At 31.8% G+C, this 224,097-nt stretch overlaps 7 protein-coding genes and 1 pseudogene across 12 annotated transcripts; 4 read left to right on the top strand and 4 right to left on the bottom strand.

Moving 5' to 3' along the window:
• Positions 1 to 1,232: 1,232 nt before the first annotated feature.
• Positions 1,233 to 14,827, top strand: LOC113520555 (cytochrome P450 9e2-like). The gene is made up of 10 exons (XM_026905920.3): positions 1,233 to 1,394; positions 1,508 to 1,777; positions 3,189 to 3,340; positions 7,264 to 7,387; positions 7,762 to 7,880; positions 7,966 to 8,144; positions 11,220 to 11,296; positions 12,291 to 12,506; positions 13,371 to 13,622; positions 14,194 to 14,827. Exons 2-10 carry the CDS (start codon positions 1,522 to 1,524, stop codon positions 14,355 to 14,357), a joined length of 1,539 nt encoding a protein of 512 aa, XP_026761721.2. The 5' UTR covers positions 1,233 to 1,394; positions 1,508 to 1,521; the 3' UTR covers positions 14,358 to 14,827.
• Positions 14,828 to 16,232: 1,405 nt separating this feature from the next.
• LOC113520532 (putative tRNA (cytidine(32)/guanosine(34)-2'-O)-methyltransferase) lies at positions 16,233 to 22,897 on the bottom strand. Of its 2 annotated transcripts, none has more exons than XM_052897310.1 (3): positions 22,761 to 22,897; positions 17,227 to 17,449; positions 16,233 to 17,134 (listed from the first exon to the last, which is right to left on the bottom strand). In XM_052897310.1, the coding sequence occupies exon 3, from the start codon at positions 17,124 to 17,126 to the stop codon at positions 16,248 to 16,250; it is 879 nt and encodes a 292-aa protein (XP_052753270.1). In that variant the 5' UTR covers positions 17,127 to 17,134; positions 17,227 to 17,449; positions 22,761 to 22,897; the 3' UTR covers positions 16,233 to 16,247. The 2 variants fall into 2 exon arrangements, with proteins under 2 accessions (XP_052753270.1, XP_052753268.1); XM_052897308.1 differs by having other exon boundaries at positions 17,238 to 17,449.
• Positions 22,898 to 23,558: 661 nt separating this feature from the next.
• On the bottom strand, positions 23,559 to 30,376 carry LOC113520772 (tRNA (cytosine(72)-C(5))-methyltransferase NSUN6). Of its 5 annotated transcripts, none has more exons than XR_008253100.1 (7): positions 30,090 to 30,374; positions 28,561 to 28,756; positions 27,752 to 27,908; positions 26,156 to 26,363; positions 25,422 to 25,712; positions 24,647 to 24,770; positions 23,559 to 23,711 (listed from the first exon to the last, which is right to left on the bottom strand). XR_008253100.1 is itself a non-coding variant. In XM_052897307.1 (7 exons), the coding sequence occupies exons 1-7, from the start codon at positions 30,195 to 30,197 to the stop codon at positions 23,603 to 23,605; spliced, it is 1,197 nt and encodes a 398-aa protein (XP_052753267.1). In that variant the 5' UTR covers positions 30,198 to 30,376; the 3' UTR covers positions 23,559 to 23,602. The 5 variants fall into 5 exon arrangements, 3 of the variants coding, with proteins under 3 accessions (XP_052753267.1, XP_052753265.1, XP_052753266.1); XM_052897307.1 differs by having other exon boundaries at positions 24,647 to 24,828; positions 30,144 to 30,376; XM_052897305.1 differs by having other exon boundaries at positions 24,647 to 24,828.
• A 3,738-nt stretch (positions 30,377 to 34,114) lies between these two features.
• LOC113520838 (ADP-ribosylation factor 1) lies at positions 34,115 to 42,205 on the top strand. The gene is made up of 5 exons (XM_026906255.3): positions 34,115 to 34,267; positions 34,641 to 34,809; positions 36,796 to 36,905; positions 40,536 to 40,661; positions 41,475 to 42,205. The coding sequence occupies exons 2-5, from the start codon at positions 34,662 to 34,664 to the stop codon at positions 41,637 to 41,639; spliced, it is 549 nt and encodes a 182-aa protein (XP_026762056.1). The 5' UTR covers positions 34,115 to 34,267; positions 34,641 to 34,661; the 3' UTR covers positions 41,640 to 42,205.
• An 8,301-nt stretch (positions 42,206 to 50,506) lies between these two features.
• LOC113520503 (dorsal-ventral patterning protein Sog) lies at positions 50,507 to 155,104 on the top strand. Its single transcript, XM_052897304.1, has 16 exons — positions 50,507 to 50,776; positions 103,227 to 103,330; positions 104,414 to 104,546; positions 142,506 to 142,571; positions 142,814 to 143,076; positions 144,944 to 145,077; positions 146,171 to 146,471; positions 146,954 to 147,235; positions 148,034 to 148,208; positions 148,484 to 148,650; positions 148,929 to 149,138; positions 149,753 to 149,944; positions 150,284 to 150,404; positions 150,930 to 151,171; positions 151,560 to 151,739; positions 152,678 to 155,104. The coding sequence occupies exons 1-16, from the start codon at positions 50,659 to 50,661 to the stop codon at positions 152,807 to 152,809; spliced, it is 2,820 nt and encodes a 939-aa protein (XP_052753264.1). The 5' UTR covers positions 50,507 to 50,658; the 3' UTR covers positions 152,810 to 155,104.
• Positions 155,096 to 163,531, bottom strand: LOC113520771 (alanine--glyoxylate aminotransferase-like; annotated as a pseudogene).
• Positions 163,532 to 165,653: 2,122 nt separating this feature from the next.
• LOC113520522 (alanine--glyoxylate aminotransferase) lies at positions 165,654 to 176,295 on the bottom strand. Its single transcript, XM_026905875.3, has 8 exons — positions 176,119 to 176,295; positions 172,989 to 173,158; positions 172,073 to 172,265; positions 170,973 to 171,138; positions 169,032 to 169,187; positions 168,241 to 168,333; positions 167,262 to 167,510; positions 165,654 to 166,413 (listed from the first exon to the last, which is right to left on the bottom strand). Exons 2-8 carry the CDS (start codon positions 173,145 to 173,147, stop codon positions 166,260 to 166,262), a joined length of 1,170 nt encoding a protein of 389 aa, XP_026761676.2. The 5' UTR covers positions 173,148 to 173,158; positions 176,119 to 176,295; the 3' UTR covers positions 165,654 to 166,259.
• A 3,741-nt stretch (positions 176,296 to 180,036) lies between these two features.
• LOC128201205 (uncharacterized) lies at positions 180,037 to 183,717 on the top strand. Its single transcript, XM_052897453.1, has one exon. It carries the CDS (start codon positions 180,774 to 180,776, stop codon positions 183,567 to 183,569), a length of 2,796 nt encoding a protein of 931 aa, XP_052753413.1. The 5' UTR covers positions 180,037 to 180,773; the 3' UTR covers positions 183,570 to 183,717.
• Positions 183,718 to 224,097: the final 40,380 nt, after the last annotated feature.

Below are 224,097 nucleotides of genomic sequence, written 5' to 3'. Positions count from 1 at the left end.
CTCCCTGGAAACTATCATGGTTAATTCCTGATAAATTCATCATGATGGGCTAACTGGCCTGTTTTCGTTCTCATCTATCACCCTTCACTGGTGCTCCACCAGCGTATCCAGTTAGCGCAGGCGGGGTTATCATACCATTTTCACCCATAAAAAAAACTGTGGTTATTAATTTATTTTTCTATTTTTATTATAATTTTCATTGTGTTATTACTTCTAAAAAATAATATGCGTTTAAATTTATTTTCTTCGAGTTTCATGGATATAAGGCCAGTGTCAACTCTTATGACGTAATGATTATTTGCCCTAAGACAGTCTCTGTAATCTATGGTGATGATTTACCTACTTTGTCTGTACTGTGAACGTCTTTATATATAGAATAGTTAAGTTTACGTAACTTCCATACTAGTTTTAAATGTATGAATTTGGTCAGAAAATATCATGCTTAGCATCATGTTTAGTTACATGATGAAATTACAATAGTGCCAACTTAACTAACAACAACACTGTCAAATGCGATGCAAATGGCTGCCATCTAAACTATTCGTGGAAAAGTTTTAGCTTTATATTGTATATTTCTTTTTATTTTGACGTGGAAATTACAATTACGTAATTTCATTATTATTAACTCTGCTAAAACATCGAGAAGAGCACGCGCTTTTTAAGGTTCTATTTTATTTTTATATTTTAACAGTTGTCGTTGTTTAGTGTTTAATTCGTAAAATTCATAACATTTATTCATTTATAATATAATTAATATTGACTCTATTACGAAGTAATGACTCTAGAAACTGACCAAATATTAAATGTTGTTGAAAACTTGTGTTCACTGTCAATAATATTATGAAATTGAGACCTCAAGATAATATTGTATAAAATAATAAATAGATTTGACAATATTATCTTTTGTTTTACTTTTGCTAAAAAAAAATCCATCGAAATATGCAATTTGACATATAATTTATATATTTCTTTTATTACATGATTCATGTTTCAGTGAGAAATTACATTATTACTATTTACATTTTATTAATATCAAAAAATTACCTAAGTATAGTATCATATATATATATAGACATATTCGTGTCCATTTTGAACATCAGGTTGACCAATATAGTGAAAAAGGAGGATTTTGTGTAGATTGGTAAGATATTCCTGATCAAGTCGCTTTACGTGCCTTATATGAAGTGCCGTCTCTTTTCTCTTGGTTATATACCCTTTGGACATAGTCTCTTTAATCTGTTTGTGAACATACGTAAACAAATTAGACTCCGTCATATTTAATTGCTAATTTTAAATTTTATACGTATTTCATTCATTTCTATTTCTGTAGCAAAGTTATTTACTACAACGCTTATTTTTGATAGTTAAGAAAGATTTAAAATATTAGTGTACAGGTATAAATAGAAAATACTTTCATTAAAAGTTTCAAACTTAATTGTACTATCAACAAATTCGCACATACGAGTAGCTACGTGTTTGTGTTTTACAATTTTAATATTTATTACAGATATATTTTTTAATATGGAGTATTTTGAGGAAATAAAAAATATACTGCATTTTATAACGAAAGATTGTTCAGTAGTATTGTTTGTTACGATAATATTTGCTATTTATTTTTATTATACTAGCACTTTTGATTATTTTGAAAAGCGGGGCATTAAATATATGAAACCCACAATATTTGTTGGAAACATGGGAAAAAGGATAAGAAGTAAAGAATCATTTCATGCTTTTCAATTAGAAATATACAATTATTTTAAAGGAAATCCTTTTGGAGGTAAGTGCTAAGTAATAAGTATTTTAAGGCCATGTAATATATGTTAAAAAATTACCAATGATTTCCTTCGTTTATTTGTTATATCTAAATATATATGAAAATTTTTGAATATCTTTAAATTTGTGAATTTTAACTTTTTTTTCAGTCAACATTATTACTTCGAAATTTTTTTTATCAGTAGCTACTAATTGCATATCATAGAGAATGTTTCACAGTTTCCAAAACTCTACATTAATTTTCTGTATGATCATTTGTTTCTGAGAAATTGATTATTTAACTTAAAATGAACTTTTGCTTTGATCTACAATAACTCTGCACCAAATAATCATACAGATGTCAACCAAAGTTCAAATAAAAGATTATTAAATTTTATAAAAAAAATTGAAGTCCACAGATCATTTTAAAAATGAGAAATCTGGAAATCAGCAGAAAAAATATATCTTTTTTCATTGATTTCCAGATGATTACTTAAGAACTGCCCATGCTACAAAAATTTACTGTCTAGATATGAAAACTGGACACTCAGAGCTACAATTTCCTTTTTTAGTTTTAGTTTTTCTGTATAGCCTATATAGTATTTCTCTCCAAATTATCTCTTGTTGAAAATCACCCAAAAATTTGGAATTTATTAAATGTCTCTTATATTTTGCTAGTAGTGTATTTGGTATATGGGTAATAATAGTATAATCATTAATTCAATTAATAATTTTAAATAATTAACATTTCTTTGTGAGAGTTACATTTTACATCTGTCCAGTATTATTCTATATTTATATACTTTAAAGAAATAGTAGATTTCCAGTTTTCATAGGTTTTCAAATTGTATTTCTTCCACCTTTCTTTCCTATCTTTGAGTTCTCTAAAACAAACAATCATATTAGTAAAATGTATTATGTTTGTAAAATATTTATGAGTTCAATATTTATTACTTATAGAGATGTGAAGGCTTCATTGTATCTACCTCCAATGCTATTATTAAACTATGGGATTTACAATAATATTGTAAACATGTGGAAAGGAGCAATATTGTTGTACTTTTACCTTTATTTTGCTCCTAAGATTATAGTGAACTGTAATATTTTATATACAGTGGTACCTCAACATATGAGTTTAATTTGTTCTGTAACCTTGCTTATACATCAAATTGCTCATATCTCTAAGCAATTTTCCCCATTGAAATTAATTGAAATACCATTAATCCATACTCCCAAAAAACCACCTCAGTTGTTTTTGTTAAGTGTTAGTCAGAGGTGGGAGAAACTGTTTAATGTGTGATTCCTTGTATCTCAAATCTTGCTTTAATCTCACAAGCAAAATATTGGTTGCTCGGTGGCTCGTATTTCAAAACACTTGTATATTTGGGCACACATATATCGGGGTACCATTGTATTTGAGTTAATGTTTGTTATAGGATTTTTTGAAGGAAGAAAACCAATTCTATACATTTTGGATGCAGAGTTAATCAAAGCTATCACTATACGTGATTTTGATTGTTTTGTGGATAGAAACACAATTAATAGCAGAATACCAAATTATTTGAAACGTTCTTTGCTTATTTTGAAGGTAAGATATTCTATGTTATTATAAATAGCTTTTCAATTGTAACTTTCTGTCTACAGCTCCATGATCTGTTATTTATAAAAAAATCTTCTTTTCTTGAAATCTTAATTATCATAAGTGCCTTTTAAAATTAGATAAAAGCAACTTTTTTGTCAAAATAAATAGTAATTAATAGTCTAAATTTAAGTTTCATGGACATGTCAGTAACAGATGTTTTCAGTCATCTAAAACTTTTCTGCTCCATGTTCCTGCTCATTACACTGGCTTGATCTCTAAGTTCTTTGCTCTGGATCAAATACTGGAATGTTGAATAACTTTTGATGTTAAATCTGCTCCAAACAAATTAGCACAAAAACATAAATTATGTCCCTTTTATTTAATATCTTTAAAAATATAATACATTTTTGATATTTTGTTATATCTGATGCTGGTATTTCTTGCTTGGTATTCTATGTATCTAAAAGCTTTTTCATTTGACATTATTTATTATTATATAATATATATTATGTATAACGTACATAGTAATAGTATTATATAAGCTCTTTTTTTTCACACTAAACCTTTTATTTAGTCCATTGTATGTATGAGTCGTAGCTAATATAGCCAGCCAAGCTTCGTTCAGAAGCACAGAAGCTTCCTGGAATCTTTATACAAGCTCACTGTTCTGAGGATTTTTTGAGGAGCCACAATTATTTTATATAAGTATATATATATGTATATTTACATGATATGTAAATACCCTATATTGTTTTTTACTCTATTTATTTGTTTGTTATGTTTCATCAATAGATAATGTTGACTGGTAGATAATTTTTTACACTGTGTGTATTTTTAAAATAAATGTTATTATTAACAAAATATCCTTTTTATAATATGTGACTGTATCAATTCATTATAATTTCTCACTTTTGTTGCACTCTTGTTTAATAGTGATTTAATTATTTATATATTCTGCAGTTTACCCAGTTACTCAATTCAATTTAAACATAAAATTTGCATATTATAAATATACGTATATACAAGTTATTGTCTATACTCTATACCAATTCCAAAGGGTAACAAACTTATACCGTTTTACACTTTACCTGTGGTGATTCTGATTTTTTAGTTATAATTCTAAATGTAATTATCGATAATAAAGAATTTTGTAAAATTAATTTTACTTACAATTTCAATTTCGACAAAATTAGTATCTTAATTAATTAGCCCCACCTTGAAAAGTAATTCGAAAGGAATTCGGTTTACATTTTGAAATTATTATCTGATATTCGCTACTCTATTTTGAAAGTTTAAAAAAGAATTCAAAGGAACTAAAACTTCATCTAATCAATCATATTGAGTCTTAAAAGATAAGTAGACTCAAGTTAATTATAATTGTTTTTATACATGTTTGTGTAAAGTTCTCTCATAATGGGGTCTCGGAAGCGAGATTGGATAGACATACAGACAAACATAAAGTAATAAAATTATTATGAAATATTTCGCTGAACCTAGGTGTTATCTTGTAGAAGTTCATATCGATACAAAAGACATACCTAATGTGCTTTGTATGGGCCGACGCCCGCGTACATGAAATAGAAAGAAACAGCAATGTCAAACATTTTTTTTTCTTTTTTGTGCAAACTTGAACGAAAATGTATATTATCAATAGATATTTTTGTCTTTTATCTAGAAGGGGAAGGTTCCGTGTTAATTTTTTGGTTACACTAATTAGGAATACGAATTTCTAATTTTTTTACTCCTTTGGTCATACTAGCTGTTAACTGTCCACTGCTGGACATAGGTCTCCCTATGGGGGGTTCTGCCAAAAATTGCCACGCTTGGCTGACAGATTGTAACCGTAGTTAGGCTTTGGTGATATTTAAAGAAGGCCACTGCTAACCATCTTTCGACCATTAGATTCCCTTAGTCGACTGTTACGACACCCACAACAATGAAGGGGGCAAATAATGGGTTATCTATGATTTGTTTTTGGCGTTAAATTTTATAGTCTTATTCATAAAAATGTTATTATAAATTTAAGAACTCTTTAGTTAAAATTTCAAATAACATTTATAATAAAACGTTATATATTGTACTATAAATAGCTTTATTTGAGGATTTACGTTTGTGTTTGCATACTTGTGGAATCCCACAGATCATTGACATTCAGCTATAGTCATTTGTTAAAAAATATGCGATTTTAATAAAAATCTTGATAAATATACCACTTCTACTATTATATTTTTGTAATAATAATTAAAAAAATATAATAATTGCTATATATTTATTTTAAAAATGAATATACATATAAACCACGATAATATTAATGGATATGGATCAGGTTAAGCAAACACAATGTTGATTGAAATCGTTTTTAGGATGGGTGTGCATATCATAAGTTTTTCTTCATAATTAACAGCAGATTTGCAACTGATTCATATTTCAGATCATAAAAAATAAAGATTTGCATTTATATCTGTAAAATAATATATTGTTTTAATTTAATACTATTCATTTTAAGATTAAAATGGCAGTAGTCTACTATAATTTTATAGGACCTCTATTTTACCTTTTTCACCTTATTGACTTGCTATAGTGCGATTATGAATAACACTTCTATTACAGTCTATATGAGTATGGGACGTCGCTATTGAACTGTTATTACAGACATAGTGTATTTTAGATTTTTTTAATCAAGTAATTTTCTTGTTTTAGAAGGCTTATAAAAGATCTATAAATTTTATGAATAAGACTATATATATATATATATATATATATATATATATATATATATATATATATATATATATATATACACATACTATATTCGTTTATCTATCTAATACGTTGCAAACTGACTAAATGCTAATACTATACATTTTTTATTCTCATTTTAAGCCCCGTACGAATTATAATATATTAATAAAAGGAGTAACTGATTTTGAGACGCCATTTTCCTAATCCGATTGCTTAATCTAATATTTCAATAATTTCACGAAATTACTGTTTCATGGACCATCAACTAAATTTCTTTGATTTAAATTAGGTATACTTTATTTCACATTTGTCCTTAGAATAAAGATTTAGAATTTTAATTTTAGAGCTAGATTTAAAGAAATGGCACCTCAGAATTGAACTCTATGGCACTCGGTTTACATCAACCAATCAATTAGATACTATGGAGTGACGTCGCCGCGGGAGTGATAGAGCTACTTGGGTACTATCCACTACTCATATTGAGTAACAACAACCCACAAGCATCCTGTGTACGAAATGCCATTAAAATAGTTTTTGCATGAGGAATTAACAAACATTTATTAGTAGATTTCTAAACTGGCTCGAGTAGGTATCTTTGCGTTTTCCAAAGGTTATCTAGTAGAGATTCCGTTAGCATAAAGTCCATCTATTTATACCGTTTCTTTTTTATTATTATACAACGTAAAATATTGTATATACCTAGATATTATCTAGTCTTGTTTTACATTCAATAAACGTAATCTAAAGTACAATATCAGTGTTTTGCCAAAATAAGAATACACTTGATACGTAGTACATGCATTGACATACATTGTTAATTAAAGACTTAATTTAGGGAGGTTAGTACAAGACGTAAGGTTTGATGATATTTTTTAATGGATGAAAATGGAATAGTAACTGTCTGCGCTATCGGTATATGCTGGCGGGCACCAGTGATGATGATAGGAGGTAAGAATGATAAGCAGGTCATTTGCCTATCATGACGAATTTAACAATTAACCACGATGGGTTTCAGGAGAACACGTGTGGGGGTCGACAGATTAGGGTATATTGTTAGTATTATTAAAACTTATTAATAATAATTACTTTCCTCCCGTAATGTAATAATTTCCATCAAACAGACGTGTGCAATATTACCACTTTTGTAGTATTTAAATAAACATTTAAAGGCAAATTCATTACTTTAGGGATCAGAATGGAAAGGTGTACGCAGCATAATTACTCCTGCGTTTAGTTCAGCTCGACTGAAGAATATGCTGCCTCTCCTACAATTGTGCTGCAAGCAATTGGTAGAATATTTAAAACAGTATGGTAAGTTGGTGAATGGTATTGTTGCTGCACTGTTCTTTTATTGCAGATAAATAGTAAAACCACTACAATGTACGAATATTTTATGTACAGCGGATTATTTTTGCCTATCTTTAATACTTACATGCCCATTGCTATTTTATTGACACAGATAGGTTGGCATAGAACTTTTAAATTATTTCATTAAAATGTTAATTTCTGTTTAGTTAAAGATTTCAAAAAGAAGCAGGTTCTCAAATATCATCATTTGTGGGATGTAAATTATGCGATATCTGTTTATTTTGAATTAGTTTTAATAACTTATTTTCTTTATTAAAGTCTTCCGAAATCTCAAGTTATGTTACGTCTTAAAGTTTTATTTATTTTATTTTTTACAGATGGGAAAGATTTAGATATGAAAGATACTTTGGGGCACTACACTTTAGAAACAATAGGAGCATGTGCGTTTGGCATCAAAGGCGATGCTCTTACTGACGAAAATGCATATTTTATTAAGGTTCAGTACATTAGTATTACGTATGGGCAACATCAAGATTTGTTACATGTGTATGTTTCTCTAAAAATTTACATATTTTGTTCAGGTCGCTGAAAAATTTAACGAGATGCCCAAAATGAAAAGGATTTTCCTACTCTTTTTAATGGTTTTAGCACCTCAATTATTAAAATATTTGAACATCTCTTTTTTGAATCAAGAAAGTATAAAAGAATTGGTCAAGACACTGAAAATGGTCAAAGCAGAAAGAAGATTGACGGGAGACAAGTAAGTATTTTCAACTCCATATAGAACTGTCTCAAACAGATAAAATATAAGCTGTGTTCGCCAAGCAGTATGTGTAGGTTTATATTAAGGTCCAGTGAAAAGATCCGGCTCCTGAACCGTTCTCAGTTTTAAAGCCATCCGTGTATATGCGTAATTCATGTACTCCAGATTGATGCCTTTCGTCTTCTTTTATTTGTATACCTTGACCGCCAGACCAGCGTACCATAGACAAACATTGGTCTTATCACAGCTCTGTACAATCATACAGTTATTTTTGGTGAAAGACCCCATTCATTTCATATGTCTATAGGCGACGGTTATCATTTTCCATCAGGTGGGCCATCAGCTTGTTTGCCATTCTAAGTTGTATAAAAAAAGCATCTTTTTACACTGGTATGGTAGTGTTTATAGTGAATTATAAAGCTATTTGTTTAAGCATGTTATGTGTGTTGTCTACTCCATGTGTAGTTAGTACTTACACTGGCAAAGTTTATTTTATTGAATGCTCCTTCGGTTGACTGCTTTGATTGCAATACATTGCTTGTTTGTTTTGTTTACTTGCCTTCACTGTTTCAACATACTTATTTTGGTTTGGATGTAAAGGATTGCGTAAGGAGATTTAACCTCTAATCTCTTTGTCACATCGTCTTTCCAAAATTTTTAAAAGGAACGAAGTGAGACTGATGAATCGAAATGATCTGGCCTCAGTGATCTCTTCTACCTGGGGGGCAAGGGATTGTTAGTAATGGGGTCTAATAGCCCCATTACTAGCGATATACCCTCTCAGGTTGACCTCCATGCGGTTCCCCCTGGAAACCATCATGTTTAATTCTTGTCGAATTCATCATAGTGGGCCAACTTACCTGCTTTCATTCTCACCTATCATCTTCCACTGGTGCCTCGTCGGTGTATACCGATAGCGCGGGCGATATTACCAATCCATTTTCACCCATTAAAAAAAATCTCTTCTATCTGGTTTTCTCTAAAGATATGGGGTTTTTCAAAAAGGGTGTATTAAAGTTTCTTTTGGGTCGATAACACGCACGTGATAGTGTTGTAGCCGTCCATAGACTGCAGTAACTGTTTACCATCAGTCAGGCTCTTGCTTGCTTGGTTACCTTGTATAGAAAAATGTCTACCAATTCTAAGCATTTCTTTTCAATCTCAGAATATCATAAGAGGCGACTAAGGGAATAAACGCACAATGCATCACTGAAAGATTTAAAATTCTGTTCCAAGTCGTCTGACTAACTTATATAGTAATAAAAAATATATTAATATCATTCTCATACGAAGAGATACGTTAATTGTTTGTTATATTTATGATGATGACAAGAAATTGCGAAAAAAACACTGCACTCGTTATCATCAAACATACTACCTATCCAAATACAGGTGTAGGGAAGAGTAGGGAATGGGAGCCTACTAAAGAAAATTGTTAATAAAAGTCACATTTCTTGCAATTAATATAACTAATAATTAGGAACATAAACTTTTTTTTTATGTGATTATAAGATAATCAAAGTTTAAATCAAGTACATTCGCTCCCATGATCCTAATATTAAATATATTAAATAGGATCTCATTATACTTCGGATAATGAGATCCTATTTAATATTTATATTTTAATTGAGAGCGATATTTTTTTAATCAGTCTCAAATGGTTTATCTTGGTTTTGTATTTAAAAAATAAATTGTTAAACGTCACAAGAAAATAGATATTTTAAGGAGACTTTGTATAAAAGTCGTTTGCTTGAGTGCTTCTGTCCCATTCGTGTTTTAACTGTAAAACAGTTGTATGGCTTTGTTTCGGTTTGAAGAGTGGGATATGGCGTGAACTTACAGGGTACAGAGGAATAACACTTAGTTCTCAGAAATGGTAACGCATGGCCAGTATCATGGGCGAAACAGTATACTCTGTTATGTCCATGGTACTGCTCATGTCTATAGGCGACGATTACCACTTTCCATCAAGTGGGCCGTCAGATTGTTTGCCATTCTAAGTTGTTTTAAAAAAAAATACTAAAAGCATTAATATAAAAAGCTGGATCAAGTTCAATAATTTAAATGTCGAAATTGTTTTAGCAATGAGCTTAGTGATTGACATAATAGCGTTCGATATATTTACCGATTTGTAAGTTTGAGCCAAATTGTTTTGATATTAAAATCTATCTAAACTTAAACAAAGAGCCTACATAAACTTTATAATATTAACAAAGAAATATATTTTTAAAATATAATGAAGAATCCTATTAATAAGCATTTTGTAGTTATTATAATTGCACGGACGGTGGTACGCAATGAGTATGAATATCGAATTGTAAATTATTGTCATTGCTATCTAATCCCTAGATTGAAGGATTGTGTCGAGTTGACATTTGTCATACGACATTATCCATCTCTATTTAGATATTAGATACCTAGGTACCTATGATTATATATAAGTTTTATGATAAAATACCAATCTACTGATTTAGTTTTTCATAAACAACTGTCATAATAAAATACCATTCTAGTGATTTTTATCTAGATACTTTAAATCGTACATTTGTTTTTAAACATTACGTCACCATCGAAGAGTGCAATCTCTGCTCCATCGTTTCCAGTTATTACCAGTTACTCTATCTATTTCGGCGTGGTATGTTTATTTTAGCTTGTAATTTTTTTGATAATGTTCGCAGTTTTGATCTGCTAGCAATTTACTTTGTTTTGGCTTCGATCTTTCGGAGAAACCTCAAGTATATCTTATTCAGTTAGGGTCTTATCTTTATATTATTTAAATTATCGTCGTCGTATCAAAGATCACAGTAGTAAAATATTATAGATATAAGCAATTACAAGAAATTATTACACTGAGAAAACAATTAGAGGCCTTATCGCTAGAAGTGATTTCTTCCAGAGTATCGAGAAGAAGACATAGTATAGAGAAGAGCACATAGTAGTCTATTTGATAAAAACTAATTAGAATTTAAACAACAAGTAATTCATTCGACTATAACACAATATTCTAATGTCCAACATTAGTACGAATAAAAAATAGATGAATTGATTGAATGTTTCGATTTGTTGATGCAGGAAAAACGATTTTCTACAATTGCTCATTGATGCTGCAGAAACAGAAAGAAAGGACTCTGGAACTAAAGCTAAATTATGTAAGTATGTACAAAAATAAATTTGCAAAAAAAAAAAAATAAAAATGTAGTAACTATATTTACGCTACGTTACTACGCTGTCTTCAGATTTTTTAAAGGTTACTGATGAATTATTACAACGTTAATGTACTAACTACATAGGTTAATGTACGTTTTAGGAGAGTTAGTTACATTATAAATGCATAGATATGTTCCCAGTGTAATAGTAGTATAATGATTATGTTATTATAAAAAATAAATTTGTTCAATTACAAAAATACAGTAAACAGATTTACTACTACAATTCTGATTATTTTACCTCCCTCTAATTAATTTTAGAGTAAGTATTGTATAATATCAGAAGAAAAGTTTATGTTATAACAAATATATGAATACTTGGAACTGTTAAGTATTCTTTGATTAGGTAACTCAGTTTACTTTACAATACAAATATCAATCTTAAATACGTAATTGTAGAATACCTAATGTATGTGTATATTTAATTATTATGTAAATACTCATATTTATATGTTAGTTTATATAAGAACATTAAAGTGTATCTAGCGCCAATTTTAAATGATAAACGACCTCTTAGGTAGGTAGATTGCCTTTACATCTAAATAGATCACTTTACTTTTAGACCATCGTCTTGTTTTACATTTTGTTTTCCTTTGAAGTTTTCCATTAACACCGTGGATCAAGTGCTAAACTTAAGCAATTGTTATTAGTATTGTGTTGGATTACTATTGTATTACCTATATCGTTTATGATGTAGCTATAACAGTATCTTTATTATGTAAATGGATACTTTTAAGCTAAATATTTAAGTATGTTTGTTAGTTACCTCATAGCGCCTCAACGAGTTCACAAATCATTTTGAAATTTGATACACTTTATGAGGGACGGACGAAATGAGCTACTTTTTATTAAAAGCTAGTATTATATAAACTGGTAATTGTGTGTTTATATTTAAAACACATGTTTGCTTGTACACTCCTATGGTATTGAATTTCAGATTTAGATGATGACACCATAGATGCGCAATCGTTACTTTTCCTGTTGGCTGGCTATGAGACGTCCAGCACATTGTTGTCTTTCGCGATACACGTCTTGGCTACCAAACCGGAACTACAAGAAAAACTCCGCGACCATGTCGTTAAAATGACTGATGGACAAGACATAACTTACGATCTTTTATCACAACTCACATACCTGGAAGGATTTTTATTAGGTAAATAGGTAGTATCTAGTTATATGAATGCTTGTACATAAGTGTTTTGAAATTACTGGACAAGGAAAAAAAAACCCCTAGGTCATTTTATTTATTGGGTGAAAATGGGAATAGTAACTCTGTATTCGTTATCTGGCGGGCTAGAGGGCGGCTGGCGGGGCACCAGTGAGAAATGATAAGAGAAAATGAAAGCAAGGCAGCTCATCGTGAGGAATTGTACACGAATTAACCGCGATGTTTTCTAGGAGGAACTGCGTGGAGGTAAATCTGATAGGATATATTGCTTGCAATAGGGCTGTTAAATCCTATTACTAATAATAATTCTTTTCCACTACACCTTACTTCCTATTAAGTGTATACACTGGCGGACTATCAGTCAGGTATGATAGGTGAGGATGAAAGTAAGAGAGGAAAGAATAGACAATGACGGTTTCCAGGGGGAACCGCATGGAGGTCGACTTCATAGGGTAGCAATAGGCCTGCTTGTCTCCATTATTAACAATCTCTTCTCTCGTCTATCCTAGTTTTTAACCAACCATGAGCGCAACAGTGTATAACTATTTTGGGACTTACATTTCCATAGATGACAGTTACTACTTTCCATCAGAGTAGATAAAATAAAAACTATGGCACAATGTGTTCTAATATCATTGATATGCTCGGCGAAATGGGGGCATGTATGTTATGTTACCCAATTAGGGATTATAATAGTGAGAATATTTATTATATTATATATTAGTATTAATTATAATCTACAATGTTAACAATTTAGCTCGAAAAAAAAATGTTCATTATGTACCTACTGCAGGTTCTTTAGTAATTTTATTAAAGAGTTATATTTATACGGGAAACATTTCATTCCAGAGACATTACGCATGTACCCACCAGTGTCACGAGTGGACAGAACTTGTGTAAAGAAATACATTCTCCCAGGAACATCAGTACAAGTTAATGTGAACGACGTCGTTGCGATACCGATTTATGGTATACATATGGACCCTGAGCACTATCCAGAACCACACGAATTCCGTCCAGAAAGGTTTATGGGTGATGAAAAGAACACGAGACCATCACATTTGTTTTTAGCTTTTGGGGTTGGACCAAGAAATTGTATAGGTAATTTTTTACTTTATTTTATCCAAATTATAAGAATAACGCCTGATAAAAAAAATGTTCATTCAAAATTGAGAAAAATATTAAAGGCGGATCATTTAAAATTTTAAATACACTATCAGGACTTAACGCGATGAAAACATTGGTAGATAAATAGTACCTACATATGTGCTTTTTTATTGCCGACGTTTTGATGTAGATTGCACCACGCCGTGTCTCTGAGTCCCAATAGTGTATTTAAAATATGTATCAACAACGCGAAAGTTTAAAATTAACTTAGGCATCTATAATCGCGATAAAATTAATATAGTAATATAATAATGATAATAGAAAAAGTATTAAAATCGGTTTAGAAGTACCGAAAATATTGTTTAAAATTAAAAATACAAAGAAATTGAGAATTACTTCTTTTTTTTTCAAAAAATAAGGTTGTTTATCCACATTGAATTGATTGCTACTACTGCTATTTGAATAAAGGTAACGCTCTCTATGCTTTTATGCCGTCGCTATACGAAGACTTGTTACGTAAAATAATTATGGACAGCCTTATAATACAAAATTCACTTGTTTGCAGGTTTGCGTTTTGCCATGTTTTCTGCTAAATTAGCCATGGTTACACTTTTGAAGAATTTCAAGTTTACAACATGCCCTAAAACAAGAGATCCCATCAACTTCAGCAAGCGTGCAGTTTTGCTGAAAGCCGAAGATGGGCTATGGGTTCAGCTTGATAGTTTGTAAAATGTATTTTTTGCCATAAAGTTTCCGTAAAAATCATATTATCAAAATACACCACTTTTATTAGTTTAATAATAGCATTGAACAAGTATACAACTTTATTAGTATTAAAATTTTTTTAGCATTTTATTGCAATTACTTTTAAATAATAAAAATATAGACAGTCACAATATTTATTCTAAAAAAATAGAAGTACAAATTAATGTATTTTGTGATATTCAAGTATTATAAAAATGATTTTATCAAACTGGTACATCACTTTGCTAAGTTTATTATCTTAGCAAAACTAGGTCTTAAAGCTTAAATAAGAATTCGAAATATGAATAATGATGGTGGCGGTGTAAAAATAATAAAGTTATGATGTTAAGCAATGAATATAGCATTTGTAGTTTTTCTTGTTGGAACAAATTGTGATTATTTTAAAAATGTGATAAGTTATACTATACAAAAAATATTATATACCTTACTTATTACTAGTTGTTTTTTTTTTTTTCTATACCTATACTTATAATAAATCTGTAGAGAGGTCAATTCTGTACATGAAATATATTTCCAAAATAACTATATGCAATCAGTAAAATTTTTGTCTGTCTGTCTGTATGTTCGTTATAGAAACAAAAACTATTCGACGGATTTTATCGAAACTTGGTCCAATTATTCTTCATACTCCTGGGTAGGTTATAGTATACTTTCATCACGCTACGATCAATAGGAGCAGAGCAGTGAAGGGGAATGTTTGGAAAACAGGAGAAGCTACTCCATTTTTAAGCTTCCGTTGTGTGTGAAGCCTTATTTGCCACTTTTTAAAATGTAAAAATGTCCACCCGTGCGAAGCCGGGACGGGCTGCTAGTACTTAATAAATTATATTTAATTTCTCCAAAATATGCGAACCCGCTTGGAGATCTTTCAATCACTTAACAATTATTTATTGAAATATTATTTCCATATTTTTATTCTTATTATATCATTACTATAATTGTTCAGACTAGATCAATTTAGCGAAATCCTTGATCTTAAACATACTAATATAATGGACTACATTATTAAATACAGATAAATTATTGATATTTAATAATATAATACAAAGATAAAGGCCTTTTATCTGTCTTCACTACATAAACAAAGAAAATGTGGAGTTTTCGAGCTCTGGTTCTAAACTATTAAGGACTTAATATACATTTTGATCCAAATTATATAAATAGATTTCCTACATTAAAAAGAGTGTTTTTAAATGTTTACTTTGTTCATTATTATGTACTAATTTCTCTAACCTAAGTAAATTGATCTTAATTGAAGCCAAATTTTTACCAAATCTTACTGAAATAATTTCAAATTTTCTCTTAAATGCAACAAAATTTTTTGCTATAAAATACATAATAATAAATAAATTTATTCATAAATTAGTGGAATAAAAATAATCACAATTTTCTAGAATAAAAATATAAACAGTATGTAAAGTTGCAGAAATTTTGTTGTGCAACTCATGTGTATAATCTAAACTTATTGTCGTTATTTTGTAATAGCCCTTTTAAGAACAACTGATTTTGCAAAAAAAGTAGTGTATGTAAATGTAGAGTATGTCTAAATTCATTGTGCTATTATGCATCTACTACTTGCATACTATTCATAATAATACAGTATTCATATTAAAGTAAAATATGCATTATCTGTAAATTTTCAATATTTCTAAACAGGTATTTAGTGGAAAACGAAATAGATTTAGCTATTTAATATTTCGTTTTTGAAGATGATTAAACATCAAACAATGTTATATGTCTAGTATCAATCCTAGTTTATAATACAAAAATTAGAAAAACAAGAAAAAAATAAAATTAATAATGGATAGTAAAATACATATAAATTATAGACAAACAAACTAAAAGTATTTGATATTATTTATTGTTGATTTTCATATTTTTAGTTTTATCTAAAATTTCTTTATATGGTGGATTGATAGGGCCTTGTACTGGTTCCTTATACTCATAGCTTGTTTGGCCTTCTAATATCAATGGGTATGATGTATCAGAGTCATATGCACTTAAATCGCCACAAGCATTGAATGGCACAATAAACCTGTTTGGCCCGGTAAACTGATTGAAATCACAATATTTATGATCTAACAATGGATTAGACATAGTAGGTACATAATCTGCAGGGGGACTGTAGTTCTGACATATAACAAAAGCTTCTATACTGGAGTTCCTTGAGCTTCTTGGTTTTGAAATTGTTACATATTTAAAGAATTGTTTCAATTGAGAGTATAAAAGAGTGACATCTTTACCTCTAAATATTTTGGCAACAAATACACCCCCAACTTTCAAAACATGTGTAGTTATATTTAATGCTGCAAGAAGAAGTTGGGATTGAATATATTCATCAATATCATGTAATCCAGTTACATCTGGAGCACCATCACAAACTACTAAATCTGCCTTCATGCCTTCAAATTCTTTTATTATCTCATTAGCTGTAGACAACTTTGTTATATCACCTTGTATTTGTTTAACACCCGGTAGAGCTGCCATTGCCTGCAAGTCTACGGCTACAATTTTAACTTCATCCGCATTTGCAGTATTACATCGCAATTTTTTTGTTAATACTTGACTCCAACTACCAGGAGCTGCGCAAAGATCTACTGCTCGCAACACACCTTCAAATATATTGTATTCTTCGTTTATTTGTAATAGTTTAAATGCACTTCGTGCACGCCAGCCTTCTTCTTTGGCTAATCTATAGTATATATCTCGTTTATCCTTAGAAGTTTTACCCATGATTGGTACTAAAATTTAAAAAAAAACTAGTAAATAAAATGCATTTTTTTTTTGTTACCAATAAGGTAATTAGTGTTAAGAGTAACTTGTAAAGATGTACTTCTAAATTACTTTTAAAAACATAAATTTACTAAACAGATGGAAGTTTGTATTTTGTATTATAATTTGAAAAAAATTATAGGTTATTCTTCTTCTTCTTCTTTTTTAAAATATGGCTTCCACCGTAGAAGCAACGGTGATTTTCTGCCAATGTCAGGGTTAGAGAAGACTCCGTGAATTTTATATTATGACATTTTTCAGTAATGATCGTTCAGTTGAGTTCTCTGGAAAGGAGGACAACACAAAATATGTTATATACATGCAAAGGAAAAATAAATTTAATATGATATGTGTGTATGAGTGTATTATAGCAAAGACAATACGCGGAAGGAATGAAAAGACGAGAAGTGTAAAGAGTGACATATACTTATATTTTAAATTTTTATATTATTAGTACATATAAATTTGGCCAGTACCTTAACCAAAGGAGAGTGGACTAAGGTAAGAAGGAATGGAATATTTACAGGACGTGGAAAGGTACGAGGCAACAGGTCATAGAGGGGAAGGGTCAATTTGGGGCATTCAAAAAATAGGTGCTCTAACGTTCCTTCCGCTAAGCCACATTCGCACAGAGAGTGATCTTGGATTCGGATTTTGTATAAAAATACGGGTGTGCAGACATGTCCCAAACGTAGGCGGCATATAACTGATGTAACCCACTTACCTAAGTTTCGTTGAGTAGCAAACCATGGTTTTATAGGGATGAAGGGCTGGATATTACCATAATACTTGCCTTTAGATTGTCTAGTTTTTTGCCACAAGTTATCCCAAGCCTCTAACATGTGTGGTTTAGCCTGACAACGTAGATCTCGAGTGAAATAAAAATTGTAATTATTACCATGTTGGATAGCATTTTTGGCCCAAGAGTCTACTGTTTCATTCCCAATAATTCCTGAATGACTAGGAATCCACGCAATGGTAACATTAATACCGGACTTATAGCACCTATGTAAAATTTGTTTAGTTTGCAAAGTTATGTAAAAGTTTTCTTTGGATTTAAAAGGTAGTTTTAAAATATCTTGTAAACAGCTTAGGGAGTCCGAAAGAATGAGGGTTTTGTTTAATTTATGTGTTTCTACATAGGACACTGCTTCCATAATAGCTATGGATTCACCAGTAAATGTTGAGGATGAAGGAGAACATTTGAAGTTGAGGACAACGTTATATTTTGGGATCCATACAGCGGCTCCAACATGATCTGATTTGTCAGTTTTAGAAGCATCTGTAAACATCAGAAGCCAGTCGTGCCATGTTTCCGCGACAATAGCGTTAAACTTTTGATTAGCAAAAGGTGAATGTTTTACTAATCCAAAATCTAGAATTACATTAGGACGATAAATTAGAGAATCATAATCAAATTCGAAAAGAGGGTTACGGTCTATTTTTTTAATAAGTGAGATCGGGTTTTTGTACTTGGTAAAGCTCTTAAGGATGGGAGGGGGTTCTTTATGGGTCCAGTAACTTGATAGGTTTATTTGTTCTGAGAGAGACTCTAAGATAGGAAGGAGAGGATGGGAGTTATATTGGGCAATATTGAGGTAAAAGCGGTCTGAGAGATATTGTCTACGTAGATGGAGAGGGGGATCTAGACATTCGACTTGCAGAGCGTTTGCTGGAGATGACTTCATTGCACCAATAATTATACGTAAGCACCTAGTTTGAACTCTGTCAAATTTAGCTAGAGCAATTTTGTTGCAAGGTTCTAACAGAAATGAGCCATAGTCTAAGTGACTTCGGATAATAGCATTATATAAGAGTTTTTGGCTATATGGATGAGAACCCCAACGTACACCAGAAAGGGCTTTTAAGATATTAATACTACTTTCGCATTTATTTACTACGTAGCTTAAATGATGCAGGCCTGTTAATTTTGAGTCCAGGATAACACCCAAAAATTTTACTTTATCTTGTACTAAGATAGGTTCATTATTTAGAGAGAGTTCAATAACGGGGATTTGTCTCTTGCGGCTAAAAACGACCGCTGAGCACTTTGGTATAGAAAGTGTTAGCCCATGATCATCTAGCCACTGATTGAGGTAATACAACGCGGAATTTAGGCGGGAAGAGGAGTCAGAAAAGGAATCTGAGGCGATATACATAGCAATGTCATCCGCATATTGTAGGATTTTGCAGAAACAAGTAACAGAGGATTCAAGGTCAGATGTATAGATATTATATAAAAGGGGACTAAGGACAGAGCCCTGTGGGAGACCTTTCCAGACCAGTCTTGAAGGAAAAAGAGAGCCATTAACACGCAAGGAAATCGATCTAGCCATTAAGAGATTACATATGATAGTAGTCAGTCTCACAGGAATACTCAGATTTTGCAGCTTTTGCCTGAGTATTGGAAGCTGGACATTGTCATACGCAGACGAGATATCAAGGAAAATTCCTATGAGGTGTTCATTGCAGGAGAAAGCAAGGCGTATTTCCGAAATAAGGACACTAAGGCTATCTGTAGTACCCATGCCACGTCTAAATCCAAATTGTAATTTGGATAATAAACCTTTACTTTCTAAAATCCATTCAAGTCTATGTTTAATGAGAATTTCTAGAATTTTTGCCAAGGCCGAAGATAGGGCAATCGGTCTGTAAGAATTTGGATCGTTAGGATCTTTTTGGGGTTTTAAGATGGGAACTATAATTTGGGATTTCCAAGATTCAGGTACTATTCCAGATAAGAAGACACAATTAATAATATCCAGAAAGTATTTTTTACCTGACATGGGTAGATTACATATAAAAGAATATGGGATGCCGTCAATTCCTGGAGAGGAGTCATGGAGATGATCAAGGGCACAAATCAATTCTGGTAACGAGAATGGTTCATCCATTCTGTCACCACTAGAAGTTGGAGGAGTTGCATAAGGAAGGGAATCTTCTGAGGGGACAAAAGGTGGAGCAAGCCTATCAAAAAAAGCATCTACCCATAACGAGGGATCATTCGATGTTAAATTATGATTAATAGTTCCATTGCGAAATGAATTGATTTTATTCCATACAAGAGAGGGGGAGGCTCTTGGAGATAAGGATTCACAAAACCTATGCCATCCTGAAGATTTTTTCTTGGAGAGTAGTCTCTTTGTGCGAGCAGCTATCTTACGATAGGAGAGGTAATTATCCATCGTCAAGTTTGATAAATAAGTTCTTTCAGCCTCTTTTCGCAGCTTGACACTATTTGTACACTCAGAGTCCCACCAAGGGGGGAAGGGATTTTGTTAAGAGTAGAATTTTTAAGGGGGATCGAATCATTAGCTGCTGATGTTAAAAAAGTAACAAAATTATTGTAGGTTTCATGAAAATTATTTATACTTATGGCAGGGAGGGAACAAAATTTATTTTCTAAAAGACTGGAGAATTTATGCCAATCAGCTTTATCTGTTTTATATTTTAGAAGTGGACTGGGGACAGACGTAGGTTTGGAATAAGTATTATAGAATGTAATTAAGATAGGAATATGGTCACTACCATATGAATTAGGTAGGACTTGCCATGTAAGTTTAGTGACTAGGGTAGGGGATGCAAGTGTTAAATCAGGACAGCTGGGGTTTTGAAGAGGGGATACTCTACGGGTACTAGATCCATCATTCAGCACGCAGAGGTCAATGTCGTCGAGTAGATCTAACAAGTATGTAGAAACTGTGTCAGTGGATTGTGAGCCCCATAATGTGTGATGGCAGTTAAAATCTCCCATGATAATAAAAGGAGGACAGAGAGTCGATAGGAGTGACTGAAGTTCAGAGAGTATGGATTGATTTGGATGAGGGATATAAATAGAGACTAAGGTAATACCAAAGGTTTTGACTGCTACTATTTGAAATTCTGGACTGTGTGAGGGGATGGGGATTTGGGAGAATGTAGTAGATTTTGTAACCAGAAGAGCGGAACCCGCCCATCCGTCGGCTCTGTCATCCCGGAGGCATGAGTAGCCAGGCACTCTGAATGTAGTGCCAGGTCTTAACCATGTCTCCGAGATGGCAAATGCCACTGGTTTAAATTTATTGAGTAAATATATAAGATCATGTTTTTTATTTAAGATACTCCTAGTATTCCATTGTAGGAGGTTTAGGGTCATTTTTTAAGAAGGAGGAGAGGAGGAGCTGCAGTAATTGTTGGACATTGTTCGGTAATGCATCTGAAAATTTTGATATAATGTTAATGAGGGTACAAACAAGAAGTTCCACAAGATTGTCATTTGGGGTAGGGAGAGGAGTTGTTTCCTCATATTTTTGTTGGCCTATAGCAGCACAACCATTAGGTTGAGAGGATTTGGGTGTCTGAGTAATATTATTATGTGCAGATATGTCATACGATTTACCCATGGGGGGACGAGGTCGGGGAGTTAAAAGGACTGTTTCACGATATGATTTTCTGGGTGATGAGGATGGAGATGATGTAACTGAGAATTGATAGTTTAGAGGATGAGAGGTTTGAGGTTGGTGTAAATTTTGTTGAGTCGATGTTACATCAGCATATGACCGCTTTACAGAAGGAAATCGGACAGATGCCTCCATGTGGCTTATATTTTCTTCAGCCATTACAATTTTTATACTTTTTTGTCTTGCATGTTCGGGACACACCGACTCTGTAGCTGCATGATTATCACTGTCACAGAGTATGCAATGTGGTTGTTCCTTACTTTTATCGCATGCATCACCTGCATGTTGAGCACCACAATAATAACATCTAGGTTTAGATCGACACTGAGTGCGAATATGGCCAAACCTACAGCAATTTCTGCATTGAATAAGAGGTAACCTATATAGCAGAACCGGGAGAGAGGTATCAAAACAATAAACTTTTTCTGGAAGAACCTGCCCTTCAAAAGTCAATACAACTGAAGATGAGGGTATCCAAGTGACTGAGTTGTCCGGTTTATGAGATTTGACATTTAATCGTCTAGCTCTTATCACTTGTCCACAATTAGGAGGAGTATCGATATTTTGGACCAGTTCCTCAAGGGACCAGTCATTAGGTATATTACGAACAACCCCCATTCGGGAGATTTGGAATCTTGGGATGCTAGCAGAGTATTTATTATCTGTAAGGAGTGGATTTTCAACAAAATTGTTGGCTTCTAAATGATTTTTAAATTCAACAGATATCCTATTACGACCTAATGCTTTGATACCCCCCTTCTTGATTCCTGTGATTTTATTTTTGTGTAAGAACTGCGCAAATCTTAATAGTTTTATTGATAATCCAGTTGAAACATCGGGTTCTATTCTTGTTATATGTACGGAATAAGGAGCCGCATCCTGGGGATTATACTTTGCTTTTGAGTCACTCTCAAAACCTGGTCTGGTGTAAACAAATTGTATTGATTCTGAGGGTGGATTAGTTTTTTTCCCATCCCTATTGTCAAGATCCAAAGACGCTCGTCTTTTCCTTGTATTACCTACCAGGGATTGAGAGGGCTCCAAGCCATCATCGATAGGTTCTATAGGTATACCTCCTATATCGGGAGGATCCTCATCACCGCTCACCTCCATAATTACGGAGGTGGAGCGAATATACACATAAGAAACTACTTACCACACACCACTAAGAAAATAGGACAAACACAGGACAAAATGAAATAAATATAAGGATTCTCAACACAATATAACACTAAATAATAAAGATTCCAACAAAAAACGTGTATTCACTAACACCTTCAAGTGACAGATCCCTTTGTGTAATTCATAGGTTATTTTTGTAGACAAACTTCTAACAGCTACATGTCATGTTCTATCAAAACAAAATGTCAATGTCAATTTATCAGTTCAACATCACTATCTCTGATTCGACACCTACCTGTATGTTTTAAATCTTAAATGCAAAAATAAATTTTAGTTTACTTTACATATATTTAAACACTAGATATTTCCTGCGGCTTTACCCTTGTGAGCCATAAAATATCTTAAGTTACGATATAAGCAGTGGCCCAGATCACATATAATTTTAATTGTATTTTTTTTTAATGGATGATAATGGATGGTAATCCTGTCTACGCTAACGGTACACGCTGGTGGGTCACCAGAGAAGGATGATAGCTGAGAATGAAAAGGCAATTCAGTTAGCCCATCGTGATAAATACGCCTGGGATTCAGTACGATGGTTTCCAGGAGGATCATGGAAGTCCTCTGATAGGGTATATTGTTAGTAATGGGCAGCGGAGGCAGTAGGTTTTTGCGAGGCTACGAATGTGGAGATCAATCAATTATCAATTTATAGGTTAGATGTGCTTTCTCATGCCATTTATCATTAGGACAGTAACGGGCCGTCGTCAGAACTAAATCGGATGTGGGAAGATAAAATTTGCGCGAGGCTTTTGGTGTAGTAAAAAGACAATTATAAAATATATTATACTTATTTATTTATTTATATACATATTACTATTTAACTTTTATAAATTTTGCTATAAAAAAGCCAATAGTATCTTTGTAAATATGTTTAACAGGTCTTAGTGGGTCGTCTATTGGGCTAAATCGTTGTACCATCAATCTGAAACAAAACATTATAGGTAATAGATTTATAACACAGCATAGTTTATATTACACATTACATATAGCACTGGCTACACTTCTATCTATAAATTGTTACACTGTAAATGGGTGTAACGATTACAAATATAATATAGGTGAAAAATAATATAATAAAAAAAATTAATAATAATTATATTAGTTATGAGATGTAATGTCCCCTTTGATAGCAAAATACTCGTAACCTGTCAGGTTGATCTCCACTCGGTGTCTTCTGGAAACTATCGTTGTTAAAATGTAGAGACTTCATCACAATGAGCATAATGAGAAGGAATTTTTAGCAAAGGGGACTATCATTGTTAAAAATACACCCTCCTACTATTGAAGTCCATTGCTAACAATACATCCTCTCCGATCGACCTCCACGCGGTTTCCTCTGGAAAGAATTGACATTTATACCCGATTTATTAGTCACGATGAACTAACTTCATCCTTATCTATTAATCCTCATTGGTGCCCAAAAGAACAGACAGGGTTACTATTCTATTTTTACCCACTGAAAGATCTAATTCTACCTTTGCCTATTTTGGGTTTAACTAACATATAGTATCACATTCGACACCCACACTCATACCATTAGTTTATCCCCCTTCCATTCCTCTCATCCCCAACCATAGCCCATTTTGATACGATCCACCCATTGATCCCCTACTGCAACTTCCTTAAATCCTACCTTTAAATATTCCACAACCATTATTGCCTAAAGTTGAAATATAACCTAACCAAAAAAAGTAAGCCTCTAGCTGTTTATACAATTAAGTTTCGCAATTTGCTATCAACAAGTCTTGGTATGCAACTAGTTGTCTAAGAAGACGTTTGATATTTGTTATGTTAGACACATAATTTGATGTATTTAAATATAGAATAATTGATTTTATACATAGTTCATTACTTTACCTTTGGCTGTCGTCCAGTCCACAATTCGGTAAACCAGGTCCGCCAAGAAGCGGTTCCGCAGGGATCAGATTTAAGCATGGGATCTTATCAAGAGTCCACGCAACCATACCTTCGTTTTCATCTTCTGTTACAGTACAAGTACTATATATTAACACTCCACCTACTTTTAATAATTCTGCAGCCTGCAAATATTTTATAATACACAAATGTTCGAATTGTTTTAAATATATCATTACAAACTAACACGTTAACTGCCATGGCAATTTTCAGAAATCTAACTTAAATGATAATCATATTTAATATTATATTATTAAAAACTACAATTTTAGTGAATAATTTCCTTAAAAAAGCATAAAAAAAAATATTAAAATATTATTTTATTTCTTGAATTTAAGTAATTATTGTAATTACATTTTTGTTCGTTTTTTTTTAATAAATTGTCTGTTGATGCAAGCCAGCATTGATTTTTTTGTTCTTTTCCCAGAAACCATCTATTAATATTAGCTCTGATATATTCCGAGTTTAATAGTAGTTGCACAAAAATGTCAAGTAAACACAGGACGAGATAACTCGTAGTTGGCGTCCTATAAAGGAACGCAATTTACGAGTTATCTCATAGTTGGCAATCAACTCATTAACACTGCAAGAGAATGCTTTAAACCCGCCTTTTGTACCGAGCATTTTTTTACAATGTGGTCAATAAAAAATAAATAAATTATTGAAATCTTCTGAAATGATACTTCATTGAAATGGAAAGGTATAAATGTTAACTTACAGTGATTATCAATTTCCTTTGAACAAATTTGTATGATTGCAGCATTTTGGGAGTCATTTTGTTAACTAACTGAGGTCTTTGTCCCAACCCACTGCAAGGTGCATCTAAAAGTATTTTATCGAAGCAATTAGATGGATATGGTGGTCCGTTTTGTATTCCTTCGCTATTTTCGTAATAACATTTCGTTGAGTCAAAGGCGTAAACATGTACACATGTTACATCATGTTTTTCACAGTTTTCTCTAATCCTGTCAACTTTTTGTGCAGTCTTATCTATAGCTATAATAATTGCCTGTAAATTGACCAGAATAAATTTGATTATCTTTAAATACTAATGTATTTAAATAAAACAAAAGCAATAATAATATTAAATTAAGCAGATATACGAGTATTATATTAAAAAAACAAGTTTATCATAAATCATTTTCGGCACAGGCACAATTACAAAGATGGAAACTGCAAATACACGCAATAACGTATACATGCTATGACTGACAGTTGTGCTTGCACTGTGTCCATTTTAATCGCAACGAGCAGTCAATGGTGGCCCAATCTTTATATCGGGTCTTATAGAATTAAGCGCTCAATCTGTAAATTTAGATTTACAAGTTGAACAAAAAATTGTTTAACTAGTTGAAATTAAACGCTATATTTTGTTGACTATTAGCTATACAGTTACAGAAGGTGTATTTTTTCATGTCAACACATACAGGTTTGTGACTATTATGAACTTACTTGATTATCAGACATTTCTGCTAGATGTGTGGTTTTGTTTCCAGGGGCTGCACACATATCAAGGATATATTCTTTAGGCTGTGCGTTGACAACCCACCCACATACTATTGATGGTAAATTTTGTAGCAAAACCTCGCCTTTATTAAAGAAAGTTTCATTTATAACAGGAAGTCTTGATCCTGGAAGCAAGGTCTCGACAGCTATGCCACTGCAGAACACAAATACTCATGTTCGGAAATACTTTACTGAACTAAGTAATATTTTGAAATTCATATCACTGGTTATTTGATTACACTATTTTAATTCCGCTACCATTTAGTATGTGTCCGACTACCAATCTGAACTGTGAATAATTAATTTACCAGAAGATACTTAGTTTAGAAGTAAAACACTTGTCCTAAAACGTGCGTGGATAAAATGGTATTCGGAGATTGATGGCTAATATGGAGTGTTGGCAGTCGCACAAATACTAATGGTAGCTAAATTAAACAAAACAATATTTGAAATAACTCATGTTTGGAACACAAAACTCAAATATTTTACAAAATAATATAATTTATTTTAAATTATCCGTTTCCCGTGGCGTTGTCTACTTCTAACTATGTAGTATTCCCGTATACCATTATCATTTGTAATTCGCGCGCACAGCAAAAGATAAGTTTTTATGTAAAAAACCTAATATTATCTTTTTTTTGTATGGATTTGTTATGGTACTAAAGAAAAAAGAAAAGAATTTGGCCTCGATATTAATTAAAATATCGAAAGTGTTCTAATAAAAGCCGGTTGTCCTTATAAGGTCAATCAAAAATTTGACTATTGGCCTTGCTAGGATACATGGTGGGTAGGTGTAAGATCTACATTTACAATTTATAAAAATATGAAGACATAGTTTTTATTTATAAATATGCACCGGGAAAGTTAAATAATGTGTCTACTATTACATTTAATATAAGAAAAAGTTATCATAGATGAGAATTGTTAGTTTGACCATTTCAGCCTTACAAAGAACGGACTCATAAGGCCATTATTTTTTTTATGATATCATTTTAAAACGCATTGGCTATTTATTTGTTATCAATATAATACTTATTACTACAATTTTTAAATAATTTCCATTTATATATTCTTAGTTATACGATGGTGTCCAAGGAATGTTTGTTGAGTTATTAAAAAAAATTATAATATGTAAAACATTTAATTTTTCGGTTTAATGATGAGCTTTTTATCTAGTTTCAGAAAAAAACTGCTATTTTTATTATTACAACACAAGCTTTAAGTTGAATGAGTGATTTACAATATTGGCCTTGTATCTGTTCCTTGTAAGGCTGTTTGGAAGAGTTTAATAAAAGTTAAGTTTAATAAATAGTGATTAAATATAGAATTAAAAAAAGTAATTTATCTGATACACAATAAAACGAAGTATTAATTAATAATTTGTTTCTTTCAGTTATACAGTAAATGAACTAATAAAAACTGATTATTTATCACGGTAGCCTTCCATGGTCCACCCACCTTATATAAAGAAAAGCAAATTACCGATGAAAAATCCCCTTTTTAAGATACCTAAAAAATAAATACATATATTGAAGTAGATACCTTGGCTGGACACCCTTGTCGAATAAATCACATCGTAACATTTTCAGATATCCTGTTCCTACATACATCTTCTTACCATTGTATTTAACTTTTAAACCTCTTTTACACTGGCCATCCATGTCTGCATAAATATCTACTCTTTCACCCAACTGGAGATCTGCATAAAAATTTCAAATACTTTTATTTGAACTTTTTTAGATCTCAACAAGCACATAAAAAGTTCGTATCGACTTTCGTGAGATAGATCTTCTGGATGTTGAATTTTTCATTAATCAATCTGAGATCTGACCAATTCAAAGGATCAATATTTTTGTTTAAGATAGAAAATCCTAGGCGTGGCGTGATATTCACCCCTTGACGCCGTCGTCATGCGTTAGTAGCATCGTTATGTAAAGTACAGGCGATAAGCTTAGTAAAAAAATTTATATTGCATCAATTGTTAGAACTTTGTGTCCATGTCCGTGCATGTAGTCTATGGTCTACTGATATATCATATAGACCTCAAAGATCATGAGTTCGAATTTGGCTGACGCTAAATACATTGGGGTTGATTCTATGGAGCTATTAATTAATTAATTTCCTTAAGGAAAATAAAAGAGTACATTGAGAGTGCATAAAGGAAGGTAGTAAAAAAGGATTGAAGGATATATTATAAAGACTGCAGTTGTGGAGGAGATACTAGTAAGAAATGGCAGTGGCTCAGGTTGTTCGAGTCATACACCCTTTACTATAGAACCAGACTGATTACTAGAGAATAGCCCTGATATAAAATAAATTATAATCTTTAAAGAAAATCAAATAATACATACTTGCAGGAAGACCCATAACACCAGGTGCAAAAACATGTGCACCTCTCAAAACTGCAGCTGCACATGAGACATCTACAATAATTTCTTTCTCTGCATTCTCAAATTGTATATCACTAGACCACTGCTCAATTATCAGACAGTCAGGTTTTAGGAAATAGATATTAGGGATTTCATTGATGTTTAATTTTTTACTTTGCTGTAAAATACAAATTTAGTAATAAATATTTAAACAGAATTAACTGCTTTTAATATAAAGTAAATAAAGAATATTCTATAATTTTTAAATATTATCACTAGTATTTATTGAGGATTAGCAAGCCATCTTAGTTTCACATAGGTATCTACCTATGTGAAATTGAGATGGGTCACATGGGTAGATAAGTAGATCTCTAAATAAAAAAAAAAATACAGCCTATGTCACTCATTGTAATGTAACTTTATGAATACAAATGTCTTTATTGTGGATATTTATAGTAACTTTCAATAGTAAAAAGAATTTGTAAAATCCAGTATAATTTAGTTCATCCATTACTAACAAAAAATGAAATCTTTTTTCTTTACAATATTAAATTTAGACATATTTAAAATATTTGACTCAGGTGTGGATAATCTCTTGATCCTAATGTTTGTTAGCAAACTCCTCAGAAACGGCTTTACAGATTTTTATGAAATTGTATGTGCATATCGAGTAGGTCTGGGAATCGGCCATCATCTATTTTCTATACCCTTCAATGATAAGGGTCACCCAATCCTATATATTTGTTTTTAATTTTTTGGACTAATATTTTAATTTTTATTATGATTGAAAATTTTTTTTTATACATCTTAAAATGGGAAACTAGCTAAGGGCCCACCTGATGGAAAGTGGTAACCGTCGCCTATAGATATGAGCAATACCATGGACATAACAGAGTATACTGTTTACATACATACATACATACATACAACTTCAAATTTTCACCCTTTTACGATCCACCCCTGTTTTTTAATCGCGATTTTTATATGCCGCAAAAGGGTTGCAAGATGGCAATTGAATATAATAATTATAGTATGATAAATTTTTATGATGTTCTAGAAATAATGTTGATGGTAAAACAATGTTTGCTGATTCAGCTGGTATATATATATATATATATATATATATATATATATACATATATATATATATATATATATATATATATATATATATATATATATATATATATATATATATATATATATATATATATATATATATATATATATACTCTGCTACTAACTATATAGCTACTAATAATATAATTTATTATTTATAGTATACAATACTTTAAATACAAATATTATAAGTACTTTCTTCTTATTCGCGTTCTCAAGGTTGACTAGAAGAAATCCCTTTTAGGGATATTATAAGTGATTGTACAATAACATAATTAAATAAAAAATTTTAAAAATTAGTCAACGTAAAAAAGAGACTAGATTTTTTTTTAATCTCAAGAAAGTTTAAAATTTACAAATAAAAAAACTTTGTTAGTCAAAAACTTTCTTACAGTTATAAAAATCTTTTTCAGTTCTTCACAGTTGAATTGTTTTAATTTATTTACCCTGAAAATTGTATATTTTGGTGGTTTTGTTAACCACTCATAAACCTCTTTCATCGTTAAGTAAATAATATTTTACTTCTCTACTATAACTTCAACAGTTTTTATTAATAATGTTTAGGAACATTAACCAGGTGTGATTAATTATTTAAAAAAGCAAAAATAATATTCATAATTGGCATTCAATCTAAAGTAAAAGAAAATAAAATTTAGTCTGGTATAGTCAGTCGTACAACAGATTAGATAGGCAATAAAAAAAAAATATAACCAGAGGATAAGAGAATGCACTTCATATAAGCCACGTAAAATTTGGTCAGGAATATCTCACCAATCTACACAAAAAATTCCTACTTTTCTCGTTATGTTGGCCATTTGATGTACAAAATGGAAACGAATAGGGTTATAATTATAGATACTTTCTCATTAAAGAAGTCCCGCGGTGATTTTTGGAACTAAATTTGTCAAATTTAGTTCTAAAATCGGCCATGTTGTTTTTCGTCGATATTATCAAGTTCGTTTGTTTTGGTAGATTTTTGTGAGTTTTTAACTAGCTTAGTTCATTTTAAAGATTGTTTAATGTCAAAAGTTGTAAAAAGTTCGGTTCGAGAAATGATATTGAAGGTGAAAGAGTTCTGTGAAGTAGAACAAAAGAATCAAGGTGTTTGAATACCACTAAACAATCTTTGAAAGAGAGTCGCCGCCATAACAGGTACTTTTTAGAGTTGTCATATAATAATTTTTACTATAGTTTGAAAGTAGAAACGCGAATCATGTGATAAAAGAAATATATAAATTTTAAAAATCATAAAAGTCAATATGCATGTTCCAATGAACATGTTTTTTTAGCAAATATAAAACAATAGATAACAGTCCTAAAATATTATTTTATACAATATCACCTTGAGATCTCAATTTTGTAATATTATTGATAGTAAACAACTTTTAAACACTTCTCGTAATATCTGGTCAATTTGTAGCGAAGACTCGTAATATAGTCCATATTAATTACATATAGTCGTAATTTCCAAATTAAAATAAAAAGAAATATGAAATATAAAGCTAAAACTATTCCACAAATAGTTTAGGTGGCAGTCAGCAGCTATTTGCATGACATTTGACAGTACTTTTGTTAGTTAAGTTGGCACTATTGTCATTTCATCATTTAATTAAATGTTGGCATTATATTTCCTGACCAAATTATATTAAAATCTAGTATGAAAGTTACGCAAGACTGGTGACTATGATTATAACGAGTACAACCCTTATGCTGTTAAAATGTCAAAGGGTTAAGTTCCTATCATAGATTAAAGATAACAATTGAGCATTCTCTTTCTACTGCACCAATTCAACCTATTAGCTAAACGTAGTTTTTCTATGACCATTCTGTTTTTCAATTCCCACTTATCCCTCCAACTTTCCAGTTCTACTACATCAGTTCCAGAATTATAGTTTCTTTATAATTTAGAAGTATATAATTTGATTTTCTCTTTTATTCTTATCAATAATATTAAGTTGTAAATTCTCTTAGTTTATTTACTTTATATATATGTATTATATTTCTAAGGTTAAATATATTGTAAATTATATTTAGCTATCTGTCTTTTTGTTTGAACAGTTTTTCAAACTGGAGAGGCAACAATGTTCACAATTGGAAGAGGTCGTAAACAGGTCCACTTTCTCCAAAACTTTTCATAGCAGTACTTAACAACATCTTTAAAAGTATCGATTGGAGCCATGAGGGTATATGGATATATAAACAAAAGACTAACACACTTATGTTTCGCAGATGATATAGTACTTTTTAGCGAATCGGTAAAACAATAGAAAAAATGCTACAAGAACTAGATTTGGAAAGTAAGAAAATTGGGCTAAATATGAATGCAACCAAAACAAAGATCATGACAAACCACAGCAAAAAAATTATCACAATAGAAGAGAACCCTATAGATTATGTGGATAGTTAATGTACCTAGGTAAAATGGTCTCTTTCCAAACGAACAGTGGAAAAATGAAGTTGATAGAAGAATAAACATAACATGGAAGAAATATTGGGCTCAAAAAGAAATCCTTAAATGGAACTACAGTCTCAACTTAAAAAAGATAATTATGGATTCCTGCATTTAATTCCAATGTTGGCATTATACATATGCATGCCAAACATGGACCTATACAGAAAAAATAAAGAACAAAATCCTATCATGTCAGCATGATGGAAAGAAGTATCTTAAAGTTAAGAAAAATACAGAAAATAAGAAACACTGATATTAGGAAGAAAACCAAAATAAAAGATTCTCTTCAGCATAGTATTAAACAGAAGTGTAGATGGGCAGGTCATATAGTGATGTACAAAGATAAAAGGTGGACTCTCCAAACAACAAAATGGCGAGTTCCAGAAAAAAGAAATGTTTAAGACAAAGAAATAGATGGGAAGATGACATAATAAAGATAGCAGGAAAGAACTGGACGGGTATTGCTATAGATATATATGATGGATATTTTACCCTTGGGGACCACGGAAGTTAAAAATATTGCTATAATAATAATAATCTGTCTTTTTGCTTATATTATCTATTTTTCAACTTTTCTGATCATTATCCTAAATTCCCTTTACTAAAATGCATTTTCCAAAACTTTGTTTTTTGCAGATGCACTCCCACTGATTGAAAAGAAAAATATCAAGCATTTTTATTATTTACCCGTTTCTCTTAAGTAGGTATACCAAAGTGTATATAACGGCATCACATAATAACATCATAATGTAACAACTTAGTTATAGCAGGGTGTGGTTAATACTCATTCTTATGGTGCAGCTACCACTAAACTCACATCAGATATTTGACAAAATAAAGTAATTGCAATTAATATTATTAGAAAGAATTAATATAGGAAATTGGTAGTAGAACTCACCAGTATTAAACAAGACCAATATCAGGACCATTAGCAAGTTCAGTCAATATTCATAGTATCTAAAACAAAAAAGTAATCAGTCGTTTTTTTTATACTTTATATTTTATTACTAGCGGCCTGTACCGGCATCGCACGGGTGGACATTTTTATATTTAAAAAAGTGACCATTAAGGCTGCATACGCGACAGAATCTTAAAAATGGAGTAACTTCTCCTGTTTTCCCAACATTTCCCTTTACTGCTCTGCTCCTATTGATCGTAGCATGATGAAAATTATACTATAACCTGCTAAGGAGTATAAAGAATAATTGTACCAAGTTTCGTTAAAATCCGTCGAGTAGTTTTTGTTTCTATAACGAACATACAGGCAGGCAGGCAGCAGGAGACAAAAATTTTACTGATTGCATTTTTGGCATCAGTATCGATCACTAATCACCCCCTGATAGTTATTTTGGAAATTTATTTCATGTACAGAATTGACCTCTCTACAGATTTATTATAAGTATATAGATACATTGATAGGCGCTGCTAGGATGTATATCACCTGCCATTGAACCAAAGACGTTCTTTACAAAAACATTCAAAATTTTAAATTTATTGCTAATGACTGCTATTATGAATAATATTTTATCATAAAGCGAATTTATTCAATTATTTTTAATTTATCATGTTTAATAATTACTATGTAACTAATATTAAACGAATGTAACTTTAATATTATTTTGAAAGAGTATAGACCGGCTGTAGTGTACATTATTAATTTTTAACATTAGCTTAAATACAACATTATAGTTATCTATTTCAATACAATATTATTGCGAAGTATAAAATATAAATAGTTTAAAAAATATTTTAAAAACTATTTTTTTATTGTGTCTTTGTCTCGCGCGTAGTATTTTCGTAAAAATTTATTTTGAAGTTCTTATTCGCTCAATTAGGCTACGTATTTGCATACTGTTGCCATCTACTACACTTAGCAATATCAAGATTTATCAAAATTTTGGTATGATTTCATTTCTTCGATGATAGTAAAAAAATATTAGATTTGAAAAATTATATTTAATATTTATTTTTATTTTATACTGGCCACTTTTACCAATACGTGGCATTACCACGAACAACTTCCACGTTCGCCGCCATTTTGACATCCAAGCGAATTGTAAAGAATTCAGTGAAGTGAAGCGTTTTTACTTGATATTTTAGTTATTTGCTCCTGAAAGTGTAAGTATAATGTCAGTTAATTTATTGTTGGAATTGGGATTAAAATGAAGTTGATATTGTGTTGTTTTTTTGCTTTATAATTGAGATATAACAGAGGGTGGTGACCATAGCAAGAGACCAACAGCGGTGTCGGTTGTTCTTGTAATAGAATTCTACGATCACAATAAGATTCATTACAATGTTGTAAAGTGAATGCAGCTTTTTATTATTTATAGTTTCTTTTACGGTTTTGTGACTTACAAATCAGATTTTTCAACTTCGTCACAGCTTTAATGCCAGCGACTACTTGCCATGTCATTATCATTGATTGAAGTAACGTGCAAACCGAGGTATGACTCAGACTGGATGTTCTAATAATTATTTATTGTTTCAGACTATATATATAAGCACCAAAATGGGGAATATGTTTGCAAATTTATTTAAAGGCCTATTTGGCAAAAAGGAGATGAGAATATTGATGGTCGGCTTGGATGCTGCTGGTAAAACCACAATTCTATACAAACTTAAATTAGGTGAAATTGTTACAACAATACCTACTATTGGTGAGTAATTTAATACTTTTTTGTAAGTGAATCAATTCCTAATAAGCATTTATTATTTTTATAATATTATTTTAATAATATAAATTATACTTTATTATATTTATAATATTGTTAAAGTTTAGTGGAAACAGATGTTACAGTTCATGTCATACTGTAGTATTTAAAATTGATGTCATTATTTAGTAATTAATTCTTTAGAAAATTATATGTCCAACTTTTTGAGGTGCTGTATTAACAGCGATTACTTTGAAAAAGTTATGTTAAAATAACCTAGTTAATATTTATAAATACAAAAGTAAATTATTTTAATAGTTAAGTACAAATATAGATTTGTGGTGGGGATTCCAATTTATCTCTTTTGGACTTATATGAACAGCAACTTGATGACATAATTTTTTTTTGTGTTATCTGTTTTTAACTGTTATTTTTTATAAATACCTCTGTTTTTTCTTATATAGATTTTGAAAATGTTTATTAAATGCTCATGTAATAAATAAATTTTTATCTGGTCATACTTTTATATGATGATACGATCTGTTCCTGCAGCTTTGCCTGTAAAAATCAGTATATAAAGTATTAAGTTAGGTTGTAATGTAACCATGCACTAAATTACATTCAAATTCACCAAGTCATTAAAGCATAATTGAGTAGCAAACATACAATCATCTTCACAAACAAGATTTATAATATTATTAAGATAAATGAAAAAATCTTTTTTTGTGCATTGGTAGAGTAGTCGCTCAACTGGGACAAGGTTTATTTATAAAGTAAATAGAAACATGTTCCGATTAACTGACTGGTCAACCAATATACAGAAGGGGGAAGGGATTGTTAGTAATGGGGTCTAACAACCCTATTGTTAACAATATATCCTATCAGATGGATATTATGGATTCATCATGACGGGCTAACTGACCTGCTTTCATCGTCATTTATCATCTTCCACTGGTGCCTCCTCGGTGTATACAGATAGTGCTTGCAGGGTAACCATTCCATTTTCATTTGTTAAAGAACCAATATATAGAAAAACTTTTCATTATAACAAGACTAAGTATGAGGAGAACTATCACAGGATACTATGAATCAGGAATAGTGGGTCTATAAATGCTTAATGAGCATAATATGCAATGATTTTTTTCTTGGCTCTCACTATTTAGTACCATTAGAATATGGGAACCTACAGGGAATGCCCAAGATAGCTGAAAAATTAATTTTCATATTTCCCCTATTACTACACAGGGTATTATAATAATACATGTTTAAATAAAGAAATAATATTAATGAATTTAATTAGAACAAAATGGCATATTTGTAAATTGTATAAAATGCTGGATGTACTAGAGGAAGACTTTATATAAGTAGTTTGCTTGGGCAACTCTGTCCCATTCATATTCCTGCCATGAAGCAATTTTGTTTGTATGGCTGTGGTTTTTTTTTAATGGATGATAATGGAATGGTAGCCCCACCTGTGCTATCGGTATACACCAGCAGAGCACCAGTGACAGATGATAGGTGAGGATGAAGTAGGTCAGTTAGCCTATCGTGATGAATTCAACAAGAATTGTTCATGATGGTTTCCAGTGGGAACCACTTGGAGGTCGACCTAATAGGGCATATCACTAAAGCTTATAAATAAATTATAAATTATATAGCTTGCAAATATTTTTATCTAGATCACTTTAATTTTTATGTTGATATTCACAGTGAATTTATAAGGTACAAAGGCATAACACCTTAGTTCTCAGGAATGGCAATGCATGGGAGGTATCATGGGCGAAACACTATACTCTGTCATATCCATGGTACTGTTCATGTCTATAGGCAACGATTAGTGATTCTAAGTTGCAAAAAAAAGTCTAATTTGATAAATAACAGGTACACTGACTATAACCATTTTAATAGCTTAGTGTTATAGTACAGTGTTCTTTGTTATTAAAGCACATATGTATTATAAGACATGCTTAGTATTTTAAAATATTTTTTCAGGATTCAATGTGGAAACTGTAGAATACAAAAACATCAGTTTCACTGTGTGGGATGTCGGTGGTCAAGACAAAATTAGGCCATTGTGGAGGCATTATTTCCAGAATACACAGGTTGGTTATTGTTATAGTCATAGTCACTGTTTACACTACTACATTTTTTTTTTCTGTAAATACACCTTCTAAAATATATTAAATATTAATTGAAAATAATTCATTCTTGATAAGCAACAATGTTCTAGCTGACATAAATTATGAATTCATTAATGAATTAATGAATTCTAGTCTCAACACCACATACTATAAATTACTAATATCATCTATTGTACAGTTTTAATTGCAAACTGTAAATCAACAGATTTATATTCATGGCCTTGGTGTTGTAGTCGTTTAACTTACTGCCTCACATTATGATGGTTGTGCCTTTAGTTTCTACATAATACAAATAAGGCTGAGTGGTTCCTACTTAGAAAGGACCATCCTTTACTTTTACATAGGCATCGTAAGGGATTTAATGATCAGAATGGGCAGCATTCCTCTTAAAATATCACAAAAGCCTAATTGTGGTTGCCAACCTGCTTGCCAAGCATGGCAAATACTTGCGACCTCCTTCCCCCTATAGGGGCATAGGGGAGCCTTATTTTCAGCAGTAGACTGTTAATGGCTGAAGTGATGATAATACAAAGGTTTCTATTCATGGGTACATCTTGTATGTACTTGTTGTTCGTATTTGGTTGGATGTTTTATAAGCATAATTTATATGTATTTAAAAATAAATTACACAATTTTAGAACAATCTCTGCTTGGGGCTAGATGGTGTTGTGTAGTATCTTCAATGTTATTTATTTATATGGAAAATTATAGTTTTCTGGCATATACACATGCATACTGTATATTGTCGCAGGTGCGTACATAGCTGGCATAACAGACTTATGTAAATTGTATTACATTTGCTTTAATTGAAATTAAAGATGGTCATTAAAATGAAATATTATTATAATATTAACATTGAAAATGTCAATAATATACTTTTGTTAACTAAAAATAGATAATTTTTTATCAGTTGGGTGACAGTTTTATATGATCCATATAAAGAAAGATTAATAGTAACATAATCAGCACTTTTGTTGTATAACTAACACTCATAATTCTTTTTGTAGTATACACATGTGCAATACTAAAGTTTGATATGCAGAATTTCTAGGTATACTATAATTCAGATAATCTTTAATCTAATTCTTTTATAAAGCATACACCAATTTGCTAACAAATCTTACTTTCATGAATATGTGCTCCGATTTAAAAAACATTTCAATGGTTTTAATGGAGTATTTGGTTTTTTTTTTTTTTATAAAATGTCTTTGTCATGTTATATTGGCATGACCTTTTTATCAGCACTACTTGTGTAGGTATTTTTTATCATAACATGTTGATGTACAAATTTGTATAATAGTTTGTTAAACTAAATACTGAGTTATTACTTGTTCAATATTACAGAAAATTATTATAAAAAATACATAACTTACTTGTACTATGTATTGTATCTTTTAATAATCCAAACATCCTGGTATTTGATTTAACAGGAGTGTTGTATACTGTATGGAACCTGAAAGTATACGTTTTTTAACTTTCTTCATGCAAATACTTAATGATGTAGGCAGAGAATATGAAATCTAAAGATCTATTAAATATATCTCTTACTTCAAACGTTAATATTCAAATATTAATATTATTAAAATATTATTTATAAATGTTACATCCTCTGAACTTTTGGATTTAATTAAAACATTTGTCAGAAATGACAAACATAGTAAGTTTATAAAACTACTGTTATACACACACATGACGATAAGACCAAATATAAGGACAGGAAAAAAATCCTGTAGTCTTAGTTTAATTGTTTCTACATTATATCACTTGCTACAAGTATACTATATCTTTCTATGAGTGAGCTTTGAACTAATGTGAAAGTAGGTCAATATCTAGTTACATACTCGTACTTTATAGAAACGGTATACGAGTAATTAAACACATTCATTTATAATTACAAAATAAACTTATATCAGGAAAGTGAGTAATTTAATAAATAATAATAATAAATAAAAATTAGTTTATTCATCTCCACAAATTACAATGTATAATAATATTACATTTTACTTTATACAAAATAAAAGTATCATAATTTGTGGGAGATCTGGAGCCTAAACTAAGTCGTAACTTGTATCTTAGACACCAGGTCCCCCCCCATAATAAAGTATTGACAATTCAAAGTAAAAGGTAGTTGCGTGGAGTAAAAATAAATATAATTTAATATTAGAACAAAGAGGTGCGAGCGCGCGCGCGCGCGCCATGTGTGTGTGTGTGTGTGTGTGTGTGTGTGTGTGTGTGTGTGTGTGTGTGTGTGTGTGTGTGTGTGTGTGTGTGCGTGCTTGTGTGTGTGTGTGTGTGTGTGTGTGTGCTTGAGTGTGTGTGCGCGCGCGCGTGTGCGTGTGCGTGTGCGTGTGCGTGTGCGTGTGCGTGTGCGTGTGCGTGTGCGTGTGCGTGTGCGTGTGCGTGTGCGTGTGCGTGTGCGTGTGCGTGTGCGTGTGCGTGTGCGTGTGCGTGTGCGTGTGCGTGTGTGTGTGTGTGTGTGTGCGTGTGCGTGTGCGTGTGCGTGTGCGTGTGCGTGTGCGTGTGCGTGTGCGTGTGCGTGTGCGTGTGCGTGTGCGTGTGCGTGTGCGTGTGCGTGTGCGTGTGCGTGTGCGTGTGCGTGTGCGTGTGCGTGTGCGTGTGCGTGTGCGTGTGCGTGTGCGTGTGCGTGTGCGTGTGCGTGTGCGTGTGCGTGTGCGTGTGCGTGTGCGTGTGGTGTGCGTGTGCGTGTGCGTGTGCGTGTGCGTGTGCGTGTGCGTGTGCGTGTGCGTGTGCGTGTGCGTGTGCGTGTGCGTGTGCGTGTGCGTGTGCGTGTGCGTGTGCGTGTGCGTGTGCGTGTGCGTGTGCGTGTGCGTGTGCGTGTGCGTGTGCGTGTGTGTGTGTGTGTGTGTATGTGTGCAAGCGCGCGTGAATAAAGAACGTGATAACATTTAAATTAATATTGTTGAATCCTAGCAGGATCTTCTGGGGGAATGTAATATTTTAAAAGAAGACTCTTAGTCTAGCGTTATGTTTAAGGGAATATATGACTGGTAACTGGTACCAGTTCTCAAGAGGTCGGCTGTGAAGTCACTGATTACTAATGGAATGAAATTATTTTCATTGTTTATATAATATACCTACTATTACTTGATTATTTTTATGCACATGTTAAATATTGGTATGGTAATTTTTAAATATGTTAATTATAATTTCAATTTTATTATGTATCTTTTTCAATGATTTAGTACCATTAGACTTTTCATTCAAATTTTTCATGTATCATATTGTGTGTGACTTACTATTCTATACTTCCTTAAAAGTTTTATAATTTATTTAAATTTATTTTGAAAATTTAAACAGATTTTTTGTTTTCATAACAATCAAACTTTTTTTTTATACAACTTAGAATAGCAAACAAGCTGACGGTCGACTTGATGGAAAGTGGTAACCGTCGCCTATAGACATGAGCAGTACCATGGACATAACAGAGTACACTGTTTCGCCCATGATTATTGATATTATGTTATCGATCCTTTAAAAAGATAGGTTTGGGTAGTTTTCACAAGTATATTTAAACAGTGGTATTATTATTATGTATAATTTTGAAATATATTTTGTGTCTTAAATTTTCAGGGTCTCATTTTTGTAGTAGACAGTAATGACCGAGAGCGTATCGGCGAGGCACGCGAAGAACTTATGCGAATGTTAAGTGAAGATGAACTACGAGATGCCGTACTTTTGATTTTTGCAAACAAACAGGTAACTGATTTTATATTTCTTTCTCAAATCTTGTAATTGTTTCGCTTGAATATTTTTGACAATTGTAATTTTTATTTGATGTAATTGTTACCTTATCTATTTAAGTAGCTTGGTTTTAATTTATATTCTTTGTAGTCGTATCTCCTTGTTTTGCCAGCGTAAAACATTGTATAAAATATCAGAAAATATCCTATGAGTTACTTATTTTTATGGTCTTTTTACTAAAGGTTATCAAGTACCACACGGAGACTGTATCAAAAGTCATAATTGTTATTATTTAACAATACACAAAAGTTTTAAATTACATCGTAATGATATCTCTCTTTCACTTGTGGTTCTGTTGCCAGTTTCACTTGTGTTTTAGTTTGAATGGTGAGATATGATAGTAACATTACAGGGATGAGTCAGAAGTCTTTAATACTTAAGGATAATAACGTATGACGTCTACCATGGGTGTTGCAAGTTGTATGTAAAAAGTTTCGTATTATTGATGTATGCCCTATTATTACATTGATATTCTATTGAAATATTCACAATTTTTAACTACGCATTCTGAATATGGTAAAATTAGATCGTTGTATCTGTTATCCTAGTAATGAAAACGTATGTTCTGAATATAATAGTCATTAAATTAAAAATAAATAACTAAGAATAAATTTATTTTATATATTTTGTGACTCCATATTAATTTTGATCAGAGGTCGATTTGTTTTATAGAAAGAATCTTGAATTATTAAATCAACTAGAATTATGAAACAAATTTAAATTTCTACAACAACTACTAGATATGTTAAATATTTAATCTGTTACCAGGATCTGCCAAACGCAATGAACGCAGCTGAGATAACGGATAAGCTGGGGTTGCACTCGTTGCGTAACCGCAACTGGTACATCCAGGCGACATGCGCTACCTCTGGTGACGGCCTCTACGAGGGGCTCGACTGGCTCTCCAACCAACTTAAGAACGCAAACCGCTAACCGCCTGTGCGATACCGACACGCAGCAAATATGGTTACTGAAAGAGACTATGGTTTAAGATAATATGTTAACTTTATTTGCTATTAAATACAATGTATTATGTGCGGAATCATAAATGTATTACCGATGCGTCACCCGGCGACCGAGCTCGCATCGCATTCTCTCCGAACCACTCGCAAAAGAAGTCGAACACTGCACACCCGCTGTTCCACTCGGATTTGCGACCGTCAATATAGTTTATATTGTAAGTGTTCGGGCGTTATGCTGTACTTAGTGAAGTGGTGTTAGGGTCCACATACGAGGTGCGTTGTTTGTTCGATCCCCGATGACGTTGAACAAAACAAACATAGTGTGTAAATTTAACGCAAAATTACAATTTTGTTTATAATTATACTACAATAAACGGACGGAAGAAATGGTGTACACTTATTGTGTGATCGCGCATTGTGATGTGGATAGGTATGTAGCTGACACGTGATAAAGTGGATCACAGCATAACATGTTTTATATGTATACTATAATGTGGAATAAGTTGTCGTAATAAAGTATTTAAAGTTAATTCACTCTCTATGACTTTAATTTGTTTAAAAATACGCCTGTGACCTAAGCATTGCATAAGCATTTTGCAGTTAGGGTGGCTGCGAGTGGTGGTTTATTTCCAGGCGGTAGAAGGAAGTTAGTAGAGGGCGCGAGGACAGCCGCCGGCGTTCCGTCGCCCGCAGCCTATTCACATCGCTTTGTGGTTTTGGACTAATTTATTTTAAGTTATACAGTTCGACCAACATTTGATATGTCCGTATTCCACTCAGAACTAGAATGACTTATATGTATGATGATAATTGATGAAGTTTATTTTTATGGAAGTTAACTAGGTAGAGTAAGCTGTTATGTGTTTTGCATTCGACACCATTCATTTAGATGGTTCCCGTACATTGAAACGGTTCGTTGTAGCCGACTTGCATTTACAGTCAACTTCTCATGGTGAACCGAGATTAACTTGTAATTTAGGAATATAATAATATTTACTAGATAAACACAGTGTCATTTTGAGAAGTGTTTCTACTTACAGGGAAACAATGCTCAGAATTCTCAGTGGTACTTGCTCTTACACAATTAATTGTAACTTAGCATTTTTATAATAATTTAGAAGAAATTGTTAAAATACATTTCAAAAATACGATTATGTGGCAAAATATGGTGGATAGAGGTTTTTTTTTTTTATTTTCAAGACTAATAATGGAAATGCGATATGTGACATTCCGGTTGTCTTAATGCTGTATTATGGAATAAAATATCCTCACCAATATTTGATTTTTGTTTTAAAACAATTCCTATTTAAAAGTTTTTTATCAAGCTGCTGGTATCATTTTATAAACTTCTATTAGAAACAATATTTGTAATCACGTGAATATTATAATGATATTGTTGACAATTACTAGTAATTCGATGAAATTGCATAGTATCTATTTTTTGGATTAATAAATAATTTTCTTTCCTCTACGAGAATTTGTTTCTCTGCAATTTTGGTATATGTTATTATCCTTAGTCAAAGAGGAATAACAATTTATACTTAATAATTATTTAAGGGGCCTATAATTGAGATTGTTCATGAATAGGGACTCTTATCTGTACTGCAGATTTTAAAAATGAGTAATTTGAGAAAAAAGGTTAAGGCCCATGGTCTCGTTTGTTACCATCGTTTAGCAAGATCATTAGTTTACTCTAGTTGCCACTTGGTCTTCATAACTCGCAGAAATTCTTAATCCATGACAGAAAATGTAACTGTTGATGTATATTTAGTTAAAAAATTATGGCCATTTGCATAATCAATTCCTTGGACCCTTTTAGATAAGTGGCAAACAAATCTGTTGCATATATGTTTTTGCAGTTGTATGAATGAGATAGAACGATACTACATCGATCAGCGACTTTCTTATGTGTTTGGTAGTGAAATCGTATCTATCGATAATTTGTTTAGGGGTACTGTGCATAAAGTGATGAAGAACAGATTCCTAATTCAACCCATGATATCATGGGGTAACTTACAGATAGAAAAATAAAACTTGATACCTATTAGAATAATTTAGGTACCCAATCTAATGTATTTTTTTTTCTTCTTCACAATTACAATCTTATGTATTACATAAGATTGTAATTTTTGGTTTTAGGTGAATATCAACAGACTTAGTATGTAAGTACGATATACTATGTGGTATGTGGTAAGTACTATAACTTCAACAAAATTTGATATTAAGTAGATAAATAAGATAATCGAGAAAGTGGTGGATCTAACGAGCAACTGAGTAGTAATTTTCTAATAATAATGGATCTGCTAGACTGCATCTTGAACAATCCAAAAGGATATTTATGTAAGATGAAATGAGCCAACGATTACACTATCCATTCATGTCATACCTCTGCTTTCCTATTTTTCTTGGGAAAGCGGTTTAACTTCATGAATATGTCTTGAAACTTTAGCTATTCCTTCCGATTGACTGTCACTCTGTATCTACCATCTGACCAATTTCAGAAAAGGACGAGGGTGTCTAAACTTTTTTGTATATACTGATACTTTTTCTATAATATGAACAGATTTTAGTGACTATTTGAAAGGTATTTTCTAAAGCATAGATAATATCTTACAAACGGATGAGGCAGTTTCGAAAACCCCTCTATTGATATGGATATAGAAACAATTTGTGTTAAAAAAAGCCGGTTAACTTCAACTGAGTTGAATTCGCTCGCCGAGGCTTTCGTATATAAAATGTCTCCAAACGTTTGCTTTTATCATATAAAAATTTTTTGAATCGTGTTGTAGTCGTCATTGCTTAAAAAAATATACCGAAACACCAAGAGAAATTACTACAAGGTGAACGTGAAAGAACGTAAAAAGTGGCAATTACCATAACATGCACAATTAAAATCAATCGGTACGGTCTATAAGATTTTTTTTATAATATACAATAATACTATAATACTTTTCTGCAATTTGTTTTTGAAGTACTTTTGATAATTTCTCGAAAACGATGCTAGTTAGAAACATCGTTGTATTTTTTCTCTAATATTCATATGTAATTTACATTGGACACATGAAAATGATTTGGCATACAATGGCGGACTTACTCAATCTCTTATTTTTCTTATACAAATATAAAAACATCGCGGTAAAATTTAATAGAGTGGGGTCAATTCTGAAGTGCCATTTCTTTAAATCTATTTTTGAAATTAAAATTTCAATTTAATTTTGCAGAGAAATTTTTATACTAAGGATTATTATGAACTAATTTGATGATAGATTTAGGTAATTCGAATTTATTATAATTTAGTTTACGCTGGTCCATAAAACAGTCATTTCGCAAAACTCAAAATATTTATTTAAAACATTAATATAGAGAAATGTCGCATCAAAATTGAGTTCATTGGGTTTTTAGATTTTTGGGAAACTAATTTTCCTAGCTGTGTATCAAGTTTTTTTTTTTTTTTTACAACACAGGGGGTAACGAGCATGCGGCTCACCTGATGGTAAGTGACTACCGCCGCCCATGATCACCCACAACACCAGCGGCATTGCAGGTGTGCTGCCGGCCTTTTAAAAAGGAATATACTCTTTTCTTGAAGGTTATGTTGTCGTATCGGTTCGGAAATACTGCTGCTGGAAGTTGATTCCAAAGAATGGTTGTGCGTGGAAGAAAGTGCCTTGAAAAACGCACGGTGGAAGACCGCCACTCGTCCAGATGATTGGGATGAAATTTTAGTTTGTGGCGGGTTGTACGGTGGTGAAAATCAGCAGCAGGTATCAATCCGAACAATTCCTCAGAACACTCCCCATGATAAATTCGGTAGAAGATGCATAGAGATGCAACATCTCTGCGCAGTTTCAGTGGATCAAGTCGGACAGTAAGGCGTTGACTATCGATAATTCGAGCCGCCCGACTTTGAATGCGGTCTAACGGAAGGAGTTGGTACTGTGGCGCTCCTGCCCACAGGTGAGAACAGTATTCCATATGCGGCCTGACTTGGGCTTTATATAATTTCAGGCGGTGTTCTGGCATGAAATATCGTCTCACCCTATTGAGCACTCCTAACTTTTTGGAAGCTATCTTAGCCTTCTCCTCCAGATGACCGCAAAACTGGACGTCGCAAGATATATCAACGCCCAGAATTCCTAGACTAGACTTTTTATCAAGGGAAGTGCCCTGAAAGTGAGGAGATACGACAAACGGCGTCTTTTTTGCGGTATGTTGTTTACGAGTTCGAGTTCTGCCCATCATTAGTTTAAAATGACATTTAAAAATTATTACAATAACAGTGGAATCTTTAGACCTAGTATATAGTTGAACTAACTCATAACCAATAAGTACTGACGGCGTGTGTCTCCGGTTGCGTGGTAGTTTGCACCGGACGTGTAAAGCTGTCGTGGATGTAATACACTTCGCCGCTGGGTACCCGGCTCTAGACTAGGTTATGGACTTACAATGTAAGAAAAATAAAATAGTATTCAAGTGAATTCTACTGATATTCAAACGTGAATTTTTTTATGCAACTTATTTTTTAATGACATTTGGTACACGGGTATGTTAGGATTTAACACAGAGGATACTTTGTATACTGATATACACAGGTAAAGCTGTGGGAAATAGCTAGTAATATTACAAATGTGAAAATTTATAAAGATGTTTGTTATTCAATCAACCCTTAACAGTTGAACGGATTTGGATGAAATTTGGTACATGGGTAGATACCAAACAATATAGGATGCTTTATATACTGATACACGCAAGAAAACCCGCAGGAAAGTGTTAGTAATACAATTTGTATTATTTAGTTTATAATATATATTTAGCTAATTTCATAACTCACATTAATTTCATGACTATTCAAACGTCAAAACAGTTTCTTTAGAGGATCAGTAATTTTTCCATTAAATAATATTTTCGTTAATGAACCATTTTAACACTTAATAATGATTATTTCTCTAAGTTTTGGCTCTTTACAAAGGATCTAGTCATCCATTTTGTAGGAAATTGATCGCAAATATTTTCATATAGGGAATTTGTAGAGAATTCCATAATTAACTCCGCCTTATATGTTTACAAATTTTTAATATATGTGCAAAAGAATAAAATAAGAAATGTTATAACAATTATATTAAAAATTAAGACCGTCTATTGCTGCCTCTTTATGCGTTTACGTAATTACAATAACTTTATGTAATACAACAATAAAACGAGCTTTCATCTTTCTGTTTGACATTATTTATCAAAATTTTATTTTCGTTCTTAAGGGTCTGTCAGTTGTGTCCGCAAAAGATACAGTGTGTTCTTTTATCAAAATAAGAGTTCGTTTTCTTAAATTGCTAGTATTAATACCTGACAGGTCGTTCTCTACACGGTGTCCCCGGAAATTATCGTGGTTAATTCTATGTCAATTGGTCACAAAAGCCTAATGAACTTGATTTCTTCGTCATTACTCATCACTGGTGTCTTGCCAGCATTTATTGGTGCACTATCAGTAGTATCCATTTTCATTTATTAAAAAACTTAAGTTCGCCGCGTGGTTCCGACATAGAATAGGCCACTCCTACCTTTCCCGAGGGTGTCGTAAGAGTCCACTTAAAACATATCTAAAAGCCTAACTGCGGTTTCTAATCGGCCTATCAAGCGTGGCAACTACTGGAAAAACTCCCCTTATGGGGAAGGCTTATCTTATATATATATATACAGCAGTGGGCAGTTAATGGCTGAAATAAAAATAAAAAACGTCAAGAGATATCTTAAGAATTCTGCTTATTAAATATAGGTATGGTGTAGTATTGATATTTCTATTTATTAGGCTGCTTACATTTATTTATATGAAATATATTATTTGGGCTGTTTGCCAAATTGAGTTTTGCACCAGATATAATTCAATAAATTATTAGGTATTAATTTCTTCAACGAGTCTGTTCATCGCACATTCTCGAATGAATAATAAAGTTATTTCGATTAATCAGTTCACTCTGGCTTCATTTTCAAATAGAGTTTTAAAATGAAGCTTTAACTGTACCTATTTTCTATTTTTAGGATTTGTAAAAAAATGTCAAAAGAATCCTTGTAATAGTTCTGTTGTCGGTTTATTTGTCTGCTACAACGCAGCGCTATATATTTCTACATTTTTTTTAATGGATGATAATGGAATGGTAACCCTGCCTGCGCTATCGGTATACACCGGCGGGGCATCAGTAAGGGATGATAAGTGAAAATGAAAGAGCAGATCAGTTAGCCCATCGTAATAAATACACCTGGAATTCAGCACGACGGTTTCCAGGGGTGGTCCGCATTAATAACGATTTCCCCCCCTCATATTCCTACACTACCTAATGCTTGTGGAATGGGGGAAAGGGATTGTTAGTAATGAGGCCTAATAGCCTCATTGGTAGCAATATACCCTCTCAGGTCAATCTCCACGCGGTTCCCTCTGGAAACCATCATGTCCAATTCATCATGGTGAAAAAAAGAAACTTTTTACAGTATTTTTTATCGTATCTTTTACATATTCAATTTGCTCATTTCAAAACAGGTTTATATTTTTTTATGTCTCTTAGTTTACGATTTCGATGGAGAAAGTAGAAAATACTCGTACCATTCTATGTATCTTCAATATTTTTTAAGCGATGAATGTGGAATAATTTCAATTCGAAAACTATGCATAAATGTCAATTAGGCAGATACAGGAAAATAGAACGAACTTTTTGGTAAGTTTTTACTTAATTCACTTTTCGAGAAATTATTAGAAAACACGGCAACTTCGTATTTTGAAATACGTTATTACCTAAGCAAGGTAATATCTAAGTAATATAAATAATATTAAAAAAAAAATCAAATTTTAATTTAAAAAAATAAATAAGACACATTTTATAAATAGTAATTATATTTATTTAATTATTTTTAGAGCTGTCGGAAAGCCTTTATTTAATAAAATGGTTCTCAAACGCAGAGTTATGGATTTTAAAATATTTATCAACAGGGGAATTTTTATCGCAGTATTAATATTAGGTGTTATTTCGTTACAGAAAAAAAACATGTTGTAATTTCAAATGACAAACAAGCTAATGTTGGTGGAGACTATCAATTGTTGCTTATAAATTGGTATCTGTATCCTGTAATTTTTTAACGTATACCTAAGCGTATACTACAAATAAGTACTTTGATTTTTTCCATTCCTTCTTCCGTAAATGAAATAATTATCAAAAGAAAACAGTTTTTTTTATTGTTTATCTAGTAGGTGTACCTACTCGTCGGATTTACATACACAAGATATTATAATCTTGTGTATGTAAATCCCACTAGCAAAAACCAATGTTTTGTCGGAACTGGTTTTGTTGATTATTTTTTTAATCGAATTGTCGGTTGTTTTATAGCGGATAATTTTGTTAAGATACTGGATATAGAGATTTTAATAAACTTAGTGTTTGTCATTTCCGATAGTTAATTCGACTTTATCCAGAAATCTTCCTTAGAGTGATTACGGTGCTATGACTTATTTATTAAGATTTAGTTTGTCAAGATTGATTGAGCACCGGCCTGACTGAAACTAGTCGAGCTTATTCGATCTAATTACACGTAAGTCAAACCAGTGGTTTAACTTACGTGTAATCAAACACGTAAGTTAAACATTAAAATATAATACGTGTTTGCGAAACTTTTTTAACATTAGTTTAAAAACGATTTTTTTAAATAGAATTGTGTCATAACTGTTTTGTTAAACTATTAAATTGAAATTTTAATTTTAGAGATAGTTCTAAAAAATTGTAGTAGTATAGTTATTCTGTAGTTAGATTACACGGATTTAATAAACTTAAAATTTATTTGTCAAGCATATTAGAATCTAAAATTAGGCATATACCTATATATAGGTAAAAATAGAATCATATGATAGTGTAAATGTAATATCCAGTAATGTTATAATACGTATAACTTAATATGGATGTCACTTTTTAAACATCCTTGTCGGTAGGAGTTGAAGATGAAAGCTTTGAAATACCTACTATTTAGTTCATACAGTATATTTTTAATTACGGAATTTCAATAGTAAATATCGTTTATGTTTTCCTCATTTTAGACTTGGCACAAATTCTTTGTAGAGTTTACTGGAATTTTGCTTTTTTCATTACATATAATATAATGTTAAAAGGAACATATTCAGAGTTATTGACTCATTAACCGCTTTGCAGCGGTACAATAGAGTTCAACGATTCATGAAATATAATAAGTATATACAGTGAAATCGAATTGATTACCACCTTTTAAGCACTGGTTTCTCCAGTGAAATAGAATATTTTTCCCAATAAAATATTTATTGAAAAAAGAAATTGAGCTTTCTATTTATTTTATAATACGTAAAATTTACAAATTAATTCGAGTGCTGAATGAGATGTTCATAATTTTTTGACTTTTTTTGGATGTAATGATTTTGATTTTACCTATATACATTAGTTTAAATGTACCTATAAGTGAAATGGTCTGCCTATCGACAACTACTTAATTAAAGGATATAACACTTTTTTATTGTTTTTATTACTTAAAATTATACAATCAACTATATTAATAATAGGTAAGAGGTGAATAAAAATCAAACTCTTAATATCTATAGAAAATAATCATTAGTAAACTGCGTGTATGTAGCGTGTTTGTCTTGCCGTAGTGAGTGACGTTCACGGGCGTTACGGCGGGCGCGGCGCGGCGGGCGGTTTCTGGTGGCGGCACTGCAATTTTCTCCGCCCGCGCCGCTCGTGGGCCGCGCGAGTGCGCTTTTCCGCGAGGGGCACGCCGGCTCCCTCGCCGCCAATGCCGGGAAATCGTGCGGCGCTCGCCTCAGTTCGGCTCAGCCGTCGCGGCACGACGACGTTTACGCGCACCTCGCGAACACGCTCTCTTCGAACTGCACTCGTGCGGTCATAGCGCGCGCGGCCAAAATAAGTGAGCTCGTGGCCGGGAGCGAAAACCCGTTGCGATTACTAGTGGTGTCTTCGGGCGGCGCGATGCTGCCCGCGCTGGTGCTTCTGGCGCTGGCAGCCCCGCTGGGTCTGGCCGAGGCGCGCCGACATGCACCCAATTTGCATGAGGAGAACCCCGCAAGACGGACTACACGTCCCGCCGGTGAGTGGTCGTTGCCAACGATATTATCTGACACTCCTACTGCAATTAAACGCACATCAATCTGCAGCATCTGACTGTAGATGCGTTGCATCCGCATCTATATATTATCTGATGCGGCTGCGATTTGGAACGCGCGCATAAACGGTGAACCGGTACGACACGTGTGTTTATGTAAATAATTGCATTCCTACGTTATATGCGTTGTTCGAGTGACTAGATCAATCAATATAGTCATGTAGTTAGGGCTTGTACGCGAACTATAAAGTAAAGCGGTCTTGGTTGAGTTAAAGTAAATATGTTTATCAATAGGCGTATCGTTATCAGCGGGTGATACGGTCGTCACTTGGGTGCCATAATAAAAACAATGCCACGTGAAAGTGGCAATACGTCGCCATCATATCAACATCAGCGGCAACGAAGAGGCATGTCAAAGATCTATTTTCGCAGGATGATACAATCTGCGTTATCGGGCAAAGACTCGAGTTGAGTTATGTAAACACGCATGTGACTTGCGTTTTGTTAAAATTATGATCAGGTAGAAAATATATGCACCACATATATATTTAGAGATTAAATATTCACGTATATTTAATTCTCTAAAATATTTTATTCTATATATATATATATATATATATATATATATATAATTTATATATATTATTAATTTTTTTAATAAATTTTATATGTAAGTATAATATTATTAATCAGAAGTTTTTCAAAGCTGATCCATTGCACCGGATGAATAAATTTTATGTATATTCATGTCATTTTACATATTTTATAGCATAATTGTAAAAATATATGTGGTGTACGTTTTGGGTGTAAAAATATATATTGTAAATGTCGTCTGGAAGGATTGAAAATGAAACGATGAGTAATATGACAACAGATGAAAGATTTTTATATCATAAATTTAATTAAGCAACAAACTCTCTGATGGTAAATGGTAACTATAGTAATTGGCCATGATGTTATCAACCTGACGAAATCGTAATACTTCCTTTTTAAACAATCCCAGTGAAAATCACGGAAAGGAGTTAAATTTATATCTTATCGCTAATTTCAAACTGTGTTTCTACCAATTTCTTACCGAATCTAATTTTTATCAGATTTGTTAAGTAATTAATTCGAAAATATAACAAACAGACAGAGTTGACTTTCATTCATGTGGCTGATATTGGTGGGTATGTATAAAATGATAAACCAAGGGACGAAAGAATAATCCTGAAATTTGAAATTTTATGTAACTTGCTATCTAAATTGCTATCTCGTTTCAGTATGACATTTACCTTTGATGGGTGGGTATTCACTCAGGTACTTTATATTATGACACTTATGAATATCAATATCGTACGATTTGCTTATCTTATCTTAAACTCCATATGATTGCTTTTTTTTGAAAGTTTTTAGACGTTTATTTTTATTACTATCACTACGTAGCATATAAATTTATATTACTAGAACACTCTTAGAAATTGTATATTAACCAATTAAGCCTATAAGTTACTAATTAGTTTGTGAATACTTTAATCCATAAATGTGGTATCTGGTAGGATTTCCCCTATGATTCCACATGCTTTTGAATGCAGAAACATAATAATATTATATGATATAATAAGGAGATTGTAATTTTCGACGTTTTTTTGATTACGACAATAAATCACCTTACAATTTTAAAATTTTGATATAATTCTTCAATGACTTTATTGTCGTCATTTATATACTCCAATATTATTTTAATAAAAATTCTTAGAAAAACTAGTAAAAAAGTGAGAATACTATTCTGAAGATTAAAAATCATATTGACTTTTTCGAATCTATACGTCTACATTAAGAGTATGTCAGCATAAGGGATGATTATTAAAAGAAGATTCTGTATTCAGTACCATCCATCCATAACAATAGTATCTAGTTGTAAGTTAACAGAAATTATTCGTATACTAAGAACAAGTTGTTCATTGTGATAATGTGCCTTTATTCTATATATTAGCGCACCGTATTTCGTCTTATATTTACATATATAGCTATATGCTGGTTTAAAAAAAACTGAAGTTGATTGAATTAAAATAATAAATTATTAATTAGATTTAATTGATATAACTATAGATATAGATACAGAACTTTATATATTATATTTATTATTTTGATTGTAATTTCTAAAGAAAAAAACTATTCCTATTAAATGTATAGAACATATTTGTAATCTATTTAGAAATTTAAATTATCGAATAGTTTTAAGTTTTAAGAGCTGGCTTTATTCTGAATTGAAAATAACTTTATATTATAGAAAGGAAAACTGAATATTTATTTATTGAACTTTAATATACCTAGATAGTGTAAAAGGCGGACTTTACACCATATAGATATTGTCTATGATTAACTGTATATTACATTTGAATAAAAACAACAACAATAATAATAATTCAATTAGAAACAACAGGCAATCTAAGTACAACATGACAATGCACAATGACGGCATTGTATTTAATATATATTTTTTTCTTTTTTTCTATTTGATAATTGTATGTTATAAATTTTTGCAGGTTGTAATTAGAAAACTCAAACATTAATCATTTATATAATTAAGTATGAATCGATAAATGTGTTATTATTCGAATAACTCGAAAATAACTGGATTAATTCAGATTTTTATAATATTCATTGAAATCCGAAGACGTTCTCAGAAAGAAAAAAATAAAAAAAAAACTGCTAAGAAAAATGTAAAAATACCATTTTTATTTTCTAATACAAACTATTCCTAGCAGAACGGCATATATTGGATTACCTAATCTATATTAATATCATTAGATTTGATCATTTGTTTTGGGTTCTGTTGCGTTCCAAAATGCCCCCCAAAATAATTTTTCTTAAATATCTTCCATGTACAGACAGCGACCAGTTACGATTTTATTATATACATTGATTGATTATAAAATTGTCTACTCATATACTACTAAAATACTATGTCTAGAATGTTCGAACACATATTTATTGTATAATGTAAGCATTCGACAAGAAAGAATTTTTGAAATTTTCAACTTAAAGGAGAAACACGACACCACGCGTACAAAACTATGGTCGATAGTTAGTAATTGATATAATGTTTAGAGAAATAAGATAAATTGATAGATAGTATCACGGACATCATAAATTGTACTGTGATGTATACGGGACCCTACATGCTCTGCCATCCCTAAGGACTAAATTATCAAGCTTCCTTATTCTGTATTTCAATATGTCGTGTTGTATTGTGATGTTTACCAGCAGAAACATTAAAAGGACTACAATTGTCTCTGGTAATATATGCAAATATTCATCAACAACATGTATAAAACTTTGTATAAGTACTCTATATGTAATTATATTGTTAAAAGATTTGTAAGTACATATTAATTGTATGTATCTATATATACATATATTTTTTTATACATGTAATATGTAATTTTACATTTTGGATATGTTAACAATAAAATACAACTTGAATTTTTTTTTAAAGCAGATAATGAGATAGAATTAAAGTTTATGAATAGAAAAGGAACCAGTCTAAAGTCTGTAGTTGTTAACAAATTTATATGATTTTTATAAATAGTTACAAGGCTTTAAAACCGTAATGGTTTATTATTGAATGCTGAAATTTTTTATGTTGATGGACTTTAAAAAATGCGATGTTATAATTACGAATCGGCTTCATAAAACATGGATGATGTCATAATTTTAATTTTCGAGTGGTTATCAAGGACTTGCCGTCCAGATAGGCAACATGACTCATTTTCTCGTCTGCTTTCATTCATTTACCGCCACGAATGAAAGTTACAAATGTTTGCCAAGATTATCTTAACTAGTCTGCCAAAAGTCGTATTACCGAGAAGAGAAAAAAAAAATTGTAGTCGTGTGTGATGTCTAGACAGTGGACCGAGACAAGACGTGACATGGAATACTTAAAATTGTAAAAAGACAATTGTCAATTTTATAAATTGACTTTGTGTGCGATTTTTTTTATTGTAGTATTTGTATACATATATATTTTTCTGTATATTACATTTCATATCACTACGAGTGCAGGTTTTCGATGTGCTAGAAAGATTAATAAATCTTAAAATAAAGATAAATTGGAGTTTAGAATAGTTTAGTATAGTAGATTAGATGGATATTGTATCATCTATTCAAATCATAATATTTTAGAAATCACATGTACTCGTATAATGGAACAATACATAGGTATTCGTACAATATTATCTACGATAAATTCATATGTCATGACGTACAATAAAGGTGGGTGGCAGTAGTCAGAAAGGGCACGCTAATTTCAGAGCGGACTTGCGTAAGTGTAGTACACACGAAAACAACGCGGAACGACTGGTGAGTGTGGTCTACACTCACCGTCCGTCACTTGACTTACTTCACTGTCAACCGACTGTTCTGTCAGGTTTGCCCTTGAAAATAAAAAATATTATAAAAGTTTTAAATACACATGTACATAAAAAGAATTATGTACAGATAATTTTATATGGTCCACTCTGGCTCACTGTGTGGAGGTAGAGGTAGAGTATATATAGTATAATTCTTGGCACTTATGGTCTTTATAACAGACGACGACCATTTAATATACTCATACTATCAGCAATGGTCATTAAAGTGTAGGACATGGAGTGTAGGAAATACTTTTAGACGAAGCTTTTAAAAATTGGTAGCTCTATTTTAGATTAAACTGACTATACTCTCAAATTTGTCGTATAGTAATTGCGAGCACTGAATTAGTAAAACTAATTTATTTAATTGCATCTACTAACTTGACTTTATACCAAAAAGACATGCAGTTTTATTTCAAGCTTTTGCTCGATCGAGCTATAAAAATTTAGAGCTAAATTAGACTTGATTGCTGGACAAACTGTGTTGCTATGGGAGACAATAATTCTGCATTTATTACTACAGTTGCTAGAAAAAATTTCAACCTATTACAATTGCCAAGGTATTTAAACTTCAGATTATCAATTCGATAAAAAAATGTAAACAGTAAAATCTCTTATACAAAATAATCTTTCCCAGAATGTTTTTAAGAAACGACACCTGTCAAATTCGTATCAATGATTCCTTATCAGTGGTAGTTTACACCAGTGAATACTACTATGATACTGTATAATCAGGAAACCGTCAATGTTATCAAATGTGCAATTTCCAAGTAAACTTACACGGCCTTAGCCAGAATCTCAATGATAATTGTAATAAAATTCGTTAGTGGTCAATTGATATAATAATAAGCTACCGCGTAAATTGTAAACTAAATAATTACTTTATGTTGACATTGACATATGTATTATGAGAGTAATTTGTAAAATAATGATATAAGCTAATGACATATTAAAAAAAAAAAGTTGTTGTCACGCGGAGTCGTATGGTTACAGACATGTAGATTTTACTGCGCAATAAGCGGTTTTAGAAAAATGGAAACTTCAGTCATCTTAAAATTCATAACAGATCAACATGGGAATAAATATTATAGGATCTTACAAAAACAAATAACAAAATACTTTCATTAAAAGAATTGGCGACGTAACCGTTTAACATACGCACAAAAGTACTTATACATGACAATTTGAGAATCTTCAACTTTTGGAAGATACTATATATACGATAAGATACTAACATTGGTTAGTACCTAAAAATTAAATATTGAATCTACTTACTTATCTACATGATACATGAGACCTATCATTCACTAAAGGAGTTTAGTTTGTAATACCTTAGTTGAGTTTGGAATACCTTGGATTATTAAAAGTACGTTTGGTATTAAAGCAGTTTATTCGCATGCAAGAGCAAGCTTTAACGTAAGCTTACTGTTTAATTTTCTAAAGTATAATAGCTTGAGATTTACTAAAAAGGATTTTAAATGCTGATCCTGAAGGATTATTTACATCTATCTTATACCACTTGCTATAATGCTTACTTAGGATAAATTACGCTTGTTTACTACAGCGGGACCTGTCATCTATAGATATGAATATAAAAATTCACTATTAAAGATTACTTCAAATATAAGTATATAAAGTATTTAACCTAAATTTGTATTTCTTTTTTCGTGTAGTCCCGACATATAATTCCTTACTTTCCCGTGAGTGTCATAGGAGGCAGCTAAGGGAGGACGAGAGATGGGCAGGAGCGTCCCTTTTAAAACATCTCCAAACCCTAACTGCGGATGCCAATCCATCTGCCATACGTGGTAACTACTGGCAAAACCTTCCAAGCGTGAGGCTTATGCTCAGCAGTGCACAGTTAAAAGCTAATATGATGATGATGAGTAAACTTTTGTCCGTGACTTCGTCCGCGTGGTCGGGGTATGGTTACTAACCGGGATAAAAAGTAGTCTATATCATTCTTCATCCATATAGTATGTGCATATCAAATTTCATAGGAATTGGTTAATGCGTTAGGGCGTTATAAAGCAACAAACAAACTCACTACAATTAGGAAAGATTACATATAAATTATTCACCAGAGGGAGGCTTTGTACAAAAGTCGATTGCTTGGGTACCTCTGTCCCATTCATGTTTCAACTGCGAAGCAGTTGTGTTTGCAGGACTGTGTTTCGGTTTGAAGGGTGGGATATGGCGTGAATTTACTGGGTACAAAGGAAATGTCCATGGTACTGCTCATATCTATAGCTATAGCGACGGTTACCACTTTCGATGGAAAGTGGTAACGGCGTGGTGGACGGCCCACCTGATGAGGTGGGCCGTCAGCTTGTTTGCCATTCTAAGTTATATAAAAAAAATACTGTTTGCCCTCACGAAAATATTTTTCAGTCGTTTCAGAAAATTTTAGAAAACTTTTATTATATGACATGGGTGCATCACATTGGTAAACTGTGTATAGTATTACAATAAGTTAACTTGTGGGGTTTATGGTTATATTTTGATTTTATTTAATATACTAATATGATGGTGCTCATATAAAGAGATTCGTCCTGTATGATTACTTACCTACTGCAGTGATGTTTGGACTAAAAAACAGTAGATTCGTAAACTGTTAATGAGTGGCAAGAAAGATCCAAGAATCAAAATTAACCACCTAATTGGTGAAAAGAAAATTCAAAATATATGTTTATAAAGTCTGTGTATAAAAATAACGAATCAATTTTAAGACATAGATTGTTTATTAAATACTAAAACTCCAATTCACCGAAACGGGGGGCAAATCGTTATTATTGTATCTTATCAAATGATAGCCAATTTGTCACCCAAAACGGCAGGGTATCAAATATTGTGATTATAGATAGGATATGAGGTTTACTCATTGTATAAAATAATTATCACAATAAATACATCTACAAATTATTCTCTAACCGGGGTAAAAATTTTTTTTAGCATAAAAATGTTTATAGTATTTGGAATCATCATATTAGCTGTTAATTATCTACTGTTGAATATGGGTCCCTCCTTTAAAGGACGTTTTACCAGTAAATGCCACATTTGGTAGGCGGGTTAACAACCGCTGTTAGTTTTTGGTGATGTTTCAAGAGGGACGCTGCTATTTATCCCTCGACCATTAAGTTCAGACGCCTCTTATGACACCCACGGAAAAGGAAGGGGTGGCTTATTCTATGCCGGGACCACACGGCATTAAATTTGTGTAATATAGCTATTGATTTGTTTTTATTTAGAAATAATGCTACTAAATTAGTGTCACACAATCACACAAATCGTGTGAAAATATCTTTGTTATTAGAAATCAGACAACAAATGTCTAAGGAGCAACTAAAAATACTGAGACTCGAGCCAATTTTTACCGGGATCACATTTAGGCATTGCAACGGGCCTTCCATAATGCCACTAAGGGCGTCAATTTATGTATGATATTTTAGCGGTCATTTTGGTTATTATAATCATTAAGATTATAATTACATTCTATTGAGGTTGGCAGAAACAATACTACACCAAATGCTGCGATTCAAAAGGCATCCTTAGTTTCTTTAATGATCTACTTGTATTCATGTAGGTCTTCCGGTTACTAGGCATTTGTCATTTGGCTCTTTTTCAGCATGCCATTTATTTGGTTGGCGTACGTCTGTATATAACGGCTTGTAACAAGATTTCCACTCATTATAGGTTGATATATTCATAATTAACTCATGTCGATTATGTTTTATTATGTCATTGTAAAATTAAAAGAAAAGTAGGCGTCATGTTGTTTTAATTGTGGTCGACATTTTGTATTATTTAATTAAGAATTTCTGACACTGTGTCATTGCTTTAAGTATATAAAAAAATCCACATTGTCCACTGTATCCAATGTGAAATAACCTTTACGTCAAATTTTCAATAACAGGTAAAAATACATACGAGTATTATCAAGTTCGGTTAGTTGATGTTAACTACTTTTATCAAATTTTAATATCAATAATAATAATTGATACAAATGTCGCACGATGAATTATATTTGTTGATTTATATCATATGGGTAATCAGATTAATTATTACAAATTGTAATGTAGTTTATTACATAAGAATACTTATGTTGAGTATCGTAGAGCGCCAAATTTGGTAGATATATTTGAACGGCTTTGGATACTTGCCATACGAGTATATTATGAATTAAATTCGATTAATATAATAAATTCAAAATTAGTTATTTACACTTCATGATGTTGTATGTAATATTAATAAAATATTACTTAAATGGAAAGTAAGTGGATGTAATTTTTTTTGGCATTTGGATAATTTGTTTAAGGTTGACATCAAGTTGTCATCACACCACCAAGATGCATATCTCTATGTAGTTGTTCAGTAATATACGTAGTTTTATTCTTCTGGAATGTTTGATTGAATAAATATGATTATATTAAGATTACGCATCGTGCCGCCAATGCATTCAGAATGAAAATGTACTCAACGATACTACGCGGTACACTAATGAATGATAAACATTATATAGGTGTGATTGTTTTATATTTGTCTTACAAATATTTTCACACTCATATTGATGCGTATGTTTTTATATGTTCACGTTTATTAAAAGACAATCCCTATTAATAATACAAATATGAATGTGAGAATTAGTGTGAATTATGAAATGTAGTATACATTACATCTAGTATTTTAGATGACGGAGGATGTAGTTAGTAGTAGACATTTTATCCTGGATAATTAACGAATCCGTGTTACAGATGTCTATGTAACGCGGACGAAGACTCTGGTAAAAACTAGTATTATATTATTAATAGTAAATATATAGTATTTCCATGAGTAATAAGTAGATAGATTTAAAAAATTCTTGATATGAGTAGTTATAAATTTAATTTAAATTGCTTTCGAAATTTTGTAAAAAATAAAACCTAGGTGTCTTACGATTTTTTCGAATAATTGTAGTGATATAAAATAAATATGCAATAAAATGGATGAAAAATAATTTCAACGAAAATTACAGGTACGTTCTTCAATGTTGACTAAATTTCAATTACCAACATCAATAATTTAAATTGTATAAACAGTTATTTTAAAATAAAAATGACAACGAATTATTTAATTTTGTAGAATATTTTTAAAATAAATGAATAATTAAAATTAATATTTCTAAGTTTTCATAAATAAATCATTATATTGAACCTATATATTACGTGACTGTAAACATGTATGCATCAGGTAGTTAGTATGAGTATAAACATTTAAAGATACCGCTATGATTGTTGCGACTCATAAAATAATGAAAATGTGCAGCTTTTAAAAATTGGCAACATTTTATTCTGGCAACATTGTTAGTTTTAGATATTTGGAAATGGAGACGACATTATGGACGTCGTATTAAATGATTTATTTAGTTTTAAAACAACTATTAATAATGTTTCTAGTTCGTTACATCTTTATTTTGTTGAGTCTTTAGTTGTTTCTTAAAATATTTACAGAGAGGAAACTAAAACATTGAAGTATTGTATGTATTCAAATTCTGCTCTAGTCTAGACGATACATGTTTATAATAATGTCTACGTAAACTTTTTTCATTTTTAATTTACAACTTAAACCATGTACTAAACATAAACATTAGGCGATCTCAATTATGTTATTAAGCTAATGTGGGCTGGGCTAAGCATTTTTATGAGGACTTATTAGCATTGGTTAAATTAGATATAGTACTTAAATAAAGAAATAATAAGATAGTTTAAGTTACTACTTAAGTAGTTACTAGGTAGGTAGGATTAGAATAGGTAGTGTTCAAGTTTTAGATGAAACAGAGAGGGGCAAGAAATAGAATAGAGAGTAATTAAGAAGTGATTTTCTATGTACTTATATATTGTTGGTTTATTAGTCACCAACGCCATAAATCGTTGTTGCGTATATCTGTAGCGCAAAACGTCGCGGGACATTTATGTCCAATTCAGTGCTGGTTCATTGCCCCGGAGCCTGTGCAACAAACGATCCGCCGAATGACGTCACGTCATGTGCACTGCACTCAAATTGCATTACGAACTACGCTGTCACTGAATTAGGTAACGTTGAATTGCAAGCTTTTGACAGTGTAGAGTTATTATTGAACAAGAAAGAATTAATGGATTTGAATCGCACTTTTAATATTGGACATATTTATTATTATTGTCTACTCATTATTTGTAGACATACCTTTTATTTTTTGGAATAAAAAATAAATATTAAGTTCAATTTATTACAAAAGTATGATATGACCAGGTTTAGTTTGCTCAAATAAACTAGGTATAGCGATTATAACGACCACCGTGTGCCTGGTCACTTGCGTGCTCTTAGTAAATATTAGCTCACTTAATTAATTCCCAACGAACTCACTTCCACGAAATTAATTGAGGTCAAAGAATTTGAGTGCATACATCTCAATTAAACATCAAGAGTCATCGCCACATATGGTCTGTAAAGTATTCGAATATATCAAATAGGTGGCACGTTTTTATATCACGCAGAATATGGGTCTAATCATAATTCCGAGGAACGATTTTGTCATTCGTAATCCGTGACGCCTCCCGCCGCGGTATAAGCAGACAATAGGCATTAATTTTCAAAGGCGAGATAGGAATGTCGTCGGCGCAACTTCGGGCAGGTAGGATTTTTTGGCACCTTTATGATCAGATCCTGACGTGTCATAAGCCACCCACGGTTACTCATTAAGCCGGTAGCCAACAAAGGCGCCGGGCCGACCATAACGCTGTCGGATTATACGAGGCGAAAGACGAGCGGGTCGTCGGCCCGAGGTGCCCTCGCGTGCTACAATTGCACACAATACGCCCCCACGCGACCTGCCAAACCAAAAAGTTAGAAAAAGTATGACACGGTGGGTTGGTGTGGCTGTGATACCATCTCGGCGCCACGCGGACATCGTGCCGCCGCGCCGCCCTGCCGCGGCGCATCCTAAATCGCTCGTTACCAACACAGTGTTTCGATTAAATTCGACCATATTGTAACTGTCCCCGCCATCGAAAACCATCGTCAGTGTCGAGGAAGGGTTTCACCCGCATTTAATTAGAACTCCGAAGGTCCAGTAAAATATTGCGCACCTTAGAGAATTTAAAGCGTCCGCATGAATACCGAGAAGCTGTTTGCGATTTCGAAATTTTAACATTCCGATTTATTTTATTGAATTCGACGCGAACAACTCGGTTGTGGCGTTGTTTATCTTTATTGACATTAAAAATTTGGATAATACGCGGCTTCGTTGAGTGCGGGTGCGCCTGTGTCCGGAGAGTTACGGAGCTCCTCCCTCCCACGTACGGGTGCTCTTGTTATGAACTTGAATTAAATGAATGACGTAATTGTATGAATGGCGCGGGAATGAATGTGAGTCGGAAGTGCAAGACGCGCTTCAGCCAGCACGCTAGCCCATTGCGCCGGCGCACGTGCATCCGCCGCCCGCGCTGCATTGCCCGCGCTGCTTCGCTATGGCTCTACCACCTGAACGATCCATTAATTCATTATTTGATGTCTATTTTATCCAGGACTTTAAATATAGATATCAAAATTTGCGGCATAAATATAGAAATGAAAACATTTATAGTTATTATATATATTTTTTAAATGAATAGGTTATCTCCTTAATTTTAATTGTTTTTTTTTTCGATAACAGTTGTCTTAATAGGGGTATATTATATTTCAAAATTCATATGAAATATATTAACAATAATCGTCATCATTCCTCCATATCTAAAAGAATATTATTAACTCATTCTTTGATATAAATGGATAAAAAATATTTCGAAGTAATTTTTCGATGCAATTACCGAAATAGTTCGTTACTTTTGGTAGTTACGTACCGATTAAATGGTATTGATTTGTATTATTTGACCAGCTGTTATGTACTTATTGGTCACGTCAGGTTTACGTTAATTACACATTAAATTTTGTATTCACACGCATAAATGGAGAACCTTGTGTCTTCAGATTCTACGTGTCTGACAGAAATGTGAAAGTGCATCGACATAAATTGAGAAATTCCTTTTTTTAAAGTTGGTTGAACATACTTCCAACTAAACTTAGAAATAAGTATGATCGTCATCATGACCGTTCACCATTATAACTGAAATGTTTTTGGTGTAATTTGATACAGGCGCCACTTAGGTATGCGTGTAGTAATTTGCGTTGTCTGGTAAACATTCTAGAGTCGAGTGCGCAATACATTTATTGCGTATCGATAAAATAAGGGAAACAGGATTTTTACAAGGTTCCGCGTCAGTTAATATTCTGGTTGTAGATTAGGTATTAAATGTTCACTATTAACATGAATAACAGTTACGGTGTCAGAAGAGTATTTGACTGCAGAATTTTGCAAATTTATTTTTAGATCATCGCTTAGATCACGTAAAAATGGTATATATGTCATTGCTTCGTGCTTAGGAAGACAAGAAATGTTTTAGGTATTGTCGTGCATCATCCTTCAGTAAGCCATGCCAAAGATTTTTTAATACAAGGAAGGTGACTTTATACTAGATGCCAGATGGTGTAACCGTCACACGATTGGGAGTAGTGAATGTCGTGTAAAAAGTAAAAAAAAAAGTCTGCCTCTCAATTTATTTATTTTATTTATTTATTTATTTACACTTTATTGCACCAAGTAAAAATTTAGTATATGTACATTGATTGCATGTTTTTTAAGGTAAAATGTATTTAATGTTTTCGTCATAGGTATGTATATTAGTTGAATATATAATAAATTCTTCTTTATAACTTCCATAATAATTCTTATCAGTGTTATTAAACGTAAACTCGTGTATCGTTGCAGCAACTAGCTACAGTAGCTCCATTATTGTTTTTATTTTAAATACTTTTCTTTCTTTTAATTAGTTGTTTTTGTTGCGCAATTAAGAGTGAATTAAATATAATCATCTATATCTACTTATACAAACAATAATATTCCAGAGAATTTTAATCTGTTAGTGGATGTATTTGCACGTCTTTAAAAGAGTCTTTTTCTTTCTTTTGATGTCTTGATGGTTATAATTTTCGTTGATCGTATTCCGTTCTTGCAGTCGCGGTTCCATTCCTGCACAATTACTAAAAATTTGTGCTGATATTGATTGTTAGATTTGCTATCAGTTCTTGTTTAAGGTATTCTAAGTCTAGAATTAGCTGGCGTTATGCAGTATGTCAAAAAAATACGATGAAGTCGCAAAAAGTATCCCAGCTTGGGTTTAGCAGTGTTATAAACTTATCAGAGTTATTCAGGCTACAAAAGGGATTATTGGATATTAGTAATGGAAGTCTAATTGCCAATGCTAGCAATATATCCTATTAGCCCGATCTCCATGTGGAAATCATCATGGTTAATTATTGTCGAATTCTTTACGATGGGCTAACTAATTTGCTTCATCCTCACCTATTGTCTCACACTGGTTGCCAGCGTATAGCACTCCGATAGCGCGGGTGAGGTCACTATTTAATTTTCACTCATTAAAAAAAGCCTCATGCAGTTCTACTAGATGAAGACTTTGTACAACTCTCCTTATGGGCTATTGATCACTAGCCTTGACTTCTGCGAGATACAAGCTTCAAAATTTAAAAAAATATGTAATAACAATAGTTTATTAATAAAAATTGAGCACCCATCATACCAGTTCCATGGCTGGTATTGAGTTGTTACTGAGAACGTAATAATGAATGAATGATAAATTCCAGTTCTCGCGATGATATCGATTAACATTGAATTCGGCGGGCCATTATGTGCTTGACGACCGGTTGCATATCAGTGGATTATGTGATCTAGATGTTGGTGCCAACCAGTGCGAAATTTATACGAAAATGTTCTATATTCTTATTTTACAGTGTTTACCTATCTAGGATATATCTACATAATGTATATACTATATATAATGGTAGTAATTAATCGATTTTACTATTCCACTATTTTGACTTTCGAACCATTGATCTACCATTAATTTTTTAAACTGTGGCAGTAGGTATACTTGATTATATCAAGAAATTGGCGTTGGTAGGTCAGTCAGTCAAGGATTATGTTTACTCTTATAATAATTACTCTTTAGACTGAAATAATAAGTATAAATTATTATCGTAGGTAGCGTATGTGTCGTTAAAGTGTAGATTGTTTATTAATTTATGATACAAATGAAGTTGTGGAACTTAGTTATATTATGATAGCATTGCTAAAATAATAATATTTATATTATGCTGTAGGTGTAATTGATGTTCCTCCACTGAGAATACTTCTTTAGTTTCGTAAAGTATGATGTCACATTTAGTAATTTTAATGATACACCTTGAAGCTTAGTTGCTGTATTAATATAGATAATTTTAAAGATTACTTTTTCCACTAAAAAGAGCCAATATGCTCTTTGATTGTTTGCATTATTCTTTCATATACCTTTTCTTCATTGAATTGCGATGTATAATGAAGTATTTATGTAGATATATGCTTTGGGTCACAAATGTCACACAATACACGAGAAAAACTGTTCCTTATGCCTTGTAATCATTTGTTTACTCGCTAAAAGCATAAATTAGCAATTAATTATTATAATTAAAAAGTCTAATATCATCGCGGTTGTAACAAGTTTTTCTAGTTAATAAATATTATTAGAAATAGGTATATAACGTGGTTAATTCATAAATTGTATTTGATCTTAAATATATATATATATATATATATATATAGATATATATATGTATATATATATATATATATATATATATATATATATATATATATATATATATATATATATATATATATATATATATATATATATATATATATATATATATATATATATATATATATATATATATATGTAGGTACATTTTCTAAACGAAGTAAGTAAAATTGTAGTTTATTTTAAAGACTTTTGTTTATTGCGTTAAGTGTTTATTCCTGTCATATTCTTTTTTATGAATTTGTATTCTAAAAGAATCTTTTTTTTTAATTAAGAAATTGCACAAAAACTGAAATATCTGAGATATTTAAGAAATAATAATATGACTAATAATTTATTTTGACATAACGCAACAACTACTGCACCAAATTGAATGCAGTTTTCATAGTTGTATTCCTGAAGGTGTAACTTAATTGGTGTATTTTGTCTTGATTTGGAAGTGATTTATTATATTAATTGCTTTTCTTATTTCTGAAATGCACGCATAAGAAGTAGCAGGCAAAAAGCTAGTGTATAATTAAAAATTTATTTACAATTAATTGTAATTGTATAATGTAGGGGGCTAACTTATGCATTGCATAAGTTGTGCAATACAAGTAGGTACGAATAGGTTGATATGCTGTGATGGCTGTACATATGCGATACATGCCTATATGCGACAAAAAATAACTGATGAATTTTAATGAATTTTATATATAAGTATTTTATGCACTAGTATTGTATAGTTTCTTTCTAGAAATTTATATATCCTATTTAATTCCACACTTCTCTCTCCTCTTCTTTGACGAGATATTTGCTAATTGCATATGTTTATTTATGCAAATGTTAATTGATTTTGAACCAGTACAACAATGTCAAATATACACCAATATTATTTTTTTCTATAAATTTTTTAGGCGGTCCGTTGAATCTATGTAAACAGTGTCAGTTTTCGTCACTGAATTTGACATCTGTAACTGACCTAGTGTAAATTTACCTTGGTAGACATTTTAGGATCACAAATGATTCATAGACAAATATAAGTCTTGCATCTGCAAAGAATGTATTGTGGTATAAAAAATGTGTTTAGATTGTTTTCATCTTTTTCTCTGCCATTGAAGCATTACATTATTTTTGTTAAATGATCAATAAAATATTTAAGTAAATTATATCATTATTATCATATCAGCGTGTAACTGTCTACTGCTGAACATAAGCCTTCCCCTTAGGGGATTATGCCAGTAATTGCCGCATTTAGCAGGCGGATTGGCAACCGTGGTTAGTCTTTGAAAATGTTTTAAGAGAGACGCTGCTGTCCATCGCTCGTCCTCCCTTAATCGCCTCTTACGACACCCACGGAAAAGAACGGCTAGACTATTCTATACCGAGACCACACGGCGATTTCAGTAAATATATTTAAAGTAAAATATTTGTCTGTATAAATTCGTGAGTGACAGAGTAAGAGTACAAAGTGTCATCACTTCTTTTGATTCCCAGAATATCGTTAGAGGTGACTAAGGAAATAAAGCATCACATACCAGCGCAATAGAAGGAAAATTTGAAATTAAATCGTATATAAAACCGCCTGGTTAAAACGATAACAGTAAAGTATATTTTTCTCCTAATGACAGTGGGATTCTAATGGGTTGCTAAGGTACAGTCATTAAAAATCTTACGGATACATAATACGATGCAGTTAAAGTCCATACACAGCAATCCACTTAAAATCCAAGCTTAATAAATATTTACACGCTTACAATTCACGCCAAGTGTTTCACTCACTATCAATCACTAAGATCCCTTGGCGCCAAATGTCAATTTTCCAGCGATTATTTACTGCTTATAATTTAGAGAACTTAAACAAATATCGATACAACATTACTTATAAATATAATAAATATCGATCAAAAATTTCTTATATTTTAGAATTGCTACGATTTACATATATTACTTATACATATATTTTTATTAGAATTATTAAATTAAAATTCATATAATTTTTAGTATTTGTTTGAATTTTGAGTAGGTTTCTGTTTCAGCTTAGGATGTATGTTGGTTTTAGATTTATAATGAATTTTGCAGATCAATGTTCAGTAATAAAAAACTCTAAGTTTTTTATTACTGAATTTTACATATAACAAGATAATCGAATTTAGACATATTTTTACCCTTTTAAACATAATAGGTTAGTGGTGTCCGGATTACGGAATTTATGGGCACATTAAATACAGAACTCGTGTCTGATGTATGTTTTCCTGCAACAAACCATTGTTTCAGTGCTCAGTGTTCTAGAAAGAACACAATGTGCACGGCTTGATAATGGAGAAAGTCGAACGATATTATGTGTTTTTGCAACAAAATTGTCTTTTACAAGACAAAGGTTATAAATATATTATAATTGTTGAACATATTTTATATTCGTTGATAAATAATTTAGATAAGTAATAAATGTTTTAAAAATTTTTATATATCTTATATTTGTCATAAGATGTTTGCCTATCTTTCACGTGGGTGTTGTTAAGGCGACTAAGGGAACTTAATGGTCGTTGGACTGCCTGACAGGACTGAAGCCTGCCAACTACTAGTAAGGCCTATGTTCAGCAGTTGACAGTTAACGGCTGATGTGTGTTATTTCTCATAATAATTTTATTCTTCTATTCTGTATTACAACTGGAATGGTTATTACACTTAGGAGAACAACGAGTAATATAGTATAACAGAAAAGAATACCAGAGAATTAAAATTCGAAATAAAACCATATACCAAATCAACTAGCTAGCTTGATAGGCTAATATTTTCCTCTTAATATAAATATATTTCTACCATCGTACGACTCGCCATCGACAGGGAGTTCATCCTCATGTCCTCAATGGTCGCGTACTGCGCCGTTTCAGAGATGTTTTCTCCCACGAACACTCAGGTTGTGGAATGAGCTCCCTGCCGAGATTTTCCCAAGAGACTACAGCATGGGGACATACCTCTTTTGAAGAATCAAAAGAGGGGTAAAGAGGTTTCTTCAGGATCGGCAACGCACGCGTAATACCTCTGGTATTGCAGGTGTTCATAGGCTACGGTAACCACTTACCATCAGGTGGGCTTGTTTGCCACCTCAGTGGTATAAAAAAAACCTATAACTAGCACTGAGGTGTTCATTACTTATTATCGTGGTGGAAATTAGTGATAAAAATAGTTTTTATTTCGTATTACATTTTGCCTGTGAATTCGTTTGCTTGGAATTCCGTAGCTAATCGATATCTACTTGATATAGTTAGTATACCTATATATTGGTTAAAGATTCATGGTGTTAACCGGTATAGTGACTACAATACCATTATGAGTTAAACCCGGTTTTACAGGCGTAACTTTGCGTAGGAGACCTTATCTTAGAACTCAGGTTCTAGAATGTAGATGAACCTATAACAATAAATCATCATAGACGAAAGTTAAAAAAAACAATTGATTTTGTTTTTATTGTTGTTATCCAATTTATTTAAGTTTCTAAATATTTTCTAAGTATGTTGGATTTAGTTTCATTATATGTATAAATAGTAGATTAGACAGGCATTATTTCAAAACGTAAAACATGAAATAGCTATAAATGCAGCGTTGCCTGCAGCGACGATGCAATTTAAATTGATTGGTACGATCAACAGAACAGTTTGCTATCTGACTCACTTGCGGTATGAGGGCGGGGAGATAAAACTAAATTGTCGAATTGAAAATACGAGTTATCCATATCTAAATAGGGGGCTGCTGGTCCGGTTGTACAGTTGCACTCCTTAAATGGTCCGCGAACTCCGGAGGCGCCGTTTCTCTCTTCGGCTGGCTCGGCAGGGAGCCATCGTCGCTCACCGATTGCGTATTGTAACTGGAAGCATGCAACGATAGAGAAGAGGACTACGGGGTGACCTTTGATAAAATTGGATTGGGATCAAATTGAAATCACATTGAATCAAATAGACGTCAAATTGATGTGATTTTGCTTAAATCTTAATTCAATTGCTTCAAAATTAGTTTGTTTTCTAAAATCATTAAATCTATGACAAATGATAAAAATAGATTACAAAAATATTTTAAAATTCAGTTATCAAAATAGACCCTTAAGTAGTAAATGATAAATATAGAGATTTTTTTACAAGCGTGGAGCAAATAAAAATGATATTAAAAATCTCGTAAGTGCTCCGCCGTCGACGGCTCTAAATCCCCAAGACCGCGCACTGTCAAAATATTGTCAAAGTGAATTCCGCGCGTCCAATATATTATAATGATTTTCCACTTGGCAATAATCCTAGCGATTTATTTCGATCGTTGTAGATATTAAACCGCATACCGCATATATCTAGACGAAGCGTCGTTCTGATTCGGATTCGGTTGTTGAACCTCTTAAGGCTGACAAAGGCGGTGGAATCGAATGGTTGTCGGTCGGCGGCGCAGTGTCTCACATGGGTGTCAGCCGAGGCGCGGCTGTGGTATATTTAGTGGTGATGGTGTGTCACGCGACGGGTGCGGAAGCGTCTGTCGCCAGTGTCTGCGGCCGCCCGCCTTGCGGCCACGTCTGTTCTTTGCTGCACTCTAACGTCTGCAGCACTAATTGGCAAGGTTTCAGCATTTAGCAATACGTGTTTCAAGGTCAACGTATAAAAATAACAAATTTTTACATTCCCTAATAATATTCCAGATACATCAGGGTTACTGTACTATTTAAAGGCTATCTATAATGATATAGCTGGGATTCATCTAAAATTTTTTTTCATTTCATCTTTTTAAAAACGAATGCCACGTGATTTTAGAGGCTTTTCAAAACGCGGGCTGGAATATTATTATCATATTCGTTCAAACTTATTTTTGTTTTACAAACAGGTGACGCGAATTTGTCGAAAAGTCGGATTGTCCCATTAATAGTAACGAAGATTATAGAACTCATAAACTAATGGAAAATATCCTCAAATTCCATGTCTCAATTTCATAAATATTTCAACAAGTTTTACGACTAAACTATAAAATACATACTTGTGAAATAAGTACCTAATCATGAGTCATAAATCAGTTTTTTAATTTAATAGAAGACAATTTATTGTTTTATTTGTTCGTAAAAAAGTTTAAAACGCAACTTAGGTATTATAGAATCGAAGATTCGACGACTCAAAGCCTGTGTAATGTAAGGCAATATCCTTGACATACAAATTGTCTGTGCCCGCGACTTCGTTCACGTAACCGCCATATTGTATCGACTGAGAGGGGTAAAAAGGGCATTCTTGCCAAATATTACTACGCGTATCTAATTTTTATAATAATTGAGCGCCAAGAGGTAATAAACAAAAAACTTACTTTTTATTTATAATATGTAGGTACTTTTATGCAGTAATTTGATCTTAGACTGTAAAGAGACATTTTCATAGTGTTGCCGTAAATAGCAGACAGTACACTTTTCAAGTGTTTATTACATTTTAAATCTACGTTGCATAATATCCAACAATATTTATTTGAGTAGCAGCAACACCAATATTTATATTGTATTTTCATAGACGTGATATAATACACAAACAAAATTTATAGGTATTTGAAAATTTTGCATAGTCCGATCTAGTGTGTTTATTACTCATCATAATAATGTTAATGACCTCATGAAATTCAGATTTCAGACGATAGTGGAAGGGTTCCGCCCACGGATAACGCCCGACGCCCGCCGCCCAAATAACGATAAACATTATCTTGTTCACACTTTGGTTTTATTATATGTAACAGTATGTGACGTGAAGCAGGAAATTTCACATACTTAAATAACTGCGGAAATAAACGTATATTGTTTTGAGACTAATAGCATTTATAGGAAGTTTTCCATCGCAAATATCAGGCACAAATTATTTTGAAGTAAAACTTATTATTTAAATATGAATGTATTGAATCTTCAGTTTTTTTTTTTGTATTGTTGTTAATGATTTTTTTTAAATACTCATGTTGTTTTCATGTTTTTGGCAAGACACGATTATATAATTTTTTTAAAGTACAAGGACTAAAACAGGTGTGCTTCCATTTTAATATAATAATTGTTTACTTTCTAAAGATTTTAGTTTCTATATATTTTATATTATGTCTATATGTTGATTTATGTATACGATTATAAATAATTAAAGGATAGATTAATTAGATGTAATTGTTCGTAGAAAAATTATAAACGTGAATCTATTGGCATTATTTATAGGATAAGGTGATATTATGATGAATAGACAATAGAGATACAGAAACATTTGTATTCAGTGAGGTTTTTGGATTTTTTTAAAGTAATGTTAGTAGGTATGATTAGTTTTATCCTGTTACACTATTTGGTAGTCGGTTGTTTCCCACAATCTGGGTTAAACCAGCTATAAACCGTTATCTGAACAAAGTTGTCGACTGCGTACTCGTAGATACTATTAAATTACAACGCCTCTAGCCGAGTTGGTAATATTTTGTTAACGTACATTGTTGACACGACCCTATTTCAGATGGTACCATCGATTTTGTATTCTGTTCAGGTAAAAAGAAATCGAGGTGATGTACGAAGCATCAAAGAGTTGGTACACTATAATTTCTTTTAAATTGTGAAACTGTAAACTATTTTGTAGAGCATACCATTCCCATATCCCATACAGAACGCATCACTCCATGAGAACTTTTTCGTATGGAATCCAGTAAACTCTATCAAATGAGCGTAACACATGTTATTAATTATCTCTACACATTTATTGATTAAGTGCTGTAATTTTTTTTCTAATTTTTTTTTTAATTTTGGAGATTCATAACACTTGAAAAAAACACCCTATTATATTTAAAAGAACTCTTCAGCCAAACGTTTGAAGCCAGCAAAAAATAAATTGATGATACTTTATATCACTTTGAGAAGTCACTCTGGATCTTTCGTAAAGAATTATTAAGCTGTTATGTATAAGTATATGGGCAGATGGCCAGACAAACACATAAATAATCATAACGAAACAATAGGGCTCCGTTCACATTTTTTACTATGGAATCCTAAAAATATGCTTTTATCGAAGATGCTAGTAATAATACGCAGTAATCTCGCTACCTAATATAGGATAGCGTGTACTTAATATGAATAAATTATCATATGTGCGTGTTGAACTTTTTGTAAAGCGCTGACTCGTTTTACAATTGACAACATTGTAGTGTCAGCACAGAAGAAGTGTTGTACTTTAATAAGTCTGGACGGGGTTTTGTATATTTCGCTGTTCATTGGATAGATATGCTATTACTATGAGAATGTTTGTGCTTCAAATATTCAGACGATGAAATGGCAAGGCGGACAGCATCGCGGCGAGGCTCACGCACAGCTATTGCCAGCGGCGGCGGTGGCCCGGCATATTTTTATTTGCCGATATCTGTGATCGGCGCCTGCTCCATTAGTCATGTGACAGTATCGACGTCAGATCGGCCCTCTCTTTAATTCCAGTCGACGCCCGCGAGACTGGACTCTAGTCGTATGCAAATCTGCCCGCCTGCACACCACCCGATGAATGATGCACTGATGCGTTTAATTCCGAGTTGGAAATGAAATGCTCTAGGTAATTTCTTTAATAATTTATTATTTCACTATGATAATTTTTTGCAGTGACAGATATATTATTGTATTTTCATGATTAATGAGTATTTCGATGGAAGTACAAACATTTAAGCTCTGTAATATTTAATAACATATTTTTTACAGTTCGCTTTTAAACGGCTAGTTGATTTTTTTTTTTTAGAAAGATATACCCAGAATCCTAATTCTTTGTTAAAAAACTAAAATGAGCAAAGCATAAGTATTAATGCTATCATAACAATAAAAATAAATTATGATTGTTACGGGTAGACTTACATTTTTCCGTTAATGTCTTGATTTGACCGGCTCTCTTAAGTTGTTCGGATTTTTACTAAAAATAAAAATCTAATAAAAACGCTGCGCAGTGGATATATTTTATCATTTTGCAACTAAAATAATTAGAATTTTTAAAATAATTTGTAATTTTTAAATTTCGTAATGGTAGGTGACCCTAATCGCGGGTGACATTAGTGTGTTTTTACTCACTTACTTAGTGAACAAAACAAACATCATGCATTAGTTCAAGTTCTAATCGCATTCGATTATTACGTGTATTATGTACATGCGGTAAGTAAATAATGGATTGTTTGATTTAACAACAGCCCAAGGTGTATTGAAAATGGAGCACACGAGTGAACATCGATTAAGAACAATGCCGCTTATCGATCGTTACGCAATTTGATCTGAGTTTAGTATTAGTTGCATACTCCGCAGTCCGCACCGCACGAATAGTGCGTCGCTCGACGGTGTCTGTGCGCGGGTCAATGCGCCCACTGACTCACCACATGCGACATACGTAGTCTCTATCACATTATTACTTTCTTATAAGGTTGTCGTGCTTAAATAATGCATGTTATGCAACTGGTCGTAATTTGTGTGCTGTTGTTGCTGCGATTAATCCTCTCCTTACGAGATCTCCGCCGCTTTTGTGTTGTTACCGACGCTCTATTTAACTCTTTTATATTTTTTGTTCCGTTCAGTTCTTACTAATAATACCTACACTGTTTATAAAATGTCCAAGACTATAAGTGAAGACGTAAATTATAGAGTTTTTTAATTATATCTGTATACATAAAATATTCGTTCTAATTGACTGATGTGACATTTTTATAAGAGGAAAAGGGAGTATTGTATTTTAGTTCAGAAGATGGGATAAAACAGGGAATGGACTGAAAATTTGGTAGGCTATTAACTAGAGGCCCCATTCATAGACTGGTGTAAACAAATGTGAATACAAATTTCATTCAAATTAGGTAGTCATATTCTTTATCCACTACAACGTAATAAAGATTAATATATATCATAATTACCCTAATTTATTAATGTGTTATTGATAGATATATTTTTATTTTATTTTCTATTAAAGAAAACTAACAGCTGTAAAATTTCACTATAAAAAGCATCAATAAAGACAAAAAGTCAATCACAGGTTTTTAAAAACGATAATACGTACAATCAATTAAATTAAATTTCAAGTAATAAGTACATACATTGTAGGTAGGCATTTATGTTAAAATTAAACTCACACGTTCAAAGATAAATTACCAACGAATTACTGACTCAGCATATGTGTTGCGGATTCTATCTTAGAATTAGATAAATCTAAATCGAGAGCTCTAGATATTTTGTTAAAGTTATCGCTTGCACGCAAGAGACATAATTTTTTTCTATAGTTAATAAAAAGAAATGGAAGAAATCTTAATGGTTTGATTGGGACATATAGAGAGAGTTGATACACAAGATCGGGACCATCAATTGAACCGTTGCCAATCTTTAACAAGTATAACAAATCTTCAAATTCACGTCGGTATTTAAGACGAAGTACATAGGTGATGCTTCTTACTTAGCTCAAGGTATTTAGAGGAGTTGAAGTGTTTCTTTGTTTTGTAATATAAATACATAATAAACTTTTATTAAATAGCTACTATTTGAGAAATATAAACATTATAAAGTGCGTTCCAGATCTGGCTTGCATATTCCAAACTTATAATGTTGTAAGGGTAGTTTAAAAATGTACCTTGTGGGGTACAGTAACAAGAGGAAACTTCAAACCTGGCAGAGAATTTTAATGATATTTGTTAATTCGAAAATTAGAGAATCTAATAGTTAGGATGGTTATCACTTGTCTGCCGTTTATCATCTTCAAAAATTTAAAAAAATGTATAAACTTTTAATGTAGTACCTACTATTTTTAATACATGTATATTAAGAGTTTCTATATTTAATAAGTATGTATTTTCTACACAATGTTACCAGAAATATCGGCATTTCATATATGCAGTAGACAAGTTAACCACAGTTATTGTTTATGGGGGGTTACCGATATATAAAAGGGCGTGAAGGCACGCATCGCCTCGCGCCTCCTATCTGACCGATCTTAAACGGACGCCTCTGCTGCATACCAAATTAGCTTGCCCAGTCGCGATTATGAGCGAACGTATAAAAGAAACTAATGCGAACGTGTAAGCATGCACCCTTTTTATTTGTATGATCAGGACATTCATCAGGAAAGGTATTGGATCATTACGTGCTGAGTAAATCACATTTGTTTGTCACGTACTATATCGGTCTAAAATTTGCATATTCTCTTTCGTAAAAACACAAAATACAGCATAAAATATTTGTAGTTATCATTTTTATATACAGCAGCATTGGATGCTATTACTGTATCTAAAAGGCTTTAGTATTTTTCCTGTAATTGGGTATACATAAATACAGATGAAAATCTGTCATTCAGTAGCATATTTTCGAATATAGATAATTATTTTCCACATGTTTCCAAAACAAAATGAAACGTTTCAAGCCGTTGTAAGACCGGTATTAAATACATTATCGTGTTATCGATCACCGTTCTTAAAGCTTGCAATTAGTGGTACCTGAAGCGACGCGAGTGCAGACCTCCCGTGCGAGTCCACGTCCACAGCGCCGCCTCCTCGTCTTTATGAAATTATCACTAAATTGAGAGATAAAGCCTGTTGCTTCTGACATGATAATAGTGGCTCCCGGCCATGCTTGCCTATTTATGTCCGCAGCCACTCGGAGGAGGCTGATTGTTGGTGAATAATGTTATGATTCAACTGCTGATTCCGATCTACCATTCATTCTTGTTTTATACGCTAACTGAACGCCGATGAGTCGGTGTTACAATACTGTACTTACAAGAGATAGATACTCATTTCTCGTTTACGCGACACTATATTTAAATAAATGCTCATCAGTATTCATTGTGTTAACCTACCTGTTATATTGTCGAGCCAGTTATGGTAATATTTAATTGTTCACAGATTAAAGTTATGAATTGTATCTACGGTAAATTATATAATCAACTCTTTTTTAAACCACATTTTTTTAATCACAAGTAATTTCATACCAGTTACATACCTACTCTTTTTGTTGTCACAAGCTAATGCATATGAATTGAGCGGCACTTTGGGGGGCTTCGTTTCAGCTTAAAAAGGGCGCCCGACTCTCCTTAAAAGGCGCTGTCACTTCGAGGCCTTTCATAACACTTAATAAGATACAGTATGTACGAGTGTAAAATTTCGTGTTGAACCCGTGAGAGCAGTCACGAGGCGCCAGGGGCCGTGGGACACGGCGGGTTTGTTTTATTTGCATTGCCTTATGTTGTCTTGCTAATTACACGGCGGGATGCTTTTTAACGAGCAATTCAACGGCACGCGCTCGTCGTTCGCACGCATAGCAATCGTCGCGTCCCGCCTACACTGAGTCAAGCGATCGGGTTGCACATCATAAAAATGCAGACATCTGCAGTTTATGTAGCAGGCTTTCATCCTTAATTTGTCGAGTTTTTGGTAGCGATCACTTCAAATGTACCAAATTGATGGTATCTTTATCTTAGCTAAAACAAATATGTGATATGATCATTGACTTCAGATTAGTCTATTATAATATGTTAAATATGATATGATACGAGGGTCACAAAGGCTAAAGGTTACTGTAAATTAAACTGCGTGTATAAACCAAATGATATGAACCAGTTTGTTCTGACGGATTCAAATGCGATATTTAGATTAATTCACAGTATTTTTGCATTATTTGTTACAGTGTTATATAGATTATTATCATTTTTGAGTTTCGTACAGTAAAAGGCTAAAACGTAAATGTAAATTGTTGGCATTTCCGTATTTAAGGCGATTTTTTCGGGTTTTAAGGCATGTGGGATAAAGCGTTATTATCTAGAGTTTATTGAGTATAGTACAAATAAAAATTTTGTCAGTATTTTATCATAATTTTTTTTTTACGATTGAAAACTAAACTAGTTACAGAAATAATGATAATATGAGTGAATATTAGGACTTTATATTTAAATAACAGATAATTACGGGCAAATTCAGTGTAGGACAATCCCCCATTAAATGGAGCGATGACCTCAAATACATTACAGGGAGTCTTTGGATGCACGTGGCTTAGGACTGTTCCTTATGGCAGTCTATGGGGAAGGTTTATGTTCAGCAGTGGACAAATAATGATAATAATGAGCAGATAACTAGTAAAAATTTTATATAACAATGTATTTTATATGCCGTAAGCCATGAGGCAAACGTCTTTTTTACAGATTTTCTGTTATGATGTTGTTTAAGTTTTAATTAACACAGAAGTCCTACTACGCGAATTCTATTCGCATTTGACTATTTTGTTTTTATATGTTACCATTACTATTTACATAGATAAAGGAATCACTTGTTGATGATTATTATATTTATCGGTAATTAAATGGAAATTAACTGTGAAGTACCTACGCACAAAAACACGAGTAGATAATTAACGCACAAAAAACGTTACCTAAATATAAAAAGTAGACGATGAGATAAAATATAAGATGGAAAAACCAATACAATCATTTTTCTTGAACTTTATAATAAATGGCTTAACAATTAGCGGCTTGTAATTTAAATGATACGTCGTTCTGTACATTTTATTAGCATATTTTACAATATTGAGCAGAATTTTTAAGAAGTTTTGGTATTATAGTATGGAATACGTTAAAAATAGTAGAGAGAGACTATGGTTAACCAAATTATGGTTACAATAAAATAATACTGCAACGAGGTTAAGAGCTAAAGAGTGTCACAATTAATGTCTTTACAAATACTTCAAAACATTTTCGTTGTTTTATCTAAACGAATTTAAAGTATTATAAAGAAGAAATATTAGATTTTTTGTACATTGGTTTGTAATAGACTAATGTATGAATAGAAAACTATTATTTTATTAAAAAAAGGCGCGCAGCTGTGACTGGCCTCTAGTAACATATAAAGACGTATACCTAATTTCACTTACGGTCTAAGATTAATAAAAAAGGAAAACAACTTTTTCGTAGAAAAATCTATATACTTTGATAATGTATCTATGATAGTTTAAATTACGATAATTTAGGTATACTAGATAATTTTTACACTAGTGTATATGGTTTTATATGATAAATATCAATAATAACACAGAAATACACACATACACACACTCCCACACACAACATACACACACACACACACATACACACATACACACACACACACACACACACACACACACACAATACAATACAACATCTTTTGGATATTCACAAGTTTGCGGTCCATTTACTACCTACCCAAGAGAAGTCGACTGATATCCATGGCATCTATTATTTGGGTGATTAACTATATTTTGTAATAACTGAATTTGTAGGTATTTTTTTTTATTTCTAATAAATAAAATTACATTGCTATATTAATTGTTAAATAAAAAATATTTTTATAGGGATTAATAAAACATATTTCAGTATATGTAGTATTGAATGAACAAAAATATACTTTTTATTAAGTCATAGTATATTTTTGTTCATTGATAGTAGTTACAAGAATAGGTAGAGTCTGTAAGAGTTGTTTGAGTAGCTAATAAGTAATCGTTGTTAATACAGTAGAATCACGATTATTCGAATCAAAATAAATCAGGGGTATTCCGTGTAATAAAAAATCTGGTTAATCGATTTCAAAGACAAATTAAACAATAATTAAATTTTAATAATTTTTATTATGTAAAGGGGTTTACATACGTCATTTAGACAATAGGATATAAAAAAATTACGAGGTATAAAGATAATGGATAATATAATAACTATTTATCCAATTAATGCATAATACCATTTCTATAATTACCCGGTAATTAGGGCCGTAAAGAATAAGTCCGTAGAATCGTTGATGCTCAGATAAAGAATAAGTTATCTGTCAGATTATAAAATATTTTTAGAATTAATAATTTTAGATTAATTGAAATAATTTATTCAATCGAATAATCGAAGTTCTAATAGTATATATACTCATGTTGACATAACATTTTATTAGATTTTTTATTTAAATAATCAAAACTACAGTCGATTTCTTTTTCTTTTTTATACCACTGAGGTGGCAAATAAGCATACGGCCCACCTGATGGTAAGCGGTTACAAATACCAGAGGTAATAATAGCTGAGCTGTATATATATATATATATATATATATATATATATATATATATATAAATCATATGATATATATATATATATATATATATATATATATATATATGTGAGTGTTCCAGTGCAATGTGTATAGCTTAACAAAATACAACAAAAATTCAATAAGTAGTATCAACTATAGACAATATATTAATAGGATAGGATTGAAGGAGGTGTTTTTTTTTTTGGAGAGCATAATATTAAATTCCTTATTACGATTTTATATTGTAATTACATTTTAGATGCCTATTTACGCATGACACTAAAGTGCTAAGCCGTGCTGCATAGCGGCAACAATAATTTAATATTCGTGATTGTACATTTATAGCCTCTTGAGATCATCACGGGTTAACATTTATTGCACTGACGCAAATATTAAATATAGTGACATAAAGTACATACTTAAAGTATCAATTTTAAAATATTTCTGTGGTATAGTTGTAATTTACGATTTAAAGGATATGTGTCTATGTTGCAAAATATTTTTTTTTTAATCAAATTTGCCGGTTTTTGTTATTATAATTCATTTATTTAAAATTTGTTGACTAATAAAATGTGGTGGTGGAAAGAAGATTTAATTACATAGATAACGTCTACCAAATAAACAAAATTAATAATTAAATTAATAATAATAAAAAAAATATTAATAAAAAAAAAATTAGGATGTAGAGAGATATTGAATGGTGGTTTGGGTTTAATTCAGTGTATTGTATTAACAACACCAAATGACTTAAGATTTGTTCTACGAATAATTTAAGTTTCTTTCGAGAAACTTCAATCTTGTCAAAATTTGTATAAGACAACTAATCCCTTAATTTTTATTTAAAATTTGAATTATAAAAATTAGTATATAATTTGTAAAAATGTTGTGCACCACAAAACAAGTCATATCTACAATCGAATTGAAAACGTCCTTTATTTTGAAGTTGGATGACAATAACATACAATGTAAATCCATTAAAATACTATTGTGATATTTATTACGTCAAACCATGTACTCAATTTATAATTGAGTTTTAATTATTTAATGTTGCATGTATAATTTAGTTTGTCTTTTTTTATTTGGGTCACGGAAATATACGTAAATGTTATTGATGTGATATATCTACCCCTTTTAAGAGCTGCGCTCTTGTCGGTGGAGCTCTTGCCACTCACTACGAGTTTCAGCGAGCCTCTTCACTTCTTGATACGACAAAATACCAACTTTTTCCTTGATTTGCCTGATGTAACTATATCTTGGCCTCACCCTTGACTTCCTTCTATAAGTAAGAATCTTCTTCTATTATAATGCTCAGAAGTTCGTCGTGTCGTATTAAGTGTCCTAACATTTCTTCTCGTCTGACCTCGTTATAGTTCTTATAATATATATTGATACGATATGCAGAAATATAGTGAAAATATTTTTTTTTTAAATCTACTTAAATCTTATTTGAAATACACTTGGGAAAACATATCGATAAGGTTAGATTATACAAAATAATATAAAAATAATTGGTATTTAAAGGCAAAGCTTTTATATTTATATTTATTTATTTATTTTATTGATCTCCAAGAAAAGACACAGTACCTAGTAATCACGCATATCTAATACTTTGTTCAAGATCCACAAATACTATTCTGGAACATAGTAACACAGCGTACAATCCAAATACGTAGTCTAAGAAATAGATGAGGCAGAGGTACTACTGGCATCTGCATATGTATATAGCTATACTATTTATATAGAAAATGTAATCCTAGTCTAATAGAAACTACATTAAAGTTATAGTAATAATTATTGGTTTCTTTACAGTAATTTCATACATGGTTATGTAGATATATGCTTATAATAGCGAGTCAAGGTATTTTAAAATTATCCATTTATGTGTTTGCATTAACAGTAATAAACAAAGGTCATAAATACTTTTATTAGAATCTTCAAGTATCTGCGACTTCATTTGCATGTAATTTTGATGACGTCACTACCATAACCTCTGTCCTATGAGTGAAATAAGGTGGAGTTATCTTCATCGTATTTCATTTCAAACAAGTGTAATAGTTTAGCTATTAAAATATTGTATACATATCGAAAAGTTGTTATTGTATTTTATAACAATAAGTGAATTATTTTATTAATACTATTATAAAATTCTTGTGGATTCGCCCGCATTGGTTTTGTTTCTATTTAAAAAAAAAGATACTTATATTTCATGAGAAAGCTATTTTATGTATGAAATATATCATTTATCGATAGTTGGCGTTGTTTGCTTAATTTCTTTTTTTGTAGTTCGTAGATGAATGCTAAGAAAATTTGTGGGGAATTTACATTAGGTACATTACTAGTAGCTATTAGTAGTATTTCCAGTACTTGTTTTTAATATAATAGGTCGATAATCTTTTTGTAATGTTGAACTATAAAACACTTATAAATAAGGTCGGGGAGTGACGGCCGTCGATGGCGGCGTCTCATCGTAGTCGATACATATCATGACTCGAAATGCAGCCTTCCAAATAGGGCCTTTCTTATCCCCAAATAGGCATCGGACCAGCTGCCAGTTGTTATCGAGGACGCAATGGCTTGCTCGCCTCCTTCCATTGTCTACGAGTTTTTTAATACTACCTTTTGGTTCTATAACCGTATGGGAATCTAGGATGTTACCGATTACACGACATATTCCAAGGTTTAATTAAAAAAAATGTAGTTTTTTTATGCAACTTGGAATGGAAAATAAGTCGGTAGCCTAGCTGATGGGAAATGGGTACCATACCTTATAAACAAGAACAGGATTACGGATTATATAGAATAAATACGGGTTTGCTTGCCAATGTATCTACTCTATATGTTAAATTTTATCCTTTAAACTAAAACACAATATTTGTATGAAAATTACAAACATCTCAATAAATTATTAAATATTAAGTTTTATTGGCATTTTATTGTTTTATTAGATTTATTATATATTATATTTTATTAGAGTTTTATTGTTATTATTAGATTTTTGTATATACATATGTTGTTTATTCTTAGCTATACTAAACAGGCTAATGACAATTAAAATTGGTTCGAAGCCGTTTTGCAATTATTTTTTTTATATTTTTTTTATTGGCTAATAGTTGCCAATTACTGCAGCAAAAAAGTATATTTATAACGTCTAAACAACTCGTGTAAACTAATCTTTTAATTCACTTTCATGAATTTCACCCGTATTGTAGTGTAAAATATATTTTCATTATACTCGTACCAATGTGTTGTAACATAAATTATATTGATTAAACTAAACGTTTCCACGTGTAATTTATGACACACGTCAAGACCGGGCTAAGATGACATTATGTTTGAATGCAGCGACTTGATGGATCTGCTTCCTTAAATATTTACATTCGTGAACCGTCAAATACGTAAGGCGACAACTAAAAGCTAAGTGTAAACTTATCGCTAATGCCTAAGCCAGTTCTACAAACAAACTTACACATTGGACAGAAAGGAGACACGTTTGCGCTCGTCTAAACGGAGAGATGGTAAATAGTACGCGTGACTGGGAGTGGGCGCAGTCTGGACGGTGACACCCACCGTCACCACTCCAGGCGTGATAATATTTCAAACTATTCAACAACGAGTTTATCTTCATTCCGGACATGTTTATGCTGACGTTTCTGTTAAGCAGTCACTACAGTTACACTTTATTGTGATATGCGGCCTGCCGCAACTAGCAGCCGACGTGCCAGGTCGCGGCGGGAATGTAGCCTTGAAGATTGATCGTTGAGCCTTAATGAAAGGAATACGCACGAGCACAGTAACTCCCGGCTCGACAGCCGACAGATTATTAATTGCAATTGAAGGCCAATTGGTATGAAAAGAGCTCGTTTAATATGTCGGCGCGTCGTTAACAGAATCGAAGAGATGCCCATCAGTCATACGGGAGAATGTGGCAGATTTTAAATAAACGACAGGGAATTATGCATGCATGCACGCGGGCGGCCCTGAGCTATCGGGGCATTGTATTCAAATCCCAGAGCGTCAGCACGGGGCGAGGACGGTGCGCGCCTGCCTTGCGCCGACGCACGACGTCGCGCGCCCTGCGTCTGCGCATGCGCCAGGAACCATTACTCAAACTTGTAAGGCACGCCCGTTAGCCTTCATTTGAAGAATAAATTAGTACTACAATAGTACTAATTTATTCCATTTATATTAAAATGATGAATCACCAATGTTGAGTGATTTTATTAGGTTAATAACAGTTATATTTAAACATATATCAATATAATGTACTTAATAAAAGAATAAAAACTCTAAGTCATAGATTTAGTGTCATATTTACTATTATTATACTTTCAGGCTATGGCTAAAGGTTATTTGTCATTTTCACAAATATTTCCAAATAAATTGAGTGACATTTTATTAGTTCTTAAAACAAAATATTAGGTTAACAGAAATAATTAGAAACGTAATTATAAAAATGAGAAGTAACTATGAATTACTTATTAATTGAATTATTTGGAATAATTTATTTATTTCAAATTTATAATTATGAGTATACTAACAAAAAAAGAACTTCCTCTTTAGAAATTCTGTTCTGTCTTTGCTTTGCGCAAAGGAAAGTGCACACTATTATTTGAGATAGAGTGGACACGAGGGAAGTATATCTCGTCAAATTATTACTATATATTGTACTAATAAGTATAATATTAAAATTACGACACTTTTACAGTAAATGCATTAATTTGTTCCGAATCACGTTACCTTATACTCGTAGAACCATATATCAATATCCATTATTTTAGTTTACTTTAGGCAGTAATAAATATTTTAGTTTGGTGATCTGTCAATCGTCTATTTAGGTACTGATTATTTTATTTGTTTGTAATTTGCTTGGTCATTGGAATATACTATGTTAAAACAATAAATAACGCTATACTAAGATGCATATGCGATATTTTTGTATTATTATGTTAATACAGATATTCCTCGCCAGCTGTGTCCGAAAAGTAGGATTTTAAATTAATAATAAAGTCGGGTTCCAAATTTAAATTTTAATTAGGACGTTCTGAGGCGAAGGGAGGCGGTCTGTCACCAAACACGTATAAATAACGCTTTTAGTCGAGCGTCACATGGGCTCTTTCGCCACATCTCTAAAGTAATATTATTTCCATCCATATTGTTATGCAAAATAATAATTTAAGATTTTCGTACACACAAAACGAGGAAGTGGACAAATTAGTATGGACCAACACGAGAGTAATTAGTATTTATTGCAATGAATCGTCAAAATCAGTATAGAATTGGTGAAGATATGGCGTAACGTACATTATTTATGACATAGCTGAATTAAATATATATACTTTTTTCAAATTCTTACCTATAGATACTTGTAGTATGTAACTCATGTATGTGCGTACCTAACTATGGTTATTTTATTTTTTAAGAAATGCTTTATTTTATACACGTGGTTCTTAAGCTAGGACATCCTGTGTTATATTTATCTCTTGAAAAACGCCGGGACAGTCGAACACCGTAGATTGATTGCCCATATAGTACCTACTAATGATCCCATACACGTTCTGATAATTCGCTTCAATTGAACTGTACAATAATATTGAAGAGTATATAACTTGTATGCAGACTTTCGTTTTCGTAATTAGAATGCCTACAGATAATAAAAAAGTCGAAAAGAGCAAATAATCATAATTCTTTATTTAATTAAAATAGTATTAGAAATTAAAAAAAAAGAAATACGACTTGATTGTTAAGTCTATCGGTCGACTTTTTTAATGAATCGATGAACCTGAAAAGATTTATGTCTAAGGAAAAATTGTAGCGTCATTAATTTCTATTCCATATTATTTTACTTATTATGTATTATGTAATGTATCTATTTAACATATAATTATGTAGGAAGGAGTAGAGTTAAGTTTTCACAAAGATTATTATTTTCTAGGTATTATACAACACTATTGATATTAGTAGATTATGTCGTAGTAAGTCGCAGTACGTTCATTGATAAAAATATATCTAATATAATAAGATATTGTTTCGTTAATATAATTTCCAGTACTCATGCCCTTTACAATAGCACTGAAAAAATCCTATTGCGATTATCTCTAGTTATATAGTATAATTATAAGAATAAATATTCTTTAAGGCTTGCGTAGCCAACTAACTTTTGGCTACGGAGTAGCAGATTCCCCATTACATCATTTAGGAAATTGTCAAGAAGTCAATTTCCTGTGCGTAAGGCAATGTAATTTTGAAAGATATAGATTTATTTACAAACTTTTAATGCAATTTGTTAGTACGATCACCGTTACCAATCTGTGCATTTTTGGTCATCATTTTACGAGTGTGTATTCTATTTTGTGGTCAAATTAACATGTCGAGGAATATACTTTGTCTGTAGTAGTCTTGTTTAAAGACAAGAATAGAGGACAACATTATTTATTTTCAAATGTTACTACTACATTCCTATTAAGTAAATAAAGTGTATTTAAAACAAGTGACTTTGAAGTGTAGTAAAATAAATTACTTTTTTTTTACATAATTTGAAATGGCAAACGAGCTGATGGCTCACCTCAAGGAAACTGATAACTATCGCTAATTGATATCAATAGCTTAATGTATACAAAAATAAATTATCTTGTTTGTACTTACATGTGTTAATTCACTGTATTGAATTTATTAGATGGTGTATCTTTGACATTTAAAATATGAATTAATGTTCACCCTATTTATGAAAATAAAAAAACTTTCTACTAATATTAATTAATATTATTAAATATCAACGACATTACACGTGTATTCTATGTATTTATATAGGTAGAATATTAAATATAGTAGAATACGTATAAATATTTATTTAAATTTAAATTAGTGTAAACTTTGTATAAATATGGCTTGACGTTTGACATGACGTATATACTTAACGTCACTGTTAAATAAAGGTGATTTGTACTGGGTTTGTGGCTGCGGGTAATATTCGCACAAAAGTCACTAATGACTGTCATTTATGATGATAAGATTTTGTTTCACAAAAAATGGACTTAAAAAGTAACAACATTATATGAAACACAGACCAAACACAGTTTAAAACTCAAAGGAATTTAGGAAAGAAGTCCTTAGGAACTGCTTAGATTTTTAGGACATTACAAAAAAGTCGTACCCAAAAACATTATATCCTTTTTGGTAATTGCGTAAAGTAATCTCTGCTGTAGATAATATATACAATAGATGTATGAATATTGTTCCTGAACTACATACTCGTGATAATTTTGTATTCGTAAGGATTCACATGATTATGCAATACGTTTACAAAGTTGGTTATTGCTTCGACCGATGTGTTTGCTGTTATTTAGCACAAATGTACTAATGAGGTAAGCTACAGATAAGCAACAATTGGAAAATTTGTAATAAGATAATATCTATTTATATGTAATTTAGTAGATATATTTGAAAGATATGTCGTTGAGGTATCTATTATATCATACGATATTTTAAATATGACAACATTATAAATACTGTTGTAATTATGAAAGTAACTCTAATTAGTTTTTTACAATTAATTAAATATTCAATTTTGATGATATTAAGTATAGTAGTCTTGTTTACGCAATATAATATGCTTCAACATGTTTAAATCTTATTTTTATATTCAGTTTAGTAACTAACATAACTTATTCCTGATGGGCAGGGTCTCAGTTTCTTATAGTCTATGATGTAGTAAAATATAGCTGGGATTGTTTGATTGATAGGTTTTTTTTGATGGGTGAAAATGGTATGGTAACTGCGCTAACGGGATACGCTGGCGGAGCACCAGTGAAGGGTGATAGATAAGAATGAAAACAGGGCAGTTAGCCCATCATGATGAATTCATCAGGAATTAACCATGATAGTTTCCAGGGAGAACCGCGAGGAGGTCGACCTGGTTGGGCATATTGTTAGCAATGGGATTCTCAGTCTCCATTACTAACAATCCCTTTCCTCCCGATTGATAGGTTAAATAGTAAGTACTAGTACTACACGAGGTTTACTGGAAAAGAACTTGTACAGAGTTAAGCTTGCCTGTTAGTAGATAGCTTTATTTTATATAAATTATAACAATGTAATTTTTGTGTACAATAAAGTATAAATTGTCATTGATTCTCGCTCTCTTTCGATCGTCGCTTGGACAAGCAAGAGTGTCTCTGCAATTTTATTTCAGTTATTTAATAAATTATAAAAATATATTCATTTCATATTGTTTATTTAGAATACTTGTCAGTGTGTTTACAAGAAATAAATTAGAAGGTGAATTCAGTAATTTTCAGTTTCATTTACCAAGCCATTAAGCCACGAATGCCCATAATCAAACATTAATTAAGTGGACAAGTTTATATCAGCTATAAACTATACGATATCAAATAATTACTATGTACAAATTTGTTGCGAACTCGCCGGTGAAAGATAATGTGTATATAAATAAATAAAGTTGCTTCGTATGTATGTAATTGTATTTCATATTAATAATAATTCCACAAGTTTTATTTTGCGTTTAATCAGTTATTATCAGCAGTATATTATTAAAACATAATTATTATTGGACTAGGATTTATTATATTACATAATAATGTTTATCTTGCTATTTAATAAGAACAAACAGATAAAAGTTAATCGTACTTAGACATTTTGCGAAAATTCTGTAGTAATAGATATACTATCTAATCTGATTGATTACATTAATTGGTAATCGCCAATTTTAAAGGCTGTTTTAGGTATTGTGCAATATATTTAGCGGTGATAAAGTGTACTTATAGAAGACGTAACGTTAACCTCAGAGAAAGTGTGGTCATCTTATTATCGAGTTTTAATATAATTTCTATTCCTATCCTATATGCGTCGCCTACGGCTCGTTTGACTGGTCTTTACTAAATGTGCTTTATATATGTATATTATTATAGTTAGTACTTATATTTTATAGTGTTTACTTATGCAGACGAGATTCACTACTTTGTACACTACCAACGGTTATTTCGATAATGCTAATATCTACGTTAGGGCTGGCCAAATTTGACAATTTCATGCGATTCACTGCGTCGTAGGGGTTTTAAAAGAGGGGAATGATAGTAAAATATAGCAGTTTTATTATAATAATCATCATTTAATTGTTAATAATTTATTATTAAACCTGAGCTCCTCTGTCATAAGGAATGGCTCTGATATATCTACATTTACTAATTCTCTGCAACACATTTAGGATCCTTTCTCCCAGTTTATACTATATTAATATTTAATTTATAAATATAACTTAATATGCATAGATCAGTTTAATATGTTACAAAAGCATGAAAAATGGTTATTTATTATGTACACGACAATTTAAATATTTGTTTATTTTTCGCTTTTCTTTAATTATCTACTCTGGATTACCTATGTTTACTTTGTGGTCAATCAGTAGTTCGTAATGACCATCCCTGATCCACGCTTTAAGTTTAACATTAAATGAAAACAAGTTTTCTAGAAAATAGCAACAGAACATTTGTTCGTCCATTCCGATAATAACTGATACGAAGATATGCCCATTGAACGAAGATGTCATATATTAATTAATCCATGACGTGGTTCAGTGGATAGTATCTCATTTAATTAATATTAATTTATAGTGTTTTGATTCTGCTCAATTGATGAAGGATAAAAAATGCCCATAAGAACAAATAAGAGCAAAGTTAATTCTAAATGTCAATGTAATTGCCATCCATTGTTTCAGAATTTAAAACAATAAATATAAAAAATTATGTACATATTTTGTACATTGTAGCATGGTGTATGTAATAGTTGACATTTTGGCATTTGGCAAAGAACTAATGAATGAGATATAAGGCGTCGTAGTCAATTGATACTTTCTTGTGATCAAATATTTTGTTAAATTCGTAAGTTATGATATAATGTTTTTTTCTGTTGGTAGTCTTATGAATTTTGCTAAATAGTTGCCTTTTATAAGAATAATAATTTGTTTACCAGAAACATAGTAACATAATATGTTACAATTTACTATTTTACATTCACTATTTATTGAAAAAAAAAGTGGAGGTTTTTAATTCGCTTTATTATTCTAGACATATCCTATACGATGTCTTTTTCAATTCTAAATCAATTATAATGATTATTATTAATTAATTATGAGGTTTCTCTCTTTCTCTTTCTACAAATTGCTAATTGATAGGTTTATTTATCTATAGCAAATTAAAAATATGGATATTTATGTATCCATGTATTTTTATCAATGGTACAATGTTTTATGACTAGCCTCAGAAGGAAGCATGAGTTTCAGATTACTTTTATGTTATTTTTATAGAAAAATAAATAAATTGATGACTTATTTGATGGTAATCCTCGCCATAAGCTTCATAAATAGTTTTAGATATTGTACTGATGATTTTTATCTTCAAATCAAAACAATAAAAATCACAATGCTAAAGTAACGTAAATTTTTTAAGTTTCAACGTTTTAGGTACTTTTGAATTTTATTTAAATGAAGAGAAACTTGTTGTTAAGTATACTACCAGAAAAAGTTAGTAAAGCTATAGAGCTCGTCAACAGAGCTGCTCGTAGATACAGACAAGAACTGTCAACATAAACAATAGCGGTTGCCGATAGTCGCGCGGCGTGGTCGCGCCGTTACGACTCACCGCCGCAGCCGCGCCTCTCGCTCCATAGTAAACGATTCATGCTATATTGTACAGTTTATTAACGTAAATGTTGGCATCTCCGCCTGCCCATTAATCTCCATATAATTAAATGATCAAGTGAAATTATATTTAGCCCAGGAAATGGGGCCGTGCTCGGACACGCTCCGCGCGGTGCCACCGTCTCGCCCCCGGACCACATTGATGCCCCACAGACTACCGTCAACAGTTCGAGCTCTAAACGTTTCCTCGAGACGGCGTTGATGTAGTGTTTATGTCTGAAATTGTTCAATATACCTACCACATTATTTTAACTACTATAAAATGTGCAACGAATCTGTCTGGGAATTTCTTTAGTGTTTCTGTTTTTCGTCGGTTCACTATTTTTATCGTTTTCATAATCAATTCGGCATCTACTTCTGTCGGCACCGTACACGAATAATAGTTATCTTTAGTAATAATTAGCGCCTGATTTGTATTCTATTTTAATCGTGTTAGTTTTATAATTATGTTATTTAGTGATGTGTTTATATTGGAACGATGAGTTACATTTGCGTAGTTTGTTACGAAATAAAATAATAAATACAATGTTACGTCAAAATTAAAATGGTCAAACAAGTTTTGTTTTCGTCGGAATTACCTCATTATACGTCAACAAAACGTTTACAGATTAACAGTTTCTGTGTGAGCGTATATAAATTCGAGGCGTCTCGTCTGTCCGTCGGTGTGTTTATCATTGTGCCGTCACATTGCCATTACAATGTCACAACTACTGACACTTGCGTAAACTCGGACTGATTTAAGTGAACCTGTTGATAGGCTTTCTACAACAACTGATAACTGAGCCACAAAACCATTAATGAGCGTGTACTCGCTCGGTGAAATCGCTGAGGAAAAATCTCATTTCTTATTAACATAGTAGTTGAGCTAGTTTATTCATAATTGGCGGTCTCCCACCCTAGGACAGTGCGTGCGAGTCGTGCTCCGCCCCCCACCCTCCTTGCTCGCTTGGCGCAGTCCTGCAAATAAATTGCGATCATAATATCGTGCGACAGTGCTCCGGCTCGGCTACAATTAAAATTTGCATTCTGGTCGTCTGATTGATAACTCTGTTGGGTAGGTGAGCCGGCATTTGATTCGTGTAGGCGTATTCATACAAGCCGCGAAGCCGACCGCCAGTGTGGGCGTCAGATTTTACTGTTTATGAAAATGTAACTCAGTTTCAGGAGTAGTAAATTTACTAGGCATAATTCATGACTCCTATAAGTAAATTTGTAAATAAATAGATCTTTTTTATATTTTTATTATGAGCTTCTATTTACTTCTAGTTTTTTTTGTCCTTAAATTATTTACTATTACTAGTAGCAGGACGAAAAAAATAGCATTTGTGAAATGATTTGTTCGAAAAGTTAATCCATGTCCGTCGAACTTTGAGCAATTTATGAGTATATTGAAATCAAACTTATTGATATCCATTTAACAAAATACTTTCCTACTGAAAAAATAATAAAAAAGAGCTACGCATATTAATTTGATAGTCAAAGATTAGTGCTAATAATGGCAATGTTTTCGATTTTACTCCATAGTAGAAAGATCGTTTGATTAGTTAATTAATTTTTAATTACTATGGTTATATAAAATGTTTGGGATCCAATTATTTATCATCATATCAGTTTTTAACTGTCTATTGCTGAACATTTACCACGCTTGGCAGGCGGATTGGCAACCGCAGTTAGTCTTTGGCGATGTTTTAAGAGGGACACTGCTGCCCACCCCTTGCCCTCCCTTAGTTGCCTCTTACGACATCCACGGAAAAATGGATCCAATTATTGGGAATAGAATAATTTATGATTACAACTGGTAAGAAATTACACAGATAAACAGCAAAAATCTACTCATATTATAAATTTCAAAGAAAAGACCAAAGTTGAGAACTTTGAGAAAATGTTTATATTTTTTATCATAAAAGTAAATGAACAAGCTTCTTGAAGAAGAAGAAGCGGTAGAGTCAACACATTTATCAGTTATTATAATTTACACATTATAATTTTGCTCATAATTCATCACGCACAGCGTGGTGATTTATAAGTAAAAACTCATCAATGAAAAGGACCAATAATATGTGGCACTCAGTGCGTAAAGCGGTGGATTACACATGTTGGAAGGCACTGGGGAAGGCCTATATTTAGCAGTGGATTAATACAACTTGAAACAATGATGATGATGATGACACGAATATTGTATAGATAAGACTTACATTTTTATTACTACTATTATTACTCGTGTAAGGGTGACCTTATTAGCGTTAGACTATTAACGTGGCTCCCAATTATTAAGAGACAATATTTTTTTTTAAGACACAAACATTGATTTAAATACTGCACAGCTTTGGGCTAGGCTTGCATTGGATCTTGGGACACTTGAAAGATAATCAAACGATACCAGACTGAGCCGTTATCGAAACTTATGGTAATCAGAGAAATCAGATCTGACTTTATCATACTTACTTTTCTTAATATTTTGCACTATGTTGTTTGTCTTTTTATTTGGGTATCACTAGTTTATAGAAGTCACAGATTGTACTCAATTCCAATATAACTTCAGAAGTTTACTATATAATATTCATACTTTGTAATTATTTATTTTCCTTAATTCTTTCAGAATTGTATATAGAAATATGCCAGTTTATAATATTAATATAAAACATAAAATATTTTTTTGAAGTTGCTATCAACTATTAATAAATATTCCACAGAGAATTTCTTTAACCATCAGAATAAAAAAATGTGAGAAGAAATTCTTTTGGCTGCCCTTTAGAACGATAAAAAGTATTAATTCAATTTTTTGTTGCCATATGGCGCCTTTATAGGTTGACCAGTTGACATTTGATAACGTCATCCACTCTCAGATTCTAGTTCTTTAGTTAAACAAATAATATAAAAGTGTATTTAATATGTCATATTTAATATTACATGGAAGTTATTGGATTTGTACTAACTTTAATTATAAACCAGAAAATATGACGATCTAGGACTAATATCATCATTTTTCCATTCGACACCGGTTTTGTATTTATAGATTTGCAACTTTGACATTTTAAATGATATAAAAATTGTTTTTATCTGACTTATAATATGCTATAAATTCGTTTAATGAAATGAGTTAAAAGAAAGTTAAGAATATTATTTATTGGTAATTAATTATAGATTGTGCCAGGGGTGTTTTGCTCTAGGGATATGACCGGTTCTGAAATAAAGGCATAAGGATATGCGACCCCGGTCTTCCGAGCTCTTGCAGTATCCTTTCCGCATTTGTAGTGTCCCTCTTTCTTATAAATTTTTCATTTTATCAATTTTCTTTACTCACTTCCAACGTCCCTCTCAATCTTTTTTCTCAATCCTTTCCTCTATACCGCAAATAGCGAATATATCAATAAATGCATTTTTAAGGAGGGTTCACGTTAGGCAGGCGGCCGGTTGTAAGCCAAAACCTTGTGTAATATGGATAAAATCATATTATGCCGACCCCAAATAATTAAGGGGGGGAAGATGATGATGGTAATTAATTACAGGTAGGTACGTATTAAAGTTATATGATGTAGGTTAGAGAGAGTGGTTTGAATTTTTAATTTTAAATAATTATACCTCTTATTATATATATAATGTAGGGTTTCCTTGAAATTATTATAACAGTAATGATATCTGTCTGTGTATAAACGTTTTGAGAATGAAACTTATAAAATTCATATAATGAAGGATTATGTAATAAAAGCTCATAAAAGTTTTATTGCTATGTGAATTAAAAACAAAGTATTTACCTATACAATATTTTTAATGATTTTGATCTATAAGATGAAATTATTAGATAAGTAATAAGTAATAATCGACAGTAATATGCCATTAAAATGATTTTTATTCTGTAGTCTTCTAAACACATTAAGTGAATTGCTACTTAATGTAATTTACCGGATATTTTAAATATATCACTTTAAAGCCTCGACTGCCGGCGTCACATGTTTAAGAAATATTTTTTGAATTTGTTTTTATGAGGTGCAACTGTACGACACTCTCATTCCCCAAGCATTCGTAGAATTATATCCAATAAATTATATGCGATATTTTTGTTGAGTAAGTTGGCTCCCGTCCACTATGTGCTTCTGGTCACCATTATCTCACGCAATAATAAGTCGTTAAGCATCAAAATCATTTCATTCGCAATATAGCACGTTAACGAAATTTATAGAAATAATGCACAGAATACATGCCTACGCGTGCTCCCCAATATGGATTGCAATATAATTTAACGGATGTCTTGCACCACTTAAACTGTCTACAGCTCGTAAAACTGTCTCAATATAAGTCATCCGAAAGTTATAATAAGTGAATAAAGTTCACGCCGCTTGCCGATAAAACGATCAATAAGGAAACCGAGTGATTTGTATGATTTTTATGGTTTCTACTAATTGGTTTGACAACGTGAACGGCCTTTACATTACCTTCTTGCATTTTAATCAGTGTACATTGGAAATAATCATATATAAGTTGAATTATGGACATATAGAACGAGAAGAACCAGTCACAATTGCGACAAGCTGGCGCCGGCCGGCCCAGTCAATGAAGTCTACAATAATATATAAAAGTTGAGGGAAACGAGCCTCTATTAATACACAAACACTGCCTCGTCGTATCCACAGTCCACACGGCCCATTGGATTATTTATGACCTCTTGATATTTTGTTTTTAAATCACACACTGTGTTATTTAAATGTGTTTGATTATGATTAATTCTCATTACTCACATATTTATTTACTAAGTGTTGGCTGCGATGTCGTTCGCGTATTTGCATTATTATTGAAACATTGATAGACTTAATAAAAAGTAGCCTCCATACTTGTCCATGTTTAATAATACGTATAATTAATTTCATGACGATTATTTAAAAGACATTATTTAAATTTTCAAGCATATATTTTCTTAGTAGGGGAAAGAATATTAAATATATAGATAATTTAAAATTATGCTACACAAAAAAAAAAACAATGAATTGATCGATTGCAAAAATAAAATCGAAATCGACTTAGAATTGGTAAAGATATCGCGTAATTTACTCATCTGAACAGATAAATTGAGATTTTTTTACTATTAACGGCAAGAACTATTTAAAAAGAAATTTAAAAAATGGAATGAGTTTTATGGATTGAACAGGAAGGCGCCCTGGCATATGGCGCCAACTTCAATGCCGCCAACCTTGCTTATAATATTCCGTGTACCTGTACATATTACCGGCAAAGTTCGCAGTGTTAAAACCGCCGTATCGAATTACCTTGGTCACTTGTGTAGTTTTTATATTTTACATTGCCCCTAGTTAATTTTGTTATTTGATATTTTGCTTAAATTAATATAGTTATATAATAATATATTAGTTATTTTACGTGGTTGTAACCGCGGAAAAGTAATCTTTGCTGATTGTGATGATTGTTATGGATGGATTTTCTACCTGTTTTCAAATTTTTAATAATTCAATAATTAGTACTGGGATATTATTACTATATTTAATAATATTTCATTTTAACATATTACCAAATGAATTGTATTTTCATGATTAGTTTTAATTCTAATACCTTTAATAGCTCTAATTTCTAGTAGTAAATTGTAGCTCAACCAGTAACTTACTGAGTGAGTCACTGTAGATCAATCTGTTAGATCAGTTTCTTTTATCTGTAGATAATATATATAAGTAGAGATTATAATTGTGAGGACAAAGTACATTTGTAATTAAAAATTGTAAATAAAATAAATACATTTTTCCTTATTTTTTTTTCTCATATTAGTGCAATAAAAAGGTTTTCCATGACATGAAGGAACTCATGCTTATGTTATAGATGCTTGTATTATGCAACTATAAAACCATCTATGTGATAAAATCTCGGTGAATTTAAGCGAGTCTGGCGCGACGCCTCGATGTCGCGACGCCCCAATATTATGTATTTATTTCGTCTCCATCAAGTGTTTTGATATGAATACATAATTATAATGAAGATAAAGAACACTATAAATATATTACATACGTAGGATAAATTTGTAAATAAATAACTAGGTAATCACTCATCGGGTGTGTCAGGGCCATTCTTTACGGGGGAGATCTATATTCAGTAGTGGATGGATAATGGCTGAGATCATAATGATGAGTTATTCATCAGGTAGTCGCATAAGTATCCCAATAATTTTATTGATAAAACTATAGATTTAAAAAAATAATTTGTTCAGGTGAGTCGACTGTTCTAATTTCAAATATTTTACTAAACTAGTTATTATCTTGCAGCAGTCAGATATTGATGGTTAATATGGAAGGTTGCGGAACTTCTGGTAGTAATAGTGGTGGCCAATTTTCGAAAGTTGGCAGTCACACACATACTAATTGCAGTGGAATTAAACAAAATAATTCTAATCAAATAACCAGTGATCTAATTTCATTCTCATCTATGAACGTAACTATGTATTTTTACTCTGGTTTATCATTATATTTATATGAAAATAGTCATCACATATTACACTGATATAAGTTAACTTAATTTTTCAATTAGCCTGTATTTTTTGGGTGTTTTTTCGTCAATTTTAAATATATTTTTTATAAGTTATTTTTGAAGACCATATGGGTTTTTTTTGTACCATGAAGTCGCAAATGAGCATATAACTCATCTGATGGTAATCCACCACCATTTACCGTAATCTATAAAAGCTTGTAATTCCAGGCGCATTGCCGACCCAGAAGAAACTCCTTTACCCCTATTTTGATGAACTCTATGTTATAGTCTCCTGTTAAAGTCTCGACAGGAGCTCATTCTATAATCTAAATATTCGTGGGAGGAAAAATCTCTGAAACCGCGTAGCATGTGACTGTACAGGGTCTAAGGTATGGGAATGAATGTTCTGTCGGTGGCGAGCAGTACGATATTAGAAAATAGCCATGGGTATCATGTGAAACAATTCCTCTGAGCACAATACATTGTACAATCGGTAGAATGCGCATAGTGAGAGGATTTGCTCGCGTGTTGGTCTCATATTTAATTATAAATAATTATGGTACGAAAAGCAAAATATTAAATTATTTTAATATAGAATTTTTTTATTTAAATTAAATTGGGTTAGAGCGGAGCTAGATTAAATCTGATTGAACAATGTATGGAATTGTGTCCAGATGGATTATAGATTGACAACGGTATCTTGTGATTTTATATATACAAATGAACAGCCACATTCGATTCATTCAAGTGAATAATTAAATATTATGTGCGGTAATAATTCTTATTATTAACATTGATAGACACCTGTTGGTGACATTCGATATGCCCGCACTTTACATAATACGCGCTACCTCGCCACAGCGACACCACACCTGGCTTAAGAACCGTTTACACTAACGCCGGCGTTTTTTTTATGGGTCATAATGCATTGGTGATTCTGCCTGCGCTAACGGTATACGCTGGCGGGGCACCAGTGGGGGATGATAGGTGAGAATTAATAGGCAGGTCAGTTAGCTCATCGTGATAAATACACTTGAAATTCAGCATGATAATTTCTAGGGGGGATCGCGTGGAGGTCGACTTGACAGGGTATATTGATAACGATAGGATTGGCCTGCATTACTAACAAACCCTTCCTCCCTTAACGCTGGCGTTATCAGATTTTATTTTTTCCCAAATTGGAATACTTCTGTATAACTGAATTTATTTAAATACACTATCAGGAATTAGCGCGATGAAAAAATTTTTAAATATGTATAAACAACACGAAAATTTAATATGAACTACTGAACGTAGGTTTTAGCAGGGAGCCATTAGTACTTACGATGCGTAAAAAATTCCTCATTGCTCAGACTTTCAGGTCATTTTACTGTGTAGGATTATATATATATATATATATATATATATATATATATATATATATATATATATATATATATACGGTTTACAAATATCAAAACTCTGAAATAAATTCTTTACAGCAATTTTATATTTCTCCTATTATTCTATTTTTCCAAGAACATTTTATGCAAAATTGTAAAAACAGTACCAACCCGGTAACGCTAACTAATGTCAAAATCTCACGAGCAGTGTTTTTGACACGTCGAGATTAAGGTTTTTATCTCAAAATACGCACCATGATAATTAGCAGTAATGATCAGATAGAGTTATTACTAAAGAATTGTTAGCAATTGAGTTACGTAATTAACTGTACTGGCAAACAAGCTGGCGGTAATGGTAAGTGGTAATAGACATGTGCATTACTGTGGAGATAAAGATTACACGGTGACGCCCATGGTATCCATAATGTTTTTCCACAGTAGCGGAAATGCTTTGTGTCTTTTGTGTTGTAATAAAATGGACTATCACTCGATCTGAATGAATATATTGGTCGCATAAATTTAATAACAAAATGTTTTATAGGTATTCGAATTATTAATATCCTACTAGGCTTGCTTTGGATTATATTGTACTGTATTTTCCATGTCATTATGTTTTTTTGAAGTGAAATCGTTTTAATGCCCAACGCGCCTACATTGGGCATTATTTGAGATGGGAAAAAACTATTAAACTCGTTACTATTACCGATACTTCTATATATAAGTATATATGTTGTGTATATACGTACATAGATACATATGCATTTTGGCATTTTTTGAGATGGAAAAAAACCATTGAACTCGTGACACTGTTACTGTAACAACGATATCTCTGACGATTAAAAAAATATACACGTTCAAGATTTCACTTCTGTTGGCACTCCCAGAGTGCTACTACCATTTTTTTAATGGATAATAATGGAACGGTAGCCCTGACTACGCTTTCGGTATACGCTGGCAGGGTATTAGTGATGGATGATAGATAAGCCCGTCGTGATGAATACACCTGGAATTCAGCACGATGGTTTCCAGGGGGAACCGCGAAGAGGCCGACTTGACAGGATGTATTTGCTAGCAATAGGTTCGCTATTCTACTTTACAAATGTTTCCCCAACTGGTCATATATTAGGTAAATAGCGTGTATAAAACAAGTAGACCAAAACAAGCAGATGTAGTCATGAAAACAAAATGTTTATATTGAGCGGGGATCAAGTTTGTATAATTTATAAATTATGACTATTAAGGTCATCAAAAACATAAAAAAAATTGTGTATAATTTAGTTATATTTTATGCACCTGCGATTTAAATCAATGAATCATTCGAAAATATTTCTTTTAATTATAATCTTCATTGATGTCGTGCAATACCTAAACTAATATTAGCTTAGGTTTACTAAAAATAGACTTATAGATTCATCATCATCATATCAGCCTTTAACTGTCCACTGCTGAATATAAGCCTCCCCCATAAGGGGGATTCTACCAGTAGTTGCTATATTTGGCAGGAAGGTAGGCAACCGCAGCCAGGTTGGCAACCGCAACCAGGTTTTGGTGATATTCTAAGACGGACACTGATGCCCTTTACTGTTAAGTTTTCTTAGTCGTTTCTTACGATACCCACGGAAAAGGAAGGAGTGGTCCATTCTATGTCGGGACCACACGGCAAAGTGGGGGGGGGGGGGGGGAGTTGTTAGTAATACGGATTACCAGTCCCATTGTTAGTCATATGCCCAACCAGGTCGAGTTTCACGTGGTCCCCCCTGAAAACTATCGTGCTGCATTCCAGGTGAATTCATCACGATGGGCTAACTGACCTGCTTTTTCATTTGCACCTATCATCTCTCAATGGTGCCCCATCAGTGTATACCGTTAGCGCAGGCAGGGCCTTTCCATTATCTTCTATAAAAAAAGACCACATGGCAACGACACGACTTATAGATTAATATGAATTAATTAATTTTACGAAATAAGAAAAATATGATCGCCCTAACTAGCGACCGTACTTTGTTATTTATTTTGTCGATTATTAACCGACTTCAAAAAGAAGGAGGTTCTCAATTCGGTTGATTTTGGATTTATGTTTGTTACCTCATAACTCCGTCAGTTGTACATTTCGATTTTCGATTTGGAAAATTCTTTTTTTTAGAATGAATATACTTTTACATATTGGTTTCATAGAAATCTTATCAAAATTGATTCAATAGTTTAGTTTTTAAAACAAAATAACTGTATTTGTCACAACTGAAGTCAGTTTCTTTTGTGGAACACAATCTTAATTAATTCGAAAAGTTTTCGATGCATTTTATTTCAAAGTTAACATAATTATAATAATATATTTACTTTCTGGCTAAATTAAAGTCACTAAACATTAATATTAGTAATACAGCACACCGATTAGGTAAAACGGCTTGACTATATACTCTTTGCCATTATAGACGTAATACGTATGTGTACATACAAAAAAAAAAATTATGGAGTAGATATCCTTCTGATGACACCGATCACGTAGTGCTCATATAGACGTGTAGAATTAGAAGTTGTTGTAATTGAAAAAATAGAATGATCTAAATCGTTTAATCCATGTCAAACGGAAGATTGCGGCAAATATATCAGTTGTACAGTCATGTCGCTACCGAACCACCCGCTATGTTTACGCTATGACTCGCAAATAGTGTTGGGTAAAAATCGGATATCAATTAATCTATACTATTAATCTACAACCCAGTATAACGATTATTACTTTCTTAGATGCAATCAATAAGCAAATCGATTTGGTATCGAATAAATCGATATCTAGTTTAACGTAATTTAACCGATTATAACCTAATTATTTTAATTTTAATCGAATAATTGTTTATATAACACAAGGTTCTTTATATATAAATTCTTTATATTATCGATAATTATATTATTTCTGGCTTCCATCGAAAAATCGATTAATAGTCGATATTTAACGACGATCAGACGACACTATTTGCAAGCTTCGAGGACACTCAGACGACGGATCGTGTGTCAACTTTTTGTGCTCGCTGAGTAGATCAAAAGAGATGTCACGTGTGATTACTACATCATACATATAATCTCTTTGGCTCCCACTCATGATGTTCCTGACATGAACCTCGTTTCAAACGATATAAGCTAGCCAATATTGTTGCACACGTCAAAATATCCTGCTTAAGGCTAATTCGGAGCGAACAATTTATATGTGCGGCCCACGCTTGCTGAAATATGGTGCACAACCCTTTTATGCAAAGGATTTATTGACACGACTTACGCTTCAATGAGCAGACACTACACTTGTGGCCGGTTGACATGTAACTCATACTTATCGTGATCTATGACACAACGTAACCTCGAGGCCTTCTGCACCACGCCACGCTTCAGAGATTACAAATTAAAATATAATAAAATATGACGCTGTAGGCGAAAAACGTTGTAAATCAATGTATGGTTTGCGGTTCTCTTTTTCTTTTTAAATTTTAATACATTGCATTAAAAATATACAGTAAACAAATATTCCATAAACAGATCGTGAAAAAAGCATAAGACTCGCGTCACCAATTTTCATTTCCCTAGTGAAGCGTTTCTGGCTTTCTGCCAAAGTTTCCGAGAAAACTGGAGAAGGTTACACGATGTCCCGCGTTGCTTTATATGCCTAAATCGTGTCAAAGATTATATTTTCATAAATTTTTCGGATCTAAATAAATGCGTGTAGAGTCGACCAAAGTAGGTGTTGAGAATAAGTCTGGCAATATATATATACAAGATCGAGCGGGAGTGGCAATCATGACGTTTTCTTGGCACTTGTTGTGAGGAAAAAAATATATAGTAGGTATGCCATGGTTGTCTGGAAATTTGTCGTATATTAGTGATAGGACCGATATATGGTGAGTGTTGTTAAGTAGGACACATATAATAAAGTTGTAGCCGGGTGTAAAATGCGTCGTGATTGCTGCATCCTAATCTGAACGCTGGCGCCCGTCACCCTTCTTCCTTATTATAGGTGATATGTGCATAGATTGAGGCGCGCTGTAATATACGGTATATAAATTTAATGTACGTACAGTAAGCAACGACCAACATAAAGATCAATATGTTCTCACGCAACATGTCTCAATCGTTATCAGTGCACTCGTGGAGTGAGGTTAATTAAATAGTTACGAGAGGCAGATAACAGTGACGCCTATTTATAGAGGCCAGGCCACGTTATCGACCTGAAGCATCTGATAGCCAACCTATCTACAACACCTAATCATTTGTTTTCTTTTTAATGTTTGTAGTTCCGATAATTTATAGATACTTAAACTAAATATATTTCTTATTAAATTGCGACGGCGAGAAGAGTAAAATTAATATTGTTCATGAATTTTCTGTAATGAAGTAGGTATTAATTTATAAATTGCATTGCAATAGATTGTATGTAGATAAGTACTTATTTTATTCAGAAAATAAAAAAAAAAAACTAATATTAAAATTTTTGAAAACTACAATCTACTTAATTATCTTTGTTAATGAATTTTGTAATGGTTTGATTATCGTATCACCGAGTTGCTCGTTGCGTAATCCATAGGTTTGACTGAGTCTGATTGCAAATGGTTATAGTTTTTATTCATTGATTTTTATACATAAAAGTGGATTAATGTTCTTCTTTTATAGGAAAAGATCCGATGAAGGATATTTTTCTATTTATGTTTATTAATCTCGAACATATTTAAAATCGTATATGTAAATTTGTAATATTTGTTGCAGAATGTCAGTTTGGCAAGCAACCGAAGGAGTTAGGCTCTTCGTGGTATGCGGACCTGGGGCCTCCCTTCGGTGTCATGTACTGCATCATATGTGAGTGTTTACCGGTACGTATTCTCCACATTCTAGTGCTTATGAACTGATCTGACATTGAAATATGTACCAGATACTTTTTATATAACTTGAAAAGGCAAACAAAGTGATGAATCATCTAATGGAAAGTGGTAACCGTCGTTAATAATCGCCAACAACACCATGGTACACTCCATGTGTTGTTACTTTGTAATTTCATGATATATCTCATCGTTCAAGTTAAAACACAACCATGTAAACGCATAACTGCTTAGCGACAAAAACACAAGTAGGACAAAAGTTAAATACTTTTGTCCTACTTACAGACGAACTCTGTACAAAGTTTCTCTCTGGTAAACATTATCTCATCATGATGATGAAAGAGTACAATATATCACAATTCTTTTCTATCGGAATACAGTACAAAACACTAGCGTTAAAAAAAAACTCGATGTAGAATCCTATACCAAGTCTCGTGACCACCTTTGTCACAGTAGGATAATATTCTTCTTCGTGGTGACCTTGTGTATCGTTTCTAGTTACTTATCAGACAAGTTCCAAATACAAGTATGTATTTATTTTGTGCCACTATACTTTATGAAGGTTACGAGTATTAACAACTTTAGATCAAAATATTTAAAATATGCATGTCTTGAATATTCTGGATAATCGCATAAAATTAATGTCAATATGAAACGTACGTATGTATATGTAAGTCTATTATAATGAATTTTATTTGTTTACACACGATTGCAACTGGACCAATGTACGTAGGATGGGACTTAATGAGGGTAGTGGTATAATGTGAGTACGTTGTACTATGTCTGTCGTCGTATACATTTAAAATTATTATACTTAGTTGCAAAACAAGTTTGAAGAAATGACAATAACAGTATTGTAGAAATTTAAAATAATTCCAAATTTGGTATAATTACGGAGCAAATATGAAAAGAAATTTGATTTATGATTCAAAATGTAACCATCGAAATCGGTTCACAATAGGCGAAGATATCACAAAACCTAAATAGGAAAACCTCCTGTTTTTGGTTTACATTTTTATCGCCATATATTCTGTTTAAAATAAGCATTTTAATAATATATACTTTGTTATGTTGTAGGTGCAAAAAAAACGTAGGATGGTGGCGAAAGTGCACTGCCGCAATATAAAGAACGACTGTCCTGTACCATCATGTGACACCCCCGTGCTACTTCCTGGCAGGTGTTGCAAGACTTGCCCAGGAGATGCCAACAGTAAGTAACTATCAATTATATTGAAAGTAAACATTAATACTCGATTTACATGAATTAAACACTCGTATATCGTATGATTTAGTAGGAGCATGTAAATAGTAACTTTCAAGTGATTAACAAGTACTTTGCACTTTATAGTACCATTTTATATGTAAAGGATTCACAATTAGGTGATAGTAAAAACATTGAAGCATGTATTTTTAGTTTATATTAAACTATTAATCACTAGTTGAACCTTAAAGGTACAGAATATTTAAAAAAAAATACTAAAATTGAAAATACGAGTAGGTAGTTACATGTTGTCCAAAAAACATGATTTGACAAACAAAAATTAACACAGTGCTTCCAACTGTTAATTTTGTATGGAATTTTATTTTTTTTAAGTTTTGTAATTACACATTATATTGTAATAACTACCAATTTAATTTACGTGTAATTAGACCGAGAAAGCTCGACTAGTTCCGTTACTATTTGGGATCCTTAATCATGAGTGGCAGTACGAGTCTGATTTTGTATGGAATGCTAAAAATGTGCTCTCAGGCCCAGGTATCTTTGGAAAAATGGGCAAATTTACAAATAAAATACACAAATGCGAAGGAGGCTAACAATTTCAATTTCACTCTATATGTTTGATAGTATAATATATCGTTTAGTAATATACACCAGCCTTTGATATCTATGTACATTGTACGTACATTTAATTGTATAAGTATTACAATATAATAATTATGGAACACTTGTACCTACTTTTCCATAATTTTACTTTTATATCATATTTCACTTCGCTAAGTGGCAACAACCAATCATCAATATAATATTGACCTTGGTGGTGTAGTGGTCTCACCTTTCTGTTGCGGGTTCGATTCTCGCGTAAATATTGCAAACATTTGTATTTATCAATATGTTTGTGTTCTGTGTAAAATATATGCATTAAAAACAGAATGTTCATCAGTTATCTATTGTAAATTCAACATGTACTTAGTTTAAAACAGGACGGCGTTGTATCAAATAGTATATTTTTACTATATGTGTTGACTACAACACATTTTCATTTCTTATTTTTTATATTTTCTTTTGTAATTTCTGTGGCGGTTTCATAATTATTCTAGAAATATAAATTCGAAAACATTAATGAGACAGACAGTTCATGTAAATACGTCTATGAGGCAGATAGAGCACTTAATTAAGAAAACACGAAGCTACTCTTCACATGTTGTTCTCTAGAATCTTTCGACGTTATTATCACAAACTTCATGATAAAATAGAAAATATGTAGAACAATTACCGCTATCAATTGATTTCCGCAGAACAGCGATATCTGTTGCTTTATATCACTTTTATATACTCCATGTCGGTTTTTAAGTAGGTATACAGGTTCAATATGATAATTATCTCATTGATGAAAATACCATAAATAATAAAAATATAAATGGCGAATTCGAAGTAATTAGCTTTTTATGAAAGTATTTCACCAGCAAAACCATCTACTACTTTTTCGCAATAAAAAATAGGTCGACAAAATATTTCGAACCTTCCGTACTAACAGCGCATTCAGCGGGTCAGTTAGTATGGGAGGCTTTTCTTTCACTGATGGTGTTGAATAGTAAAGATATAAAATATTTCTGAAATCTAGCAGGGGAGGTACAAATAAGTGATGAATCCAAATTGGTAAATTTTAGAATAGTTGCTTAGGCAACTTTCTGTTTACTATGTCGTTATGAAAGAGTTGACTTTTTACGTTTAAAAAATGCATTTTTATTGAGTCAGTTTGAGTTTATTATAATTTAGATTTTATCTGAATATTTTCTACATTCTTTTAGTAGCAATGTTTACGTGAGGTTAATAAGGATAAATTTTAAATAATAAACACAATCAAACTCGCGAGCACAGTTAGTCCCAAATATTGTCACTTGATCAAAGCAGTAGACCATGTCTGAACTGGATGATGTCACGTCTTTTTTGGTTGTTACATGATACACAAGTAATAAAGGGGAACGGTTTATTAGGAGCTAATAAACACATCCATTAAACATTGTATCCACATTTTGGTGTCTCGGCAGTATTAGCGAGTCGATGCCGTCTCGATGATATTGGAAACATATAGTGAACCAACAGGTTAGTGACTCACGGGCCATCTGTCGCGAAAACTATCCACACATGTGGAAATCGAACGAACGATATACAGCTTTATGAAGTTTTGTATGTATGCTCCTTGAATGACTGGCATTAATATGCCATTTTCGGGTGACCCGTTCCGCTTCGTGAAACATGACACTTTGTCGATTAAGACTATAGATGCAAATAACAGAATTATTAATAATATAATATATGACAACGGATTCGGTAGTAAATATTCTTAAACCTAATAAAAAAACACTAGGTATCTGAATGTTGATTGGGTAGCTACTAAATGTTTATCATAAACACATCACATTTTGTAATACCTATCTGCTATAACGTATCGTATAGGCGTCATCCATCATTCCCTTAAGTAGGCGCATATTTTTTGCGGTATCGGCAAACTTGCAGTCTTTAAAAGGTAATTGCGGAATGTAAGAAAGTATGCGTATGCGATGTGACAGGAACTGGCGATGACAAATGACAGTTGACTGGCGAGCGGTGGCTCCCACGGCTCTCATCAATATACATTAAGTGTAAGATTTACACTACAGTAGGACGTTTGCTTATGGATTCACATTACACTATTAAGTTAACATTATGAGAAATTCTCTATGACGAATACGCATTGTCAGCGAAATATCGTATCTTAAGTAGTTAAAATTACCCGTATCAACAGCTCATTAAGGTACTATTCCTTGGCAAATAGACGAGAGAGAGTCAAATAGGAGGAAGATTAACCTATTATGATCACGCTGATCAACCCGCTGATTTTAACGATTACAACCAGAACTGATCTGAAAGTGGAATGCACTAGGGTTGCTTCTATTTAATTTCATTCGCATAGCTTTGAATTGATATTGAGCTGTGTATTATTGAGGTTTATATAGGATACAATTTTACATAGTTCGGAACAGGAGAAAGCAGAAACTGCAAATGTTACGCGAATGTCTTAAGGCCGTAGCCGAAACGTCGACGTCGCCGACGCCGCGTCTGCCTGCCGCGTTCAGTCATTAGGACTATATCGAGAGCATTACAATGACATTACTCAGATGCACCGGGCGATGGTGCAGAAATGGCACGCGCTGGTGCGCCCCCCTGCGCCCGCACCGGCCGCTGCTGCAAATAGCTGCTGGTGTTAGTTATTCCGGGCGCGGCCGTCGACCCGCCGCCGCGACGCCGTCTGCGCGCCTTTTTAGCGAACACAACTTACAACACAGAATTTTTTGCGAACGAATATCGACGATGTCAACGTACGCACTTTTTACATTTCTTAACTCATTTTTGGAGACTGCGGGAAAGCTCGCAAGGATTAACGACTCATAGCGTGCACTGTATCATACTGTATAAAAGGGTATGGCTAAAGTTGGCGTCGTTTTCGACCAATGACTTTTGAGTAGCTACTGGAACATATTAGCGATAGCCATTAAAAGAAAACTTTAAAGAAACACAAGTTTTATTATGGAAACTATGTAGCTAAATAATATCAGACCTAAGAAATAATGTGTATGTATAGATTTGCAGAATTTCAAATTCGATTACGGCAAAAGTGATTCATAAATATTTTATTTGTAATAAATCGTAAATTTTTAAATATAAAATTAACACAATATAATATAATAAATAAAATAACTACTAAAAATTAACTACGTCACAATGTAAGCCATACCCTTATGATAGATACTCGTATGTAAAATTATACTCACAGAGCGATGTTAATAGTTATTGTATAATTAACTGTATTTCTTACTTAGTTTAAGTGGATAAGTATCCTACTTAAAAAAGTAGCTAACATTCTTCTATCTTAAATATTGTATAACAGATTTTATGACGATTGGTACAGCCGTTAAAGCGCCAGGAATTAAGAATACACATAAGCATTTATAAGGTCAATAATATTAATAAGAAAATCAAACTTGTCTTTATATTTATGCACATTTTATAATAAAATATGAAATATGTATGAATATAAGGACAAATTATAATAGCTTGAATGAGTTAAATACTTGATAAAGAGTATAAACATTACGTTTGGATACGGCGGAACTGAAAGGCGACCATAAAGTCTATCTGAGGCTCATAACTATAAAACGCATCAAATCTGATTCACTGTTTTGCCTTTGTGAGAACTCTAGTTGGCCGTCTGCCGGTCGCTCGCTGTAATAATATAGTTTATCGTGCTTTTAATAAATCGCCAGTGCCATATGAAGACTGTAAAATGTATGATTTTTAATTGAAACCCCGCCAGGTGTTGCGGTAATAAAACTTAAATGAATTTTACGCTTGTAAAAGGGAGATGGTTAGTGATATCGGAGATATGATTTGGTATTTATAAAGGAGTGATTTAACAGAATTTACATAAATAAAATTATTTAATAATCGAATATTATGAAATAATAATATATTACTTAATTGGTGTCAGTTAAGGATATAATAAAATAACAACCTTATCAGAAATGATGACATACTTGGTATCTCACGGAACTTATATTCCTAGTTTGAGTATTAGGAAATAGTGTATTTAAATACATATATACAATGTAAAAAATATTTCCTAATGTTATCGTTTGTAGAATAAAAATCTATCTAAAGTAATACTTAGGCTGTCTGCAGAAAGTTAAAAGTAGATATTATCAATCTTCTGGTCAATATTTATATGACGAATTTAGTTTTGCATTTTTAGCTTATACCGGCCATCGTCTTAATAAGTTTCTAAGGAGTGTGATAAATACGACTTGTGGACAGGTTTGATTTTGGATTGGAAGTTTACAATGTGTCTAAGCACAATCAGGACCAAGTAGAAGTTGTAATTGCGATTGTTTAGGAAGCGAAAGGATTTTCTACAATTTAAGATTTTTTCCAACACATCGGCTTCAGTCCTGACAAAATTAGTTGCGATCTATACCTACGAGTGTGCACTTAACCTTCTCTATTAAAGATAAGCAATAATAAATAAATATGTTATTAATACCTGGGCATGATCGGAGGTATTTTTCCATTATTGCAGTTGTGGTGAAGTAATAATAAGCCCAGATTTTACCGAATACATTATAATTATAAATGAAGTTTTAAAATTAAAGAGACATGCCTAAATATATAAAATATAAAATCGAATTGCGAACTTCCTTTTTTATAGAGATTAAAAAGGTATTGTGTTTTTAACGATGCCATAGACTATGTGAAGGTTCGCTGCGTGCGTTCACGGTCTATCGAATGGCGTGGCTGTGGGTTCATTCTGCCGACCAGTCGATCACGAGTGTATCTAATTTGGTGTACTGTATGTGCCTCCAAGGAATTTGTTTTGAGCACGCCGATGCTGGCGTTTTATTTTTCTCAGTTCGGTGTCTCTGCTTTCACAACTGCATAATTCCGTTTGCGCTTTTTTTTATGAGAAAAATAAATCGCTTTGATGTCGTATATGAATACTATCAGCTTCAACTTATTTTTCCATCTAATGTGAATGTTTTTGTTTTTGTTAATATGGATAAACTAAAAAATACGTAACGATTTTAACAATTCTTTTACCTATCGAAAGCTTGAGTTATCACTCAGTAACATAAGCTTTATTTTATTAAAAAAAACATGCATAACCGAAACAAACGTATCTAGTTTTAAAACTTTTGCAATCTAACTTGCTCTTTAAAAACATAAGCGCTGGTCTGTCAATTTTGACGTTTTGTTCCTTGTATGTTCCATAATCATTTTGTCTTTATTAAAGTTGTTTTTGTTTAAGAAAATAATTAATTCACAATATTTGATTATTAAGATTTACCGTACCCTTTTTGATTACCCTTTTTTATACCACAAAGACAAATAAGCATACAATCCGTCTGATGGTAACGTAATTTGGGGTTTTATCGATGAATTCGATTTGGAGTATACTGACATAATGTATAAGCTTTATGACTATTAAACCGAACACGATCAGACGTGAGGCTAAATGGAGCATTCTAGACAGGTGTCAGCCACAAGTGTGTGTTCATACAATTTTAATGTTGATGAGGAAACACCAGGCGATTGCGGTCAGTATAGAAGCATATTGTGGATGCCATAGAGAAAATAAAAAAAAAAACTTAATCTGTGGTAACTGAATAGTAGTTTGTGGTGTAAACGGTGCGTGACCGGCTATAGCGGACCGCAGAATGGACCTTGTGGTGCACTTAAATATATAGATTATTGAAGATCACTGTTTTGACATATCTTAACTTGTATAATATATGAAACTATTTGAATTGTACCTATATTGTAAAGAAGAATATAGTAATGCCATGTTTTCATTTCAATCATTTAAACTAAATTAATTTTATAAGTAGGAAATATTTTTTGTTTATAATACTTAAATTCAATCAAATAATACAAAACTGATTTAGAAATTCTTTCACTTACAGAAAGCTGTACTAACAGCGAGTAACATAGCATTTTATTAGAAAAAAACAAACAAAGTTTTGGTAGCTTTAGTATAATAATTACGTATTCAATCCTCGCATAGAAGAAAGTTTATGTTCCTTTTTATGCTTTATCCAAGCATGATGTATTATTTATTATTCGCATCCTCGTGTATAATATAGTATATCTTATATATGTGTAAGTATATTTTATATTTATATATATTTATTTGTTTATCTATGCAAATTTTAATATGTATGTATATCAGTTACTTATAAGAAGAATTAAGAATAAACACGAACTAACACTTCCCTACGGTGGACTGGGATGAAATGCTTTTGGCATCAAGTCCGTTTTGTACACGTACATATACTACTGAATAAATAAATAAGAAACATTAAAAAAAAACAAATAATTAAGTGACTTCCAAATCTCCTTATTTTAAGTAGATTAAAATTTATTACTCGTATTATTTGATGCGTGTTGGAGGGCGTGTGCTCGTATACGTTGTCCGGTATGCTACGTCTGAATTCTTTTTCTGCAAAGCGACGGGGCCTAGAAATATATGGCACTAGATAGAGTCATTGTTTTGCAAAGAATAATAGTAGTATTAATATTATTTATCTGATTCAGTGATCCATGTAATTATCCATCTATTTGTTGATGTTTCATTAAAAATGATGAGATCGTTGCGGACTGGTAACTATGATAACATGCATACGAATTAGCAATCTGTATTACAAGAGCTATTCAATCTATCTGTATGAAATATACCTGGTAAAGTTATATACGTATAGTATTAGTCAGGAAAAAACTTTGAGCAATAATTTTCAAATAATAAAATAACAATTAGACATATAAATAGATATATTAACTATATATCAAAAAGCATTTTTGCTTGGCAGGCGGGTTGGCAACAGCAGTTACGTCTTGGTGACGTCTTAAGAGTGACGCTGCTCGACCATTACATTTCTTTATTCGTCTCTTATGACACCCACGGGAAAGGAAAGTCTAGTCCGTTCTATGCCAGGACCACACGGCTATATTTCATCATAATTAGGGTTTTGTATCAGCCGTTAACTGTCCTCTGTTAAACGTAGCCTCCGCCATAAGGGAGGGGTTTGCCATTAATTGCCACGCTTGGCAAGCAAGTTGACAACCGCAGCTTGGCTTTTGGTGATTTTTTTTAAGAGGAACGCTTTTGCCCATCTCTCCACCATAAGCTCCCTTATTTGCCTCTTACAACACCCACGGGAAAAGAAAGGGTGACCTATTCTATACCGGGACCTACACGTCTTATTATGACTGCTAAACAAACGTTTGCTTGCTTTGTTTTGGTTCAAGGAGTTTATTAATTCAGTAAAAATATAAGGTAGTGAGTCACTATACTTAAGTCCTCTGTATAAGGTGATATTTGTAGTACTGTTAATATTTAAATTGTTATGTTGCCATTTTCCATAGGTGGACTATCAGCTTGATTGTTATTCTAAGTTGCATAAAAAAGTCAGATAAATACTTAAAGAATGCAAAGTGTTTTATTAAAAATCGCATATCTAGTCACGTTTTAGCGTTAACGTGTTAAGAATCCTATTCTTGTTTTTTATACATACACAAGTCGAACAATTCTCATGCGGTATGTGGAAGGTCATACCATAGTCCAAATATAGGAACCAATCAGGTTCATTAATGAATATATTAGAATTATTTAATGATACTCTGCGGAAGGAAGTTGTGGGTGAAAACAGTAATAAGTGTCTGCCAAACTGAGTTGTTTTATTTAATTTTTTGTTGCTCTACTTTTGAGTTCTGAAGTATTTTGCATCAATTGGTTGATTAAGTTTAGTATATTTAATTTAATATGTAAATTATAAGTAGCTATATACCGCAGTTAATCCTGTGTAAATTAGAATTAAACTTGTTGTTACGTTAAATAATGTGATTTATACGTATTTAGTTACTAATTAAAATGTATTTAGAAGTAAATATAAGTATTTTTTGGATTTAATATTTATTTAGCATAGATTCTTTTAACGCTAGGAAGGATTTAATGGTAAAGTAAATAATATAGTATTGTATGAATAGTTTTAGAAACAAACTTATGTCTTCCTATTTGCACTATAAACTAAAGATCGTCATTTTGTTCTTATCTGGTTATACTAATTTCTTCAAGAATAATTTGGTAATGATGAAAAACCATAATCATTTCATGTCATGTGGGTTTATTGATATCAGTGGGCACCATGATTGTTGTGTGTTGTATAAAGTTAATTGACTATTCTATTTATCTTATATTCTTATCATGATATCAATTCTAAACTTCTAGCCTAATAATGTTTAGATATAATGAATAGCCAATTTTTTATCACAGTACAGTAAATATCTATACGTTGATTGCTTACGAAAGATTAAAATTATACCTATAATATAATGGAAGCGCTGCCATATTCGGTAAACAAAAACGTTATTTGTTTAATGTTTGTGATATTTTTTTAGATTTAAATAAATATAGTCCATGACTATATTTATTTAAATCTAAATATAAATATATATAAATATATTATGTTATATTATTAATTATTATTATTACTTTTATCCCTGATGCGCTAGAGATATGCTCCTTGATGAAGATAAAATGCAGATTTTGCCCTTCTTGATCTCAAATACTATACGTATACCGTATTTTATGATGATTGGTTACATCGACAACGTGCTAAGAGGTGACAAAGTATGAAATAAAAACACAATAAGAATGATATTGTGTGAATGATAGCGTTTAATGCTTAGGATATCGAATCTCGTAAAATAGATAAAATTTTAATTCTGCTAGATTTCAGTATTTGCGAGAACTGGGTATTAATAAACGTGCAAATATTATTATAGCTATATATGGTTAATTGTAAAGTATCTCCTGATTTATATAAAGGATTTTTAATTACAGATTTGTAATTATAATGAATTTTACTCAATTCAAATATCTAATATCGCTCTATGCAAGATTAGTAAACGTTGCAAAATATATATAAAAAAAATTTAGACACGTGTACCTGTTATCGACACGAAAATTTTTCCTAATTGTTGTGTATCGAATCAATTCGTGTAAAGACCGCACTGATATTGATATTAAATAAGAAAGTTTTCATATCATTAAAAATGCAATAAACAAAAAATTATACAGTACAGTTATTTGGTTAAAATAGTGAGAAAAATTTAGAAACAGTGACCTAAAACGTAGCATTGTTATTATTCACGAAAAGTATTATAATTTTAAATTTATCGATGTGGGCAATTCTGATGTCACGATTTTCATAGTTTAACGATGTTTGTTGAAACAATGCGATACGTACTTGCGTAAATAGTGAACATACGTGGAGCGCAAACAGCGGCGTCGCGGCGCCCGCCGGCGCCGGCGCCACCGAGGACACGGCTATCTATACACGCTAATGTGAGATGTTAAGTTTGTTTGTTTATGCATTTTTGAGTATGCCAGTGACAATAAGAGCGGGTAGTAAGACAGGTCTGTAAATTTGAAAAGTTTTTTTTTTTCTATATTTTTCACCATATAAATATAAGTATATAGGTCCGTAACGAGAATTTTATAAACTTATTATATTTATTGTTTCCGAAAATTGTTTCCACTTCAATCAGAAGTCTTCATCAGGGTGAGTATAATGATTTCGTGGCAACGTCGTAGAAGCTCGTAGAGTCCATGATGAAGTCGATACAATTATCGAATATAACAAATATAATAAGCTGTCATTAAAAAATAAACATAGTTACCATATAAATAAACAAAAATTAATAAATTGGAGGGTAAGAATTATTAAGGATTAGTATTTTCTTATGGCTCCTCCATATATGGCATATTCAAATGATAAAAAAAGAATTGTAATTAGATCTCATTAAAGGAGGTATATATATTTGTTATAGATAGTTGATTGTAAACGCCAAAAAATGATTTTCTATAATAATTTTGATCTTTGTAAGAGATAAGGTTCTGCGTGTTAAAATAATCCTGTTCCCTCTTTCTGTGTTATATTTTTAATAGGTTTATATGTAAAAATCTTAATAAATATCAAAATAGTAACATCCATTAAGTATTTTTGTATGTAGAAACATCGGAAGTCACTCAATATTATTAAATGGTTGAATGGATTTGAATAAAAATTTTCACATAGTTGGACTATATTCTCATACTTTTAACCCAGTCACGCGGACAAAGTCACAGACACAATTAGTATTATAAATGTAAAGTACTATAAAGATGTTGTATGTTTATTATTCAATCATGCTGATAAACCACCATAAACACATGACTACACGTGATAAGTTTACAAAAAAAAATTAATGCTTAAAGTTAAATATCCATAACTGTTAGCTATGGGTAATAAAATGAATCCCATATTATGAGGATATGAGCCATACTGACTAAGATGCAAAAAGTTCCAACGTTTTCTTAGAGAGAGTAAACTTTTTAAATTTGTATTTTGTCGTATTCCTTGGTGAGATAAGGTGAAACATAATAATTATATACATTGACGAAGATTTCTCCTTGCTCTTACATTTGATAAAATTATTCTCGTTTATTACGAAAACACAGCTCGACTTAAATTTGTTTCATTGTATGTGCGCAATATTTCACTCGACAGCCGCAGTTTTGACGATGTACAAAAGTGTAGCGGCTACTAATCATACAAATATGTTATGGCAAAGTGCAGTGGAAATGTAAATGATACTGGCGCCACTTATATATAGACTGAAGAAATTCTAAACTTGTATTGGCTAGGTCCGTATAAAATTAAAGTAACTCTTATACTTTCAGAATATTATTCGCGGTATATTTCAGATCTGCTTTATGTAATTAATTTAATTCTAGATTGGGTCTAAGTAGTAAGTTAATAGTAAGTTTGCTTATAAAATTAATAAAAAAAGTCAGAATAATTATTATGATTTTTTTTTAATGGATGACAATGGAATGGTAACCCCACTATCGGTATACTTAGGTGAGGATGAAGTAGGTCAGAATATTCATTCAACAAGAATATATTGTTCACGATGGTTTCTAGGGGGATCCAACTGCTTTATATTGTAATTATACTTATTGCTAACGATCCCTTTCCTCCCAGTTACGATTATTAGGTCCTATAGGTGTATAGCTTTCCAAATAAAGTTGGATTCAGTGTAAATTAGTAATGTATTTATAGTACTTATAAAAATTAATATTTTTTATTCATAACATATGATTTTACCAGAATAATTGTTTCCTTGGGCATTATATATATATATATATATATATATATATATATATATATATATATATATATATATATATATATATATATATATATATATATATATATATATATATATATATATATATATATATATATATATATATATATATATAGTGGCCCATACAATGGAAACATGTCATAGGAATAATATGTTAATTTGAGACATGATCAATCAGTATGTTTAATACGAATTTTCATTTAGTCTCTAATGACTGTACAAGTCTCAATAACACATGAGGTGTAAAACGTCCATGACATAGAATATCAAAATTAAAGTTTTAAAAAATCACAGAAACTGAATGTTGGAAATTCAGTCTCAGAATATTAAAGTCAAAAATAGGTTTAGGTTATCAAATCGCAGTGTTAACATAATTTTATTCCGCGGTAAACTAATAGTATAATTGCCAAGTGAAGATGATGACGACGTTGCGGGCGCAGCTAGTAGGTAATAAATATTTTACCGTGACACGATATTTCTACTAGACCGTTATCTGAAGGCAAGTAGTTGAAATTACGCGTACGTTTGCTTTTTCTTGCTATCATGTTACGTAACTTTTTGATCAGCATTGCTAGACAAAATCAGAACTAGGGTTAAATACGATATGATAATATGACCAGAGTATGAAAGTGTTGTAAAACATAGGTAAAGTATATTAATAACACTAAGTACATATATTTGGTAATCAAGTTGTCGTTATATAGGTCAAGGTCATATGTCAATTATTAGGCATGTCGTAATAAGTAAATATATCTATCTATACACACATTATTTTTAGAAATGATATCACAATAGCCTTATCACCTAATGGATTAAAAATAGCTCAACAATTGTTGTGTTTGTAATTAATTTGTAGAAACTACAGTAAAAATATCTTGTACAACAAGATAATTGAAACATCTACAAAAATAGACTGAAACAAAATATATGTATATATAGGTACAAATACTGTTGTAAACCGAGAAACAATTTTATTTTGGAATTAATTTTCGTGGTTTTTTATTTTACTTTATTATAAACCTTTACAGAGCAGTAAAAGATTGAAAACTGTCAATGCAATATAAATTGCCACTAAAACAGTGGGTACCACATTTACTTATTAACTGCAGTAATTTCCTAATTGGTTAATGGCTTCTCAAAGTTACTATAATAATAAACTATAGCACAAACCGTTCGTTCATTAGGTAGGTATGGTTGGAAGTTAAATTTAATTAGCGGTAGGATTTGGGCCAGAGCAATTCACTGGCATTATATTTATTTATTTATTTTATTTTATGTACTAAAGGTGTTCTTAAATTAGCAGTAACATATTAAGGTATTGCAAAGAAATTGTTATTTTATTATATTTTTATAATGATTAAATTCAGTAAAAATGATTATTATAAAATCAATATGCATCTTGTTCTATGTACAAGCTAAAAAATATCAGTGAAGTCTAGTTATTGGTTGCAAAAGAAGTAAATACACCAAACACCTAGTAGCTACATGATGGGAATACAGAGGAGGGAAAAGATTGTTAGAATCGCAGTTTCCAGTCGCATTATTAGCAGTATATCCTGTCAGATCGACCTCCCCGTGGTCCCCCCCTGGAAATATTCCTGCTGAATTCCACGTGTATTCATCATGATTAACTGATTTTTCATTCTCACCTATCACACTTCATTGGTGCCCTGCTAGCGCATAGCGCACCCAATAGCACAGGCGGAGTTACCATTTCATTCTCATTCATTAAGAACCTAAGAAATACCTATATATTGCAAGACAATATTCTGCGTCTGCGGCTAAGAGTGTTTAAGTAATGAGAAAAAAGTATTAACTGCATATAAAAGTTGGACGATATTTCAAAAATATAAGTAGATTATATTAAAAAATTATGAAAGATATACGAGTGATCTATTTAACAGTGCCAGCGTTATATTAATAGTTCATCGCATGAAAGACCTTCAATATTTATGAATATTTTACCAAATTATGTTATTCTTAATCTTTAAGTCAAAGGAATAGGTCTGGCTTTAAGAATGCGTAAAAGGAAGTTTCAACATAAAGGTGTTATTTAAAAATATTATATTATATCGAAAAGTGATTTCATAACATAAATACTAAATGTTTACAAGCGAATTTAAATGTATTAACAAGTGAATATATTACTGATGTGAATTGATGAATACTGAATATTAATCGAGTATCTACAAATACTAATAATGTTGATTAAAAGTAATTAACATGTCCACTCGTAGTTTGACCCATTGGCCACTTGTTCATTAATTGTAATAGAATCTGAATTTTGTTTTTGATATTGCTAAGCACTGAGATACTACCTATAAATTAATTAGTTCATCACAGCAGTACTTTTTTTATGCAATTTAGAATGGCAAACAAGCTGACGGCCCACCTAATTGGAAAGTGGTAACCGTCGCCTATAGACATGAACAATACCATAGACATTGTTATGTCCATGGTACTGTTTTACATGGTACAGTATACTGTTTCGCCCTTGATATTCCCTATGCGTTGCCATTCCTGAGGACTCGGGTGTTATTCCTCTGTATTCTGTTAATTCACTACCATATCCCACCTTTCAAACCGAAACACAGCCATGCAAACACAACTGCTTCACGGTAGAAACACGAATGGGACAGAGGTGCCCAAGCAAACGACGAACTTACATTTTTGTTTATAAAAAACAAAGCCTTCCATCTTGACAAAACACATGGATAGTAATGAATGAGAAAACATTTTATGGGCATGTTAGACAGGAAATATTTGAATTTAGTCCCTAGAATCGTATGTATAGATTAATTTACAAAATTTTTAATGGTATGATGAGACCTATATATGGTTTGAAACGAGGGAAAGGAATAAAGAAAATAAAAAAGAAGTCGAGGAAACGACAGTGTGAAGATTTAAACAGGACTATTATTAAAATAAATTCGATCAAAATTTAACTTGGGATTTACCCATAGCTATGAGAAGAAATATACTAAGTCATAGTTCGACAGAGATATTGAGATAAATCTATTTTGGTAGCATTGATAAAATTACACATATTTTTCTGTCAGATTACACGTGATGTGTGAAATGTAAGTAGTTACGTACTTTTAGTGAAATATGTCATTGCCACTATCATGTTTAGATAGTCTTCGAATCTACAGTGACAGTTCAAAGAAATTGAAGGCGATGAACCCTTATCGTTATCTACACGAGTACCTATTACTATACTCGTGCTACACTTAATATTTTGACGACCATTGTAGCATAGTTAGAACCGTAATGGTACAGTCAGTACCAAAAATCGATGAACACATTATCTGTTTTATGAGGTTCACTTTCATGTTTTTTGGCGTATCACAGTAAATATTATCAAGATAATATAGATAAAGTAAATAAGATTTTGAAGACTTTTATATACTGTATAAATATAGATTCTTAATTCTAAAATACACATTTGTTATTGCGTTTATTCAATTAATTTTAACCTATTACGTTGTTCATCTAATTGTAATGTTAAATGTGAAACATGTGTACGTAACGTTGGTGTTAGGTTTGGAAAATCTGTAGATCTTTATCGAGTTTTGATGCTGACTATACTTGATATGTTTACTTGGTTGTTTAGAACATGAAGTTTCAATTTTCGTTCAGACCAATTTCGCTTAGTTTTCATAAAAGTTGACATACTTACACCATCTATTTCTACGTTTGTGTTATCAATTGATTTCGGCGGAGGAGGTTTTAACTTCTACTATATTTTTTTGCGTGTATGTTACTAATTTCACTAATTTGGCATGTATTGTTATAAGTAATGATAGAGTACTGTTACATAGGTTATTTGGTGTAAGACATATTGCCACAAAAGTGCTGACTTATACGTGAATTCACCAAAATTTTTATTTTTAATAATTTACTTTCCCGTGGGTGTCGTGAGAGGCGACTAAGGGAATTTAACGGTCGAGGGATAGGCAGCAGCATCTTTCTTATAATATTACCAAAGTGGTTGCCAACCCGCCTGCCAAGCATGGTAATTACTGGCAAAACACTCCCATAGCGGGAGACCTATGATCAACAGTGGACAGTTAACGCCTAGTATAGTGATGTTCAGTTTAGGTAATAAAATAATAATAAAATGAGACACACATGTCTCACTTTATTTGAATATAATTATTATATCTTCTAAATTGTTTTTTAAAAATTCCTATTGACCCACCCCACAATAGTACCATTAAACAAAATATGGTTCTGTATAAATGACGTATTCGCATTATCAGATTAATCGGTTAGTGTTTTAGTGTGAAACTAGGAGTGGAACTGCGGCCTATAAGGCGAGTTACGTACCTAAAAGGTCAGAGGCGAGACTAGAAGGCTATTTGGAAAGTAGACTGGCGCCACTGTCGGCCGCTCTAAGCAAATTTGGTGGGGTGGCTCGTATCTCATGCGTCGCCGCCGTTTCAGTTAATTTGTTAAATTATATTTCACATCATATTACTCACAGACTCATGACATGTTGGATAAATTAATTGGTTCCGTGTAATAAAATTATCTCACTAATTCAATTGGACGTCGTCGTGAAATTTATCTGTTGAAAATAATAAATTGAAATTTTATGTTAAATGCGTTAATCTCTGGAACTATCAGAGGTATATGAATTTTTTGCTATTTAGAAGGTAGGTTAATTCTTGAGGAAGACTATTCAATATCACAATATGATCACGACTGATATCGCGGGATACAGCTAGTAATTAAATTAAATTGATAGTAACGATAACTTAATGTTTGTTATTAAATTCTATCGTCAAAGGTACTTTTCTAATTCTGTAAGCATTTTCGAAACGCCTTTCTAAGAGATGCGCTCTAAGTTATATTTTTCCTAATATTATAAATGTGAAAGTTTATGAAAGATATTTGGATTGTTTTAGGAACCTTTTAGAATTAGAACCTTCTAGATTTATACGAGAATATTATTATTTATTAATTTGATTTCTGTTACAATGTAAAATAATATTTACTTTGTCTGATTCAACTCTTGAAAGTGATGGTGAACGTAAACTTTCCACAAGTGAATTACAATTAAATGTGTATTCATTTTATTTCAGTAGTTTACAACTGTAGCGCACTCATATAAACAAACAAGATGAGGATCTTATTTATTTTATAGATCTAAACGAATCTATATTTACGCAAATACACAACAATAAGATTTCCAGTTCGCTATTTTATTGTAAATATTGTTGCATTCATGTCTACTTACTTGTTTTACATTAATAGTATCGAGAGAGCTTGAATTTTATAGTATTATCGAAGATTATCATTGACTCAAGGTTTTTACTCTTATGTATTTAAATTCTGAAAGCAAATAGCCCGAGCTTTATTTTTATTGCTTCGGTGATCATTTAACATCGGCTTGCTTGGTCATAGAGTAAGGATTATAATTATATTTTTAATAAAATACGCAAAAAATAAGAACGAATGTTCATTATCGAAGGACGTGATACAATCGGACGATGTCGTAAACGGCGAGGCTATACGTTAATACGTGCAATTTTATGGTTTGCGCGTGCGCAGGTTATGACGGAGTGTTAGGCGCCATTTCCATACAGATTCATTGTTCATAGAAATGTGGCGCCGGTCGGTCAATCGTTCATATAATATTGTAATTTTACGATCAAATGCAAGAGACGTTTTCTTACTACTTCTAGTGCGTATGCGAATTACAGACGCCCTATTCAAACTTTACAACTCTGATGAGAATTTAAAACGTGTTCCTTTAAGTTACGAGTAAGCGCATTTCACACAGTTCCTGTCATATCCCACTGGGCTCGTCAAGGGAGAGAATGAAATAGTTTGCGTACATTTTACATAAAGGTGTTCATACAGGTACATTCAGTGTTCCAGAGCAATTTATGACTAATCTACGTATATGTTGTCAGTGTAATATGAATTTTGTACCACTAAAATGTCATTTTACTGTAACTATGTAGTCTATTTTTTTTTATTGCTTGTAATTGCAACAATTATCAATCCCCTTAAATAAGAACATCGCAATATGCACTATCAAATGCCAGAGGACAGGTAGTGACTTCACTGATAGGCAGTTATGTCACGATAAACGCAGGTAGTAGATGACACTACCTGGTAGGTTACTTTTTTTAAATGGATGACAATGAATGGTAACCTCGCCTGCGCTAATGGTATACGCTGGTGAGGCACCAGTGATGGATGATATGTGAAAAGAGTAAGGCAGGTCAGTTAGGCCATCGTGATAATACATCAGGAATTCAGCACGATGGTTTCCAGAGGTGACCACGTGGAGGTCGACCTGACAGGGTATATTGCTAGCAATAGGATTAGTAGTCCACATTACTAACAACCCCCTCCCCCTGACAGGTTACTGACCCGGGATAGTGTGAATAGCGTTTACGAGTAAAGCTTGTAATTTGTAAATTACCTACATAGATATCTGTGAGTGTGTTCAATAACAGGCATGTATTGGCAAAATCAATAAACAGTTACTCAATCAAACGCCAGTAAGTGCACCCATTCGATCAGGAAATTCGATGATTCATGAGCCATTTTTGTATAAGAATTAGGGCGCATCAAAATTTTTGTATGTCATAAATACTGCTTTCGGTTCGGATTAAGAAATGAAAATATCATTTACCTACTTACTTAAAGAAGTTTAAGAAAGCACGTACTTATGCATTTTAAATTAATTATAATGATTGAAGTATATATTCTTAAAAAATATAAAATCCCAATATATTTATAGATCAGTCAGATCTATGCACTTTGTAATCTATTTATTGATTTATTTATTAAACCTAATAAACAACTTTCTCCAAGGAGTACTAAGTCCAAACATGAAAACAATTATTGAACTTTTCATATTAGATTGATCACTTGACCACGAGGATTGTATTTGTGAGTAGTTTCTTCCTTAGAGAAAGTTTTAGGTTTCATTGATTCCATAAATAATAGATACTTTATTTCAATCTTTTTAAACGCGACTCGCAGCCTGAATTAAATCTTAACCCAGAATTTCCGCTGAAGTTAGATTCTTCAGTGGAAATTTTGGGTTAAGATTAGATTATATACCTATTTATATCGCCTTCGTACTTGTGCAGATTATTTTATTATATAGGGGACAAATGAGCACATAAGCGTTAACGACATTGTAGAAATTATAGGTACGTTACTGGCCTTTAAAGAGAAATATGCTCTACTTCAGATATTTTTATTAATAGATAAAGTTGATTGGTCTAACCTTTTGTGGATTTTTTTTAATATATAAGTACCTATATATACTATATAGTTAAAATATTTGAGACTTTGTCAGCTTGGGTACTTCTACTCTATTCGTATTTCTGCCGTGAAACAGTTGTGTTTGCATGGCTGTGTTTGAAGGATGAGATATGGCAGTGAAATTATAGGGTACAGAAGCTAATATCTTAGTCCTCAGGAATGGCAAGGCACGAAAGATGTCATGGGTGACACAGTATACTCTATGTGGTACTGTTCATGTCTATAGGTGACGGTTATTACTTTCCATCAGGTGGGCCGTTAGCTTGTTTGCCATTCTAAGTTGCATTAAAAAAAAACTTATATTACATTATAAGAACTATTAGTATAGTATAAGGATAGTAGAAGTTATAAGAACTAGAATGTAAATAGAATTACCAATTGGAAATTAAGATATAGGCGTTGGCATGAGTGTTTATTAATTTACGTACGTTAGTGCTAGAGCGCGATGAGAGGAATTTACAAACATGTAAATATTATTGTAAATAAAGTACGCTGGTTAGTTGCAATAGATGAAAGATTTATTCTTAACAGATGGTTTTAATGGTATCGATTGACTTGTAGCACTGATTATATTTACAGCTTGTTGAATCAGATTCGCAGTAACACAATGTATTATCTGAGAACTTCTTAAAATGTCTACATTGTATTTTAGTTCTTACATTAATAACGCTATTATTATTTAGTTATTTATTTAACTCTTTATTGCACCATAAATAAAAATATACAATGACAAGTGAATAATTCAAGTGAAATACAGTAACATAAATACAGATAGAAATATACACATAAAAAATAACGCTATTGGAAATAGGATAGTTTTTCAATTAAAAAAACAAAAAATAATAATAGATAAATATTTGTTTATTAAATATTGTATTTAAAAAATATTATTTTTGGTTTGATTATTGAAAGTGCTGTTCTTTTTTTGACTTGTAGATTTTATATCACCAATGTATTCGTATTGTTATAAACATTTTTTATTTTTTTAGGCATAATCATTTTAATAAATTTAAACAACTAGAACCTACTGTATATAGTATAGTACTACTACTAAAAACCTATTTTTGTTGTTGGCTTTTTAAAAATTTCATATAAATGCAAGTTACAAAAATATCTTATGATCAGACATCTGTAGATAACGGCTATAATAGGACTACTATGCGACGGAAAATGTAAAATAAATACCTATAAACGTTCAACTTATTCGTGTTGTGTAGCACGAAGATAATCAACCAAGATTGTGTATGATGTACATACCACGAAGTAGTGACAAAGCATAATGTATAATGCCCTTGGTACAAGTTCAAGATTATAATAAAAAATAAAATAATAAGTAGTTCAGATATAATAATTCGAGTAAGAAGTGTCCAATAGTGAAATACAAATCTTTTTGCAAACAATTTATTATGATTGAGATATATAACTAGTTAATGGGCAAAGTACATTAATTAGGTGGACATAACAATTAATTGTATAATTAATTATTATATATCTATCTGTATAGACAAAAGAATCATTTATGTTCAATTAAAATAGTTCTTAATATGTTATAAACATTATAATGTAATAGGGTACAATAAATAATGAAGCGTAATTGAGATGTGGGGTGTAATTAAAAAGGGTATACTAAAGAAAATCGCTGGGCAATCTTGTAACTAATTCGGTTTACCCGTAATTTTATTTTTGTTTCCCGCTGGTAACCTGTTATCTCTCTGCTCCGAGACAATTTCGGGAAATCCTATCTTAGTGTGGTAAGTGACTTCTGCGCTAAGTATTTCTTCAGCATTTTCAGTTGTCTTTTAGTCAGTCAAATTCTTCTCATTATTACAGTGGTAGTTGCAGAGCATTCTCATCCTATGGTAAATTGCAATAGTACAACATATAACTTATGTAAATACTTCTAGGAATTAAGCTAATAATTCGAAACTTTGCTTCCGTGGGGTTCGTTGTTTCATATATTACGAGTACATAATTGGATATTATGTGCAGAAGTATAGATCTAAGAGTTTTTGTGATAATTTAGGATTTATTTCTAATTATTTGTATGCATTACCTTCAAACTGAAAAATTAAATTATGCAGAAAATAATAATCTAAATAATAATATTGAACGAAATTTTAAATTCTGTTTCATAAAAAAAACAGGCTTCTTACATGGCAAAATTAATTATTTTAATTTAAAAACTAAACTACTAATTCAGCTTTGAAAAATTTTCTATGAGACTCATCTTAAAATAATACTTTCAGATAAAAATGCATTCTCCAAATCGGATTATAACTGACGGAGTTAGGCGATAACAAACATAAAAAGTACCACCGAATTAAGAACTTCTACGTTTTTTGAAATCGGTTAAAAATAAGCAACGTCTGAAATTCTATTAAAGTAATTGCGTAAATTAAGTTTTGAATATCTGAAATTTTAATCTACATTTTGTAAATATTACTCAATTTTTAAATAAAATAAAAAAAAAAATTGTTAGGCAATCCACATAAATAATAATTACCAAATACGATATGCTATAAACAAAATGTATGTATGAATCAAATTGTAGTGCAATACACAAGCAGATATCAAATGATCATAACAAACGACTCCAATATAAATGATATCCGTTTGATTTTAGTTTATTACAGACAGATTTGTTTGTTCCCTTCACATTTAACCCGGGTTTATTACTAGTACGAGCGTAATCGAAGCGATAAATTTTGTACTACCCGTTGTAATAACTAAGATATACAATTAATTTTCATGCTAATCAATTGATTCATGCAATTACAGGTCCGACCCATGCCCTTTTGAAAACTAATACATCTTTTGTAAGGCGCGTTCGCACTTGAGGAATTTATTTAATGAAGCAGGATTTATTGTGGTATGAAGATGTTTTGTGGATGGTCAATAGTAATGATATAAATTTATGGTATAGTGTACATTTTAAATCAATAGGCAAGCGCATTTAGTTTGATATTGTAGATGTTTAAATCATTAGATAGGCGTTTATGGTAGAGAATTTTCTTTATTAACGCAATTGTTATGTTTGAAATTTATTAAGGAAATAGAATACTTATTAATAATTTCGTAGCATTAAAATAAAAAAAAAACTGATTTGATGAAACTATAGTTTTGAAGGAAATGTTATTTAGAACCTCTAAGTAACATTTCCTTCAAAACTATAGTTAAATATTTCAAATCCATGAAAAGATTTGAAAATTGGTACAGAAATGACAGAAACATAACGGTAGAACTTGAATTCAAATAAAAGTTTATATATAGGTCACAATATACAAATTTCAACTATTTATTGAATTCATTTATGTACATTGTATATATATGGGGAGGCTAGAAAAGACAGAGAGTTATCTTTGTGCCTGTAACAAAAACTTCAATGTTTAACACACTTTTACATTTAAAATTTTAGTGGGATTGTTAGAATATAGTAATATCTAATTTATATCTAAATATAACTTAATTTGCTACACAATATCTAAATTCTTAAGTCTATCTAAAAGTTTTTAAAGACCTTTGTTACTCGTCAAAGTTAAATGGCTGTTGAATGAAATTTAATGTTAAGATAGACTACATCTTGAATAAAAAAATTACGAATTTTTAGTTCTCATTTACGCAAAAAAGTCGTGGTAAATAGCTAATAACAAATATTTTAAAAAATACTACAATATGATTATTAGATATAATATAGTAAGTTTATTTAATCCTTTGGATTTTTTTATTAACACATGTGGTTGAAAAAATAAAATTGGACTTTCTAATTCTATGATAGTATCTTTTAGAGCAGTATGTAGAAATGCATTCCTATGGGATTATTCATAATGATAGTCCATACCGAAGGAGTCGCGGGCATTACCTAGTAGGTAGGTTATAACTGTCATTCTGTTCATAATTAGTATGTAAGGCGTATCTTACACAATGCGATAAGTGTGGGACGTTTTTAGTGTCGCACAAACACATATTCTGCGAAATGGTGGCGCCGTGAGTGAAATTTTTACTTGCGCAGTAAATTTACATTAAAATTGTTTACTTCAAGACATTTAACTGCACATTTTTTTTAAACTGGCTATTACCTGCCATGTTTTTCAATGGAATTTGCTCATTTTACGTTTGTAATTGAAAAGTAAGTATGTTTATATACGCACCTTTGATTGTAGATTTATTTCTAAATCTATATTTGGTTTTGCACTTTTTTAATTATGATAATTAAGGAATAAATAAATTCTTATGATAATGATATGCAGTTAATGTTATTATGTGAAAGAGATTCGTCATTATTTTAGAAATTTCTTCTCGAGATTTTTAAACTTTCAATCAGTGAATTTTTTGAAATTTGAAATGCCAGATAAATGAGAGATACACCTTATCATACTATAATAAATAGTACATTTTTTTATATATTGGTTTAAATACAAGTGCATGCTGCAAATTCACAATTAATATCAACTGTACACATATTTGTACTAATGAATAAATAAATAAATAAATATTATTTTCATAACTGAATCAAACTTATCCGAAAAGTCCATACCCTTTTTTATTTAGACGAGGTTGCGGTAAAACTCTTATAATTATTATTACTTATAAATAATATATTGACGTAATATCCCTTAGGGCAAATAGTTTATTGTACAATTTTTATGCCTTTCCTGTTTCCTTCCACATATTAGTGCGCACATCGAAGCGTCTAGGAATAGCAACTGGAGAGCCTAATCGGTATGGAGGTCACGGATCAAGAACTTTGACCCTCAATGGTTTCATGGCCAACCGGCGGCGCCGGTAAGGGCACCATATGCCGGCTTCCGTACACAATGGACTCTGTTCACATTATATCATGATCCAGATCACGATCGCTGCCTGATAGTGTTCGTGTCAAGATCAAAACGCATCCTATAATTTGATATTGACGTAATTAAGTATTTTTCTATAGAAATTTTGAAATTGATTGTTTAGTGCTTGACGATTTTGTTAATGTAGCGGTTTCACATACCGCCTCATCTAGCATTGGTCGCGGACTTTAATCCTACACAATACGAATGTTTATATTTATTGGTATGGTTTTTGTATTGATATAATTGTTTTCTATGTATGTGTGAATCAAGCTCTGCATAGTTTAGGACTAGATGACATTCACATACTTATACATACGTATAATGGATAAGATAGAACACTTAAATTATATACTATATACCTTATACATTCTACTTAATAAAATTTTCAGATCGGAACACATTAATACGTCACGGTATATAATACCTGGCCAAATTACACAGAACTCTTCTCGCCATGTAATTATCACTTATTACGGCCATAACGTATTTACTAATTGCTTTAGCTCGAAATGTGACCGATTACTTTAATTTTAGTAACGTCTTATTATTAAAAACATTATTCCATTAAGCAGGGAAATATCGAGTATAATCTATTGCTTACTTGAAGCTTATTCGAACGGTTTGTAGAATATTTTCGATTTGATTATTTTAAGGATTACCTACTTATTTTCTATTCATGTAGGTATTAATTGGGTATGTTAGTATATTTTTGCATTGGCAATGTTTACAGTTATATTTATATCTGAACTTACGTAAGAAAATAATGCCCGGATGATGCCAAGCCAATTCAGTCGACTATAAAATGTTACAAAAGGAAGTAGTGCAATAAAAAACTATAAAACTGTTCACGGATGTATGAATACGCATTATTATTTGATGGATCCGTCTCAATGGATTTTACTTATAGGAAAAACAAAGTCTATTGTCGTTGATTGTTAAAGTCATTGTCGTGTAGATGCGACTGGAAGCCGACTTTAATCTCAGTTGACCTTTGCATATTAGGCTTTGGACATTTTTGCATATCTGTGACTCATGGAACATGTCATAATAATTATATTGATGCCTAACATTGATACACAGTAGGTGTAAATACAAAAGTCACGATAATTCGTTTAATGCGATCATAGGATTGTTTAGGGTTTAACTATTGTTTAACTAACATTACCTAGGTACATTGTGTGAATAATTTGTTTAAAATTTGGTTGACTAATCATGGTACTCGTAATATGGATAATTTGCTTTGAACGACAAACGGCGTCTTTAGATTTCTATTCTTTTTATTTTATTTTTAACATTCTTTTTCCTTTATATTTATTATTAACTCATTAAATAAGATGAGTATTATTAGTTCGAAATCACTATATATGTTCAATTCAAGAAATTTTAACGAAGAGAAATATTAATTTTCTGTAATTTTTCGAATTTATGATTTCATATATACATTATCTAATATATAAAATTCTCGTGTCGCGGTGTTTGTTACCAAATTCCTCCGAAACGGCTTTACCGATATTTATGAAATTTTGTGTGCATATTAAGTAGGTCTGAGAATCAGCCAACATCTATTTTTCATACCCGTCAATGATATGGGTGACCCACTTCAAAATATATTTTTTATATTTTTGAAATTTTTTTTTATTTTTATTTTATTATCATTTAGCATTGAAAAATACATACAATTTTAAATTTTTATCGTTTTGCGATCAACTCCTATATTTTAATCGCGATTTTTATATTTCGCAATAAGTGGTAAAACAACGTTTACGGAATCAGCTAGTATTTAAATACATTTGACAAATTCGAATTTTACGTATTGTTTTAGAGGACTAAATTAAGGGCAATTGCTTTTAAACAATGAATACTAAATCGTGTTAGATATCTGTTTAATTAGCGCAAAATATATACAGACAAAAGTATTTGTGGCGAACCCTTCTAAAATAAATACGCTAATGAAGATGGATGTGTGTTGTAGATAGGTATATATCATGGGTGGTCATTAGGTCTTGTTTTAGATTTCGAAACATCGCTGGATTGCCTTAATTAATTAATGAAATCTTAATAAGTATATAATAAATGCCGAAATAAAATAAATAATTCTGGGAAATATTTATAAGGTTGTAGAGGCCGAGAGATGTTTTTGTGTTCCTAGTCTATACCTAAGTCTACCTAATAAAGTTTATAATCTGTATAGCTATACAATAAAAAAAAAACTTAACCTCATGTTTTTTAATCGAAATTCTTGACAGTGTAACGGTTAAACACACAATCTCATCTTCCGATGGTTGTAGGTTCAATCTCTGTAAAATATTATTATATTAATACGAGTAGGTTTCAGTTTGTTTTCGTTTTTATGTAAAATATTACTATATTGATAGGTTTCAGTTTGTTTTGGTTAATATATGCACACAATGTGTGGATATATTTTATATAGTTTTAAGTTAATTGTCTGTAGTTTGCCTAATATCTATGTTTTTTAACATTACAAGCTCAGTTTGAGACTAAATAGTGTTGTGTGATATGTATAGGTACATTTATTATTTATTATTTAAATATTGTTAAGTACTTCTATGTTCATAATGACAGTATATAAGAAAGTCGATAGATTTTAGAAATAGTGACATTAGATTAACAGTAATTTTGCTACGTGATACGCTACGTGATAGTGTAAAAAAAATAGTGGTCAGAAACTGTCAAAGATTTTTTCACAGGCGAATTTTTATTCGTATTTTTTGGATAACATTATATGGTGCTAATCCTTATTCTTATGGTTTAGTGCTATTTATAATTTTATAATTTTTTATAATTATAATAGAAATAAAAAATATAACTTTTTTTTCTACTGATTTGTGTATTTACTGTAATGACCGTAGCATGGTCCGGCTACTAGAGCTACATGAAAAAAATATTGTTAATGGAAATTTACTATTTCAATAAAAAGTTCATCTTAACACAATGTTTTAATTTTTTAATATAGTACAGCATTCATAAATTCGTATAGTATAGTATGGTAAAGAATTTGCATGGAAATTTTTTATGCAGAAAAAATATATAAAACAATAATCAACAAAAAAATTAAATGGTAAGTGCCAATTCAAAATTAATATACGGCTTAGCAACTGGATATAAAATAAAATAGATCTTAAATTATTTTGTGAGTTCTTACTCACCAATCAATAACGTTTTCTAAATATTAAGGTAATGTTCCCAAAAAGACTGTCTAAGATACATGTTACATAGGTGTAATACGGAAAATTTTATTTGATACATCATCTAACTAAATGTTAAGATTTGAAACAGTTGGCTTTAATTGAAATAGAAGCACCCAGGTTTAAACTAGTAAAGGTCAAATTATGAATGTAATAAATATATACAAATACATTATAGGTCTTATACAATAACCGTACTTAATAAACTGTAAAATTGTTGTATTATAGTATTTAATTTCAAAACAAAGATGTAATATACAATGTACAATAACCACATTGAATAAACCCGAAAACTAATACTGTACTTTTTAATTTAAATACAGACAAAGATATAGTGAATATTTTAGAATAATCATATTGAATATACCATGAAATAGAGGTACACTATTTAAAAGAAAAATATCAAATTTTATATACTCGTATCTATACGTATTAAAGTTTTTCATTAGATGTAATGAAGTTCAGTACAATCAATAAATAATAAATCGATATGTGATAGGGATGTTAATGAAATTTTAATGTTTAGTTTGTTTTAGATTATATATACAATATATTGTATCTTTGATGTATATGAACGTTGTATAATACTATGACAAATTATATTATTGTTTATTTTTAAAGTATAAATTTCCAAGCCTTTGACCATCATGGCCATTTTTATTTTAGTAAACTCCATAATGAAATTCCAAATTTAAAAATATTGTAAAAAACTATATCGCACTATATCTAATTGTAGATGAGATTACCACGTACCTTAAATGATATGATAAAATAAATAGGACACTGACTATAATAGGTGTTATGTGGGTTATACAGAAAAAGTACTTTTTTACTAAAGCTGTTTTATGAATGGCATGGCATTTAAAAATTTTAAAGCCGGTTGCAGCGGATGTGTCTAACTATATAAGTTGTTAAAATACTAAAATTTAATATCTAGCTCACAAAATTTATAATTAAACTAATAAATTAATGAAAAACTCGTGTAATTTGTAATAAAAATTAATTAGTGTATGTTTATAATATCAACATAACATCTGCCGTGACATGCTGATGACAGTTGGTGATAAATTATCTATTTAAATCGGTGATTTTATCATCGATTAATCAACGGCGTTGTTATGTGTTGTACAGGTTAAATAAGTGGATATTCGTGATTCTCGTATGCTTTGTTGGAAAATCACCTTCGGGGCCTGGTGGCGGTATACTGAACACAGGTATAAAAGGCGTATTATTAAATAAACTGATTTATTACTCTCATTACTGTGAATATCATATCCTTTTTCCTATATAAAAAGATACATGTAATATACATATTTATCCTTTCAAAGAAAGGATGTCATTTAATGTCTTTCGACAATACAATGTGGGGTATTTTTGAAATGAAGTCGTTAAATTGATATGCTATACATATATAATTTATTTTCTTTCTTAGGTAAGATAGAATCATGTTCTTAGAGCTTTAACCTAAACATTTAGGTTGAGATTGCATACTTAAGATGAAAAGTCGATTCTACGTTTTTCTCCTTATATTGTACATTTTTACATACGTAATATTATCGTAATTATTTATATTATGTTATATCGTTTAATTACTGTATGGTCCCGACATAGAATGGGCTGCCCATTTCTTTTCCGTGATCCTATCGTAATAGGCGACTTAGGGAGTTTAGTGGTCGAGAGATGGCCAGCAGCGTGGATTTTTAAACATTACCAAACCTTACCTGCGGTTGCTAACCCGCCTGCCATATGTGGCAACTACTGGTAAAAGTCTCTTATGGGGAGGGCCTATGTTCAGCAGTAAACAGTTACCTAATGGCTGATATGATACATTGCGTAATGCATAAAAAATACAAAAAATCTAAATTTTCCATGTTATTCAAGCCGCTTAAAAATAAGTATATAATTAAATCGTATAATTGTGTACGTAATTGGTATTTTGTATTTAATTTAAAATAAATGGCCATGCTAATCGAATGTATTTTATTTTTCATTTTAATGTGAAATTAAATATTTATTACGTCAATATTATTAATTTGTTAAACACGTAATTATTGTGCTTAAAATTAGACATCTAATTGTGTTGTTCTTAAAAAATGTTGTTCCTATAAAATCCAGTAACAAATAGTTTTTAATTTTACACTCAATTTACTGAGTAATCTTTTAATTATGATTAACTTTTTATGATGAATTTTAAAATATTCGCTGAAATGTGGTCATGTGGATTATTTTGTCTACCATAACGGTGTAAGTCAACAAATGTTATTATATCTTTTTTATATTATTAAAAATATCATTACTATTTTTTTTTGTATTTTATATATAATGACATAATTTATGATTTTTATTTTCAAATTACTTAAAAATGCGAATTTAGTAAGTTCATTATTATATTGATTATTCCGAACGCATCATATTGAAAACGGCGGCCTCGCGTTTGACGGATCTGTTGATACATACTGGTACTTACATCGTCATTCATTCGCCAATCAGCACTCGTTCGCTTCATTTCTAATTAAATTCCATCAACGAGGCCATCTGAATCTCATCACAACGTGCAGTGTTTACACATAGATGGGCATTACAATTTCGTCACATATTCCTTCCCTTTAGCTGTCGCTTTTTATAAATATCTTCACGTAAAGTTTTTGCAAGATAGGCAGAGAGTACCGAGTCTCTTTGTCTACCCCGAGTTAAAGTCTTTATTTTTACATCTCTTGCTTCATACATTTTCATAATTTGTCTCATTCATGTACAGCGATTCCAGAGACCCGTATCTCCTCCTTCAGACAGACTACTGTCTATCTGATTATTTAGATCCTCTCCGGTATCTGTATCTATCGATTTTTAATAGTATATCTGTTTCAGCAATTTATTGGTAAATTTATTTATAATCACGTGAATTAATCAACGTAGCATAGCCTTTTTATTTTCACACATACTATTTCAAATCTCACATCTTTCTACTCGCTACTATAATAAACGCGTAAGCTTCTGAGAATGTGTGGATGTTTGTTACTATTTTACGTAAAAAATTCCGAACAGATTTAAATGTGTTATACATGGATAGGTAATATCCTAACTTAACATATAGGATACGGGTCCAGGCATGTGAAGCCACTGACACAATTAGTATTTTATTAATTTTGCTAATTACATGTGTAATAGTTTTTGAATATACTCGTACAATAAATAGATATAGATGAAAGTTAATATATATCTATAAATATAGTTTCATCCAAGTATTTTATTCATAATTAAAGTTACTATGATTTTTCACGTAAACTTGTAAGAACTAATAGATACAATGACCCAAGTTCACTCAGTATGAAGAAAGGAGTTCTGTGAAAATAATGTATTTTTTTTATTTTGTGTAAAATTTTAAGCACATTGAATGTACAAAGATATTATTTTTCATAAAATATAGGTAGCATATATCCAATCAAAATTTGTTTTTCAATATAAACTCCAGAGATCGAATTATTCTAAAAAAATCGTTAATTGCTAAGACACTTTGTTTACAACTAAGAACAGCCGAATTGAATTTAAATTAAATTTATATATTTTAATCATGTAGGGTCATTTGTTTACTGTTATTTTATTAGTCATTGAATCTGTGCATGGAAATATGGTCTTGACTAAGATAAATATGTAGTAAGGTGTCTGATATCATATACAATGCCATGGACATACGACTCTATTTTCAACATGATTTGTGAAAAGTAAATTTACCCAATGTTTATTCACGTAGTATTTATTAATAAACCTTTTTAAAGGCATCAAGTTTTTAGTTTAATCATCATATTTATTCAGTTAAAAGAGCAAATATATAATTTCATGGTCCTACGCTCCTACACTAAAATGTGATGAAGAAACGCAAGTCCACAGACATTGATTTAATTAGATGTCGCAACTGTATGCAAGATAATTTGCCTGCTCATATTTTACTTCTTGAATCACTTTTCAATTTGAAGTTCGTACATAAAATTTGTAGAAACTCCACATCGAAATTTAGTCTGTAGAATTTTAAACCGAAATCAAAGCAGACGAAATTACTAGCATTCGCTTGTATCTAGATATCTTCTATATATAAAAATCATGCATTCTGTTCATTAATCTCGCTGAAACTCAAAAACAGATTGACTAGTTCGAATATTTCTTTTTTATTGTGTTGGTTATAATACAGGGTTGGTTTAAAAGAAAACATCTGAAAAAACTGAAAGTTCGGATTACTTTTAATAAATAGCGTCGAAGTTTATTACGTACTCGTATATATTAAAAAAGAATAAAAATCAAACCAGTATAGTACTTTTAATGGTTTTTGTTGGAAAATGCATAATAGTTAAAAAAAAAAAAAACTATTGAATCGTCATATTTCTGTATGACGAAATAAGATTACAATGTCTCTTTATTTCTTTTCATTTCAGCGTTCGTTTAGTGATGAAACGATTGGGAGAATCTAATATATCAGAGAATATCAATAATAAGAGAAGTAAAATTCGAAATAAAATTCGAAATAAAATCTTATATAAGCTATTTAGCCTAGCACGTGTAGGTTAATATCTTTCTCTTAAGGTGTTCTTAAAAGTGAGACACTCATTAGTTGTTTCGGTAACATTAAGATAGTACACGGTACACCGACTTATTTTTGGTGAAATATAGATAACATATAGAAGTGCATGTGTCGTCTATCTGCATTTATATTGTGGAGGTGTCTGTTTGGAATATTCGTTTACACCTCATTATCTCTCGCATATGCTAATGAGCGATTAACTAGTAAGCGGAAGCAATCAGCTCTGTGTGAAACAGTGGTCTTTTATGTTGAAGAAGAGGTCTCCGTTGTTTTATTTTAGCATGAGATAACATAATGTTTAATAACATGTAAATGTATAATTGCAATTTTTGTTCTATCTATATATGAGTATAAATCTATATACAAGTTTTAGATAGGCACTTAATTATATTTTGTTTATTTATTTTGAATGAAAACTGTAATGGTTTTCACTAAAATGGTTGCCGTATAGTTCCGGTATAAAATGTGCAATCCCTTCCTTTCTTGTGGGTGTCGTAAGAGGTAACTAAGATAACTTAATGGTCAAAGAATGTGTAGCAGTGGTTGTCAACCCGCTTGTCAAGCGTGGCAACTACTGGTAAACACCCCAATAGGGGGAGGTTTACGTTCTACAGTGGAGAGTCAACGTCTGATATAATAAGTTGGTAAGAGTAACAGTTATGTCATTATTTTTATATAAATCTACCCTTTGTCTTTTTCTCAATGTCCTCTACCCAAAGGTTGTCTGGAAGAGATCGCTTAACGATAAGGCCACCTTTTGTATCACTTCTCATTAATATTTATTGTATTTGTTATTTTTTTTACTTGGTGCAAAACAATGTAAAATAAATAAAATTAATGCCCAAGATTGTGCATATAATGAATACAGTACAATATAATATAATAATATTACTTTTAAAGTTGTATTTCTTCTAATGTAGGTTTTTTCTGATAAAGTTAGGCGCCACATATAAATTGTCGCAAAAAATGCAAATTAATACATGATTGAAATATAAATTACGTTTTATGGATCAAACTATAGTTTTATAGTAAAAAGTTTCGTAAGTCCACATAATTTAACTATAAGGATAACCGGTTTATATTAGTTAGGAATGCTCGATTAGTTTCGGACTTATTTGGAACATTTAACCATAATCGGTTCTTACAGTTAAATAACAAGTATAGTATAGTTTATTAAAACGTCGCATGTATTATTAGTATCTAAAAGGGAAATGTAAAATCTTAATGGTTGATCGCTAAAGGCAACGGTGGCGACATGTGTAGTGCAGTGTGCGATTGTTGGTGTAAAATGCAAAGTGGTCAACGTTTCACCGCAGGACAATGCGACCGAAGTGTTGCTGTTCTTGTAAACAGCACAGACGCGGTTTGTTGTTCTACTTTTTTGGGTAAATGGTTGACCGTAAACGGCGGCGCATAGGACGCCGCAGAAATACCGCCACTGGTACAATGCCTCGTTCGCTAGCACCGTACATGGTCTTAGTACGGTAATGCAACAATTTTCAGTTGTTCAATATACCCAATTATGTATGTACACCCTCGCCATTTTAGTTCATTTAAAATTATCGGTGTACTTTTACTGCAAACAAGAACGTAATCGACGTAGGACGTAGGATAGACATTTAAAAGTATTGAATATATAAACATCAAATCATTTACGTCACGAATCGGCAATTCGCGTACTTCGTATTTAATATATGTAATCCGGCTGTAAAGAAACATTCGCATCGGGATGCATCGAGAGCATCGAAACAAAATTATATTTTATGGAAATGGATGTTGAATCGACGCCAAAGTTCTCACATCACGACAGTTATGCGGGCGGTGAGTGCGAGCACAGTGCCGTGTATATAGACAACAATAAGGCCGCGCCTTGTCCCGTAAACATTCTTTGCTGCAATCATTATGAATATAACCTATAAATTATCAGAGAGCCGACTGCGTGCAAGCGGCCCGCATCGCGGGAATTCGCAATGAGGGCCGGGCACTGTCGCACTCCCCTGCCAGACTCAATGGAATAACTGCACGCTGCAGTCGGCGGACCACGAGTCTGCCAATTAGACTTTGAGCTGCACTTTACCCAAAGATTGATCTTGTAGATATGACCATGCGCTGGTGTTATAAATCAATTCCTTCAGATAACCTTATTTTGTGGTCTTCATGCAAAGTAGAAAGGTAGTGTTTAAAATACTAAGTTCTCTCTGATCGTTTAATCTATATAAAGTATGTTATAGCCATATCTATATTAATGAAAATGGAAAATTATTGTTGTTTGATGTTTGCTCTCTATTTATTAGGTTTTTTTTATTAATTCATCGTGAATGGTAAACATTTTTCAACATCTTCTGCTACTTAGTTCATTCATTCATTAATTTATTCCGAGTTTCATATAAATTTCGATAAGAAGGTGATACATATATACAAAATTAAAGTTTCACGTTAGGTATTATTGTTATCATCGAGTTGTGAGACATAAATTTAGGTTAATAGGATCGTACATTCATGCACAAATTGGACAGCACTGGTTTATTATAAATAGATAAATGAAATATATTACTTTAACTCGCGTAATTGTGCTATTGTTTGGGTTAAAAAATTCTAAGCCTTTTCCGTGCCAATCGAAGCACAAAGTTTTTTTTTATGCAACTTAACAAACAAGCTGACGGCCCATCTGGTGGAAATTAAATGCCTTATTTAAATGATCTAAACTTGAATTTGATAAATTATGGTTTGTGCTGGGATTCGATCTTGGGGTCCCGCTTTGTATTAAATATTATGCAATAGATTGTTATCGCTAAAATAAAACGTAGAAATCAAAAATAAAAAGGTATGATTCTAAACGAAAGGAGTAGAAGATCTAAAAGTAAAGTAGGTAGGTGACGCGATCTGGCACGAGAGTGGGAATAAGGAAAATAACAAAACAATCGAATTACATCACGATATACATATAACCACTAATTGATTCAAATTATTTTCAAAATGTACCTATGTACCTAGATTTGCGGTAGGTACTTCCTGGCAAACTTACAGCCCGTGACAGGTAGGTACGTGGCAGACTGTCAGATTTCGAGGTGACACAATATGTATATGACAGTGTACAGTTTTCAGCGAGCGCGCCGTCGTTACGTCACCAGACGTCGCGTCATTGGTTCTAAATAGTTCCGTCGCGCGATATCTGTTGTTTGCCGAAATTCACTTTTTTACACATAGTCGAGGTCAAGGTGTAAGATGCATTATTAATCTATCGCAAGTTGAGTCATATGCTCTCATTCATTTATGTAATATAGGAACAATACAAATACTAAAGCAGTGTGTCATAATCACAAGTAAAGGTTAATTCTTATCTTTCGTTAATTAATAGCTCTAAAGTTAAGCATATACAATATTATGGGCGGGGTTATATGTAGAATAGGGTTGTCGAGTGACACTTTTAAATGTAGGTACATTTATTTGATCCTGGTATAGTGAACAAGATTTTTTCAACTACTAATATTATTGACTAGCTTTTAGCCACGATTTTGTCCGTGTAACCAGGATATAAAATAGCCAAATAATACGTGTTTGATTGGTTAAGCGGTTATGGTACTAAGAGGTAACAAACAAACAAAAATTCACATTTATAGTATTAATAAGGATTAGTAAGGATGGATTTTCAATTTTAAAAAAAGGAGAAGTTACTTATGTGTCTCAATATTCAAGTTTAGGAGGTATTATTAACTATATACATACTTTTATTGTAAACAAGAAACTTATCTGATGATACTTGAATGTTCAAGGCTTTTTATTGAAGCTATAGTTAATAAACTGCACTTGAATATTCAAGTATCCGTGTCATTTATTTAATCTTCTTTCAAACATCTCATAAATATGCAACATATATATGATTAGGAAGTACTAAAGTATCTAGTCCTCTTGAGTCGTATTTATTGCTTTGAATTGATTATAATGGCTTTGGGCTGTATGTGTTACTCTGTACTAGTACTAGTTGCGAATGATTTGCCCATGTTAGCGAGGAGAGTCGTGTTCCGCCGGGTCGGCGCCGCAGAACAATATTCAACCCTGTGCGCCTCTGATACCTATTCTATGCTTAGATTCTGTGACACTGTGATCTGTCGATGACCGTTAACTGTCGCGACATAAACACTAAACTTGCTATGCTAACAACATATACTGTTTTACTCGAGCTGATTGGCGCGATTCCATTATACCACGGATGTGGGACCTGATGAATCAATTTAATATAAAGTATAACGAGTTATGACAATGCTATTAAATGAATTGATCTGGTCGGTCGCCACTTTGTCTGCTACTACAACGGTGTATCGGTACTACTGATTTAAGAATAATTGAGCGTGGGTTTATGTTTTCTTGAATGTTTGGCATATCGTGTCTTTTTTGTTGCGGCGCACTCAAACAAATTGTTACGCATCAGCAGTTTCTTTTCATGAACGCCGTCTTTACGGCGCCTGGTTACATCATACGATTGGAAAACTCGGCGTGTCGATGAGGCTTAAAACGCTGCGGCGCGTCTAGACTAGAAATGAAGTGACGGCACTAGTCGCATCACGTAGTCGCTCTCGAGGTTGCTTTCAAAAGTTTAAATTTACGCTAAATGACATTAATGAGTGGTGTTGGCCGAAGAGGCGCCGTAGACGGATCGCCAGTGCTCAGTACGCGATGTAAGCGCGCATAAATATTCATCACACACACAAGCGAGAGTTGCGCACGGGCGCCGAGAGTCGAGTCAAAGGTGCCCCGGCGCCGCTTGTGCCTCCATTACGCTTAGGGTTGTCAGAAAATTTACAATAATTATAATACACAGTGGCTATTAAATATTCAAATTAACATACCTGATTATTAATGTAAAAGATACCTGCATTTTATATAAATGTAATTTGAGTTTTACTATCTGATAAGGCAATTGTTGACGGTTAGATAGAATAGGAAGACTTGATTATTATGTTTACATAGAATTACAATCTTTATTGTCGCCTAATTGGATACTTATGCAAATGTAATACTCAACGACAATCCTTCGCATTACTGTTATGCACGTATCATTCCATCATCTACTCATCTTGTTTAACGCGCATTGTTGTTATTCTGAGTTTCTTAGTTCACGTAATCGCCATTCTGGCGCCGTTTGCTAATAAATTTAGGGCTGTCTCTGCATTATATGAATTTACAGAGTGAATTATGAATGTTGGCGCCAGAGCGTGCTAGATCATAATCTACCTTCAGACATATCTACGAAAACAAGTCCTCTCATCGTGTTGTTTACCACAGATACTATTTGATATTTGTCATATATTTTTGCTGTTTAGTACAAATAATCAGATAATAAAATTTATTAGGTTTATTTATAGAAAATATAGTTGGCTGCATTAGTATCGTTCCTACGTCAAAAGAAATAGCAATAATAATGAAGAGAAATTATTTTTATTAATCGCAAATATTAATTTGAATATATTACTTTATCGAAAGTCTTGAACTGCCTATTGTAATATAACATTGTTACCTGGTCTGTTTTTAGACGTTTATTAGACTTTTACAGTCTTTATATAAAAAGTTCCGAACCTTTACTTTTTATAGTTACTTTTAGGAATTTCGATTGTTCATACGTAAAAATATGTAGTCTGAATATTAATTTAGTGCCATTTGACGTTTTATATTTACTCGCGGAAATTGAATAAATCATATTGCAAATTCTATCGGGTTTACGATTATTTAACGAGCGCATCGACAAATCGGGTACAATCAAACTGTCGTGCAAAATGTCACTGCTCTCTCTATTTCTGTACAGAGCAGACCCAACAAGAAAACTATGCAAAGCACAAATTCTACCGTCGCCGTCTAGACGCCTGTCCTGTTACGATTGAATAACATTTGATCCAATCAACCAGAATGGAAGGGTCGGAGAGGTCTTGCGAACCATCATGGCAGCAGTCGTGGACGTAATTCGCGATCAATTGATCGAAAGCGCCGTTTTTATGAGGCACTGTGCCGGATCGAGAATGTATTAAACGTGTGTTATAACATTTTCAATAATAAAAAATATTACTTATATTCATAACGTGCTATGATTAAATGTATACCCAACTTACCTAGCGTTATTTACAGAGTCTAATACAATTCGATAAATGTACATTGTACAATGTTAGTTTAGATGACGAAAAAAGCTTATTCCAAATTTGATTAATTCATTCATTGTATTTTATACAAGATATCTATGAGTAAATATAAATTGTTGTTTTTTTTGTTTCAGCACCAGACCTAGTACAACAGGATAGTCCATCGGTCATCGTTGTTGAAGAGATACTTAGTATGAAACGTAAGATTTTTTAATTATTATTTTTTTAAACTATTTTTAGATGCGGCATCTATTATTAAAGCATTTTTTTGGATGAACTTATATATGTGCATTTTATTATTGAATAGCTATAAAACATAAATAGTTACTGAATTCACAAAGTGGCAATGGTTTATTTATGTCTGAAAAAAAATAAAAAAATGAACAATTATGAAGTAATAAATTTGTTTAAATAAACATTTTTTTTTTATTTAAATTTGCAGACTTCGGAGCACTGCTGACGGGTCGCTCTCCACTATGTATCAGGCGCGATGACATGACGGGAGTGCCTGTCGCTCGAGGGGTGGCTACAGCACGCTTCATCTTCCGTCGCCGACATTTGTACTGGTCTATTATACTTGGAACATCGATCACGGTTCAGCCAAGAGCGCTCTTGTTCTTAGACCGGGAAGGAAGATTATTGATCGAAAATCCTTTAGTAAAAGTACCTGGCATTCACGCTACGTATGAAGATAAAACTGATAAGGTTTGTTTTAAAAATATCTGTTGAAACAATATAAAAATAGTGAAGTTTGATTTATAACTTTTTAAGTTATACCTACATTAAAAAGGTATCCATATGTTTTCGGTATAGAAAGGGCCACCCCTTCTTTTCCCGTGGGTGTCGTAAGAGGCGACTAAGGGGATTTAATGGCCGTGGTTTAGGCAGTAGTGTCCTTCTTAAAACATCACAAAAGTCAAACTGCGGTTGCCAACCTGCCTGTCAAACATGGTAACTAATGGTAAAACCCACTAAGGGGAAGGCTTATGATCAGCAGTGGACAGTTAACGGCTGATATGATGATGATAGAGAGGTAGGTTCTAAGTAACTTATCTGGGTAAATACCAATGAGTAACGAGCTCAATCTTTAACATGAATAATAGACGAGAGAAAATGAAGTTGCACTATACATACATACACGTATATATAAAAATATCGGATATTCTATATATTTATTTAACAATTTGTAGTTATGACTAGATAGAGTGACGATCTCAAATGTACTGCAGGGGATCAGTAAATGCAGGTAGCTCAGGACCGTTCCTTATGGCATTCTATGGAGGAAGCTTATGTTCAACAGTGGACAGATAATGATTTTTTTTAATGGATGATTTTTTTTTTTTTTTTTTTATACAACTTAGAATAGCAAACAAGCTGACGGCCCACCTGATGTAAAGTGGCAACCGTCGCCTATAGACATGAGCAGTACCATGGACATAACAGAGTTTACTGTTTAGCCCATGATACTCCCCATGCGGCCATTCCTGAGGACTCAATGTTATTTTTGTACCCAGTAAATTCAATATCCCACTCTTCAAACCGAAACACAGCCATGCAAACACAACTGCTTTATGGTTGAAACACTAATGGTAACCCCACCTGCGCTATCGGTATACACTGGTGGGGCACCAGTGAGGGATGATAGGTGAGGATTAAGCAGGTCAGTTAGCCCACCGTGCCGAATCTAATAATAAATCAATCACGATGGTTTCCAAGGGGAACCACGAGAAGGTCGACCTGATGTGGTATATTGATAGTAATGGGGCTACTAATACTCTTTATTAAAAATCCTTTCTCCCCCCGACAGATAATGGTTGAAACGATGATGATGACTGCCATCAGATGATCTTATATATCTTAGTGACAGCAATACTCCATATGGAGTATTGCTGTCACTTATGGGCGGGAGCACCTAGATACTAGCTTGAACCCTTCAACTCAGTGCAACGACGAGCTATGAGAATTGTCGATGATCCCATGCTTGCAAGCGGTATTGAACCCTTAAGTCTTAGGAGAGATTTTGTCTCACTCTGCGTGTTCTACCGCTTATACAATGGATTGTGCTCAGAGGAATTATTCAATATGATGCCTACGGCCACTTTCTATCATCGTACGGCTCGCCATCGACAGGGAGTTCACCCTCATACCTTACAGCCTAAATGGTCGTGTACAACGCGGTTTCAGAGATGCTTTCTCCCACGAACACTCAGGTTATGGAATGAGCTCCCTGCCGAGGTTTTCCCGAGAGACTACAGCATGGGGTTCTTCAAAAGGGGGGTAAAGAGGTTTCTTCAGGGTCGGCAACGCGCGCGTAATACTTTTATACCATATTTTATACCATATTTTTTTTATACCACCTCAGTGGTATAAAAAAAAATAAAAAAAAGCAATATTTTGAAGATAAATTTTAGATAAGAATTAATTATTTAATATTCAAAATATGGTATTGTTTATTCAGGTTCATTTCCATGTTCTATCAGCCGAGCTTTTACCTTGTTATAAACTTACAATACTAGTGTAGAATAATAAAAATTCAGGGGATATTAGTAACATCTCGTTTTGTTTTTTGCAGTTATGCGGTGTGTGGCGTAGAGTGCCGCGCGAATATAAACGTCTATTGCGGGATGGTTCTTTATTCGTGGCATTGGTATGGGGCGATGCAGAAAACAGTACGATGGAGAGTGCATTGAGTGGTCGAATTGACAGGTACTGGAAACATAACCATTTTATTAATCAACGTTCAAGTTTCATGATTTCATATCTTTTTTATATTAGCCGCTTTCAATTTGTAGGTAAGGCATATCATAGATTGCTACTACTATCCCAAGATTAGTATGTGTGCATCTATTAAATTATAACAATCAGGATAATAAAAGAAAAAGTATAACGAAAGTAAAAGTAAAGTATAGAAATCGTTAATCCTATATTAGTAAACTCAAGTAAATGTAAGTTGCATGACAACCGACCATAACTTGCTAAAACATCCTCTGTCAATCTTCAACTTTTATTTTATCCACTTACATTTATTATTATTATGCACAGAAAAACTATGGTCTTTACATATTAATATCATTAATGAATTCATTGTAAATAAATTAATGCAACCATTTATACATATTAATATCTAGTATATCACAATAATACTGATGCAATAGATTTATCCTTGAACAGATGTTCCAAGGAAAGAACAGTAGGACCGTTGATTGTTGCTTGTAAATTAAATTAGCCGTGAGAATACACTGACGGAAAGCCCCTTCGGTTTCATTTGAAGCTGGTCTAGGAAAATACCGGCGCGTTGGCTGTGAACTGTGACTCAGTTTTCAATTTCCAGTTGTTTATGATCTGACAATTGTCTAATCGTTTTGTACCGAGGCTATTTTATTAACGTACAAGAATGATTGCCTTCATTTGCTCGATGAATAAGAATTCTTGAAACTAACATAGGTACATATATTCAATAGCATCATCACGTAGATCATTCCATTCGAAAATAGATATGTTTTTATCACAAGTATTAGAACACTTTTTAAAATAAAATTACTATAAGATTGTATATACTCTATTTTATAAATTGATTTAGTATGTATTTTGATAATGTCATGTACAATATGATAGGTATATTTTGAGGAATCAGAGTAATCTTGTACAAAATAATAATAAGAAGGATAGATGTCATCGTAATGCGCTTTTCTAAATTAGTTCATAGTAAAACATGGGTCTGGAAATTTCAAATCTATCTAAATGTAAACTGTATCAAATATTACTTATTCTCTAATCTCGAACTTATTATAAATTACAGATATCCGGCATTAACATCCGAAATGTTCACGTCATTACTAGAACCAGAATATCTTCCTCCACCATCAGGCAACAGCGCATGCGAAGATAGTTTCAAACCTGGCCAAACAAGCCTGGCTCTTGCAGGTCAGCAAGAAGGTTGGGGAGGAACTGCGGTAGTGACAGGGGTGGCTGGTGCTGCTCCAAGTCTTCATTTTGCTATCGCATATAATGGAATTTTCTCACCTGTCCCACGAGAAAAGGAGCAGGCCGTCCGGGTAATGCTGACTATGCCGGATAAAAACCAAACTATTATTGACGAGGTTAGTAACCTTACTAATATTATAAAGAGAAAGTTCGTAAAGGTATTTTCTTTACATATTTGTTATTAAAACAAGCTTAAAAGACCGAATAGATTTGAAAAGGTAGACTACATTCGATATTAGTATAGGATATTTATAACCTAATTCTCATGAGCAAGGTCAAAGAGTTACAGCTAGTAGAAAATTAAAAGTATATTCAGATAAATCTACTAAGATGATATAGTGTGGCTAACACTTATATTTGTTTTTATTGTATATCTAACGTGTGATACAATCAGTATTTCAAAGTTTTCAATTCATACAGTTAGTTATAAATACAACGTATAAACTACTTTGTGGATTAGATAAAAGTGTCCATTACTACTTATCCATCTACTATTTCGCGGATTGATATTTCATTTGAGAAAACCGTTCATCTGTCTTATTTTACATTACTTTAATATGTCGAAGGAAATAATAATATCACAATGGCCATTTTGCAGATACATCAAATTGCGAAACCGGGTTACGAACTGAACGTCCTCGAAGTATCAACTCCAGTCACAGCTGCCGAGTTACGCTCTTTAGCTAGAGGCCGGCTCTTTCTTTCGATTGAGGAGATAGGAGCACCAGAAAGACGTATAACAGGGAAAGTAATGCAAAAAGCCACATGTGAAGTGTACCATGCACCATTAGTAGCGGAGAGATTGCCGGCATCGTCAGTTCCCGAAGGGCTTGCCCTACTTTATATCGATAAAGAGGGATCACTTGTCTATGACATACAGGTATATATTATTATAAATAATTTTTATTTACAATTATAATTAATGATCTTTTTTATTAATATTATAATTAATTAGATTTTATTAACCTTGTAACGTGTGTTCTTTCCGTCTATTTTATTGCTAAGTTTTTGCTCGTATAATTACAGTTTATAATTTACATAGTAGTTATTAGCAATAAAAAATTATAATTAAAAAAATAGTGACTGATCGGATAAAATAAAATTTATGTAATACTAAAATAAAATAAAAATAAATAAATGAACTATAAAATTACAGCAGATACGATAGTAAGCGTAAAAGATATAGTCTCTCATTGCAGGCACTATTTCTATATCAGAACTGAGTAAAATTTTGTAATAATTTAGATTAAAACTCAAAAATACTCTATAGAAGAGTTATGTAACATTAATTGAAATGGAGCATTTACTATCAGGCTGAGAAAGCTGGCTTAATTTAGGCTTAATTTTATACATATATATATATAAAGGTACAATTTCAAGCCGTTAACGTTGACAACGCAAACTAAGAAGCTATAATAGCTCCGTTATAATCGAGAACAATGATTTATTGCAGCGACTAGTTTGTGAAATATATTTTAATTTGAAAAAATGTAATAGTATAACAAAAGTGCAGGTGGTTCGGGATTATTCTTTGTGGCAGTCTATGAGAGAGGTCTTTGTTCTGCAGTGGTCAGTTAACGATTGATAAGATGATTACAAAGTATTAAAAACCTTAAAAACATTGTGTTGTGAATTATTACTGATCGATTCTAATACCTTTTTAATATGTATGTTTCAGATTGACAACTTGGATGCAACTGACCCTAAAATAACGCTGGTAGAAGAGCAAGGAAAGCGTCATTCCCAAGTGGAGATATTAGATACAAGGACAGGTGTTCTTGCTAGACCTAGCGCGCGAATATTCCCACCTCTATATGATGATCAGCTAGCAGTACATATTGGTGGAGATCTTGGTAAGATATTCCATTATATAAATCATAATATTTATCATTTGAAGTTGTAAAATTTGTTTTACGTGTATGAAGAACGTAATGCACTCAGTACGCGTACATTTTTCGAGCATATTTTAATCCAACGTTGTAAGAGGAAAGCTGGATTTGTTTTCTTGACAATTTTTTATATCTATAAGTCGTGGTAACTAACTACTTGACCAGATACTTTGTGAATTATAAAATATTAAGAATTCTATTATTATTGCTATTATATTATTTTCAATCGTTTCTTTTAGGTCCACCGCTTCTTCGCGGTAGATTATTATCTCGACCGTTGCCTGATGCTGCTAGTGGTGGGCCGGCATTACTGAAGCGCATCGATGCTTTGGTGCCCGTCACAGCAAACCCTGTAGCTGGCCTCGCTTGGGTCTCAGTTGATGCATTATGTGGGTTGCATTATGAGGTAATAACTCAATTATTTACGAATGTTTTAGCCTTTATCTGATGTTATTGATTCATAGTTGGATTTAGATTTTTTTATTGATTTGTAGACAAGATCTGTCAGTTCACCTAAAGGAAAGTGGCTAATGTCAGTCATGAACACTTGTAATTAATTTAAGGTTATTGTAAAAGAGTGACTTATCGGAATTTAATAGACTTCAAACGCGACAGCGCATCGCCCAATCGTATTGTATGAATGTGCTGTAGATTATTTTTTTACTTAAATTGTAATTTTTTTAGGTTATTATAACCGGCAATGTTGGCATATGGACAGCATGGCTCGACACCCATGCAGTTGAAGGCGGCAGTATCAGGCCGCTTGTTGGTCCTGAGGGCTGCGTGTTGGAACCGTCTCCAGCCGAATTGGGGTCCCTGTACACTGGGTCCGCATACCTCGGCATACGAGGCGCAGATAACTTCACGACTGTATTGCTTACGCTGTTACCTAAGGTATGTATATTTATAAATCATATTGGAATTAAATTCTTTCATTGGGTACGCATTTCTGCTTATTTTTACATAAGCAAAATAATAACATTTTATATTTTTTATTTACATGAAGTTATATATGTCAAAATTATTTACATAAACTTCCTGATTATTTATTAACAATATTTATTGTTTTATACACGCTTCAAAGGGTGTGCTAGAGAGGTAAGTCTTGTTCTAGGGTAGCTATAGTAATTTTTTCAGGCGAAAAGTTTATTAATTTTATGGTACTGATAATGGCAAAGGTTAATATCTGGGTTGAGCTATATAGCCCATTTGCTGAGATTTTGCAACCAGTTTTTTAACAAGATATTTTGCTAGTAACCCAGTAATGCTCTTCTATCGCAGCTAAGTTGCCAAGAAATATTAGAATATTCCATTTTGTAACTGATTAAGAATCTTGGCTGCCATGTTGGCCGAAATAATATGGAATAACATCTTTGCAGAAATGGTTTAGAAATGAACATAATTCTTCACATTGTAAATTTCTCAAGCAAAATACTTAATTATCATCATCATTTATGTAATAGTAACTAGATTTTTTCTGAAATTATTTATTTTCGATATATTTGCAGATAAGCGTACCGTTATCATGTATGGATAACACATATTTGAATACGAAATACACCCCCAATACGCCCACATTCGTGAAGATGGGGTACCAACCAGATCGCCGGTTGAGCGACATGAACCAACTTTCGAAAACTACCTCCTGCTATTACCAGGAAGAACTGCACACAGATGGATCCCAGTGGATTGTTCCTGAGGTAACATATTACCACTTTCGTCTAATAATATCAGTACTATTTTGCATATGTATGTGTTTATTATGGTTCATTTCACTCTTTGATTTTACGAACAATGTAATTCTAACACAAATATAGTTTTTAAGGAGTTATTAATTACGAGTATTTATTTATAAATTCTTAATGTTAACAGAGAATTAAAAACATTAATATACCCTATTTGATGAACCCCATATTATAGTTTCTAGGGACCTGACCGGTTTTGTGTAATATTCCTACATTTGAAACTAATAGACATCTTCACAACGAGTACGTATAAATTTGACATAAATTACAGACATATTATTTATTCCATTTCAGTCTTGCCTTATCTGTGGCTGCATACATGGCGAATTACGATGCGATCCCGTGAGATGCCCACCTGTACATTGCACGGTGCCGACCATCACACCACCGGGTCAATGCTGTCCTATATGCACTAGTGAGTTTTTTTATTTATACTTATAATATACTTACATTATTGATGATAATCAATCATTTCTGAGTTGTTCATTCTTGAAACATGGAGATATTAAGTCGTATTGCCCTAATTTTATTACCATTATAAAGCAAGTAAGCTAGCAAGATAATTTGCGGAATTGGCAATAAGGAATTATTCGTAAGTTAGTTTAGGAAATAGAGTTATAGATGTTTTTAAACAAAACCGTCTTCTAGTAAATAAAGTATTCATTCTGGATTACATATTATTACGGTTAAGCGAAATAGCTTATAAAATTAATTTTATAAACAGCGATCGAGCGTTTTTGACGCCTTACAGAAGTTCCAAGTTGCATTCTTCTTTGGTTTAAAGGAATTCGCGTTTGGTGAATTAGTCAAAATTAGTATTAACTGAACCTACGTATATCATAAATATATAATATTCAAGATATAATAATGTATTTCTCTATGGTATAAATCTGACTAAAAATAAAACTTGGCATTCATTATGAATTCTTCTTACTTACAGATTCTTCGACTGCCGTATGGAATGAATCCCATGGCTGCCATCTAGCTGGACAGTACCACGCTCCTGGCTCCTCTTGGCACCCATACTTAGTGCCTGAAGGTTACGACACATGTGCTGTATGCACCTGTGAGTTTTCGACGAGACAAGTACGATGTCCTAGAGTTCGTTGCCCGCCACTAAGATGTGCTGAGAAGGATGCGTATAGGCCTGATAAGAAAGCTTGCTGCCGAGTCTGTCCAGAGGTACGTTACATTATTGTATAATTATATACTATATTATATATTAATATAATTATAATATTACTATATTATATGAGTTAGTCAAATATAAGCACACTTGATGGTAAGCGTACATCTATAAATCCTTGCAACACAAAAGGAACTTACGCGATGTTGACCTCGTATCCTGGGTCATATTACCCATAATTATAGTATGGTAGTGGAGTAAATGGATACTGGGGTTTAAGATTTTCATAAGGATTATTTTGCAGTACTATTCCTGAGAACTAGTATTATTTTGAGTATTTATTTTATGTTTACTAGATACAAGAAGAGACCTCTTTAATGTTGGCTAAACCACAGATACGATAATACTAATACTATTAGTAGCTATATATTTTTGTCGTTTTAGGTAAAAGCGAAGAAACCTGAAGACTTAACACCAAAAGACCAAGCTGCTCCACGGACTGCTGAAGAGATCCTAGCGGAAGGAGGTTGCAAGTTCCCAGACGGGCCTTTGATGAACGGTGTAGAAGTACATCCGTCTATACATTCGCATGGAGAACAGAGATGCGTCACTTGTAGGTGCAAGGTGAGTTAATCAGTTTTACCATTACAATATTTGAAAAAGTTATTTCCGATCTTTTTTATGATATTCAGAATGGCAAATAAACTGACAGTCAACCTGATGGAAAATGATATTATGAAGATAACCTTACAGAAATTTTAAACGGAAAACGAAAACGGCCTTGTTATGTTTATGGTGTAGTTCATTTTTTATGTTAAGTTTTTTTTTATTCATCATGCAATCAATCTTTTCCTGACTATTAGCAGATCTTTCTGTACTTGTCGTGTAGAGTTGATTCTCCTTTGAGAATTCATTTCCATAAAATTCTATCACTGGTGAATTCATGCTAAGTTATTGAAGTCTAGTATTTAGCGCCTCTTCAAACGTGCAACACAGTCCAATAACGTCAATTGCTTCGCAAGTTTATTCGGATGATTGTCCAGCCTAATTTTATACTTCTTACAGGTATTTAAGATTTCTTCTTTAACAGAATTGATTTAGAGAGTTTTGTGAACTTTTTATTTATATATTTACTCTGAAATATGAATAAACCAGGGTGTGTTGCATATTTGGTTTAAGATAAAATTCTGGATTCTTTAAATTTTATTTATGTTAGTAGAACTTGTAAAATCCTACGATTGAAATCCATAGGTCCATATCGGTTTATAAATAGATTGTGTTATATATATGAGTAGCTAATTTCAGTTGATAATTTTGAATTAATGTCAATTAGCTATTGCAATTCTTGATATTTGAGATTTAGTCATCTTTCTTTGTTTGGATATGTTTATTTCACGTCAGTCGACGGTCGATTTATATTAGGTTACGTTCTTATCCTGGTTCATTTATGTCTAATAATTGTGTCTTCTCATTTAAAGTTTGTTTTCTTTAGAAGGCAATAAAATTGTAGTTTTAAAACCATGCAAATGTAATTTGACTAAATTTTAGTTGCTGTATTGCAGGACGGCGAGGTGACATGCGTGCGCAAGCGTTGCAACCGCGCGTTGTGCGCGCGGCGGCGGCGCGGCGACGCGTGCTGCGCGTGCGCACGCCCGCGTCGCCCCCGCCCTCCGCCGCCGCCACCGCCCAGCTGAGCGACCGCACACGCGCCCCGGACACAGTATTACTGCGCCCGATCCCGTCTATACCCCAGACTGCTCGTAGGCTAAGTTGAGTGACTATAGACTGATATATTTTTATGTACTCGTGCGATTCGAATGTGTAGGTTAAGGCTGCGTCCTGTAATGTCGCGCTTCGATGAAACCGCTCGATGCGTCAAGTGCGCGCGTGCATGTTGTGGTGCCGATGCTCGCCGCACGCGGGGCAATTGGGGTATGAGGTTAATTATGGATCGTTCGGTTTCGTCGCAGGGCGTCCTTCGTGCGTTACGAGATAGACGGTTCGCGGCGGACGGCCGCGTGACGGCTCGGAGTCGGCCGACGACGGAGTAGCTTTACCGTTTAATACTGAACGACTATGATTATTATATTTACCCACCGGTATTTTAATTGGTATTATGAGATGTCCCGAAATTTTGTAGGCGCATTGTATTATGTCACCCAATACTGAGATGATAGTGTTAGTCGTACGGCTCGATTGCTCGGATTGTGGCAGAAATGGTGCGAGCGTGGTCGATAAAGATGTGCCATATTTTCTTATTGTAAATATAAATTATTACTTTAATATTACTTATGTGCATATTTATTTACGTTTGTAATGTAAACAATACGGGATCGTGTTGAGTTCGAGTACTCGTGTTTGTCCATCACAAACTCTTAAACGTTATTTTGATCGCCTTGTTTGTGCATTTGCTTTTAGTCTTGTATAATTATAACTTAATACCACACAATTAAAGTATAACCTATATTTTGATAATACCTATGTCTATTTATTTAATTGAGTCAAAATGTAAGTAGATTACCTTTATATGAAGTAGAATACTTAATACCAGAAAATATAATTAAATATTTATCTTAAGTATTTTTTTATTTAAAGCATAAAATGCGCATTATACTAATGATGAACGCTTAATCTGAGTGCTTATCGATTGCTCAAGCGTTTGATTAATTAAGAATATGCCTATAAATGAGCGATACGCCTAACGTTCGTTGATAATTGTATTTGGTGGTCTGAAAATGATATATCACAATAACCATCCAAGAATGTTACTGTAAATACATATAATATGTGCTATAAATATTATTTTAACATTGTATACTATTTTATACTTTTAACATAGTGGATTGTACCGATTTAGTTAAGCAGTACTTTATGCCAATTACGTGACTAGTTTTGATTAATTACTAGGTTAACTAATATTTGTAATTAAGGAAGCTAGTCCAAATAAATGTTTCGATGTGATGGAAATGAATGCCATGTAGATAGATTATACGTCTGTCCATATTTGTTACTAATTGATTATAATTTAGAGACCTTACTTCCACTATAACAAAGATGTGTATAGACTGATTTATACTTTGTATGCTTATTTGTATCGAATGCTATTTGCCTGTAATTGCACAATTGTTTAGTTTGCGTATTTCCAAATTTTATGTAAAGTTGTTTTCCACCCATATTCTCTTTTGTGTAAGACATCTTAGTAGCACCTCTACCACTTTCGAAGTCATTATGTCATGGATAAATATATATAAACGGTCATACAATCAGTACATTATTTATGATCTATCAAGTTTCATACTGGAGTTGTAATTGCAGTTAGCATTCTCTCGAAATACAAATTTCTATTCACTTTCAAGTCCTATAATAGTTATGAGATAGCCAAAAAACTAAGATTCATTGTGAAAATAAGGTCTTGAACAATTAGTTTATGTAGCAAGGACAGAAATTTATTAAGGTTTTGGAATACTTTTCGTATGCGTTGCCAAAAAATGTTTAAAGATTATAAAATAAAAAAAAAAAAATACGTCTCGTTGTGGGTTCTAGTCCATCAAAATTATGAGGAGGATGTACGGTGTTGTATTGGCTATAGAAATATGATTGTTTTTACGTAACGAAAATATTATTCGATTATACGACAGTTCTCACGGTTTTAATATTTTTGTATTATCTAACAATAGAAAAGTAGACTCCTATGGCTTGCAAATAACAAACTAATGGCCATAAAGGATACTATAAAGTCGCTTGTATTGCATTGTTTTCTATTTGTTAATTATAAGCGTTATTCTCCCATTTTTCGGCCTCGAGGGATGATGTTTAACAATTGATCGATACTTATTACATTTCATAGGAAACTTAAAATGCTATGACCCCATTTTTTATATAGTTAGTGGCCTCAGTTATCAAATAATTTGGTTAAACTATTTACATCCAGTCAATATAGTTTGTAAACCGATACAGTTCTAATACGAATAAATCACCTGTGAAAAGAATATGTTGTTTTAATATAATATAATATAATTATTTATTAATTTATTACAAGTGTTCGTATATTCACCCACACGCATACATTCTTTATTTACTTTATGTAGATAAGTATAAAATATCTCAATAATTACATGATAATCAAGCATGTTTTTTTCTTTATAAAAAATTAAAATAAGAAAGTTCTTATTATTCTTCAGTTTAATTCTAACAATATTTCAGAGCATTGCAATATTTTAGTAAGTGATAATTTCATGGTAAGGATTTTTTGAGAGCGATCAGCGTATCTGCCATGGCGTCCGCTATAGCATCTGCAACTTGTATAGTAGAGTTAAAACCCATGATACCAATGCGGACTGCCTTCCCAGCATAGAATGGCAAACAAGCTGACGCAACCTGATGGAAAGTATAGTATCATGGACATAATAGTTAAAACGCCATGATACCAATTCCTGAGGACTCAGGTGTTATTCCTCTGTACCCAGTAAATTCACTATCCCACCCTTCAAACCGAAACACAGTTATGCAAACACAACTGCTTCAGCACACGAATGGGACCGACTTTTGTACAAAGTCTCCCTCTGGTAAATCAGAGATATCAGGATGTTGTGCCTGCAAATTGATAGAAGATAGACTTTTAATCTTCTCTTTTAAAATGTATAGTGTAAATAAAAGGATATATAAATATTAATTGTTAAATTAAAATCGTATAAATATTAAACATATGAAAGTTTTTAAAGATTTTTGGATCTTTGGATGGTTGCATGTTTATTATTTAATCACGCTTAAATGCCTAAAATTAGTACAATATCTAATATTGGTTCAAGTGGCAACACATAAGGGTGTTAACGACGGTACAGAATATTCTAAGATATTTCTCATAGGCAGTTAGTTTGTTTGCTATTATTATAATAACGACTTAATATTAATATCAAATTATTATTTCGTTTGATTTTTTTTTTTCAATTTAAAAGATTCTGATACAGAGGCTTCTGCAGTTTGTTTCAAGAGAACTTTATGAAAAGCTGATCAAGTTTTATTAAAATTATCACTGAAACATTTCATAAATGAAGCGAGTTACAAATCATCATTATCATATCAGCCATTATCTGTTTATCGTTGAACATAAGCTTCCCCCATAAGGAGGGGGTTGTTAGTAGTTGCCACACTTGGCAGGCGGATTGGCAACCGAAGTTAGGCTTTGGTAATTAATTAGTTAATTAGTAACAAAAACAATCAATAAATCGATATTCCATTTGTGCTATTATTGGACAATAATTCTTTGTCTTATGATCGTGTAAGTTGTTCGTGTGGTTATATTTTTATTAAGTTATATAAATAGAAATAGACTAAATTTACCCTTGCAATCTTGATATATATACAAAACAATAATATATACTCACTTGTTTCTCATATAATTTACAAACTCTACATAATCGTAATCTTTTGGCAAAACTACAGTCGTCACAGTCACTAGTCGTTCTTCAGAATTTGGTATCAGAAACTCCAGAGATAGTTCTTCAATGCGTTTGTAGAAGTGAGCTGTATTTCTGGCATGGCGGGCCCACACTTTGGGCAATGTCTCTTTGCTTATTTCCTTTAGACAACTCCGAAGTGCCCATAGTAATGGCGGAGATAGTGTATGGTGATATCTGTTTACATAAATACAGACATTAGTTCCTATATTTGCAATATAGAATTAGTAACTTTATATTCACTATATTACACTTTATATTACACTAGAGTAAAAACGTATCGATTGCAAAAAGAATAGTAAAAATCGGTTTAGATACGGCGAAGATGTCATCATTATTTTAATTTTTATTTGTTGACTTCTGAACATAGGCTTCTCTAAAGAAAGGCCTTAAGGAATGGTCCTGAGCCATTTCCATTTAATAAAGATTTGTGTAACATATTAATATATATATATATATATATATATATATATATATATATATATATATATATATATATATATATATATATATATATATATACATAATAATAGAGTTCCCCCTTTTTTTAGAAGACTTGAAAATTAGTAAAGTTCTTAATATTTTTACATCAAACGAAAATATTATCTAGACTCGACAAATAAAATAAATACATACTGTCTTGTATTACCAAAGCAGTTCCACTGTGCCGCTAATAATTCAATGTCGAGGTAAAAGGGTGGTTTAAAATTTCTATTTTTCATAACTTCCCTGTAAGGATGAAAAAAATATTTTAAATAAATTTTTTAATAGATAAACTCTGGTTTTCTGTCTTCTCTGGTATTACAATTTCTCCATGATTATTATAAATATTATTAAAAATTAAACAAAGTTACTAATTCTTGCTAAAATCGTTACCTAATAGCTTACCGTCTTACTACAAAAAAAAATTGCGATAGATAGGCAATCAATACATGTTTAGACTTCGTATTACAAAAGTGCGTCTAAAAATCTGTCTAAACAAAAAAAAGTGTTTAAATAATAATTTAATAGTCTATAGTTTTTGGTATATAAAATATACATTATTACACTGACTAAATAATATTTAGTAACTTAGAGTTTTGCTAAACAGTGTTTTAAATATTTTCTATAGTAAGACCGTTAGTTCTAGTCATTAATGCTACTACATAACGTCTTTAGAAATAAAATGGAACTCAAATGGCTATAAGATTAAATGCCTCACTGTAGTGTGAAAAGAAAAATCTTTGAAAAGAAAATGATCTATAACTGTAATTATATGAATGTAATATAAACCTTAAATTCAAACGATAAAATGCAGTTTTCTTTGTGTTAAAATATAGCAAACTAATTCAAAAAGTAACGAACCACACTGAAATTGAGGCGATATTAGCTCGGTTGTTTCGTGTTGATGAGCTTAGTGAATAGTTCATTAATCCTTTTTCAAAGATTTCGAATAGATTCGATCTTCGAATCGAAGTATTATGGAATTAGAAGTCAATGTTTTGAATTCATTTATGAGTATATTACTCATGTTTTTAAAAATATTATGAATATGTAATACTAAACTTCCGCGTTGTTAACATATGTTTAAATTATAATATATTATGAGGGTAGCTGTAAAAACTGCATGGACTGCCAGAAGTAGACAGCGTTCACTTCTGTCCTACCGTGAGTATGACGTGGTTATTAATATAATATATATAAAACAGATTAGAATAAACGAAGACTTAAATCGAAAATTCAATCAAATCATGATTTTTCTAGCTGGCCAGTGTTGTTTAATGTCAAATATATTACAAAATTCTTATAAATATCTAAAAATGTAAAGCGCAGACAGGACATGGAGGTTCTTTATAAGTATTCGATTTCATTCATATTATATTGTTAAATTTTAATTGCGGCCGTTTTTATTATATAAAGAAGTATTTATTATAACTTACTGGGCCCGCTCGCTTAGAGCAACAGGTGATATACCCGCCGGTCCACTGAGTCCTTTTTGGGTCGAAGAACAAACTCCATCTACACCCCATTCATCCATGAAGAACGGTTCACCACCCAGAGAAACTACTGTGTCCACCAATAATATAGCTCCATATCTATAAAAATAATAATCTATAATATATATATATATATATATATATATATATATATATATATATATATATATATATATATATATATATTAACTGATCTAACAGAAATTTTCGATAAGACACTAAGCTGATTAAGAAACAAGATTTGAGATATTATTATATATATAACAACATTAATACGTGAATCGCGTAAACTACGCGATTCACTTGAGATTTGACTATTTGAGAACTGAAAACACATTCGCTTAAACAAAATTCAGTTTCAGTTTGAATCGTTGTTTTCCTCACATAGTACAATCTTGTTTCTTGAGTGCATTGAGTTGGTAGGCGACAGCTTCAGATGAATTACCCACTTTATCTGGTGACCATAGACTAAGTAATCAGTACGTTATTTAAGAGTCAGCATTGTTCTTATATTGACAAACCTAGAAAATGAATTTAGCATCCACTTAAAAATATGAACGTAACAAAATAAATTAATAATAGGTTCTACAACTATTTATCATATGTTCCCACTTCATCCAAAATATTGATATCGATAGTTGGCATGAAAAACCTGGCTATTTTATACCTTAAAATTTGGCAAAGCCAATTAAGTGATTGCATAGATGTTATATAAATATTTTTTGTTCGAAGTGACGTGAGCTTGTTAGTGACATTAGACCATCCTGCTTTGTGTGGCAAGGATATAGATTTTTTAATACATATAAGCAACATCGCGCTGTTTTAAATAGTTTAATTGAGATGAATCAAAATTATGTAAAATACAAGTACGTGAAAATTTCCTATTTTAAATTATTAGGATTAAATTCAATACATTTTTTAACAATTTTTGTACAAGACATTTATAACGTTTCTATAATATTGCATTTAAAGAGATAAATGTACGTAGGTACTTACGTACAAAATGTGTAATTTTGTGGTTTTTTCTTCTAATTCATATTATATATAGATATTGCATATGTAATCTAATGAATTACATTCATGTAAATCCTTTTTACTATTTAATATTTAAAGTGTAATTAATACTAGAATGTAAAAGTAGTAAAATAGCCCAAATTTATTTTTATTATAAATTTCTGTGAAAGCTTTTGGAGTTAATACTGCATACGTGAACTTTCCTGTTTGTCTGTTTTGCTCTAACATACTTGTTTTATTATATTTTTTCTCTTTTACATTATCATTGTATATATTTATAATCTGAAGAGTGAAAGGCTTTAATTGACTCATATTTGGTTTATTTATCAGAATAGCATCTTAAACGATAGAACGAGCACGCAATATTGCTATTTACGTGGGATTGATTTATGAATACGGACTTTAGGTACTTACGTGTGTGATATTCAAACCCAAATGTAATTAATGTATTATTCAAGTTACTAACTTGTGACATAGCGCACCGAGGCCTTCTATTTTTTGCACCGAACCAGTAGATGAATCGCCATGAGTAATATATAGAGCTGCAGGTCATATTTTCTCCAGAAGACTTTCCATAAGGGAAAAGCTAAAAGTGGTGTTAAATGGAACACGATGTACTACCACATCGATATCTGTAATAAAAAGTACAATAAAATAATTTGATTAGGTTTATAACAATTGTAGGTAACTTATTTTGTTATTATAAAAATATGAATTACTGAATATTACGATTCTTCAGGGAAATATACGATTTATCAAGTCTTAAATATAAGCATGAACTGTTACGGTAAATATTAATTTATTAAATGAATTCTGAGAAAAATATTTACTTTTCTTAGAATTCACTTAATGAATTTTAAGTTATACATTTGCGATATTTAAATGTTGAAAAATAACCAATTAAGAAGTCTTAATTTCTGATTTCATTAAAAAAATATTAAACGTACCTAACTAAGATAATAGTTTTTTATGAAAAATATTAAAATAACAAATAAGCCCACCTGATGGAAAGGAGTAACCGTCACTTATAGATCATGGGCAGTACCATGGACACAATAGAGTATACTGTTTCACCCATGAAATCCCCCCCATGCGTTGCCATTACTGAGGACTCAGGTGTTATTCCTCTGTACCCTGTACATTCACTACCATATCCCACCATTCAAACTGAAACATAGCCATGCAAACACAACTGCTTGATGGTAGAAATACTAATGGGACAGAGGTGTCCAAGTAAACGACTTTTATATAAAGTCTCTCTCTGGTAAAACATATATATCCATATATATCCAACAAAAACAAATTATATTATACTTTTTGTGACGATATAACTTTACTACATCTTTCTGTAAAGTTTCATTTATGATGTGGTTACATGTTATTCCGTTTTAGTATTAATTTATCTATTTATTCTTTATTGATAATAATAAAAAAAAAAATTGGTACAAAAGACGGATTTAATTTTATAAATGATTGATTATCTCCCAGTTAATTTTTAGGAAAGTTGTTACATTTGTTTTGGGCATTGAATAGAATTTAAAAATAACCTGGAACTGACTTTTGATTTTGAGTCGTTATTAATAATGAGTAATGGCTCATCGTTCGATATTTAAAATTCGGATGATTTACACACGTGTCGCATTCAGTTTTATATAGAAAGCTAGGATCGTCATAATTATCGTTACTGATATTGATTAAGAGGGATTCGATTAATTGTAACTTCAGAATGAACGTTCATTATTAAATTACAAGACTAAACATCAAAATTACCATATCTCTTGGCCATATCCAATGCTCTGTCATCCCATAGTCCCCGGTTGCATAAGAGAAGCGTTTGCTTAGGGCCGACTAAATTACTTATAAGAGCTTCCATTCCAGAGTTTCCAGAACCACTCACAGCAAGAACTAGTTTGCTTTTAGTTTGAAAAAGATATTGTAAACCAGCGCGTATATCGTCCATGACCTAAAATAATAGTTGAAGTTATGGCATAGAATTAAAGGCGAATAAATATAAACATGTTAATTATATTTACTTACATTAAATAGTTCATCGCAAAATGGTGACATAATTGGTTTTGTGAGAGCTTCTACAACAGAAGGCCATATATCACATGGACCCGGACTACAGAATAATGGTTTTTTCAATTGACGATCTTCTATTTTTGGAGCAGAAACTATTAGGTTTTCTTCATACATCTTGTTACAACGAGCTGATCAAATAAATATATTTTAAAATTTATTATTCATACTAGGTAATTTTTTTTTCGATTATGGGTAACAGATATATGACACTCATTTGATGGTAAACGGTTACATTACCGTAACCTATGAACGCCTGCAATATTAGAGTAGTCACGTGCACGCTGCCAACCATTAAGAAAGCTTATTGAGTCCATTTTGAAGAACCCCATGCTGTAATATCTAGAGAAAATCTATATATGTATATTTATACATTCATATAAGTAGAAATAAAACTAGAAATATATAGCATTTGTACTGTAATGATATATAAATTTTGTTTTATAAAAAGTGGTTTCAATAGTAGACAAGAAGGACTTTGATAAAGTAACCAACTTCAAACGTCACAAAAATAATTTGAGAACAATTCAGCGATATTAAATTTGAGCTATTTTCTATATGTATAACAAAAAAAAATATTTTATTATTTGTAAAAAGTACGCATTGTTGCATTGCAGAAATAGTAAAGGTAAATAGCAAAGAATTTTCAATTTGTGAAGTTAGAAACGTATTTTTATTTATTTTACATTACAATAACTATGTCTTTAGACAATAACATATTTGGCTCGAATAGCAATATGTTATCAATAATCTTATGGGGCCTTTGCCCAAAATTTCCGACATATTCCCATGGGTATTGGGTGATAGATAATAAAAGGTTGAAAGGTCGCTTGATACCTATATTCTTTTCATTTGAACATTCCAGTCAATATATACTGTATTTTAAGTTAAAAAATATATCATATATCGTCATTAACGACTTTAGTTTCATTTTTTATGCATAAAGATTGAATAAAATTCCAGTGGCGGATGAAATGATAAGGAAGAAGTCATGTTGGTTGATTAATTTAGTAGGAATTATCCGCGAAGGTTTTCAAAGAGGACTGCATGAAGGTCGGCTTGAGAATAATAATTGTTTTCCCTTCTCCAGGTTAGAATTTTATTATGAAATAAAATGGAATTGTAACTCTATCTATACTATCAGTATAGCTTGGCAGGGTACTAATGTATAAGGATAGATGAGGATGAAGTCTAAACAGTAAGTCTATTGTGACTTAAAATTTACCCGGACTGTTAGATTTTCTTTTATGTTTTGTATGGTTTATATATTTTCCAGCTATTCATTAGGTATGAAAATGCAGCTCTGTTTGGGAAAAATCTAAATTCCCATTTGATTTGTGGAGAATCTATTCATAGAAGATCGCTACCTTATAAAACAAATAAGTATTAAATATTTAAAGTTACTAATGAAGGGAAGGGATTATTTGCTAGTCTTCTCTATCAGTGAGTAGTCGGCCTCTATCTCCATATAGTCCGCACTCACAACTATAAGACAACTTTCCTGACTTCATCCATGTGTAAATGGAACTTATCTAATACCCATAAAATGGATATTATTATCGATAATGTCGAAAATAAATTTTTATTTGTCGGTGTTATATAGACTACAAAATAAAACAAAACTTTTAATCAATGTTATAAATAAAGAGTCATTTTTACATTTTAAACTACTTATTAAGAAATAAAAATAAATTATTTATTTATGTATAAACAATTGGCAATTAAACAAAGTATGAAAATATTGCCTGTTTTGTAATATTTCAACCAAAAATCACTTACCTTAAATTTATTTGGAATAAATAATATATGACGGTAGTTTTGTTCGGAAGGAGTCTTCAGAAAAACCACTGTTTTTAACGAAGGCCTGTTATAAACTGGACTACACACAGGTCAGAAATATTTTTACAGGAAAAAACTCTTATCTGTTGATTACAACGTATTATAACATACTAGCATTTTGCTTGCTTGCTTGCTACTCTGTTCACTTGGAATTTAGATGTAGAAAAATCAACGAAGTAGATCATTTCTAGTTGACTTATTAAGATAAACGTTTTTTAAGTTAGATGTTCAAGAATACAGCTGTGAAATCATATCCAATTTAGTCTACTGCACTAATTTTGTATGATACCTACCGGAACAAACGTATAGACAAACAGACAAAATTTCTAAAAAATATTCTTTTACTTTCTGTTGCTCTTATTAAGACCCCCCTCCCCCCCTTATACATATATATTTAAAATATATATGTATAAGGGGGGGCCCTTATACATATATATTTTTAAATATCTCCTATATACAGACGTCATAAAGTTGTTACAATTTTATTATATTAGTATAAATCAAAACTCGCCATAAACAGATAGATTAATAGGTTCGATCTGTCGAATTGATAATCTAATCTTTTTATATAAAAATAAAACTATATTGCCATATACATAATCTCTCTTTTAATCTCTGAAATCGATAACGGCTCAAATATTGACCTTACTATAGCCATAAGGACGCTGCTCTTATTCTTGTGCTTCATCGTAGGTATTTTTTTTTATACAACTTAGAATGGCAAACAAGCCGACGGTCCACCTGATGGAAAGTGGTAACCGTCGCCTATAGACATGAGCAGTACCATGGACATAACAGAGTATACTGTTTCGCCCATGATACCCTCCATGTGTTGCCATTCCTGAGGATTCAGTAGTTATTCCTCTGTACCCAGTAAATTCACGCCATATCCCACCCTTCAAACCGAAACACAGCCATGCAAACACAGCTGCTTCACGGTTGAAACAGGAATGGGGCAGAGGTACCCAAGCAATCGACTTTTGTGCAAAGTCTCCCTCTGGTAACAAATTTTTTTATACAAAAATGATTACAGTTGGCAACATATTTAATTATATTTATTACGATTGTTTTTTTATTTGGTCAGCATATTGAAATATGTATGAAGAAAAGTTGATAGTCCCTCGTCCAACAATAGTGGATCGCCAATTCACCAAGCCGTTACTGTGTGGTCCGGGACCATGCGATATTTGGCCGTTTGTCGTTGAAGATCTTTCAAGACCAGTTTTATCACCATTGTGTGATGAATTATTTGATATAAGTGAAGTAAGTAGTAAGTCTGGTAAAAGGTATGTTATTATTTCTTATTTTTTTATCTTGAAAGATGATATTTAATAATTTTTAGGCAATTTAGAGTGATAAACAAGTTTACAACCCACCTGATGGTAAATAGTAATCATCATCTATAGACATGATATCACAGCGTACTCTACAAAGACTTCATGCATTGCCATTCCTTGTGATGTGTATATCTATTTAGACGAATTTTTTTTTTACTTTAATATCGGTGTACTACTGCTGGATAGGAGTTTTCTCCATAAGAGAAAGATTCTAGCCTACTATTGAGTGCCATGGCCTCGTATTTTGGCTTTCATTTCGAGTTGCTTTTTTTTTCGATCTTTATTCTTTTAGTCACTTTTTACGATAATTTGAGAGTTTTTTTTATCATACTTAGAATGAAAAACAAGCTAATGGCTCATTTAATGTAAAGTGGTAACCATTGTTTAAAGACATGTATACGACTATGAATATAACTGAACACACTATTATGTCTGTGTTACCCGTCACGCTTAGCCATTTTTGAGAACTACAATGTTATGATATTAAATTGAGCTGCCTTGCAAATTGATACTAAAATCACCTGTACTAAAGACACCCAAACTTGTTTAGTTTTTTAAGCATTGTATATAAGTCCCCTGGGGTGAAATGAATGGTAATGCTATAATTTATATATAACGTAATTCATCATGCCATCATCACCAACAATCACCGTCGTCGTCACCACATCGACTACTTACTGATCTTTGATAAGAAATAGCTCTTTGATAAAAAAAGTGATAATGAATTTTTTATAAGAATAAGGATTTTTATTCTTGCAATAAATTAGATATATTCTATTAATAAACAAACAAATATAGTTTACAAACACAGTTCTGTTATGAAATAAAATACAAATAAAAACAATATTATTATAATATCAAAGTATTTATCAACATGTAAGAAGTTATACAAATATATAAACATTCACATGAATTCTTAATTTTCTTGAGTTCATTAACCACGCGTTGTCAGGAAAGAAATTTTCATTAATTTAATTGAAATATTATTTCAGAACAATAACTATTATAAATATTACATATTTACAAAGAAATACATTTACTTACTTCTATTAGTTGACTAGTACTCCCAGTACTACAACTAGTCTCTGCTTAGTTTAGATCTAGATGGCGCTGTGTAATGACCCCAGCGGTATTTTTATATTTATTAGCTACACACCTTGTCTTCACACGGGTGTACTAATGAGAAAACTAACTAAACTTCTCTCTCACTTATTCATTCAGTTTATATATAAAGATTTTTTAACCCAAACTTTTTCATACAAATCTTATCCTGGTAATTACAAATACAACAAAAAAAAAAAAGAATATCCCAATAGATGCAGCCTTTCTAAAGAGTTTACGTATTCGGCAATTAATTTTTATTTATGGGTATATGGATTATTATTGATTATCACGGATTGAACCATCAGTAGATTGCCATAATTTGTATAGTAGATACAAAATTTACAGTGAAGATTTCTTGAGAGCAATCAGTGTATCTGCCATGGCGTCCGCTATAGCATCTGCAACTTGTATAGTAGAATTAACACCCATGATACCGATGCGGAGTGCCTTCCCAACTGTGGGTCCTAGACCAGGAAATATCAGGATGTTGTGTCTGTAAAAAGAAAGTATGTTACTTGTATATTCTCAACCGTTTTTTAAAAGGAGGAGGTTCTGTGTTCGACTGTATATTTTTTATATATACATCCATAGATTTCTTCATTAACTGTGGACTGATTTTAAAACTTTTTTATTTGAAAGAATATACTTCTGAGGTGGTTTCATTGTCACCGAGTCAGGAACTGATGATGGAATTCAAGGGAAATCGAAGGCAATCCTCAAATTCTATAGTTATGTATCATGTGTTTGTTCATCACATATTGCAGGCATCCATAGGCTACAGTGACCGTTTACCATCAGACGGGCTGTATGTTTGTTTGCCACCTTTGTGGTATATTTTTTTTTATAGTAAGAAGGGATAATATGGTTCTAAGCCAGGCAATTCGTGTGATTGTATGGTGCTATTATAATTAATTATAATATTAAGAAAGGATAGATATGTGAAAGTGGTGCCCGTACTAAAGAAGTAAAATAATAATTTTAATGCAACTTTAAACGCTATACAAACTGTCAACGCGTCTGATGAAAACTAATAATCGTTACTTACAGACATGAATAGCATTATAAAAATCATAGAACACATTTTGATACTTATGGTATCTCTCATTCTTTGTTATTCCTAACGACCACGATGTAAAGTTTTTGTACTCTGTAATTTCATTGTTATATTTTACTCTTTTTTGATTTTTTTCTTCAAATAGAAACAACGCTAGTAGGATAGAGGTATACAAACAAATGACTTTTGTACCTCTGTAAAAACCTTGGGATAATTATAGAACAATTAAATTACTTCTCTTTGATTTAAAGTACGTAATAATATAATATAATGATATCAGTACTCACTTATTTCTCATATATTTTACAAACTCCATATAGTCATAACCTTTTGGTAAAACCACAGTCGTCACAGTCACTAGTCGGTCTTCAGGTTTGGGAATTAGAAGCTCGAGAGATAGTTGTTCAATGCGTTTATGGAAGTGAGCTGTGGTTTCAGCATGGCGGGCCCACACTTTGGGCAGAGTCTCATTGATTACCTCCTTTAGACAGCTTCGCAGTGCCCATAGTAGTGGTGGAGAGAGAGTGTGGTGATATCTGTTGATATATTTTTATTATATAAATCTTCTATAAAATAACACATTATATTAAATGACATTGAGTTAGCAGTTAAGTATAATTTTGTAGTAATAATAGTTTGTACAGACACACACAGTTTGCAGAAAAATTTTTGCTTTATATTTCTTATAGTTTTAACGTACGAGAAAATAAAATTTAGTGTGGTCTTAATAAAATAAAATAATTTGCATACTACAATGCATACATATTATGCGAGTGGTAGGCATGGATAATGTAGATGCCGATACGACATCTATATATTGGGTTCTTCTGAATATTGATGGCAGAAAAAAGGTCATCACCCATTACGATATCGCCCATATCGGTCAGCTATCTATTTTCGAATATGTTAAATGTCTGTTATCCATAATTATTGTTTAGTCAGCAGACTAAGTATATTCGTTTTTGAACCAGTATATAGATATAATAACTAAAATATATAGATACTGCTTTATATTACCTACTTCTAGCAATTGGAACAAAATTTAAAGCAATTTAAACAAAAAAAAAAATTGTACATGAACGAAATGTTCGTTTTCTACGAAGACATTTATTTAAAGTGCATCTGTGATTAACGCACTGCTACACATCGATTGAATGTCTTTATTTGTTACCAATTTTGATTAGAGAGTGTTTCTGTGGCAAAGAAATACTAAATACTAAAACAGACCATACTTTGCTTTTACAAATAAATTAAGTAGGTACGTACTGTCTTGTATTTCCAAAGCAATTCCATTGTGCCGCTAACAATTCAATGTCGAAGTAAAACGGTGGTTTAAAGTTCCTCTTTTTAATGACTTCTCTGAAACAACAGAAATATTTTTTTATTTATTTGTTTTTTAGTATACAAGTATAGATCTACAAGATTCTAATGCTTAAAGAGTTTTCTTCCAGAAAAAAATTTAATATATAAAATATAGATTTAATTACATAGACGTTAGTTATACTCATATATTTAAATATACTAATGTCTTAATATTTCAAAATCTCTTGTCACAAATTTCGTTTACCTTTCGAATCTAGAAATTAATAAAATTTTGTAAATGTGTATTCACTTTGAAGACTTCAATTTGAAGGTAGGATAGTTTTATCTCGATAAGTAAAAATAGACCAAGTGACAATAGAGAACAGATCAACATTTACCAGGTCAGCTCGTATTACATATTTTCTATTAATATTATAAATGCGAAAGTTTATAAGGATGGATGGATGTTTTTTACTCTTTCACGCAAAAACTACTGAACTTACTTTTTATAGTGATTCGCGGAAGCAAAACCGTAGGATACAGCTAGTCCATAAATACAAAAAAGAGAGTCATAAAATTTATTTTTTTGTCATAAAATTTGGTTTAATAATATAATAAATAAATAATTATGACATGATTTGGTATTTGGTATAGAAAATATATATTTCTTCTTATCTTGCTACTACTTAGTAATTACATAATATGTCTTGGTCATGCGGATTAAGTCGCGGGTAGTTTAATATAATGAAACTCACTGTGCTCGCTCGCTGAACGCAATGGGTGATATACCCGCCGGTCCACTGAGTCCTTTTTGGGTCGAGGAGTAAACTCCGTCTACACCCCATTCGTCCATGAAGAACGGCTCACTTGCGAGGGAAACTACCGTGTCCACTAATAACAGTGCGCCATATCTATTTAATAGAAAAAAAAAAAATATTATAATTTAAATAAAAAGAATTATTAATATTTTTAATGGTGTATATAGTAGGGATAACGAAATGGATATATTTAATAGTAACAGCAGTTATATAAGAAAAGACATCGCAAATAATTCATTCGTGATTTTAATGACATTTGGCTTGTGTTTGCACACTTATTAATTACCTAGACTGTAAGTAATTCAATTTTTGTAACTATATGTGGTAGCTTTTAATGAGTTTTTTGTTGTCATACATAATTAATTATTAAGTTAGTATATTAGTTAAGTTATAGCTGTATGCTTTCCTCAAAAATAATAAATAAATAAAGTAGAATACTTTGGGAGACTATTTATAATTAAGTGTTAGTGCTGTTATTTAAAAAATTATATAAGTTTAAATTAATGTACGTATATTATAATTTGCAAAGTATATTTTTTTTTAAAGTTATAAAACATCATTATTATTATTAAATAAACTTTGAAGTAGAATACTCATATATAACAAAGAAGTATAGTAATGACATATGTCACAAATGTAAATTTAAATAGATTTCACAATTGCGTGTAATAACATGGAATCCAAAATAAACTCATTCCAGCCTACTTAAGGCTGAAAATTAACATTATAAATTTTTAGCCTAGCGTAGGCTGTAATGAGTTTATTTTGGATTCCAGCTAAATATAAAATGGAAGTTTCTATTTAAAATTTAAGTGATATAGGTAATGTCGATTAACATAAATTATATCTAAATGTAAAATGCGTTACAATGTTTGGTTTTCTAACTAAATTTCAATTCGGAGTGTCAACATAAAATTTTGCAGGATTACAGACAGCATTTAAAAAATGTTTACAAATTTTGATATATTTATTTTATAATATTACGTCAAGAGTTTACGTTTAAACTAGCTAGAGAAAATCCGGGCATAGCGAACAGTGCCAATAAAAATAAATATTCCTCCCTTATTCGTAAACGACCAGTCCTAGTCCTACAGCCTTGCTCCTTTAAGAAGCAGAAGCTATTTTCTTAATAACAAATAACTCAATAAGTCTAAGTTCGCGTTGTTTTTCGCCGAAAATCAAAATTATGGATTTTTCTCATAATAATTTAAAGCAAGTTATTCTACCAAAACTCATCAAAATTCACTCAAATTCAATTAATCATGGTAATAGCATTTACTCTTAAAGTAATTGTTTTTATGTTGATATAAGGTGTGTTATGATAATGTTGCTATAATTAAAATTTATTTCAAATCAGATTACGTTATAAAATATCAATAGACAAAGTGAACCGGGCAAAACGGATAACGTATCCATCAAAGATAACATAATGTTTATGTAAAAAAAAACTTATATACCGTCTCCTTTATATATCCTTTTGCAGTATTTGCTTTCAATAGAATAGTAGGCTCTCGGTTAGTTAGGCTCTTTACTTGAAAAAACTTGCTCCCCATCGGAGTGAATAAGCAAGAAATATTTTTAATTTAAATATGTAGGTTACGTAACTTTTCTTGATTTTATTAAAAATTTTAATTAATGCTGGTTTCTATAGATAAATAGTTTTATTTCTATGTTTTATAATTCTCCAAACCTTAAGGCGATGATCCTGCTCGGATTTCCTCTACTATTTAACATTTGAAGGAGATATTTGTTTTGTCTAACTTTATCGGTGTACATAATTTTAGATAAGTGAAGAGTTTTGATTATTTACAATTAGTTTGTATGTGTGAATGAAAAGAAAAAAGGAATAGTTAATATTTCCTAATGTAAGTTACTGACTTGTGACATAGTTTTCCGAGGCCCTCTAGTTTCTGCACAGATCCTGTAGAAGAATCACCATGAGTGATAAATAACGCTTTAGGTCGTAGTATCTTCACTATACCTTCAATAAGGGTCAAGCTAAAAGTATTATTAAATAGAATACGATGTACTTTTGTTTTGATACCTGAAATAAAAAGTGTAATAAATTATTAGATAAAAATTTTGTTAATATTATAACTTGTTATTAATATATGATATAATAATAACAATATTAAAGTGTCACACGTAATACGAGTTATAAACTTTTATTAATAAAAACCTTTTGACACCTCAATGATTGCGAGTGCCATTTTTAATATCTGATTATATATTTAGAAGTTTTTTGTATCTATATGAATATTGTAAATTTTAAAAACATTTTTTTTTCTTCAGAAATTATAAATAGTGTTATTAAATCATCAAAGGGACGTACTATGAAAAAGGACGAGCACCAAAATAAAGGTAATTTAAAATAAGATATTAATGTTTGTGGATTATGATAATTGGAGATTAAGATATGAATGTTGCAACAAGCAAGATATAGGAATTAAGATTAAAACGGATTGTAAAAATATACTAGTAATTATAACTAACTATAATTGTAAAAGTATATAGTATGTTTTAATATGTAACCTAAAATATCGGAAAAAAGCCTGATAATGGATAAATATTAGTATCTAAGTATAAATCCTGCATATGGAAAAAAGCACTCGATATAACTATAAACCAGGGTTAAGCAGGTCAGTAAAATTTAATTAGCATGACAAAAGAATCAGCTGGACAGTATATATTTTTTTATACAACTTAGAATGGAAAACAAGCCGACGCCGCGACGGTCCACCCGATGGAAAGCGGCAACCGTCGCCTATAGACATGAGTACCATAGACATAACAGAGTATACTGTTTCGCCCATGATACCCCTCATGCGTTGCCATTCCTGAGGACTCTATTATTATTCCTCTGTACCCTGTAAATTCATGCCATATTCCACCCTTCAAACCCAAAACATACCCATGCAAATACAACTGCATTACGGTTGATATATTTACTTGCAAAACTAGAGTAGGTAATTTCTTACCGTATCTTTTGGACATTTCCAATGCTCTGTCATCCCAAATACCCCTGCAGCATATGAGAATCGTCTCATTTGGACCAACTATGTTGCTTATAACCGTTTCCATCCCAGAATGTCCAGAACCACTAATAGCAAGTACTAGTTTGCTTTTAGTTTGAAAAAGATATTGTAAACCAGCGCGGATGTCATCCATTACCTGAAAATTAAAACACGAATTATAAATTTTTTTTTTCAAAAACCTTATTAATTTCAATCCTTATAAAACCATAATTTTAACATAAGAGTATATACTTTTAATTAATAAAACTATCATCAAATTTGTAAATAAAAGGCGAAAAAAGCGCATAATATTTAAAAAAAAATTATAAACAAGGAGTTCTCCATTTTTGAAATTTATAAGTATTTATCCTTTTTATTTTATAAAAAAATACTACTTTACTACATAAAGGTAAGATAAAATAAAAAGGATATATGTTCCTCATATAAACAAACTTGCATACAATCTCTTATATATACATGCCACGTAAATATATGTATATACTAAGTACATTATGATGCAGGAAGTATTTTTACCCTAGACGTAACAGCGCCATCCAGTCACAGACTAAGCTGAGTTTGTTTGTATTAGAGAGTACTGTTGCCGTCTTAGGTAGATTAAATGTATACTAAAACTATTAAGTCCAGTCTGATTTTGCGTGGGAAGATAAAATTTTCGAAATTAATATATAGCTTATGTTAGCCGCTGATAACGTAATTTTTTATATGTAAATTAATTTTTAAAATCGATTGAGTAGTTTTTAACTTTGTCCATTACAAAGAAACAATCAAATCTTTTTATAATATTATAGTATAGTGCATAGTATAAAAATATCAGGCATTCTTTTATTTACACAATATGAAGTATTGTAGTTTTACTTACATCGAATAATTCATCACACAGTGGTGATAAAACTGGTTTTGAGAGAGCTTCAGCGACAGACGGCCAAATATCGCATGGTCCCGGACCACACAGTAACGGCTTGGTGAATTGGCGATCCACTATTGTTGGACGAGGGACTATCAATTTTTCTTCATACATATTTCAATATGCTGACCAAATAAAAAATTAATTATAATAAATGTAATTAAATATGTTGCCAACTGTAATCATTTTTGTATAAATATTTTTTTTTACCAGAGGGAGACTTTGTACAAAAGTCGATTGCTTGGATATCTCTATCCCATTCGTGTTTCTACCGTGAAGCAGTTGTGTTTGCATGGCTGTGTTTCGGTTTGAAGGGTGGAATATGGCGTGAATTTACAGGGGACAGAGGAATAACATCAGAGTCCTCAGGAATGGCAACCCATGGGGGGTATCCTGGGCGAAACAGTATACTGTGTTATGTCCATGGTATTGCTCATGTCTATAAGCGACGGTTGTCACTTTCCATCAGGTGGACCGTCAGCATGTTTGCCATTCTAAGTTGTATAAAAAAAAATAATACGTAATTTTTTACGGATGTGTTCTAAAAATAAAATAATTAGCATTAAACGTTGTCTATATTTTACAAAACCGGTTATAATATAATTATTATTACAGGACGAATTTGATATAATTAGTATTCTTTTCAAGAAGTTTTTAAATGTGAAAATGATCATTTTTCTGGGAAAAATATGGCGACAAAAAATTGAAAAAGGATGCGAAAATTTTCAGGTCAAGTATTTTATAAATATTGTGGATAATTTTTAAAGAGAAGATACATTTTTGTTTTTCTAACAAGTCCAACATATTTAATTTTATATCATACTGAATAATTATCTCTTCAATTCTTACAGATTATTCGAGCACATTTTATGATTCTAGCATATTTTTTATGCATTTCTGTTCTTATTGTTTTTGCAATGAATTATTTCAGTTTATACTTTTATATTGTGGTTTTCACTCAGTCGCTTAATGAATACTTATATAAAATGCTTATGAATGCCTATACTACAAATGGTGATGATAATAATAAGTTTGTACACACATTTTGTGTTCGTAAATCTTTATTACGTTGAAGATTGGCTGAGCCTGTGGAATTTATGAAATAATTTGCTTCCGTGACCGACATTCCGGGCAAGTAGCTGAAGATCGGTTACTGGAATCGGGTTAATGTTTAGATTTAGTGCTAATAGGGTGGTTATAAATTTGTTACAATGTTCTGGGTGTTCTGGCGCTATCCGATAACACATTTGGCAAGTGCACGGAGCCCCAGGCGCGAGCCGCCTGCCAGCCACATATTTGTTCCATTTGCTATCGCTTGATGTTCATATAATTTACAATTGTTTTAATATGCCTATTTAAAAAGAAAATCGTGAATAAACGACTTACAAACTTTAAAGGACATTTACTGGAGCACTTTAGAATAGTGCTTCGAATTTTAGACAGTTTATTAGCTGTATCGTGTATAATACTTACTTTACTGTGATTTAATCTGCATTATTTAAGTCCAGCAGTGAACAGATAATGAATAAAATGATGATGAATAATTTAACATATAGGGTACTGATTAAAGATAATAAGTACCCTACATGTTAAATTAGGGCATAGTTAATCTGTGTATCAAAGTTTATGTAAATTTGTTCAGGCGTTTAAGCGTAACTGAGTAATAAACATCCGAATATTTGTACAAAGTTCTTTCCCATATATAATAATAGATGTATTACGATAATTGTAGATAGTTGTACTCCTATGCAGGTATGTATGTAATTTATCAATATTTTAAATGGACTCCAAAAAGGAAGAAGTTCTTTATTTCACTACTTTTTTGTGTATACTACAATGTAAATAAGATTATACAAAAGTACAAAAATCGATTGTTTGGGTACCTCTGTCCCATTCGTGTTTCAACCGTGAAGCAGTTGTGTTTGCATGGTTGTGTTTCGATTTGAAGGGTGGGATATGGCGTGGATTTACTGGGTACAGAGAAATAACACCTGAGTCCTCAGGAATGGCAACGCATGGGGGGGTATCATGGGTGAAACAGTATACTCTGTTATGTCCATGGTACTGCTTATGTCTATAGACGACGGTTACCACTTTACATCAGGTGGGCCGTCAGCTTGTTTGCCATTCTAAGTTGTATAAAAAAAATATTCTGCACCGATTTTGATGATTATTTTTCATATTTATATCTTGATTCCATATTCAATTTGCCATAATTGAAATTATTTTCTATAGAACTATATCATATATTTATTACATTATTTTTTATATAATATAGATTACAATACCAGTACTATAATCGAAAGGGTAAATTTATAAACAGATAATGAAAGGTCAAAAGGTCGCTTGATACGTTCTTTGCATTCGAACCCGCTATCTGTTATTCATTACAGACTGTATTCCAGATAAGCATTCGTATGTAGCTGTAGTCGAAGAAGATCGAAACAGCAATGTTGCTTCGACAAATTGATTCGATTCCCACAGCGTCTCGTCCTATCCGCGCTTCCCAGAGGACAAAGCGAGGCGAAGCTATCAGGAGTCTTGTGATGGAAAATAACACTGTCATTCAGAGTATCTTCTCCTTGGTGGTTCAACCGTGAAACACGCTTGATAAATATTTACTAGTTTACACTTGAATTCTGGCTGTTATGGTAACAACGCGTCGTATTGTGTTTATTAGTAATTATCAAAGGATGTTTTGATAGGTTTGTTTTCGTTATCCTATTGTATATTCATTATGTATTAACGAAATTATTGACTCATGTTATATATTTATGTAGTATTTTCTTTTATTTACTTTATAGACAATGCAATATTATTTACATTATTCCAGAAAAGGAAATATCAGATTAGCTGAATTATAAAATATTGAATAAAAACTAGTACATTATAGTATTATATTTCATTAATGTATCAATAAAATAAATTTGTCTGGTGTAAAAATTATAAATGCATATTTCCAATGTTCCATTGAATATACAGTACAAGTAAAATAAAATATAATTTTGTTGTCTTGTTAAAAGCAAAACATAAAAAATAGGTACTTCTTTCATTCTTTCATAAAAAAAAGGAATATGGCACTCACCTTAAATCGACACGGGATTAATAGATAATTATTTTAGGCTGGAAATTAAGTTGGCAATGTTATTATGAAAATAATTTGATACAAAGCTATATTCACTTAAAATTGTTCACTTAAATTCTGCCTCCCTCTGTTACTTAAGATGGAATACTAAGAGATAAGTGGTTGCTCAAACACTTAAGTGACTATCTGGCTATAAGCAGATATTAAATTCAGTTTAGGTATACAAACAATATTAAAAATGTTACATATTAATATTCCACTTAATCCTTAGTTGCGGAGATAATTTAAAATACTTTTATTTAGTGATAAAGCTATTATTTTCTAAAATGTGTCTGTTACGTAAAATCAGTAGAAATAAATAAATAACAATGAATATATTACATAGCGCCATCTGCCTCAACAAAGGGAACTTATTGTATTATGGATGCTAAACAATTGATAGTCAAAACTCAAGTATATTTTTTTTTACAGAAATTATATACAGAAAACACTCAAATCAATACAAATAGTCATAAGTATAAATGCAAATGTTTCTATTATGTCGGGTTCAAACCGGCGACCATTGGTAGATGAAGCGATGTTTAAGCCGTTAGGCCAACAAGGTTGTTGTATACTTATATGTATATAAATTTTCGTAAAAAAGACTTTCAGATGAAGAAATAATTGTCGAAAGCGAATAATAGTGAGTTTATTAAATTCCCTTTATTCAGTATCGTATATAATTTTTTGTATTGATTGTAATCTCTTTTGAGTGTTAATAAATAAAATTAATTAATAGAAATAGGGAATATTGTATTCTACACACATATAACATATTACGTTTACTCTTTATCATTGATAAATAATTGGCAAATAATGTAAACGTCATTTTAGTAATGGGATTTTGCTGTATTTTATGTCTGACGGCTGTCCATCGATATTAATGTTTCGTGAGTAACAAATACTATGTATATGTATTAGAGTTGCTGAATTTATCGCGATAGATTCATTTTTTCCAATATTTATTGTCGCCAATTCGCCGTGGTCTCAACCTTCATAGTTGATGATAAATATGACAATGAAGTAGGTACATAAATAATCCAGAAAGAATTATCTACGTATTTCGGAAGTATTACTAGTAATATATAAATAATATATATTCAGACGCATATCTTTTGTGTGTATATATAGGTGAATAGAGTACTTCTTTCTTCGAAGTTGTTTAATAAAATATTTTTCATTTCAGCGATATGTTTCCGTGAAATAATATTGAATCACGTCCATACAAATTGGTGACAATTCGCTAGTAATAATACTAGTTTGTAGTATTAATGCTTAAAATAATTGCTATTTAAAGAAAACACGATTGCGTTATTAAAAAAGCAATTGTTTCTGTATCTGTAAATATAATACATGATAAAAATAGGCCATGTTTATCCCCATCTAATACTAGATTTATACCAAACGCTTGGTTAAGCCGTTAAAGTAACAAACTTCAACTAACTCAATTTATCCTCACCTATCTTTTTTTTTTATACAACTTAGAATGGCAAACAAGCTGACGGCCCACCTGATGGAAAATGGTAACCGTCGTCTATAAACAAGAGCAGTACCATGGACATAACAGAGTATACTGTTTCGCCCATGATACCCCCCATGCGTTTCCATTCCTGAGGACTTAGGTGTTATTTCTCTGTACCCTGTAAATTCACTAGCATATCCCACCCTTCAAACCGAAATACAGCCATGCAAACACAACTGCTTTACGGTTGAAACACGAATGGGACAGAGGTACCCAAGCAAACGACTTTTGTACAAAGTCTCTCTCTGGTAAATATATCTGCACTTAGGTCTGTTTTTTTAATGGATCATAATGGAATATTAACCCGTCTGCGCTGACGGAATATACTGGCGGAGCACCAGTGAGAGGTGATACGTGAAAATGAAAAGGCAGATCAGTTAGTTCATCGCGATGAATACACCTGGAATTCAGCACGCCTTACTTACATGTGATGTTATGTTTGTATTACTGTAACAAAAATATAGAGATTTAGTACAATTGTAATTATATATATTTTAAAAATATTTTACAAGGCTAACAATGGTTTACATACTTAAACCTTAAGCTATTCAGACTGAGTGCGTTAGTTCAAATATGTCCACTGTTCATACAATTTACGCTTGATGGCAACTATTTAGAGTTAAAAATTCTACTAGAAGGAGTACTTACTCGTATTATCAAATGCTTTTATATATTTTTTAAATATCTTCTATTGTATTAGAAACTGTCTACTTGTTCAAGATTTTACATTGCATTATTAATACACATTTTTTTATGAGATAGTCGAAGACGTATTTATTTATATTTTTTACTAGTTAATATTTTTATCATTATTTCAACAACATCAGGAAGTAATTTTGTTAAATCTTGATAAATTGTCTTGAATTATAAATACTTTCTGTTTGTTATGTCATACTTATGTTACTTTTTTTCATTTTAATTACTAAAATTGATAAAAAGACATGCAAGGTTGATTTTTACTTATCTTAAGTATTATGATGTAAATTTGACTTTCAGGAAAGTCATCTGCAAAGTCAGATTTCCTGATAGCTAGTCATACAATAGAGGCAAATACTTTTTTTTAAACACCAATAAGCGGTCAAATTTGTACATTTCCAGCACTACAGGAGATACCTAAAGGGTTAACTACGAGGTATTTCCTTCAAGTTCAATACATACTTAATTATGTCCTAATACATTCAATTATTGCTCTGTTTGCGTACATCTGTATTGCATTTTCCAGAATGCAATTAGAAGAGTTTTCTACGCCAACTTATTCTCAAGATCTAGATAGTCGAGTCTTAAAAAGACAAGTTGCGAGTGAATGAGACCGCGAATGTAATTAAATTGTTCGGTCCCCGTTCTATTGTACTCTTTGGCTAATATAAGTCGTTTTTCTACTTAGCTATCTTTAGTTAAACTCTGAGGAAATGGTTTGACCTTTGTGAGTACTTTTTTTAGTTTACCTATTAGCGTAAGATGTTTTGTTTTTCCGGTTGCACGAAACGCTTAAATATGTGAAAATACTTTACCAAGATAAAAAGTAGTATATTTGGTATAGGTTACTTTTGTAATTGATTATACCAATAAAGCGCAATAAAGTAACAAACAAACAAACTCAATTTCACATTTATAGTATTATTAGTAAAGATTTGAGAATATAAAGGACTGCATAATTGTAATAGCTAGTTAGAGTCATAAGTTTCAAGGCATGAACAAGAGAAAAATTTAATGTTTTAATAATTCATCGCAAAATCTAGGTTTCAGATTTCAAAGTATTTGTTCCTTTTTTAAAGTTTTAAATCTTTTATCATTTCTCTGTTTTTTCTATATAAAAATTTTGTTGAAAAAATTTTTAGTATTTACATAAACAACATTATAGATGGCATTTTCGAAAGCGTTTAGTGCAAAATAGAATTGACTATTTATAGTTGCAATATCTAGAAATGTAATTTAGTAGCTGCTTAGTTTTTATATAAATTCAAGTAATTGTGTCGTCTATCTCTATATGCCTGTGTTTACAAATGAATCGGATTTATTTAAAGTCTTAACAAATTGTTCACTGCAGAAACTTTTTCACTCACCAGGCGTTCTACCGTCTGCAAAGTTTGAACCTTCAGCACTCCTGCTTTCAATGTATTGTGTAACATATTACAATACCTACATATTAGTAAGTAGGTAAAGTAATTTTTTATCTTATAGTTTAATAAAACTTTCAAAAATGATCTAAATTCAAATTATCTATTAAATATTTGTGCGCTTAAAACATTGAAATGGCTTATAGAAAAAGTTGATTACAAAAAGTTTTGTTATGCAATAAAATTTTTTACCTTTTCAGCGTTTACAGCAATGATTATAATATAAAAAAACATAAAAAGAGGTGCTTATCGTGACAGCGGCCCTATAGCTTTATCGGTTATGGATGAGTCTACTATAAGTAATCATGAAGATGAATCCAGTGGTGAAATGTCTTCTACACGGGATAATAATTTACATTATAGAAATATAAATATAAACACAAATTATCCGGAGGGTAGTAGTGATACACTTATCGATGCAACGTTCCATCAAACGTTTGAAACTGAAAATAGCCGTGTAACCGACAATACGAAACGCGATGAGTCATTGTTGACATGTAACCGGCAGTCCACGCAGCGAACGGTCGGCAAAGTAGGTACAACACTTGTTGAATCTTATGCAGGTGCCGTAAGGTCTAATAATGAATGGACAATCGTCGAGAAGAAAAGAAAAAAAAATAGACGCATTGAAGGAAAATTAGGGACAGTTGTAATCGGAACAGATGAGATGTTTAGAGCTGCTGAGAGAAAAATACCACTGTTTATTACTAATGTGCATAAAAATACGTCAGAATCAGATATCGTTCGATACATTTGTAAGATGACACAAGAAACAGTAGCATTAGAGAAAATATCCATTAAGCGTCAATGTGATTACAATGCATTCAAATTCTTTGTAGCACAAAACAAAGTCTCGTTGTTTTTGGATGAGAATATATGGCCAGAAGGGATAATTTTTCGACGGTTTATTAATTTTAAACTAAAAAAATCGACTGGAAACGCACATATTTCCATTGACGGCATTACACACCAAAATTATGGATAGTGGGATCTACAACTTTGTTACCTTCAATTGTAAGAATGTGAAGCGCTCTGTAGAAGGGATACGGGAATTATGTAAAAGATCGGATATCATAGCCCTGCAAGAAACGTGGTTATTGCCGAGTGACCTATCATATTTGTGCAGCATAGATTGCGAGTTTACATCTACGGGAACGTCGGCGATCGATACAACGGAGGGAATACTGCGCGGGCGACCGCACGGTGGTGTCGCGATCCTCTGGCGGCACAGTGTATTTTCCAATGTTGTAGTAGTGCCATGTGATAATCCCCGCATATGTGCGATAAGAATAATGTTAAAAGGGCGGTCAATCCTAGTGATGAGTGTCTACATGCCTACCGATATGTCTACAAACTTAGTGGAATTTACGGACATTCTCGGCTCGGTAAGTGCAATCATAGACAGTAATAATGTGGATTGTGTTTATATTATGGGCGATTTCAATGCTCATCCCACAGAATCATTCTTTAAGGAATTATCTATATTTTGTGAGGAACAGGAATGGACTTGTATAGATATAGAAATGTTGAAGGGTTCATCGAACTGTTTTACGTTTGTGAGTGAAGCTCATGGGTCGCAGCGGTGGCTAGATCATTGTATAGTATCGAAAGCGGCTGTGTCCTCTGTACGTAGAGTGCACATACAATATGACATACTCTGGTCAGACCATTTTCCGCTGATTCTTGAGTGTAATTTAGACGTAGTTCCACCTAAGATAGAAGAAGTAAAATGTGAACGTAACAATGTTTTGTGGGGTGACAGAGGCATAGAACAAATCGACTCATATTATAATGAGTGTCATTCTCATTTCAAACTTCTTAAGTTTCCATCCGAGTTCCATAACTGTGCCGATCAGACTTGTAATGTTATACAACATAGACAGGTCATTGATAAGTTGTATAATGATATAATAAATGTACTAAAGAGAGCGGCTGTAGCTAGTAGAAATAACACACATTGTAAGCGTAAGAAAAAGAAAATTGTAATAGGTTGGAATAAACATGTTAATGAGGCACACAGGAATGCCAGGCAGAAATTTCATGTTTGGTGTGATTATGGTAAACCTAGAGTTGGCTCCATCTATAATGATATGTGTGAGGCTAGAAGATACTTTAAGAAACGTCTAAAGTGGTGTCAAGACCACGAAGAACAAATAAAGATGGATATTCTAGCTTCACATCATTCTAATAATGACTTTCGGTCTTTTTGGAAGGCTACGAGGAAGCTTAGTACAAAGTCTGCCCTTCCTGTGTCTATTGAAGGCGTAAGTAATGCCGAGAACATAGCTGATCTTTTTAAGGATCATTTTACTGTTAAATCCCCTTTGGGGCCATCGCGTGCGGAGTTGAATGTTGAGACTGGACGTGTGGTGGAAATTAGATGTACTGCTAGTGAAGTAGATCGAATTATAAAATCTATGAGTGGAGGTAAATCTCCAGGACACGACAGTCTCAGTATTGAACATCTAAAACATGCTGGGCCACACTTGGCGAGACTGTTGGCAATGCTCTTTAACTTTTGTATAAGTCACTCGTACATGCCGGAGGAGATGATTAGAACAGTGGTGATACCTGTAGTTAAGAATAAAATTTCTGATATAACAGACAAAAATAATTATAGGCCAATCTCCTTAGCTACTGTTGTCTCAAAGGTGTTTGATAGCATGCTTAACTCTCGACTGACTCAGCATATAAAACTTCATGACAACCAGTTTGGCTTTCAAACTGGACTGTCAACTGAAAGCGCTGTTCTTTGTGTTAAGCATGCTATTAGATACTATACAAATCGAAAAACGCCAGTCCATGCATGCTTCCTCGACCTGTCGAGAGCTTTTGATCTGGTTTCTTATGACATCTTGTGGAAAAAGCTCGAAAATTTTCAATTACCATCAGAGCTCATAAATATCTGCAAATATTGGTATGGAAATCAGCTCAACAGCGTGCGATGGGCGGGGACTATGTCGCAGTCATACAGATTGGAGTGTGGTGTGAGGCAAGGAGGGTTGTCTTCGCCGGTACTATTTAATCTGTATATTAATGATCTGATTGTTGCTTTGAGTGGTACCCGTGTCGGCTGTCACATAGACGGCATTAATGTTAATAATATAAGTTATGCTGATGACATGGTGCTGCTCAGCGCGTCGATATGTGGGCTTAAAAAACTCGTGGCTATTTGCGAGTCATATGCTGCATGCCACGGACTGATATACAATGCTGTGAAAAGTGTGGTCATGGTCTTTGAGAGCAGAGGCAAAAACTCAATGGGCTTTCCAGATATTAAACTTAAGGGTATAGCGCTGAAGAGGGTATATAAATTTAAATATTTAGGACATCAATTGGCCTCGGATCTCAAAGATGATGATGACATTGAACGGGAGCGGAGGGCGCTGGCGGTGAGGGCGAATATGATAGCACGCAGGTTTGCGCGGTGCTCTAGACAAGTTAAAATTACGTTATTTAGATCACATTGCACATCTTTCTATGCATGCAACCTGTGGGCTGTATATACTCAAAAATCCTACAGCGACCTCCGTATCCAATATAATAACGCGTTCAGGGTGTTGATGGGGCTGCCACGATTCTGCAGCGCGTCAGGGATGTTCGCTGAGCATCGTGTAGATTGTTTTTATGCCACGATGCGAAAAAGGTGTGCGTCTCTGGTGCGCAGAGTACGTGCCAGCACCAACAGCATCCTGAGTATGATAGCAAGCAGGCTGGACTGTGTGTACGTTAATCACTGCTGCGCAATTTCCAATGGAATTGTGCAGCGGTGATTATCTGTATACTACTTAATATATTGTATGTGTGTATGTGTGTGTATGTGTATTGTGTATGTAAATTTACTAACATTAGTTTTTAAGAATATTGTTACTAATAAATATTTAATGGACCAAAAAGTCTGAAATAAAAATTATTATTATTATTATTATTATTATTATTATAATTGTTTCTATAATTTACTAGTTATAACTCGTGTTATTGCTAAAAGGAGAATGTTTTCAATTTGTATTATAGTATTTTGTTTTATGATAATAATTACGACAATTATATCTACCGATAGGGCTGATATTCGAGTTTCATCCCAAATTTTATAGTAATTGAAACTAGCAGTTGTAAACTGCTCATTGTGAAGCGATATTTACAATGAAGTACTGCATTTTATATTAATATATTTTCAATCTAATGTGTGTGCGTTATCAGTGTGTTTTATCATAAAAAGTTATTTAAGTGTTAAATAAAAGTATGCAGTCTGTCAGTTGCCTAATATTGATAGTACATGATTTGCCTAGTTTAGGAACAGATGGCCATATATGGAATGAAATATGCCCAGTGATATTTATTATTACCGTTTAGTACCCTTTATTAAATAAGTACGCAATATTTGTAAAATGTTTAGCATTTCGTTTCGTTATTGGTCCGAGTGGCGGAAAGCGTTCACACTTATTCATCCACAAGTAAATAACACAAACCACGGAACAATTTTAAATGAAATCCCTTTCTCTCGTAGAGTTAATGTCCCGGGAGACTTTTCTCTGGTTTTAATTTCCGGAGTGTTTACACTGAGGAAATAGTTTGTTGGTAACCTAACTCTATCTCTAGACGTACAAATGTATTATGACAAAACCACATAGTTATTTGCTCCAAGTTCAGTTTCTATTCATAGTATGTATTAATTTGTAAAACCTTAATGTCTTTTGTATTCTATAAATATGTGTACAATATTTCAGTATCCATGCTAAAATAGAAATCATTAGACTTCTTTAAAAAGGGTATACTACTAAGAAAACTGGACAAAACGATAAAAAGTTTTTACTCTCTATTCCTTCCGAGCGCGTCCAACCGTCAAGATAAGGTTAAAAAATTTTATTGTTATTTAACACACATTTTTTGGGAAAGGTACCTTTAACACTGCAAAATTTAAATAAATTAAAAAAATCGAAATGTAGATTAAAAATTCTTATTAAAGTTTATTGTTGTTTATATTTTTAATATTGATTTATCTTCTTATCTAAAATTAAATAAATATAATTTTATTTATTTGTTTTATTTTAATGTACATTTGGCGACCTTAACACTGGATGAGATTCTTCACCAGTCAATCATTAGTCAACCAGAGAAATATGTACCCACTATGTTAAGAAACTGATTTTAAAACAATAATAGTCGAGCTTCTTGGTAGTTCTCGGCTAGAAAACTAAACTAGTATTATTTGTAGATTTGAACGCAAGGTTAAAAAATATACATATTATACATACAAATAAATGTTATTTTATTCTTATTCACGTGGACAAAGCCGTGAGGTCAGTATAGTTTATTATGTATACTTATAAGTCCGATAACATTATCATTGGACTATGGGGTCTTTGCTGGAATTAAAGGCGAAAAATAATTATTAAGTAATGATAATCAACTGTATTAAAATGTTATTAATTATGATAACCTACTTAATTTTTTTTTAAATATCTCTTCAATTAAGTCAGTATTACAATGTCTGCTGGAATTATTTAAGAACAGAGTAAGACAATAATACTAATGAATGCAAAATATCGAGTAAATAGAAAAGACAATAATAATCTAAAAACACCTTCTGCTACGTTTACACTTCTTTTTTAAGTTACTTTAAAACACAAATTTGTTACTAACTGAAGTAACAAACTTAATTTTCGTCGTAAGGACGGTGTTATATGGTGGCAATGGTCTTTGAATATTTATAACTAGCATTTACGTAGGCGTCTTATCTCATATTTATTTATAACATGTTTACCTACTTTATGACCCAGCGGATATGACATTTAAAAGTTGGAAAAACACGTCGGAAATCGAGCGAGCTGAGAAAGTCGGAGTGCATTAGTCGATTTAAGGCGACCATTACTCTGTGCCCATTATTTTCACAGTTCGTTTGGCAACCGACGTGGCCGGCCGCAATTTTCAGTTAGTCGACTAACTCCTGCTCTCGTTGGCTGTTTTAATGTTCTGACAAATAGTTTCTACATTAGTTTATTTTTAATTAAACTATGAGTATTGATTTTGTAGTATCAGATTGTTTTTCAGTTACAAGGATGACTTATAAAAATAGCTTATTATAATATTAATTGGATCATCATGTTTGTTATAAGTGGTGATTATCATATATCATTAGTAGGTCGATCGGGAGGTTCATTATTCTCAGAAGACACTCTCAATGCACATCGTTGCTTTTCGATGACGCTGACATATTTATTATAATAAAACATTTTTTGCGAATATCTTCAGATAATTACTTCGGATCAAATATGTTTTTGACGGATAATGGCTGAAATGATGATGATGATGAAATATGCTTTTTTTACTATTGAAGAGTCCCGCGATTGATCACGAACTAACCTAATGAAACCGATGATCTAAGGTGGTGCTCGCGGGCTCACGAATCGTCTATTCTATTTAAAAACATAATTTTAAACGGTTTAAACAAAAATATGATCGTAGTTGACACTGTATTAGTATCTAGTTATACTAACAAGATAGAAAAAGTAAGTCTTTAAAATGTTTGATACATCTAATGTTCACCGGGTCGTTTTACTTGTGTTCACTTTAGTGTATTCTCATTAGGGGAAAAGTAGAGAGCAGGTTAAATGTTACATCAAGTTCATAGAATAAAATATTTTGACAAAAATTTTAAAAATTCTCGCTGCCAGGTTCGTTTGTAACGGGTTTATAGTGATTACATCATATTAAAGACTTTCAAGATAATAATACTTAAATGATTGCACATAAAATATATATTAACGTAACACATTCGTTAAAACTGGTGTTACTATTCTTAAAAAATATTGTTTTTCATAGAAAAAAAGGTTTTATATTACCCAAAAATAAAAATAAAATCTGTATCATTGGCATTACATAATATTATGTATATACGTACCTTGTACTATGTAGTGCCGTTAATACAGGTACAGGTAGTGAAATTACATGATACAGAGGCATCACATCTTTGTCCTCAGATGCCATTACTAACGGGTATTATCCCGAGCGACACAGTCTTGTACCCATACTCTGTTATGTCTATGGTCCTGTTGATGTTATAGGCGACGGTTACTATTTTCCATCAGGTAGACTGTTAGCTTGTTTGACATTTAAAGTTGCATAATTTTTTTTTTAATTGTAATTCTTTTTTATTTTTGGTTATATATATTTTTTAATTAATGAATAATAATACCAGTTTCAAGGAGTGAATTACGTTAAACAACATACAACATATATAATATAATACAAACAATTTTCTTCTTAGGTAAAATATCTAAATTCAGATTCTATAACGTGAAACCATAAGCAGCCGAGTGGAAACAGTGGAGTGAAAACAGAAACTTACTTCTTGGCGCTTTAACAACGGAAGCAGTCGTCACGAAGTTTTGTATTCACATACTATTTGAGAAGACTACTTTTTAACTCGGTGAATACTAGTGCATATGAAGAAATATGCATATATGCATATAAATAATCGAACGAGACGAACGAGCAGACAGTCCACCTGATGGAAATCGGCTACCGTTGCTCATGAACATCTGCAACACGAGAGGAGTTGCTTTGTGTTGTCGGCCTTTTAAATATTTGTAGGCACGCTTTTTAAAATGCCCCATATTATTTTGTATTATATATTAATTGCATAATGGCTTGAATTTTATCTACATATTTGTAGTTAATTTAAGGTCATTTATTATTATGGAAAATGTTCAAGTATCGTGCAGTTATTGATGCTGCACAAATCGATGTAAAAGAAGGTAATCTTGATTTAAAACTCTATACTAAGTAACAAGTGCATTAGTAGTGGATTATTTTCTTATGAGGAGTTGTGTCCAATATTAAGACGTTAAAAGGTTATTATAGTTATGGTGTACAAATGTAAAGTGTAAAGTGTGAATGCAAGCCGGACTAATCTGAATATTATGGTATTATAACAGTGAGGGAAAGAGTTATTTAGACTGAGATGGTAATATTATGAGAATAAGGAATATTTATTATGATGATATTATAAAAACATTATTAAACACATTACTCCAATACAATTAAGCTTAGGTATATTTGTGCATCTTAGCTATATACTAGTATTTATGTACTATACTAGTTGGGTAACATTTTGCCTCACGTACATTTTCCCTAATGGGAGAAAAAGGTTTACGGGTCGTGTGTGACGACAGAATTTAGTTATAGGGCACCTACGTACACTTTCAGAAAAAAAAAGAGTTTTACAGCAAAACTTTGGCAAGTATTCACAGTTACCATTTTTCATCAGGTGCATGGGCCGTCAGCTTGCTATTTCAAGTTATGTAATAAACTTTTTTGTACTTACCTGATACTTTAAATTACGGTATTGAATTAATTTGTTTAATTTTGTTAATTAATTATTTAAAATCATTATTTTTTTTAAATATTTATAGTTTAAATTATTTTATACCTTCACTCATTACATAACATACTAATGCCTTATTAATTAAATACATTACAGTTACATATAGGTACACCTTGATCATCAATAAAGTTACTTCATTGTTTAATTATATTAAGAATATAACTTAACGTAACCTACCCTATACACTTCATTTAAATCTTATTTTGTATCTATATATTATCCAATTTTGAATATTACAACTGTATATTACTCCGTGCATAATCTGGTAAAGTGTAGTTAAAACTTGAGTGTAGGTCTATGTTGGACGAAAGTTGGCGAGTAATTTCGTAGAAGCCGCCGCCGACGACAAAGATTTCGGCTTAGTTTTACGAGTTACTCGCTCTAGTTTTAATTAAATAACTCTCCCGGTTACTGATGAAACAATTTTCTACGATTGAATTGTTGTTAGCCTGGAGTGAGTGTACCGTTTTCATTGTGATATATCTCGCAATCAGCAATTAAACATACAAGTTATTTAATTACATGTCTCGTCAAATTATAATAGCAAGATCATAATGAATTCATAAAATATTGTATTACACAGTAACTTCGAAGAATTTGAAACAAACATGTGAAATGTATCTAATGTGAGAGAAATTGTGCGTAATATTATTTGGAAGAATAACAACAGTAGAATGGATGTTTATTTATACAAGAATAAGACTAAATGTTGCCTTGAAATTTTCGTAATTAAATCCTATTACTGCGTATTTCCTAAAATCTTTGAATTTTTAAGATCACTTTTTATCTGAGATCGAGGCATACTGTACAATAAACTAGCGATCGACCCCCAGGGCGCTTCAGTACAAATTCAATTATTTCCCGTGGCGCCGCCTGGCGGTGTGTAATTGATTTATTTGCTCATTTCTTCCACATACAACTTATCTTCCGAGTTACAAAAGTATTTTTATTATGTTCAGCTAAGTGTAATATGTAACACGGGTATGAGTTTCAATTTGTTCTTTGGATTTTATTGTACGAAAATGTTATGATTTTTTTAAACACTATCAATGAATTAAATAAGCTCCAATGCTATGTCATCAATTTTGAACAGAATTTGATAAATCTTTTTGCAATCAATAGAGTTTACTTCCAGGTTATTTTCTTAATTTTGAATCTGCAGTTTTTTCATTGCAGGGCTAAATAATTCTTGTTGCAAAGCAAAATAGGTTAGTAATTTAGGATTTTAAATTAATATATTTTTTAACTATTGCGTTTACTAAACATTTTGTCATTCATGGGTTACGTAGTAATTGAAATCGGGTAGCAAAATGTATATGTTTTTTATTGAGACAAATTTATGTTTGTAATATTAAGTTTTATTGAAAAAAGCAACAGTTGAATTTCGACCGTTCTTCTCAGCTGAAATTGCATTCCGAATAGGCAATAAAATCGTAAAAAATGGCTATTCAAAAATATTTATAATAAAATTTACGAAAATAAAAAAAAAAATCTGTTAAATATATTCAACTTAACAAAGTAGATCTTATTTATTGAAAACGAATTTTGTACAATAATATATTGCGTATTGTAACGTACTTGCAAACTTGACTGTAATGGCAATGTACCGATTTTGTTTGTAGATAGCTTCATACCGGCTTTTTGGGTATTCCTCATATAGGTTTAAGGATCGGATAGGAGTTATCGATCGCCGGGAGCACCAGAGTGGACAACCGTGGGTGGACGCGGCGTGCCGTGTTTAAGAACGCGTTTAAGGGCTTTACTTCGGACATTGACGGATTGCCACTTCAGCGTCGGTCGCACGGACTGATGGACAACAGGGATGGTGTTATAAATTGATTCTTGATTCCATCGTTCATTTTAGCTGGATCTCTTTCAGTCATTGATTAGGGATTAATCGTGCACTCGAGATGGGTAGCGATTTGATCATGTTAAATGTTCTTCTAATGATGGCATAATGTTGTTTGAAAAAAAAAAAGGTTAAGATAAATAACAATATTACTAAATATCATAGTATGGTTATTTATACACTGTTATCTAGCCTCAAACTAAGCAGATTTTTTTTTTATACCACTGAGGTGGCAAACAAGCATACGGCACACCTGATCGTAAGTGGTTGCCTTACGAATACTAAATTAGGTAATATATATTTATTAAATAGATTTTTATATACATTTATACTTATATTATATTTATACATATATACTTTATCATCATTTCAGTCTTTAGCTGTCCTCTGCTGGACGTAAGCTTCCCCCTTGGGCGATTTTGCTAATAGTGGCTACGCTTGGCAGGCGGATTGGTAACCGCAGTTAAGCTTTAGAGATGTTTTAAGAAGGACTCTCCCTTAGTCGCCTATTCTATGCTACCACACGGCCAGTATATATATAGATACACATAGACTATAAAAGATTAACCCCAGATCAATACAGACAGATAAAAATATTTTTTTTATATTATATAATAATTATTAGAAAGTAAGTTGCAAAATCGATAAATTACTTCTGCCTTATATATATATATATATATATAATTCAAGTTGGAAGTAATTGAAAATATCTATATTTTTTAAAACAAAAAATGTTATGACGAAAGTGGAAGTCACATTTTACCACAACGCTCCAATTTTCTCATTGTTTACGCACAATTATATTATTTATAATGACATACGAGTTTGGCTCTTTGAATGGAGTTGACAATTTAGTGAACAAAGCGTACTATGGTGCAGACAAATTAATAAGTTATCACGATGGTACAAGGATGCAATTTCCGCTTGTCGAGTCCCCGTGAAACCTCCCGGGTCGGACGTTAGCCGTAATGATTTATATTCTCCATGTGGTTCATATTTGACCCGGTCTAGATATCATGTAATAAAATTACAGTTTGCTCTTGGAAGCTTATACAAGATGTAACGGAACGGCTATAATAAGCTGAATTACAGAAATGGAACAAAACAACTATCTCTAAGGAGTTAGATATTCGTATATGAGGAGGTATATATATATATATATATATATATATATATATATATATATATATATATATATATATATATATATATATATATATATATATATATATATATATATATATATATATATATATTATCTTTCATAATAAATCAATGATGATCGTGTGATTTTTAATTATATGGAAAGTTAAAAAATGTGTATGTTTGATTGCTTGTGAATATAAAAATTAAATTGTATTCAAATAGAATTTATGTGTGATTTTTCTCACATTAAAGAATAGTTATGTATAAGAGTGAAAACACACAATAAAATTTTACCAAGCTGCTTGATCAATATGGTAGTAGAAGATTAGGAGGAGGGAGGATGGATAGGCCTCATTTTTACCTGAAAATCATCGTGGTGAATTTTTTACGAGGGGCCAACTGATCTGACTTCATCATCACCTATCATCGCTCATGTCTTGCAGGCGTGTAGTCGATAGTGCAGGCAATGTTACCATTCCATCATCGCCCCTTAAAAAAATTATTCCTTATGAAGAAAAAAACACATGCCCAATAACGGGACGAAATAAAATTATATTAAAATATAGTACCAGAGGATGTATAATTGTGCAGTAGTAACAGTCTTGAATGAGCAAGTTACTTGAATGAGATAGGCAAACAGACATGTTGATTTATGATGATGATATTAGCTTGCATTCTATCTCATTAACATGAAGAGGACTCTTAAACGAGCATAAAACATGACTTGACATGGATGAAGTAAGGATACTCATTAAGCAAAAGAGCTATGAATAAAATTACTAGATAAAGCAAATTACAGGCTTTATTTTATATGGTTAGGACTTTTTTTACATCATAGATATATATATATATATATATATATATATATATATATATATATATATATATATATATATATATATATATATATATATATATATATATATTAGATAATGTTTTTATGTTTTATTTTAAAATTTTTCCTCTTGCATTGACATACAAAATATGACTTAAAATTTTTGAACACTAATATCGAAAATGCGGATATATTTTTTATATTTTGCGTATTGTACGATAATAATAACATGAAAAATCGACATTAAAAAGAAGAAGATTCTCAATTCGGTTGAATTTTTTTTTGTTTGTTACCTCATAACTCCAATAATTCTAAACCGATTTGAGAAATTCTTTTTTTATCTGAATGAATATACTTATAGATTGGTCTCACAGAAATTTTATACAAATCGGTTTAGTTGTTTAGTTTTTAAATCAAAAATAACTGGTATTGTTACAATTGAAGTCGGTTTTTTTTTGTGGGACAATCTTTAAATATAACAAGTAGTTGGATTTTTATATTAATAATGGCGATGATAGATTTGAATTAAACATGGTTTTAAGATTTTATTAATTTAAGGTAACTCTTGGTAAGGATGATAAATTTATCTCTATATAATTCTTACTATTTGGCGATAAAACAATAATTTTATTCGGAGCGCATACTTAACTGTGGTTTGTTATCAGAATGTCTGAAGCGGTGCATAACAAGGAGGCAGAGACAATGTTCCCCTTTGTATTCCACTCCACATGTACTCGAAATAACAAGGGCTCTATTTTCAATTCCTCCATCGCATTCTGTGGTTTTATAAGCATATAGGTCTGTATACATATCCTTGAAATGCATAAAGAGTTTTTGCATACACAAGCGCTTTTCTTTTCACTCACGTAATGCGAATGCGTTTAAGCGTAATGAATTTCAAATTGAATTTCTCGATTCTGTATAATGTTATTCCGAGAAAAAGCATTTCTCACACTATGCTACAGATAATATCCAAATTTATTTTACACGGTCATTTTATTATAATAATCGTGCCTATGTGATTAATTTCCATATTGAATATTAGAAAAATGTGTAATTTACTTCATAAGTTCATGTCAAATATCCTTATTACGAAATAGGTATTCGTCAACCGACTTCCAAAAGAAGGAGATTCTCATTTCTGTTGTATTTTTTTATGTTTGTTACTTTATAACGCGGTCAGTATTAACACGATTTGGAAAATTATTTTTTAAATGAAAGAATATATTTATAGATTGATTCCATTGAAATTTTATCAAAATCCGTTTAGTAGTTCAATTTTAAATCACAGTAACTGGTGGTTGTTTGTGGAATAGAATCTTATTTAAATTATATAAGGTAAAAAATTACTAAATTTTGCGTTAACCACTGTGTATAGTAGTTATAGGCTATGAAGAGTAGGAAAAAAAAAATGGTGGAATTTTATTTTCTCAAATATACTGCGAAATTGTTATGCTCTTAATTCTTGTTTCATTTTTCTCGTTTAACTAACTGGAAAAAAAAACATTATTTGTACGTTGCCGAGCCTTGTGACATGAAGATCTTAAATCGAGTATGTAACCATTTCACACAGCATATTAAATAAGATACATATATTATTAAATTACATAACATGAAAAACTTGACAAATAGCAAAAAAAAAAAAACAGATAAAGGTATTTGATGAAATTTTATTATTATTTAAGTGCGTTCATAACCTTAGCTTACTGAATTGTGACAACATCGCAATCGTCAAATGTAAATTTTCAAAAATACCTACATAGTTGAGTACTTTTGTCAATGTTTCTGAGTATTTTAAATGTGCTCTACAAGTGATCTAAAAGTTATTTATAAAATATGTTGCATGTATAACTAAAAACTTTACACCTAGTTCATATTTTGTTCCGAAATTCTTTAAATTACATTTTGCAATCAAAATTAAAATTTATAGTGATAGCTGAATAAGAATATTATTGCGTGTTTAATGTTTTATTTCATTAGCAGAACACTTTTTAAATAATTAATCAGATACATTGAAAAATTATCAATCATTCTTGAAAATTGACAGGTAATTGCGACATTGCCACACTTTGGGAAGCTAAAATTACGAGCACTCTTAATATACTATTTTATTTTAGTCGCTGGTATCGTTTTAAGTTGCCTAATGAGTGAAAACTGAAAAGCAGTTTTACTCTAAGCATAGAATTGAGACCGGAAAGGGGATTATTTCGTTTCAACCCTTATTAGTCGGTCAGCTGACAGCGCTGAATTATGTCTAAAATGTTTGTAGGAAATAAACATATTTTACAATTGTTATGGAAATTTCTGAGGCGCTTATTTTTTCAATTGTTAATTTGTAAACACTATGAAGTAATAAAATGTGCTTGAATAATTACAATGTATTAATGTATTACCGAGTATAAGTGATGTTACCATCTTGTTCGTTGTAACAAATTCTTCTACAATGTTGTTTGTTCTAAGAAATTCATATAATTATAGGGTTACGAAAGTGGTTGAGATTTCAGATAAGATGAAATTTCTAATTATATGGGAAAGCTCCAAGTTCTTTAGTTTCTCTTTCACTATTTACCTTTATTACCTATCCATATTAACCATATCCTATGTGCATATTCATTTTTGAGTTCATTCCCCATATTTGGAACTGATCCGTCGCCTGTACCCAATAGCGAGAACGGATCGCTCCGTCATTTACGCGATCCAGAACTATAAAAAAAGTGAGCTATGAAAATCGTTATGCTCGAATATGAATCCTGCTTCTAGTACTAAAGATACTGATACAGCCTGAGGGATCAGAAACCGAGAGGAGGATAAATTCCAAAGTGATCATGAAAGGTAATGTAATGAAACGTAAATTGACCATCTCTTAAATTAGATCGATGACTTAAAATATTTTATAGGGAGTCATGGATGCAGGAGCCTTTGAGACCATCTCTTGTAAAAGGCTTATATTCAGCAAAGGATAATAAATAGTTGGAACGATGATAACAAGTATTACAATACTAGATTATTTTATAATTAAATCTTGTTATACATATAATGCATGAACATTTTCTAAGAAATACTAAGTGTTTATAACAAAATTCTGATACATCTATGGCAAATCTGTATTTAGCGTAGATATATTGCATTTCTGTCATTCCTCGAAGTAACTATCCTACGTAAGCATTCTATGTAAGGGTAATGGATAAGCGTTTAGTTAGTGAAGCTTTTGAGCTACAACATCCCTCGTAAAACAAAGCTGCGGAATCGCTGGCGTTTACCACAATCATCAAGTTAACGAGTTACGGAAATGTCTCGCGCTATGACGACAAATTCATTAGATATTCAAGAATAGAATATCAATGTGTAGTCACTAAGGGATGGACGGTGAAATTTGAATTAAAATGGTGTGTAGCGTTAGTAGAAATTGCTTAGTTATGGTTCTATCGACATGATTGTCGGTAGAAAAAACAACCTAGCTTGAGAAGGGTTTGGTGTGCCCTGGGGATACGACGATCTGATATCAATCACGGCGTGCCCAATAGACTTCTGTTTTATATATTATTTATATATATGGAATAGTAATCTACATCAACTTCACTGATATTTTACAACGTGGGCTGAAAAAAAGGATGGCATGTAAAACTTTGTAAGAAAACATTACCTTGTGTGTTGATCCCTAAGACGCTTGATTTATTCCTTAAATATTAATATTAGATGTTTAATGATCAAATTACTATTCAAAATTTGCATTCTACTACTTATTAATTTTAGTTATGATATATATATATATATATATATATATATATAGTCATTCTTATAAAAGTATTTTAAATTGTTGTCTATAGAAAAGAAAGATATTTATTTACATAAGTATGGTTTTTAGAATTACTAAAAAAAATATTTTTTTATTTTTAGATATTGTTTGAAAGCATATATAAATAAATGTATGTGAAACAGCTAATATATAAAAAGCGAAAAACGTGGAGAACTGATACGATTGGAAATCTTTACGATTTCTGTAATTGGACCCATTGTGCGACTGAATTTCCAGGGACCTTCGCATTCAAGGGAAAACTTGAAAGTAATAAACTTGTTCTTTCGATGAATTGCCTTATTCCGAAGTTAATCACGAGAGAGTGAGCCGAACTTGGGCCCAGCCGGTTTGAAGAATGACCTAAGTTGCTCCTATTAATTTTCCTTCGATGCGCCAAGCTATCGCAATGGCGCTCTCACTCACTTGACTGACAGACTCGGCTGTTTTGTTTTGTCCGTGATAAATAGAGGGTAAGTTCCAGCGTTGTTTATAAACCACTCGTTCCACTTACCAATTGTTTATCTTGCAAGGGAGGAAATCGATTTCTCTTGCAAAAATACAGCTTCGCATCTTCATATTGTATGATATTTTTATGAGCGCTGCAAGTTGTGAATATTGGATATTTGTGAACAAAGCATATTCTTAGAATAAAGTACTTTGTTTCATTATTAATGGTCTTGTATTACTGACATTTGCAGAAAAGACGACGTTAGATTTTTTGTATTTCAGAGTTACTGATGTATATAATATATACCTTTGCTAGAGTAGTCACGAATTTTGTGAAACTACTAGATACGGCTAAATCCTGGTTTTTGCATGTTGTGTCTCATTGAAAGACAGATGCCTGTACAATATAAAACCTTCATCCCGAATCACGCAATGCTGTGGCAAATGATCGTACATAGGTAACTTTAACCTATTTATAATTCTGTTACTAAATAGATCTGCTTCATAATAGTGATACATTTTAGTAGTAGTTTATTTGAATTAAGAGATACAATTTTATGATACTATGATGTCCATAGTAGTAGATAGGGCTGTCAAGTTGTTTGCCATTCGGTAGTATAAAATTTTCATAATATTCATAACATCAACTTTCCGGATAATTTTGTAGATAGCGAAAAGTTTTGGAAGAAAAAATAAACTTTCTTCACATTTACTTGCTGGCTTCATTACCTATCTGTTGCAAGTTGAATAGTACATGGGTTTCTATGTGTAAATATTCTGCTTGGCCTCTATCTCTGCTTGTTATCTTGATTTGTAGTCCACTCGGGGCTATCCGTATAAAAATAACAGCAAGTATCCCATATAATATGTTACGTTCGTAGCGAGCTCAAATGGTCTGTAGCGTTCTTTATAACGTCGAGTTAGTATATTGTTTCCAGTGAGATATGTGTATTTTTTACATCACACTAATAAAAAATAGAGTTGTTTATCGCTTGGTATATACTACCTTAATTTTATCGCTCTTCTAGTAACGTAAATTGGCTCTAGTTACTGTCATTTGTAGTTGAGAGCCTTAGGAAATATGATTCATTCTTTATTATATTAACACAACAGTACATATGTTGACTTGATAACTACGTTTAACGATCTTTTTATATCAATACATTCTGAACTATTATTAATTATTTATTTAGGTATGGTCCAAAATAGAATGAATAAAAACTTATTTGTACTTTACATAAAAAACTCACAGTATAATATTACTATGTAATGCTCTAATATGACAAACGTGATTTGACCGAATGTTTGTTTATTAATATGGTGGTTACCTTATATATATTATATATTTTGTTGATAGATAATTTTCGAGTAGTTTTAATTCTATTTTTTAATTCAGTCTTCTGGACTCTAGGACGTTTTATCCCTGAAATACGTTTATTATGTCTTCTATATTGACCAACTGCTTAATATGAATTAAATATACTACAAAGTTTGGTTTTCATATTAAATTATTAAAAGTAGGTATAAATGCGTGTCGGCCTATTCAATGTACGTGAGCGATACATAATTTTTGTTCTGTATTTTAAATTTATTTGTTATGTGCCAGTTAATTTTTTTATTATATCACTGTATGTATGTATACACATTCTAGTTTTTCTCTGTATTGCACTAAATACCTATCAAAAGTAGGTAAACAACTTATTTATTTTTTATGAGTATGCTTTGTATGACGTCCTCTTAGTATGACACGTATGTCAGCTCCCTTCAATGCTATTCTAAGCAGATTTTACTATACATTTAATAGTATTTAAATTTATAAATTATTTTTCCTTGTTAAACTTTGCCAAAAAAACTAATTTGTAATTTTTTTTGGCAAATTTTACATGTTACAAACATTCTTTTGTCATCAGAGTAATAATTTAAGAAGTTCATTAAAATTGAACAGGAATATCATTACCACAACGCTTTTGTTCGTACCTTGCAATGCAAATGGTAACACAAATGTCCAAAGGTAACATAGGAATTTATTGCATCACTCGAATTTGTAGTTGGTGACTGTTGCATTTAGATGGAGCGGACATGTGAAATGGTAATCTTTTCTGAATATAAAGGTGTGTGTGAATTCTAGTAGCTAGGTCTTAAGTTGAATTGAATTATATATATATTAAATATAATAATTATATATATATATATATATATATATATATATATATATATATATATATATATATATATATATATACACACACATATATTCTAATTTAGTTAAATAATTTATTACAGAACTACGATCCATTTTGTTAGTTACAATTGACTTGAACTATGTTAGTGAAAAACAAAACAAATCATTTGTTTTGTTTTTGTTTGTTTGGGCCCATATCCATATAATAATTTTGACCCACAATGAGAGGATCGGGTTATTATATTTATTACATAATGCCCTCAGAATGCTGTTACTGTGTCTATCTACTACTATCGCAGTCGGTGATGAATGAAAAGAGATACGATCCGTTTGCGTCTGATGGCATAGAAGTCATCTGTTGATGTTGCTACAAACATTGTAAATGCACTACAACAACCGTAACAATACCCTGATAACGTTATTGTACCTATTAAACGCGCAAATGTATAATAAAGTAGATATGATTCTTTGGAATTAGTTGGTACACTAATCACCAATTTTACACGTGTGATAGTATGTATAAAAATATATTGAGTATTTTATTCTTTAATTTAATAAATCGAAAGAATAGAGCCAATACACTAATATTGTGGTTTGTAGAGAGTAGTGTACAGTTGCTGAAAATTGCTATTATAAAATAAGAGAAAATATATAAAGAAATTAAATATTTATCAACATTGTGGTACACACAAAAAAAAAAGAAAATACCGATTTTAGTTGTGGTAAAACAAGTTATTTTGATTTAAAAATTAACTACCGAATCGACTTTGATAATCTATAAGTAATATCCTTTTATACAAAAATAGAATTTTCCAAAATAGTTTACATGTAATGTAATAGTTTTGAGGTAACAAATACATTGAGAGTAAATTTTGAGCTTAATTCTTTTTGAAGTCGAGAGAAAAGTGAGAGCAAACGTTAAAATTATTTGCCAATTGTTAATACCTACAATTATGTGACGTGCATAGACAAGGGTAATTACTTTACAATAGAAGAGGTATTATTTTAAAATAAAAAAAAAAAAAATAGAACTATAACAACACAACAGACAACAAACAGAGCTGTAACAACTTATAACATTCACTGATTGATTCACTATTAAGGAACGACAAAAAATACTAAATCGACAAAAGATAATCAACTACGTTTGCGCAAATTTGAATGAAGTGTTTTTAGGGAACTAGATACACAAGCCGGCTCTATTATGTTTAGAATATTTCAGTGAACACACGTTACAGCTAGAAGCAACGTGGAATATGCAAAGCTTAATCCTGCGAATGCGTGTTTGACTATAATGTACTGTGACGGCACACAGCGTTATGTACTCCATGAATTTAACGCTATACAAAGTTAAAACAAATACTTGGGCCGGCTCCATCTGGCATAATTTCAGTAGCATGCACATTGTTATTGTGACATTGTTAGGTGTTTTACCGAGTAGTGTCTACTGCACATTCACAGCTTTTTATGTTCTTACACAGATCGTTATTCGTCATTTTATTAAAGCCTTTTAAAAGTATATAGAGCAGTTGCATGTTAGTATTATTATTTAGAAATTAATTCATACATAATCATCGAAGAACATTATGTATACATACAAACAGTCTACAGGTTACAAAATAATTGAAGAATAATGGTTACCTAAATATTTATTATACTTTATTGTTAAATATATTTTATTTGCGGGATAAGTACTACCTAGATATTTACTTCATATGGTTGCGGAAAATCAGCACCTGTTGCCAGTGGCACAGTGAGATTTGGGTTTTCCGTTTTTCATGGCACTTCATTAATCTTACGTCTACACGCATAGAACAAATTATTTATTCCTCTTAGATATTATAACGTATTAACGAAAGTGCTTGAAAAGATTAGGTCCCCCATCGAAACAAAAGGAAGCGACCATTACCCGCAAATGGTCGATAAAAAGGAACCATTAAAGTTTTTGCGGTCACCACGGCACGACGGCGACATTGTCGTACTGACGTTTTTACAGCCACTCTCGACTTTTTGTTTCAGTAATGTTGGATTTGACGTAAGTACACTACTAGTATCATAACTGGTGTTATTAACGTGTTCTGAATGTGCAACAATATTATGTTACTCTTATTAAAAGTAACTTTTTCGATATAAATTGGATTATTAAGACTTTTAGGAGACTTTAAAAAGAAGCAGGTTTCTACTTAGATGAATTGCTATACATTTAATATCTCTGGGTTTTCAATTTGCCCCTAATTTTAAGTCATTTATAATAGGAGATTTTAATCCATTTGTGTTTTATGCATATATAATTTATAAAAATCTTAAAAGAACAGGACATCATCATTGACTGTTTAGAGGGAAATGGAAATAAATGTTGTGCATCAATAAAATGGACTGAGATAATTCAGGAAGCAACTAGATTTCTACATCAGAGGAATCTATGTAGAAAATATAAAATCGTGCAACATAGATATATTATACACGTCACTCAGATATATTAAAACGATCAATAAAATGTTATGTGATTTATTTGTCAGATTTAAATTTAAGATGGAGTTTACCATACCATTATCAGAATAAATACTTACCGTATTGATGGTATTTATTCCCAATAAATCCCTAATTCCTATGTTGATTCTATATTAATTTTGTTACGACCCAAATCACCTATTAAACATTATATATTAAACTGACGACACCTCATGGCAATCGATTACTTAAAGACATGAAAAGCACCATGGATATCACAGAATACAATATGATACATATGGTATAGTACTCATACATTACCACTCCTAAGAATTGAGATATTTTTCCCAATAATTTCACTGCCATATCTAATATTGATACTGAGATATACAAAGCAAAGCATATACATAAGTTTGCTATAATTTGCTTGCATGTACTTCATAAACGAATAAGCGATTATCATATTTAGTTTAACGTCACGAAGTGATTTAAATAAAGTATTAGTTTCTTTGTCAAGTTTATTTCAAAATTACTCAATAGATTTTCAAAGCCGAAACTTCCTGTTTCAATTTAATTAAAAGTAGTAGGTAGTATCTGACTTCGAAGTCGGTAGTACTTACCTTTTTCTCCAGAGTCGTATTAATCCTGGCAAAAACTGTCGAGTTTAGGTCGTAATATTTTTAGGAGCTCGTTTCCAAATAGTACAAATGTCACGTTTTTATAACAGAGCTGCTGAATTTATGCCCTTGAACCTTCATAAAAGTGCGTTTACTTTAGTCGCTATATAGAAAATCTGTTCATGTAAATGGTCATCTACATTAATTTTATAATTAGAGAACAAAATTATCGAAGTAATTAAAATATTATTGAACTCATTCGTGTTTTAACCGTGAAGCAGTTGTGTTTGCATGGCTGTGTTTCGGTTTGAAGGGTGGGATATGGCGTGAATTTACTGGGTACAGAGGAATAACATCTGAGTCCTCAGGAATGGCAACGCATGGGGAGTATCATGGGCGAAACAGTATACTCTGTTATGTCCATGGTACTGCTCATGTTTATAGGCGACGGTTACCACTTTCCATCAGGTGGGCCGTCAGCTTGTTTGCCATTCTAAGTTGTATAAAAGAAAGAGAACTATTTAAAAATAATCAAAATTACCTTAGTCATTGTCTCTATAAGTGTTGGCAACTTGTAATCAACATAAATGTAAATTAGATTGAAATAAGAATCATTAAAATCGGTTCAGAATTGACGAATCTTTATAATGTTTAAGAATATTACAAATAAAGATGTTATTATATTTTTAGACAATTTAAAGTATTTGATTATATCCTACAGAGTCGATTGAAAAACAATAACAGTACCTAAAATATTCAATCCTCTAGGATTAGATTAAAATTTTTAATAAGGTCACCATTAGAAGTAATACTTTTGAACTTAGAAGGAGCTTCGAGTGTTAAAATAGCGGTACAAGAAGATTCCCTAACTATTGCGTAATTTTTCTTAATTAATGAATATTGATACAGTTTGGATTTAAATTTTATTTATATTTTTTTTCTTTTGCACAACAGGCTAGCTAACTGGCAGTTACATTTTTTTTATAGAATAAATAATATGTAATTTGTCAACTGCACTAAAAATGAAAGATGAGACTGAATGGCTCAGTTCCTTTGCCTTTCCAATTATGGTTAAATTCATACTACTATTTGAACTAAAAATTATATTTAAAGAACCACGCTTTTTTTATCGCTTCGTCTTTTTAAATATAAAACTGATTAGTAGCATTGTATAAGAAAATTTTCAATTTTCAACAAATATACTATAGTAACTATTGGTAATTTGTTTATTGGATGACTTTTTAAAATATCATGTAATTTTTCGCTGTTATCAGTCAGTAACATACTGATGAATCATGAAAGTTTATGTTAAATAAATTTTTGAATAAGTTGGATTGTTAATTTGTAGAGAGTCTCTAGAAGTTATTATTCTAAGCGTGAGATTACTAAGATCTTTTTATGGATAATCCACTACTAGCAATAAAAGTCGATTATTTGTACCTAGAATTCGATTATAATTGAGGAATTAAACAAAATATCATTTAATTTTATGACATTTAAAAGCAGCTATATGTATAAAAAAAAATTATTAACGAAGCATCTCTGGAGAAATATATAACTGAAACTTGCTCGGCTTTCGAAACAATTTGTTGCAATACCGCGATATTGACATTCGCTGACGTAGATTTTACAAGCAGAGACTTTAGAAGCCAGAAGTATTGATATATAAAGTATTCGAATTACGTACTTATTCAATTCAATTCAGTTTTATTCTACTTAAATCTTATTGTGATTTCCTTTAAGTTAAGAGCCCAATATTTGAAAGTGATATTCAAATATAAAGACTATTTTGTTAATAGAGTAAAGTAGGTAATTTAAGACACATAGACACAAAACCATTATTTCGAATTGGTGGTTAATTTAAAGCCTTTTTCTGTGTATTGATCCGGTGTTGAGGTGTTGTTTCTAAATAACAAATTTCATTGCGTTTATTTTTTATTAAAATTTAATTTATTTTAGACTATTTTTAAGAAGAATTTTATGGAAATAAGTTCAATTTTACGTTCAATCATATCCAGCTTTGAACTTTTATTATATTTGTCGATTTCTAAATTTAAAAAGTTAATATAGTTGTGATTTAAACAATAACGTTAGGAATGATGCTTCTATATAACTATTTAAATTTAATATATCCATTATCTATTTTACCAAGATCGATGTCACGTACTTGCCTCTGTTATTTAATTACTACATGCCAGAGACTATAGTTGTCACTCTTAGTTGAGCTGAAATTAAATGACCGGAATAGCAGAGGCAACTCTAATATTAATATTGATTCTTTGACGTAAATTTGTGAAGAAGACTGAGTTACAATTAGCTGTAGAATTAAACATAGAACTAAATTAAGGTAGAATAAAATTAAAATATTAGAGAGCTCTATCTTTATATTTGTAAGTGGAATTGATTTGCTTATGTTTGATCCTGTGTTATTTAGTGAATTTAATTTAGAATTGTTATCTGTAATTGTACCACGGTTAGGGAAACCTTGATCTTAATTCAGAATGCAACATTTATAGGTGACGGTTACTATTTTTCATCAGATTGTCGGTTTCTATTGTTTGCTATTATATTCTATAGTTTGATATTGCAAATTGCATTAAAAAATTTAGGAACTTATCAGAAACAAAAAAATATGTTACTGAACTAGGTATTATCTTGCACAAGTCCATACCACTGGTTAGTTGAGTAAAACTATTTTAATTCCACTATCATTAGTATGTATATAACTGTCAATATTTAAACATTGGCGAACACTTTTACTAACAGAATTGAAAAAAGTCAAATAACAAAAAATATGAGTGAAATGAGCATTTCTTACTTTCTTTAAGTTGATTGTAAGAGATAACTTTCAGTCATGATATGAATAAGTATTTGCATCAGAAAAGCATTCACAAATATGAAAAAGCAATCATTTATAAATATCTTACTTTAAGAATTACTTATATATGGCCGCTTATTTGTCACACCTAACCCGATAGAAAATATATGCGCCACCGGAAATCAATCACAAATCGTGTTTCTACCCGCATATTTCTTCGGAAACAGAATTTGTTAGCTGCCAATATTTTCGCTGCTTTCTTATATAATTTGTTTGTGTATGTACGATTGGTTTCCGCTTTTTGTTGTCTACTTACTTTAGTAAACTTATACTGCAATTTGCTTTTACGATAACAATTTGTACATAATGTAATCCCAAAATCTTGTATCAGAGAAGATAGCTTACTAAATGGTGATGATGTACTAAAGTGTCACCATGAGCTATGTGGTCCCAGTACAGAATGAACTGTCCCTTTCTTTCCCGTAGCTGTCGTAAGGTGCCACTAAAGGTCGAGAGATAAGCAGCAGCGTCTCTGTTAAACATCATCAAGCCAAACTGCAGTTACCAATCCGTCTGTCAAGTGTAACAACTACTGGGAAAATTCCCTCAATGGTAAACTGCTATTAGAAAATGCCCCGTTCCTTATATTTGTTTATAGAGGAGGCCTATGTTCAACAGAGGATAGATGACGGTTGATATGTTGATAATAATGATGATGATAAATCAATAAATCTTGTACTAGAGAAGGTAGCTTACCAGAGGATGATAATGCTCTAAGGCGTCTCCATGAGCAAGTGACTCTGTTTCATAAATTCCTTTAGACTAGTTTCTCGTATAATGCAGTCCATTCTGAACAGTAAGATATAACAGATTTACACAATTAATCTTTGGTACTACAGTACTTTTCTATGGAACCCTAAAGAGGGTACTTTTTTATTTTATAAGAATAAATGCTTTAATGAAATTGTTCGACGACACGACATTGTTTATATACTACTCAGTATGTATGGAATTGTCTCAGAGTGATTATTTGAAAGGCGATAAAATGCGCCTGACAAGGCAAGTGGCGCGTAAACTGTGCCGAGGTTTGCTATGGCCCATAAAATGCCATTAAACGCTTTGCGGAACCCTGCTTTACGGTTTAAACGACAATGTCAGTGCATACTGCTAGTTGCATTGTATAGTTCTTTGGAATACTACAATCAGTAATAGGTCATTTTAAAGTCGTTTCTTTGTCTTCATAATTATATACGACAGAATGTCGAATAACCGTTTAACACCTACACAAATTATTAACTATTTTTGTTCATTAGAAAACTTGGTAAAACCAACTTATAAAGAAAAAAAAATATTTTAAAAAGGATAACAATATTGTTTTTAAATTAGTCTCCATATAATTGATTAATGGGAATTTAAGAAATATTATACTTGTCGTTTCCAACAATTGTTTAGACTTCACTAAAGTTTAATAAACATGTTCAGTAAATTCTCGTTAACCCACTGCAGGTGTAAAAAATAACATAAATACAATCATATTTAAGCGAATGATGTGTAATTATTTTACACAATAATTGTATACTTTTTTGTTACTACTATGGTGGCAAATAAGCATACGGGTCGTTTAATGATAAACAGGGTTACCGTAGCCTATTGGCGGCAGTAACGTCAGGAATATCACAGGCGCTCAAAAAACACAGACTGACCCTCAAAAAACCTTAATACGCTTTTTTTTTGCAGGAAGACCATTCACTGTGTGGATAAATTTCCTTCCGAAGGTGAGCGGTGCAATGGTGAAAGGTGGCTGCAGGCATAATATCCAAGAGTTCTTCAGAATACAATCCATTATACAAGCGATAGAAGATGCAAAGAGAAACAAAGTCACGCGTTAAATTAGGGACTTAATGTGATGGAGTTAGTGCTCTTACTATAGATTTACTGCTCGAATCTATCAAGCTCATTCTCATGTTTATGGAATCAATCAATTCTATTTACCTATAAACGAATGTAATTATAATAATTATACTTAAAAAATCAACTAACGATATCGTTAGTTGATACGATTATTTTATAACTTAAAAAGATTTAATGATTACCCTTAAGATAATGCTTCAGCATTTTTATTTTAATTGAATATAAATTTTTACTATATTTTTCCAGTAATGATGCCTATCTAGATCATTTTTTTATCCTTATTCGAGAAATTGTAAGAATCATTAAAGTAGACTATACAATTACGTATACTGAAGAAGAAGCTTAATTTATTTGTAAAATGTTGGCATATTTTACTTTGTTTAACATGACATAATAAAGCTATAACTTTGGTAAACATATTACTACTTAAACCTGATTTTACTGCCATGTAAATAGTCAAGTAAGTGTGTAGTAAATGTTTCAACATAGGCTTCAAAATAGTAATGTAAATTATCTTAAGCAAGTAAAATTATGTGGCATTAAAACATAACATTGCATGTTTCAAGTAAAATGAATTGGCAATCATTGTTCAGTTAGAAAACATTTGAAATTGCATTTTTATGTAAATGCCTGTATATGTTTTTATTAATGGGTGATAATGGAATAGTAACCCAGCATGCCCGCTTCCACCGGTATATGCTTATGTGGCATCAGTAAGAGACGATAGGTGAGGATGAAAGTAAATCAGTTGGCCCATCGTGATAAATTCGACAGGAATAATTTCAAACTTTCGCGTTGTTTACACATATTTTAAATACACAATCGGGACTAAAAAACGTTTGCAGGCAAATAGAAAACGTCACGTCGAAACGTCGGCAATAAAGAAGGCATGTAGGTACTATTTATCTGTAAAGGTTTATTCATCCCGTTAAGTCCCGATTGTGTATTTAAAATAGGAATAATTTCGATGATTTTCGGGGGTTATTACGTCGAGGTTGACCTGATAGGGTTTATTGTTAACAATGGGGTTGTTAGACCTTATTTTAATCAATACAACCCTTTCTCCCTATGTAAATACAGTTAATTATCTGCATAGGATTTTAATCGTTTTACACGTATACATATTTGCATCAAAATTTTCCATAACAGTGTATGTCACATAACTACGGCAAGTAGTTCGTTCACAAATACTAAAAGTTAGATTAAACGAGTAGGTGCGTATATTTTAACCTATTTTTATAGTAAGAACATTAACATGTTAGATAGGTATTGGTAAACATTTGGTCTTATCACGGTATAAGTAATAGTCTTACTAAAATTTATTTAAAACACTGCTTATATAAAAAATGTTTAACAAAACTCTGCTTAAGTGATTAAATATTATTTATTTGTAATGTTATCAAATCCTATAGATTATTTGTAATGAAACAAACTTTCTCTTGTTTAGATATAAACAGAAGTTAAACGTACTTTTGTAGTAAGATATCAGACATTTACTGAACAATGTATATGAAAGGTCTAACTTTTGTGGTAAGCCTGATTTACATATAATAAAACTATTTCATATTTTTATTAGTTAAACTTTTTCTGACATTTGTTAGAACTCGTATTTACTATAAATATTTTATTTAATAAAAGCTTTCAGACTAGTTTGTTGGAGCGTAGTCATTGACTTGTACATGTTGATAGTATAAAGAGAATTATGGCCACCGGTGAAATGTATTTCATGTACAACAAGTCCTTCTCCATGTATTTCTTATAAATAAAGTGACGTGTACGTTCTAAGGCGAGATGCCGCAATAAAATAGGTCAAAAGTTAAGAGCTTCTCTCTATATGACATTTATAAGGTGGGTTATTTTCTCTGTTATATTTACGACGTTAATGCCGACGGTAGATTTCCGCCAACGGCTGTAGGAAACTGACGGAGCGCGCCGTATCCGGTACGTCAGCTTGTTTGCGCACCCTTATCTAGTGTGGGAAGGGTACAATGTATGCGAAATTTTAATATTTTAGCATACAATTAATATTTTGGTCATCAATATTTTACTGTCACTAAATGTTTATTTTGGGGAATATTGTTTGTGGGGAAGACTTATTATGAAATGGTAATACAACTAATTTGTTCTTGCATAATAATAATAATTCAAATTTAATTAAAGATGTCGGTATTCCATTAACAGTGAAATATTTATTAGACTATATATGATAATTATTAATTACTTAGAATTTGTTAGTTTGTGATAAATTTCAAATCTCTAATTCTTATTATTACAACAATGTCTCTTTGTGTTTAAAAAAGATAAAAAAAAAATAGTTTTTTTTTTATAACACAGGGGGCAAACGAGCATGTGGCTCACCTGATAGTAAGTGACTACTGCAGCCCATGATCACCCACAACACCAGAGGCATTGTAGATGTGCTGCCGATCTCTTAAAAAGGAATATGCTCTTGTTGATTGATGCTATGCTATCTACACATCTTAACAATATACAAAGTATCTATTTAATTTATAATTATAATCTTTCTTTCCTTGGTAATATGAAAGTGATTTTATATATTATATTTTGGCGCCTTAATGACTTAGTCAATCGTTTATCAGCCATACCTAACATTACCTAGTAAAATCATTCAGAAGCCACAGATCTTTATAAACACATAATTATTTTATTGTTTGGCATTTATTAGCTTTTCGAACGTGGGTGAGGACTACCGGTAGAGTCCTAATATATACTCGTAAATCATCGTCTAATAATAATTATAATTTATTTATTTTACCCATATCCATCACGTTATGAACGATGCTACGGTTGTGTATAACGTCCCTAAACTTGATATTTACTTGCCTTTCGGTTCGTACTTGTTTGTGTTGTAATTTTGAATATATTCAGGTTGTAGATGGGCGGTACAATGCCAGATTATGTATGGTGGGCGTAGCATAATATATCTAAAATTTTGTATTTTATTTGTAATAAGTAAAAAATAAGTATATATCGTAATAGTTTTATTTACTAACAAGTTTATACTTACAACTTTGTTTGCGAGACTGGGATATGTTAACTGACCAGGATAAAAAGTAGTGTATATTCTTTTACACCACAAATATATGTTTATTAAATAGCATTTGCTAACCTGTTATGATGCTGAGAGATAATAATCATGCTCACTTTCATATTATTATTACTAATAAGGACCGTCATCTTCATCATTTCATTATCCGTCCATTGCTGGTATACCATTTGGCATACCAAATAATTTATATTTTTTATGCAACCTAGAATGCCAAACATACTGAAGGCCCACCTTATGGAAAGTGGCAACCGTCGTCTATAGACATGATCAGTAGTACTATGGACATAACAGAGTATACTGTTTCGCCCACGATACTCCTCATGCGTTGCTATTCCTGAGGACTCAGGTGTTATTCCTCTATACCCTGTAAATTCACTTCCATATCCCACCCTTCAAACTGAAACACAGCCATGCAAACACAGCTGCTTCACGGTAGAAACACGAATGGGACAGAGGTACCCAAGCAAACAACTTTTGTACAAAGTCTTCTTCTGGCAAATTAACATTTAGTAAATATGTAACTTATTGACAATTAAGAATCATTTTGTTTAAAATATTATTTGGATGCAATAAATTTAATTGACCAGCTACCACATAACTCTCAATTTATCAATATTTTGATTGACTTTTAGCAAAGAAATATAAATTAAAATACATCATTTATTTCCATTAACAAACAAAATATATAAAATTTATATATACTGCTAAAAATATCCTGAATATTTAACAATATCTATTTTATGTAGTCTATTAGTAGAAATATTTTTGCTACAGAGTTTAGGAAGAAATTTTCCTCGTGCCGCCAAGATTGGTTTTATTTTGTATCAATTTATCTGACGTTGAAATATATAACGCCAAAATATTATCTTAACAACTCGAGTTGCAATAAAAATATACCATAAGCGACTTGAATTGTTTAGATTTTTTTTTTTTTTTTTTTTTTTTTTTTTTTTTTTTTTTTTTTTTTTTTTTTTTTTTTTTTTTTTTTGACATATCTCATTTCTTTTAATTCAATATAACATTAAAAAATTTAAAAATATATATATTTAAAGATAAAAAATTTCTTTAAGATCACTGCCAGCTGGTAGGGTGCCTAGGATACTTGCTGCATTTCCACGCTGAATAGCAATGGAAATGCGTTGACCAAAGTATAGGCCAGCCTTCTGGTCACCAGAGGTTTCCACCAGCCGGCGTGAGATCTCTTTGAAAAGATAAATTGTTTAGATATATTTTTTTTTATTTTGTGTGAAGACATTTTATGTGTTTGCCCAACTCCTTTACTTTATATGTGCTTATACTTAAGAGGTTATTTTTTCTTTAATTTTATGTTCGAATTTTCACAGACCGTCTCTGTGTTGCCTGTGAAAATATAAACTTAAAGAATAAAATGAAAAAAGAATCGCTTTATTTCAGGTAACTTTTATACCCATTGTTTACGTTACAATTAATTTATTCGTATAATTTCATTTAATTCGTGTTAGACATTAGACAAACATAAATAAATAAAATAGGAGTCGGAAGCAAAATAATTTCATTTTAAACTCCTTAGGTATGTGGCATAGAATAAAGCTTTAAAATAGAATTACTTTTTTCATAAATCATAAAATTTTTTTATTTTCACGCAACAATAGCTAACAAATCGTTAATCCTGTTCTTGGCGAACATAATAAAATGTGTTTTAGTAATATTTCTAAAAAAATCATCAATAGTCTGATAGTAAGTTGATCTAATCAAGATTACTGATAACTTACAACTCTTAGAGAGTAGTCTACAATAGTAGAGTACTAACAAAGCAGGTAGGTATATTAATCTTAGTTCTTTGAAATTTATTTGAGGTTTATGTAGAATGACTTTTGATTTCATAATTCTTTGTTTACAATATAACAGACATAATTGACATTTTTTACATATAATTAGCGAAAACCTAAAAACAAGATGACAATTATTATTAAAATAAATTGAAAACATTTTTACTGCTTTTAAAATAAATTTTCCAAGTTTTATACATATTAGTCCTTTGATACCCGTCATTCGGTATTTCGTCATTTGGATTAATGTATAACAATTCTGCGAAATTCTCATTTTAATGCAAATTGTTTTGTGTTGACGAGGATGTTAAAGAGGACTAAATAATAACCTACTTGCCTATGTTCCAATGAACCCTTTGGTGTACGAACATCACGTATATACAATAAATTGATTTCGGGAACAGATGTGCACGCGTCTGTATCCAACCAGAAACCAGATATTACGACGGCGCATTTTGACATTATTATTATCAGTAATAATATTGTATCAGAGCACCCTGCGTCACGCGTCATATGGATTTTGCTTTAATAATGTAAGTTTCTGGAAATCTCAACAATGGAAGTTGTATGTAATTTTGGGTTAAAAAGTTTATAGTATGTTTATATTTTCCGCGAAAACTCAACATCAATTGACAAGAGCATCTACTACTGACTAATCTTTAAACAGTAAACAAATATTTATTTGTTAGTAATTTATTTTTATTAATATTATAAACATGAAAGTGAGTTTGTTTTATCTTGGCATTTATAATTGATTGCATAAACCAATCGTCATAAATTTGGTTTCATCAATCTACATAGTATTTTGGAATTTAGGACACATAACTTTTTGTTATGGTGAGTTAATATAACCTGGATTTTATGTGTTTTAGAGGCTAAATATGATAAATTTACTATTACTACTTACCTACATTTATGAACGTGACGCCCTCTGATCTCAAGAGTATACCATAAATAAATTCTATTAATATAATAAGTGCGAAAGCTTGTAACGATGAATGGATGGGTATTTGTTATCTTTCACGCAAAAATTACTGAACGGAGTTGAGTAAAATTTGGTTCATAGGTAGGTTATATTCTAATTTAGCACATAGAATATGGCATTTGCTGATTCACGTGGATGAAACTGCGGAATACAGCCAGTTTGATAATATTTCAAATGCGTAAGCATATGGAACATCTGTATCTATTAATAGGTTGAAGAATTCATTTAAATATAAATTATAAAGCCACTAAAAACCCGAATATGAAATCCTAAAGTCTTCATAGTCTTATTTTGTTCTATACTTTCGCTAATCATTTAGTGTATAGTACTGCAATAATTAACACAAATTTAATTATCTCTTATTAAAATCCGTTTAGGTTCCAGGTTGCGCCAAAATTGCGGACATATTACTATATGTATTGGAAAGAATAATACTCCCCTTGTAGTCGGCTAAAAACCCGACTGCCAAAGAAAAAGGATATAGAAAACTTTTGTCTTGATATATTATTTAATACGGTAAATTTTAATCGATTTATATATGAAAGCAGTAGTTTCGAGATGACGTAGCAGGACCACAGTCCTAGGGATCCGCTCGCCGGTGATGGATGATGGGACATCCTTCCAAGCCGGCTTACGACTCATTGAGGCGGGGATTATGTTGGGACGTTGACGAATTACTAGCACTCCACACAGATATCTATTGAATCGATTTAAAACTCCCGCTGACCAGTCCTGGAATAATTTGTTGAGGATTAGACAGGATTTTGAATTTCGAATCAATACGAGCTTCATACTCTTGATTTTATAGAAATAAAACATTAATACTGTATGCTGGTAAAAACAAATAACTGATAATTCAACGCCTACAAAATGAATAATGCTATCGTTATATACGAAATATCGACGAGATATGGATACGCCTTCGGAGGACTAAAATTCATTGCATCTTCTCTTTCAGAGAGAAATGGAATAAGGCACGCATGGTCTTTCACAACAAAAAGTGGTAGGTATGTGCTACAACGATATATTGACGGATTGTGCTCAGAGGAATTATTCAATATGATGCCTGCGGCCACTTTCTATCATCGTACGGCTCGCCATCGACAGGGAGTTCACCCTCATACCTTACAGCCTAAATGGTCGCGTACAACGCAGTTTCAGAGATGCTTTCTCCCACGAACACTCAGGTTATGGAATGAGCTCCCTGCCGAGGTTTTCCCGAGAGACTACAGCATGGGGTTCTTCAAAAGGGGGTAAAGAGGTTTCTTCAGGGTCGGCAACGCGCGCGTAATACCTCTGGTATTGCAGGCGTTCATAGGCTACGGTAACCGCTTACCATCAGGTGGGCCGTATGCTTGTTTGCCACCTCAGTGGTATAAAAAAAAATTCAGATTGGGGGGGGGGGATTGTTAATAATAAACCATTGCTAACAATATACCATGTTAGGCCTATTTCCTCGTGGCCCTCCCTGAAAACCATCGTGCTCAATTCCATAGCGATAGCGCAGGCGGGATGACCACTCCATTTTCACCCCTGAAAAAAGACACACTTAGAATTGTATGTATTGTTCAAAACTTTACTGGTGAATATCCAAACAAGTGGATTTACATTTATTATTATTTGTATGCCATATCATCATAACAACACATTGTCATTCCACTGTTGTATATGGTTATATTTAGAGATTCCAGGAAAGGAACTTTCTGTTCTATATGACATATTGTAATCTATTTTCCGAACTACCTCTTGCGGCATTTTGAGTATGAAAAGGAGCAATGACTGGTAGTTGCTACACCGTCACCAGAAGAAGAAATTGCAGCAACTAATTTTGTATTTAATTACTGATAAGGGCTGATACAGACTAGGAACAATTCGCTGTATTGTTTTTATCAACGTAGACCACAGGTTTGAATTTTCTAACGGTAGAATTGTACCGAGTTAAAATCCTTCAACTTGTGTTTAATGAAAAAAATACTAAGCATAAGTATCGTTGATTAACTGCATTCGGGGACAATATAAAATAATGTTACTACATGCTTATTATTGTACTACAAAGACATGCTCAAACAACTTTAAAGTAAATGCATCTTTCAATGAGTCAGTATAGAGATGTCTCGATAACAATAAAACAGTATGCATTATAAAATGAACATTGCAAAATGAAGACAGTAGAGTATTATGTCAAATAACAGAACAGCATTTGATCTGTTCTCTTTTTTATGCTTTTAAGCTCTTGAGTGGAACTCTGTCTTTAATATGAATTATATATTTATATCATATGTTCTAGCTCTTGTTCTATGATCTTTATTACTTTAATGTAACTCTATTTTAGTGCATCCGTGATGAAACGGTAAGTTTTGTCCTTATCAGTAAAATCTCTCTCGTTTGTTCTTAATGAATTTTTGATTTTATAATCAATACTTTCTGTAGCGTCAAGTTATTCAGAATTAAATTTCATTTTTGGGTTTATAAATTAATGCGAATTGTAGTCTAGCAAATGTAGAAAGTTTTGTGTCGGCTCGACATAAAGGCGCGAAGTTTGCAACAAAACAAAATTACTATTGTCGGAGTTTATCGCCACCGGCGTTCAGGGAGTGGGCCGTTGCGATCAAAATATAAATGGAATTTTCACTTTGCCCTACATACAAATCCTGAAGTCGAACGAAATCAGAACGATTATTGTAAATTTATGACCGCGGTGACCTTTAGCTGATTGGAACTCTTTATAGAGGGACAACAAAATAGTCATAATTTATACTATATAATAAAATTTGAATGTCTACCACATTTTGGCTATAGATCTTGTTACTGGTGATACGTCTCATGTATGTATTGTATGTGGATATTGTAGATAAAAAGTTTAATTCAATAAGGTAAAAAAGGTAAGGTAAATTTTTCAATTATGAACGTATTTTGGTAATTCTTATTGCAGTGTAGGTCATATGAATTATGTCAGAAAAGTTATACGTAATCAAGTATTAAAAAAAGTAGTGAAGAATAATTTATAAGTAAGTGGAGTATTAAAAAGTTTCTTCATGCCAAAACTATAAACATTATCAGTGACTGTGAAAACTCTTTGTAATATAAAACTGGAGCACATAAACTAGAAAGGCGACGGTGGTGAGCCGAGTTGCATGTTGCCGACATACTAACTAATGTAGGCCACCCATCTAGCTACCAAAGAATATATAGATATCGACTAAATGCGTTATATTTTTTCAAGAATGTAATGTAGTTTTTTTATTCTTCTATAAAATAGTATATTTATATTTTAAATTTATCTTTTTTATTAAAAAAAACCTACATTGATTAATACGTTATCATATGTATTATGTAAATGTAAGATAAGAAAAGTTGTATATTGGATATGTTGCATAGTTACCAAAAAGAATGTTCTATCTGTAATATTTAAATTTTAGAGTAAATTTATACTTCTTTTTATTTATGGAGTTTAAAATAAATATACAGTACGTTTTAGGTCCTTCTTATAATTTTTGTATTACTGATATTTCCTTTATCAAATTGAAGTTCAAGCTTGATAAATATTTTTGATAAAATAGTCATGTTGACAGGTGATTAAAGAAAAAGTTTATTTGTTATTTATAAGATATATGTATAAAACATATATATATATATATATATATATATATATATATATATATATATATATATATATATATATATATATATATATATATATATATATATATATATATATATATATATATATATATATATATATATATATATATATATATATATATATATATATATATATATATATATATATATATATATATATATATATATATATCTAAAATTACATATTTATCGTTTGTTCGTTTATTTATGTATAATTAACGTCAAGTAATAAGACATTCATTACCTCGTACCTGATGTTAGTTACTTACCTGAACTAATATATATAAAACGCTATCTGTATTCCGCGTAAAAAGTATGCATATTAATCCAGGATACGAACTCTCTGTTTAACAAATTTAAGTCATTACATTAGATACTAGTAAAGCCTTTTAATTATAATTGAGTAAGTAAATCCATGTATAAATTTTTACATAATCATAATATTATTAGGATTATCGCTTATCAAACAAAGTGGTACAAATTGTATTCGTTCAAATAGTGGAGAGCTTCTAGCCAAGTTTTATTTCTTAGGGCTGACTCGTAACGCCTTATTGCTGGCAGTTTACGATGCAATACGCACCGCGGGCGCACTTTGCTTGTAATTGAATCGCAGGCGCTTGGTGTAAATGCGGATTTGCGATACTTCCAGAAACTTTAGCGTCAGGAAACAAACTAAATATTTTCTACAATGTTTACTAAAGCAAAATTGATTTTATCTATTAAATGATTGGTATTTATTTATGTATTCGTATTACTGTTTATGGTTTAAGATTTACAATATGTAAAGCACGAAATATTTTTAATTAAAAAATGAGCAGCGGCGCCGACTCCTTGGGTGCTCGGGAAATCAAGCACTCAAGAGAGATAAATAGTGGGTGCGGAGCATCCATGACGCTAGGCATAATATAACTAAAATAATACTCATTTCATTATTTGTTGTTTAGGTCGCGTTTGCTTGTCTAGCAGCAGTATCCGTCTTTCAACTGAAATAATGATGATGTACCTAGTTACCAAAATTGCATTAGCACCAACGAGGTTTCTTAGTAGCGGGCGCCTTTAGAAATGAGTATATTGGACAAAACAATATAATTCTTACTTATATTATAAATGCGAAGGTGTGTTTATTTAATATAATACAGCGCCTTAAGGTCCTAATTAATCATCATGAAATTTGGTACATGTACTATTTATTACAGATGAAGAAGGACAGATTCTAGTTAATAAAAATAATTTAGCCACAAGACGAAGGCACGGGCACTAAAAAATAATTTCTTACTTTACTGAACTAGGCGTTATCTTGCGGAAGTCCATATCATTGGTTGTTTTTTATTTAAGAGTTTCCTCCTGTCTAGGCCACAAATTCATGTATTCTCTTTCAATCAGCTCTAATGTAGGCTATATCTTTGATCGCCCTATACGACATAGCATCTATTGTTTCTTTTATCTGTTCCACATATATATCACTGATTATTTGATATTAATTATTTTGTTTCATTCCGCAAGTCTTGTCCTAAATTATTACAGGATGTTGATCCTGTTGGTTGTTGGTCTTTCAATTAAAGCAAGAATATTCAAAACTGCCAAAGATTTATGTATGAGTATAACTTACAAAAATATAGCTGTGGAATTTATATCCCTCATTCAAACCTATCTGTCAACTTCTGTATTTATACCTATGCATTCATGCATACAAGATTATGTTGTTTTTATGGTTTGAACAGGTATCTAAGGAACTCCAAAAGATGGCGTTAATTCGTTCCACTTTTTTGATTATCCAAATCGAGGTTTTTTTTACTACAAATCAACAAAGTCAATATTTATATTTATGGGGTGCGCTTGAAGAGGCATTTGAGAGAAAATGCTTAGCTAAACACAGCGTGTTTACTAACGACAATGGGCTCGTTCCGTCTTCAAAGAAAAGAAAAGAATTTGTTGTTTATTAAATTTAATTTTAGTAATTGTCATTAAAGTTTATTTTTTTTAGGAAAGTTCTTACTATGTATAATTTACCAAAATTTAGGTACATTAGTAAGAAATTATGCAATGTGCAAGCAATTCTCGTAACGACTAATACTGTCGTTACGAGATGATTGCGCGGTAGGCTGGGATGGTATATCGAGTGGATTTCTTAAACAATACTCCAAAATATTAATCCGACCTTTAACATATTTATTTAATTTATGTCTCTCAAAAGGGGTCTTTCCACTGGTTTTCAAAAAGGCTATAGTCCACCCTATTCATAAGGGTGGAGAAAATGACCTCTTCTGTAACTATAGACCAATTTCTGTTTTGCCGGCACTTTCCAAAGTATTAGAACGACTTATTAACAATCGTCTCCGTAAGTTTTTAGATAAGCAGGAGATATTATCAGATAAACAGTTTGGCTTCAGACCAGCCCGATCTACATCTGACGCTGTCTCAAATCTGACTGATACCATCGTGAAACATCTAGACGAAGGCAAAAAGTGTCTAGGTCTCTTCTTAGACCTCGCTAGGGCGTTCGATACGGTCTCCATACCCATTCTTATTCAGAAACTGGAAAATATAGGCATTAGAGGCCTTCAATTAGATCTATTCAGAGATTTCCTGAGCAATCGGACTCAATGTGTTCAACTCGGTTCCCATCTTAGTGATGAGCTAGTCCTGGAATATGGAACTCCTCAAGGTAGTGTTCTTTCTCCCACCTTGTTTTTGATCTACATTAACGAACTTGGTCACCTCGATATACAAAATGGAGCAATGACCCTCTTTGCAGACGATACTGCGGTCATCTTCTGGGGTGATACTTGGGAAGATACTTTTAAATTGGCTCAGTCGGGATTTGACACAGTGTTAAATTGGCTTTCTAATAATTCACTTACATTAAATGCTAATAAAACCATAATGATTCCTTTCTATATACGCAACACTCCACCCTCTAATGCTTTTCGTCTGTTTGCCCACTGCTGTAGAATTTCAGATCAAAAACCCTGTTCTTGTCCCGAGTTAAAAAGAGTAAACACAATTAAATATTTAGGCATATTACTTGACTGCAATCTCAAATTCCGCGAACATATTAATTTGCTTACTAGTAGAACCCGAAAGTTGATTTACGTATTTAAACAATTAAGACATGTATCCAATTATAATTACTAAAAACGGTTTATTTCGCTCTGTGTCAGTCAAATCTCACTTACTGCATTACATCATGGGGCGGAGCATGTAAATCACACCTTATCACCCTGGAAAGAGCACAGCGTGCGCTTCTCAAGGTATGCACATTTCACTCCATCTACTACCCGACACATGAATTGTACCGAGATTGTGAAATTCTTTCAGTTAGAAAACTATTTGTTTTATACATAACTTTAAAACAACATCAAATATTACCCACCGATCTTGATACCTCAAAAAGACGTAAAGACATTATATACAAAAAACATCGCTTTAGAACAATACTTTCACAAAGATTTTTCTGTTTCCTCGGCAGCCATCTTTATAATAATATAAACCGTATTTTGAACATATATTCATATTCACACTTCAATTGTAAAACTGCACTTAAAACATAGTTATTGAGTCTGACGTACGATGACACGGAGAAATTACTGAAGGTTACGTATTAAATTACAACTTATGAAAATATTATTAAAATAATGTATATTGTGTAAGTGTGTGTAGGATATATCGGTTGTATAACCTTAACTATATATGTGTATGTATGTGTGTGTGTGTATGTATGTATGTATGTGTGTATGTGTGTGTATATGTATATATGTATATATATGTATGTATATGTATGTGTGTGTGTATGTGTGTATGTATGTGTATATGTATTAATGTTGTTATTATATTCATAACCAGAACAAATTGTAATATAGTGCCAACACCGTGGGGTGAGGACCTGGTGATCTGTAACACAGGTTTATCCTACTTCAGACACCAGTTCTTCACAATACATTCAATTATGTAACCTCCAAAAATAAATGTATTAGAATATAATAGATGTACAACTGGTATTGTGAAGAGAATAAACTTTATTATTATTATTATATACATATGTATTATTTCTCAGCTTATAGCTGGTTTTGTAGAGACAAGGACGGGATTGTTACCAAGTCACTTGTTCTCATATTTTATTTTATTCAGTAGGAATGTTAGGAATTGGACTATTTAAAAATTTTCTAACTATGGAGCATGTATCTAATACTGTAGATTTCTGGAGTTCAATGTTATTATTATTATTATTATTATTATTATTAATTGTGCTATTTTTATCTATAAATACTGAAAAAGATTGCTGGAAATTATATTTGTGTCTTCTTAAGAATGACATTGCAATCGTTGGTTGAAGAAGAATTATGTATTTATATTCATGTGTGGACTGCAGCATGCAGTTCTAGACTAATTATAAACTGGTTATTTTCATTTATTATGCTGTAAGGACTATACTTAAATCAAATACGTAATACAGTGTAATAAATAGTGAAATCACAGGATATGTAGATGTTTTTATTTATGAGTATTTTGTTTTACTGTGTTTATTATGAAACTGGTTATTTGAAAAGAATTACGAGTATTATGCTTAATTCCGCTACCTTTAATATGTGTGACTGCCAACACTAATGGTAGCGGAATAAAATTAAATAATCCTAATCAAATAACCAGTGATACGGACTTCCGCAAGATAACACATTGTTCAGTAAAATATTTACTGTGAAACCCTTTAGTCGTTTTCTTAATGTTAAATCTATTTTTATTCTATTTGAAATTGTATCTACAGACAATAATATTCAGAGACATAATTTTGGACTTGGGACTTTTTAGGCTAACAGTTATTTATATTAATTACTAATTAAAATGAAGTACTCATATTATATGCCGTGTAGGTCTCGGTATAGAATAGGCCACCCTTCCTTTCCTGTGTAAGAGACGACTAAGGGAACTTAATGGTAGAGAGATGGGCAGCATCATCAGTCTTAAAACATCACTAAAAGCCTATAGGGTATATACTCTCTATCAGGTTGATCTCCACACAGTTCGCTAGCATTAGTGCTGTTAGATCATTTCAACAACCCTTCCTCCCGACCTTAAGTATTATAGCATCTTCAGTTTGAGTTCGTGTGTATGTATACCTGATATTTTTATTATATATAGTATATTTCATTATAAATTAGATTACAGAGTGGTCCCGTCATAGTATGGGCCACTTCTTCCTTACCCATGGGTGTTTTAAGAGGCGATTAAGGATATTAAAAGGTCGAGGGATGAGCAGTATTGTCCCTCTTAAAACATCACCAAAGCCTAACTGCGGTTGCCAATCCGCCTGCCAAGCGTGGTAACTACTAGCAAATTCTTCCTTTTGGGGAGGCTTATGTTCAGCAGTGGATAGTTAACAGTTGGTATAATAAATTATAAAACACAAATTTGATATGAATTAAAATTTTTGCATTTATAAAAAAAAATTGTAAAAACTATTAAATTATTCACAGTATAAAAACTGCTTTTATTGACAGTCAGTTAATGAACTAATAATACAATAAAACCTAAGTTATGGACAAAATGTTAGTTTATAATATTTATTATGATCAAAGATTCTATTAAAAGCATAACAATTTATATCATAAACGTCAAACTAACTATACTTCGACCATCAATCATCTTAGTTGCTTATACTGAGTACCAGTAACCAAGTTCAAAGTTTAATACAACAGAGAGCGTGTGTGGGTCTAGTAAGGTTAAACCTATGAACGTAACCTTTGACATCCAATTAATCCCCCAAAATTAATCCTGCCTTATTTATTGACGAGATTATACAGGTTCATTTTTTATACATACAGTACAGGCTTTATACATATGCCAATAAGTGAATTGATTTGACTATCATGATGATTTTAAATTTAATTAACATGTTTGAAATATTCCTACTGGTGACGAAAAATTAAGCGTTAAAAAATGTCACAAAAAATAAACGACTTAAAAATTGTCCAGAAAAGGTATATTTATTATAGGCAAATATATATATATATATGTTTGTTTTATTTATGAATAAATAAAACAAACATACACAATAAATATTACTTTTTTAATATATTTAAAATTATGTCATTATATTATGATTATACCTATATAAGTAGGTGAGTACTTAATACTTGGTTAGTGTCTTTGGGTTAAGTATTTAGTTGCTAGGTGGATTGTACGTAATATATAGTAACAGTCAAGGGCGATAATATAATCGTAGAGCTATGTACATATCTTTCAATTGCATGCAAGTTAGTAGATATGTAAGAATGTACATATTATTTTGATAAAATAGACTATTTTCTAGTACTAGTCATGCAGTAGCAGGAACACAAAATAGTAAAAATCAATTATGGCCAAAAACTTATAGTTCTTAAGAAGTTAGTTCAAGATCAATGACATTTTCAAATCAAAAGAAGTATCATCGATTTTTAGAAATGTATGAGTATTTATATGAGATATATATGAGTATCAGATATGAGTATCAGATTAGAGTATCAGACTACGCTAAAAAAAGTACTGTTTATTTTGTTTTCTGTAGAAAAACATACCTAATCAGAATTTCAAAAAAGGAATTTACAAAATCCCTTACTCCATGTAAGTATACGGATACTGAGATAAACAGACACTGATGTCTGTTTCCGAGTAGACATACGTTCGTAGGTACTACTTGTAAACACGCAGGCTTTAACAAGTATTGGGAGAACGCATATATCCAAGCCCTTTCATCTGGGGACGTCAAACGGGGCGTATCAGAGTCACAAAACATCCGATAGTGTTCTTTACGCGCACAGAAGAAGCTAATTTCGCTTAAGTGGGCTACTAGCTGAGAGGAGTACGCGCCGTCGGGGGCGTACCTAGTATGTTTGACTGCGAGAGTAGCTAAAATGTCTCATAGCATAAAAACTTGTGATGAATGTTCAATTATTTTTTTTTATACAACTTAGAATGGCAAACAAGCTGACGGTCCACCTGATAGAAAGTGATAGCCGTCGCCTATAGACATGAGCAGTACCACGGACATAACAGAGTATACTGTTTTGCCCATGATACCCCCCATCTGTTGCCATTCCTGAGGACATAGGTGTTATTCCTCTGTACCCAGTAAATTCACGCCATATCCCATCCTTCAAACCGAACACAGCCATGCAAACAAAACTACTTCACGGTTGAAACACGAATGAGACAGAGGTACCCAAGCAATCGACTTTTGTACAAAGTCTCCCTCTGGTCAGTGGCCAATGTTTTATTTTAGTTTTAGTTTTATTTTAGAGAATCCTACTTCATTCTAATATTATAAATATGAATGTTTGGATTTGTTGCACAAAATCACTAACATGGTTTAATGAATTGGATTGAACTTTAGCAGTATCATGTCCTAGATCAACATACTGGATACTTTTTAACTTTTACTTTACGCGAGTTATATCGCGAGATACACGACATAGCTCATTACTTCTTCCTTATAAAATATATTTTTTTTTTCAGATTATCTTAAAATATTTTAGAATGGCAGTAAATTAGACATTGTAGCTAACAAAAAGCAAAATTGAATGAATTTATATTACTTACAATGGAGGAATATCAGAATCCTCTCCTCCCTCCTAAGGGGAAGCTTATTAAGCAGTGGACAGTTAAAGGCTAATATCAAAAATGAGAAAATATGTATTTATAACTGATATTTATTAAACAGAAATACAATTTATGTTAAAGGAAAATTAAAATTAGTAGTAGGTGCAGTGCATTCTGTACAAGAAAATATTTTCAAGCTTTCAGCCCATAAACTTTTTGCCGCATAAAGTCTAGCTAGCTCAGCGGCATTTTATCGTTAACACTTGAGCTGGTTGCGATGACGTGCATTGTTTATAAGTAAGCACGCATGTGCTCTTTGTTCGCGTGTGCAATACTTATGAATTTCCTAGGGGATGTTTTATTGTGCTGCGCGAACGATAACAGCTTAAATATACATAAATTTCGCCTAGAGAGCACATAAAAATCGTGATTGATAAAAGGATTTTTTTTTGTATTTTATCACCAGTTTTTATGTTAGTAGGGTTATGTGAGGGAAATACATATTTTCAGTTTGTGCCAGTATTATATGGTTCAATTGTAGGACCTGAGTTATGTTATTTTATATACATATTTAACACTTATTGCTGCAATTATTTAATTACCTATTTCATATCTAAGTTGGGTTCAAAATATACTTATTATACGATTTGGAATAGTAAACGATGTGAGAGTCCACCTGATGGAAGGCGGTAAATATGCCATAGCATAACAACATCAAAGGAATAAACTGTGATGTCCATGGTAAATAGTAGTGTGCACGACGCACCTTTTTAGTTTATTTTTTAA

Source organism: Galleria mellonella, unplaced genomic scaffold (genome assembly GCF_026898425.1).
Source record: "Galleria mellonella isolate WM207_F2 unplaced genomic scaffold, CSIRO_AGI_GalMel_v1 utg36, whole genome shotgun sequence".
In the NCBI taxonomy this organism is placed as follows: domain Eukaryota; kingdom Metazoa; phylum Arthropoda; class Insecta; order Lepidoptera; family Pyralidae; genus Galleria; species Galleria mellonella.
This window is presented reverse-complemented; position numbering and strand designations above follow the sequence as displayed.

What these genes read in the sequence shown, in the direction of transcription:
- LOC113520555 (XM_026905920.3), top strand. Translation starts at nt 1,522, where the DNA reads ATGGAGTATTTTGAGGAAATAAAAAATATACTGCATTTTATAACGAAA. An exon ending in GTTCTTTGCTTATTTTGAAG is followed by an intron (nt 3,341 to 7,263) that starts GTAAGATATTCT and finishes TCATTACTTTAG; the next exon opens with GGATCAGAATGGAAAGGTGT. An exon ending in AAAATGCATATTTTATTAAG is followed by an intron (nt 7,881 to 7,965) that starts GTTCAGTACATT and finishes TATTTTGTTCAG; the next exon opens with GTCGCTGAAAAATTTAACGA.
- LOC113520532 (XM_052897310.1), bottom strand. Translation starts at nt 17,126, where the DNA reads ATGGGTAAAACTTCTAAGGATAAACGAGATATATACTATAGATTAGCC.
- LOC113520772 (XM_052897305.1), bottom strand. Translation starts at nt 30,197, where the DNA reads ATGAAAGAGGTTTATGAGTGGTTAACAAAACCACCAAAATATACAATT. An exon ending in GACAAGGGTGTCCAGCCAAG is followed by an intron (nt 26,364 to 27,751) that starts GTATCTACTTCA and finishes TGTGTTCTGCAG; the next exon opens with TGGCATAGCTGTCGAGACCT. An exon ending in GGACTGGACGACAGCCAAAG is followed by an intron (nt 23,712 to 24,646) that starts GTAAAGTAATGA and finishes GTTTTGTTTCAG; the next exon opens with ATTGATGGTACAACGATTTA.
- LOC113520838 (XM_026906255.3), top strand. Translation starts at nt 34,662, where the DNA reads ATGGGGAATATGTTTGCAAATTTATTTAAAGGCCTATTTGGCAAAAAG. An exon ending in TACAACAATACCTACTATTG is followed by an intron (nt 34,810 to 36,795) that starts GTGAGTAATTTA and finishes ATATTTTTTCAG; the next exon opens with GATTCAATGTGGAAACTGTA. An exon ending in ATTATTTCCAGAATACACAG is followed by an intron (nt 36,906 to 40,535) that starts GTTGGTTATTGT and finishes TTAAATTTTCAG; the next exon opens with GGTCTCATTTTTGTAGTAGA.
- LOC113520503 (XM_052897304.1), top strand. Translation starts at nt 50,659, where the DNA reads ATGCTGCCCGCGCTGGTGCTTCTGGCGCTGGCAGCCCCGCTGGGTCTG. An exon ending in TTGAGTGGTCGAATTGACAG is followed by an intron (nt 145,078 to 146,170) that starts GTACTGGAAACA and finishes TATAAATTACAG; the next exon opens with ATATCCGGCATTAACATCCG. An exon ending in GCGTCACTTGTAGGTGCAAG is followed by an intron (nt 151,740 to 152,677) that starts GTGAGTTAATCA and finishes GCTGTATTGCAG; the next exon opens with GACGGCGAGGTGACATGCGT.
- LOC113520522 (XM_026905875.3), bottom strand. Translation starts at nt 173,147, where the DNA reads ATGTATGAAGAAAAATTGATAGTCCCTCGTCCAACAATAGTGGATCGC. An exon ending in TGTGTGATGAATTATTCGAT is followed by an intron (nt 172,266 to 172,988) that starts GTAAGTAAAACT and finishes TTTAATTTTCAG; the next exon opens with GTAATGGATGACATCCGCGC. An exon ending in CTCGGAAAACTATGTCACAA is followed by an intron (nt 169,188 to 170,972) that starts GTCAGTAACTTA and finishes TCTATTAAATAG; the next exon opens with ATATGGCGCACTGTTATTAG.
- LOC128201205 (XM_052897453.1), top strand. Translation starts at nt 180,774, where the DNA reads ATGGATAGTGGGATCTACAACTTTGTTACCTTCAATTGTAAGAATGTG.